Source organism: Ischnura elegans, chromosome 9 (assembly GCF_921293095.1).
Source record: "Ischnura elegans chromosome 9, ioIscEleg1.1, whole genome shotgun sequence".
NCBI classification, from domain to species: domain Eukaryota; kingdom Metazoa; phylum Arthropoda; class Insecta; order Odonata; family Coenagrionidae; genus Ischnura; species Ischnura elegans.
In genome coordinates, this window is record NC_060254.1 from 36,678,276 (window position 1) to 36,966,633 (window position 288,358).

Below are 288,358 nucleotides of genomic sequence, written 5' to 3' on the forward strand. Positions count from 1 at the left end.
AACTCGAAGGATCGGGGGAAAGTCGTATCCATGGAAATGGGGATGTTTGCAGCAGTAATGGTTCGATAGTGAAGGAGCCAAGGGGAGAATTGAGAAAAATAGGGAGAATACGTAAAGTAATTTAAGCCTTTACTTCGCATTAAAGCTATATATCTAGCTGATATAATTTTATTTATAATTTGTGTTCATACATAAGAGCCCGATTCATTAGTGACACTATGGAATTTTGGTGAACGTTTAGAGAGCAAAACTCAGTCATTAAATCTTTGTTAAACTTCATTTATTTACAGATGAGTGGTCAAGTGGGCCCAGTAGTGGACTTACCATTTAGTTTTTAGCTACTGTTCGTTTATTTAGTACTAACTGATCCGGCGAATTTCTTACCACTTAAAATAGTGAAACAATTTTTCAATGGCTTTTATAATTTTTATGTTTGTATTTACGAAATTTTAGACTTATCGATCTTATAAAGCAGTTAATAGTGAAAATTTAATGCATTCAAATTTTGGCCTACATGCGTTTTTAAGAGTAAAAAAATATTTTTAGGCCCAAGTTCGTCGCGTAAACTTGCCGCGTTCTTGAGGCGGGTCAAGGAATGGAGCAAGTTTACGTACGCTAGACAAATGCTTGTCCGAAACTTAAAAGCTCGTGAGAGTAGCCTCTATGGCATGATAAGTGACGCGCTAATCATAACTCGGTTTGGAAAAGTGCACGGGGTAAATCCTACACATTCGGCTTTATTCTCTTGAGATAAATTGATATTTTTTTATATAAAATAATTTTTGTTTTCTAATCAGGCGCAAGAACATATAAAGCGGATAGTTAACCAACACGTGTTTATGCCACGTATATTTTTGACTGCGAGGAAAACGTGGACTTTCTAGATTCAGATCATAAACTCTAACCTTGTGATGGCGATCGCAGTATTTTTTTAGCCGCAAATATTGCTCGCTCACTCAACCATTTGTGATTTTAATCGTAATTAGTCACATATGATAGATACAGAAGATATATGTGTTCCAGTGTTCAATAATATTCCATTAAGTCGAAACTAAATATTTTATACTTTAATTTTACACATTACACTGATTATCACGGAGATTATTCAATAAAAGTTATTACAGATGTTTTCTACTCGAATTAACGGGAAGGAAAATATTTCTCTCGGACTTGGAATTCAGAACCAGCGGATTGTCTCCAATGATAACGCTGAAATTAAAAGTCACACATCGATCTTTGTGAAAAGGCATGGTTTTTAATTCATTTTTTCGAACTCATATTCTCGCTCCTTGAAGGCATATTACCATATCCTTTCAACAGATATATTTACCTAAAATCTGTGCCAACTCAGGCTCTCAAGGACAAACGAATCAAATATGCGAGATATCGTTCATTTTATATATATAAAATTTTCATGAAAATAGGCTAAAAAAACATGAAAATTTTAGTAGATTCGGAAAAAGTACAACAAGGAAAGTAATTTGAGGTTTTCGAATATTCCCATTTTTTCTTAACTGTTAGTAACCTAACAGTAAGATATTTTTCAATAAACCTATCCCTAAGAATATCGAAGTCATAGGAACTGGATCCTTTTCCCCCCTTAAAGCAGATGCAACCACCTTAAACAATATACTTTCCACCTACTTCTCTTTCAATAACGCCCTCTTCCATATAACTTGTAAGTGTGTGACTCGTGATTCGCGCTACTGCTCCGTATGTTATTGAAAATGGCTTTGGGCGAGAAAAGTGAATGACACGAGTTAGCCTATAATGGGACTGCACGAATTTTGTAGATCATGCTTAATTCAAAAACTTACTAAGTAATACTCTAGAGAACAAAATACCCAATAACAATAATTAAAATTATAGAATCAATTTATATACTAAAATAATTAATAAAATAATAATCAATTAATTAATTTAAATTTGCTATGAAAATGATTATTAAAAGTGTTTTGGTAGCAGCGTAAACATTTCCATCCTGAACTTTGGATAAAATAAATTAGCACCGCATACATTTGAAATCCGAGAAATGTTTTAATACTTAGGATGCAATTTACAATAACAATGCAATTAGCTGAGCTTGGAGTCGTATCAATTATACAATCAAGCCCATTATCGCAGAGGTGTAACCGATACATGCCTAGCTGAGAGATGCAAGTTCAAATATCAGGACAGCCAAATGATCAAATCAATACGCAATACAGTTTCTCCGCCGACTAATGATCGCCCGACTTAAAGCCATCTAAAGTTACAACCAGCATTGTTTTCAAAAAAATAAATTTTAGGCATACCTCTGCAATTTCGTATTGACAATCCCACGGATATTTAGTCTACAAATTCCTATGACTATATTATTACTATCAGCTGCGGAGATCTTGTATGTTTTTCGTCCTTTCTGAATGCTTTTAATGTTCATAACTAGTTATTTTGGAGGTACGTGTGTAAAAATTACGAGTACTCCACAGAATGAATCTATAACAGTTAATACAGCAATAATTTGGCAGCATCCTGGCTTCACACTTAGTTGATAAACTTGTGAACTTAATTTCCAACTTACGACCAACCGACATGTGACCTGGTACTCGGAGTATCCTGCATCCATTCCTAAGAGTCCGTGCATTTCTTTCGATACCATTATCTCTGTTATCTCTTCCTATTCTTTAATTTCACTCTTGTCCAACCTGGCATTGCTTTACACGGATTAGTGCAAAGGAATTGTGTTGAGATTAAGATGCTAACGGATCCTAATTAACCGAATGGACTGATACTCCTACTGTTTGCCCACAAATCTGTCCGTCTTCCTTCATCAGTAGCAAAATGATAAAAAATGAATGTAACGTAACAACTATTGTAACAGTTTCTTTTAACAATAAGCAGGAATTCTTGGTGGTTGAAAACCTAAGACTACGAGTTCTTTGTTGAGTGTGCATATATTCAGTAGTTAGCATAAAGTTAGCAAGTCTTCATGTCTCCTTGTCAGACTGGTATGTAATAACAGATTTATATAACTATCCACAAGAGGTTATAGGAAAATATTTTATTCTGGTGTGCATTTATTTAAGTTTAGATGCAATATTTTTCTTTCATATGTAATTCTCTGAGAGTGAAATAAAATTATTGCTTATAGAGCATTGTCTAGGGACATGAGGAAGAGGATTATACAATTACTTATACCACTTATTTTAAAATAAAAAAAAATAAGTGGTATAAGTAATTGTGTATATCCAGGAAATTATAATGGAATACCACAAAGTAAACCAAGAGTTAGTGAATTTTGTTCATGAGGAAAGGATCTGAGGTTGTTGCACTAGGAGGTGGTAGAGCGGGGATTGGTGGAAGGATATACATGTGGACAGGATGAGAGTGGAGCTGACATTCAACAGAAAATTTCCTTTTACGAATCTCTGCCCTTTCCAAACCTTCTATCCCATCTAATGCCACCCAATACAGACATCCAGGACTATCCCGCCCTTTTTGACAAGCGCGAGGACGACAATGGCGTCCCGTTCGCTCCTTGGGTAACCCCTTATTCCACCTCCCATCCCCCTTACGCCATTCTCCTTCATTTCTCCTTTCCCTTATATGGTCCGTCTCCTCCCATGCTCTCTACATCCTACCGTCTCACGCACTCAGCCTTTCATGGATGGACCTCAACCATCGTCATACGAGCAGGGATAGAAGTATCCCGGACGCCTGAAGAAAGGGATCCCCACATCTCGCGAATCTCTGTAGTGCACCTGTCAAGACGTGTGTGACCGCAAAAAAGGACGAGATGTTGGTGGAAGGGTTTCGCAGGACGGAAAAAAATAGAGCGTGATAGAAGGCGGGAGGACATATTTATACAAAAAGTAGGCATAGAGAATAGTGGTTCACTATACTATGTAGCGATCTCGTAAGTGTCCGTAAAAAGGACGAGGTGTAGGTTAAAGTGCTTAGCAGGACAGAATGAAATAGGTAATTGAAGAGGGAAAGAATTTAGATAACGAAAATGAGACGTATAGAGTAGTTTACATTACATACATATGACACAAGTAAGAGGAATAGAGACTTTAAAACATGCTATCTTTAGTGGATCATGATGTATGTTGATACCAGCGGGAGCAAAAGTTGTCAAAGGAAGACGCAAGTTCTTACTGAAGACTAAGCATTATACCTACCGATTTCATTATCTCTCCATACCCACATTAGGACAAAAACTATCCCGTACACCCAAAGAAAGAGATCCACAAATATGGGGACAATAGGTCAGAAGTTTTAGGCTAGAAAGAAAACAAAATGAAAACGTAATTTGCCAAACTTTAAATCCATGGAATTCTTTTCGATTTCAAAATAAATATGCTGTAATAATTTAGGACACGAAATTAAAATTAATAGCATCTGCATTGAAAATCACTTTGAAAAAAAAAACTCGTTCTCCACATGAATTGTACGTCAGTATAGCATTCTAATCATATTAAGTCCAAGATGCTTATCAATTCTCTCCTTGGAAATCAGTTTCGGTTTGTATCGAGAAAGTTAGAAATTTAGAGTCGTAGAAGCTGAATAACTGCTCTGCGTGCCGTAGGAGAGACAAATGGATAATCTCCGCCAGTCATGATAAACTCAAGAGGTCTGAAAAAAAATCCCCTGGAAATTTATGCCCTACGTACACGGACGTCTGACCCGAACGGCTACAAATATTTTTTGGCGATGGAAATGAAAAATCATGGCCGAGGACTTCTGCCTTAAACTAGGGTATCCTGCAAAAATGAATTGTGGAAACGAAAAGGTGATTTAAATTTTTAAATCACTTCTGACATCTGAATTTTAGTTTAAACTGATTTTATTCACAAAAAAATCTTTAATTTTGACTTTCTTTTGTATTATTTCAATTGCATGATTGTATTACCTCTTGATAACAACGCAGGAGTGTTAAAATTGGTCGAGATTGACCCGAATAAAAGAGTGAGCAAAGTTATCAATATATTTATTCCACCAAACTCATCAAAATTGATTCTGTGAAGGATATAAATTTTGAAACAAATGGAATGGAAGAATTGAAATATATTTCTCTACTCATCGACTGACTGCAGAAATGCATTGAGATGCAAAGGCAGATAGAGTAAATAACATAGAGTCCTTTTATGTTAAACCTTCAAAGTATTTTCTAGCCTTCTACGGTATTCTTACTACTTTCAAAACGTAATGAAACGACTTAGATGCATAAGAAATATCTAATATTGGGTAAAAAAAAATTATGTTGCGACCATGTTGTAAATATTTTTTGGCAGAAAATTAATTCACGACCGATAGATTTCCCCCAAAGCATTCTCTCTCTTCTCATTGAGGGACCAGACGCGATCATAAATGAGCATTGACATATAAATTAAATAATTTATAGTTATTTTCTGGAAAACCTTTAAAAGGTTCTGGTCTACTGTGTCATATTTACGATCTCCAAAGACTAATGAAACGCAATTGGTGCATATAAAATATCTAATATGGGTGGAAAAATAATGGTGGGGGCCAGGTTGTAAATATTAGCTGGCAGGAAAAACATTCACGACAGATAGACTTCTCACAAAAATTCCGGACGTTCCGCTTTCGGGGATTTATACGTTCGAAGATTGCAGAGAGCGCAAACTGTCAGAGGAGGTCGTGCCAGGCAATAGTTCAACTAGGCGGGACTAACGTCACAAATGATTCCTTCGATGACCGCCACCAAGTATCCAATATTTCAAGCAATTAAGGGAACAAAAGCAAAGGACACAGTTCAATGGTATCCACTCCAGTCGTGTAAGGGTCCGACGGGAGGGAACGAGCGTTTTGAGTTATGCGGATGCCCATTAGCTTCCTTCACTGCCCCTCGGGTCCAACCGAGCGTGCAAAATTGACCGCCATTAATTAGTTTTTGAAAAATTAGCCCAACTTAGTGTAATGGAGGGAAATGGATGGTTTATACTCCGATCATGTTACGTTCCAGTGAATTACGGTGGTGATATAATTTTTTTTAGCCATGGAAACTGACAATCTTCCCCTTTTATTTTTTTAAGAATGAAAAGGTACATCAAAGGTAAATGAGGTCTCGATGGAAAATTTATATATTTTAATTGATAAACAGCTTAAATGCTCAATATAAGAAATAGGACATTAATAAATTATTCAAACTTCATACATGCATTGATATCATTTTTGGATACTACAGACTGTTCATGTAAAAAACATGCTATAAATATTAATATAATAATGAATTGTGACAGCGAAAATTTCAACGCTTATAAAGAATTATTGAATTATAATAGGAACTTAGGAATTTAATTTATATCTGTGGTATTAGGTGAATTAAACTATTTAAAATATTGGGCGATATAATAATACAAATCAGTGTTCTTTCACTCAACGAAAAGTACCAGCAGATGCGCTGCTAGGTAAAGCACAGTTGAAAGTAAAAAAATCTATTTTCACGATTGAATCTTCACTTCATGAGTCCCGTTGTTAATGTACAGTGTTAGGCAACTAGCTAAAAACCATTTTATGCATAGACTCCTAGGGTAAAATCGTATACGGTGTGTCATTGTAACGTCAGACATCTTGGTCAATGCTTGAACCAACTGCTTCATTGATGACTTGTATGAACGACCATATCTGTTTACAAATATCACGGAATTTCACTGAGTGGAACAGAAGATAAAGGTGGTGAATCAATACGTAGTATACGTTAATATAGGTAAATAAAAATCACCCCAGCTTACTCTGATGCGCAGTTATGCTTGGTAGGATGAAACAGCGATCCCATAACGGATCATAGTAAGGTTCATGCTTGGATAAGCAGAGGAGCTGGTGGAATTTAGCTGATAACAGGAAGCCGGCCAGGGTCTCAAAATGCATTGACAGGAAACAAGCCAAACTGATTTTTTATGGTTATACTCTAAACTCCTTCAGTAGTCACCGCGTAAGCACAACGGTTTTTTTTTCTCTTTTGACTTTTTTTGGCTTGCACGTCGATTTTTCCGGAGTTCCGAAACGGGCAGTGCGGATCCCAATCTAAAAAAGGCATTTAAAGGACATCGAGGATTCGATAGTGGTGATTACTAGTAAGATAAGAGGAAAAATAGATACTGTGGTACATGGGTTCTGCAATGATCACTTTTATAGAGCTCTCGCGAGTTGCATGGCAGCGAGTATCTGGGGTGGAGAGTAAAAGAAATAAATACAGAAGATAAAATTGCTCTTTTTACCAAAAAAAAGAGTTTTTCTTATGTTTACGACACCAAATTGCCAACCAAAGAATGAAAATAATACGGCTGTTTTAAAACGGAAAGTCAAAGTCAGCCAGCCATTAGCAACAAAAAACTTAAAAAAACTTCACTACTTAAACTTAAATGTTAAAGTTGGAAGGCTAAGTAGTAAGTAGCTATGAAATTTATCCAGCTTATTCCTTTCTTGATGCTTTCTTATGCTAGTGACGTACGGTCTCACAGACCACTAATTGAATTGAATTGCAAATTTACAAAATTAAATAATAGGAACATTAATTTTTAAGAGTGGGATGTCCTTGCTAGGCAAAAATATGAAGCTAACGAGTATTATAGATATTTTGAAATATTAATTTTGAAAATATTCATAATTTTAGAAACGCAGCGGTCTCTCAGACCCCTGCCTCACCGTGGGCGGTATATATTTCTTAATCAATGGGTCAAAGCCACCTCGAAATTTTACTATTAAAAAAGCTAGATTCACAAAATGGAGCATAAAAAATTACGCTAAAGATAACGGAATAAGGAGTACTCTCATTGCGATTATCTATCCTATCTCACCCTTATGGCCAAGAACATTAGATTATCTGCAGCATTGTTGATGCAATAACTTATTAGCTCAATAGGAAGAATAAATATTACCATTTTTATAGGATATCGCCTGTTACCTGATTTAACACTAGGAATACCGGACTTGACACCCCTCCTGGAACTACCAAATGGAAACATTTTGACTCCTACCTTATAATTGTTTATTTTTCCAGTTTTTCTCAGTTTTTATTTATACATTGCTTTAGTTTATCATTTTCATTTGTTATTGCAATATTTCAGACGTGGTTTTAACAAAAAATTATACTTTTTTAAATGCAAAATTCGACAGTGCTGCTTTGAAATTCTTTTTTCCTACATGTTATGTTGTTTTAATGGGATTTTCACAGAGAAATTGGAGAAAACGGCAAACATAGACATTTCGACACATTTTATCATCATGTTTGAATGATCAAAAATATTACCTAGGCTACATGGAAGTTGGGAAGATAATTAAATACAGCAAAAAAATGCATTTGATAAGCCACGAATTTGGCTAAGGTGCTTTACAGTTCAAGCATTGCCGTTCATTCAAATTGCCCACACAAAGATTTTTGGCAGGTCATACAATTCCCAACTGATCGAGTTTTTTTGCACTTTGGGTTTTCCTGGAAATATTTTTTTTCGCAGAATCCCGTCAGAAGAACATGCAGCATTGGACAGGCCACGCTTTAGTCGAGATCTAATATGAGTATCAGCCAACTCTGTATCGAGCTTTTTCAAAAGAGTCTTGCGCGAAATGTTTTAGGTGGTATCCTTGTACACTATCCATGAATACCTGCTAAGTCGGAAGTATTTTCCAACGAGTGGATAGGCCATCGCTGAGTATATGTTCTTGTGGTGTATTTGTGATTTCATTTCTTTTGGTACTTCTCTTCTATTTATTTACCTTTCCCACAATGCTAGTACCCATAAAGGCAACAGACGAAGTGAAGTACCTGGGAGTTACGATAACCTCGAACCTCACGTGGGGAACTCATATAAAGAATATTTGCGGCATAGCCCTGAAGAAATTAGGATTCGTGAAGCGTATTGTGGGAAGATTTTCGGATGAGAAAGTAAAAGAAAGGTGCTATTTCGCTCTCGTCCGACCGCACCTTGAATATGCAGCGAGTGTATGGGATCCAGTGCAGAAAGACTTAATCCGCGAGCTGAATAAGATACAAAGGAAGGCTGCGCGTTTTGTCAAAAACCGCTACGGGTGTACTGACAGTGTTACCCAGATGTTAAGCGAATTAGGCTGGGAGCCGTTGGAGACTCGGAGGCTGCGCGCTAGGCTTAGATTGCTTGAGCAATTAAGAATGGATATATTTAAGAGCGACACAGAGAACATAATCTTAGAGCCACACTATATTTCCAGGTCCGACAGAAGCGATAAATTAAGAGAGATTTTTAGCCGAACGGATAGATATAAGAATTCGTTTTTCCCCCGAACAATAAAGGACTTTAATAAACGCTTGTCCCAACCTCGTTAGAGCACTTTTTTTTTTTTTTTTTTTTTTTTTTAATAGCTGTAAACGGCTGGTGTCCTAACACCCCTTGCCACACGCCTTTTAGGCGGCTTGCGGGGTATTATGTAGATGTAGATGTACCCTATCTTTTTTGCTGTTCAGCGAGTTTGACTGAGGTAATGTAATTATCTACAGTTATATTTCGCCCTTTTTCAGAAACGGTTGCATTAGTCTCAGTACTACTAAACGGCAATCTGCATGAATTGAATTATCTTTTCCATCATAAGGGAATGCATTTGTAAGATATTTGCTATCCTTGTCAAAACCTAGGCAATATTCATGGCCGTATTTGTCCTGCTTAGAAGGATTGTACTGAGTGAAATACACCTGATTTTACTAGAGAAAATTTATTCAACAACCGTGATGTACGGACCAGGTTTGTAACAAGCAATGTAATTATCTATGAAACTATCCTACACTATAGAAAAGACGGCAAACTTGACAGTTTTGAGCCGCTGGAATCGATTAGATTTCTCATCAAGTCTTAGATAACGCAAAATTTTTACAAACCGGTTATCAGTCGTTCATTTTAGAAAAAGGTATTCCCCAGTCGTTTGACCAAGTACTTGCAATAGAGAGATCATTTGTACCTGATATTCCGCGGGAATAAAATATAGCTATCCATGCATATAGCTCCCCATCGGAAAGAGTAAAATCTTCATAATTTTGCCTGCGTGCTTCCACAATTTTACATCGCTTTATGTGAGTAAGTATAAAGGAATCGATAAATAATCGTAGATAATATCTTTGTTTTGTAACTCCTTATGAAAGGGAAAGTAAATATAAATTACTTCACATCGTTCTCACGTGTTTTTTCTGAATCTTCAGACTAGCTAGAAACGCTTTGAGGAATGACGAAATGATCTCCCTTTTCGCATTCCCATTCACCTTCCGGTATAGAATGCACCATAGAAAGGACTTCTTCACGCTTTAGTCTTCTTCTTCTGGTCATACTGCCAGTCAGGAAAAATGATAGCCTTACTTCACAAGAGTTCTGCAGTCCACTCGAGAGTTCACTGGATTCACTAATGCAAAGGACAGCGAACGGTTTTCCTGTGCGGCAAGCGGCAGCCAGCGCTGTCAGAGCCGACAATGCTAGGACAATAACTTTATTTTATTCTACTGATTTATTTTCCTGGTTCATCATTATATCAATGGAAGGATACAAAGGTACATCTTCAGGTTTGAAAATCAACTTCCACGTTGTCAAGGCTGAAATAAAAGCGCTGCAGCGCAATACTGTGTATACAGTATTGTGGTGCAGCGAGTCTGACAGGCGGAGAGAAGGGAGGGGAAAGGGAGGAGGGGCATACACGACGGCTTCAAAACGCATGAATTTGAAAATGCTCAATATGAATAGCATAATCACCACTTTATCGCAAAATAAAATGATATGAGGACATTCATATGGTTTGTAGTTCCAAACACGGACCCGTACAATTAGAAATGCCTTCAAAGTCTCGCAAATATTGGCCTAAAAGCGAAATAATAATATATTAAAGCCATCGATTGATTTAAATTAATTATTAACATAAGAAGAAATAAACTCTTGAAAAAATATTACTATTTGGCGAAAAGACAAGCAAAATACATTAGGGAGTCAAAATGACTCCCTTTGGTAGTCAAAGGTAAATTTTGAAAAATGTGTACTATTTTACTTTCTAGAACTATTTTGATCGCAAAGCCTTATTTTGTGTCAAAAATGAATAAAAGTCACGGAATTTCAGGCCGGAATTCGGAAAATTTTAGTCAGGGCAGAGAAATAAAAATCGCGAGGAGTCAAAATGACTCCATCGGTAGTTCTAGTGTTAAATCCCTTTTCCTTCTTTCCTTTAAATCCTTTCTTTCAAGTACTTGACCTACAATGGCATGAATATATCTTAGGAATTTTTCTTCTTGCTTGATTATCATCTCCTTGTGCAAGAATACTTTTTCACAATGCCATGGTAGTAAATGCTAAATCCTTTCCCTGCGGGTGAAAATACATCCTCTACTTATCTACGATGATGAAACAGCAACTCAGCACCAAAGGATATTACAAGGTGCGTTATTGAACCATACCGTGGTTTTATGACTAATATGCCAAAACATGTGACATAAATCCAAATTTATGCGCCAGAAAGGTCAAAAAATTTGAATGTGCACGTGTTTGATTGGAAAATATTTAATGGATGATATATTGTATAAACTACCACACTACATAATATGTTATAGGTGCTACTCGAAGTTTATCATCTCTGATTTTCAACAAAAATATTTTATTCCATTACTAATAATGGTTGGCTTCGTTGTAGAGCGAGATTGATTGATCAAGAAATTTTAGAAAAATATTCAAAAAAATTATCAAAGAACTGAGGTTGAAAAATTACGCTAATTAGAACAGAATGACGACGTGGTAATGGGAAATGACATTCTACTAAAGTCACTATTTTAAGAGTTTTGAGATATAACTACTAATTAATTCTATAGAAAGAGTTAGCTTTGCTCCATATTCCTGGACGTCGGAAATTATTTTTGAAGATTCATTTCCTTTCAAGCTCTTAACCTACTTCAAAATGCAAATACCTTCTTAAAAATACGCGTATCAAGTTATATATCCGCAATTCAATGAAAGTAAAAGCTAATTAATCAAATTTTTCCGAACAGTCATTGATTGCTCTCCCAGTAGGAGCAGGATAAATTTAATATTTCCAAGCCTATCCCATTCGATCAATTTTGTACGGTAACAAATAAAGTTACCTTATCGGGTATTTCAAAAAATGAGTATGCAATGTAGTAATGATACTATTAGATCTAATTACACATTTAAATTAAGGTACTTGTAGCCTAAAAAGCTAAAAAAAATAAGGTATATCAAGCGATGCGTTAAAAATTATCACTGTGTAACATTGATTGCACAAATTTTACTTTATGCTATAAAACATACACAAAAAATGAAAGCCAATTATAAAAAGTTTGCAAAACTTCCAGCTGAAATTCATAAAAATAACTTGAAGCAATGGTTATAAAAAATACGCAGCAGGAAATAAGAGATTATGTTTTCTCAGCATACATATGATTACTAACACCCTGTCGATCCAGAAAAGGCGTCCAGTTAGCTCAAATATTTCCTGCTAGCGATTAAGATTCCTTTCCCATTAAGCACTCAACCTACTTTTGCAAGCGGATCCTGGGCTTTTTACATTTTCAAGGCAAGTCGGGAAATATAACCGCGATTCGATAAAAGTAAAATCTTATTAATCAACTTTCCCTTAATAGGAATACGCCATGACTGAATCCTTTCACTGCGGGCTTATAAAAAAAAAGATTTCAAAACCTCATCCATCCTATCAAGCTTTATTTTTCTCTTTCTTATCTTCCCATCCTCTCGACAAAAGAGCTGGATCTCAGCTGGTCTGCGGAAAATCCGATTCCACGGATCTCTCGAATAGACGACATGAGGAGTCATCCCCCAGCGGCACACGAGGTATGATCGCTTCGATGAGCAAGCTCCGTAGACGGGAAGGAAGGAGTGCGCGAAAGGAAAGCGATTTCCGACGCCAGAGTGGGATAAGGGGGAACGGATACCAGTTGACCCGAGAAAAAGCCACTCGGTTGTTCTCGAAGCCTTGGGGAACAACTCCTGCGAGAATATCGCAAACTTGTGCGGCAAACTCTTCACGGACTCCCATGGATGGCAACGATACCCTAAGGGCATGCACAATATCACCTGCTAGGTATGAAAAAATGTCGGTCAAAATAGATTTTTTGATTAATAGACTTTTCGATCAATCGATTTTTCGATCCATCGATTTTTCGATCAATCGATTTTTCGATCAATCGATTCTTGGATCAATAGATTTCTAATCGAGCTGAAAAGCGCGACTCTTCAATTTAAAAAAAATCGAAATTTCGGCTGAAAGAGCGGTAAATCGAAAAAAATAGTTGGTTCTCGTATGACCCGGGTAAATGCCACTAAGTTGTTCTCAAAGCCTTGGGGGACAACTCCTGTGAGAATACCGCAAACTAGTGCGTCAAACTCTTTACGTGCTTCCATGGATGACTAGGTGTAGAAAGATACCCTAAGGGAGTACGCTATATTCTAGTGCATTCATAGAAGAAATAAAGAGGGATGGCCGTACTTTAGAACGTTACTCAAGTCACGATAACAATTCAAAATCCAATCAGCTGTCACGTCGGTATCACGAAACAAGTTATGGAAAAATGTCGGTCAAATCGGTTAATCAGTTTTTGATCAATCGGTTTTTCGATAAATCGATTTTTGATCGAATTAAAACTCTTGGCATAAAAGATTAGTGTTGAAAGTAAAAATCAATTCTTTGAAAAAAAATCGACGGTTTTATTTTGACCAAAGAAAATGCCAATCGGTTGTTCTCGGAGCCTTGGAGAATAATCTCTCCGAGAAATAAGGTAAAAATATCTTAGAACACAAACTAAGAACAATAACTGCTTGCTCTTGATCTGCCTTGTGTCATCAAGAATGCATCTGATTTCTCCCTTTACATTCTGCAGGAGCTTGTAAGTGTCAGGATATATTGGAGCGATATTACGCACCGCGAAAAGGCCTGATGCAGATGAAACGATTGAATGGATTGGATCCGGTGTGAGACCTAGTGGATTGGAGGCCGGAGTGAATGACAAAAAATATAGAAAGACGGCGAAACGAACGTAAGAGGGAAAAAAAGTGTTCTCAAACCCTAAAGAGAGGCCGGATTGAGGGGAGGTTTTATGTGAAGGCTAGGGGTTGAATGCAGGGGTACAGGGAGAGAAAATTGGTATATTAATCAACCTTAAGAAGAGAACTCAGCATCAACGCGCGTACTCTCACATTTTCTCACAGCCAATATACATTCTTTATGAATCTAAGAATCATTTCATTTCGAGGAAAAATATTTTTATGCATTAGTTAACCTTTATCCGGGCACCTCAAATTTTTAATGCAACCGAGCAGGCAGGGCCCAATGGACCCTCCTTGTTGATTTTTTTATTTTTGTCCAAGTGGGCTAACCTGCCAGCATAAATATCATTGGATTTTGTTAAATAGAGCCAATGTATGCTAAATCCATGTTTTTGAATTGATTTACATTATATTTTTCATAAATATCAATTTTTTCCAACAACGTATCGATGATAAATAACACTTTTTAATACCTAATTCACTCACTCAATAAATCAACGCGAACGTCATTTTGGATAGGTAAGGCTTGAGCTAACCCCAGATTGGGCGTATTAATAGTATACTTTCAGAGTAGAGGGGAGTTCCTTTCCCTGAGCCACATTGCATCTCGTATATTATTTAGGGGTGTAGAAAGACTAGGGTGGCTAGGATAGAAACCCAGAACCATCTTGAAAACTACGATACTATTTTAACTTTATAGTATGGCTTGTAGAATAAATGTTGGGTAATTCATTTCTAAAATTAAGAATTAAATGGCATTAAATTAATTCTTCAAACATCCAAATGCGCTGGTTTAAAATTGATTTTGGTTGTTTTAAAAAAAATTTATTGCACATTTTATTTGTGATCTCATGTAGTATTATCATATATTTCGCAGTTTATTAACATATTATGTGCTACGGGCGTCCGTCTTTTGCAAAAGCATAGTTTGCCATTTTTTATAACAAAGCGGCATATGCCTCCATAGAAGATTGTTAAAACAAGCGAAATTCATTCTTTAAAATGATTCATTGCGTCTACTCCTTGCATCAAAGGTTGGTTGTTATGGAATAACACAAGAGTATTGAAAATGGCTAGCATTTGGGTACATATCCGAATAACATAAAAGTATTTAAAATGGCCCGCATTAGGGTACATATCCACAGTACTGTGGTTAGCAAGGTAATTGCTAAAAATTACAGGTTTATTTGCTAAATTTCAAATACGTTATAAATCTTTTTAAGGTATGACATCGCCTTGCATTTTAAATTAATTTTCAAATGGCGTAATGCTGTGTAGTGAGATGGGAGAGAGAATGTTTCAAAGAATACAACGGCGGAGAAAACCCCCATGCAAGCACCCAAATCTGTAATAGAAAACCATACCATATCGCAGGAAAAAATCACTTAGGAGCCTGCTACTCTCTAGCCAACTCACCAATCGGACCATCGTATTTTGATTCATAACCGGCAGCCATAAGTTCCATGTCACCTTCAAGAAGAGCATTCAGCAAAGATAGTCCTGATGCAACTGAAATAATTGAATGGAGATGAGTCTGTGTGAGTTTTGTGCGATAAAAACCTGAGTTTCAGATTAGGAAATTAAAACGCCAACAGGAAGAGAAAGAAAAATACTCTGGAAGGCTAATAGACGTAAGAGGTGATAAGAAATGAGGCTTGTGATACTGAGATGTTGAATGAAAAGCTACGAAGAGAGTATTAGAAAATTGAATCCCACTGGGCAGAAACTCAGCATGAATCGCCTTATCCAACAGTAGAGGTGCCCTAAGAAACGTAAATAGGATTGATAGTAAAAATGACTTCCTTCCTCGAAAATAAAATTTTACATTTTCCAAGCTTGGTATTTTATAAGTTAAACTTTATTATGCTCCCCCTTTCAATATGAGCATTCTTTCAGTGGTAATGTGCGGAGCGATTGTATTTTTCACGGAATGTTTAAGAAAATTGTACTATTTAATTTAATCAGTTTTAATTTCCTACTAGTAGGTATGATTTTTCTAAATACTTAAAGGTAATGAGCTTACTTTAAAAATAAACAGTCGCTGGAGGCCAATATTTTTATGTGGCGAGAGAGAAACGAAATATTTGACAACACCCCAGATTGGTTTAAACTTAACTCCAGGCCACTGCTATAACCTACAAAAGGGTTCTTTGATATGCCACAGATAGAACAAATGTATTTCTCACTCTATAAATATTTGTAAGAAATTATGGCACTCAGTAATACATAAAGGGAGTAATTGCTCTACGACGAACAAAAGTGTAGGAGTGGGTTTCAGAAATTTAAGTAATACCAACGCCATTGCCAAATATGATGCAAACGTTACTTTGATATCATACCAGCTGGCCTGGCAAACGCTATTTTGCCTCATAAATAATTTATATTGAATATTTTGGTAGTCAAATAGAAAACAACTCACTTATTGTAAGAGTGTTGGAATTTAATATATGGAAGAGGAATGTGCGCTGTAAACGATGATAACCTATAAAAATAACTAAACATCAAATATTCATTTTTAGAACTCATTGGTCTTTTATTATCTTAATCAATGCATTTGAAATTTTGTACATTTCAATCACAAATTATGGCACCTTTTAGTGAGTGAAAGAAAGCTTATTTTACTTTTTAACGACAATAACAAAAGATTCATTTTGAGACTGAAGTAACGTAGAAACAGACGCCATCAACATACTGCCCATCATGACGCTCGTTGAGGGGGCAGTATGCCAAAAGCGCTGAAAACTCGGAATATTTATGGGATTTATTTTTCATATTTCCCCGTAAATCACGCGAAAATATTCAAATACAAAACTAAGAATGTGTATATATTTTTCTTTCCAATGGTATATATTTCAGCTCTATGTGATCATTCCGACAAATTTAAATTTGCAAAAGAAAAAAGGTCTGCAGGCATTAATTGCCAACTTAACATGTATTACTTAAGGAAATTATTCAGGGCCCATTACAGGTCGTGATGGGCTCTACGAAAGAATGAAAAATACTTTACGTCCCATTCTCAAATATACTGAATACACACACAATATTTTATAGGAAACTTTCAAGCAGTTTCGGAAGAGTTTTGTTACAAAAACTGTGACAAGAGAATTTTTTAAATTGGAGAGGAATTTGAGAAAGATTATAATGTATATATCCTTAAGCACATGAAATTTTTTCAATAAGTAGTCATCGATATCATATAATATCGATGGATATTAATGGATATTATATTGAAAGATAAAATATTATGTATTTTTAATATAGGTTGCATGAGGAAGAATCAGCTTGAGCCCCATCGGCAGGAAAAAAGTAAAATGCAGTCAGGGAAAGGATAGAAAAGTGTTATAGAACCCTGAGGGAGGCAATGAGAAGGGTAAAGGACGGGGTTTTGTGATGCTGAGGGGTTGGATGAAGGGGTACAGAGAGAGAGAAATGGCAAATTGAATCAACCCTGGGTGGAGAACACCCCATCAATCCTCCTACCCTCACCGTACCCTACTACACTATCCATTCCTCCCCTAGTGCCCAGGCTAATCCAGAGCATAGGAGCAGCTCACACAAAGGACTGTGAGCTACCTCACCCTTCCATCTCGTATTCCCTGGTAACGCCTTCACTCTCTCTCCCTTCCACCTAACCTCTCTTCCAGACAACCAGACTGGATTCGACCCGAGTTCGTTCTCAATTCCCCGGGCCACCAATCCTTTGGGCGCGACACATCCATTCAACACCGATCCTTCCAAAACCCCTTCTCCCGCCCTTTCATGCGATTCCATCCGCAAGAAGTGGTGTCGACGGACGAGGGTCCCAAGGTCCAGGTGAAACCTTCGATGCAAGAAACTCTTCCGGAGGCAAAAAGAGATCGTTGTATGGAGGAGCATACGTGCCTGCTGTGGGCTACATTATGTCAGGAGTCATTTATAATAAATTACTGCGAGAGAGTGTCACCAAAGGGGGTGATATCATAATGAATATATTTTTCACCTTTTTCCTACTAGTTAATTTAAAGTTTCATCTAGTTTATAGGAAGATATTATCTGAAGAGCACTACACGCTTATCAGTGAATCAACAATCGTAAAATTAGTTTGATGCAGCTCTCCCTTATACTGCTACCTCCTAGCATTATCATAAGGAAGCATTCAGCCTCTTTCATATCCTTAATTAACTGTCTCTTGAAATTCATTCCGTCTACTTGCCCTTTGGCAATTATCTTCCACAGCACACTGGGAATTAAATTATTTATTTATTCCCAAAGCACCGAATACAGAACAAATTAGACGTTTTACAAGGTAGTTTTCAACATATTTAACAATTTTATTACTTAAATTTATGAACTGAATAGGGTCAAACTACCCAGGCGAAACTCGAACCCACGGAAGCATGTTTAGCAGGCGAGGACTTTATCCCGCCACCGCTGAGGTATTATTCAAGCAAATGAGCGAAGAATAAATAAATAAGTAAGGCAATGGATACAAAAGTTAAGATGATGAAAACTTCCCTTCCGACCGGTCTTTTTTGGTGACAGTTTACTCGCGTAGAAATAATACTCATCATCTTTGAAGGTTCAGGGTGAGGAGCTATTTTCCTGATCAGCAAGATCCCGTATGTACGTCAAATATTTGAAATATGCTTATTGTAAAAAAAAGAGAGATGGCAAATTTCCACAAATTCATTTAATATCGCGTCACTTCTTTCTCAATTACATGAGATTCATTGCTTACTGAAGTTGTTTCAAACCGTTTCTGATACACAGATAGAAATAAAAACTAATCCATTAATAATGGGAACATTAATCATTCAGTTCTATCGAAAAATATATAAGAATCTAAAAATTTACTACCTTATCAAATAAATATGGTTCCTCTTATGAAGATGAACAAATGTGCAACTTTGATTCTCACCAACCGAGGTGGTTTGATGAGAAACTTCTGAACCTATCCAATCAATGTCCGACTTGACGAAAGAATGAGTTGAAATCTAGATTTTAAAAGAGGGACAAAGATAACGGAATTATACATACCTCGAAATTTGTCTGGATTAAAACAAAGTTTGCGAAAAAGAAAGATCAGAATTCAAACAAACCTTTATTTCCGAGCCATATCCGTCGAAAGACATCCCAGGAGCTGAAAGCAATTTGCGCAAGAGTGTCCCACGATTAATTTCGTCCCTCGAATGACGATCCTTAAATTTCAAAGATTGTGTGTGTTCAGCGTAATAAGTGGGAATGAAGCTCTATTACTTCGAACCGCACGTTTTAAATTAAGTTACGGCGAGTACAGACTAAGCGGAATAATTACGAGTAAAAATGCATGGTGGAAACATTTTTAGCAGCCGCGAAGTTCTTGCAACTAGACTTTATCGTATGAGCACCCGTACCGAAACCGGGATGAATTTTTCATGAACGGCATTGAATTAGCACATCAAACGATTACGGGCCAGCGCAATACCTCGGAAATGATTATTTTTTCCCTATTAAAAGGCTTCATAGCGGAGTTAATTAACGGCGAAATAAGTGAAGTGAGAACATTTTCAACTTTAATCAAGAGATATATAATCTTCCAAACCTTTCCCCACGGTTATTTATGCAGATTAATTTGAGTATTGGTCATAAAATATTTTAACTACGTAAAAGTACCTAGTCCATATTAGCTTAATATCACACTTCATGAAATTAAATGAAGAAAACATTTTGGCCCGGATCGAAGGTGATCTATGTCATCGCTCATTTCAATTAAAATAAAAGAGATAACGTGCATTGTATATCATGCACCCAAAAAATTCAGAGTGAAATCCAAAATTATATCAAAATTGCAACGACATTTATTTTAAGACGATTATTTCACTTTGTATACAATGATATGTGCTAGTTTTTAGAACCAAAGTTTTTTTAAAGTCTTCATTATGTCGGTCTAATGTAACATGCAACAAATGTAGATCCAAAATATTCTGAGAATCAGCTTGGACGATTTAAGAAGACTTGGAAAATTTTTAATTTACTAATTGATGATAGAGATTCAATAATGAGTCAATGGAATGGTAGTGATGCAAGTTAAAAGTGAGAACAGACATGAGTTAATAAAGAATTTGACATTCAATAGGCTTTTGTGTGTTTTGGCCTTAAATAGTCTCTTATTGGTCACTTCATCTTGTCTCAATAATGCCTATTCTAGAGGGGAAAAACCAGAGGAATCAGCTACGCTTTTGAATGAAGCTGGAACTTCGCGATCGCTTCGCCATCGCTTAGCGCCACTCTTGGCGCCAGGATGCGTGGGCCGCAAAGCCTAAACGATGAAAGATACGCAAAAACCGACGAAAATTTTCCCCAACGGCCCATAACTTACCCTGTTTACCCTTAATTTCACGTTTTTTGTGAAATCGTATGACAAATTAAGGGTGATGGTATTCAGGCGCCTCTCACTAACTAATAATTTAAAATTTTTCAAAATATTTTTTTGCCTATCCTTGCACCTGTATACCCGAGGGTCATCGAAATCCGATTGACGATTTTGAAATTTAAAAAAAATGTATTTTTGGGACAGCCTAACGGGAGGTGCGTGAGACCTCCCGTATTCCATACATATGACACGAAACTGGACGCTACGTAGGAAGGCACCATTCTTGAATGTGATGCCGTGAAGACGATGGATAAAAGCGTCAGCCCACAATTAACTCACCAGGTTGAAAACTTGAGAAGATTTTACCCGAATCCTTAATTATTCTTTAACTTCACCATTTATTTTGTTCTCTTTCTCCTTTCAGCCTATCCTACTTACTTTAATGGCCACAATTAACTCACCCGGTAGAAAACCTGAGAAGACTTTACTAGAAGACTTAAACATTCTTTAACTTCACCATTTCTTTAGTTCTCTTTCTCCACTCAGCCTATCCTACTTGCTTAAATGGCTCGCATAACCCGCGATCTGTTGGTCGTCTCTACAGAATTGATTAAGCGTCCGCAGCAGGCTATTCATCCAGTGTCTCGGTGCGCCGAACGCTAAACTGATGGAAACTGGGACACAACAAAGGAAGGAGATAAGGTCCGTCTACTGCGGTCGTCAGTGGACCAAAAGGAGGAAAAACATCATGCAGAACGCTGTTTTTAGAATTAAAAATGGTATCCATGGAAATGCTCAGTCACATATCTTGTATAAAATGTACGTAGGTACACATCGGGCACAAATATATTATGCTTCATGTTTGAATAGTGTATGCTATTAACTTACAGGCGAGGCCAGTAAATATTTTAATAATATGAACTTAATTTTAGACGGAAATGTAGTTGTAGGAGACCAAATCGGAGGAACTAAACTTGAAATAAAAATTGAATTTTTAACAAAATTACCCAACTCATTACTGTTAATTAGGTTAATTTAGATATTGTATGAATTATCAAAAATTTTATCTATAACTGAGAATCTTTTAGTCATTCGTGAATGAGCTGGACCTCCGCCACAACACCTTTTGGAACATAATGTTTATTTTCCTCGTCAAAAGTATTTATTATAATAAATTCCTTAATCCACCATTTTTCTCTATCAATCCACATTGACATCTTTTAAAATGCTGTTATTCTTTGTTATTTAACAAGATTTCTCGTAAATGTATATTAAACTAATATAATGAAATCATGTATCGGAAATTTTCCTCGGAAAAAGTACAGGGTAAAAAGCAAAGGAATTCCCCAAGGCTTTTTAAATTAGATATAAAGGGAAGTATTTGTAATGCCACATTGCCTTTGTGAATCATCATTCTTAATTGCTCATTGATTGATCAGATATATCCTTCATTATTCCAAAATGTATCTGCATAAAACAATCTCTATACAAAAGCTTCATTAATATAAAGTCAGATCGATTAAATAATTCCTGGCCAAACTTTCCATTCCTTTATCTTAATCATTGAGTAGACAGCTGTCTCCTGCAACTGCAAAATATGAATTTTTTTCCTTAGTAGCTTTCAATGAAACATCCTATTTCCTTCTCATGGGAGATTATATTTGATTATAAAACCAATCAAACCCTTTCAGAACTTTTCTTCACAAAGATGTCATTTCCTTCCAAAACTTTCGTTATGAACATAAGAAGAGAACATAAGTTTTCATTTTTATCACCCATATCCTCATTTCTCGCATGAAAAGATAATTCATCATGTTTTACACAAAGCCAATATTCCTGCATCACTCTTACCATTACTCAATATCTTGGCATACTGTGCTTCCTCCTACGCTTGCTGCCTGATGCTAATTCGTACGGTTTCCATGGGACTAAACATAAGACCCTGGATACGAATATGTCATTCCACAAAGGAGAACAAAGGTGAGTAATTCACTTGAAGACGTTCGTTTGCGCAGGGGATCCATCACCATTGTTCTACCCACCCGTATGCGAATATTCAATGCCATTGAATACTAATACCTCATACTAGATTAGCTTTCTCTTCTCTCTCCATTATCATGAAATACGAGGGGCATTACCACGCGAATACGAAAATAATGACAACAGTTTCATCAATGTTTTTTCCACCTAATAAAATCAATATTTTTTTTGCAAACTTTTAGATACATGGAACGAATTAAATGTAACTTTCCTAGTTATATTTAACTTACTTAACTCACTTCCCTTATTTCAAGGTCACTTCGAAAGCCATAAAAATAGGATATTTTCTATGCATATAAAATTCGAGGAATCAAGCGAGATGGAGTGGAATTGATTCATAATGAAAGGTGATTTGCAATTTTCCTCAAAAATAAATTTAATCCTGGTGGATTAAATTAATTTTTGTGGAAAATTGCAAATCATCTTTCATTATTTTCTATACAATTTAGGTGAAGTATTTTTCGGAAAATAATAACCAGTACACATAATATTACTTTCAAAAGTTTACAGCTTATCTTTAATTAATATAAATAGAAACTTTGAGACCTCAGATAGCCTCAAATTAGTTACAAAGGAAGCGTTATGATGGTTGCAAAGAGAAGAAATTTTATGACGTATTATGACAAGGCCTTTAGAAAGGACAGCTGCTTGCAACCAATCGCATTTTTTTGAACAGTTATGAGGCAAATTTTAAACACCCATCATTAAGGTTACAAAAGATCTAATACGATGGTTAATAAATAACCGGATAAATAAAAGGCAAGGCAGATTGTTAAAGGGGCGTAGTGAATCACTCAGCGGATACGTGGACAAGAAGGACAGGGCGTGAGAACGGAATGGAGGCGTTCGCTATGTGGGCATGGAGGAGGTAACAAGAGAGGCGGAGGGAAAAACGAACAGGGAGGAGGGATTCAAGCACGAATATGTAGTACACATATATTAGTAAAGAGGATTCTTCATTCAGCCGCTAAATTTGTTGCCACGCACCGTACAAATAGAAATAGGCTTACTAAGTCGCTACTCGCGTTGCTGATGGGCACAGCGATCCGAATAGGTTAGTTTCCTTCATCAAAGAAAACGAAAGGCATTGATTGCGATTCGTTACCCACCATTAGTGTATTCATAATATACAAATTATTTGGTTTTAGAAATCCCAGTTTAGGCGAATGGCAATGGTCAATTTTAACCGCATTTGTAAAAAGGCCAGATTGGCGCCCATGCGATGCCACTCCACGTCACGTCACAGGGACCTAGTTTCTATACGAGTAGATAGGAATTTTACATCGTCGAAGATTCACAATGAATGCATGAGGCACAGAGCTCGGGGAAACATGTCTTAATAATCACCTATTAAAACTAGCTGTGGTCGGAAAGTTTCCCTCGCTTGATAAGGTACTAATAATCCATAATTAAGCCAAGCGCTACCTACTAGCAGGGTACTCTGCTACCTGCTAGCAGCCTGCATCAGCAGCCTGCGCCTAGCGGTGCAAATGTCCTCGCCCCAAGGTTACCTCACTTTGCGGCAGCGGGAACCAGAATGACATCACACGGGCTTTTCCCGGCATTCATACTTAGCCGTCGCCTCTTGCACGTTTGAAAATTTTCACTTTTCATTTAATCGCGAAAAATTGATATGGTCATTTAAAAATCTAAGAGTGTGAAATGCGTACTCCAGAAGAAATAATATTTCTATTTAAGCAATAAAAAAATTAAAGGAAACCACCCTACTACACGGAGAGATAAGCTTTAATTAAGCATGCTAACCGGGTTTTACAATCACAATGATATACGAGCGATATTCCAAATGCATGGCATTTTAATATTATTCCTCTCAAAAAACCTCAAAGCAAATATTAAGAAAAAATGCATCGATTTGCTCTCATTACCACGCTGTTGCGGTAGTTTGAAATCAATAATAATCCTCCCAAAGTGGAAACAGAAATCAAGCAAATTTGGGTTGGAATAAGACCTCTTTGCATTGACCCTTGATATTGTGAATAGCAATAAATGTGGAGGGCGAGTAGTAGAATATTCCATAAGCAAAAAAGAAAAAAAGCAAGGGCTTGAATGCAGCCAATACCACGCGTGGAGAAGATGCTGTATAAATTTGTAATGGAAAAGACATAGGGTAGGTGGAGACGGGGGAGGAAGAAAACGGAGTTTAGTTTATTATACGGAAGTGCAATGGGTGCTATATGATGTTCCATTCAATTAAGAAAAATTCAAGAAAATTGTATGATTTGGGTTAGGCCGGGGATATCAAATAAACAAGGTGTGATAAGAAAAGAGGGGACTGCTATTATTCTGCGCAAACCGTTCAAATGATCGAAACTATACAAAGTGCCTAATCTTGTGACACAGTTGACGGCTAAAGCAAAAAAATTACGTTTGTTTACGTCGAGTTTATTACGCAGAAATGGCGGTAAGTGTCTTACCATGTACGTCGCCGCGTTCAACGGCAGGGATGATAGAGCTAGAGAAACAGCATATATGCGTTAAATTTTGTTTAAAACTTGGAAAAAGTGCTATGGAGCTGTTTGGAATGGTTCAGCGAGCCTTCATTAAAGAAGCTGTTAGTCGAAGCCAGTGCATTGAGAGATACATTCGTTTTAAATCGGACAGAACCTTGACAAAGACAATGAGGGCTCAAGGGGAGCCCTTCAGGGAAACAACACACCGGGGCCGGGAACCAAGTGAGAGACTTATACGTCCGATCACCCGGGGAGGGGCTGGAGAGGAAGGGAAAAGGAAAGAGGCGCCGCCACGATAGGAGCCCGACGACGCCTCTGGGGTAGGATAGGAGCGGAAGGGATGGGATGGGACGGGGAAAAACACCTCAAAGCAATAGAAGCTAAGAGGGCCCAACTAAATAGCGAAATCAGTCAAAGCCATTAACGTGCCAGCGATTTTAGAGGATTTTCCTATGAGGGAGAAAAATCCATTGATCATAGAAACTTGTCAGATGAAGTTTCGCAAACGGGGAGGCCTTCCACATCCACAGAGCCCAACTATAACAAATTTGTGAACGATTTCGCGCGGTAAAATCGCCACTTAAATGTTAGGGAGGTAGCCAAAGAGGTGAACATTAATTTTGGATCCTGTCAGATATTTTTGATAGACATTTTGGGCGTGACTCGCGTTGCATCAAGATCCGTCCCTCATAATGGCGTTTCGATCACGATAACGCGCAGGCTCACACGCTGATAATGACAGTTTTTCGCCAAAATATTCGTGACTCCGCAGCCACCCTTCTTTCCAGACGTGGCTCCATCAGGCTATTTTTGTTTTCAACGTTATAATCAACCTTCAAAGGGCTCCCATTCAATGCTATTGCGGACATTAAAACTATTTGTACGGCGGACTTGAAGAGGATCCCTAAGGCGTCTTACCAGACAGTGGTCGAAAACTGGAAAAAACGCTGGAAAAGGTGTGTCGTGAGCCATTTATGTTCTTTGAGGGTAAGAAGTTCAATTAAGCTATATCAGTAGAAATAAACAAGCTATAACATCCGGTCTTTTATTGATCACACCTTGTATCCTATGCAAGCCAAGTAAATTAGTGTGAGTATGATAGAGAAACGTAATATTTCCTTAACAGCAAGTAGGTTAAAGCCTTACTTATGCTTAAAAGAAAATTTTATTTTACTTCATAATTAATTATATACTTTCCTTTACATCGCTTTGTTTCACATAGGAATAATCTAGAAGATGTTGTGCAGAATAAACAAACTTTAATAATATTTTTTAAATTATAAACTATTGTGCAGATCCAGTGTATTTACTTAATGAGAGAGACAACAATCAAAAATTTGTGAGATTACAAGCAAAAATTAATTTACTATTTGATTTACCTTGATTAATCCAGCTTATGATACAGTTAAATAATTTATTTATTGAATAAAGCTTATTAATATATTGAAAATGACAACTACCTGAAATTTATGAAATGACAAACTGAAATTAATTTATGAAATAAGCAAAATCCTTGCGTTGTTAAGGGGTAACAGCGACGGAAACTCAGCTAAGAATCTAATGTGATTTGTCCTTGAGCGTAAAAGTAAGAGCTAGAGATCAACTGTTTGTTAACACCATCTTAAACTTATATACGTTTCCTTTCTCAACTCTCTACTAATGATAAATATAAGGTATTGTCATAAAGTTCGTCGCAAAAGTAGTTTACGTGCAACAATGGTATTCTTGAGAACTAACACGGCGACTTATAAATTCAACAGACTGGCATAACACGAAAGGAAAGCATTTAAAGTATTTTCTTGGAATAACTTCGCATAACTATACTCTTTGGAATCTGATTCGTGATTTTAAAATATGCCTCGAGGATTTATTCAATAACTAAATTGCAAAACTTTGACTAGTTTCCTGTGCATATTTTTCGTTTTAGCATTTCACTGCACTGAGAAGGCCTGCGGTCTCCCGAGCAAAAGGAAACATACATCATCCTACGCCCTCATCATCGCTCTATTTTCTTTCATGAATATTCATCGCGCGAATTTCCCTAGGGGGGAATAGCACTTCGCTCACGGACTCAGAGAGCACTAATTTTCCTGCACTTAGCCTTCCGCGCGAAATCCTCCGGTCAAACATCAGCGAGGATATGGCGTTTCAATGTAAACCAATCCAGTGATGGGCATGATTTTTCTCTTCACCGGCGCAAACTCCATCTTCAGCTTGAATTCTGGTTCGCCCCATGGTCGCTATAACCTCTTCAGACCTAAAAGGGTATTTTACGGTGAAAATTTACGTTTGCCACAATTTTCTATAGAAAAAGAACTGAATAATTATTATTCGGCTTATACAATGATAATTGTAGATATAGCAACCTGTTTAGTATCCCATGATACGCATCATAAATACAGATTTGCTTTCCTGGTGTGTATTCCGTTCAACCTATATATACTTTACTATATATCTATTATTTACCTAAATGACTTAACAATTACCCTCCATACTTTTTCCAAAATTTCAATTTAGCATGGAAAATACGAGAAACTTGTCCGTTGGCTGCGTTCATTTAAACTAAATTCCCGGAATAAGTGTTACTCGGTGTACTCAATCTGTAACTTTCTTTGATTTTATAAACCATTTAAAATATCACCCTATGACAAGTTTCATTATATAAAAAAATACCAATTTTGCAAGCACAGCAATAATGAACATAAAAAGAATTACTCTCGACTAAAGGCTCATCCCTAAATAATAATATTACCGGTAAAAAGTGACAATTAACACGACAAACCATGCACACCTAACTCTTCCCCATAACTAACGTGGTGATTAACTCGGGATATGGATCGAGTTGAAGTGGGTTGGGTTAGGTGAGGGTAAAGCGCCCCAAAAAATCCATATGCGTTTGAACTTCACATATTCTGGATAGGGGAGCACTTCATTCCCAAGTCTACCACGCATTTATAGGATTTTGGTTGATGGTGTCCGAGCTTCGGATCCAAATCGGATTCCGAAATCTGGTTCCAAACTCGGAACCCCGGTATTAGAAGCCAAGCGCTCTAACCACTAGACTACCACCGTATTCAATCAATCAATAAGTTTATTTGTCATTAAATGATGTAAATCACAGTAGACATCGTCAAAAGATACATACAGACATAAAAGGAAAAACAATATGAAACAGCATTGATGAAAAAACTATGTATAAGTCAAGTATTACAATAATAATAATTGACCCTTTAGTCCCTTTAATCCTAGACCACCTCATCACAGAGAACTTCGAGATCCCCGGACATGTATTCATCGTTTGAATACATGGGAATTCCCTCACAACCATTTCTGGGCCATTCAAAAAACTTATTTTCGTCTTTTAAAATCATCGTCCTTGGCAGTACGTTGTATACTCTAATAGCCACGTTTTTATATATATGTTTTTTGTCTTTGTCAGTCTCTGGAATGGTATATCCAGGTCATCTGTGTGTCTGGTGTGATATGCGTGTACCTCAGACCTACATGTAAGATTTGCAAGATTGTCTTTGGCATATTTGAGTAACTCATACATGTAGAGGGAATACACAGTTATTTTGCCTGATTTTAGGAAGAGAGGTTTACAGTGATCCATAAGCTTCAAATTTAATAGTGTCCTTATGGCTTTCTTTTGTAACAACAGCACCTTACTTGCCTTGGGAGCATTACTCCACAGTTTAATTCCATAGCAGATGTGACTTTGAAAAAATGCATAATACACATTCATCAATATTTAAGTGACATTTATTTCAGTGACTCCACAATTTCAAATGCATTTCCTCACCCTGCGTTTTCTGCGATTATATTTCAGCGTTGTCAGGGAGGAGTGGAACACGGCGGAGGCTACTATGATAGGCATTTCATTGGGATAATGCAGACAGCCTATATTACCTCTGGTGCCCTTATTGAGCTCTCCGGTTTTATCGCACTTTTCGTAAAACCGAATCCAAGTAGGTAGGTCTACGTGGCTAGCGTCGAGAATGCAAAACAGAGAAAGCAACGGATTGGTTTCCTTCCTCATTAGAGATGGGTGAATGACCAACAAATGTAAGGCCGTCGCGAGAGAAGGGGTCCTGGAGGTTAAACGCTTTGGAAGATACGGTTCGAAGTGCGCTTATTTCTCATAAACCCTATGAAATGTACCCTCTTCCCTCTGCAGTGCCCTATCGAACCAAATACCTCCGAGAACATATTCTGGTCACCGCCTTGTGAACTAATACTAGTCCCTCTTGTAAGGCCTGATCGAGTTTAAACTTCGTATAAGTTTTTTTGCTAATGCGCCGAAATAAAGTTAGTTAACATGATTTTATTGACAGAGAAAAACTGATAAAGCACCTGCGTTTATAAAACCCGCAATAAAACAAAATCTCAATATGTTGGAAATTTAGCCCCTCCTGCGCTCTTCAATGGGTCTATTAATGGATGAAGAGTCTCCGTAAATGTGGATGGACCTATTTTGGCAGTATGGAAAGATATTTTTGTGAGTCGGGTTGAATAAATGTAGGCGTTTTATTACTCCTTTCGATCAAATCTATCTCGAAAACTTAGGCCCATGTGAAGCTTTAACTTTAGGCTCTTTTGTCTCAGTATTTCATTTGCCACACTGAGGATTTAAAGTACAATCAAGGGGGTAACACTAGCTACATAATTGGCTCATACAATTGCCAATCAATAATAGCTATAGGCAGAGCCGCCATTAGTTTTCTTTAGGTTTACATCAAATCATGGAATACATGTAACAGGAGTATTTGAAACTACTGCTTTTTTACTCTGTAATTGGCAAAGAAAACAAATGATATTAGTTTTAATCAATATTCTCTCCGACAGATGATTCTCTCAGAGCTGTCACGTAAATTGCTGATTCACAGCCTGAAATAAATTAATATTCGTCCACTAGATTTTAGCTGGGAAAAAATACACACGATATTCACATGTTATACACAGTATTAACTCAGCCGGCTTTGTCTTGGTTACCCAGTATTTGCCACCCGTTTTTTAATGAGGCGTTAACAATTCCCCATCACAAAGGACCTCATTTAACGGTTCAAAGTGCTCCATCAAGTCATAATTTACTAGCATAAAATTTAACGTGGTAATCACGTATATGTCCGGTAACTTAAAAAAATTCATCCAAATATTTATTTAAACATGTTCCTTTATCCTTTATCATGCACAGAGAGCATGGATTAAATTTTAGAAAACAGAAGAAAATTTCAGCTTCAATTACTGATCCATACTATTTCTCGTTAATACATGAAATATTTTCTCTCTTGGAAAATATTCCAAAAAAATTATCAAAATACCACAGGAATATCCATTATTACTTGTTTTATCCAAAATTTAACATCACGCATGGGAGATAACATCATAATCACCATTCAATTTCACGTGCAAGCGAGTTAATTTGAACAGAGGGATTCCTCAGAGTTATTTTATAAACTGTTGATGCACAGCCTGGAGAAAATAAATAGATAACAATATCACGTACACTTTCGTCCCCCTAGAGTTTAGTTTTTGAAGTCAAAAATGATATTAAAGTACATACTACCTGGGATATGGATTCAGAGAGATAATTATTCTGTCACACAATATTTGCCACCAAATATTTAATTAGCTCTCAACAATGCCTCAACACAAAGAGCCTCACTTTACGGTTCAAAATACTTCGTAAATCAATGGTTTGTTACGCAATACTTAATCTAAATTTCGTGTCAGAGATAGCTAAACTAGACCAAAAAAGTATTATTTTATCACATAAGTCATTATATAGCACGCAAGGCTAATAATTTCACCACGTGAAAGATACAATTATTTTTTCGTGAAGCAGAAAATTCCGCATTGTAATTAAGAGCAATTTTAGATACTGCGAAACAAAACTTATAATAGCGGAAAGCAGAAAATAATCATGCGAGAATATATTTTTAAAAATTAATAGATATCTATTCCTTCCGTTGGTTAGTAAATACTCATCAAGTTAAACGAAATATTAATGAGCATCTAGGCGTAAATACCTAGCTATAGAACCCCAGAATAATGAATGAGGTACGGTCACAAGATTAATAATACACAGATACACCAACAACCCGCATTCTTTTTATTAGTCATTTTTGAATATTATTTGTTCATTTTACTTAATATAAACCACTGTTTAATTTAGTAACTAACCCTTAGAGTGCCGGGGAGTGCTATCGCGCTCCTCCAATCTCTCGCGAAAAGTGTCGGGAACGCTAAGACGCTCCTCATGTAATGTTACTCTTAGATGCTGATAATTCACCACTCATACAATAGGGTAGTTTCCTTCATCAAAGAAAACGAAAGGCATTGATTGCGATTCGTTGCCCACCATTAGTGTATTCATAATACACAAATTATTTGGTTTTTGAAATACCGGTTTAGACGAATGGCAAGGGTCAAATTTTATCCTCATTTGAAAAAGGCCAGATTGGCGCCCATGCGATTCCACTCCACGTGACGTCACAGGGACCTAGTTTCTACACGAGAGGATAGGAGTTATACATCGTCTGAGGTTACCAATGCATGCATGAGGCACAGAGCTCAGGGAAACATGTCTTAATAATCACCTATTAAAACTGGCTAAGGTCGGAAAGTTTTCTTCGTTTGATAAGGTATTAATAAACCTTTTTTAAGCCAAGCGCTACCAGCCAGCAAGGTACTCAGCTACCCGCTAGCATCCTGCGTCCTATCAGCGCTCAGAGCCTCGATCAAGGTTACCTCACAAGGCGGGAGGGGGAACCAGAAATGCGTCGCACGGACTTTTTCCCATCATTCCTACGTACGCGTCGCGTTTTCGCGCGCTTGAAAATTTTCACTTTTCATTTAATCGCGGAAAATAGATATCGTCATTTAAAAATCTAAAAGCGTGAAATTCGTACTCCATGAGTAATAATCTTTCGATTTAGGCAATAAAAAATAATAGGAAACCACCCTATTATCAATATTCAATTTATTCCAACATTAACTATTTCCTTAAGTTATAAAAATTAAACCATATTACCAACAATTCGTCAAATAATATAATAAAAAGGCGAAACCACATATAACCTTTACTTGTTTTTGAGACCTAATTTTTTTCCCTAACCTACTTCAAAATCACCAAAAATGCGTCGTCACGTTTGCTATAGCACCTAGAAAGTCGGTTGGTACCCAAAGGGTCGAAATCTCTTCGACTTAGAAGTATGGAAAATTTATTCCAGAATACAAAAAGCAAAACCAGGAGGGCGGTTGCGTAGTTTCTAGCTTAGCTCTTCATATTTTACCTGCTGCTATTTTCAGTCACAGTAAGTCAAACTAAAGGTTTGCTAACAAATAATGGTACGGTTGTTGAAAAAAAGCTAAGAATTGGAATAAATGAGAAGTTTAGAGTTATCTTAATGTATACAATGATTTCCGATATAATACGTATTATAACAAAAACAAAATTGCATTTTACGATATATATCACTACATAATACATTTTATTAAAAAAAGAAAACAGCAGTTTATAATATATATATGGCGATATTAAATAAGGACGTTGAATGAATACGCAAGCTATCATTCGCCGCTTTGAAAAAAACTGTCATGGACATCGGACATGGACAAAAACTGTCGGAGCAAAATTCAGTCCCCACTGACTGTTCCCTCGGATTAAATCCCGGTAGTCAGCTTCAATAAATGAGGAAATAATGATGTAAAGACAAGGATAAGTAATGTAATACATTAATATTGCAATAGGAAAGACAAATTTTCATTTGATTTTCTATTTTATGCGAAATTTTGTTTCTAAAAATTTCGCATAAAATAGAAAATCGTTGAAAATATGTCCTTGTTATTGAAATTAGGCGCTTACTCCAGCATTATGTACAAATGGTTATCTTTCTGGATCTATGTTCGTAATTATACTACTTTCGGCTTAAAAAACAGGTGAATTCTGATCATTTATTTCCTTAGGACCATAATTATAAGGAATGGAAGAGATCAATTCACGTTTCAAGTCTTGGTCGAGGATAGATAGATAGAAAGATTATTTATTATTCTAGGACTGATGTCCTCTCTGAACAAAACAATTTACAAAGCATATATACATACTTCAATATATTTGCTCAATTTCTCATTGTGAGCAGTAACAGAGAAAAAAAAATATTATACAATATCCAATCAGTGATACAAGTTTTATACAATGTATACAACGGTAAGACATACAATTTAAAATCAAAATAACAGCGTGGCAGTAAGCAAAAGCTATAGACCTTTGACTTAAATAATTTCAGAGACCGAATTTCTTTCACACTTTTAGGCAACTCGTTCCAGAAATTTGACCCAACAACCTGGAAAGATTTCTGGAAAGAAGTTGTGCGATGGGCGGGATAGTATATAAAATTTATATCTGATCTCGTGGTAATCGAAGTAGTTTGTTGCTTAATTTTAAATAGCGTATATAAGTAATCGGGCTGTTCGTGACGAAACAGTGAGTAGAGAAAAGCTGCTAGGAAATATTTCCGGCGTTTTTTAGTTTGAAGCCAACCAATACAGAAATTGAGAGTACTAACTTCAAAACCTCGGTACTCGAGCATTAACATAAGTGTTGAATGTGCTAAAAATCACACTTGACTTCATCAGTAATAGGCATTCTCATATAAAGCAAACCAACTTTCTCTCCAAGAAAGAACGGTACTGCTGTCAATTATGAGGTTGAAGTATCCATTTCAAGGTCCTCTTCGACAATTATCCTCAATGCTAACTCAGAAGTAAGTTTCATTACCACAGCCGTACTGACATGAAGATCAGGAATTTTCGAGGAGAAAAAATAGAAAAAGAAAATTAGCAGAAAGATGAAAATTCCATCCGTATTTTCAATAAATCACATTTAAGTAAATGAAAATTCTTCTACGCAAATCCTAAAATTTAAGGTACTTTGTTCATAAAAACAGCAAACTTCTGAATAATTTTTGAAGCCATATTGAACCCACCTTTCATATCAGTTCATAGATGTTGAGGTTACCCAAACAGTTTCCAAAAATTAGATCCCATAGTACTTGAGCATTTTTTGCTGCAATGCTAAGGATCATACTCATGACTTCATAAATAACAGGTATCGTAGTCTCATCAAAGAGCAACGGGCTAATTCAGCCTTTTTTTAACTCTGGCAGACTTTTATATAGTTAGAAAAATTAAAAGACCAGCATTTTCCCGTTTCCAATTCGTCACCTACTTGCTGTTGGAGGTGAAAAATCGACGGGCTAAACCCTCTCAATGAAAGTCTCATGACGTCATTGACTCTTAGAGAGCAGCTCACTACTTCTCCGCTAATTCTAAGATGTTGCCGTCTTATACACGAATGAGCGATCCTATGAAGGATTGCGTCTCACCGTACGGATAAATGAACAAGAACTTAATTAACGTTTCTAAGTCCTGAAAAATGGGTCGCATCTTTTGCATTCTTCATGTTATTTTTATGAAAAAAGGCTGAACAAGGAAATATTTTCGTCAAAACTTCTATTTGACATGTCTCTTTATCCGGAGTGGCCGGAACTTGAGAAAGCTGGATATTCGACGGATACTTAAGATGGGAAAAGAGTGGGCTATATAAAGATATTATCTAGAGCAATGGGCGAGCTACACTCAAGGTTCCATTTTCAGTACTACTCGAGGTGCTTGAGGATTAGATGTTGACCATCGCATGGTGTGACAGCTACAGAGAGCTGGTTCGTTGCACTTCCTCTTTGGCCATAGAAATTATGTCCACTTGTGGCGCAAGGGATGGGAATCGTCCATATCCATGTCTCAATTCTCTTCGGAAGCGAAGAGTGGACAATGACAGCTGCGAAGAAATCAAGGAAAGCGACTTTCGAAATGTGGTGCTACGGAAGAATGATGACGATCAAAAGGATAGACGGAATAGATAGTGAAGAAGTCTTAGGAAGAGTATGAGGGAAGAAAAGCCTCATGAAAACATTGATAAGAAGACGGAACAACCTTGTAGGCCATATCTTGAGATTTAATCGCCTAATGAAGACAAATGTCGAAGAAAACGAAGATGGCAAGAAAGTGAAAGGAAGCTCTCGAATTTAGTTTAAGTAACAGGTAAAAAGAATATAAAAGAGAAAAAAATACGTAAGAGTGAAAATATTAGCTGATACAAGAATTGAGTGGAGAGCTGCGCCTATCCAATCTTAGGATTTTTGACCGGTGACGATGAGTGGAGCAAATACCCACAATGCATTTCCCGAATCACCTAATTAAATTGCGACTTAGGATCTGAGGGGACTCCTCCGTTGTAGGTAGGCCAGTCAAGTGTAAACGTATCCACAGCTCTTCTTCGGTTCGTTCCCTTCAATCCTATCTCTTTTCATTACCAGAGGGGAGACCTAATGAAGATGTCTACATCACACTGTGCCGCATCGTTTTCACGATGAATAGAGATAGAAATACGTTCCAGCACTTAGAGTCTCGGACGCAGTTGCGTGCCTCGAATAAAAATTCTCTTCTTATTAAGGGAGAAAAAATGAATGAATGAATGAACAGGGGAGAAAAAAATGAATTAAGAAGATGAAATGTAGCGATGAATGGCAACTAAAAGGCATAATGAATGAATACGAATTCATATAATGTACCTACTTATACTTACTATTACTTACGACGTTATGATATTTTAATGCCAATAAAATAACAAGAGAAATCTTGAAATGCCCTACAATGCCAACGGTTTGTTAACGTGGTTTCTCAAGGTGATTGGTTGGTATCCTTGGAGCTCTCTTTCGGATTCGGCCGATAGTGGACGTCTCACTTTTCTGGATTCTGGAATATTGCAATTTCTGGTCTGAGTGAATGACAATTAGGTGGGGCAATCAAATGAAAACACATCCAGAGTACACCTTTGGATATTTATCCATTCACTTCAATCCTATCTCTTTTCATTTCCAGAGGAGTATGATGACAAAATCTCAAAAAAAAATGGGTGGCAAGTTTTGCATTTTTCATTTTAATTAATGAGAAAATTGCTTAAATGGCATATATTTTCTATCCATCTATCGAACCATCTTATTAAATTACTATTCCAGGTCCGAGGAAAGGACTCCATTGGAGTTAGGCCAGCCAAGTTTAAACCCATCCATTACATTTTTTCCTAACTCATTTCATTAAAAGAGGAGTGACCTTATCATGAGCAGAGTTTTAGTGGGGGCAGGGATAGTCTGGTCCCCAAACTTTAATGGTAATTTGTTCGAAAAAAGTACGAAACCTCTTCATTAAAGTTGAGTGAAAATAAAAACATCAAATTTTAAATAAAATATGGTCTTAGATAGTTATTTAAATGTTCTTTTTCAGAGGCTAATTTTTTTAAAAATTTCAGGAATATTTAGAGGCTTTGGAATTACCCCCGTTCACTAGGGATTGTTCAATAGCTCCAAAATCTCGGGGATAATTGTTATTCCCCCATATATAATACTAAAAACTTCACCCATAGACCTATTCAAAATGCCCACACCACACTGCACCGCATTCACAAAGGATAGAGATAGCACCAGTGCATAGAGACGTTTCCTCGTCAGTATCCAGGCAAGTTCAGAGATGGTCACGGGACGCACACGCAGCCACGGCGGACGATGTCCGAACGGAGTGAGATGATTCGCACGTCTCGAAGTTGGAAGCACAGTTAGCGCAACTGGCGAAAACTATTGATTACCGTCCTAAGGAAAAAGAAACAACGGACACCGTTACCACCATGTGCCGTTGGAGGAGATTACTGCTGTCCAAATCTTCTTCCCCATTGTGCTGCTGGGTTTTGGAGTGAGATTTTACCAGCACAGCTGCCGTTATTTCCACGAAGCGACGTGCCTCCTTTATAGAGACGCTACGAGGGGAGGAATTCAATGTGACATTATCTGAGAGGGGTCACTTAAAGGTATTGAAGGTGCAATGGAATTGGAGACTTAAACTTTTTTGCCGTCCCTCGCTAGGTCGGTTATCGCCTTGGGAAAATATTCCTACAAAAATAAGGTCATGCCGCGGTGGTCAAGAGAGGTAAAAGCGGGCCGAAAAAAGAATAACCCTATGAAGAGAATGCATTAGTTCCGCAAAACCGGCGTCGTAGTGTTTTACCTTTACGTGCTAATATTTCTAAAATCGTGCCAAAATCGTTCAAACTGTTAAGCAATATGAATACTTGAGTGGGAGTTTCATTTTATACACATTAGGAAAATAGAGATATTGCATAGGAGAGGTTTTAGCTGCTCAGCTAGTGTAAGACATATTCAATTATAAGTGAACCCAGCACCTAATTCGTAAAGGTATGGCATGTACCTACTATAGAAAAATAACGAAAAAAATCTTCAATTTCAAATTCTTTAAATTAGAAATTGTAATAGTATTTTATAATTTGGTTGTCTAACGATTATAAAGTTAAAATACGAGGCTGTTATATCGGAAAAAAGATAACATTTGACTTTAATATCAATGGACTTCCTATATTTATCCCATTACTATATAAGGGGTAATATACGCTATGAATAAGGCATACTGTTTGATGGCAGCATTGGGTTACATGCAAATTAAGAAGGAAGCAGGCGGAAAATCCGATTTTTCCTTAGCAGCAGCTAATTTTTTATCCTATCACCTCATATAGGCTGCTTACCAGCAATGCCGTACTTCATTATAATGGCTGCTTATTTATAAGCAGACCGATAATGTTGGTTATTAAGAGGGTGAGGGTAGGCGTTCTTTGCGAATAATGAAGGGGAAAATGTAAATAAGCGTAGGGGTTTTATTTGAAAGAGGGATCAGCGAATAATGCACCGAATGTCCACGCACCTCTTACTCAAGAAAATAATTTACGTAATAAGTTACTCAAACCAGATGATGTAATTTTATGAACCAAAGATATATCCATCAATAGCTGATTGTTTAAATCGCAATATATCTTTCATTGGCTCCATCAAAATCTAAAATTGTTATGAGTAAACGAATTCGCAGGCGAAGGAGTGCCATGTTTTCAATACTAAATTTTTATTTGACTCCTCTCTTAACAACTCAAAACCTTTATCTAGAGAAAATGTGTACTCATATGTTGTATTTAAATTAGTGAGTTAATTCTTTATTGACAGTTATTTGGAATTATGAGAATAAACATTGAATTTTTCCGAATAAATTGATGCTTATATTTTATGCATTGAAATTTATATTTAAATCATAAATTCCAAGCACTGTTGTTAATTGGTGGTGTAATGATTTTTGTGATTAATTTTTTTTGTTGATCATTTTTGTGCCAATCTAGGATTAAGATTCGAATATCTAAGTCAAATGAAACACTATTTTAACACTTTTCAGCCAAGAAGTTTCATCTTCTTACAATCACAGAGTTTATGGAAAGAGGATTCCTCCCGAGTTACATTTTAACATTTATTAAATCAAAGAGGGACGAAATGGAATTCACTTGCATAAAGTCACGCAAAAATATAAATTAATTTATGCTCCCTCATTCGTAGTAATGCAACCTTCACATTGCTGTGCTTTAAGGCCGGTTACACCCGCTTAAGTAGTTCGCTGACTACTAAAACGGCGAGTTTCAATCTAAACAATGGTCTAGCGCTAAAATATCACCGTTAATTCACAACGGCTACGGCGAAAAGCGGCTAAACTAAGTAACTAAATTAAACCATAGAACGAGACCTTGATTCTCAGTACTTCAAGAAGCCAGAAGTTAACTTATATCTCCTTCTGAAAGAAAGCAGGAAGTTTACGTCGGACAGGGAAGTTGAATACTAACTTCTTCATTTCGACAAAGAACTTCACCAATTTGCGCTGAACACTGCCTCTGGAGAGTTCAAGTCTCGTCATGTATTATTAAAATTCATTTTATCATACTCATCGCTCTATTGAGCTAATAATAATAGAATAATGTAATAAATATATAATGAATGGCATGTTATTCATTAGAAATTAAATTTAACACGTATATTAAATTTAACTTGAATAACTACTGATATTAAACCTCCTCCTATTCTAGTTTATGTATTTGGGGTTGCTATATCCATATATATCTATAAGCTCTAGCAAAAAAATTCAATGAAGTATAAATAAACCAGTATCGTTGGTGATTAAATAAAATTGTACCTAGCAAAATCACATCCTACAAGCTGATGCAAATCTGTTCCTTTTGCCATTCTAAAGTATTCAAAGGAGACTTTCATTCAGAAGAAGTAGATACATTTCCACATTGTTATACTTATTTGGAGACCAGTAACTGCTAAAGAAACATCTGCGAGAGAGTTTTGTAACTGAACAAATTATTATTATAAGGATATGGAATTTTATTTGTTGATGGAAACTGGGAAGTAGAGAAAAAAGAAAAAACCAGTGAACATAATGTGGATCTTAAAATATATTCTATGATAATCAAATATGCAACAAAACTGACGACGCTTTTTTTGAATGTAAATAATAGGTCATATCAGATTTAAATATCAAGAGAAAAGGCTTTTATTTGGAGCAAATTAATTTTTAAAGCGGCAATTAATTATTTTTAGGGCTCATTGAGAACCTTAGAATCCAAGGGGGTTGAGTGCACTTTTTTGAGATAATTGCAGGTGGTAATGGTTGGTGGGGTACACAAAACTGTTGTAACAAAGGGAAACTATGAATCACTGAATATATATGTATGTGCTTATCAGTGATTCGCGTGTATTCCTTTGCCACAATATAATTGTACACTCTACCAACCATGATCTGCACTTACCTAAAAAAATTGCACTTATTACCCTTTTGAATCTTAGCTCCTTAATTAAGACATGGAAAGAAGAAAATCAATTAAGTCAAAGTAACGACTGCATTTTAGCGAATCTATCACCTTTTCAAACCATTTACAGCGATAAAATTCTTACCGAAAACTCGCTTTGTACTTTATTTATTTTTCCTGAAGCTTAAAAACGAAAGCTTTTAATTTTGTGTTACCAATAATTTTTAATAACTTTAATTGCAATCCTTGTAATTCTCATAAATACCTTCACACAAAAAGCTCTGCCGGATATTGTCAAAAGTCGATATTTAATGTAAAAGAAGACACGGTAATTAAGCATGGTGACACTCTCAAACTAAAGGAACGCCATTTCCCGAAAGAACGTGGGATAAGACTTCATATATTCGTCTCTTTTGAACGACTGTGATGAGGCCAAAAAGATACAATTTCATATCGCCATAATTTTTCGTAACGCGCCTCGTGATATACCCATCTGGTCTGTGACATTCTCTATTTTATTTCTAGATATATTTCAGCCATTTTATCATCTCCATCTGAAATCTCTGACAAGAAGTCACCGTTCGCAACAGTGAGGTTCTTAACGCGATATCCATGAAATATGAAGGGTTTTATTCATAACCTACTTTTCAAGTTTTGATGATGCCCTAGAAAAAAAGATTGACCTTTAAAATAAAGGTGCCTTGTCATTTAAGTCGTGAAAAAAGTGTGACATACATTTTTTACAGTGCTATTGATATATATTTAAAAATCTTTAGAAACAGAATAAAAAGTTTTAAATTACATATAATGATTTTAAATTACGTATTAATCGCTGAATTTCAATGGTTAAACTGAATATGAAGTATGCAGACAGCGACATTTTGATAGATAGTTGACCATGCAGAAGAGGGAAAGGTGATTTGAAACATCGCCCGAGTAAACCTACCAAGGGTGCGTGAATCCTTGGATGCTGATCTTTTTTGTTGACGGATAACTTAGGTAAAACTATTGCTGTCATCTTAAATTTCCAGAGTAAGGAGAGCAGGCGCTGTTTAAAATTCGCCAGGAATTTCAAACATAAAAGAAGAAAATTCACGCATAAAAAATTATATACGATAAAATAAGTAAAAAGTTAATTGATTTACTATCAAATTTTTAGACCCAGACATTTTTTTGACAACGGTCGCGACCGTTGGCTCTATGCAGGATGGAAAAAATTTGTATTACGAAATTTTAAGCTTGGATAGCTGCTGCCAACACGAACCAAAATTAATATTCATACTTTTTGATCGAAAACACATGGTCATTAAACAACAGAAACTTAAAACCAAATTTATTAGTGATGTTTCGGTTGAAAATGCACAATTTTAAAATTACAGAATCTTTAAGACAAGCACTCCGATTGGCCGAGAGTTTACCCTTTTGCCGGATGCTCTGGACAAAGTCAAAGGTATATACAGACATTCGAAATCATGAGTTATCCGGAGGATCTGGCATTAGGGCTAAATCGTGAATAATTGGTGTGCTTCGATTAAGGTTTCTAAAAATGGTACATTTTCGACCAAAACATCATAGTTAACTTAGGTCTATCCTGGCATTACGGCGGCAACTCCTATCCTTTTTCCTTCCACTGCCCTTCCCCTCCCGAGGCGCGCGGATGAAAAGTCTTGGACTTACAGACCCGAAACTTGGGAGAGTAACCCCGCGAGTCCGCCCTGGGACCTCGCTACACTTGGAATCCGCTGTCCATGATTAAAATTTCGTGACAAAATTTATCTCCACCCTTTATACCCTGGCAATTTAAAGACGATGGTGGTAGTTTTGAGCGACTGTTATGGAACTAAAAATACCGATTTAGTAGGAGGCACGGGTTCTCTAAATACAACTTGGAGTAAGGATCAATTGAGGCAGGGGAGCTAGCATCCTCTTCAATAAACATCTGCACACATACATATCACGTAACTAATGAAATTTACTCATCAATGAGCCCCATACAAAGAAATAAGCACACATTAAGATGAAATTCATTGCATTAACTCATATTTAAATCACTTCAAAAAGGTCAATGCGCTTCCATTGAACGATATATCTTGGCATCCAAATGCCCTATAATGGTGAATTTAGTCAGCCATTTCCCTAATGGTACGCAAATTATGTGACACAATAGCCACATTACCATTGAGATGCTAAAGGTTTATCGAGACGAATGTAGTGACGTCAGTAACTCTTTACTAATTAATATCAGTAATAAAATATCTATTCCACATATAAATGAAATTTTAATAGTGCATGTATAATTTGGAACACAGGTACCCCACTGGAATAAAGATTCAGTTTTGATTACCGACTCGTTTTACAATTGAATGTTTGGGATAAGTTGCTACATATTCTAACAAAGTATTCTCAATGCTGGCAGTTACAAAAGAAATGCACGTTTTGATCAAACAAATTTTTTCAGATGAATTTAATAAACAAGGACACTGAAATTCTACCTCTGTCCAGCGGCGCCGACTCCATGGGGCCTGAGGGGGCCCGAGCCCCCTCAAAGATTCGTTTGGGGGGGCGGAGCCCCCTCTATAATTCAAGAAAATAATTAAGTTACATTATGCTATGTGAAATCACAAAAATATATTGTAAATTTTCATTTCCCATATTTGACGAAAGTTACCTTTTAAAATAAATTCAACAATGAGTGTTAAAACAAATAATTATAAGGTTGAGCAGGTTAACTGAATCAAGTGGTGTGAATCATGATAGTGTTTCGGTGCTGCCACGCACTTTGAATTTAACCTCTTCCCGGGGCAAGACCTCCAATATGGGCCCCCCCAATATTTTTTATAAGTCGGCGCCCCTGCCTCTGTCCCTCATTCAATTGATCATCTAATCAAAGTAGATACATCATTACTGGTAAGTAATCGATTTATTACGCTTACACTAATTATATTCATTATTTGAATTATTTATTATTTATTATATTCATTTTGGCAAGGCTCAATATGTTTTGGGTCCTAGGAGTTGAAACATTTATGTAGCATACCTAGAACACCTTTCATATTAATCTCGGAGAAACTCGAAAATCCACTTTGCAACCCGTGGCTTTTCGTAAGATTACATCTGAATGCATACATTTCTGCCAGCATTACAAGGTCCCTTCCTGGCGAATAATCAATAGACACACATTCTATCGATGAAGTCAAAACGATCCATGGATTGGGTGAGGGCTTACGGGTCGAAAACGTGTGGTAATCAGAAGCGCTGGGATTAAGGTCGTCTCGCGTACGTGGGAGGACAGGATATGGAAGCTTTGATTACAGAATTCGAGATTGCGATGGGATGGCTATTTCCGGGTTCAAGCTCCTTTCTCTTCGATGTGTATTCTTGGAAACAAGACGATTTACCTTTCCCAACTGCGACAACGAGGGAAATTCAACCTATCAGTAGCCGTAGAGCAAGCTTGGAGCGAAATAAATTGGTACGAAATAAGATTTATTGATGCCAAAATCATCGAAAAAAAATGTTATCCCAGGCTAATAAGGGAGTCAATTGAACCCACGAAAACGCCAAATGAATGTTAACAGGGAAGATGGATATAATTTAACTAATGTTTGGATGATTTTGTTTCAGAAATCGGCCATTCACAGTACGGCACCGAGAGAATCCAGCCAATCAAAACGCAGCAATGAGGAAAGAGGACTACATAAACGTGGTAAAGATACCAATATTGGTATCGAAGTGCCCGCAAAAAACGAAAAAATGAAAAGGACAAAAATATAAATTTTGAAAATTTAAAAAACGCTGTTATGGAAATTAAAAAATTACGCCATTATTTAGTTTTATTGTTCCAGTTATTATTTTTCTAAGATTTAGTTGTTTAAATCAAGAACATTCAATTAGTTGTGAAGATTCCTTCTCTCACAAACAACACTACAATAGCTACGCAATCAAACGTCATTTTTATTTTGATCATTTTTTATCAACATTGGTAGTGGTGGCCTAAATGGCTACCGGGGCAATCTATCAAGCGCCTTTGGCTCATCATCCAGTCTGTTTTCGAAATCGGTACTTACGAAATTTGGTCGTTCCTAACCTCTGAATTTATTTGACATTATATATATTATGTACCAACTATGCACCTCCACAAAATTGGCGCCAAACAGATTGTACATAAAGGCGACCAAAGTTCTGCATCGAGACTTCAGTGGACCTGAGAAAGCCAACTGGAACGTTGGCGAAATATTGTCCAATAAAATGGATAAACGCGGAAGGAAACCCGGAAGAATCACTGCCCATACTTGAATGTTCCCCAACTTCAGAATTCAACGGATAAAACCATTTTTATCATCAGGTGGTTACAAAATAAACAGTATTTTCTCGTGAGAAACTTGTGATAAATAATATTTTTTATTTCAAATGATGAATTTCATAAAGAAACGCCTGAACTTATTCCTTACATTCTACGATGGCATTATGACTGTAATGAAACACTGACCCGTAAAACTCGAAATTTCAACTTATTGTGCGTAGTGAACTCTCTCAAATGCTTAAATACGGCAACGGTAAGAGCAGCGCCTGTATAAATTCGAGCAGAATAAATTAGAATCCGAGAGAATGGAAGTGCACGTTCCAAAATGTGGTGTTTTAGGAAGCCGTAGATGGAGCAAAGCCTGGAAGAGCTTAGTCGTCGCGTAACTCACAAGCGCCGAGGAATCATCACAGGGCTTAGGCAATCGAAGACGGAGAATCTTCGGAGATGGCCGGTTCCACATTATTATTCCAAGGGAGCGGTAATCCTCACCAAATCTCCCATTGGGTTAGCAATCAAAACATTCTCTCTCATCCAGCCGAAGGGTTGGTGCAAGTAGGTATATTCCCGCGCTATCCAACACCAGGATTAAATAAATTGTTTTCTTGGGTGAAAGTGTAATCGATGGGAACTAAGCCGTTTGATGTATGCAAGGTCATGTTGGTACGATTTCTCGCTACGTATTCATCCCCTAGCGTCGAGCAGCATTAAAGGAGATATGGACCCTCTTATTAAGTTAATGGTAAACCAATTCCAACCAGTATTGATTTCTTTCACATCTAATCAACGGAAAACTATCACGATTTTCATGCATCAGACCTTTGATTTGACAATATTGGGGATGATATTGTGGTTGAGAGACAAAATTGTGTGGTTAAATTGTTCTTAGCAGTTACAACCTCATAGCTAACCGACCTCTCTATTCACTGTTCTATTCACTGCGCATCTAAAGGAATCGGTAGTGCAGGACTAATGGTATTTGTTTAATTGTCTCGTTATAAAATTGGTAAACCTATTAGGCGGTACTTGAATAAAAATTCCGATCGTTTATATATTTCTGATTTTATCAACCAAGAAACGTGGCTAGGACTGGAAAAACTTGATGAAAATGGTACATAAATTATGGATATATTTTTTGTGAGGATAGATGGTTACGCAAAGATCCAGTGTAAGCTAAAGATTTAAAAATGGAAAATTAAGTTTATATTAACTTATGCTTGCAAAACGTAATATGATGGAATATTCTTCACCAACGAGAATTCAATGTAGCTTAGTTTGGTTTGACTATGTGAAACTACATGGACCCGAGTACGTATACATGCTGTAAAAAATTGCTCATCTTTGTTGTTTTGAATTGAATGCAAAAACAGTGTTGGCTCGTGAGTCAAATGTCTGGGGGGGGGAACACTCCACCGAGGGGTATTTTTTTTTTAGTATTTTGTGTATTTTAGTGAGTTTTTAGGACAATCTAGGATGCCACGTGTTCCGTTTTTTCAACAAAAATACCTTTTTTTCCTGACAAAGCTTGATTAAAATATACTATTAGGTATACTAAAGCTTAAATATACTATTGGCATCTTTCAATTTACTTAATACGTAACGGCTATCGACATTTATTCGTTTAGTTTTTTAATTCTTAATCTGCACGCACTATCTAATTAGACCCCTATGTCAACTTTGCCCAACACGGCATACTCAATGTAAGCATTAATATGTTTAATACTTCGGCGCGGCGGAGTCAACTTCCTAGATACTGTTTCTCTGCGCATGCTCGGGTGGCGTCCCAAGACTTCCATAAGGCACAAGCGTCATAGCACCAGCAGTCCCCACCACTATCAATCTCCATATAACTACATGTCAATGGATTAGGACGTTCTGGCCAGCGCCTCACGGCAGCAAATACGAACTTCTCGCGCTATTTTTTGTGTTTTTCTAACATTTTCGATGTTTGCGATTGAAAAAACACTTTCGTTAATTAGATGTATAACTATAATTGAAGGGATATTTAATTTATTTTTCCTTTTGCATATCTTTGGGAGGGGCGGCGTCCGAGAGTCCTATGGCCAAGCCGCCACTGTGCAAAAACAATACCATCAGATTAAAATAAAATATAAAATTAGAAATGGAAACTTTTAATAACTCTCACGCTAACAAGATCTCGTTACCTACAGCCAAGTGGGTATGTAAAGAATCCATAATATTTCACTGGATCTCTTTAGTCGGAATTTTTAGGCTTCCTCTTCTATGATTTAGAAGAGGGAGAGAAATGAGATTCGCTTTCAGGAAGCCATGGGGGAAAACGCCAAGAGGCCGATATTACGTCTTCTGAAATCCAGGATTAATTTCCGGATAAATTCATCCCATATCGGAGATGAGGGGAAAAAGTATTCCGACTCGTAATTATCACGGGAAAAAGAAGGCACGAGTAGGCGGAGAGATCTTCAACTTTTTTTACAAAAAAACGGCATTGATTAAATAATGGCAAAAAGACTGCAATTTCATTCTAGCTTTGATCTCGAAGATCCCACCGCTATCCATCACGCACCACCATTGAGCCATTCTCTCTTCCTCCGTAATATATATGGACCTCCATCTCCCTACTCTTTAATACTTTATCCAATAGATTCATTTAATGACGGCGATACTCTCTCACTAACACTTCCTCGTGTTTATCAGTCTGAACGGATCCCATAATCCTCTTCCGAAAGGCGGAACCCATCCCACGCTAGCCGTAGCCAAGGGATCCATCGCCTTTACTTCTTCCTCCCATTCCCTTCAAATTTCCAAATCTCGGTCCATGCACTCAGCCACACAAAGTCTCCTTTGACTCAAAAGCACTTAAAACCTCATGGGATAAAGGAAAGAGTGGTTGAATCTTGTACCATCCATCTATAAGCACCGCGCCAAACGATACCATCGAGCCTGGATTGCAATCCGAAAAGTCCTCTGTCAGTACTATCCAGTGAGAGAGCGACGTATTCTTTTAGCGGATGTAATATCCCATTCGGCTCCACTATATCCAATTTCTGTGGTAAGGCATCAAATGCTAGAGACTTGGTCTATGTAATCCCCATTGTTTGCCTAAAGAGAGGGATCTCTAAAGATATAGGTGGACAGCAAATAAAACAGTGACACTCGTATTCGGTGAAATCACATGTTAACTAGCCTAACGTAGTCATTTTGGAGACGTGCTTATTTTTAAGGAGGCATTATTTTTTCAGATAAAGCCTTTAAATAGCTTTATTTATGATAAATATTAAAAATAATATTTGTTATAAATAACCATCACATGATTCGTGAACTAATCTCTAACAAATGAACTAATATTCCAATATAAATAATTGCAAAATCATTATTCTAAAAATTATTAGACGATAAAGTTAAGTACTTCTACTGATGTAGCTTGCTGATCTATACTATACGAAATAAGACGGTAAAAATTAACAAGAAATGGGTTGGTGAGAGATATACTTTGTGAAAGTTTATCTTTAAAAAAAGACAACATTTAGTAGTACAGGAGACTGCCTCCACTCATGCAGTGATACTGTCGTAGTCCTATATCATCATGTTTCCGTCGGAGTGAAATTAGTTCTGCCGTCAGAAATATGCATAAATAACGTACTTGCTCATGTAACTATTTATACTCAGGTATTCTGTGACTTTAAAACCCAAACAAATGAGCGTGAGGAACTACCGAGAACTATCAGAACAATAATAGCTATTATAATTGTATTATTATTACTATTATTATTAACTATCTCAGTTCCGTGTGACCAATGTAGGGGGACGACGTCCTCGGCAGGGCTTCCTTACAAAGTCTGGAATCGAACATTGTAATGCAGACAACTTATCCTTACCGCCACGAGGTCGGCATATAATCTAATGCTAATATAATTAGCTCTTAGTAATTTAATTTAGAAACTGAGTAATAATTGTAACTGCAATTCAAATTGCAACTATTGCTATTTAATAGAGATTTCCGCTAGGGTTGATGATGACTACACAATATGTACTTTTGCGGAAGAAAACAATTGATACGACTGCTTATCGGCATCGGCTTCAGTAAATGCACTTACATATTGTGTAGTCAACATCAATCCCAGTTGAACCTTCTTTATGGAATTATGGTGATAATAATTTCTCATAATTGGGCACCAAGATTATAGTTCATTTGTGGCGTATAAATGAATAATATCCCATGTAGATGTTTGCTTCAATTAAAATTAAGCATTCAATAAAAATGCCTCTAAAACGGACCAGAAGTGCAAACGCAAAGTGAGAATGCGGAGTTCTGACGCTCGCTTTCACACAACGATCTGGAACCGAAATTTCTGGTCACGCAATAAGTACAATCAACCCACGTACTGATTAAAAGGGCCCTCTTCCGGAAAATACTTCCCGAATCAAGTATTTATTTTCCCCTACGTCCCACTCATTAGAAGGGCACACTGGTTTAAAGGTTCAAAAGGCCTCTCATCAAACAAGCGGTAGTCATGGTTCCCATCTTCGCGTCATTAGCGAACGCGAATCATGGCCCCATGGGAGAAACGTTATTAATCTCGCGATTAAAATCCTTCCATCGCCATCGATTTATCGAGACACTCATTCGAGTAATGTATCTCATAAATGCGGAACTCTCTCTTCCCGAGAGATTTCACAAGGCCGGAGTTGGTTCCTGCCTGCCTCGCTTGTCCTGATGCATAGGCCCTTTGGAAACACAATGCTATTGAAACTCTTTTGATCCGGTTGATTGACTGCATTCCACGTCTACATCTTGAAATGCAATTTCCTACAGAAATGAGGGAATGCGTCGTACTACGAAAGCTGGAATGAAATCTTTGAAAGATCAGAATATGGTTTTGAAACCATAAACTTAATTGTGCCTTTAAAATGTAAGTACACATTTTATAACTCAAACCAACCAATATACAAGGGTAAAGTATGAGAGACAACCTTATTAACACCAAGAGACGGATATAGTGAAAAGTTACAACAATTTGGTAATCCCACATGAATAGGGTAATGAGGGGAAAGAGTATTGGGGCAAGATTCCCTTTCCCAAATATTTCTCTAAATACCGGAATGATGTTACTTGTAGTCAATCAGTTTCATTTACATGACCGAATGTAGTAGAGGAGTATTTCAGTGAAATACAACGAACGACAGAACGTGAGTTTTCCTTATTTCTAATTTTTACGCGACGCTTAATTAAATTTTAGGAATACGTAGATCTTATCTGTGCTTTGGGCGTTTATTTTACTACTATGTTTGACTTACGATCCTTCATAAGCATTCGTTTCCTCAAAAATTCGTGCACTTAACTGGTTTGCGGTTTGTTGTGTCTTGGCTTATTATGTGTCGCAAGTGCGGTTGGGGTAAGAGCCCTGGGGCAAGTGTCCGCATGAGGACTTTTGCCCCAGTGGGCGCTGACTCCTGCCCCACTTTATACCATTGCTTTTTCTATGACGTCATAGTTTATTTATAATTATCGCTTGTATTTTATGACAATTTTATTGAAAAGATATGCGAATCTGTAGGAGAAAAACCGATCGGAGAGAATTTGGACAACACATTTTGGTGATAGCTGTACTGAGGAGGAGCAATGGAGAATTCATAGATTCTTTAGCAGCTGGTATAGAAATTAATGGATTGTCTCCGCGTAATTATTGCATGATTTCATAATTTTAGGAGCTTATGATTCGTAGATATGATTAATAAAGCCATACATCTATTTTGAGAGTATTAGACCACATCCAAAAGTAATGCATGCGCATAAGTGGCGTAAAAACTCAAAGCAAAAATATGATTTTTTTTACGAGTTCCCTACTCACACCCTAAAATGGTAAATGGAGATATCTTAAAATAAGGCTAAGGGTTGTGGTGCTAAGCGGCGGTTAGTGGACGGCAAACTGGGCATTCACATCAAAGGAAAAACTGATTATCGCTTTGAAGTTTGTAGATAATTGTGCTCAGATCCACCAATTGATGATTGGTTAGTGTGTGATGAATGTAAAACACCGAGGAGAGAACCTGGCACCACATATTCTGGAAAAGGAAAGTTCACACGCGAAAACCGTGTTTAGGACTCTTGCCCCACAAGAGGAGGATACTTGTCCCACATGAGGAGCAAGATACCTATTTGTTTTTCTCTTACATTTTGATGAATTACGGCAGTTCTTTATTTTATTGTTATTTTTTCTGCAGCAATGGAAGATAAGTACCGTTGTAAATGGAACTGTGAACAAATTGCGTAAAATAAAAGTTATTGTTAGAACCTAATTGCATAAGCTTTATGATTGTTTGCTAGTCGCGTACTCTTGCCCCTCATTCCCCAATATTGAAGTATGACCAAGGTCTCAAAGTGGCACGTCATTCTCTGGTCATCATGTTACGTCATTACCAGATGATGACGTGCGACGCCAAAACTTAAGTCGTACTTTAATACATTTGCATGAAATTACCAAGTGTTTTGCTTAATCAGACTCAGTGAAGATATTACACCTGGTGATGACGTACTATGCCAAAAGCTAGATCGTATTTTAATAAATTTATATAGAATTACAAAGCTTTTTACTTACAACTATGTTTAGTCGATTCCATGCAGAACCACCCAAGACAACAAATTGTACCAAGAGCGGGGTTTTTTTCCAATCATCATAATTAGGCAGTAGTGAAAAAGTTAATTTATTGGTGTACCTTCTTTCAATTTATGATTCAATCCGAAGGTTGGTTTAGATAGGTGAAGGTAAATCTTACCTCGAACTAAGGCATGGGCGTGTGAATTTCACACTAAAAGAAATTATATGAAATTAATTGAGTTTTTTATTTTCCATTATGTTAAGTCGATTCCATGAATTTACGTCCAAGACAACGAATTATATCAACAGAGTTTTACATCAATCATCAAGTGACGGTAGTAGATCACAGTAAAAAAGCTAATTTATTGATGTACCTTCATTCATTTTGTGACTCAACCCGAATGTTTGGATAGGAGAAGTTAAAGCTCTCCTCTAACTAAGCCACGGGTGTGTGAATTTCACACTTGAAGGATAGAGGGGCAAGTTCCTTTCCTTGGGCCACGTAGCACTTCGAGGATACTCAATGAAGATTTCTCAAGTCTTCAGCGGGGATTTAATACAGTGAAAACTTTTTAAAAAATTGGTAATTACAGATTAATTTACTAAAGTACGACGTAAATTTTGACTTAGCACGTCATCCTTTGTTCATCGTCAAAACGTAAGTAATATTTAAATAAATTCATGTGTAATATCCAAGTTTTTACTTTTCATTATCTTAAGTCTCTAGTGCGAAGTCACGTCGAGACAACGAATTATACCTACTGCAGGTTTTTATATCAATTAAGATGATTAGGTAATATATATTAACTGAAAAAGGAAGTTTACTTAGTACTTAAAATCAGTGATTCAAATCGAAGGCTATTTTAAATAGATTATTGTGGAGCTCATCTCGAACTAAGCCACGGGAAGACAGGGAAGCCAGTTTCATCCGTTGGGTTTCGAGGATTGTGATTGATGATTTCCGAAGCCTATACCCCGGATTTGAGATATCGAGACCCCTCTATAAGCAAATCAACGCTATTCTCAACGGACTGTCACGCTCTCCCAGATATCTGAAGTACCCATATGGCGAATATGGGTACTTCAGATTCTGGTAAATGGTCTAAATATATATTCTTATGTACATAAAACCCTTTCGTGACGATGCCTAGGAAATTGCGCGAGCGGCTGTGTGGGGTATCATAGGTACACCATTCATAATTCCTAAATTATGCGTTTTTTTAGTCTTTCATATAATTCAACACTATAGGTCTTTTTTAATCATATAATATCTTATTTTGTATAATTAACAAATGCTTTATAGGCTACATTTTGATTTTTATATTGATTTTGAGCGAAATGGCATGAATCTTTCATTATTTGCTATTGCAACTTACTGTGACTAACTTGATATGAAAAAAAACAAGAATAAAAAGGTTCCATCATGTAGAATATTGGCGTTATTTAAGTTATGATATAATAAAATGTATTGAATTCAATTTTTATCGCTGCACTCATATAACAAACCAGTTTTTTTCTTTCCGCCAATAGCTGTGCGGGGTAACTCAGTCACTCCAACAATGAAAATTGAAGTTTTCAAAATTTATTTCATTCGTCGCCTAAAAAGTGGCAAGTACTCAACCACAAGAGCTAAAATACAAAAATTATCAAATCGACAAAATAAAGAAATATAAAAAATTAACGTAATTTGGGGTAACTGAGTTACATAAGCCACGAAAGAGTTACATAACGATGGCTAAGTTCTAACAACACATATCTAAAATTCGGCCGGTTTGAGACAGGTATCTTAAATGAGATGTGATAAAATAAAAAATACAAACAAAACAACCCCGTGTTTGCAAATGAATTCTTATTTTTCAGTTTTATGAACTTTTGGTTTATAATTTCAATGTACAAGTAAAAATATTAATGGTTTTTTTGCTCTGCTGAAAAGTTGCTATTTTTGAGAAACATGTTGTTAGAACTTATCCATCGGTAAGCTACCTCCGGTATAGTTTAATGTTTTCGTTTAAATAAATCATTGTATTTAATTGAAGGCAACCAGCATAGTATTACACATATAAAGCATTCTCAGATGTTTTCCCGGTTTACAGCGTCTTGGAAGTCCATTTAGTTTTCTCTGGCCGATTTTGATTTTATTACCAGGCCAATGCTCACATGGCCACCATGTCAACACTGACCTGGAAAATTCGAGCATGCTTCCAAAAACGATCACATTTACATATAATTAATGCTTCCGGTTTTCTATATGTTTTTGATGCTATATTTCTTTATAAATTTGAAATATTTTCAGGGTGCCTCTTCAGATAAAGATGCTACGATTACAAAAATTAGATATAATAACCACCCGCGCTGTGTTAAAATTGCTCGACGTGGTTAAAATCCTTTTAGGTAACGCCTTTTCCATGAAATTTAATGATTAAATTGTTTCAATAACCCATTGGAATATATTTCTCTCAGTCAATTCTCGATTCCAGCAATAAATTGGTAGATAAAAAGGCCAAGGGAAGATCAAAATGAGCAAAGGTTTGCTGAATTTATACCTCCGTTATCACATTGATTCTCTCCAGCGAAATATTGAGTAGACACAATAAGAAATAGGCTCGTTTGCAAACGCTTGCAAATAAATATTGCTGACATTTTCCCAATATTAAAACTCAAAAAATAACCGCTGAAACGAGGTAGGTTAGCACGGAGCATTAGCGAAAATCTTCAAATCACAAGAAGGCCTACTCCCTTTCAATCGATCTACACAACCTCTATACCTCTTTTCTCTTCTTATCAAGCATAATTCCCTCTATCTGCGTTTTTTTGATATAGTATAGCAAAAACGATGTCTTCTTAACACTCATAATCTTTAACCTTGACTTTGATTTGATTAGCTCGATTTTTCCGAAACCTTTTTGGGATGTTCAACAAGCATGCATAAATTAGCCCAAATATGTTGTGAGGAATCAGACCTCTAATAAGTTCACGCATACCACCAAAATCAACAATAACAGATCATATTAAGCTCAGCTACCCGAACGTAATCCGGCCCACAAAGGGCAAAGAGGCAAGAAGGATAGGGTCGGAAATTCCAAGCTCTCAAAAGTTTTCCTTAACAAAGGGGAGCGGCAGATGAGGGTAGGGAATTCAAGATCCATCCGCTATCTCAAAATAGGCTTTTGGATATGAAATATTTTACATATACCAGGGTTTGACGCACAGCTCTTAGATGCAAAATATATAGTACAACGACTTCAATATTTACTGCGATTTATATTGTGAGGTGAGGCCTGTAGCGAGTGGGAGGTAAAGACTTCCCAGAAATGTTTGGAAACGCAAACTCAGCACCCAACACAACTGGTGTAGGATTTTTCCACTAGTTTTATTATCGTTTGCTCTAATTTAATGTTTCAAATTAATATGGAATATCAATTTCAGCTTAGTAGAAAATGTAAGATCAATCCTCACTCTATGCATACAGAATTATTTAAATATAAAGAGATTTGAGGCTAATAGCTTATTCTCATTTTTACAAATCTGAGCCTTTTACCTTTTCCGTGCGTCTATATTTCACATGCGTTGTTGTGTACTTATAATTAATTATATTACCCAAACAAGAGAAAACACTGCTATACTCGACCACTTTCCAAGACGCCTACATGTCCCAAATGTACGAACAAAAATCGTACGTACAAATCCAAACTAATTTTAAGCTTTACCTATAATTGAAGTGCATTTGTAGTTTTTTTGTCCAAAGTTAAAAAAAAATTGTTTCATAAAATGTACTAAAAAGTTCGATTTCATTAATGACAGAATTTAATATTTTTGTAGTGTATTTCGTACTAGCGATTTGCAAATTGCGTTGTAATTTTCTGACCTCTTCTATATTATGTACTCGATTGCTGGACCAATGAAATTATTAATATTATCACTATTGACATTTTTCCTTTGACGGCTCTTTAATTTATCTTACCAGTACAAATTCTATTGAAAAAGTTTATATTTAATAATACCAGTGATCGCCATTGGTTAGTTAAAGAAATAAAAAAATTATTTTTCACTAAATTTAATGCATCGTAAGGGCATTTGGTTGCTTGGTATTTGTAAAAATTAACTTCTATTAAATCGTTCTCTGGGTGTCTTTCATTAAGAACAGGCTAATCCTAACTTTGAATTTCCTGCCTTCTCCACCCGTCCACCACATGACGCGACTAATATTTATTTAACAAATTGTTTATTTATTAACCCTTAATTGGTCGCACCAGTGTAACTGATAGCTACGGATCATTGTGACCCGAGTTGAGTTTGATGCGATTCACGAATATTTTAATCAATTTATTTTGTAATTTTATTCGATTTATTTAATTTAATTTTATTGCTACTTAGTAAGTAAGATGATCGAATAAGGTTTATACATTTATAGCGTTAAATTTGCCGTTATATACTCAATAAGCATTACATAAACTGACCGATGCACAGATAACGGTATCAATATTCATGCAGAGAACATATATATAGAAAAATGAATTTAATAAAGAGTGGGAAATGCATTGAGCTTTATGGTATTTGAAGAAATCAGCCTGCTATGTACAACAGAAAAATATAATTCTAAAACAGAATAAAGCGTCGGGTCAAAGGCGGACACAATCTGATACGCTTGCGGTTGCGTGGGGCCAAAATATTTGCTGCAGCGAAACAAAGCAACAATTTGAAAACCCAACTTTAGGCAACGGTAGAATAACAAGAAATTCGAAATTACACACTAGAAAAATTCCAATTTTCATGCACCTCGAAACTGGCACGTTGGGGCATTTATATCAAGGGTCAATTATTGCAATATAACTCTTGCAATGGGGTATGGCCTTTGATACTCTGCCTCCATTGTTGGAGCACATATCGGACATGAGACAGGAAAACTGGGTGGGTACTACCCTTGCCTTTGCTGCAGAAGTATGATGGAGAGAGAGAGAGAGAGAGAAATGGGTGGAAGAGCTTGTCCTCAAAATCAAAAATGGTACATCACAAAAATTATGCCCTAGATATAAGTGTATACCACAGCGAGGATTGAACTAGGACCTTCATATTGACAGACGAGAGGTTAACTCCATCCATAACGTCACCGAGGCCTGAAAATCTATCGGTCCACTGTTCCAAATATTACTACCAAAACAAAAAAAACGTGCATAGAATCCGGTAAACTTATTTTAAAAACAAAAGGCGCCAGGGGAGCACCGCACAAAACCACATCCAACGGGTGGATTGCTTAGTTTGAAGGGTACTTAATACAGCTGCTAAACAGGGAATGAATAGTATTTTAAATATTTACAATTTCGCCGGGTTTCGAAACCGAACCACCTCATTAAATATCGGCAACGCCTCTTCCTTACCAACTTTCATGTAATTTAGCTCAAGAACTATTGCAATGGGGTATGGCCTTTGATACTCTGCCTCCATTGTTTGAGCACATATCGGACATGAGCCGGGATAGCTGGGTGGGGTACCAACCTTGCCTTTAATGCAGAAGGATGATGGAGAGAGAGATATGGGTGGAGCAGCTTGTCCTCAATTCCCTGCGGGACGATGAATATCCCTTCTCCATCCCTGGGTAGACACAGGGATGGGGCCCCATTTAACCGTCGCAGCCGTGGCGTCCTCAACGCCGCATTCAACCGGTCTCTACAGAACGCCCTCACAAGAGACATCTAGCCAACGCCGGGACTCGAAATGGAGAGCCCGGCCACAAAAGCCATTACACTAATTACTCCACCTGCTCACCACTGTTCGTTCGGGATGGTTGGCCGGGATGACAAGCCGCCTCCAGTTGCCCTCAATCATTGGTATTGGTATTTTGAGGCGGCCATCGAAGGCCAAGATCTTAAAGTGCATCTATGCTGGGAAGGATGGTGAGTAACCCGGTGTTATGATTGGCCTGCTTATAGCGAAAGTGGTTAGTGAGACTACGGTCTTTTCCGACAGATGGAGTCATTAATTATTACATATTGCTAAATGATGTTCTAAGGCTAAACTTATTTACTTAAGATCAGTGGCGAAGCCACGGGGAGGAGTCCTCGTAATCCTCTTTGAGCCTTTATAACAGGAGTCAAAAACGTTTAAGATAATAAATAATAATAATATAAATAAATAAACAGTCGTAAAAATTACTGTTTTTAAGCCCTAAAAATCACTTTTTCAACTTCAAAATTCCCGAAAATTTTCGGCGAAGGACTCCTACTTACTCTGGGGTGAATCCATGCTAAATAAATAGAAAAATACTATAATATTTACCCATTTTTCATAATCATCCTGGTGTTTCCATCTAGTCCCATCTATTAATAACACTGTGAATTCAGCGCTCCAGGATAACGTTCACATTGAGAAAGACGTATTGGCAAAACCCTGAAAGAACAAATAGACTAAACAGAAACATGTTTTGCAGCTTGTTCTATTGCTAACTTCAGGAGTGAAGATTTTGGTGCAATCAATGAGGAAACTCGATCAAACGGGAACGTTGCCAACGCTTTTCTCTAGGTTGCCACATTCTATATCCGCGCAAGCAGCTAAAATTCAGAAGGGGAAGCATGGTGGTGGACAAATTCAGAGAATTTGTTTTAAATATCCCAATTAAGTCTCATTTTCCTTCTCACCAGTGTCAATGGTCTAGCTATGGCTTACGAAAAGATCCCAAGGCTCCAGGCACAAATTGTTGTCATCCCCGCTACACGCAGTGCGGGAGCTTACGCTCTAAAAACATGCTATTTTGATGACTGGCATTCCTCACTGGGAAGAAAATTACCCTTTTGGTACTAAAGTTAGAAAACCTAAGGAAATATATCCAATAGTTATCATAAGATCGTCAAAATTATTTTTTTTCCTTTTTTTGACCTTGTTTAATATATGATATAATATTTCTTGGAGTTTAGGTCATTTTTAAAATAAGTTTCAGCCAACGTTTCGATTTATTTTTTAAATCATCATCAGGGCTCTTAACTTTGAACATATTTATTGATGTTTAAAACATCAATAAATATGTTCAAAGTTATGAACCCTGTTGATGATTAAAAAATAAATCGAAACGTTGGCTGAAACTAATTTTTTCTATATATTATTTAAAACATGAATAAATATGTTCAAAGTTAAGAGCCCTGATGATGATTTAAAAATATATCGAAACGTTGGCTGAAACTTATTTTAAAAATGACTTATACTCCAAGAAATATTTTATCATATCCTCAAAATTGTTCTTATGAATGTACGGCCAAGGGTCATTAATTATCTAAGATATTTATGAAGCGTTTTCATGCAATGTAATTTTATTTCGATGAATAATATGCAAACTTTATTGTTAACCTCCATTCTACCGAAAGTTACTTTTGCCATTCTATGTGACTTTCACTTCTGAATTGATGAAAGAATATCAGTGTAGCGGAGGACACATCGAGAGCCTTGGCAACGATGGTTGTTGTCGGGAGACGAGAAAAATGAACAAGAGAATTTGAAAAATGGTGTGTTTGGGCACGAATTAATTTTTACTGTTACATTTGCAATTACATATTTAGGGAAATAAAATGTTTTTTAAGTGTTCTGGAAATTGGATGAGTTATTTTTCACCCACTCTCATAACTATTTTTTAAAGCGTTTTGAAGATAAATCTGACATGAATTATAGTTTGTCAATTTTTAAGTGTTTTTATTCTCAGACTTCTTTAAACTCACAAGAGGATAAATTCCAGGATTTATGTGAAAGCATAAAATGTCACCCAAATTGACCTGTGGAAACATATTCTTTTCTATTAGCAAATGAAACTAAGATTTAAGTGTACTATCTGATAATAAATGTACTTACTTGGGGCGCACTTAATTAAGAGGAAAACCATGTTTCTCGCAGGTTTTTCACCGTTTCGTAGAATGGGCATACCACAACACCCTAGGATTAATGCCTCACGAGACAAATTTGCGCTATTAGTTCTTTTAATACAAACGGTTAGTCGTCTCACATGTTCTAAAGCACTTCTACCTTATTTCGCCTTTCCAAACCAAGAAATCGTATTCTATTCACGACAATGCTTATGTAAGTGTAGTAATATAGTAATACAGTAATGGAGGGAGACCACCCGGCTGGAAGCCCGAATAGCCTTTTTTGAATATAGTAACACGTTTACAGCCATAATATACATGTAATTCAATTAGAAATGGTTTAACCAAAGACAACATATTTATTAAAATACCAGCCATATTCTCTTACACTGTGGAAAAACTTCAAAATTTCATTCCATAATATATACAATGTTGGAATAAAATATTATTTTTATTAGAGGTGGGACCTTGAGTGTAGAGTAAAAGCCCAAATTTTTACATCATAAACAAAATCTGACAAAATAATGTAAAATCAGACAAATGTCTTTGTCTAATACTTTGAGTAAGTATCGCAAGAGTCGTACGAGTTGTGTGTTTAAATCAAGAATGCTCGTGCCTTAAGTGTTGAAGTAATTTTTTATCCGCGTTTTTTAAAACCCGTGCATGGCGTAAGCAAGATATTCAGCACTATAAACGCCTCGTGATAGTGCATTTAGTTTATGAACTGCCAATTAGATGCTGATAGCCTTAACTCTAGACATCTATTACCTTGAAGAAATAAATCCTCCCTTTTTAATCTAACATCAATGTCTGTTTAGTGTCAATACAATACATTTTAAATCGATATTTCAAATGCTAAACAATTATTTTTTTAAATCACATTATCAAAATAGAGAGATATGAAATGCTCAATGCTTATGTGCGTATGGCATAAACATGATATCCAGCACTAAAAACGCTTCTCAATAGTGTATTTTCTTAATTAACTCCCAATTAAAGGCTGGTAGCCTTAACTCAGGTATTTTTAGGCCACATAAATTTTCTCCAAAGTAGATACACGATATTTCTGTGTACATTTATTAAGCTGGAGCAATAACGCATCGCTCTATTTTTTACCCACAAGAAATAAATCCTCCCTTTTTAATCTAGCATCAAAGAATCTCTAATGTATATAAAATATGTTTTAAACCGATACATTAGATGATCAGTAATCATTTCTTTTAATCACGCTATCAAAAGAGAGGGATATGGAATGCTCAATGCTTGTGTGCGTATGACATAAGAGCAATTCGACGTAAATGTCATACTGACTGGTTAAATAAAAAAAGTGGCTGGAGGCTTTGATATGGATCAAAATTTGTGCTATAAAGTCTAGACTTTCGTTATTACGTGCTGACACTAGCATGAGTCGCGTGTGTCTCTGATAAGAGACATTTTTTATGTGCTCACCACAGTTTTTAGCCACATACTAAATTTAATGAGCATCTACGCGCAAAAAACATCTGTTTCGCTAATTGATTTTTATGGCCACTGTATTAATAATTTTTTTTCTATTTTGAGGTTCATCCATTATTTTGAATGATTTTAAGAGTTTTTGCACAAATTTGTTTTGTTTATTTCGAATTGAAGAAGTTATTTTGTAAAATTTTTTGTCAGTGAATAAATGTATATCAGAAGGGAATCACAAAAGTCAGTCCGTGACATTTCTGGTCAGTCCGTGACGATGCTTTTCAAGAGGAATTACTCCTCTGTAAAATCAGTTATTGTAATGGGCTTTGCAGCATTATGAAATTTGCATTTGGTGTTCTGAGATGTATTTTACTGAAACTCTGATCACTCTTTGTTTCAGAGCAAACCTTACAGGTTTTACTCTGAGCTGAAAATTCGTTTCATTTTTGTCAGTCCGTGACAGTGAATTTTAAGTCACCCAAGTCCTGTATTTTTCAGGACAAAGTAGTTTATCAACCAAAGTTAAACTTCACACCATTGTGCAGCAATTTGGAAGTTGAAAAAGTTTTGTATGTCAGTCCGTTCGCGTTACTTGTGTTCTTAAAAGTTCAAAAACGCATTGTGACGGTCAGTCCGTGACGCGTGGAATCGCACATAAACAAGTTATCCAGCACTAAAAACGTCTCTTAATAGAGTATTTTTTTATGAACTGCCAATTAAATGTTAGTAGCCAAAACTTAGGTGCTTTTGGGCTTCATAAATTTTCTCCAAAGTAGATATACGATTTTTCTGTGTACATTTATTAAGCTGGAGCAATAACTTATCGCTTTATTTATCAACAACAAGAAATAAAGCCTCCCTTGTTAATCTAACATCAATGAGTGTCACAAGTGAGTACAATATGTTTTAAAGCAATTTTTTAAATCCTAAATAACCATGTGTTTTAAATAACGCTGTCACAACAGAGCGTCCTATGGGATATGGAATGCTCAATGCTTAGAACAAAGATGATATATATGTGCCTCCTCTCAGAGATGGGTTATCGAATTTTCGCCCGCCCACACGATACCAGCATCACATACTGGTAGCTCTCTATGTCTCCCAGTCTTACCTCTATGCTTCCCTTCCTCCCTCAGATTCACCTCCACGACCAGTTCCATTGTTCCAACCTCCCCTTTCCCCCAATGCCCTTTAAGTCTACGGAAAATCCTCCCTTGAGGCCTTCCCTCAAGGCAACGAGAAGGAGGCGACACTTTCACGCAGACTATGGAGCGTGCAGAACCATTTTTTTCGGGATTCTATCCCCCTTCCATGTCTACGACTTCTCCTAGTCTCTTCTACTCTCTCTTTCTTCATCCAAAAACCTTTTCCCCGCATCAAAGGACAGGCTCAGTGAGTTGGAGTAGAGGAGACGGGATTTCGTTCAGCCCTACACAAAGTCTCTCATTTCTCTCTATCTACTCCTTCGCTTCCTCCTTTCCAAAACATGTCTCATTCATTTCCCTCTTTTTTTCTTGCTTTATCCCTCACACGTGTTGCCATGCCATGTAGTTTTTTTCAATTTAGTTTTAGTCTTGCTCGGAAACAGTATATTACGCAGCTTACGGAGAATTGAACAGTTACCAAGGTACAATTATAGACACCCATGCCTTGCATAAAGGTATTTGCACAGGAAGGACTAAAATCCGCGACCTCACTTTTGGTAGGTAAAGTCTTGACCTCTACTGTCGCTATCGCATCGCAGTTTTTATTTCAATAACGGTGGTATTTGTTCCAATATTGTATGGAATCCGAGTAAAGTAATCAGTTTTTACGTGAATGGTTTTTACTTTCAGTAAACATTTGGAGGAAATACAAATATATTCTACATAATGTAACTATTGCCGAGCTCCCGAAAAATTCATTAAATGCCATATACTTTAAAAGAGTGCAATGAATTACCAGACGCGAATTATATGTGACCAAATCCAAAATACAATTTTCGAAAATTCCACACAGAAAAATCATTACGTTGACCATGGCTACACCATTTTCTTTTGTACTGATCTTCAATATATCTTTATACATCACCTATCTTTTTTCAATTACTAGACGTTTAAAAACATATTTAGACCAAGTAATCACACATTTTGTACTAGAATTTGAGCATTTGGAGGGGCAAATCCTGTAATAAATTATCCTTATGTGAAAATGTGAGTTCAAAAAGTTATTTCGAAGAATCTGGGCGAAGTGTCTCATAAAATTTCTGGCTTTTAGTTTTCTAAAACAGCAGAATTTAGAGGATATATTGAGTTATATGAGGTAAATGTATGAAAGAAGGACACAAAGACAGGATTATTGAGATAACTGCAAAGGAGCTTAGAGGCAGCGAAAAGGCGTGATGTCTACGGAAGATGAAAGGAGGCCTTAATCACCAGTTTAATTTCAGATATTCAATGTGCCCACATCTGACTCGGCAGCAAGGTGAGCAAACGCTTTGAGGGGGAAAAGACTAGAAAATTAAGGGGTGACTCAGTCTGGGCGAGGTGCCTCTTGCCTAACCAAATCTCTAAGCTTCTATCAGACTGCTGATTCTCCAAGATCAAGCAGGCTCATCCCCGCAGTAGACAGAAGGTGAATCAGCATGAAGAAGATGAGTGGAGAGATTTCCAAGAGCAATATTTTGTCCACCATAGGAACAAGACACAGCTATGGAACATAAAGTTTTAGGAAATCTCTGTTCGGCACGACGGAACACTATTTGCATTGACGCTGACTGCTTGACGATTTGATAAGCCATCATATGATCAAGTTTAACTAAAAAAAATTAAGGCGGTAATTGGTATTGATAAAATATGGTTTTTAAGATATATCTTTGAGAGAACATAAAACTTATCAAATGTCATATACATTTATTAAATTAAATAAGTAACCTAACTTAAGAATTCGGTATTGTTCATCTTTCTTAATTCCCATTGATATCACAGTTCAATTAAAGAATACGTCAATTCGAATGCAATGGGGTCCGTTATTCCGTCATACACATAACCCTCCGCTATTCGTGTGGCGTATGTTTACCGCCACCGAGTTTTATTTATATTTCCGACTATATGTTATAGTTATACCATTGCCCTCCCGTGTATCTTATTATTCTGTGGTTCTGGAAACTCCATTGATATATTTTCCTATCATGTCACATTAGAAGATTAATTTTTTTTTAATTTTTGGTGTCTGATAGATGCCCCGCTAATACACCTGGTTACATGCTGACTATCCTTCCGTAGCTTTTTGCAAGCACTTGCGCCAATGATCCTCTGGATGCATGATTTCCATTTAGTTCGTACATAAATCAATTTCCCCAGTCAATTTACGCCTTAATGAGTCACTTCTAATTTTCGTTCCGTCTCCAAATTATTAAGTTTTTGATGTTGTAGAAATTGTGCATGTTGTTGAGGCCAGAGTTTCGTCCTGCTCATATTTACGATTCTAGGTATGATTAAACGCTTTTAAGTTGAATATTTCGAATTCAAGTATTTACGTGATTTTTATCGAAACATTTTAAAGTTTAAACCAATATTCAAAGTTAAAATTAGTTCATTGCTCGCTCGCCGCTTATCATAAAGTGGTGCTGCCTTCATACTTTTTAACTGCTACATTTGTGAGGAATTAAACAATAGCACCCATTACATGTTTAATTATCACTTGCATTAATAGATACAGCGTGCTCTGTGGTCAAAAACCCTTGAAAGCGTACTATAACTACAAAGACTGATTTTGCATTTTTAGTGGTATTAAGGGAGTTACCACTCATTTCAACTCTACACACTCGTTATGTTTTCTACATACTTTCTGAATTTTTTTTTATTTATTTGTTAGAGAACCGGGGCTCTAGACCTGAAGCTGGCCTAAGGACGAAAAATGAATTTCTGATTTCATAGTCCGCCTTCCCCGCCAGCAGTTTTTGAGCATCTTCCATCATTGTGGCGAGGAAGTTTTGGCCTAAAAATTTCAAGGTCGAATTCGATTCACTTGCTTCGGGGAAGTTTTATTTAGGGTCAGGGGCGCGTGTCTTCAGTGAAGCCGGGGAAGGAAGAAAGAAGTTTTTGACGGCCTCGTGGCCCATTCCCTGAATGCTGAAAAAAATATTGCAATAACGCGACCTCATCTAAGGTCACGCTCTTCTTTCAATTTATCGGGATTTCAAATTTACGCTCCTACAGTTTAGATGTCATTTAAAGTGAAAGCCCTTGTATTATTTCATATTTATACGGTAATCATTGCCGTTGTCAACTTTTTTATAATATAACTCAGATAAAAACCGCAGTTATTAGTAGCAAAATTAACTTTTAGTGGTGAATATCAACGCTCCTAAGAAAGAATTCACTTTTAATCGCTTCAAAATTGTGTATGGAAACGTAAATCTCTACAAAACCTTAGTACTTTCGTAATTCATAACCGTATGTCCGTCCTATAAAACTAAAAACACTACAATGATATGGAACATTGAAAGTCACCGCCCCCAACAAAGGCCTAAAATTTTAATAATTTCAAAATTGTTCATTGGAACGTAGACCTCAACTCAACCTCCGTATTTTTGTAACTGATTACCGTATCTTTGGCCCATAAAACTGAAAACACCAAGATGGTTAGAACCAAAGAAGATCACTACATCACCAGGCTTGGAACGAAAACTAAGTGAATACTTAGAGTTGGGCAACTTGATTTTACGCGCAAAAACGGGTATTTTTTTAGAAAAATTAAACTACATGAAATACTTTGGAGGCGATAATTTTTTGAAGTTGATGATCCAACATAGAAGTTAATTCTCTAACGTTTGCAATTTTTTAATTTATGTTGATAGATTCGTTTAGAAGATGGATCTACTTAAACACGGTTGCCTTGGTTTAGGAAGCTCGCCGCCGTACTATCTATATGACAGGCGTGGCGTTAAAGATGTACGGGTTGCGTTAGCAGTGAGTGAAGGCGTTCTCTCTTGCTCTCCGTTTCAAACGCGACATCAGCGGCGCATCAGTGGGCTTATATAAAAAATATTTGGTCATAAATAAAAAATAATAAATGATTTTTTTCTCTTTTGATTTTGGAAAGACATTTTATTTGACAATTAAAGAATAATAAATGAATACATCGCAGAAATAACTATTTTATTAGTAATTTCTTTTGGGAGACGTCTGTGAAGTTGATATAAATGATCTTAACACGTTGCGTACCGGGGTATTTAAATTCCTTTTAACCCTCTGTTCCGGCGGTTTTTTAAACATCACTCACTTAGCAAACCTTCCATTCGAAAAAATGCCATAACTTATTTAAAAATTAAAATTTTTTCATGCAATTTTGAATGCAATACTCACAAATAATTTCAGAATCTTTTTCTCGTGTGATACTCCATGAAACACTTTCCCTTGTGGAGTGGAATGCCGCAAGTTGAGCACACATATCTTGTCTCTTTTCTAATTTTCTCGTAGCGCACATTTTGCATCTTCTTGTGTGATATTTTTTCGTCCCCTTCCCCACAATAGGAACGAGATGGTGTTTGCTAAGGTCTCTCGATAAGCGCTGTGGGTGATCTCTTGAAGGGGCCCGTCCTGTTGGCTTATCATCGCAGTCATCGTCCGAGAATGATTCACTCGACTCCTGCCTACTCGCTGCCCACTCTTTGGCGGTCTGGAGCAAAAAGCTTTTGAATCGAATGCCATTATTTTTGTTTAGAGTTTTATAAACTCTGAAAGCATTAAAAAGAGCGCAATTTATTAGCCAAAGCACGACTTTCTTCGACCATTTCATTGTTTTTCTCATGATGGAGTAATAGGATAAGTACATATCCGCCCTGTCAACACCTTTCATGCACTCATTGTATTTTAGAATACAAGTGGGTTTTCTGATTGCCTGTCCTGTAACCCTATCTTTTACCTTTGAGTTACCCATGCTGGCGTTATGAACAGTGCTAATCATTCTTACTTCCCTCTTGTCTTTCCAAACCACTAGTAACACCTCACCTTTACGAGAGAACGTGCTCTGTCCCTTTTTCAAAGTTTTTGCCTCGCTCTTCAACGTGGGAGGGAGTCCCCGATTTGGTCTTATGGTTCCACACACTCTTACTTTGTTATCTAAGAGCAGTTCTGCAATTTTCACACTATTATAATAGTTGTCTTGATAGACATGATGCCAAAGATTGAGATGTGGCTTCAAAAGAGACAAGATGGTTTGTTCTAATTTTTTCCCCTCGGCTGAATAAATTTCTAAATTACTAATGTAGCCAGAATCACTTTCACAAACCATTCGAACTAGTAAACCATATTTTACAATTTTTGCAGGATTATAGGTCTTGATTTTCAATCTTCCTCTCCATGGAATCATGGCTTCATCAAGTGACAATTCCTGCTTTGGTTTATACACATTTTGAAAATTTTCAACTAAGTATTCCAGGGTGGGTCTTATTTTATATAGTCTATCCGAAGTATCTGAGAATGCTTCGTTATCACTAAAATGCCACGCTTTCCATATCTGCTCAAATCTGTTTCTCGTCAGTAGCTCTCTAAATATTTTTGTTTCGATGAAAGGATCTGTACTCCAATACTCCTTCAGCGTATCTTTCCTCACTTGACCCATCAGAATCAAAATAGAAAAGAATTTTTTCATTTCAGCCATGGTTATGTTTGACCACTTCCCTGTTTTTGGCGATTCTTTGTATTTATGCTTATTTTGACAGTAATACAAATTGGATTGATGGCACATCATTTCAAAAAAATCATTACCAAGAAATAGTGAGACTACGTCAAGGATGTTATTGGAATTTTCTGGTAATCGCTTCACTCCAGGTTGGCCCAAAAATTGCTCTAAATGTCTCTCAAAATCTATTTTTTCCCATGAAGTAGAACTTCCTGCCAAAGTATTGTCTTCATTTTCACTCGCATCGGAGTCACTATCACTGATAACTAGAGGAATACGTTTTCTAGTTTTCATATTCACCACAACATCAGAATCGCTTTCACTTTCGTCGTTATCTTCGTCATACCCTAATGGTACATCTGACAAATCATCAGCACACAAGTCTAACAAAATTTCTTCTTCATCCAAAGTGTTGTCCTTCCGATGTGATGCCATAATATGGAATATTCTTATGAGTGGTTTTTAGAGCACAAATGCGTGCAAACCTTCAAGCGAGAAAAACTTGACACCAAATGTTCTATTCACTTGGACTCAGGGAAACACCAACTGCTCTTGACACATTAGGAGAGGAAACTAACCCAGAGGCAGGAAACAAGTAAGAGAGCATCATCTCCCTCCATGGCATGGACGAAAAGAACTGGGGGCCTCATTGTGAGTCCCCCAGTTCCTTTTGTCGAGAATGTTTATGTTGACGGAGCAGAGCAGTCCACTTGCTGAGAGTGCATCTCGAAGAAGCGGCGATGAAGATAAGGGTCAAACTCGCTAGATAAAACAAGGCCATGTGGATAAACTCTTTGGAAATAATAAGCCAAGTGTGTGGGGTAACTCAAGGAAAACGATAAATAAGAAGCCAACGCTGGTAAGAAGAGGAACGCCGATTCTGTGTGGAGGTGTTGAGAATGGAAATATGTGCCTATTCGGGCGTAATGCCTTTGGTTTAAACATAGTTAAAAAGCTAATGTTTAGAATATAACTTTACCCAATCAAACTTAATGATGTATCAATTCATTATTAATAACGAACAACAACTGATAACGTTCTAACGAATACGGATTGCACGCTTTAAAATTGTTTTGGTTGACGCGCCTAAATGACGAGAATCTTCGTCATCCGTCCGGAACGTTCGGGAAAAAAATGACGAGAATTCTCGCCATCCGTACGCAACGTGTTAAAAAATTTTCCCTATTTTTGAGAAAATTGACGAAAGCATTTTGCTGCAGTTGCATTATATTTTAAAATATCAAAATAAAAAGCGGGTCATTGTAAAATGAACAATTTAGACTAGAACTTACTTTTAATTAAAAAATGAAAATAAAATTTTCATCTCCACTAAATAAAAAATACGTGATAAATAGGTCATTTTCATTTTTTAATAAAAAGTAAATTCTAGTCTAAATCTGTTTTGAGTCTGTCAACTTTAATTCTCAAAAGAAAAATCCTACCCTAAGCTGTCCCCCTCCGATTAACCCGCCAACTACCAAGCTGCAGCAACGCCGGCGAAACAGTCGTAACGATGAAACAGCGCGGAGAACAACCCGGAAGACTAGCTCCGCCAACTGCAACACTCCGCGGAAGCCTTCATAATTCTTTTTGGTCATTTGTTTTGTAATCAAGTGCACCAAGAAAATGGTCCGCTTCTTGAATATTCAAAAAAGTACTTTTTTTAAAGACACATTTTTTGGACCGTCATGATGAATGATGCCTGCTAAGAATTAGGAGACCCGCGATATCATTGCGCTGATAATTGATTTATCCAGGAAAATTCAATGCTTATCCTGTATAACTGTGCAGCAGTTTATATACATGCGTTAAAACTCATTTATTTTTGGCCGTAAATGCGAATTCCTGAGTGGCCGACATTTCCTGCCTTGGTTCTCGTACCATCCATATTACCGCTGGGATCCTCGTCTCGTTTATTTTCTCTCAACAAAGCAAGCAATAATATTTACTTTGAACCGAAATTATATTATTATTCAATCATTACCAATTTATAATTTTCGTCAATCAATCAAATTTCGTAATCAATTAGATTATTCTAAGGGATATTTTATTTACACTTAAATGATAAGGAAAATTTTAACGAGCCTTTCCTTGCAGATTGTATTGCAATAAGCTTCTGTTGCCATGGAATTGCTAATTATAATCAAACTATAAACCTAATCTAAAGTCTTTTAGATCTCTGCATTAGCCCGGTCAAATCAGCCCAAAAAAGGGGGTACCCTAGCATAAATTGCCAACAAGCTGAAAATTTCCAGGAACGTTAGAAATATCACTGTAATGAAATCTTGAAAAGTCCCCATCGATCCCGTGAGTGCAAAAATTTTTATTCAAGGTCAAAGATCACCAAAATGGTTTTTTTTTTTTTTGATTTTTCGGCAAAACGGTAAAAATTGCTCAGTTTAATTTTGTAGAACAGTTAATTTTCTACAAAATTGTCATCATACTTTTTTCTCTAGGATTTATCATTTCTGAGATAGAGCCATTCGATATAACCCGTAACTGTATTCTCAGTAATATGCAAACTATATTATTGCGATCTCTGAACATTATTGGACACGTAACACGCGTATTGCTCGAATGGCTCTATCTTAGAAATGATAAATCTTAGAGAAAAAAGTATAATGACAATTTTGTAGAAAATTAACTGATCTACAGTTTTGAACTGAGCAATTTTTATCGTAAAACTAACCGTTTGGCCGAAAATTACAAAAAACCCATATTTGTGACCTTTGACCTTGAATAAAAAATTTTGCACACACGGGATCGATGGGGACTTTTCAGGATTTCATTACAGTGGTATTCCTAACGTTTCCTGGAAATTTTCAGCTCGTTGGGAATTTATGCAAGGGTCAATGTCTATTTTGACCGGGCTATATTGCTTCATTTTTATTCAAAGAAATGCATTAGGGCATGAGAATATTTTTAATAATAGGTATCAGCAATCCTATTTTTACGAAGCAATTCCATTACCTCTGATGCTTACAGAATAAGATCGACCGAAAAAAATTCTGTGGGTAAGACCGTAAAACATCGAGAAAAAGAGGAAAAATAACTTTCCGGGACTTTGGATTTAAAAAAATATAACACATAACGGACTCCTCATTTTTAAGACTTCATCAAATTATTAAGCTAAACGAGATGAACAAGAAACCTTTTTCAGAGGGGAGAACACCTATTTCCTCTAAAAGTCAGAAAACATATCTTTTTAATACAATTTTTGGCGTTTGAATCCCTATCACAGGAAATGTATTTTGGCACCAATGAAATTAACACTTGTATCAACGCTAAAGGTCATACATAATTATTAATGCCCTCACTAAGTATATATGACCAGGCGAAGGGTAATATGTGGTTGAGTAAGATAAAAAAATCAGGGTTGGAAGTTATAGACTTACTGCCGTTACTAGAAACAATAGCGCATTAATAATGTCTTCGGCTACTAGCACAAACGTTTTTACGCGTATGTCCAACTCGTACATTTTAAATTAGAAATTTTGATAAAATTTAAATTTTGAAAAGTTATATTTAAAAATAAATGCAAAAGAGAAGTTATTTAACTAACTGTATCCGCTTTCACTAATTTCAGACCGTAAATTATCATACCTATACCAAAACCTTTCCCTAAAAAAAGTTAAATCAAAGGTAGCAACACAGAAATTTGGTGAGGACATGCTATTATAACGTTAATTGCATTTCTCTGCAAATATACTGACGCGATTAGGTGATATGTTAATGAAGAGGTTGGAGGAAATTTACCTGAATATGAAGAAAACATTATGTGCTCAAATATTACCCATGTTGTCATTCACTTTTAGCAAAATAAGTAATTGTTAAGTTAAGCACTTAAAAGTTATCAAAAATATGGTTTAGCATTTTGAAATTGAATTTGCCATAACTATAGAACTAAAAATAATTAGTACTTAAGGAATTAATCCAGAACGTTCTAAAATATTCTGTTGCAATCAGCATAAACTGCTGAAGAATTCCGTAAAGCTCTACTGATATTAATATATTTATCGAGCTTGTTAGGAAACACCTGTGCTCATGAATTTTTGAATTTCATGATTATTCATTTATTCATCTGAATTCAACGTTTCCCAGTGCGGCCCGGTAATATTTTTTTCTCCGTGGTCTGGTGTTGTGCCACTTGGATTAGCAACCACTGCCGGCTTAGAATCTATTCCAAAGTCGTCGTCATAAAAAACGTTGGTATCAAAAATAATATATAAGGCTATGACACTGTTTAGAAATTCTGCTGAACTTTCAAGCAGGGATTTGTAATATTGATAATGAATTAAGGGGTTTTATTATTGTGGTTAGCTTTAGTTTGCTGCAAAAACACCATGAGCGCTTCAATACATATTTATGATCAGGGTAGTACAATCCCATGGGAACTTCCTGATATTCTAAAATCAAAATCTGTACAGAAATGATCCAGGGTAATTAACTGTTCCCCAAACCTGAATGTGAGAATTATCCACGTCTGTGGCGTAGTTTGGGGAGAGCTCTATCCTCACCTATTCAAACCAAACTTAGCGTTGAATCACATGGAGTGTGTGTAAGGGATACACTATTGGGCCATTTCATAGCGTACTTGGCGTTTTGTTTTCCGTACCCAAATTTTCGTGCAGTAACTCCTCTTGAATGAATTCTTCTCGGGCATTTAACTGAACTATAACTGAACTGAACCATTACCAACACATTAAATATGTTACAACTAGCTTAACCCATTATACCCCAATGCTGCTTCAAAGCAGCATCAAAAATGTATCTCAAAAAAGATCACCTCTATTCAGGAAAGATGTAAACTACGTGTTCTTTTGTGCAGTTAAGTTTAATGTTGAAATATGTAGCAACTACAATAATTGTGATTGAGTAAAAAAGGTTCTCTTCTTTGAAAATAGAAGTCTTGAAATATCATTTCTCCTAAAATCATCGCTGGGTTATAAAAGGTCAATAAGGATAATTCTATGAGCTAAAGCACTAATTTTTGTGTATTTTTTTAGTGATTGACGTAATAAATTTCACACATTAGGATATTAAATGCATTTACTCACGCGGTAGGAAAACCGAGAAGAGTTTATTTAAGTAATTCGCCGGGGAATTTTCATCTTAAACTCCTCTTACATATGAGTTAAGTATGGGGAAATGTGTTAGTAATTTTTTCTGGATAAACCCAATAGGTAGTAATAATTAAAACAGCTGTAGTAATTTTCTACACTTTTTAATCTTTCTCGACCGGTTTCAATCCTTTTCCCATTTCATTTTCATTTCAGGTTTATACTACTTTCAGAATTGATCATGATCATTGACAGTGAAACTCAGGAGGAAAAGTTAATGAACTCTGGAAAAAAGATAAACCTGATAGTATAAAATAAATACACAATTTTCAAGAGCTGTTTAGGGCCTATTGTTTATCCAAGTTTCCCACGCCTCTCATTCCTGGATTCTCATCGACCGAGTTTACGAGGTCGGCAGGAGCGGCTGTGGGGAGTTAGCATTGGAAAACAGGACAAGGCAGAGAGAATTGACCTTGTATTTGGGTGGTTACAGCAGGGAAACCGTGCAGAAGATAGTGAGAGAGTTTTGGAACAAGCCCTACTGTGTGGTTTTCGTTTCACTGTGCGGCCCGGTAATATTTTTTCTCCGGGCTCTTTTGTGGTTTGGCTCATAGTCGCCATCACTGCCGGCTTGGAATCTACTCCAAAGTCGTGTTGTCATAAAAAACGTAGGAAACAAAAATAATTCGTCCAGGATGGCATTGTTTCTCCTTTACGGAGGGATGCAGATAGCAAAGTGTTCACGGTCGAGGCAAGAGTGGATATTTTACCGTCGTTTTTCTCGCAAGACAAAGGATGCCCGTGAAAGGATGTAGAGGAAGTGAAAAAGCTGACACTGATGAGCTATGTTTATGGAAAAATGTGTTTTTATTTCTGGGATAGCGTAACAGATTCTGATCTCAAATGTGACCTACGAAGTATGTAGGAAATTGGGTCGTTTTAGTGGCTAGAGTGTAATATTTTAATCCTACCGCGTGAACGGTGGAGAAATATACATGAAATGACATATGAAATATTTCCCCTGGATCAAACAGTGGACTTTGGACAATTGCTGCCATTCATAAGCCTGTAGCGTAGTGGTTTGCGCTGTGGCTCGGAAGGACAAAGGTCCACTCTTCAATTTCCGGTTCAGGGGATTTTTTTTCCTAATAATTTCGACCGATTTAGGATTCCAAATGTAGTGGATAAAGGGTTGGATTCATCTCCACGTTCAATTCTCGGCGGTGAGTGAGAATTTTTCCTAAGTTACTCGATACCTCCTCTAGTGTATTAAGGAAGGCACTTAAAGTGCATCACTGTGACGTTAAGACGAAGTTCCCGAGTCACCTAATGCTAGGAGCGGTATATCAGTATGGTCTCCGGTGAAAATATATCGCGCGTTGCCGTCACTAGGGAAAAAATTTCTTAATGTGGAAAAGACACCCTCCCGGGTACATGCCTATGTGTAACCAAAGTAGTCTTGTCAGTTCGTTAAAAATTTTGCGGCTCATGGAAGTCCAGCTATGCTCTTTTTTTGCTATTTCCCTTGTTAATTAGCGCTGAAGAGGTCTCCATCGTCGAGTTTGTATTGTTGGCCTTTCAACACTTGAGAGAAGAATTAAACCAAAAGGAATATTGTTAGACAAAGCACTCTTGTCAAGTAGTTGGAAAAAAAGAGAAAATGGAGCATGTTAGCTTGAAAAGAAACACGAAAGAAATCTAATTGCTACAAAAAATAATAAGGATATAAGGTTTATACTACTTCCAGAATTGATCATGATCATTGAGAATGAAACTCAGGAGGGAAAGTTAATGAACTCAGGAAAAAAAATAAACCTGTAAGTATAAAATAAATTGGAAGCCATTTAAGGAATAACAGCTATACAGGCGTCTATTACATGCATGTATACGTATTTATAATTGACTAGCGGAAGGGAGAAATTATTTTCCATAAGAATAAAAATATTGATAATTTTTGATCAAATGAAGAGACGACTACAAGGAAGACAATCCCATTAAAACAAAAGCTAGATGATTAGAAAGAAACGTCTCTCGACCCCGCCTTCCTTCTTATTAGCAAATATTGTCCCTATTTTATATCTTCTCCATGAATATTTCTACCTTTCACATACGAAATCGCCATTGTTCTCGTTTTTTGTATGGGGGATGAATTATCAGCTTAGCCCTTAAGAAACCCTTAATTAATGTACATACTAATAAATATAGCTGCATTTTCAATAGATTACAATATAAGTGCAATGGAGCCGCCGAATTTAACTCGTAGAAATATTATAATATCAATAATTTATCTTTATTCAGGTAAAATTATGCAGAGATAATTCTTATAAGATAAGATTTGGTTGGTGGAGCTCTTCATTCCGCTTACCAGTATTTTAACCACTTCACCAATGCATTTCTACGTTACTTCACGCAGAATTCATAATTTAAGAATATTTTTTTACCAAAGCATCTCAGTGGACTTCAATTAGTGCATACCTAATTATCTGATACTAATTAAGGCTAAAGACGATTAGCGCGTGGCATTTAGGACTACATATTGACTCAAAGCGCCAATTAGAGGGAGTTGAAAAGGAAATATTAGACTTGGATGATAAGCACTCATATGTTCCACAAGAAGAGGTTGATCGCTTAGCTCATCAAGTTAATTATCAACAAGCTCAACTTATTCGGAAAACCTTTAAACAATCAGCCTTGATATAGTCTGCAGATGAAGAAACATGCTCCTCACTGAATGGCCTAAGAAATCATATGATAGGATTTTTTTGGAATCACTAACATTTTAAAACCGACATTGGATGTGAGAAGAAAACATTTTTCCAGAGACGAAACTTATATCTCATCAGACTACAGGTATATCTGCCACAACTCATCACTCAGGAGTGACGTACGGATGAATCATCTTATAGTATCTCCCGCAAAACATTTGGAATATCCAACAACACCTCTACCAAACAACTGTATCCATCTACTTGAATTATGTACCCCGCACGCACAAGATTACTTTTCAGTATTAAGGAATTATTGATTTCGTCATCGGAGAACTTCATTACTTAGCACCATCATTATTACGCGTTCCCATATAGGGCAGCTGTTATCTTTTACCCACGAGAACCACATGCAGTATTTGGATGGGGAATGTGATCTCTTCGGTTAAAAAAGTGAGTGAAAAAATGAGAGAGCCAGGCTAGAGAAACAGCGAGAATTCCATTGAGGGGTGTTGCATTGCTATGCATTACGAGTGCTTCCATTTCCTCGAAAAAATACTCCATCAATGTTTTTTTTCCGTCGGCGCAATATCATCTCAACAGTTTCCTCCATTAAATACGTGTCCATTGTTGCGAGTGGCCCACATGGACGTTGTACGGCAAATAGAGGAAAGGATACATGTAGCAAAGCAAACGGTTTGACCCCGTAATCGGAGCACGAATCAATATATTTTTCCCAATTCTAGGAAACAAAGCCTTTTTCGATCGATACGATGATAAAAGTTCTCACATTGCATATGCATCAGTTTAGCATTGAATGAAATTTTAAGATTTCAACGACACGCAGGAAATTATGTTGGAAAATATGCTGTTACTGATGATTTGAGATTTAATTTAGATGTTTGTAACGAATTTCCCCCCATTCTAGGAAACTAAAGCGTTTTTCAATCGGTATGATAAAGTTTTTCATACTTTGAGGCGTATGTTATAAATGGAATAGAAAACCCTCAATAACTCCACATGGAAAAAAACAATAATGGGTTTTTTGTTTTATTTTGAGACGAAAGAGAGAGAACACGAAAGTTTATATAATTTTTTGCACTGAAAAAAAGACAAAGAGGAAGACTAAAGAGAGTAAACAAAACTGTTTTATGTAATCTGCAAAAACTGCATATGCAATGTGAAAACTAAAATTTTTCACATTGCATAGTCATCAGTTTAGCATTGAATGAAATTTTAAGATTTCAACGAAACGCAGGAAATTATTTTGGAAAATATGCTTTTACTGATGATTTGAGATTTAATTTAGATGTTCGTAACGACTTTCCCCCCATTCTGGGAAAAAAAGCATTTTTCAATCGATATGATAATGTTTTTCATACTCCATATGCATCAGTCTAGGATTGGACGAAATTTAAATGTTTGTACGACACAAAGGAAATAATTCTGGAAAATACAATATTATTGATGATATATGAAGTAATTTAAATGCGTGTAACGACTTAATAATTGCTAACAGTTAATTATTTTGTCACCGTGAGGAAAGCAGCTGCTCATGCATTTAAAACTCAATATATTGTTAACCTAACTTTATGAAATGACAATTTGCATGCGTGCGCACGATGCTAAAAGATCATATTTGTATGGCTGCAATAATCACTATTTACTAACAGTTGGCTGAAAAAGCATTTCTAATGCTATCGAATATAACTATCACGTCCGTCAAGTAAAATTTACGCTCGAGATATTTGTCACAATTATCAATCAGTTATTTGCATAAAGTATATCAAATAGCATATGCAGCTTCCTTAATGATATTTAATTGTTATTACCAACTTTAGGCAGCCAAAATTGATTACAAACGGAAAGTTGATGGGCACAGGTAAAAGGAATATCAGCATAAAAGTCTTAAAAAATGTTTTAAAATAATTCGATTTTATACAAACCACGGGTAAAGATAACTGAAATGGAGAAGTCCTATTTATAAGGTGAATAAAAGAGGTGATTCGTCGGTAGGCGGGCTTATAAATTGAAACTTAAGGAACGAATGAATTGAAGGGTCAGAGTAGGAAATGAAGGGTCGAAAGAAACCTAACGTCGGCATTAGCTGCTCTTAGGCGGCAATTGGACGACGACTTAAAGTCCCATCCTACATACGGAGGGAGTGCACTTCACTGGAGTGTTCTCCTCGATAGAATCAATTAGGGATCGGGTGGTATCAGAAAACTCACTGCCATACTCGGGACTTAAACCTGGGACGACAGGGTGTAAAGTCAACAATGTAGTCGTCACAGAAACCCGATTCTCTTATCATAGATCATTTATTTGTTGAAAAAAAGGTGACTCCACTTTTCAACAGTCATTTTAATACGCACGACGCGTTTCGACTCAGAGAGCCATCATCTGGTACAAGGTCTTGTACCAGATGAAGGTTCTGTGAAAGACCTTGGCCTCCATACAAGGCCTTGTACAAACCCTTGTACTGAATGATGGTTCTGTGAGCCTAAACGGGTCTAACGCATTAAAATAATCACGTGAAAGTGTAACTACAATTTATTTCAAAATGAAGAACTTCTATTTTATAACGCCTGAATCGGTTTAATTAATATGCATAGAAAATTGAAGTGAACGTATAAAAATGGCACCAATACGTAGCAAAAATAATTTAAAATTCAAGGGAGTACAAAGTTTTGGAGTACTTTGAAGGGCACCCTTTTGGTTAGCCGGCACATTATCCAAAAATCGAAACCCACCCTGCGGTACGACCTAAATAGAGTCACGCGCGGCCGTCCTCCGCATCCAATCTCTGAAACATCAAATGCTCATCGCATCCTCTTCCCACCCTCACCATTCTCGCTGACGCTGGAAGAAGGAGCATGGAGAGGAATTCGTGTTTGTAGCCGCCGTATATGGTCGAGTCGGAGCATTAAAGTGCGCACTAATGATAGCTCCCAAAGACGAGCACCAGCGAAATAATAATAATAATAACAATGATGACGAAAAAAAACGAAATATCTAGAGGCATTCACCGTATATACACGCGATATCTCCTTTCTTATTTGCTTCTTTCAGTTTACTATTGTCTTTTTTTTTAATCCCTCGCTTGGGTTCTGCGACACATTTACTGCCCGTGAGTTTTCATTCTCTTTCATATTTCCAAAACTCCGCGCAATTCCAGAGAAGAGAAAATAAAAAGAAACTGGTGCCACAGCATTGGAACGACTCAGCCAGTCACTTGTGAACTTAAATACTCGGGTGTTGTCCTAGTTCACGATTCTTTCTCCGGTGACATCATTTCTTCCGTTTCCTAGAATCCTGAGCTCTCTCCGTGCATGCATTTTTATGTATTTTCAGCGTTTAGATTTGCCTCCGAGAGGGAATATTAGCTTTGACAAGGACATCAGGCAACGTCGGAGTAAAAAATAACAAGGATAGTAAAAAACGGTGACAAGAGGTACAAGTATAATTGTGATGTAACGTATTGGAGATCCGATAGGTTATCTACAAATAAAAAATCTTCAACCTTGGTCGCGGAATTTTATGAATCACACAATATTGCCGGCCTCGGTGACGGCGGGGTAACGTTCTCGCCTGCCAAACAAGAGGTCGCGGGTTCGAGTCCCGCCTGGGTAGGTTTCCCCGGTCCAGGGCATGGACGTTTGTGTACGTTTACTTGTTACATTTGTTGAACTCCCCGGTGTAAAATGGCCAATAAGAGCTGTATCCGGTGGTATGAGAAAAAATAAAATAAAATAAAAAATAAATAAATATGATGGCAAAATAAAACTGCGTACATTTATGGGTGAAAACTCAAAATAATACGAAACAGATGTTCAACTAAAAATTTGAGACCCGTAATTTATGGAAAAAGGTAGAAATCAGAGAGATCAGTGAAGGACGACACACGTATTCACGACGAACTCGAAAATATCAATCGTTTATGGAAAAATAATTATAAGCGCTCAGAATTTATGATTCTGTTAGGTGCTAGAGAGAAAGTTTTAAGTTAAACTAAGGTTTAGTAAGCCTAAATTCTGATCTTACTTGGTTCTATATACTGAAATAAATTTTGAAAATGGAAAAAATAGTCTGGAGCACATATTTCAAGAAAGGCTTTGCGAAGGATTACAGTGAGTAACTCTTCTTCTAACTCTGCTCTCTCCGGGTGGGAGAGTAATAATTCTGCTAACTTTTTAGATAGCGACTCCTTATCCATTCTGAAGGTAAATTTAAAGATTTTTTGCCTATGAAATTTGTTATGAGAATGGGCAACGAGATACTACCCGAAACTTTAGGTGCATTGAACTCACTCACCCGGCGAACGGCCCAGGAAGAGTTCATCTTATATCATAAGACTTCATTGAGTTTGGGAACTAAGATTTTCAGTTCCATTTTCAGTCAACACATTTCCCACCGTATGCAATCGAAACTGTAGCGCATCGAACGAGCATTATTGTCAGACGGTTAGCTGCGAGAGTTGATATTTCCTTGATTCTGATAAAAGGTGAGCGAGTGTGCGTAGAGTGTAGTTTCAGGATAAATCTGCAATAATTCTGCAATGCTACTAATACTGCAAAAAATCTCAATTTATGCGATTATAACCACACATTTTCGTCTAGCCATAAAAAATTTATACCCTTAAAGATCTACAGTATTACATAAAATGTCTAAAATGCGGGATACTAAAAAAAACGATGTTCATAGTGTCTGCAAAATGCATCCAAACCTTATTTGCGTCGTTATAGCTCAGTGATTATGGAGATGAGACTCTGTCTTTATGGACCAAATATTGTTAAAATTGCCTCCCCTACCAATTCCTGAAGTATTACATGTTCCCACGGAACACCCTGTATTATAAGATTTCACTGAGTCTGCGGAATTCAGAGCTTCAGATGTGGAGATGTATATTTCACCCAGTATGCCATCGATGCCACAGCAGATCGAAGGAACATTACGTTCAGTTGGTTAGCTCCAATAGTTGGTATTTCCTCGACTATGATAATAAATGGGCGAGTTTACAGGATTTTTCAGGAGGAATCTGCAATAAGTCTAATACTAATACTGCAAAAAAATCAAACGACACAAATTTAATCGCTCATTTTCGTCCAACCTTAATTATTTAACGCCCTTAAAAATCGTGAGTGTTAAATAAAATATCGAAATGTGCAAGAAAAGACGCTTTAATTGTAACTGAAAAAAGCATTCAAAACTGTTTATGCTGCCATAGCTTTGTAAATAAGGAGGCACGGCCCTATGTTTATGGACAAAATATATTAAAAATTATCTCCTTCATTATTAGACTTTGCTGAGCTTGCAAATGAAGAGTATCAGATCCGTAGCTACATATCTTACCCTGTGCGCAATAGCATATGTAGCGCATTGAAGTAGCATTATGTTTAGTTGGTTAGCTGCGAGAGTATTTTTGGAGTAGTTTTAGTATTAGCAGAGATATTTTCTCGAATACGAAAAGAAGTGGACGTAAATATGCTGTTAATCCTTTCCAGCCCGTAGATGCTCCTAGGAGGAATTAAATTTCAAGACATTGTGCATAAGCATCTCATTTTAAAAATGTGAAAATGATCTTATCAACAATTATTGTGGCTGGTAAATATTTAGCCATTAAACTTTACTGCACAAAGAGCATGTAGTTTACATCTTTCCTAAATATAACTGAAATTTTATACATTTTTATGACACTTGGAACCAAAATTTCGTTATAATGGATCAAAAGAAAACGTAGTCATTGATCACCAACGCTGTCTACGGGAGCAGCGGCTAATAGACGTTCTCGGGAGATCCTTTGAAATAACTGACCCTCCCAAACTACTCGGTAAGATCATGAACTATTAGGTTGCTGTTTAGAGGTCCACAAGACATGTAGGCAACGTTACTCGCGTTAAATCGACACACTCCGTAGTTTATGCACGGGCTTGGCCTAGCTTCACTCCGGGGGACCGGTTAATGTACCCAAGGACTACTGACTACAAATCGTGGTATCTAGATCCATCTTAGCCACTTACCCGCTTCATTACGGCGTTAAATTGCCGGAAGGAATGTAGAATCTCCTGGGGTCCGGAGGTCACAGTACCGTTGATTCCGACAGAGTAGGCTGCAATCTCAAGCCAGAAGTAGGAGTTACTGACCGGAAAGTACCCCTCGCGTCACGCTGACCACTTCCTGGAAACCATTTAGTGCAATGAATCTTCTATCCCTTCCTATGAACCTAATAGAACAGAATGGCAAACCGGCATTGTGATGTTTACCATTGAGTGGTTGAGAAGTAAGGAGATAGGTGCAAAATCAATGGTTCGGGGGTTCACCTCGTTCAATGGTGACATGATAGAATCATAGATAAACTTTTTTATTATCCTCACAGAAAGTATTAAAGCTCTACCAGTGTCAGCCTTTTCAAGTCATTATCAAGAGGAAACAGAATTACACCTCTGTTTTGCTTCGTTACATTTAAACAAGAGGAGTTGTCAAGCTTTTTAAATCATTATCAAGAGGCAACAGAGGTACAGTTTTTTTATGAATAAAGCGTAGAATATAAAAAAGTTTATTGGTGATTTATCAACGGGATAGGATTTTGTTGTATCTACGCGTACCGAACAGAAAATTTCAAATAGGCAGAGAAACTGACGATATTACCCTAGGTTTTACAATTAAAAAATCTATCAATTATGTTAGTAACTTCAAATCAAATATATGTACGTTCATCTTATCTAATAAGGTAGAACATTTACACAATTACTAGATTCACGTACAAAGAAAAGTCAATACGAAAAAAAGTTTAGGGAAATTCCCCGAAGGCCATTCATGCATCGCTAAAAATCCTCCATAAAGTCATTGACGGATGATAAAATGCATCCACAATAGCAATTGAAAGGAAGAGAGAATTTAGCATGCGTTCAACATGAGAAAATCATAACAATGCATTAAATCAATACCATACTTTCAGACGAGCAGTATGTAACGTCTCTATATCAGAGGACCAGAGCAATGTATATAATAGCGAGGAGACAGAAATATACCTATGCGTAAGCGTATTGGTGAACAGTATTCAATTAAGAAGCTCTGCAATATGTATTACATAGCAGGAGTTTCTAGAGGGATGTAATTCCTTCCGTTCTAGTATAGTTTATTCGTACGATACAATCTTTCTTGCCCAATAACCTGACAACAAATTTTTCTCCGATTTCCTGCAGGACGTATTCCATGGCTTCATCCCGCCCCAGGCAGGTATGTAAAGTAAATTTCAATAAATTTATATTTACTTTAATCACAATTTAAATAAAAAATTCAGAAGAATGGACATAAAAATCACTTGGAAATAAAAAGGAAATAACAGCTTTCATCGCCGTGTTTTTACCACAAGTGGCACATCAACAAGGAGAATAGTAATAACAAATCTGGGGTTCTAGTACGGAAGAAACTGGTTTATACCAATAGTTGGAGTAAAAATTGTAACTTAAATTATTTATACACTATAAATACATATACTATATATACACTATATACAATATATTCACTATAAATACAATATAAATTTTTTCTTATAAATAGTTTCTTTGAAGAAATTTTGGCTTCCATACGATATCAGATTCGATTACAAATTATATTTTTACATAATTAACATAACACTCAATATCATTTATTTATTTCTAAAAATTAAAAAAATCCGAAAAATTATAAAAGAAAGCCATTGAATTTTTCTTGTTGAAAGACCACCCTGAATTTCAAAGGTAATTGCGGTATGACGCCCAATTAGAGAGAGAATTATTGATCATCATAAATCTGCACCCTATTATTCTCGCCCTACTTTGACTGGGTCCCAATGCCGTTGATATTTTACGGTAACTGCAACTTAAGGCAAAGACCGCAAATAATAATGAATTTCACTTATGATGATTTAATGAAAAGATTCATGCCAAGTTTGAATAGAATACCTTCTTTTTATTCGATAAAGGGATGATGTATATGAAAATATAGAAAAGGCTGAATCGAAATGCAGATCATGCGGAATAATCAGGAATATTGTAATATTTTGGAGCGCCTTACATCTTGACTTCGGAAGAAAAAAATAACCATTTCTCCTTGACTGCACAAATTGGACTTGAAACCCAATAACTGCGGCGTTAATTGCGAGAAGTGACGTTGAGGAGACACATAATCCTGAGACCAATTCTATTCAGGGGCTATTTCCAGTAAGCGACATGAAATAGGAGAAAATGACATTAACGACCCACTATGTGACTGCCTCCTTGGTATCAGCGTCGCGAAAGATAAGAACGAGACCTCCGAATGGGATCGCTGTGACCTCCAAGTCCTCCCATTGTGCAGTACGCTCTAATGGGATTAGAGCTATTCCACGTCGTCGGCAGTCTAGGGGATAGAAGAGCTGGGGTGGTTGAGTCTTCAATTTCTCTGTAGCAATGCCTTGAGGCAAGTGCTATAGCCCCTGGTCCACACTGCCTTGGACATCAAAGGGGAAGATACAGGAATTCCGATAAAATTATTCATAAAATTCGGTAAACTTTCATTTTCGTACTCAAAAACGCGACTTTTCGAGGATTGACTCACAGGTAAATTAGCAGATATAATGTCCTTTGCAGAAGCACCAAATCAGCTATAAAACTAATCAACCGCCGTAGAAACCACCCCGGATTTGCACGGATGCAACTTACAGAATTTAGAATGTTCTTTTCATAGTGAAACCATCTCAAAGTACTCAATGAAACAAGTAACTTTTCACGCAGTCACGCACACGGGTGCCAAATTAAAAACACCAAGGATGAAATTCGCAATGAAATGATATGTAAATTACCCAGGCTCGAAGCCGGATATCCCAATTACCATTTAGGTTGCTAACCAGTAACACCTCCAGGACATTTTCTCTGAGCAAAGCTCATCCTAGGTTTTAGCGAACAAGGCGTTAACTTCATAAGTTTACACTGTGGCACGTGACCGGTCGTGTTCCTAATCCACTGTCGGAGAAATAAACCTTCCCTTGTCGCTATTCAGCGACGGGCGTATTTCAAAGCTATCTATATATGTAACTATCTTCTGATTTCATCACGTGGCTCCCTTAGTGGTCGAGCTCATCAAATGCCTAACGGTTGTCAGCTTTGTATTCCCTACATCTGAGGAAACAGGGGCAGATTCAACATCAAATTTGGGGGGAAGGGTTCATGACCTGGGCTTGGGGAGTATCTAACACCCCCGAGGAGAGAGGAGCATTTTTAAAGTAAAGAGTGCTCTACGATAAATGCCACTGAAACATCTCTCTCATTTGGGACCTTTAGCCATGACTTTGCATATACACTCCCTTCATTTCTTTCAAAAGCATAAAAAACTATTAAAATTATAAAAGTAAAATATTTTTGACGAAATTTTGGGGGTTCATGACCTCTGTGTTACACCTAGTTGGAAGTGGATGTAAAAGCCATAATTTGTAAAAATTGGTTTTTATAGAGGTAAATTTTGGTTTATTCACATAAAAAATATATTTCGCAGCTCTAGCGAAGCTAAATCATTAAATCTTATATTTTTACTATTACAAACCGGAAAAATCTAATTAATATTATCAATTACATTCAACAGAATAATCGAAACAAATGAATATTAAGGAAACAATAACGCCTGGAAACCTCAAGAATAATTCTCTTCTCAATCTCACGGTGATCACTCAAGATATGTAATCTTTGCAATCGTCCAAATGGGAAATTGATGAAAATTAGAACTATTCATAGAAAAAATTAAAAAAAAAAAACACTATCGATTCATTAGGTGAAAACAGTAAAGGTGATTGAAACGATTCATTGAACTTCTTTGGAATGAAGTAGTATTGACGGTTTGCGTGGGCACATTTCATAGTAATGAAGATCTCTGTACAAAATGGAGCCCCAAGATCAGTGACTATATCCTTCATTGCCTAGGAAGGGAAATTTTAGCCGCTGGGATTTCTCGCATGGTTTTTCCTTACTCATGAGAGAAGAGAAAATGAAGCACATACTACTTGATCCCCCCTTTTCATTGCCTAACCATGTGAAAAGATTGGATAGTCATGTCTGGAATTCCTGAATTTATTAATCAAAGCATATTTGTCCCCATACATGGAGCACCAACCTCTTCCGTGATGAATTTACCCGATAATGGAACGTGGGTATCCAAATGATAATTCGAGATTATTCAATGTTTTTTGTTTTTTCACTCTAATCAACAATCATATCTTCTTTTAAAATTCGTTTAAAATTTCAAGACGGAAATGATAAACGCATGTAATATTCACCCACCCATATTGCAAGATCTTCACCTTCACCCTTATGCACTTGAATTTATTCCTCGAATATTTTAAAACAGCCCTTTTATGCTTCATTTTTCTAAAGTTGTTGGAACAGAGTTAAACTCTCGACAAGTTTAACTCTTTCATAAAGCTATTATATTTTTTTGAACTTTGGTGTCGCCTTGCAATGCAAAGTCTCCACCTTGAAATTTTTCGAAGGAGCATTTGATCAACAAATTTTCATGATTTTTACTACCCATTTTTTAAACAAATTTCAATTTTCTGAAGCAGCTTTTCATAGGAAATTATTCCCTGCATATTAGCCTCTGAATTCCTTCAATACTTTCTCTCATTACAACTACTTATGAAAAGTAAAGAATGATGAATACCTACATTTCCCACAGGAGAAAATAACTCCAGTATAATTAAGGAGTAGAACACGATGATGAGATTGAGATACTCTAACAGTGTATATCCGTTAGGTGGCTGAATTTCTGAAGTCAAGGGATAAACGCAAGTGAGAAGAGCATGATGCAATCACATGCAACCCATTGAAGTGTTTATACTTAAATCCATATTGCCCTAAATAATGGATAAAAATTCATATCTATGCTTGATAAAGCATAATCCAAGATTTGAATAGATCAAACCACTTTGAACCATTCCTCTCCCTAAGCAATGTGAACTGCAAGGTTTATTTATTTGGATGAGCTTTGCTTCGGAATATCGGACCTATTTGTCAGATGGAAGAGAAAGTTCAGGACTCTGTTTCGAGGGCAACCTAATTTGATCGATAATATGCGAATATTTTCTGGATCATCCTATAACAAACCTCAAATAAAAATGGCATGCCAACATAAATCTACTTGCACTCAAGGTGACTAAGATTAAACCGTGACATTAACAAAGTACTTTCTTAATTTTCATGAGAATTCCGATATTCGCTCTATTTGTTTGGTCCCTATTCATAATAGCGAAACATTGAGATGCCTCCATAACTAATAATAACAATAAAGGCTTAGTAAAATACACTATACTCATGATAAGCAAAGGAGGGATTTGATTCTTAGAAACCCTAGTGCTGGGCACTCTCCAACTATTGCTTAAAGCTTCCTTTGAACAAATATAAAGTGTACAAATAATACTTCTATTCGCCTGAGTGCGATGTATATGTAAAGAAAATATATTTATGTCTTAAGGCAAAAATTCGGATTTATCACATATTATTGTCTACTCACTATTTTCAAAAACACATTAAAATTGTAGTCCGCAAAAAAGAGATAGTGCAAGAAGAGCACTGAATTAGGCCAACACGACAGCAAACACGTCACTATTTTAACACATAGCTATCCATCGTGAGTCATACAAAAGCCATTATTTACGGACAGCTCATCTCGCTCAGCAAAGTCATGTAAATGCCCACGTTCCGTAATTTGCGGAGTAGCAGGACACCCTTGCTTCGAATGAGAGGGGTTTGTGTCATGAGAAAACGCGAACTTTATTGAGCACCCGTCCTGCAATACGTAATTGCCATCACAATCTCAGTTAGTGATTCCATCAGATGGTTGGTGAGCTAGGTAAGAGCAGAGCTCACCCTGACATAGTTATCGGCGTGTAAAGTCTTATCAATTGTGTCACCCATAGTTTTTGCTCCAATTAAAGGTCTAAACGTCTGTTGAGGTGATTCTGCATTGATTCAAGGTCGCAATGATATAATGCTACTGCAGAACTTCTGATATTACGCAACCTAGAAGATATACTGGCAATCTTTATAAATAAAAGAGGATATCTGTTTGTCTGTTCACTATGCGTTTCCATACGGCTGCAGGGAATGCGACCAAAGCTAGAGCATTAATGAATCTCATGCTCTAAAATCCCTACATGCTACTTTTAGTTGCGCTTAACACGTCCTTAGCGTCATACTGACATTAGTGTTTGTTACATCACATCATACAACTTCTTCGGTTGGATATCCTGCCAGGTAATCACACTTCTTGACTCGCTCAAAGAGAAAACATAAAAATCCTGCCATGTGGCCATAAATACCAAGTTCCTAGTTACCCACCTCTGTGGGTAAAATCCTTCCCGAGCAAAGCCGATTGACCTGGCCTAGTATACCATTAGGTTAGTTTAGATAGGTGAGGGTAAAGTATGTCCCAGACTAACCCACAGGCGTGTGTGCTATCATAAATTCAGGATTCAGTGCGGCCAGTACCTTTCCCTGGTGGTATCGAGGCTGATTAATCACGAGCGATATTTCCTCCATTAAACGCTTAGTCTCCGTTCTCTGCCCCTGGAATTATCTCAGTCCCCATCGGCCTTCTTCGCAACTGCTTTTTTTTACGCTGCTATCTCTCCACACGCCACCATCATTTCCTCTCCCAAGTCGTGTGTTCCCCGGGGGCGCACCTCCATTAGCGTGCTGTGTTAAGGACTCGTGAGACCTCGGGTCTCATTTTCTCTCGTTCGATTTCTCCCCACACAGCACTTGTTGATATGCGCTCGCTTCGTTTAATGCAATATTCTTCCATGCCTAGCGTTTAGAACATTCCAGCAATTGCCGTAAAATAGGCATTATCATAAGGGCTCAGTAAAACACACTATACGCATTTAAGCAAAGTAGTATTTTAATTCTTAGGAACCTTAGCACTGGATACTCTCCAACTATAGCTTAAAGTTTCCTTGAACAAATCTGAAGTGCACAAATAATACTTTTATTCGCCTGAAAGCAATGTCGATGATGCATATAAAATATTTGTATGTTTTAAGGTAAAAATTCACCTTTCACGCATATTACAGCCGACTAACTATTTTTCGAATTTTTTGCACAAAATTGTAGTACGCGAAAAAGAGACGGTGCAATAGGAGCACTGAGTTAAGTCAACACAACCGCAAACTCATCACTATTTTGGCACATAACTATACCTACTATATATCGTGAGCCCTGTCTCGTCCTGCTCATTGCATCCCTTCTGTAAAAACTGCCTTTCCATACGAACGCCACAGTTCACGGACAGCTCATCTCGCTCAGCAATAAAACAAAAATTTGCCTGAAGAGTTCTCGGGATCGCCACCAGGTCAGGAACTGTATCAACGTCGACCTTTCGATTTCCAAATCGGCCATCATCCTCATGGCTATGAGTGTTGATTGAGAATGCAAGGAAAAATTCTCAGTCAAAACAATCATAGCCCGGGGGATAATGCCAGAGTCAGGGATCGAAACGTCGGGAGTAATGCAGTTCCTGACCCGGTGGAGATCCCGGGAATTCTTCACCGATTCCATTCGCCGGGAAAGCGTAAAATGTTTAAAAAAGTGTATCTGGGTTCATATGATAGGGAAAATCTTAAATTTTTGATGTATTTAATGGCTTAAAATGTTCGTTTCAGCTTCCCGTAAACCTTTATGGAGAAAATCGAAAGTAAATATTTTTATATACTGCCCGAAGTATAATGCTAGTTAATAATAGTGTGTATTATTTTTGCATGGGAAATTAAGCACGAAAATTCTTTATAATGAACACTAGTTTCTGGTGGTAAACTATAAATAACTGCGGTAACTAAACATTGTGAACTACCGTTTTACGTCTGACAGTGCATTGAAACATTCACTTCCCATTTTCCTGTATAATTTTACGGAAGCTGATCGTGGATCGTGCTTATTTTTTAAATATATTAGAGTGCCTAACAAAGTGATATTCTTATATTTACCTTAACATTAGTTTAGGTAGGTGAGGGTAAAGCAAACCGCAGAAAGCCACAGGCGTGTGAACTTTCACATCCACAGGATAGTGAGACCATTATCTTTGTCAGAAGGCTGCATTCAAGGTATGGACCCTGGACCATTAGAAAAGTAGCCCAACGCTATATCCGCTAGAGTACCAAGCTCCCAGCTACTTGTTAATTACTACCAATTTACTCTAAATTGCAATATTTTTTCACCATATCAAACAGAAGCCACAATCTTAAATGATGGATTGCACCTTGTAAACCATTTTCGCAACTACGCAAAATTATTTCATAAAATATGTAAACTCCGGTGTTGCAGATACATTATGAACGCGAGCCTGAACGCCAAAATGTAACCACCCAACTTGTGCGAAGGCATGGACACAAAGCAGAACCTGCTCTTATTTGATTCAAACATTTGTACATGTTCCGTTTCGGTCCACAAAAATGGTTGACATAAAAATCGTTAATCGTTTAATCTAGCTATCGGTTGAATCAGAAACTAACTCGCATGCGTTAATGTATCGTTTGAACAGGCATTTATAGACTAAAAAACATGTTAATAAACTCCAGGTGATGCAGTTGTACATGTTTCGTTTCAGTCTACAAAAATCGCTGAAATAAAAATCGTTAATCATTAAATTGAGTTATCAATGAAACCAGAAATTAACTCTTTATTGTTAACGCATCGTTTAATCAGGTCTTTGGAGACTTAAAATAAACTCCAGGTCATGCATTTGTGCATGTTCCGCTCCAGTCCACAAAAAAGTTAAACCAGAATTCGTTAATCGTAAAATCAGGTTATTAATTAAATCAAAAATTGATTAGTAGGCATTTTATCATATAAACTGGCCTTTAGATACTAAAAATAACCTCCAATTACTAACCACTAGTAAATCTTACGTTCCAAGCCACAAAAATCGTTAATCGTTTAAGCGAGAGATCAGTTAAATTAGAAATTAATTCGCGTTTTTGTATCACTGAAACGTGCCTTTAGAGACTAAAAGTAAACTCCAGGTTCTGACTCTTCAATCCAACACGGTAGAAACCGTTTAGCGCGTGATCGACAGCGGATGCTCTTTCGACAGGTGTCCTCACAACTCTTGTATTCATCCCTGGAGAGCTCTCGTGTTTTCGGTGAAGCACGACGCTTGAGTGAAAACGATCGATGCTATCTTTAAAAAAAACGTTAGACAGGTTGACGTGAATTGGTGCGTAGTCCCACGCACGGTCAAATAATTTAAATCGTTACAAAAAAAAAGCTTTGGCTTCGTGCTTACGGGAGAGAAACTCTCAGGAATCGATTACTGTATCACCCCCTACCAAATATTGCACTGTATCACACGGCACTTCGGTCAAAACTGTACCTAAAACAGGATTAAGAGCGTAATAGGCTTTATTTGAGGGCATAATTTCCTTCTACATTACAAAATAGAAGAAATCATTACTTCCCACACCTATAGACTCCTTGAAAGTCCACCGAAAAACCCTTTTCAGCAACAAGTACATTAAAAAGATAAAAAAAGAGAATAATCCATTGCATAGATCCAAATACGAAGAGGAAAGGGAATATACTAATGAGTAGGATGTGAGAATATAGAAGGAGCAGTGAAAAACAACAAAAAAGACAAAAATTGTGTAACATGATTTAAGAGGTTGTAACGGTAGAAAAATATTGACCAGAATCTATTTCGAGTAATCATAAGATAAATGGATAATTGAAATCGAAACTTGCGGTAAAAATAACTCACAGCTCGGATGCATACGTTAGTAACAATGCAAGTTTTACCCTACGACATTGCTGGCCTACCTTGCGGTAATTACTACCTATTATTTTTTAAAGCTAAAACACTATGGGCATCATATCATGCTGCATGTTTTCCTCTAAGAATGTATTAGATATTTTCATTTGTTTATACATTTATAGTGCAAATGTGTGCTGAATACGGGTCAGATATTTTTTCAATATTTTAGGCTTAGACCATAACCATAGTCCTTATTTTCGAAAAGCAATTGCACACACTCTTAATTACAAGTAAATAAAAATCACTTGGAAAACCAAACACAAATATCTCTCACCGTATAATACTCTGTTATTCTAGAAAAACGCTGTCATTTTTATCATTTATTAACTTTTATTTCGTTACTGTTAGTGTAAGGAAAAAATACTCCTCGCTGAAAATTTTGAAAGCAAATGTAAGGGGACCAATCTGAAGGAAGTTTCATTGCTCTTGAAGCCAATCACAATTTTTTTTTAATTCCATTTCATTTTATTTCTGCATTTATTAACATACCTTATCCAATGTAATATGCCATTATATTCCTCCTTTTTTCTTGTCTTCTAGCGATGATGATCAAATGGAGAAATTTTAATTGAAGGCAATATCAAAGGTTAAGATAACATGAAAAGCTGTAAAACTTAACTTTAACAACTTTAAAAACATTAACTTTCTTCCACCGTAACTTGAAAACCACAGAGTGTATTTAAAATTGGATGCACTAAGAAAGCAAGGATTGAATTATTGCAGGATAGGATATAGTTTCACGTCATTTCAAAGATGGAGAGAAGAGTGATGGCATGTATCTCGTGATGGATGAGTTACGCGTCAAGAAAGGTGCCTTCCACTCCATATGTTTGCTCGGAATGACGTAGTTTTGCACACTAAACATTTCCTATTACGGAAAATTTTCCAAAAAATTCAAACAGCTTTCGTTAGTACGTGCATAGTATGTTTCTGGTACCCGATTGCTTTCAAAGTCCTGTGAAAATTTCCTAAGTCCATTTTATCGTGGATATTAAAAATTGTTAACTACATGAAACTCTGAATTATTAAATTTTATATTTTCCAATGAAGTTATCCTAGTAGAATTTAATCTCCTTGATAGAAAACCAAATTCTCTCGCAAGTTATCGGCAAAATTATTGCATTATTTTCAAAATGAAACGGTATTTCTTGATGAGAAAGAGCAATAACCACTTCAGAACTGAAATAGGTCACATATAATTATAAACGGGACCTTGCTCTGTGAAGAAAGGTTTCAAGAAGGACATCATTATTTTAGCATCAACATACTCACGAATACAATCCCTTATTATTTACGTGCCTCCTCAGTATAAAAGGAACCAGTTAATTACGAAACATCTCCAATTTATACAACATATTTACCTGGATATATTTGTTATATTAGTTTAAATGGATTTATTATTATATTTGGACATTGAACTCGATAAATATAATCTATACGTAGAGACTAACCTCTCACGCGCAGAAAGGTTCCTACTAAATGTGTTCGTAAATGAGAGGTGCTTGTAGGTTGGAGATGACCTAAAGATGACCTATTTTTTAATCTGAAAAAAGAATCTGGGACGATTTACTTTTCAATTTTTTTATTGGTTTATTATTCATTTAAATTTCTCGGATTGTATATCCTGATTTATAAGTGTTTTTTAAAAAAGTTCTCTCTTCAGTCATAGTTCAGCGCCCGTTTTTGATCATGTTCCCACAAAAAGGATCATGTCATTTTTTTATTACCCTATAGTTCGAGTGGGGTTATTTTATGTGACCTGTTTTCGATTTAATGCTTGTATTTCATTTTCACAATTGCTTAAATCTGTTGATTGATCTATAAAATGTTGTAATTGCTCACCACTGTTGTAACATTGGTGCTCTTAGGGGTATTGTACCAAAAGCCAAGTAATGCTATTATTATACCGATTAATTTTGCCACGCAACTAATACACAGTAGACAATTAAGGAGACTGAATAGAATTTAGCATAAAAATAGTAAAACAAATGGAGATATAAAAATCACGTCAAGTATCTACTCGCTTATTTTTATATACTATAATAGAATAATTTTTTTAGTAATGAAAACCTAGTAGTTTATAGCACCACCAAGGGAAAAAAGTTATGTTAATTTGAATCACATTTATCACGGCCAAACAGCTGACCCTTGTATGGTGGGAGATGTTACGTCACATTCCAACCACGAGAAAAGTTTATTCTCCGTGCACACGGCCTCTTCACGTAGTATCTCCCCAAGCCGAAGTCTCTTATCTTTACTCCGCAGCCCATAATCCCTTATCAATCTCACCAGGCCCTCAAAACTTCCCCGTCTCGTGTATCACTCTCCTGCCTCATGCCTCCGTCTTTCCTTTCCCTTTCGACTCAATCTGGCCACTATTTGACGTTCCTTCGAGCGGTCATTATTTGAAGAGATGAGTGAAATTGGTTCATTGACTTATTGCTTAGTGACTTACTACTCGGTTTTTCTCAAGTTTCTCAGTTTTCTTGTTTGTTTGTTAGATGAAATTTTGTAATTGATATCAACCCACTTCAAGATGTCTTATCGTCCTGAACCAATACGTTCTGAAACTTTACGTTACTATAAATTTATTAGATTTGAATATGGATAGTTTTAATTTTTCTCATAAGAAAGCGCCAGTTTTTTTCTAGATCTTTTGACTTTGAAAGTTGTCTGAAGAAATCAAATCCACTCCATTCGATAGTTTTGTTTGCTGTTTTATTTTAATTTTTTTATAATTCGCAATCAGTTCTTAATAAATAACACGAAAAATTAGTTTTTAAATCACTCTTTTCAAACATGCTCCATGCTTACCTATCTGGATGCACATTTATTTACGGTGAATAGTGCCATGCAAATCAGCCCAGCTAGCATTTGCTGGTAATAGAGAAAGTGAGAAGTTTTCCTACTGAGAATTTTTCATTCGGATTTGATTAAGAAATATTTGTACAATGTACAAAAGCAGACGATACAAATAATTCGCGGAAACATTTCTACAAATTACTTCATCAGGCAACGATTCAGTTGGAACCGAAGCTACCATGTAAAAGAAGCATTCCTTTAGATTAAAATATCGCATTCAACTTGAAATAAGTCACCTATCACACAAGCTCCCTATCGTGCCCTCGCTATCGCGTCCTAAACCTTTAAGTATTCTGCCCTCTTGGCAAATCACAGTACGAGTTTTGTGGATTCCGACGCCAATTTTCCCTTCTCATTCACTCATGATTCCCCTTATGAATACTCCAGTGCCAACATATCTCTCCATCCCTCATGATGCATACTGCCTCAGATTTGGGTCTCTTCTCTGCTGTTACGAACGACTCACGGGGACAGTTCAGGGCCGGCGGAGAAGATTTGAATGCAGATATATACTGAGGAAGAGACAGTGGCGACCGTCTGCTGTCAAGAAAGATCACGGTGGGAGAAGCATCCAGGCAACCATGAATTCCGAGAAAGATATATCCACTAGTCGAATGTAAGTTATGCAGGACTTCAAAAATTTTCAACAAGGCAAGCTCATATAAAGTTACCTAGTTTAATGCCAAAAAGTTCCCCAATAATTTTTCTGCTCAATATACAATTGATAACCAAAGTCAATAGATTGAAAAAATATATGACGGCAAAAAATTTTGAACTGCGTGATTTTATTAAATACTATGTTTATTCAGGATTAAACACATTCAAAATTCTTCTACTTCTCCCAATACGCCTATTATCGCAGGCAAGAAACGCAGGGCTATCATTCAACAGTAAATAGGTCAAAAAGGCGAGAATATGATGACATTATTAATAGATTTACCTAAAAAATATGAAGACATGTAGCTGAGGTAAACCTTTCAGTGGTATAGTCATACATGACAAAATATTCTTTATTATTTCCACATCATTACACTTTACCACTTTTTGGAAACAATGAGGATATTGCAATTTTACGCACCAAAGTAACAAGAGAAAGAAAATAACTGAAGCTTTCTTCGAATGAAAAATTGAAAACTAAAATGTCATAGCGTAGAAAGCAATACTTACAGCCTGATGCAATAGCATACCCTGGTGATACGTAGTCTAACTATTCTACCATGAGCTCACGATCGGTCGAGAAAAAGTCACCTGCGTAGATAGGCAGGCTCTTTAAACGCTTTGAGAGTCATTAAACAGATAATCGAGTCTTAATGATGCTTGTAAAAAAAGCGAAGTCACGATAGGAAAACGAAACGATCGAGACAAGGAATTTTTTATCGCTCGAAGGGGGAAAGCCTATCAACAGTGCTCACCCTTATATCGCTTATCTAGCCTGGCTGTACAACAAAAGAGGTCTTTGATATCTCACGGTACTTCAGCCATTTCCTTGTCCGAGACAAGTTTGTCATTTTCTCTTCAAACACGGCGTTCATACTCCCCCCCAATGCACGACCTTCCTCCAGCGCTAAATTTTCTTGGCGAAATTTTTCTCTGCGAGTAAAGATCGTCCCTTTTCCACTCCAGGAAATAAACTTAATAGTATCATGCATTATTAGCGCATTTATATCGATTATAGACAATCTGTGACCAGAAAGACACTAGTCACGGCATTAAATGGTGATACCCTGCACTTTTCTATTATCATAAGTTATTTTAAAATCAATTGTTGAATAATGCGATACTAAAATTTAAATTTTCTGTAGCTGAACACCGATACCTAAACTATTTTTCACCCACTCTTCGTTTCAATTATTAGAATTAATGAATGAGGGAAATGGTAAACCTGGAAAAACCCATTCTTCTGTGAAAGCTACACATTTAACATTGAAGGGAAAACAGGCACAGTAGCATAACTCAAAGTTGATGGAACATATCCTTCATCTTTTTTTCAGGTAAAGGACAACTAAAGTGCATTATATAATTTATTTTAAAAATAGAACGATCAAAAATTAGCAAATGTGCTACGATAGATACTCAGTGAATACAAATTCAGGTATAAATATACACAAAAAAATAGTTTCAAAATAAAACTAATGCTTTCCAAAGAGTAGAAAATGTTCTAAAAAATCGAAACTATGATAATAGAGCCATTATTGTTTCTGTTGTTAAAATACAATGTGAAGCACTGAAAGATTCGGTTTTTGACACACTATCAGATTATTCGTCATAGTATCACAGGAAATACGCAAGTAGTTTAGAAATTACTTACGAGCAAACTAAGGAGACAATTCTTGTAAATATTTTAAAGATTGAGTGCTTTTCTGGCAATTAGACCGCGTAGAGAGTTCTCGGGATCGCCAGCGGGTCAGAAACTGCATAAGTGCCTACGTTTTGAAATCCGACTCGATCACCTTCTTCAGGGCTATGAGGAGTCAGTGCTATACATCAATCGTATCCTTGAGGCCGAGTCGGTCATTGAAACGTTGGAAATAACCCGGTAGCAATCCCGAGAACTCTTCACGCACATGTAAACAATAGTTCACATATTTTATATTAAATGGTAGATAACATTCCGGTAGTATTTATTCTGAAATTTTCATTATTACCCGGTTGATAAACATTCCTCCGTATCTTGATTTTCACATTCCACTTGAGATAAGTCGAATATCAAACAACCTCAAATAAGAAAACCATTAAAGAGATAGTATGCCAAATAGTATTAAAGTGCACCACCTCATTTTCAGCATTTTCTCATATTTGGGAGCAAAGGTAGCATTGAATTCAGCTTGTCTGTATTTATATACCTGTACTCATTTTCAGGTCAATTTACAGAACACCATGCAATGTTAAATGATTTCGATGGTGTTTTTAGGTTTGGAATCGAATGTCATATCCAAAAACATATCATGATGTCAAGGTGTCAAATTCATGACCTTAATCTGCTGCTTTGTTTGATTGGACATTTTGAATTTATTTGCGATTTTCACCAATTAAAAAAAATTATTTTAGATGGAAATACTTGTGCTCTTAACATTCCATTCATTTTACAATATTGTTTCCTTGGAAATAATTGCCTTTAAAAATATTACCTATTTCTAGTTGTCCTTACAATTAGAAGCAAATGCACTGATTGGTGTAAAACATCGATTTAGATGTCCCTTCGCAATTCTCTTTTTTGGTTAATTTTAGCATTAAAACTATCGCTGCGTAGTAATGTAATCGCAGATAACTGTACGAATCGCATTTTAATATGCTAATTGCAGTAAAAGTACTGATGTGTAGGAGAGAAAGCGCGCAGAAAGTCACTCAATGTAGTGAGTAGATCTATATATGGGGATAAAATTTTGAATCACACGACCTTTTCTCCGACAAACTGCGTTTCACCCTCTTCCACCTGGCTTTAAATCGTCCAGCCTTCCCTCCCCATCCGCACGTAGCATATCCTCTCCTGTGTTATCGGTCACCGGCTTCGCGAGCAACGCTTATCTCTACCAACAAACTCCCCTTCTTCCTCCCCCCCCCGAACTTTATGATCGGGCCCCAAACTCCATCAATCGATCCGCAATGCTTCCTACCCCACCATATAGACGCCCTTCCCACAATTCCCAAAACACGCCTCACCCTCCAAGCGCGCCAATCCTCCCGGCTCCAATACACGCGTCTAACCCGCTAATCTCCCGCGCTTATCTCCTTCCCAAACCACCCACCCATTCCCTCATCTCCAAGACTTTCTCCGTCTCTTGCGCTCGAAGCAAAAGAGATGTCTTACGCATCTACCCAAGGGATGTTAAGCACCTAATTTGTTCGTACTTGTTGATGTACATATATCTACGGTATTTACCCAAATAAACAACCCGAATATCGACATACCAAGGTATTTATGAGTAATCAATTATGATACCCTTGGATACGTATGAGAGGCAAGAATCCAAGTGGTGAAGGTGATGTTTTGCTATAAACAGAGTTAGGTAGAGAAATTAGGTGAATAAATCAAACGAGATTAAATAGATATGAGAATGGGAGAAGCCAAGCGATACAAGTGATTAGTTTTCTAAACATAGATAGGTACAGATATTGATAAAATAAATATACTAAAAATTGGTGGCCAAAGGATACGAGTGATTTTCTGTTATGTCCTGGCATCAAGTGGAAAAACAAATGGACTACTAAATACCCAGTTGGTCCCGTTCGTTTTCTATACCGAATTTCTGTTCCTAACTCTCTTAAGAACAATAAATCACTTGTAACCATTGGCTTCTCATCTCCTTATATTTATTATTGCATTTGAATTTCCATTCAATGTTAGCATAAAACAGGGAGTCATTTGTATCCCCTGGCCACCAAGTTTGCATATTTTTCTATCAATTTCTCCACCCAACTCTGTTTATTATGGGACCATAAACCCGAAATAATACCCTGTGAGAAATCTGAGAAACATTCCCATAAATCTTGTGGACAGTAACACAGAGAGGCACGTAGTTTATCCTTGCTCAATCGACCGCCTATAATTGGACATAAAATGGAAAGTGCTGTCTACTCTAATCAAGAAGGCCAGATGTGAATGATATAAAATTTCCCCATTTGACTCGCTCACTACTAGTGGAAGGATAAAACGGTACTACTCATCAGTATGATCTATATCGCTATAGCAAGCTTCCTTTACTTCTTCCAACGTCCCCCACACCGTTGACTCATTAACCATAGCACTACTACCTGGTGATTCAACTAACGCACCTTCACCACTCATCCCGTCTTTCACTTCATTTGCATAAGCGGATTCCTGGGTTGATGGCGGACATGATGAGGTTTTCCAGTTTGCGAAGCTGCACTCTACGCTTTGAAAAATACAAGGGCGGAAGCAAACTCAGTCAACTTATATCCAGCGGCTATTCTTGGTTTCCTCAACGCTTCATGTGTTTAATTTATCTCTCCGTCCCTAAATTTTATATTTAACAAATTTACCTTAAATTCTTTTAAATTTGAACCTGTTAGCCGTAAATATAGATCAAGATATTCTTTTCAGAGGCTACAGCCTTAGAGGCTTCTTTTATTCGATTATCTTACGGCAAAATATTCATTTTCAAAAACAGCATTTAACATTAAAAGCTTAATTAGTTATGAAGTAACGGAAGTAGGTAAAAGAAATAATAGCATTTTTTCGAACAGTAGAATCATTTTTTTATAATCTTTGGTGTTTATTGACCTGAGGAATAGGATAGATAACCCTAGAACGCTTTAACCTCGTTCACTGGTTGTATCCATCCTTAGTTATTCACGAAATTATTTCCCTACCTTAAAGTCAAGTTATAAAAAAGCAGATATTAAATTTAGATTGATGATTGTATCACTTTCAAGTCAAGCCAACGAAAGGTTTAGCCGTAAGTTTTTCACCTAATAACGATTGAAATTAAATCAATTATTTTTGGTCTATAAAAAAGAAGAATTGTAATTAAAATTTTAACATTCATACACGCTTTTCTATCATAAAGAAATCTCCTTTCAATTAGGCAACATTGACAGCGCAGAAATTTTTAAATCAAATATTCGATTGATATGTGGCAAAAAGAGCATTTTTAATTAAGCTCTTATTACGGAACATGACTTTAATGATTAGAGAAATATGACGAGATAAACTTATTATAAGATTAAAAAATGTTTTTCAGTGTATCAGAATGGAATGACACCGATCCTGTGCTCGAAGCATGGATAAAGAAAATACATCGATTATCATTGAATACGGCATCACATTTTCTTGTGTCGACACAAGCATAGTAATTATTTCCCGGAGGACATGATAATTTGCCCCTGAAAGGACTTTTTCAATACCTCATTCAAAAGAAATAAATTATCGTATCACATAAGGATGGGTACAAAAGAACTGACATGGATACATCGCTCACCTTGAAGTATTGAGCAATCCATATATAATAATATACAAAGCCCTTTTTAATTTGTATTCAGCGTAACTGGATTTTACAACAAAAACGTAGTACCTACCCATACACGAGTCTTTACTCCTTCCCTCTCCAAAGAATTTCCTACCCATTCTCTGTAGCACCTAAAAAATCCCATCCCTTCCAGCGCAATTAAGTGTCCTGTGTAAAACGGCCTATACAAATGTTTATGTATTTACATGTTGTTCCCGGGAAAGTGTTAAATCTGGCCTATACAAATATTTGGGGCGAACGACACGTGATACGACAAAAAGTCATGGAATCGACTCCCTCTAAAATCATCTGAAACCCTAGGAAAAATTGTTCAAAAAAATTAAAAAACTACATTTCTTATTTATGACGGTGCTGCTAACTTCCTTTATTCCTCTACTTTTTGGTAGCATTTAAAATACTAACAATCAATTTTAATGAATAGTTTGAGCATCGTGGAGACGCTTGTTTGCTAATGACCCCAAATTCATTGTTGCAACAATTAGTCCGCACCTGTTAAAAGCCAGAAAGCCGGGAAGCTAGGAATTGTTTTCTATTCCTACGATTCAATTTACGTAGTTTTGATATCACCGAAATAAAACGATCCAAACGGAACGGAATAATGTTCATCCACGGTTCATCTATGGTTCAAACTATGACCTTCGTAAAGACCTCTGCATCAACCCGACCCTGCAAGAGCTGACAGCCAATATTCATATTTTTTAATCAGCCCCCTGCACCGAATATATTAAAATAATAAATCTCTGGAATTATGAGCCAAATCAATCAGCAAGGCATAGAGCCCCAAACCTCGCCTTCCTTCCCAACCACTTCTTTTCCCCTTAAAATTTTACCTGCCATATTGTGACTGCTGATCAATGAACTGGAGATAGCCAAGCAGGCTGGGACTAGTACAGAAATAAAAACAGATATTCCGGCGAAGCGAGACAGAAAAGGCCGCAGGCGAAAGGAATTTTCATCACATGATTAAGTAATCAACACCTCCGAAAAGCAGCAATACATACATTAATACACCTATTCTGCACACATTTATTTACTTCCAAATTTATTTTCATCCCGTAATAAAAACGAACAGAAATTTTGGTAGATAACGTCCTCTTTTTCCTCCGTTCAATTCTGACCCCGCCGATATCGCTAGCCGAAGGGCAGGAGTAACTACAGTTGATAATGGATGCGCTTAAATTATGGGCCCATTTGCGTCATTAAATGGGCGGGTAATGAGGTCAAGTCCTGGAGGGAAGACCAAAGAGAGATAGAGCGGTACCAAAACAATTAAAAAGAGAGACGGGTATACCGTAATGGGTGTGCGAAAATTTTTGGCGTGGCTAAGAATCCTTCTTGGACCCTGAGGCTGCTGCATGGGACTTAAATACTCACGGGCACCAATGAACTCCTCCATTTACAGCGACTTATCCTCCTTCACCGTCTTTGATGTCCAATCCACGGACCTATAATTACTTTCCCTTCCCACGTAGAGCAAGCCAACACCCGTTATTGGTGAATTAAATGAAGGCATGGGGCTCAATTACGCAGTTAGAAGTACTACTTTTTTCAGAACCTTTCCCTTTATCTAAAATAAGGAATACGATGCAACGAGCACTTATAGTTAAAATAATTTTTATTAAAATACCTTTAAGTTTCTTTTGATACCAACTATGTGGTAACTATAGGGTTCTCTCTACTACAAACGCTTGAAACAAGCGCTACAGTGTGTGATTTTTCCTAGCATATTAGACTCAAATAAATAAATGCGTCCCTGATCGAAGACGAGTCAATTCTACGGAGGGAAGATTATTAACCTTAAACTAGATACGCTATGAGTTCGCTAAAATGTCCTATAAGTATTTTAGTAATTATAATAATAAATAATAATGGCGGGTCCATTTTTTTCAAGAAGGAATATCTTAAAGTGCACCTTTAGCAGTTGTGAAGAAATGTAAATTATAATAAAAAGTAATAATAACTTGCAGTCACGAAAATATCTGATAAAGTAGTTATAAAAATATGGATCGATGAAATACTAGAGTAACTTAATCTGAAATAACCTTCTAGGACCTATGACCAGCAAAGACACATACATATTATAATGATATGAATGTATTTGAAAAATAGCACAGCACAGCTTAATTCCTAGCACAGCAAATTTATATTCATCACCTATGATTTCAGTACTATTTTAAATTGAGCATAGTAGATACAAAAGAAAAATTACAACATTATTCATGGTAGTGAAGGCAATCATTTACTATCGGCAGTTATGAAGGCTAAAGTCTCGTTATCGATGTCTTTCTCCACCCGTATTGGCGATGGATGTTTTCATGTCATTTGTGTGAGTTCTGTTGATGAATAGCAATAGGGAGAGAGGTTTTTAAATCTAGAATTCTGATTATATCCGCCAAATGCATAACAATATTTGCAAATGATCTATCCTTGAGTATAAATCAGATATATATTTCATTAAAAGATAAAGAGGCATTTTCATTGAAAAATGTTATCCATTTTCTACTCCAACCTAGAGATATTCATGATGATATAATCGGCTCATTAAGAATGCGTAAGAGGAGAAAGTACTATCAACAGAAGTAATAGAAAATATTTATCAGTAAATACGCAAAGGAAAGTCACGAAATCTCTGTCGCTCCTACAATCGCAACTTCCTTTGTGATAACGATGAGATAAATACTAATACAAATTCTAATGTTTTACTTGTGCTATTTCTCCACCAGTCCCATAGAAAAATCCTATCATCAGTATAATGGGTTATTGCCTGACTAGATAAACCCGTAATGTGCACTATTATGTCGTAAATCCAATATAATTTTACAGCTACTGATTCCAGGTAAAAGGACTTTTTAACGAAAATATTTGACGAATAATGTTTAATGCATAAACATTTAGCTGGATTCCAAGCTTAGAATAACGATTGAACTATGATATGTAATCACACCATCATCCTAATGTTGAACTCGAAGACTGATGTGAATTAATTATGGGAGTTTACACGAAACTATGCCAACGGGTAGTAAACCTCGTAGAGATTTGGTGAACCAGTTAGTGAACCTCCCTAATCATATTTCACTGCGATACGTTAACAATCCATTTAGGTAATGGTACTAGCACACTTTGAGGGGTGAGTCACAAAGGGCGCATTCCATTTTTTAGTTGGGGAGAGTGTTTGAATCCTTAGAGATTGATTTCCGCACGTCATATTTCCGTACGCTTATTTCTCCATTATTGGGTGTGGCTTCGGGCAGTATTCAGAATCTTCCACGTTTCCACACCCTCCTCTAGACCATAACTTTATTGAGCAGTAAATACCGTTAAGAGTTGCAATTAGAGGGACTAAAATACTGAGTCAAAAGGGTAGGAAAATATTTTTTGATAAATTATCTCATCTTTCGTGGAAGGATTGCTGTAAGGAAAGAAGGGCAAGGGGCGTCCCCAAATGAGTTACATAAAACAGGTTATAAATGGTCAAAAAAAGAAGAAATACGTCGCAATGTAAGGGTTAGTGTATGGGAGAGATGAATGGATAGCTGCGTAAAATCAATGTTAAATGATCATTCAAATTCAGAGCTATACAAAACATTCATACCTAACATATTCTCCGACTTTTCGACCACTCCTGCTTTCACTAAGGTGACGATAAACCAAATCATTTTTTGTCAGCAATCTTCGGCTTGGTTGTACGAAACTGTCCATTTATTTCTCATATCAGCTTACCTACTTCTTTAATGTTTGTTGTCTATAACTCATCCATCATCACCTAGATTTTGTTTTTACTAATAATGTGCTATAGCAGAGTTTAATCCAAACTATACCAATGCCCTAATACATTGCTAAATGTCCGCCAAAAATTTGTCTTGTTTCCTTTAAGAGAAGAATACTTCTATTTAAAGAATTCCAAGTACTCATTCTGGATCGTTCTTAAAAGCACACATAAGCATACCATACCATTTCTTACAACGATTATAGATTTTATAATTTCTAACCATTTCTTTAAAAATTACTGATGTTTTAATTCCTACTCTGCCTAAGGACCACCCAGAATTTTGATCATTTTTTCTAGAAAAAGAACCCTTTTTTGGAGAGAATATCCGATTGAATATTCCGAAACTTTCTGTAAAGTTCGCATCAGCATACCCATTCACACGCGCAGTTGGAAACGAAAATACTTACAATACATATTCTCTATCCACACATCGCATGCCGCCATAAATCGACAGTCGAGCCCCGAGTTTTCATTTTCCTGTAATGCGTTTCTTCCCGCCATCCAGCCTTTTAATAGCACAAAGTCGTGACACACAACATTCCCATTTTGAAGGTAGTCTTGACTGCCTGTCTCCCAACCTTTCTTCGTCCTTCCTATAATGGCTCCCTTTATCGCAACCGATCTCTCTACGTCACTTCTTTTTCCATTCCTTTCCTCCCTCCCAAAGAAGAATTTTCCTGCCTTACTTTCACCGTCGCGGCCTAGGAAAACTCCGCGCCTTCCTCGCAATCTCTACTCTGATCCCTGGGGCAGTAACTCACATCTTCCAGGTCGGAGGAGAAATAAATGGTTCCTTCAGCACATTTAGATACCGTGACGGCCCGACTTTAAAGTGTTGAGTACGGAGGAAAATAACCAGATAACGTACCTCGCCGCAATGTTATTTCAGGAAAATAATGCTTACTCTACAATGTTTGCGGTAGTTCGAAAATTTTATTTTGAAAATAAGAGCTCTATCTTGGTTTGTTCCCGCTCCGGAGAGCCAAACTCAGAAGAATTAAGCTTAAACTGAATGCAAAATGGCCTTTTAAAAAAAACGTTATTTCGTAGTATTCGTGGACGAATGCAATGAAATTTAGGAGGAAATCGATAAATGCAGTCCTTTGAGCCATTCTGACGGCAACTCAATCGCCCGAAAAGGGTTTCATTTTAAATGCATGAAGCGTGGAGAGATAAACTTAGCGTAGGCACCGTTCTAAGAAGAGCGAAAAGAAGTTTATCGTTGAACGTCCCATTTGAGTTCCACGATGAAATTCCTGAGTAATGCGTCATCACTTCAGTTGGAATTCTGACGACACCAATGTCGCCGACAAAGTACCTATTAAACGTAGTACTCCATTAAATACTATTACTGCAATGCTATTATGACCGAAAAGTACAATCCGCAGACTTCTCATGCGAAGTATTCGAAAATGCATTGAACGCAGTTTTTGATAATTTCCTTCAAAAAAGTTATAATAAAAAAATTTCAGTTTTTTCTCCACATAAAACGTTAAAAATGATAAACATTTCAACTCATTCATTTCATTTTTATCAGTTTCACGGAATAAATTACCCGAAATTAGTTTTTTGGATTTAAATTGTTCATCGGATATCCTTAAAAACAACGCCATATTTTCCATTAAATATCATTATACTATCATACGTTTAAGCACCATGCAATCCATTCAATTGCTACTATCATTTGGAGATATTAGGTAGGTTTATATAGATTTTTCATTTGAATAATAATTGTCATGACGATATACGTATTTTCTCAGATTAGAATACCTATATTTGATTACAATAGGGCGATTCTCTTTCATCCCGTATAGGAATTTTGCAGGGATGCACAAACACTTATAAATATATTTTGGCAATCCATGGGCAGCTTTAGCATTGAAGAGCGCCCTCAATTATACATTGACCGTTTCTTAAATGCATATTGAGTATTTTATGGTATATCTTTGATGAGATCCTAATTATTTTCCTTTTAATGATAAATAATTAGATAATAACGTGTGGATGAATATAGGTCTAAATCGTGCATCTTTTCCGAGCTGTAGCGAAGGCCTCTAACTCCGGCTACGAGAAGAAAAGTTGCTGATGACGGAGCACAAATAATTTACCCCCTACGTTTTCTATCCGAGCGCTGCAGATAAGGAGCTCCTATGCCAGCGTTATCTGTTTCAAATCTGGGCCACCTAGGATCGATTAATGTCTGGTAATAAGGTTTAAAAAATTCCAAAGAGAGAATATGCAGGAACTCTTTTGTGAACGGCTAACGGATTGGAAACTGTCTTTGTCCTCAGGCTACTGACAGGAGCATTTGGCTCGTTTTCAGACCTTCGGTATTGACATCCACATCAAGAGATCGTTCGCGAGTCCACACAAATCGAAGGACACGAAAGAGTCAACCGTAATTTCAAGCCAAACAAGGTAAAAAAAACTAAAAGACTCCCCGTGAAGATAAAAGCTTGAAATTGCATACCATAGAATCCATTTATAATAACGATGATAGAGCATGGTTTATAGATGACGATTATTGAAAAGATATTGGCCAATTGTTCTTCACAAGAAAAATTAGAAAAAGACATGATCTTATTTTAGAATGAAAGGTGAGGAAATTTTAAAATGAAATAAATATTACTTTTATCGTGCAAGCCCAGTAATTCCATAGAGATCCGATGACTTTATGTTTGTACTCGTAATGCACAAAATTATAAAAAAATATGTGCACTTAAACATGCAAAATCGGGTAATATTTTAGGATAAATATTCTATTTTTATTATGATCGGTATTCTATCGGTATTGCAATAACTAATTATCGGTCCATACCAATCTTAACTTTAATAATCACTGAGTGAATATTGATTGTTATTTTGTAAAATGACCTGATTTGATATGTATTAACTATTGAAATGTTTTTTGAAAACCAATTACTGAAACTTTTTACAGCGATCAGAAATTAGAAATTAGGAGATCAGTTAAACTTTAGGAGGCATCCGGTATTTTATGGATAAAAAGAAATATTCCTAGGCATAAAAGAACTAGCCCATTATTACGGAAACGTAGCATATATTTTTATCTACGGTAGGAACATCGTTTTTGCCAGCATTTTCCACTACAGTGGCTACATCTTCCATAGTACCATGGAGGCAAAATCATTTCCTTTCCTATTCTTCAAGAGCCATTAATCGCCCCAAAAATATACCTACCTAACGTGATCCTTAAAAGTTCTTATTGCTCGATAGAGTTTGAGTCCCAAGCTTCTTCCATAGCGCTCGATTATTTCCGGTACCCTTGCCCCAAATAGAAACTAGTGGTCGAGTTTGATTCCGTCTCAGAACTTCTATTTCCTGTAAGGGTTTGAAGAGGGAGTTTTATATTGTTGTAGTATAATCCGTCTTAAACTTCATATTTTTGGTATTGGTGAACGATCGATGAAGTTTCCTATTATTTCTACAGCTATTTCAAGGTTCATCTAAAAATATTAACAATAAGTGAATATTGAAAAGTAGGAGCTTAAATAAATACTATTTTATTATGTTACTAAGGTAGGGTTTTGAATACATTTTTTTCATTGACAAAAAGTATAGGTCTGGGAATGAAATGCATAAATTTCTGCCAACGCGATGTTTCGATATATTTCTTATCTCTCCTTTAGGACTTATTAACACTTTTTTAAATCGTTCTACAGTCAATAAATCAAATAAAAAATCAACCAATCGTTAAATGAAGAGCAAAAACCCTCAAAAGATATAAGAAATACGAGGGCCGTTTTGATTAAACCTCCGATGGGCCATGAATTTCAGAAGACGAAGTGATTGATTAAAAATAATTTCATTACTGACTGTTGACCACACTTGTGCTATCCTTTCGACATGATTGCCTTGACGATTGAGGAATTGGTCTTGCCTATGGACAAGCTTTGTTATACCTACTTCATAGGAAGTTGCCGCCAATTACTTCCAATGATTTATGCCATTGTCCTAAAGCTCATTGCCCGTTTGAAAACTATTTCCATCTAGCCACATCTTCATTTCAGCGTAAATTTGGATGTCCCCCGGCGCAAGGTCGGCATTGCCCGGCGGGTGATCGAAAATGTCCCATTGAAATTACTCAAGGAGCAGATAGACTACATCAGCGCTAAGATGACGGGCGTTGTCATGGATAAGAATACTTACAGGAGTCAGAATGCCTCTTCTTTTGTTTTAAATGGGAATGGACGTAATGCTTCACACTCTAGCCACATTTAACTAAAGAAATTTTCTCTTTAATCGGCATAAAGGTCAAGACATGTCAATGCTGAAGCCATTCGGCGAGTTTTCAGATCTCTCCGCAGTGCACACTTGGCGGGAAGATCGATTGAGACAGTGTAGTTAATGAGATTGCTAATAGCGTTAAACTAACAACTTACGATCATAAATGACTTGAGAGTGTGGTACGGAGGACGCGCAATTGTCATATTTGCGCAGTACCAGCCTGTCGCTTGTATGGTGATTTTGGTGAGCGATCGGAGGTTGAGCAAAAATCACCCTCGTACATACATGAAAACTTCGATGAACAATTTGGCATTTCATTCTCAGATCTATAATCCAAGATATTGTTCATTATTATATAATTGAGAACACGTAAAATAAATCAATTGGCAATTGGCAAAAATAATGCGTTCAATAAAAAAATAAAACTGTCAGTGCAATTTTGTCATTTTTTTCCATGTAATCATTAGAATTAGGGAACAAAATATAAAATAAGGGGTTATCACAAAAAATGATGAGATATTGGTAAATCATAGCAAGATAGCAGGGACAGGGTCACAGAGAGAATTTCTAGGCGCTTCTTGATCCCTGTGTGAGTGGCTTACGAAGGGTTTTTCTAATGATGCACTTCGTCCGTCAGATGGGACGTTAAGCCGTGGTCCCCTTGGAACCTCTCGTTAGCCCTCGGTCGAGCGCAATGGATCTGACAGGCAGAGCGCGAGTGCTTTTTCACTTCTTCGCGCTATTAGGCAGTATAGACCCTTGACGCTCATATTAGCTGTTTGCTTATCTTGCTCGCTCGCTTATCTTGCTTAGTTTGACTTCGGCCGTCCCCACGGGAAGTTGTTTAAGTTTAGACCAGAGAAGCTCATTGCGCTCGAACTCGTCACAATTTTAAAGGTATGTATTTTTGATAGGCAGAATATTTTTAAGGCATTTTCACTCGATGCTTCTACGATTTTTACTACTCGAGGGTTGAATACATTTAGTGAAACATAATTACCTAAAGAGCACGTTAAATCACACCTAGCTGGATCGGCTCGGAGCTGTATGAAGAAGTGTATATACTACACGTAACACATCGTTTAAGTGTTAGACTACACTGATAATAGTGCATTAACTTTTCAAAATGCAGCTCTGTGCCATGCTTTGACTTAATAATATCTTTTCGTATATATGCCCCTGAGGCACATTACGCCTGAGCTCGGGAGTTCAAATAATGCGCTTGACGGAAGGTTAGGAGAGGCTAATGTTAACGCCGGGTTTCTCTCTCGTCGAGCGACTAAGGGTGCAAATATTTTTATTTCTTCATTGTTTGAAACAACTATTTGAACCGAAAAATTCCTAGAAATGCAAAATAGAAATTGTTACTAGTTTCGTATTTATTTAAACCATGTTATAAACCGCACCATTCTTTTCTGATAATATTTTATAATGATCGACAATATTCGGAGTCGTTTACAGCAATTAACTTTATATACGAGCACGAGAAATATATATCAGGGTTGTTCGAGCAGGTGTAATTGTCAAATTGTTGAAAACCCAAATTTAAAAGGCCAATGTGTTATTTACTGTGGTATGGAAATAAAAAATAATCATATTTTGGTTAATTGAGTCATTTATTGGTAAATTTAGGAAGTACAATGAGTTAATTTTTTTGACGTAACTAATCTGTGTGATAGTTCGAAAACTGGTGCCTTTTGCCAATTTAAACGCCTTTAATTTACTAATAAACACTATTGGTAACCAAAGTATGATTATTTTCAAATGCTTACATTAAAATAATTAATAAAAAATATATATTGGTAACCACGAATATGCATTTAGTAACTTAAAGGTATTTACAGTGGGAAGAGCACCAGTTTTAGAACTATCACACAGATTTTTTACGTAGCACAAATTAACTGATTATAATTCCTCATCATAAGGTGCCTGCCTCACTTAAGTTCACTAATGAAAATGTGCAGTGTCAGATCCTTACTGCATCTAAGCGCACACTTTTCCCACAAAGCATTCATCCATTGTATTACATACACACCACCGGACAATGCTTCGCAAAATAGGTTAGGCTGTATACGAACAACTGAAATGGCATATGTGGCTGGAATTTCTCAGCATTCTTACACAGGAGCATGTGCGCCCAGAACTAGGCATCGCGCATTTTTTACTCACCCAAATACGCTTATTTCCGGATTTTTCCTACGCACGTCGGTATTTCGTAAGGATTTTTTCCGCTTGTATTCTTCCGCGCGTGCAAACATGGGATTGTCGAAGGAAGCGGGGAGCCGTCCAGAATATATTGTAGTACTGCACGCCGAAGCATGATTCCGCAGTTTTATTTACTGCCGAAGACTTAAAACAAGTGGTTGGCAAACAAGTGCCAAGCGTGATGCACCCTAAGCCATATTTTTCTCTCTTTTTCCCAAAGTTTCCAAATAATGCGCTCTTTGAATCCGCATTTCCCAGCCAACGTTTTTATTCAATACCATCCCTGTATTTGAGCTTCTATCCTTTGCGAGCAAGCTTCTGAGCCACAGAAGATCTTTCAATTCTTTTTCTAAGGAGAGAAAACTATTGAGGATGAAAGACGTTTTGACGTAAAATACTGGGCCATTCTTACCATTTGTATTTATGCGTCAAGGAAAGATATAGGTAGTACCCTAGGAGATAGAGCATTTGTTTTCTAGCGCACAGATTTCGAGTTCAAACCTGCGCGAGGTCTTTGGACACCTCAATATCCCCGTTACCTGAATCGGCCAAGGGAAAGGGTCCACCAAACCTAAATCTATTTTATGTTAGTCACTAATTATTGGGGAGATTTACCCTCACCTATTCTAATCAACCTTCCGGTTGGATCACTAGATATGTGAGAGTTTTTATCTGCCCTGATTATTTCACTTACAGCGAATATAAATAAAATAATTCGGGGCGCATAATCATAATAAGATAGTATTGGCGTAGCTTAGCTTAGCAAAACCGCTTTTATAAAATATTGTAGGCAAATCGAGGGTGTAGAAGAAATTACGAAATAATTGATCCCTCTGTATAGTTTGACGTTCACTTTTATTTGTTTAGGAGTAAGTGGTCTAAAATTCTGTACTCATTAATTTATGAATTACGCCCTTCAGCAATAACCCGGCTAGTTATCGTTAATGAAGTCTAACAAGATGTACATTACCCGTAACTACTTTGAGCCGTAAATTTAAAAAGGCAAGGCATCAAGCGCAGTCGGATTCAAAAGCGACAAAATTCATGCATATCAATGTGATATATAATCGCAATGATCATTGTGAAACATTAAAATTATGTTGGAAAAAGTCCTTTCCAAGGCAATAATTGTCACTTTATGCTCCTAATGAAATCATAAATGCATCGTCTTTACCTAAATTGTACTGCTTAGAGCTAACGAAGTCGTAACTACCCTCAATATAGAAAATTGTCAGAGCTATGGGTATATACACTACAAAGTATACATATTATCCTTAGTAAAGAATGAAATATCTGTCCTTTATTCCAAGAATTTATTCATTATTACATAATTGATGTCAAGAATTGAATTATCTGTAATTACTTACAATCATAAATGAGGGGGCAATAAATTGTGCTCAGTGGAATTCAAAGGAGACACATTTGAGAAAGAGTGTTGTGCTATTTAAACAATGCAGGAAAAAGCCGTTTTTAGGGAAATAGCTGTCACTTTACACCCCTTAGGTCATTAATGAATCATTCCTCAAAACAAAAGCTCATGAGTCCTCAATTTGTAAAATTACCATAGTTATGGGTAAATACCCATTCACGAATGTCATTATCTTTGGGTGTTTATCTCTTTTTCAGGACCCAAATTATAAGGGATAGGTGATGAAATTGGAGTATGCAAAGAAAAGCTCCAAGGTATGTGTTGGGAAAGCAAAAGGAAACGGAGAGCGTTTCAGAAATGCTCAGAGTTCTGGGGTGGGAGAGTTTACAGGAGAGGAGGAAAAGGAGCAGACTATGTGTCATGTTTAAAATAGTGAGTGGGGAAAAATCATTGAATTAATTTGGGAAGGACATTGCAAAACCCAGATTTATTGAAAAAAAAATGTTCAACAGTTCAAGATAAAGTGCCGATCACCAAAGAAAAATGCAAGGCAATTCTCCTTCTTGATTAGGACCATGAGGGACTAGAACGACCAACCAGCAAAGCTATATGAGCCCTTCCAGGAAAAGTTACATATTTTTTAAAGGCGGTTGAAGAAGTATGGACCAAAGGTTTCTTATTATTATTTGTGTTGTTTCTCATCGTATGTTCATGTTAACACCAGGCCAATGACCTGATTGTAACAATTTAATGATAATAATAAATAATAATAATATTTATCTCACTTTAAAAAATATTTGCACGATTTTTTCTCGAGGAATGATTTGGAGATAGTAAAGGGATGGACGAGGAACAAGGGAAAAATAATATTCAAGTCGAGATATGAAAGAGGAGAAATGAGACCAGGGCGAAATCGCCGGAAGTAACTGCCTAATTATTCCTCGGCTCACATTATTCTCTCCAGAGAACTGTCAAAACAGAGCGCACTCACGCGAACGCCCTAAAAAATGAAAAAGCGCAGATTCCACCTCGCTTACATCCACGTTCATCCCCCGGCGAAATCTCACTCTCAAATTCCCTCTCACTGATAAAAAAAATATGTCACGTCATGTCCCAGTACAGCATTCTAAGTATGAAAATGCACTAGGACCCAACATTTTTAAACATAAAAACATTACAATAAAACACGAATAAATACATAGTACTCCTCTCCTAATATTGGTATTTTGTAGCCCTCCAATTCTGCCGGGAGATCGGGTTGGTGTACGATAGATGGTAATGTGCATCCCATCTTGAAGGTTCTGGATCAAATCCTGGTTGTAGTGGAAATTTTTATGAGACGGCCTAATACCTACTCGAGTGCTTTAAGGAGAGCACATTGAGCACAGAACTCTTTCACCTTTTTGTTCTTGAAATAATTTTTATGGACAGAAAAATATCATTAAGACGCGCGAGTAGAATATTAGCGACTAGACACCACAATAGGTAAGAGTAAAACTAGAAAAGTGCTACCCAAAATGTTTAGATGTTATTATCGGGCCACCAAATCGGGCAATCAGTGTTTATAAGGATACCTGAAATTTTAGTAGAAAAGGTCGAATTTCTCTTCAGCTTGGGCTATATTTAAGTTATGATTGTAGTAAATACGACTCGATAACGGAGAATTTCGAAATAGTTCAAGAATACTTTGTAATAAACACGTGGTTATGCATGGCTACCATTTTTTTGAGTTAAAATTGACAAAAATGTCACATTCACATAACCTTACCGGCCAAATATATTCGCCACTTCGGGAAATAAAGTGTTAGTTCTATAAGAAAATTTGTAATTCAATTGATACATTTCTATGAGCAAACACCAATTCATAAAAAATAAACATTCTTATTTCCTCCTGTGAAAATAACAAACGAATATGTAATGAAAAAGTATTCAAAAAGAGCTTCTGAGAAGTTTCATCATCGCTATGCGGTTTCAGCATGGTAAGGATCAGAGGTCTCTCCTCAATATCTACTGACATAACGTGACATGGGACACAATAATTTATTCCACTTTCGACGACTGCAGATATTTCTGCCAGTCTGGTATAATCAACGAAAAAGATTGTCATCTTTAAGTATCACCAGCGGAGATTTAGAGCCGGTCACTGCATCTAACAAGGTGGTGAACATACGTAACGCCGAGAATTCCTGCGGCCCTAAGCAGTGACCTGAAATGCATCACACGGAAAGAAAAGACGAAAGAATTGCCAATCAAAATTTTCCCCGGATAAAATCGAGAAAAAAAAAGATATTCGATCAAATATACGTAGGAATATCCAATTAGGGCTGGGGAAATAAACTTGGTGAAAACTCCATTTGAATAATGGAATTTGTAACGATCTAAATCTCTCGCTCTCGATATTTTCGGCGTCTTTTTCCTTCGCTGCGATCCAGGAGACGTCGTTTTCGTATTTCGGCGAAAAAAAATGAATGTAGCCACCGAAAATTGAACGGCCCTTGAAGATTCTTCCACACCAGTTATCTATTTTCTGAGCCTCCCGGAAAAGTTGTTAGGTCGAATGAAATCGGTTTTCTTTATTATCCGGACCGGAGTATTGTGATCACGGAAGGGTTTCGGAAAATACAGTCGGAAATAACAGTCAGTTCCTCGTCCTCTTCGAAATTTCAGAAAAAATATCTGATTTCGAGAAGGTATGATTTAAACATGATTACAAACAGATGGTCTAAACCGGGTTGAAAACAAATTGAAGAAAACGGAAAACGATTTGAAAGCAATATTCTCACCGTGAAATTAAATTCTAGCACAAAACATGATACGTAAATTTTAATTGTACTTTTGACCAAATTATAAGTCCTTTGATAAGTACTCGCATTATATCATGACAATAAAATACTTATAAAATCTTCAACGTAGCCATTGAATCAAAAATATATCAGTGATGAAAAGAAGCCATGGTAATACATCAAAGTTCGAGTAGTTAATCTTATTTTCACCATTATAAACGCTATTTATGAAGTCTAAGTTTTAAATTTTTTTAATTGCACTCATTAACGTGAATTTTACCTCTTATTTTGAAAAAAATTAGTTTCTAAATTATATTTCGTTGTATTAAGTCATGACAGAAATTTGAAATAAAATTCGATATAAAAATATTAACAACAGTGTGAAATGCAATAAAATATCTCCTACGCTGAAAATGTTTTTATAAGGTGAAAATGAATTGCGATTACTAACACCTTCCTCAGGGAAGCCAACATTTTGAAGAGTGATACATAGCCGATATAATTTCTCAATCTTAACTATTGAAAATTTATAATGGCTAGACTGTAATTATAAATTACGTATTCCCATTGGAATTTGACTATCAGTTTTCAGAATTAGACAGCACGACAGCACGACATAAGAAAATATTGAGGATCAATGATACCAGAAGCATCCGCAATATAATATTCAATCTAATGCCATTAAATCACAAATTAAATTTTGCAAAATTATCTAAGTTTATCAAAAAATTATCAAAATTATCAAAATTATCCTGTTGACTAAGAAGTAACATAAATCTTTTAGAGAAGTCTTTTCTAGAAAAGTCTTTTTTACAGCTGTTGGAAGATATTTAAAATATTTTCCATCAAGCGCCCCTAATTTTCAGGATGCCTGGCAAAAATCAAAGCACTATAGAAATTTGTAAATCAATTTTAAGGACTCATGCATGGAACGCCAACTTCGTGTTTTGATAATTTTCCACTGAGAAAATATTATTTTCGACTTACAAAATTTCTCAAAGCCGAGAAATTAGCAACCCATTGAAATTCAATTTTTAAAGACTACTAAACTTAATTAGCTGTCTTTGGTTTAAAAATACATTTTTTTTTGGAAACATGGCCATTGAGATGCTAGAAAAAACTAAAACGTCTCACCTAAGAATATAGTTACACCAAATATTGTGGAAAATTGAGAAAGAGCTTTTAAGAAGGAATAATACCGTAGATGTAGTCACGGCGAGCTTAGAATGAAACCGGTAATTACCTAGAAGTCATTTGCATTAACAAGAGTGCAACACCAACTTTTCTCTTTGCCAAACTGTCGCTTCGCTAGGAACCAATTAATCTTCATAGGCTTCACCCGTTCACTCGTTGGAGTGGTCTCAACTCGATCCGGGCGCAGTGGAAATATTTTGATTTTGTCCTCATTCTAGATCATGCATCGATTCTGACTTGATTCTGAGAGCAAGAAAATTCAAGGAATTAAAACGCCGGAAGCCTTTCTGTCTACTTTCCTAGATTTTTTCCGCACGTTTACCATGGCTCTTGAACTTTACAGGGAGAGCTTGAGCACTTCATTTCCTGCCGCGGTTAATTGGGAAAATATTCGAGTCTTAAACTGCAAAGGCCGTCAACCGCAAGGAAATTCCCCTACGGAGTTGTTTGTAGAACCATCATCTCGAATTCAAATTTATTTACGAATACATATTCATTAGCGAAACAAATTATACAAGTTCCGATTTCTGCAGCAAACTGCTTGCTCAACGGCAGGATGGAAAGTTTACCCTATGCAATTTTATAAAAAACGAGAGAAACAACAACATTCTTGTTGCTCCAAAAACCGTTTTTCCGCAGTCTATATTTCTAAATATAATTTTCAGACTTGGGGTCGAAAAAATTTTTATTTTGTGCAGGAATTTTGAAAAATACAGTTTTCGCTAAGGGAAAAAAATACCAACAGTATGAGCATTTAAATAAATGTAAAAATATTCAATGCATGCACGAATAGTGGAAAAAAAATGAAGTATAAGTACTCACGTATACAATTGTCTTCACCAGGATTGTAACCTCGCAGTAATAAAATACATAGAATATACTTAGAAACACTCAGGCGCAAAAAACACAATACATTTTCGATCAGCAATATAACTATTAGTAAGGTTCGCTTAAAATTGAGTTGTATCCGGACCTCGTGATACCAATATTTGTGTTACATTTCATTAGTGAACCCTGATTCATTGGCAAGACATTGAAATCAATTAGGTATCCTTATATTCATTAAGTAGTATTTTCTGTATCAATTCCAAAAATATCTATTGCCTCTTTCAATTTGGTAGGAGTTTTAAAATAAAATGGTATTTTTATTAAAATGCTTAACGTAAATTGTACTATTCAAAGTTACAATATTTGGAATAATATTATTGGTGGTTGCATGCTTAAAAGTAATGAAGCACATGGGACAAAAATATTAAATAGAAATTACATCACGCCATTACAGTGACGTTTTAATGATACTAATGTATTTTATGTTTCACTTGAAGTTCTTATCCAAATTATCGTATATGTAGAACTTTCATAGAATAAAATTAAAAGTGGAAAACATCAATAACTTAAAATACAAAGTAGCCTAAATAATTGAATTGGCCTTGCGTGGATGAATAATATTTTTTTTATACATTGGCACCGAATCCTTAACCACAGCACCTGCTTCATATTATCTATGTCACAGATACTTTTATATTCTTGTTTTTCATCACCTTCACTATTCCATGGATAGATCTTAAGATATTTTACATATAATTGAACGAACTGTTAAGACTTTTTTTTCAAGCTGAAGCTTGTTACAAGGGCGGCTGAAATCAAGAAAATCCCTTACAACGATAAAACTGTACGACCGGGTATTAAAATAATGGACAAAACATAATTTCCTCCAATTTTTCTCCAGAGATTCACTCTTGAGAAGACCTTTTACAATGGGGAAATAAAATCTATATGGTCTGTTGAGAAGGAATACGACCAAGGAGGAAGATGATAGCGAAGCAGCCGCTCTTAATATATTCCATCCCTCAGTTGACTCAGGGCTGTACTTGTTACCATGAGATATTTGGTGGAGAGAAGCTACAAAAAAAATACGAGATTCAAGGGGGTAAAAGAGCTCGTTTTGGTGGCCGAAAAAAATATTACGAAAAAAGATTTAAGAAAACGAAACACGACCGATTTCAGCGTAATCAACGGGTCGGTTCATTCTTGGACCTAACCCTACCAACCTATTCTTCAGAGCTGGGAGATATCTTTTATGGTCCAAGTACTTCTCTGCAGCAATTCACGGCACAACGGGTACAACCAACAGTCCGTCATTGCTTTCCACAACGTTCACCCCGGCTATCACCGAGGGATGATTCCCTGGTGTGCGTTAGTTAATGACCATATCGACCCCAATTCCCCGATGCACGGCGGAATCCTCAAGTCCTTACGACTACTGTCCGCAGGCAGGACATAAAGGTGGAAGTACAGTAAAAAATTCTCAAGAATTAGGATAAGAAATAATTTTTGTCATGATAAATACTGTAAGTAAAATAATACATCGTTTCTGGAGGTCCTGCTGCGTATTATATCTTCTTGACAATTTTCTGCTGCTTTAAAAATTAAAAATTATTTTGACAATTTCATGGTGAATAGTGTTATCCCAGGGCAACGTTCTTGTATCTCTAATTTTAAAACTTTCAGCTTGTAAAAGGGTAATGCATCTACAAATAATATTCAGCCATTATAAGACCATGGTTAATTCTATTCAATCGTCATGAAAAATCATGGTGATATATCTTTTACAAAATAGACTTCATGGAAAAAAACGGCAGATCAAAAGGGATGCGTCTTCTTAATCCATACTTATAATCACATAATTATAACATTTCTTGTATACCGGGATCATATTATTTCTTTATATTTTATTATATATTTATTTCTTTATATTTTATCATATATTTCTTATTATATTTTAATGGCGAAGGAGGAATGTGTAATTTACTCCTCACCTGGGAATTCATGGTACTCCACCTTCAACAAACTGCCCGTAGTTACTGTCCACGATATTCGCCCCCTCTATTACCGAGAGATGATTCTTTGGTGTAGGTTACTTAATGGCATCATCGGCCTCAATTCACTGGTTCAAGGTGAAACCCCCGAGACCTCAAGGCAATTGCCCAGGGACCAACTCGTCTTCAACAGTGCCCCCCATCTTTCACGTTGCACTCAAGAATTCTTCAATACAAGTAAGGGAAATAATTTATGCAACGAATAAATCTTTTATTAAGAGGACACATCTTTCCTAAAAGACCGGTTGTACACAATAATTTTTCGTTACTCATTTCTCACCAAAAAAATTAAAAAAAACACCTAGTTTTTGTTTCATGGCAAAAAGAGCTGAATGAGGGAGTGCTAAGAAGCGTGGGAGAAAAAAGAACTCCTCTTAGAAACTTCAGAAGAAGACTGGACTGCTTAGTTGGCCACGTAATGAGACATGATGGCCTCACGAAAACAATCGTAGAACTATTGGAAAGGAAGAAGGGCAAGGGACGGCCTCGAATATGTTACACAGAGTATATTATAAAGGATGTAAAAAAGAAGAAATACGTTGCTGTGAAAATGATAGGGGATGTGAGAGAGGAATAGAGAGCTGTGATAAACTAATGTAGAAGAGTTGAGCAATGATTAAGGAATAGAGTTAGCACTAGACAATGCACCTCCAGCTCAAATTTAAACATTTTGAGGAAATAAAGAGGACAATATTTATATACAAACTTAAGGCATATTTTAATCATGGCCTTTATATTCCATGAGTATTCATGATGATACATTTCAAACAATATACACTTCCCAGAAAAAGAACAAACGAGCAGAGGTGATGCGTCTTCATAAGCCTTGGCCGTTTACTAATTTTATTTGAATGTTTCTTGTCATTTGGGGTAGAATTGTTAATGCTCATTCTTTAATCATAAGGCAAGGGTAAGGAAGGAATTTCTTAGAAATATTCCCTAGCGATTCTCATGATAACTCCAAAAACAGTCTTCAAAAACATCTTCACAGAAACCCACTCGTTATCAAGAATGAAGTCCATATTTTCAGATGCTATAAAGATTCTCTATTTGCTTTATGTTTTATATAATCTTATTTGTTTGACAAAATGTTTAAATTATAGATTTTGGTACGCTGATTAGAGCTTGAACTTTGAGCAATCATCGGTTATTTTATAATTTTGCTGTGAGTAATGTGCGAAGAAAATATACAATGCATACAAATTAGCGATTGCAATGCAGGTAACTGTTGTTAGAGTTTTTCTTTAAGTACTTTTCACGGAATAAATCATTTATCCACATTCGTCCTGAGAATTGCTGAGCATATCGAGAAGGATGAACTGCATCCTTGAGGACGAGTGGGTCATCAGGCAGGTCTTTGAAGGACTTGCGGGTGTTTTCATGCATCTAGGAATTGGGGTCGCAGCGATCGTTTACTAACGCATACCTCAAGAGTCATTCCTCTTGAGAGGGTGAGTGCGGGGGCGACTTTCATGGGAATCAATGGTGGATTGTTGGTTGCACCGGTGGTACCTTGATCTGGGACAAAGAAGTTTGATTCTATCAATTGATTGGTAGACCGATCCCATTCCCTAGCGATCGGTAATTAATCTCGACTTCACGAATTTTCTGATTTTATTAATTACGAAACTGAATGTTTGAGTGCCAGAAATCCAAAACACTAGTAACCCGGAATCGGTCACTTTATCCTCATTTACAATTTTGGCTTCCTTATTTTCCTGAAATATCCGTTACGCTTGAATCACATGATAATTATTTCACCTACAAGTCCAGTGATCATTTGAGCTGCGGTTTTAAATTAAGTAAAATTACGGATCAATAAATCACTTAGTCACGTCAAACAATCACGCAGTCATTTTTGTCGATATTAAGTTTATGATTTTCAAAACCGTGATTAGTGCTTCCTAATTTCTAATTTCTATATATATTTTCTGTTGTGCACTGATTGGCTGCAACTTTTTCACACACGAGTTCAGGCAAGGAATAGATGACGGTCACAAATGATGGCAGATGGATAGTAATCCTAATCGCTCTGTCCGCCCCTGAAAATTATGATAACTGATAGCGATCACTTGGGCTGAACTTAAACGTGAAAAGTGATCGTGTTATTCACGCTTAAGATTCATTGTTTTGGGCTGAAATGCGTGGTATTTTATTATCGTATTTATTATTTCTCCAAGTCGTGAATTTTTATAAATAACGACCTGCATTTTTTAATACCTTCAATTCTTTACCCGGTAATTTAAACCGGATTACCTCACCTTCTCGGTTATTTAATTGAAGAATCTGGATATTGCGGTGCTATTATTAAAACAAGGTAATTGTCAATTCATGTGATTTTTTGTTACTGGTATAAGTCTATTAGTTTGAATATTAAGTGAACCCATTGCTTCCTACACATTTACCATTTCATAGTTGTATTTATATGCTCTGTCTCCTAATTTGCTAATGGCTTACTTTTCGTTTATATTTTAAATGGTATTTCTTTATGGAGTTTTGATCCGGTTCATTCATTGCTTTTCTAAATATTACAGCAGACTTGTACATTCCAATAGACTGATAGGATAACTCAAATAAATATTTTCAGCGAAATATATTGAGCAAGTCTAGTAATTAATTCTGAGTATTCTTCCGTTACGACCTCGAGCAGAAAGTATCCCTATCCAACCATGTTCAAGTATCACCATGGAGTTTTAAAGCTTTGCGATTAATGGAAGATCTGCCATCAAAAATGAGTAAACTCCCGAATGAAAACCAGCTAGATAGAAGGAAGACGAGTGCTTCCTACCTTAAACATTTTACTTTAATAATTTGAACTAAGTATAGTTAGTTTATAAGGACGCCTGTCGAAAAATATTGAGAAAAGAGTGCAATTAATAATAAGGTAATCAGCAAGAGTTTTTTTATGCGAGAAATTAGCATAGATCAGAAAATTCTTGAAGGCCATTCCAAATATTGTCATAGTGAGCCTACAAAATAAATACGACAAACATCTGGGGCTTTAAAATAAAATTCCAATCGCCATCTACCCTTACGTTGGTTACAGAAGGGCAGCCTCAAATCATATTACTCTCTACCTCTACATTGTGAAATAACTGCATGACTGCATTTATAAATGTGACAGCAGACCTGTACGTACATTTCAATCGACTGAAAGGGTAACTGAAATAAATATTTTCGCCTAGGTATATGCATAGGCTTTTCTCTCAACGCGTTTCACCACACTACGGTATATTCATAAGCATGCACATAGGCGTAAGGGAGTATAAAATAAAATCTCCATGGAAATTACAGAGCGGTAAGATTCCTCAGGATCTGCCATGCACAGCTGCCCACTGTTGCGGTGAGTGAAAGATGACGAGAAGGCAAAGAAGGGAAGAGAGAGAAAGAGTGTGGCCCAAGGGCATTGTCAATGAGAAGACGGGGAAGAGAGTGGAAAAGAGCTCATTAACGATTCCCGAGGACTGAGAGTAAAGACGGCGTCTGCAGAGGGGGCGAGAGGGTCTCCGCTCTCCCGGCGACCGCCACCCACAACGCCCGCCCCGTCCCGCAACTCGACCTCCCCTCAACCCACCACCACAGGACTTCCTTCGACCTGAACCACCTCACTTCTTGCCCCTTTCCTACCACTAACATTTTTTTGCATACGCAAGATTCATGTTCAAGCGTATGACGTTGCCATATTGCAAAGTTGTACGTCTTGTTCGCAACAACTTAACTTGACTTTGCTTGATGTTACTATGTACGTGAATACTGTAATAAATGGCAGATACAATTTTCCTTTATTGTAATTGTAAGGCAATATAAATGACGTAAGGTGTCATAAGCCAAGGGGTACGAGTGACGTTTTCAAAAACAGAGTAAGATAAAGAAGTTAGGTAGAGAAGAAAAACGACACGAACTAGATATTCAGTTGTGCATTTGGTTTACTACTCTATGTCAGCACAGAAAAGAGACTAAATGGTTAAATCAGATGTTAAGTTTCATCAATCCTGAGGCTAAAAAGAAAGTCATAAAGAAATAAATGAAAAATTTGATTCACGAATTTGATAGAACGTGGTTTATTTACTGCAATTACGCTTTATTCACATGTTAATCATTACAAACAGGGATGAGTTTCTTATCTTGAAAAAGTCGGTATTCCTTTGAAATATTTATATGTGATATTTAAACCCCTGCAGTATTATCTGCAAGAACCTTACTCGGTGGGACTTATTCATTGATAATTAAAGAATAAGGTGATCCGCTTTACAATAAATTGGATTGGCATGTCTTGGCATGAGTAACGGTTGAAGAGAATTCAAAATCTCATAATCCGGTTGGATTGCAATAGAGCAACTTGATAGCAATACAAAGATAGATATATCCAGAAAGATGCGTGGACAGATGCTGGAAGACGAGTAGTTAGATCCAGATCCCTAGCTTGTGATCCATTTCAACTGGGTATTAAATTGCCAAAACTCCTATAAAAATCGTTTCTATGATTGCTGCTCCGAGTGAGTTGTGATATTCTACATTAGTACTCCTTTTTTATATTTCCTTTCCCAGTATTTACTTTCATTTTTAGTTTATTTCAAGTCTTTATTTGATTAGGTGATAAAAAGCTAAGATACGCAGATTTACTTTGATACTAGTGGGCATTAAAGCCTCATTAAAAGTTTTTTAACTAAGCGTAACTTTACCTACTACTAATCCACCCAAATATCGACACATAACGACACAAACTACTCAGCAAAACAGTGAAATTAATTTTAAAAGATCTACTTTAGTTTTTATGACTACCCATGGACAAAACTTTTTCCCTGCTACTGGAAACGTTCAAGAAAATAATTGATTTTTTTGCAACTGGCTATCATAAGTCGTTTTACTACACTTACGGTTGTAATAAACCTACAGATGATCATTCTGAGTTTTCAACTGCATAGGTTCGACCGATTCAGACATGGCTTAGTGGAAGTTTGACTTATTGAAATAAAGGGCAGATGCACATTTCCACAATAATAATTGTGGTATCATAATTATTCAATTGAGGGGGTGAAAATACAAGGGGTACAAAAGATTTTTTTTATTAACAGAGCTGTGTAAAGAAATGGATGTAATAGATACATAAAAACTTGGTGGCCAAGGAATTAGTTTGAAATGAAAACGCCGTTTCAGCTACCACCGTTAGTCATTGAAAAGTATTTTTAAACAAATTTACGAATCATCCAATATCATGCAATACAATACCCAACTGGGATTGCGGATAATCGTACCCCTGCCATACCAAAACTTGAATTCCCACCAACTCAATACCCACGCTCCTCCTATTTCAGAACTTCATTTCTCCTGAACAAACTTATTTTTGCCCGTTGCATCCACGAAGGGCTTTCCGATAGATCGACATTGGGTACTTCAATGACACTGGAATAATGTAAGCCTCTAGGCTAATAGCCATAAGTGAAATGAATTCCTCTTTACAATTACCCGAGAACCAATATAATACGACGAATGAACGATTGTTTATCACTGCTCTAGCGTGGCTCATAAGATTAAAGGAATGAAATCATATATCATATTCTACTTAGATACAATTACATATCAGGAAAAATTCAATATTAGTCTCTACACACAAATAAGTAGTAATCAATAATGTGGAAGATAACACATCTAACAAGTATAATTTTAGAGGAAAGAAGGGTGGGAAAATATCAACTTTCTTTAAAATAAACTCTCCAGGCACTCAGAAATGTATCAAGTAAAAATATCAAAAAACTGTCTTTCACTCTACATTGCATGGAGAATAAGCTTACGCCAAGTGTATCCAAGCATTGAACTCAAAAGCTCAGCCGTGCTATACGCTACGTGTCATGGAAACGTCAGGCGATAGAAGAAATCCCAAACGATACGTACGTTTATGACAGCTTTTCCAAGACGGCAATGACAGAGTCTCCACGTAGGCAATGACTACCCCCGTAACATACACTCTTACGACTCACAAAATAAGGCGAAAGGAAAAAAATACGCCCTACCTATAAAAATATAAATAACAGGGATGGAAAAAAAATCCGAAACGCGACCCAGCCAGTCGGCGAGGCCATCGCGTATTTTCAGAAGCAACCGAGAATTCTCCTTTCACTGCCAGCAAGGAACTCGATGGGAGCACATACGAATATAGAACGGAGGAGACGGAAAAATGGTAGGCGAAGACCGGCATGGGGGAAAGATAGCTCCGAAAAAGGCAACTTTCCGTGCGAGGCTAGACTTGGAAGAGACCTTGTTACGAAAATATTCGCTGCGGGTGGTTGAAGGCAATTCCTCGACCTACACACGAATCCCAAACTCACACCTAGGCCGTCGCGTGATGGGGGACTCGTGGTGCAGTAAACTGGGGAAAGAGACGTGATCTGGCATATTAAGAAACTCGTTGTGGGCAGCAGTAGACCTCGTTCCGTCCCAAAAGTCTTTTCCAGACGAAAAGAAATGTGAAAAAAGTAACCTTCCCACTCGAGCATGGCATTGGCTTGGCCTCAACCATATAAAATTAATAAGTATCATGATGTAAAGAACAGATGAAAATAGAATGAGAAAAATGTCAACTTATTTACGATTAAAAAAAAATATTTTACTAAATTTGATCCGCTTTGATACCATATCATCGTTTTCCTTTTATATATTTCTTCGAATTTTATTCGTGTTTGACAAAAGTTGTATTCAACTTTTGTCGAAAAGGGGATATTTAACTATTCTGAGCCAACTGATAATTCACTGGGATTAAAACCCGGGGTCTTCTGTTCGAGAATACTCTACAAAATAATCTATATTGTCTCAGGCTCGACTTTGTGGTAGTTCTTTCTAACGAATGAAGAGAATAGTTAACGTCGAACAAAGAATACGTCCTTATATATCATAAAAAAGATGTAATTTCAGTGGGGGAGGAAGAAGGACACCGATCTTAGTCACCGACAACCCTCCGAAACTCTCGGTCAACGGTATTCCAAACCCCGCCCCTCTCCAAGTCGCACCACCCGCCCACAACGCCACATCACTTACTTGAGATTTTCCAAGCCATCACTACCACATACCTTCTTCCTTCCTTACTGAAATCACATCATTTTTATGATATATAAGGACGTATTTTACGCTTGTAACCTTTGTACCTGATTTTGTCGCCGCTGCGTCGAAATTAGTTGCACCGCGAGAATAAATTGGTGGATAAATACATAGTTAGTTCTTTTCATTTGTTAATACTCTACAATGCTCAGGAACAATGACATTGACATTGACTTGGCCTGGAGTATATAAAATTGATAAGTATAAGAATGTTCAAAAGGTAAAAAAATTGTACGAGAAAGGGACGGCAATTCATTACCATTTTTTAAATTTATTTGATTAAATATGATCCACTTGGGACCCATAATATCAGTTCCTCCTCTATATTTCTTCCCAATGCATTTAAATTTTGACAGTAATTGAGGGGGTGAGAAGCCAAGGGGTAAACGCGATTTTTTTTTCAAAACAGAGTTATGTAAATAAATTGACAGAGGACATGTACAAAAGCAATACAATACAATCTGGCCAAGGGATACGGGGGAGTCTCCGTTTTACCAAACATTGAGTGAAAATAATAAAATGCCCTACTAAATATGTAGATGATCTCGTTCGTTTTCCTACCTTTTTTTGTTTTTCCTACATTTGTGTACCTTACTCGTTTTAGAAATAAAAATTACTTGTACTCTTTGGCTTTTCACCCTCTCATTTACATTAAACTTTTGGCGAACACGGGGATATGTCCCTACTCTGGGCCAACTTATTTCTCAGATCTAGATTAAAACCAGGGATCTTCAGGTCGGGACTACTCCACAATGCTCAGTGACAATTATATTGACTTGTGCTCAAGCGTATAAATTAATAAGCATCATTAAGTTGGAAATAAATGAAAATAGAACAAGGAAAGGTGCGGCTTACATATCGATGGCTAAGTTCTAACAACACGTATCTCAAAAACAGCAACTTTTCAGGAGGGCAAAAAATAATTATTTTTTTTAACTTGTACACTGAAATTAAAAACCAAAAGTTAATCACACTGAAAAATAAGCATTCATTTACAAACAAAGAGCAGCTTTTTGCTTGTATTTAATTTTCTAGTGTTATTACCCTTTGTTTAAGAAACCAGTATGAAACCGGCCGGATTTAAGTTACGTGTTGTTATAACTCAGCCATCGATATAATGTTGTAAATGAATTTAAGTTTAAATTCCTGAAGTCAACCAAAACGAAAGCTTTAGTGAGTCTACGACGGACAGGTTGGGTGAAAAAACGGCCTGCACTTTCAAGGAATGCAAAAGATATCGCCATAAATACCTAAGCATTGTAGAGTACTTCCAAATGGCCCGCATTGAACCCAGAATATCGGTTTCATCATCTATATTTATTCGCAGAATTGCATTCAAATCTTGGCGAATAAAAGGATAGGTCCTTCCTTACTCTGAGCCAAATGGTGCTTTGAGGATGTCCGAAGACTTCACCCAGGTTTGAACCCCGGGACTTTCTGGCCGGGAGTATCAACAAAGCCCAGGCTTGCTTGATTCCTTCATTCCTTGCTACTTTGCTTCATTGCTTGTTTGTAATATTGCTTCATTGCTTATTACTTTCATTTTATTATTACAAACCTTATTTTCCCCCAGCTGTTTCACAGGAATGCTTTGGCTAGTCCTGGAAGTCTTCTACCCCTGCCACCTCCATATTTACATATTTTTCTGATTACTTCATTATTGTTCCCAATATTATTTCAATATAATTATTATGCGCTGACTAAACATAGTAAAATTATTGAAGTAATATGTTTAGGGCACTTAGAAATGGCTCTGCTATCTCTACTTTTTCTATCATGCACTATTTTAGCTGAAACAGGTACAAAACTGGGATTCATAAGATAAAATAGCATTTGATAACCAGCACTAGATGATTAATTAGCGCAAAAATAATTACTGCTATGGAATGCAATTAGCTGAAACACACCGTCCTCTTAAGCTTTTTTCTTCCCTTTGAGGAAGACATATGAGTGGGTGTGAAGACAAGGGATACAAGTGATCTCTCTTTTCTAAACGGAGTGAGGTACAGAAGTAAGATATAGATAACAAACGAGATTAATTACATATTTAGCGGTGCATTTAATTTTCCATTAAATGTCAACACAGAACAGAGACTTACTTGTATCCCTTAGCAACCAAGTTTTTTTTGTGAATTTATTGTAACAACTAAGTTTACCTAACTAGGCTATATTGAGAAAAATATCACTTGTACCCCTAGGTTTCTCATCCCCTCATATGATATACAGTGCGTTTAGTGTAAGGAAATATAAGAAGTACAAAGAAACGAATGGACATACATTTGCAAAGAAAAATCAGGAACCATCAACAAAAAATATTTGTTAAATATTTGAAAAAAAATATTGACGATACTTTCGGCGGTAAAAGGGATATAAGTTTGCATATAAGGTGCATTTACAAAAAGATTTACGAAATTTATGTCTTTGAAGAACTGAGAAATCAAAATTTGAGAAGCACACACTTCAAGCTTCTTAAGGCCAGCAAGAAGGAGAAGGAGATGAGATTTTTTTCTGCGGAGTGAGAAGAATATACGATAAGAAGAGTTGCACCCTGGGAAAACCAACACCAAAGGGGCGGCATGCCCTTATCTCTTTGTCATATTGCTAAAAGCACTTCTACTCACTCGTGAAACGTAAAGTTTATAGTTTTTAGCCTTCTTGCTAACTTTTCCAAGCGTACCTTCCAAATTGAAAAAAGTGACCCGAAGCAAATATTTTTAAAGCTTTCATGGATTTTAAAAACCACTCCAAGTTCAATGATGGATAAAAAAATATATATCAAATAGATACAGGTAAACATTTAAAACGATCTGCTCTACATATCTATCTTGAAAATTTCAGAGTGGCGGATTGCGTTTTAAGTGAGTAATTAGCCGTCAAGAAGAAAGTCGTGAGCAGGCAGCATGAGTCGCGATGAAAAATGATTTTTACGCAAACTGTCCAATAGTTAAACTAAAAAAAATCCCTAAATAGCGATGTGTATATTCAGGAGAACCACTGATAAAAAAATAAACCCATTCATAATAGAGACTCCTCGTATTTCTATCTAGCCCCATTTGTTGTTCACGCATTTCTTTATTTTTCTTTAAGGGGGAGCCCAGAGCTAATGATTTAATATTCACTGTCCTTAATTAGCTTTAAGTTGTAGCAATTTAACCCATTACATCCATCATTATGAAAAATAATTCTTACGCAAATGAAACTGCCGAATAGTTAAACTATATTAAAAAAACTGGTCATAAAAGGTGCTCATATTTTCAAATTCAACTGTCAAGCACGAGTACATTTTCATACCCTATATTTGTGAGAAAAGGTATGATCCGTAAGTAGGGATCTGTATATTGTGGAGCACCATTGATTTATAAAATTAAATATAATCCCACTCTTCATTAATAATAAATTGAATCTGGTGAAGTAGTTAAGTATGTACTTTTTATTTATCGAGTCAAGCGAAAAATATCGAGGCCATATTATGACAAATGGTATTAATACTGGAATTCCTAATCAATGAGTAATAATGAAAAAAAAATCAGTCGCTTAATTTGTAGCAGATCAATAAGATAATAAATTTAAATTTATATTGAAATTAAATTTCTCTGAATACTTCCATACTTAAAATATCAATCTTATTACTACCACATGCACATGGAAAGGTGATATTACTAAGCGTAATCCATCCCCGATCCATAAGATTTCTTGTATTCAAACTCCTTTAAGATTGAGTATCGATCCCAGCGATAATTTGGATTAATAATTATAGGCGCATATGTTAATTGCCACATACTCTAAATAATGATGAAATTGCGGGAGTAATAACTTCAGCAATTACGGACCGAAACGCGAAATATGAGATTTTCTTTAATTGAACGCCAAGCATGACAACGGATGCTCAGAGAGGTACTCGGATTCATATCGTATCTTCATCAGAATCCGCAAGATCTTTATACTTGAAAACCTCAAAATTCGCAACCTCAGACCCCTTCCATCAGTCCTCCAACAGAGTTCCTGCATATTTCATCAAATCCACATTCCCTATCTCGTCTTTGAATTCCAAGCATAATGCCTCACTATATTATGCCGAGCACAACATAGGAAGGATGAAAAAAATATCCCCATCCTTGTGATTAAGGAAACGAATTCTCTCAAGTTATAATGAACTTGGAAGGGAAGATACATGATGGAATGTCTTAAGACTTTTGCATGACTGCTCCTTGTTATAATCTCGCTGGATACGTCTACATGACCTCGACGCATGCTTGAATTCATGGAAATAGGGCAAGAATTTCATTTGCTTTGGGAGCCAAAGAGAATGTGGCCAAGAAAAATGTACGATAGCAAACGGGATGGGGGAACGTTAGCGCATGAAATTCAGCGAGAAGTCAGAGTAGATCATCGGATAAAAATCTGTTGAGGTCGGCGAGCACAATGCAGCCTCGGTAAGATTATAAATATGAAGCCTAGGGCGATTTCCACTGCCTCTTAAAATGAAAATCAGCTTTTCAAATTTGAGGTCATATATTACCAAATAAAAGAAAAACATTTTATATTTTGCTTCAGCACAGAATATAATTTGAATAGTCAATGATGAAAAATAATTGATGTTACTTACACCGATGCATAATTTTCTTTGGTTTTTCAATTTTCTTCGTAAGGTTTTGATTTCTAACCCGAGGAAATACATGAGTGAAAAACAATCATCTGCCTGTATCGATGAGCTTCATAAAGGTGTTAGCGCCTAATATGAATTTTTGAAGCACTATCTTCATGCAAACAAGTATAAAATTGGTACTAAGCAGTGCAAAAACTGGAGTTGAAATGAAATTTTACGATTTAAATATCCTCTATACTTTCAATATTTTCTCACGGCTCGGTTAAAATAACAAATTTCTAATGGTATTAGAATACAAAAGCACACAATAAATTAGGAATAAAATGAGAAAAAATAAATATCAGTTTATGCATGAAGTATAGCAGTATACAAATAAACATAACGTTCAATAGATAAACGTAATTCTGCAGAATCTTTAATATACTACATAGTCGAAGTTTATGTCACCAATATCCGGAGATTATGTGGTATGGGTATTTTTCGAGGCTATCTATGAGCATATCATTCCTATTTCCACGAACATATAGAATCGTGTAGGTTTGGGAATATTTACGTACGTATCCCATAGTTAAAGTAATTTTTTATATAGCATCATGACTAATGTAGGATTCTTTTGGAGTAGAGTTATCAAACATGTGAGCTCATAGTATCTACACGTTGTTAAATAAATTAAGTTAATTAATTAAAAGTAAATTCAAACTCACGTTACTTTGTGGTCTAATACGTATTACTATTTAGCCATCTTAAGCCGCATTATTTTTAAATTGAATGGAGATTAAATTATGGTATCTTTAAATATGCTCCAGGTATTAACCCTAAAACTTAAGCAAACATCATTTCAAAGGAGTGCTTAAGCATTGGATAATATGTGTGCTCAGAGATAAGGGGTCATACCACTCGAAAGATTCCTTCTTTTTTTCGGATTTTCTTTCCTTGGCCCTCTAACGCATTGTAGACCAATATCAAGAATCATTTGTATCTCTAAAAATTTTTACTTGATTCTACTGAATTTAAGTAGCTTTCCCGAAGTTTCATTTTCGTCAATGAGATATGAGGTACTGAAAATGATGTCCTCCATGTGTTCTAAATACATAATGATGATAAAGTTAGTTTTGAACAAGAAACCCGTCACGATATCAACACAAATTACGATTAATCAACCGGTAAATGTCCCGTCTTTAAATTTCAAATAAAATTTTAACGGAAAAAAGGGATTCAAAACCCTAATTTATATCAACTTAACATGCGTTGCTGAATGGAGAATAGCTCCCTCTGGTTGATAAAAACGTCGTAAGCAGCGACAAAGCGGCGTAACTCCAATTTATATCGTCAATAGCTAACGAAAGCTCAAAGTTCTCATGAATATAATAATCAGTAAGATAGACACCAACATGGATAAAATATAGTAGCTGTACAACTTAATATGCAGTGCTTTGGAAAATAGCGCAATCTATAAAAGGTCAAAAAACTTTTCATCAAAAATATCGATATAATGGCCGGACATCGCCTGAAAATCGAAAAAAAGAAGAATAACATGTACAGGAGATTAAAGACTTTTGTTACCTATGAGTCCGAATAACCAGCAATAGACGAAGAGCAATGCCACAACAATTTTGCAATATTACTACATCATCTTAAAGGTGTGGAATCGCAATATTTTTTCACTCAATATTTCCAAAAAGCATAATTAGTAGATTTTGTAGTGTCAACAAAATGCGTCGGGCAAAGCAATTTGTGTGGAAATATTGTGCGATGTGCCATTCAATCAGTACTTAATCCCCGTCCCCAATCGCTTATTCTGTCATAACTTCACTTATCGTGACCCACTTCGTTGCGAGAAGTTATCCATAATTCACCTTGAAAATGAGGATACTTGCAATATGGACGTATTGCCAAATTTAATATAGATAAAATTATCATAATCATCACTGGTCAACAATCCTAAGATTGATTAAAGCGTGACAGACGGGTGTATGCGGCGTGATGTATCGGTAACCACACGTTTCGTTGCTGACTGCTGGTCACTTCTTCAAAGAAATTGTGCTAGACGTGCCACAACGTTTCGTGGCTGACTGCTGATCACTTCTTCAAAGAAATTGTGCTAGAGCTCATGTCTCAAGATGTGGCCTTTACGGTTTCTCCTTCTTCTTACCAAGGTTATCATGAGGCTTCTCTCCTCTCCTACTCTTCTTAGGTCTTCGTCATTAATTACACGGTCGATCCATTTGATCGTCATCATTCTGCTGTATAACCACATTTTGAAAGCCTCTATTCTTGCTATATCCTAACATATATCCTATCTTTAAGACATTTGAATGATTTTCGAAGTATACTTCCCTCACCGATTCCGGCTATGCCTCCCTCGACCTTGAGTCCCATGGCCAAACACGACACCACTATCCACATAGCCCTTATTTCTCTCCCGCCAAGAGCACCGCTAACCCCAGACTCAGACACCCACATGGACCGTCCCGTCTACCGCCAGCCTCTCGAGAAATTTCCGCAAACATTTTAATTGCCCCAGAAAATTTCTCTCCCTTCTCCGACTCACCGCACGGTGGTCGAAGGATGATGCTACTGGGGTCTTCTCCTCTTTCTCTCCCATGCACCCCCGTCAACCATAAAACTTTATTTTTATACTTTTAAATTCATAGCTCCGTTCGCGATGGGGAAGGTCAGGTTCTCCCAAGTTTTTTGAGCTCGCGAGGGAGAACATCGATAGCCAATTTATCTTGACCTACATTTCTCCCCCTGGAGCACCAACAAGGAGGGTCGGCGAGGGGTCATTATTGTTTGAGGTTTTTCCGCAGCGCCCCTTGCGAAGAGTTATTGAAATAACCCTTATCGTTATCCCCCCACGCGAGGATGGGGATTGTAATCGGGTCAACGGCAGGAAACGGTCATTCGGCCGGCGGGTCGCGAAACTCGGTCGCCTATGCTAATTAGGATTGATGTGTTTTTATGAAGGTCGGGGGATGCTGATATCCCTTTTTCGGTGCGGTATCGACGCCGTCGATCCATTCATTGTGTTCTGGCCTAGGATAAAAAAGGCTAATGGTTTTAAAACACCGATAATTCAATACAGGTCAAAAAAGTGTGCTACCGAAGCCCATCTTTGATATAAGGCACGATTTCGAGGAAATTTTTGGTGCTATTATATTAGATGTTCCGTGAAGAGAGCATTCCACCGAAAGAAATAAATTTTTTTAAAGAGCGGAAATTTTAAATATAAAAGTAAGGAAAAAGTTATCAGAACTTACATTTAGAGTATTTATCTGCACGGCAGTGAGGCATAGACTATGACATTTGCAGAGAAATCAAGCATAGAGGCTTTCAAAATGTGGTGCTACAGAAGAGTGATGAGGATCAAATGGATTGACCAAGTAAGTAATGAGGGAGTCCAAAGAAGAGTAGGAGAGAAGAGAAGCCTCACGAAAAACTTAAAAAGGAACAATCATATTGGCCTAATTTTAAGTCATGATGGCTCGATGAAGACAATCTTCGAGGGACACGAAGAGAGAAGACAGAAGACAGGAAATAATACTAGACAATAAATATTGGAAAAAAATAAGAATAAACATTTTGTTATAGTGCTTGATAATCTGTAATCACTGCAGGATGTTTTAGCTTAGATTTTGTAATAAACATTTGAAACCCAGTAAGTAGAAGCAAAAACTAGCAAGTCGCAAAATGATATTGTCTCACTTGTTTTAAGAGATTCAACAAATTTAGACCAAATTCAGTACATTATTCCGGGAAATATTTCATATCTAAAAATGCCATTTCATTTTACCAAATAAATTGAATATTACGAAGCTGCGTTTCATTGAATGCACCCAAAGTAGAAAGCTATACCAAGGTCATAGCAAACGGAGCGGTCAATGAGGTTGACTAGACGTAGGGATAGGGTGAAGTTATGAGGAAAGGTAGAAGGGATATGTGGAGTGTAGATAGTCATGCTCTACCATGAGACTTACGGTCAACAGTAAGAAGGAAGGGCAGTCTGATTCTCTAGGATCCTCTGAGTAAATAAACAGCAAAGCTTTCAAAGTGGCTGCGTACTTACGATAGAATGATCCCAAAATATAAATCCTAACTTCCGTATTATTTTACGAAAAGGAAAAAGTTAACAAAATAAATGCTAAGGAATATATTCCATAGTAATTTTGATACTTCTCTTCTTCGTGACAATTTAATTCGAAGGAAATAAACAATGAAAATACATAGATTAAAGAGGAACACCATCGCCGTAATTATATCCATTATCGGGTAGTCTAGGATATTCTCATATCTATTCTACATCTACATACTATCCCGCAAGGGCCTTGAAGGAGTGTGACAGGGGGTGTTAGGGCACCAGCCATTTACACATAAAAAGGAAATGCTCTTGCGAAATTACGACTAGTATTTATTAAAGTCCTTTATGGTTCGGGGGAAAAACGAATTCCCATATCTATCCGTTTGGCAAAACGTCGCTCTTAATTTATCCCTTCTTTCGGACCCGAAAATATAGCGCGGCTCTAATATTATGTTCTCCGTGTCGCTCTTAAAGGTATCCATTCTCAATTCTTCAAATAATCTAAGCCTAGCGCGCAGCCTCCGAGTCTCCAGCGTCTGCTAGCCTAATTCGCTTAAAATCTGGGTTACGCTTTCTGTACGTTTGTAGCAGTTTTTGACGGACTGCGCAGCCTTCCTTTGTATTTTATTCAGTTTGCGGATAAAGATCCCATACGGTACGGTACATCCCTATTCTGGTCGCAGGAGTGGAATCCAAAAACCCCTCATGTTTGAATTTACTTTGAGGTAGCGTCACTATTGCTCGAGACGGCAGGCGGAAGTAAAATGTCTTACGGCCATTTAATTTTGCTATGCATTTAGTACGAATATAGGAAAGCTTTTGGCATATTGGTACTAATAAGAGTGAGATTTAAATTTTATGTTACTTGTAAGCCTGTGGTATGAGGTTACGGTAATGGCTCTAAATACTAATCCGTCTTGTATCGTCGAAACTTAGGATAAGTAGCTAAAAGAAACTGCTTACATTCTTAGTAAGAAACGAAATTTAGTAATTGACGCTTAAATGAGGTCTGCTGGTGTACAAACGCTATACGGGTTAATGTTGTAACGTTTTTAAAATATTCACTACTAACTTAACAAATAATTTCAGTACAATGAAAAAACAAGCTCTATATTTTGAAACTTGGGAGCAAAAAGCAACATCAAAAAGCCACCATGACTATCACAATCCCATTTATATTATCCGTACTACCACTCACTGAACCACCGCCATGAACTGCACCAGTGTGGGGGTCTTGAGCTCTTCGTATCCCTTTCTTCCGGTCTCTCTCTCTCCTGTAGACGCCTCCTTCTTCTCCGCGTCCTTTAATTCCTCCTGCCGATCCTGGGTTCTGCCGTATTTCTTCCACCGGTCGCACAATACACCACTCTTTAATTTTTCTCCCGATCCTTTCTATCTCTTTCTTCTCTCCATACACGACTCCCCGTTTTCCCTTCACAACAATCTCCGCGTCCCCCACTCCCATAGTTAGTTTTAAATTATTTAGAAACAACATGGCGGCTTGTTTACATTATGTTACAATGTGTCAAGCAATAACGTTAAAGAATTCAAAAATGGTTTCCTTTTTGTATTATTTTACAATTAATAACAACAACGTAATGTTAAAACATCGTAACATTGGTTTACATAACGCGACTGATCACGAAAATATAAGTTAAATCTCATAAAGGGAATCCTTTTCTATCAGACTTTCCAAATACATTCTTCATGCAGTAGCTCCAAAAAATACACTATTCATCCAATTTAGGCGGCTAGGGGTAGCTGATTACAGATACTTACTATGCAAACTCAGTCTTAGGGGAAGGATAAACTGAAACGCTCGATAGTTAACGCTTCGTAGACATTTACGAGAATACAATGGGACTGTAGCAATAAATGAGTTTATGGGTCTTGAAGGTAACTGTCTTCATTTCCAAGAATTTGCCTTGAAATTGTGTGGGTTCGCGTTTGGATAGTGTTTTGTGAAGAAAGTGGTTACTTTTTCCAGTTAATTGACGTCGCGAACATATTAACAGCGTTTCTGGAACGGATATTTCTTATGACCTCTCCGAGTTTTTTTTATATTTAGACGTATATTTAGAGAGGAAAGGTAAAACTTAAATATCACAAAACCGGCGCAGACCGTAACGCGCTCAGTTTTTCCTGCAGATGATTGACTGAATTTAGAAATTAATGTAATGTTAACAAACAAAAAATAGTTAAGTAGCCATATATATGAAGTAGAACAATTTATATCTACATTTTAACTGTTAAGGTCCAAAATATTTTCACTAGCAACGAATTACAAAATATAATTCCTCAAGGATCCCAAACACAAGATAACCAAAAAAAATTTATTACACTTCATGTATTTGTTGTTGTTGGCCATCTGTAATAGAACATCCTTATATTTTTCTATGTTTGATAGACACGATATGTAAGCGAAATATTTTACGGGATGGATAGATGTAGGATTCAGTTTTTCCCCCAAACAGTGAATGACTCATGCAAGACGGGAGTCGGTAGTCAAACATTCCTATTGTTGTAAAAGGCTGTTGCCTTATTATGACCAACCGCATGGCTATTGAATTGACTTAGCGGATAGTATGTACGAGGGACGATGGGCTATGAACAGAAGACGAAGTGATTGATTAAAAGTAATTGCATGACTAAATGTTGAGCACACATCCGGTGTCCTTTCGAAATATTGGCCTCGGCGATTGAGGCACTGGTCATGCCTGTGGACAAGCATCACTATGCCTTCTCCGTAGGATGTCACCGCCAGTGACTTCCAATAAATTTTTCCTTTGTCCTGAAGCTCATCGCCCGTTTGAAATCGCTTCCCTCCAAATCACTTCTTCATTTCAGCGTAAAGATGGAAGCCACAACGCACTAGGTCGGCATTAGGCAGAAGTTAACTAAGCATACCATTCCGAAAAAAATCGCCCGTTTGAAAACGCTTGCCTTCAAGCCACATCTTCATTTCAGCGTAAAGATAGAAGTCACATGGCACTAGGTCGGCATTGTGCGGTGGGTGATCAAAAATGTAACATTAAAATTGCTCAAGGAGTAGTTGTGCTACATCAGCGCTGAGACGACGGTCGTTTTCATGGATAAGAGCACTTTCATATATCAGCGTGTATCTTCTTTTATTTTGAATTGGAATGAACGCAATGTTTCACACTGTTTCAAACTCTATCCAAAATACATTTAAAAATTATCTTTTACCGGCATGAAGGTCAAAACATGTCAATGCTGAAGCCATTCAACGAGTTTTCTGGCTTTCGCTCCGAAGTGCACACTTGGTGGGAGAATCACTTGAGGCAGTGTAGTTAATGAGATTGCTACTAACCTCAAACTAACAACTTACGGTCAGCAATGACTTGAGGGTGTGGTGCGGAGGACGCGCAGTTTCCCTATCGGCGCAGTACCCGCCTGTTGCTGGTATGGTGTTTTTGCTGAGCATTCGGAGATTGAAAAATAAACGACCCTCATAGATTTACAACGAAAACAACTTAATACCAAAAATAGAACGAATAGATCAAGCGTCGATTAAGTGTACATGAGAAAAATAGGTTCAGCCCTTGTTTCGTCTTGGCCTATTCGTCTACAAGAAAAAAATACCCCCCCCCCCAAATCTGTTTGCATCCATCTAAAAAATTAAATCACGGAAAAAATACAAACTCCTGAGTTGGATGCAAAACATATTACTGGAAATGTAGCATTATAACCGTCAAGAGGCCTCCACCGGCATTTCCAGGGTAAAAAAGTAAAAATAATTATAGAACCGAAATGACAATTTCTTTTAAAATTCGAAAAACCGAGAATTAGAATGAAAATTAAAATGAAAAATAGCTAGAATAAGACAGAATTATTTTTTCAACATTTAACTTAATCCGTAAGAACCTACAATGCGTCTGAAACTTCCAAAAACACTCCAAATACCTGGAGGTAAAACATATAACAACTACAATATAAAGTTTGCGCATTCAATTCTAGAGCAGTTTCTCTGATTCAGTACTATGAAAGAGAAACAAAAGGATCACTCTAATTAGAAGGGTAAAAGGGCTTGAAAACACTTGATGAAGGCTTCTCAGAAAGAAACACGCTAGTGGGTGACTTGAAGGAAGAAGTTAACTAAGCATACCATTCCAAAAAGTAGTAAAAACAACCTTACAAAAGCATTTAGCAAATGATTATTGATTAGTTCTTCCGTGAGAGTTAAACAAAGACCTATGAACTCAGGAGCCTGAGAGGAAAGCATCATTTATAAAAGTGACGCATTTGAATACAACCCGCGCAAGATCTAGGCGCACTCAAGAATTCCCCTCTTGAAAAGTCTAGTTTGTCAATACTGAGCTCTTAAGAAAACCTTCTTTCTCCATTTAGAGCCTCGTGACAAAGTTCCATTCAGTTTGAAATAGCATAAGGTACTCAAAAAAAAGAAAATCGTCTCGCATCAAAAATATTTTTTTGTAATAGGAGGCAAACGACGACCCAACAAGCAGATGTACCTAGTACACGTTGCGTATTTTACGTAATAAAGGAAAGAATACCTCAGGAAACGTATTATTTATTTATTTATTTCACAAACCACCGAAAGCAACACTGCTTGGCCTTTACATCGGGGTTGATAACATTTAACAATCAAGCGTGCTCAAACATTCATGCCCTGGATAAGGGCAACTTACCGTGGCGGGACTCGAACCCGCGTCCTAGGCCGGCAGTTTTGAATGTAATACACCAAGCATTAAATTGGCCATGAATGAAATTCATTGGTATATCCGGTGTTCAAACCCGGAACTCCCGATAGTCGAATGGGTACTTCCAAATCATCCTACTTTTCAGAGAACGGCAGGGAAAGTTGCGTCAAATGAAGTGTGAACCCTGAAGGAAAGGTCCACTGGTTCCCTCATTTTTGACAAAAACTTATTTCTTTCCTTTGGCCCCCATGAATAATAATGACAACGCGTCTTTAGTGAAGGACGACTGTGAATCTGAGATCGATTCATCCATCAAACCCATCCATCATCCATCAAAGTGTGCACTTGGGATACTAAACACTAGCCATCTTCTTCCAAGGAGAATCACCAATCTAGATGATTTTGTCATGGTGAATGTCATCCTTGTTAAGAAAGATCTGAGGTTTTCCCGACGTATGATGATTTTGAAGTTGTTTCGGGTTTCCCACCGGATGAGGTTCTCCATCTCTGCCGACGTTTCGATGGTCTTGTAGTACATCGTCATCAAGCCCTGACATTATTAATTTTTGATTATTGATTAATAATATTTATTACTATTATTTATTAATAATGTTATTAATATTATTTATTAATAATATTAATTACTAATATTATTAATTTTTGTCTACTTAATGACTGCGAAGGGTTTTATGGATGAACTGATTTAGGACAGCTATTAGAGTAGTGATCACGGAGACATGCATCAAATTTTCATTATTTACGTTCTGGTGACGCTGTTATTGTCAAATAGATACTTAGGTTACATTAATCCGGTATCACACTATGAAAAACCTTCAAGGTGATTTATTCTGCATCTATTGCTTGCTTTTAAATAAATTAAAGTCTTATAATAAATAGAAATTTAAATATAAAGAAGGTATATTGAAATACTGAGTAGAACGTTGGCCCACTTATAGGAGTTTGTAATACTAGATGAAGACTTCAAGCACCCCCAAATACATACCCACGAAATTTACTCGAAGGAGGAAAACCCTAACCATCCTAGCTTGTGCTCAATCGGATTCCAGCTATAATAATAATATTGTTTATTTTCATGGGCACTGGGACCCATGATAAAATAAAAGTACAGCTTTCTACATTCCCATCTTGGTAGATAAATAGACGTAAAAAAGTAAATAAATGTAATTACAGACAAATGCAACCAGTGCAGATCGCCGAGAGCATGAAAGAAACGACACAATATATTCAGCAAAGAATAAATAATCGCGCTTAGATATAACATGCTAATAACAAAAATTTAAGGTGACAATACGTTATGACAATTAAGTCAAACAAATATTTTTTTAAAAGAAACCATATCATTAGGAAAACACTGTGATTTAGAACAATTCTAAATTTAGTTGACCATTTATTCACATGTCTATCAATAAAAATAAAAATAACAACAATGATAAGAATTAGGCTAAACATGAATATAAACAAAAGAAATTCAATTTGAGGTTAAGGAGGCATTCTTCAGTAACCCATATGTGCTATATTTAAACCTATTGATATTTTTACTGCTTCTTATTTAGGCTGGGAGAGAGTTCCATATTCGTGAGGCGGTTACCATGAATGATTTGTTCATATGAGGCGTGTGATGTTTTGGAATATGGAGGTCAATGGTATGATAACGGGTAGGTATATTATGTATTTCAGATTTTCTAACGAATTTCTCGTAAAGGTTTGGCGGGTAACCGTTCGTTAAGACACTAAAGGCTAGGGTTATTATGAGAAGGGTGCGACGCTCTTTATACTTTAGCCAGTTAAGGCGGTTGTAAGAGTTACTAATATGGTCCCATTTTTTTAAATCGTAAATAAATTTTACAGCTGAATTCATGGCCACTTGGAGTCTATTGTTGTTTTCGTCGTCTAGGTTAGTGAATAAGGCTGCACAATAATCCAGGTGAGGGAAGACTAATGTCTTTACTAAAGAAATTCGTATGTCGGGTGTAAGTATTTCTCTGGCTCTGAAAGGTTGATGCAGTGATCCCAAAAATTTACGCCTCGCGGATTCCAGCTATACCTTAACTATCTTACCCAAGATTTTTGGTTGAATTGTTGAGTGAGTGGTAGGTGATTATATTATTACTTTATAGCAACTTATTGATTGCGAAGGGATTGATGGATGAAGAGATTTAAGATTCACAGCCTTCCCGCAATAATGACGCTTTATCACTATCATTCATGAGAGCCAAAGGAAAGAAATAAGTTTTTCTCAAAATGAGGAGGCCAGTGGGCCCTTCCTTCAGAGTTTACGCTTCATTTGACTCAACTTTCCATGACGTCCTCAGGAAAGTAGGATGATTAAGAAACCATTCAATCTTGCCATGGAGAAGTAGGGGGAAAAGATTATTTTTCAAAGAGAAGATCGGATCGGAGCCCATTAGAGGCGGGATGTTGCCGTCCACAAAAGAAGATACTTGGCGGGAGATGAGGGTGCATTGGAAGACTACCAAGTTTTCGCCCAACGGCGTGTGTTCCCGAGCACCCTAAGAGAAAACTGGGGGTGTTCAGGATGGAGATAAAGGGGTACTCACTCAGTTACAGGAGCTAAATTACAGTTTTCCATGGTTTTGCACTAGTAGGCATATATATTAATCCCCTTTATACAGTGAACCTAGAGTGTTTACTCGCTCTATGTAGCGCTGTATCAATTAAAATGTGGTTAACTGCAGTTCATTGTATTTCGTTATGTTAAGATATTAAGATTCAATTGAGTATTACAGTGGAATATGCTCTCAACGTTTTTTGTATTTGAATGGAATAACAAAGATACTCTGTCTGATTCGTAGAAATATATTTAATTTTTTAAGTCCCTCAAAAAATGTTTCATTATATATAAACATTTATATTCATATTGTAACCTACGTACTATACGCTCGGTTTACTTGAAAGTGGAAATATTGCTTATATCTAATCTAGCCAACTGAAAAGTAAACGACCCTCAATTAACAAATAGCATACAAAAAGTATATGACCTAATATAGTGGCAATAACAGGCCGCAGGCCTTTTTAGGGAGGATCTGGGGGGGCAGAGACCCCAGCGAGCAAAAGCGAGTTAGGTTATATAATTGCCGGCCTCGATGGCGGCGGCGATATCTCCTCGGGCATCATACCGTGGGTTCGAATCCCGACTGGGCGGGTTGCCCCGATTGAGGACTTGGATGTGTATTATCGTTCACTTTTGGTTGTTGCTGATACCTTCAATTTGAAAGCCACATAGTGCTGTTTTTTCATTGAGGTAATGGAAATAAAAATAAATTAAATAATTGCATTGAAATTCATATTTGCATTGTATATAATCACGAAAATCTTCACAAAAAGTGACCTGGATAGAACTCGGACTTCTTGAATCCCGGGTGTCGCGTGTATTACAGTCTAGTTACTTAATTCCACTACTTTAAGAGTATTGAATCTGCTAACAATAAATTTCTTTAATTCTATCTGTAAAATTGACTTTCGTTTAGTGTTTTTTGTGAGAAACTATTTTACAGAAACATTTTTAATCTAAGAAATTATTAATAAAAAGTAAATTATAGTTGAAAGAACAAGAAACCTTTCAACATATTTTCTAGCTTTTTCTATTTATTAAAAAAAAAGTTATCTTTTTCCATGTATTTTTAGTTGGCTTTATTTAATATTTTGTCTTTATTTTTTTTGCTACAAATTGGGTTATTTTACGACAATATTTATAACAGAGAAGTTTTCTATTGTTCGAAAAAAAGTAAGGCACATTTTATAAACATCCAGGTTGATATACTTGACCAGGATTTCTAGAGTCTCATAACTGTAAGTTTAATTGTAGTGAGAGGAACGTAGAGAATATAAAATAGTAAATACAATTTTTGGATAATCAGCGGAATGCATAGCACATTACTCACAAGAGTTTTCTTCGCACTTTCCACAATTATTCTCTCCATGATACATAGTATAGGAGGATTTTCAATAATATGTATTGCCGTTATTTAATTGGGATTGATATTAATTCCAATTGATCAAATGGGATAGGTTAAGTAAGCGCAATAGGATCAACCTGACAATTATTTAGAAAATAGAGAGAATTCTAATTTCAGGTACTTAATAGTAATGTCCAGATTCACTCGCAGTAAGTAGTATCATATCAGGGTGTGCCGCAGAGTTTATGGCAGTAAGCATAATAATTTTATGAGGTTGAATCAAATGCAAAGTACACGTAGTTGCGAAGATTACAGAAATAACTGATTGAAGTTTGGGACAATAATTGGAAAAAAGGATTCGCTTTATTTTGAATTTACTTTTTTGGAAAAGTAGCTGGCTAATGTAAAATCACAATATATAAATATTTTTAGTGAAAGAATAGAGGAAAAATGAAAAAAAAAAACTTTTTAATTTTTCTTTGAACGGTTGAGCAAAAAGTAAACTCGCTCAAATCGATACTTACCAATACTTATTAGAAAAACTGGTCGGTAAAAAAGCTTAAATATGATAGCTAAGCGTATTATTCCTGATTGAAATTTGGAATTCAGCTCTTATAAAAAGTAACGTCAACATGAATACTTTAATACTTTTTTAAATAATTTTATCGTTACTTTGCTTAATTTAGTCCTAAAATTATGGAATAATTTCAGGGAAATGCTGCACAAAATCGAATTTTATTCCCCAGTATCTCAATTTGCTTTCCTATTTTATCCCAGTTTCTTCCAATTCCCGTTTTCCTCCACTTTCACGAGCGGTTGGCAACCCTGATTTAACGTGTTCAAGGGTTCTGAGAAGTGGAAAAGTTTTTGGCGGCACAGGTCGAGTCTGAAAAATGGAAGAAGGGAGATGCTGGCAACCAAGGGTAACCGATATGGCGGATTGACAAATGATTCTATCGGATGGGCATCGGTGCCTCTAAACTAACGGTCTTTCAGGAAGTCACCACTGCTTCCACTTGAGAGCTGAGGGACTTAGGTCATGCCAAGCAACGAAGAGAAAATTGTTTTTGTTAGAATAGAGAAAGTAATGTATGAATCTGTCGTCTTTCTAAAGACACCATAACATTTAACCGCTAGCTTTGGTAAACCTGGAAGTATCATCCAGGCAGAAATGTTGAAAATAACTATTCGCAGACACAAGATAGATTAAAACGTTAAGTATTAATATTCTTAATATTTCTACCTAGAACCTGTAACCTTTAATGTAAGTTTAATGTTGCTTTACAGATATTTCAAGCATCTTTGTAATACATGAATTTTAATAAAAGCAAAATAAATAATAATAAGTCTAATTATATACCAAAACAAAAAAAACAATCTTTACGCATAATTTAAAGGCTTTTTTACAGTCAAGGGAATATTTAAGAAATATCTTTGGCGAGACTATCAGCTCAGAATGTATAGCTGCCTATTTCTTTTTACCAGAAAAATGCAACCAATTATAATTGCAAGGTAATTTTACATTAGTATCAAAATGAACCAAAAGGAATACAGTAAATAAAATATTCATAAAATAATATTAAATAAATTACCAATACCTTGCTGAGCTAGGGGCCATTCCTCCATAAGTTGAAGAACTTTATTACCATCTTTGACTGATATGAGAAATAAAAAAATAAAAATAGATCTAATAGGTTGGTTCATCAATTCTTCGTTATTGTCGAATGGGGTAGTGCGTGAAAAAATGGGCATGTATTTATTCCATTTTTCCGCCAAATTTTATGATCTCCTTCGTCTTGCGCATGGGTCTCGTGTGATTTGTTGTTGATAACGTCACGAACTCATGCCTAACATTGATGGCGTCAACACGTCTTGCCGAGTGCCTTACCGCTTCTCCACTACCTCTCGGCCTTGCTGACTGGTATCACGTGGTTGGTAGTTATTAACACAAGTGAGCGATGCATTTTATGTTATCGCTGGCACCATATTTAAAATGTTTCCACTTTTGACTCCCCTACAGCTGTCAACGAGGGGTGTCACAAAAATGGGTGTCGGATTTCAATTTAACTTAGTAGCGTTTAGTCCATTGGAAGCTGTCTACGAATCTACCCCATATGGGGTATTATAATAAATGATTTAAACAAGAACGGAGTTAAACATTAATGGGCCTAATATATTCCCTGAGTAACAGGCCTCAGCCAAGAATGAAATGTAGCCCGGTGGTTTCGGTGTACGATCTACATCTACATAAAACCCCGCAAGCCGACAAAAAGGCGTGTGGCAGGGGGCGTTAGGACACCAACCGTCTACGCATAAATACGAGCTAAGCAGTGCTCGTAATGCAGTGCTCTACGAAGCTAAGACTAGCATTTATTAAAGTGCCTTATGGTTCGGGAGAAAAACGAATCCCCATATCTATCCGTTCGGCAAAACACCTCTCTCCATTTATTGCTTCTATCGGACCTGGAAATATAGTGTGGTTCTAATATTATGTTCTCCGTGTCGCTCTTAAAGATATCCATTCTCAATTGTTCAAGCAATCTAAGTCTAGCGCGCAGCCTCCGAGTCTCCAGCGGCTCCCAGCCTAACTCGCTTAACATCTGCGTAAAGCTGTCTGTACGCCCGTTGCAGTTTTTGGCGAAACGCACAGCCTTCCTTTGTATTTTATTCGGTTCGCGGATTAAGTCTTTCTGTACCGGATCCCATACGCTCGCTGATCGATCCTGGGACCTCTTGAGTCCGTTTCTCAGGGAATTTATTAGGCCTGTAAATGTTTAACCGTTTTTTTTAACTATTGGCTATGTAAAACCAATTTTCAGCTGATATCCAGTCATCAAATCAGTCGGTGCTTTCTATTTATGCGACTCACGCGTCCACTAGTGTCAACTCACGGAAACAATTTATAACTCTCCAATTCCTGCACGTAATCGTTTGTTGGCTCGTTTCACAACAGTCGGCGACATTCATAGAATGGAACGCGACAGTCACGACGCAAGTCGACTTGTGTCGACGTGTGTCGATGAATGGAGAGCACCCAATATCGATATTATTGAACACGTTCAGCGCCGCTTCGGTCATAATGACCGAAACATGTACTTTGTCTTCACGCCACCTCGGTCATTATGGCCGATAAATGGGCCTTTCTTTTGGCCACCCATAGTATGCCGTCGGTCACAGCTACTTTGGTGCCGCTTATATGACTTAACCGACGAGGCGTGTTGAAGCGAACACACGAAAACTGAAATGGAAAGGATCCAAGTATTTAAACGAAAGAAAGAAGAAAAATACGTCGGCAAAATGGGTGATTTCGTCTAAAATTCCTCGGTAAGGAACGTGTTTTAAATGTTTTTTGACCGTCCATAGTATTCGTAATATCTGATCAACTCCACCATTAATCTAATTATTAAAATAAATTGCGATTTCGGGTGGATTTCCCATTGCTACCGATCGGAAAAATTTTCCTTGTGGGGTTTTTCAGTGAAGTGTATGACGTAACCTCACCTATTCATTGGGATATGCCACCGAAGCTCCCTTTCACCCAACAAAGAAGTGGAGCTTTCGAACATAATAAGAGTGCCAACATAGGTAATTAGCTACAGTCTACCGAGTAGCCACGAAAGAAAACTAAATTGCGATGAATATTCAGAATCGCTGATATTTCCCAAATATAAGGACCTCTTTAGCAAAAATATTATTTCCCCATGACAGGTATTACCGAGATTCATATTCTGATCTACTGAATATTAACAAGGTTATTGAAAACCCACTAAGTGGCCTTTTAAAAAGGACGAAATATCGGAAATTGTGATCCGTTGGCTCAATAACATTGGCCGTAAAGAAACGGAGCAGATAGTCGGGTGATTTTATAAAACTCTTCTTAATGGAAAATTCTGGTACGTATATTATCCCAAATAAATTTATTGCCAAATACTGCAACGATTTCAATCGCTCCTAAAATTGGCTCTAGCAGTCATAGGCCTGATTTAAACATCTCTAAAAGCTCCTTCATTTGGTCAATGGTGGTCAATTTTCTCTTTTCAGCCATATCGTAATATAATTATAACAAGTTATTGCTTCATCAATTTTTTTCTTACAAATACCTCTCTGCCACCCGCCCATGAGGTAAAGCGCAGAGGTTAATGGTAAATAGATGAAAGAAATGCAACAACAATAACTCTTCAAGGGAAAGTTGAAGAAAACATTAGATGCACTTAAAGTGATACTTTTGGTTTGACACATTAAGACATTTGCAATAATTCACACCTCTATTGCAGAGGCTTTCACGGTGATTAAAATAAAAATGAGCCGACGAGGAGTTTAACCCGGAAACCAGTCATCAACTAACACCACTGATTGATGTCAATTTTTAGCTAGGATTATTCCGGTACAATTTAGAGATTTTCCTCTTACAAACTGAAATAGCTTTCTGAGAAACTGTCTGCAGCTCCTTATTTTTGCATTCAGAAGCTAAATTATATGGCTTCTACCCTTAAAATAACAAGAATTTGGATAATACGGATTAATTGGTGTCAGCGTTAATAATTTAGCTAAAAAGAGTCTCTTCCTAATGATTACCACCATGACGATAAAAGCTTGAAAAATCAAATCGATGAAACTGTGTACGGAAAATTGATGCGACTTTCAGAAATACTGATTTAGATCACTTGCCTCACACCAGATCATTTTGTTTTTAACTTTATGGCTGTTTTTCTGATATTTACCAATTTATCTCCTGACAAAAGATAAGACCTTGGGACTCAAACTGGCCTTCTCAAATGACCAAGCGAGTCACCATCTCACTTGAAATTGGATATGCCCAGAGTAATACTCGTGGTGGTCGCAAAACACACGAGATAATTAATATCATGACAAAGGTATGTCCCTTCACCTAGTATGATATGTAGTTATTGGATTCATAGTCTCATTTTTAAAACACATAAATTTCGGATTAAAGCGTTCAATATGGCAAATTTCATTGGTCTTATCAACCGGATCAGTAAATACACATGGAACTGCTTTGGGCCAGTATAAGGAAAAAAAAAATAACCACGCTCTAGCCAAAAATAATAGTGTTACTAGTGAAACATATCCCAAAAATAGATGCGAAAAATTCTCCTTTTTCAACCAGACAATTACTGAATGAATCAAGTTACCTGGTCAACCTTACCTTAGGACATTCTGGCATTTGAAAAGCTATATAATAATCAGAAAGACACTAATGAGAACTATATGCCGTTGTATCCAATGAATTTTGTTGTAATAGGTCTAACAGAATATATTTTGGCATATCCTTACAGTGAACCAGACCTCATTCAAGTGGCACTGGTCTGTTTAAATAAATTTCTACGTAAAACTGGAGACAACTTCAAAAATTAAAACAACACCAAAAGTCCAGTCAAGAATGCTTCGATGATTATTAAATAAAGTAACCCCTTACACCTTAATTAAAGAGTAAAAATCCGATTTTTCAGACGAGTAGAAAAAAAATCAACGGGGAGGTCTCTTGTCGGAAAGGAAGGTGTTGATGGTAAGATGGACTCTGTGAAAGAACAAAGCTTGAGTGATGAGCCGGAGCAGAGGGAAGGGAATTAGGTCGGACGAAGGTTTGACAAAGAATCAATCACCAGTCCCAGCATCACGCCAAGTCACTTTCACCCTTATCTTTCCTCTCATCTGATTCCCACCACGCATGACCCCTCCAGGGATAATTTGATCGAGAACGAAAGTTGATGGGCTGATAGATGAGTTTTGGTGGCAGGGATTTGGGTCTTCTCCTAAAAATGTTTTCAATTAAAGAGTGTGTCTATGCTCAAGCTCAATACTCTAATCACTGCTTATGACCCCTATATAAAGTTGAACCTTTCCCGTGCGCCAGGGTTACCCACTACGGAGAGAGATCATATACATGAGGTTTCATTGAAATTTAATCAGTACTTTTCAAATCCACACATTTTCTCATATGTGAGAGAGTCAACTCTTAACAAATAAAAAAATTTGTGTTACAGGAAAAAGGCGCGTGTATCATTCAAGATACAATATTGGAGAATAGGGTACGTTAAATCACTCTTTCTCATTCTCATTTAGAAGTGTTTCCTATTCGTTCAATGATATTAGGCTCAACTACGTGGAAGTTAATACTCGAAAATGAAAAGTAAACTTCGTTCATTCCCACTGATTTATTTCGTCTGTACAACATGTTTCGAACCAAAGAGGTCATTATCAAGAACTTGATAATGATAATGTAAATTATCAAGTACTTGATAAAATTTAAGAGGATTTAATACTCCTATTTCATAAGTCATCAATTTCCATTTTTAGAGATGGATAACTTATTTTTAATTTTATATTGGCTTGTCTTTAACTTTTTTAATTTGAGAAAAACTAAAACATCCAACATACTGGTGTTCAATAGGTTCAACATTATCCATGCTTAAAAATAATCACTACTGCCTGCCCGATCAGTGTTTTTCATGACATATAACCTACTATGCAATGTTCTTGAAATTTTCAGAGCACACAGACGGCTTATTTTGAATATTTTCCTTTATGTCAAATTTGAAATAGTCCATTTGTGTTTTGATTTACTCCTTACGGCCTCAACTTCGTGGATTTCAGTCATGGTGATGGTAATACTCATGACTTAGAAATTGTCTACACAACGTTAATTTAACCCAATCGGTACAGAAACTAACTGTGCCATAATCAAGGGTACAATTGGGAGTGGTACTATCCCTAATGACTCATTTAACGTCAAAAAACGGTTGTGTTAAACAAGTGTTGTGTTTAAAATTCCTAACTCCTCATTACTACCCCCTGACTCTTAGGTATGAAGGTATGAGTGTAGCCAGTGGTAGTATTACTTAAAGTTGGGTAGAAATTACAAATTTGATATTGCTTACTGCAAAATTACTTCAGTACTTTATCGGAGGAAACATTTTTGAAATTGTGACACGGTTGATCGTCTGAAAAGATTTACTCTACATAGCTAAAGGATACCAAGAGTTTCAAACTAATTATTCATTGGGAAAAACGACAAAATACGAGCGTTTGAGGGCGGCAGATAGGTCCTCGTAGAGATACAAAAAACACGTAAGATATTCGTTTGAAGCGTTGCGAGAAAGTTATGGACCAAAATACTTCATTGCGTCAAAATTACTCCTCACTTCTCCGCGCTGACCTTCAATAATGACAGTGTGAGCGTGAAAACCGGTTGGGTTAACTAAATGTCAGGTAGAAAATTACAAACTTGATATCTATGCTGCGATCATTACTTCAGTACGTTATCGGAGGTAAAATATTACGATTTTAGACACGGTTAATAATCGGCAAGGGTTTATGCTATGCGGTTTAAGGAGAGGAAATACTTTAAACTAATTATTCATCGCGAAAAAAGACAAAATACTAACTTTTGAGGGTGACAGATGCGTCTCCGTAGAAATAAGAAAAAGACCGAATATATTCATTGGAACCAGCTGAAAGAGTTCATTCGAAGTCTTGCGAGCCAAAGTTATGGACCAAAATACTTCGTCTCCGGGAAAGGGAGTGTGACAACGGCCCGAAGGAGATGGTGTTATGAAACTCGGGGGCTTCCCAAGGAAACGGAGGAGTGAGATGGAAGCCGTTCTGAGGATAGGATCCGAGTCTCCAAAAATCCGCCTTTCGCAGAGCCGGGGTAATTTCAAAGTGCCCCCACGGGTCCAATCTTGAGGCTTTTGTTTCCTTCGAGGAGGACCTTTCCTAGAAGCCAAGCAAAAACTAAAGGGAAGACCCTCAGGTTGCTTGTGTTGCCCGGAATCAAAATCGCCCCAAATAAAACACTGGAGATGGGTAAGCTCTTCGGTGGCCAAAAACAACTTCCCACGGAAAATCTACCGCACTGTTCACGGCTGCGTAAGCTTGTTCGTTTTTTTTTTCTTCTCCATTCACCAAAAATATACTTGAAACTTTGGTCGAGGAGTAAAAATGATTGATCCAACGTGCTCTTCGAAACTTCCACCGATGTAATTTGTTGAGTTACGTTCATTTAAAAACTACAACATTTTTCACCAGTAAAATGAAAGAAAGGAAAGGGAAATTAAGGTGTGAGAATTTAATTAGTAACTTATATCTAACAGAGATGATATTATAGCATATTATTGTTAAAAATTGTTAATGCAACGTGCTCTCCGAAAATATAAATTTTCAAATATATAACTTGGTGAGTTACGTTTATTTATTGACTAAACTTTTTTCCCCACTAAAAAGAAATAAAAGAAGGAGAAGAAAAAGATGATGGACCCCAATTAGTTTTTAATGCCTAACAGAGAGGGTATTATAAAATGTTGAAATGTCATATTGAGGTGATGAATAAAGTATTACAAATATATTTTAATCATTGAGAGTAATCTGGGTGGGTGGGTAACCGACTCTCAAAAAAGATTTCAACTTTTTTGTGATATATTCCTCCTTGAAGTCCCGGATTCCCACTATTTAGGTTTAATACGTTGTAAAAAAATATTCTAACTCATAATTGAAGCGGAAAATAACAACTTGCTAATTTTTTAAAGAAATCTTTCCAGCCACAGGCGAGTACCCAAGCGTAGTATTTGATTCACGTTGTCAACGTCGAATCTCTATTATTTTGTATTGCAGATGATTTACACGCTAACTTTATGTGAGCACTAATAAATTACCAATTACCAAAACTTATTAATGCTAAATGTTGACTTATCAACATATTTTCTCTTTCCTATGTCATTATCACGATCAGGAAATGATCACGGTTTGGATTGAACATTAGAAAAATTCACTCATAAAAATTAATATTGCTCTGATAACCACTGCGTGCGTATCACTGATTTTTTTTAAAATAAAATACACTTCTCTTTTTTGTAATTACATAAATTCTACGAAAAAAACATATATATGTCATATATTTCGGTATATTTCAACGTTGATACCTGGTATCTGACACAATTCCACGTATTTACTGGCTATATCTGCACCAACAGCAATTTTCACACGATTTTTTAAAATAAAACGGGGTTTCAAGACATCCCATTTATCTAGACAACAAAGGATCTCACGGAACATGCGTTCGTGCTGTGCACAGCGGAAATAACTCGCTAGTCTGGGGAACAAATACTGCATTGTGGGAGCAATCGCACTGAATTCATGAATTTTGAGCGACGGTCCACTCTAGGTAGTACTTTGAGTGCAAGCAAAAACAATGGCGGAGCGCTGTGAGTGGCACATTCCATATCTTATCGGACAAGAGTAGACGGAGCCCGCTCAACAGGACGAATCAAGTCCGCGAGGCAGACATATCCGGATTACCCTCTGTACTAATGATTTTCCCATTTCTCTATCCCAAAGATAATGGAGCTCTTCTAGGTCAGACGGGGGATGAAGCATAAATTGAAGATTGTTCTACACGCTAAATACCCCTGCCTACATTCAGCCGTTATCTTTTTGAAGCTGCACATTATAACATAAAAAAGTACCATCACTTACATTTATATCTCGTGATTTTGAAATTATTTGATTTTGACAAAGCAAATGGAAAAATCTGGTACCATTTAATGACGATTTATTCCTTCAAATCAATTTTTTCTTCATTCAAATTAAAGTCAGTTTTTAAATAAAATATTTACCATTGTCATATCCGCAATCCTAGGATTCATTGGACAATTTATCACAAAATTCTCCTATCATCTCACATTTATGTATGTTATTTGGTATAATTGATGGATTATTTGATGATGATATTAATGGATTTGCTTCCCATCTTCATATGTTTTAACGCATGAAAAAATCTTCCACCTTCAATAACAAGCCATTTAATTAAAGTAAATGTTATGCTAAGTTGCCACTGCTTTATATTTATCTATACATAAAAGGTTCCAATTCTAAGTACAATTATGGCAGAGACATGAAGCTGCAATATAGACAGCGCACTCGCATAATAAATATTTGATAATGAATATGCTTGAATATTTAAAGACAAAAAAAATTATCAGCAAAAGACAAGGAAAGAAATATTGAATGCCAAATTGGCTGAATTTAGACGATAGTTCGATTACTGTAATAATGAAAAATTACATTCGATGTATCTTTAAGACTTCATGCGAACAGAATATTAAAAAAATTTAATTCTTGCTCAAATAATATCATAATTATTGTAAATTGAGCTGAGTTTTGTAGAAGTATCAAATGAAATTGAATATTGAATGAGTTCGATATCTCGTAATTGAAAAGAACTCACGTTACGAAGAAAATAAATGTGTTAACTGTCAGTGGTAGTTTCGTGGAGATCGAAAATTTTTATTTCAGCTCATAAAATGGAATTTACTTTTTTAAATGACCTATGGCGAATTCTTCGGGAGATATTAAATTACTCAAAGAAAATGAGCACACATCTCTCCACAGTGTAAAGAGCAATTGGCCGTCTTCAGGCTACTACATTCCCTTTGCATTTAAGTTACGTAAAATCATGGAGTTCATTTTGATATAGGTATCGCACCATTATATCCATTTACTCATCACATGCAGACGTATTCCTGACACGTTTTTGTCTTTTTTGATGATTTGCAAGTTCGTATTACTCATTTAAAACTTCATATTGACAGTTACGGGGTATACTCGGTAGATATGTTTTAGCATTTTCTTGTATATCAAATATAAAAAATGGATTTGAGAAGGGTCACAAAAAATATTTCAAATTTTAGATGAAATCGATTTTTACCACGGTCTGATTGATATGCCCTGAAAAGTTCATGAGGGTAGCATAAGTTTTAATCAACACATACGTCATTAAATATACTAGTAGAGCAGACTGGATGCGTTCTCTGACGTAAATCATTCTTAATCCACTCTGCCAACTCCCTCTTTTAAACTGCTTGTAAGTTTCAATCAAGAAACAACGCCACTACGGTAGTCGTAAGAGTCCTTCCAACCTTTTTTGGGGCCAAATAAAACAATCTTTGTTGGGAACCAGTCGCGGTTTACCAATGTAGCCGGGTATAAGCCCATAATTGAATGTAGACAGGCTATAAAGTTGCATATTTTTGTATTAATAAGAGGAACTTGGGCAAAAAGCTTATAACCCTTCTTAAAACCAATATTATAAATAAATTTTGTACTTACTACGATTACTGTAAGTTTCCCTGAATTATATATGATTTATTTCGGCTGTTTTATCCTCCTCATTATGAATTACACTCTTCAATTCACAAAGAGAGCTACTTCGTTTCATTTTTAATAAAAAAATTTCCTTCTCTAATCTCACTAGGTTATCCAAACTTCTCCCCTCAAATATTGCTTTCAGCCTGCTCAATCTCTCTCCGTCCAAACCTTCTGAATCCGCGGCATCTGACATAAACGAACTCTTCTCACCCACTACGCACATCGTCGTTCCGTCGTCCTACTCTCCGTTAACTTTGCCTTCTCCAATCTTCACATACACATCTCCAAGACCTTTAGTCTTTTCTCATCCTCCTTCCTACATGCCCATTTTTCCGCCTAATAAACCACTCCCGGCCAGACTCTTCACTAGCCTTTTCTTTAAACAATTACCTTAGAGTTCTCTCATCAGCTCTTTCATGTTCAAGAACGCCTCTTTGATAGCATATTTTTTCTTCTATATTGTATTATTTATGTATCCTACCGATTAAGGTAGGTTTGCGTGGTGTATTTAAGTATAATATACTGGCAGTGTAGCTCTTTTCAATTCATTTTAAGGCCTTCTGCGTTTCAACGCATATAAACATCCTATTCTCTTCCTTCCTCTCCCTAGTTTACCAAACATTCTACCCACTGATACTACTCATGATCCTCACCGATATGTACTCATTCCATCCACACCTTGGTTCCTCCATATCTCATCTGGAAGCTGCCTCTCCTCATACCCAGCACTTCGTCGTTCTTCCCCACCTTCATGGTCTTTTAATAATTTTAACCACTTTTCATGCATATTTCATTAGTTTTAAAATTAGGTAATTTCGTCAGTTCAAAAGAAATCATGAAGAGTTGGGCTAAAGTTACCCCAATTCACGGTATCGTTTTACATGCTCTTCCACCGTATCTCTCCATAAAAAGTTGACTACATTGCATTGGTTTATAAATATCAATGCCTTCATGTGGTTTCGAAAACATTGGCCTCGCATCAAGAGCAATATCAATGCCTAATGGGAGTTACTGTTCCATATCCCAAGACCATTCACCTATCGAAGCGAAGCCATCCGTATCGACCAGTGATACCTTTTGATTCCCCCCCCCCCCCCCCCCCCGAATGCACATCATAAGAGGGACCATCCCGCTGAGATGCAGTAAGTCTCCACAGTGTTTTGTGATCCCCTCAAAAGGCTTCAAGGAATAAGACAGTTCAAAGCGCGGCGGCCCCTATATATGCACAGGTAAAGGAGCGGATTGCATCCCTGTGTTATCGCGTGCGCGGGGTGCTGCAAGAGGAAAGAGTTACCGCACCCGGCTTTGCCGTTTCCTCTGGACGGAAACCCTCTGATGCGACCATATCGCGTCCTTCGCGAATTGGTTCGGCACCCGTTTCAAAAGACCCCTCCCCCCCCCATCCTATGCTGCAGCAGCGGTTCGGTCCCTTGCTGCATCTCCCAACAGTCAGACTCATTCCGTACCAGTGCAGTTCAGGGGGTTATCGAACGCCCTTTCAAAGGAATAGCCCGGTCTCATTAAAACCCCATCCTACCCCGGTCTATGTGCTCTTCGTCGTCATCGTACCGGACTTAATATGGCCTCAAGGATTGAGTACTCGGAGATGTTTCTGGTACTAAGGCTACGCTAACGATTCATCGTGAGACCATTCGGTGAGCTTTAAAAAATTAAATAATTCGCTAAAATGGGTAATGAAAATAATTTTTCTCTCACTGCTATTTAGATTTATGAAATTATTCAATGATACAATATTAAAATATTAAATACATAATAATAATACGTAGAAATTTATTAATTACTATTTCAAGTAATATATTGAAAGTAATATATTTCCAGGTCCAAAATAAACGATAAATCAAAAGAAATATTTTGCTTAACGTATAGGCATGGAAATCCGCATACAAATAGTTACTCGAATCTCCAAAAACAATTTAAAAATTTTAATAAAATGTAGTCGGAACATCCTTAGAGCTTTTCCTTCTTTTTTTATAAACGGCTGGGGTCCTAACACGCTTATTGAGGCGGCTTGCAGAGTAATATGTGGATATAACAGCAGAGAGAATGGAATAAGGTATGAATTAAAGGATGCATAACCTCACTTTTCATAATGAAGGCATTCATTCACTATTAGAAAAAATAAACAACAAAAATAGGTAATGGAAATAAATATTTGACACATGATCGTGACCATATCTTCATCCAGATAATTAAATTTAGGCCAAATAATACTGTTACAATATTAACCACGTCTATTCGGAACAAACTGCATCTAATATCATTTTGGGAAAGGTCAAAAAAGAAGAATTTGAAGCATTTGGAGAAATACATGATTAAACAAAGTTTTAATTACTATTTTGTGGCCATTATTCCCATAAAATAGGAAGGAAAAGAAGTTTCAAGTATAACATAACGTTAACTATCCAGTTTACCGGTTTACTATATCAGGTCAAAACATAAATCAATGTGTTTGTTTAACCTATTATTCCCCAGACTGTATGTAGGGCTTTTTACTTCGTTAGTTTCGCCTTTTCCGATTTATTTTGGCCTAATTAAGATTAATTTTTGGAATAAAATATTTTCATCACATAATATGATTTTCATAATGCTGCGTATACGCAACGCTGGGAAAACTCCGGTTAAATAAATACAAAAAATTTATTATTAAAACTTAGTTTACATCTTTTATTTTTTATCTTGATTTGCACACTCGACATCTTCGCTGGGAGTTATCAGTATTCCATTTCGAGGAAATTCCCCATTCTGCCTTAACGGATACATTACGGTATGTCAATTTCCTAGGGTGTCTCGTATGTGCGCATCGATTTTTATGCCGAACGACTTAAGTCTAAAAAATAAAATTATATAAATGAAAATGTTAGTGAAAATAACAAAATTAGAACTAGAGATGCTTAAAAGAAGTCAGTAAATCGAAGAAAAAATTATTCTTAAGTAGAAATTTGTTCTGAGAATTAGGATTCAATAATGTTGCGTTAACGCAACGCTGTGGATTAATGGGCTAAGATGTCAAATCATTCAATATAAAATATATTCCCAAATATATCTGTCTTACCCAAAACATTTCGTTTGAAATACAGCAAATAATATTCACACTAGAAATGATGTTTACAAAATATAAGATGAAGTTTTCAATCAATAATTTTATCAGAATTCCTTTGTGTCACTAATCTATAAGCTATAAAAAGCAGGCATAAAATCTACTTCCTTCATTAATCTGGGGAATCATACTATTTATCTATCGTCATGATATTGCCCATAGAAATGGAAGTAAAGAAGGTAACTAACAGGGAATTCGAAATAACACTCCCATCACTTCCATCACTCCCATATTTTGCCCGTGCCAAGGTGAAGAAGACGACTGTTTAGCCTTTCTCATAGTTTTTTCGCAAGTTACTTTTCACTCTGTTGGGCATAGAATCTAACCGTTTACGTTTAAACAAATTTGGATAATTCATTATTCATTCAAATAAACAATGGGGAATACGATATTCTACACGAACATATGGAGCGTCGGCAGAATTTCAAACAAATACTTAAAATTCAGCCTTTTTTGCGCCAATAGTAGAAGAGGCTGCAGGATCTATAATTTTGGTGAAATCTTCTAGTTTCACTCTTTCGTGAATTAATATCTCAAAAGCGAAGGAATATATGCTGGGGCGTTTTATGATTCAACAAAAATATAAGGAGTAGCAGGGTTACCTGCAGAGCCCCCTGGCAAGCGGAAAGGATTAACAATCTTGGGACTGCAGAATTACGAAGGCATGAAGTATGAACGAAGAAGCGCCACAACCAGATGGTTTGCATACGGTGCAAGATTAATATATGACTCAAAAGACAGCATGCGCAGGCATCATGAAATTTGAAGCGCTTACGAGTTCACTTGTTGCTCCAGGGAAAAGGGCGTTAGGTGCTTTTAAGACCAGGCACCATGCAAGGTAATGGTAGTGGAAACTGCAAGCCGGAGCCGTCGGCTTATTGGGGTAATAAGAGCGGTAGTGAAAACGAGACTTCCGTCTAATGCCACCCACCAAAAGCCGCCAACTTTGAAAGTTTAATTTAGCAGCCACTAGTTCAACGCCGTGCTGAGAAGCAAGGTACGGAGCATGTCTAATAAATCTTTTGCTAAATTTTACTGTAGAGGTCTTCTTGACAATCCACCCATTTCTAGGGTCATGTGCTCTGCTGAAAAAATTTCAAATACGAGGCAAATTTCTAACTTATTTTGCATAAAAAAATATTTTCCAAAGCAAAAGAGGTTAAATGATTAATTTAACTCATAGCTGGCTCAAATAAAGCTCGGGTTTATTACTCTTGTTTCTTAGTGCAATAATTAATGGATAAAAAGATTTAATTATTGTATTCCGTAACTCTAAACGAGGTGCACAAGTGTTTCGATTAATCATGATTTACAAGTGGCATAGATTCACGGATGAAGGAAGAGGTACTGAAGAAATTAATATGCCGGGTGTTTCAAAATGAATAGCGGAGTTTTAATGCTTTATAACGTAAAGTAAACTTTACTAATAGCTATAAACGATGTATAAATTAAAAAAGCGAGTAAAATAGGTTGTTTTTGTCAGCTAATATGTGCATGTGAACCCAACGTATTCGTTGCCATCCGTTAGAAAGCGCTAGTAGCAAAGATAGCGACTGGTAGCAATTTTTTTGTGGATTAGTTTGCAATGACGGAATCTGTGTCAACTACGCAACGTGCGTTCCATATTAAGGTCGTATGTGATCCTCCAGGTGATAATAACATCAGTGCCTCCACTACCACCTGACCTACCCGAAAGAGGATTGCAGCAGCTGTTCCAGCAGTCACTCGAGAGACACTAATCAACGTTTGGGCGGAAATAGCATATCGTCTTCACAAGTGCTGTTTGATGTATGATGCCTAAATTGTACACTTGTAGGCTATAATGCTAAAGAATTTTAGTTTCTCTTTCACATCACGTATGTTTTTTGTCGTAATTATAGTGTAATACATATTTCAAAATGTTAAAACTCCCTAATTCATTTTGAAACACACGGTGCTTCTTCATGTCACTGACGGATGTTTGACATCATCTTTAATTTTTTGTTCTTATCCTTATTTCTTAAAGCTCAATCCTCACCGCATTCTTCACCATTTGCTCAAATAGCAATATCCGCGCATATGTCCTCCGACCTTTTCTTCTTTTACATTTTTGCTTTGACCAAATTCTCGAGCAAATTCACATTCTTTTTTCTCAACTAAAATTCCCAGCGTCCTAATAGCTGGTCCTTACTCAACGATATTGCTCAAAACTAAATGAAAAATAAATTCCCAAAAACAAATTTGTGTTATTGATGATGAAAGAACGAAAATTGTAATTTCCACACTTCTTTATATACATTAATCTTTTTAGATTTTTTTCAAATTTTTTAGAACTGGCAAGGGAATAACTGTAGGCTTTTTCCTAAATATAAGTTATGAATCAGAAATTTCATATGCATGTGCGTTAGATATCCGTAGTACACAAGATTTTGACAAAATGTAACAAATATTCCATCGAAAATCTATATTTATGATTTTAATATTATCCGGAGTTTCTAACCATTTTCTGACATGCGACCAGTCCTATGAGAAAGCATTACACTCCATTTAAAGATGAAACCATTACTCGTACTGAACTAAACCAGCGATTGGGGGATAAACTTAAACTTTTCCCTGAAATTGAAAACCTTTTTACAGGGAGTAAAAGAATTTGAAACACCTTTTTTTTTAACTATATTCCACAAGTAGTAAATCCATTTTCTATGATTTCATTACGAAGAAATCGACCTTTCGACAATTTTAATTGCTATCGTATAAAATATCTTTGATTGACTACAGCTTTACCATTCCTGAAAGTTCTTTTAATTAAAATTCCTTAGAACCGTTTCAATCACGGTAGAAAAACTCCTACAATTACTTCTAATGGAACCTCACCCTTCGGAGTATTTTTCTGGGTAAGCAATTTAGCGACAGGAGAAAAAAAAGAAGAGACAGGTCATAGAGGCCTCCCCGAGAATTGCACTACACTGAGTCCAATAAAAACGAGAGCGTGGGCAGGTGGGAAGGGTGTCGGAGATAGGCAAGATGTATGCGAATAGAAAAGGATTACTTCCGAGCGAAGTCGACCTGGTTCCGCGTCACCTATTCGCCACACCGCTCTGGGATTAAGAGCGAGGAGCGACCGAGGTTTTTACGTTCTTCCCAAGGCAGTGATTCCAGCTGTCGTGAAAGAATACTCTTTTTTTATACCGGGATGCCCCAATAGACTCAACAGACCAATCTCATCCTCCAGCCTAGGCGTTAAGTCGAATTGTCGCGTCGTAAAATAAGTTTTTTACTACACCCGATTCACCAATTGACTGTGCCTACGAAGAATATTTCTCTGGTTGTCCGAAATGAATCGCCGGAAACGACTGGAGGGATAACCGAAAGAGATACGTCCAGCTTTATAGACTTGTGCGACTCCAAAATATGTGTAGTTTCCATGCATGAATTATTGATGTGGGGAGATCTAAGTTTTTGTCCAAGAGAAATATCTGTATAAGTAATATGAATTATTACATAACACATACATATACATTAGGGTGTTCTTTATTTTTAAAGTTTTCGAATTTCTTTTGGGACGCCCCCCAGTTTTGTTCCATTTGGTTAGAGAAAATGAGTCATGACAATTATTTTTGCAATCGGATACCGGGAAAACGTGCCACATCGCACTTAAAAATTGGTATTTTTGGGTGTTTTTTGGGCATAACTGAAGATGATGTCACTCTCGGATTATTCTATCACATTTTTGTCTTTTGCAAAGACTAGTAAGACATTTTCAGAGTATTATCTCAAATTTCTTTCATTTCTGCCCATTGGTTCCCGAGATATCGCAGCGAGAGTGAGCGCGCGCAACCCCAGTCAGACAATTTGGGTGGCACGCTGGTTGCATACTCTCAATATTTGTTGATCGTTTTTACTCATCGTAAAAGCATACAATTCTTTGGGTAAACTTTAAACTTCGTCATTATAACATTGAATGCTATATTAATCACTGTTTATTACCTAAAAGAGCTTATTAGCAGTGGTTTATTCTCCATATCTTATATATCTGCTTCTATCTAAATTCAGTGAATCATTTCTGAGAGCTGAGTGGTATGTGAAGGTGCTTCTTCTTGAATGTATTCCTTTGTCACTGTACAAGCTCTGGGTTTTAACTTATGAGATTTTATTTCGGTGCATCAGGAAAAGGTGGGGTTGGTTGGGAGTTAATAGATAGGTGGGGGAAGAGCCGCCTTTGGTTGAGTGTATTTCCCAGTTTTGATGGATCTCCGGCCTGTAGAGGGAGAGGTAGGTGAGGAACCAAGGGACTAATGAGGGTAGGTTTATTGAGAAGAAAGGAAGGATTGGCGTGGGCACAGGGCACAATAGTAAATGGTACTTCATGGGTCCAGGCGTTGGCGATACGGGCATAGGATAATGAAATTCAATAAATGAATAGTGAAACCGTAATAAATAATAACCATATGAAAAGTAATACCGTATTTATTTGCGACCCTAGAACCGCAATTGCAGTCTGTTATCTTCATAATAAAAATGGTCTGCTACATTCGCAAAAGTCCGTTGCAAACTAATAATTACCCTTATATTTTCCAACCCCACAAAGGAACTTTTACAGGGATATTTCCCAGTCCTGTGTCCATTGACATATTCCTGGAATTTGTTCCAATCCATCCCACTTGAGTTCAGGCTCCATTTTGTACAGCCGTATGGAAATGTAGGGTGGACAAATAAACAGGCATCCTCTTTTTATTCGTTATAAAATCAATGCGTCGCAGAATTTTTTAAAATAACGAAAACAAAGGTTTGTGTGCAATTTGTGAAGAGTAAGGAAAATATCCCCTTCCAAAAAAGTTTAATTTAGCCCCAACATTTGCAACAATCAGCAGCATAAGTTGAGGAAATGACATATTGCAAATACCATATTCTACCCTAGGTGGGAAGTTGAGCATAGCTTGATCACTCGTATAAAAAATCAAATTTGGTGCATTCCATCTAATCTGTTTTCTGTCATATAAACACAGAACGTGATTGAAAATGTAATCAATTATCCATTTTCAATTTTGGAGAGACATTATATTTTTTGATAGATTGCATTGTAATTATCTTTCGAAAAGTATTTCACCCTAAAAATTAATGAAACCTACAGTTTTTAATTAAACCTTTGGTGATAGTTGTTTTATTAAAAGGTAAATTGCGTTGAAAAAAAATTGAACTGATAAAAAACAATAATATCGCTGTAAAAAAAAAACAAAACGCTAAGTGGATTTTAGCCTATTTTTATCCTTTAATATCACATTATGTCTCGAGCAATGTGTTTTTATTAAATTATATCCATTGGGTAGACGATTTGAGACCAGATGCATAATATCTGTATTTATTACTTATATGATGTATATGTTATAACTATACTTATTCGTTATATGATGGCTATTTTACAAAATTTTTGAAAATAACGAAACCAACGAGGCTTAAGCATGCGATTACAGTAGAATAAGATTACAGGAAATCTATTTTCCCCAAATAAATGCAAAAATTGCTCCAAAATCTGCAAATATGAATTGTAAAAATTGATGAGCGTGGTAGTTTCCAGTAGTAGCAGCTACATAACTTTTTTAACTGAAAACAGGAAACAGTAATCAAGCCGTAAGAATATGACCGCTTTCCTAATTCAACATTCTTTTTCAAATAAGATGATTTCACCACAGTACTACATGCCCATCTAGGCCAACATGTATCCACAAAGTTAATGCAATAAAGTCAGGAAAGTGCTCGCAATCTTCGATAAAGTTACTTTTAGGAATTTTTAATGGCCATGTATCAAAATAATATTAGAACTATTCTAAACGGTTTTATCGTCTTCCAAAGGTTTTGATGCAATATCGACATTTTCCAGAGGATACAAAAACACAGAGGCCATCTCACTCCCACATTTGTACTCTGATACAGAGGAGGAAAGGGAAAGAAATTATGCAGGAAATTAAGAAAATGCATAAAAAGTTATTGAAAATAAGTAGTAAGTAACTTGAACATGTACTACCGAATAATTAACGCAAAACCTCGTGAAAGTGACGCTTTTTCATCAACACCTGTAGAGAATAATAAAACAAAGAGGAAAAGCACCTAGTAATTTGCTTTCAAACCACAGAGTAGATAACACATTAAGCAATTTTGGTGGCTGCATATTAAGCAAAAGGCGAGACTAAATGATACCAACAACTTCAATTTACTATAGGAAATGGAAAAAAGTAGCTAAGGAAAAACCTGTGCATTTTGCTAACATTCTGATGCTTCTCCTACGCTGTGAGCATCAAATTTGAAATACGGGTTTCATTTGAAATAAGCAGGATACCTACCAACTATATACGAGTTTGAATCAGCAGATCGCACCCACTAACCGTGTCGAATAGTTCTGATTTCTTTCATTCAATCCATTGAAAATTTCCAAAAAATAAGCTCATAATCTCATTGTCGAAGGAAAAGTTAAAGTAAGAGAGATATTTTTCTGAAAGAACATTTGTATGGGAATTCGTTTTTTTTCCTCGGAAAAAAGAGAAATTTAATAAGTGCTAGGAAAATTTCTTTAGGGTATCTTCTTTTTTTGTGAACGGCTGATGTCCTTGCGGCTCACGCCACAAGCATTGTGGCGGCTTGCGGGGTAGTATATAGATTTATATGTAGATTTTTGCTTTAAACTTTTATTCACAACGTAACCTGGATAGCCCCAAAATAATGTAATTAAACCACCTAATTTGGAAAAGAATATTGAATTTGGAAATCAGTCGTATATCAGTCCTGATCAGTGGCAGATCCAGTATAGGAACATGGTGGGTAAGTCTGAGTAATCTCCCAGCAGTAGTAGTGGTCCGAACAAAATAACCATTCTATCTAGTGTAAATTGGATACCCAAGGGGGTTATAGCCTCCTAAGAATATAAACCCCCCTCCCCCATAGATATGCCACTGTTCCTGATGGCCTGGTACAAGGGTTCTGCCATTTCAAGCTTGGAAACCAGCATGAAGTTAAAAATCTCTTTGAAATGTTTGACATTATGCTTGAAGTTTTGCACTAAAAGAGTGAAAAAAGAAAATAAATGACCGATTCCATTATTAAATTAAGAGCGGAAGAAAAAATGAAATGTATTGAGATGTAGATGTATAAAGAGGCGTAACTTTGAAGAGTTACTGTTTCCTTCATTTCCGACGCCTATTCCAGGTTTTATCACGTTGCTCGTCGAGGTCCGTCGCCCACCTCCTACGGGAAGTAGTAATTTCACCGCGTCGGAAGGCAGAGTCAAGACGGACGAGAGCTTGATTGCGTTGGAGAACCTATACGGAGTGGGTCGAGATACTTTTTATTGTAGCTTACGAATGGTTCGTTTACCGTAGCGCGCGTTTGGATGTCTTCCCTACTTTCATGCAGGCAGAGTCTTCCGCCTTCGCGCGTGTTTGCTCAAGTTTGAGTTCAGGCACGTACGTAGTAATCTCTCTCCTCTATGAAGAATGTAACCTATGTTTGAAAGGTCTCTAAGAAAACTCTTCCTCGATTAGGTAAATCTACTAAAAATAAAAGAGTTACAATTTGCAAAGACGTAATGGACCGTTCAAAGTTTTTTTTCATCAATTTTCACTGAATACTTTATTTCAATATTTAATGGTGAATAATTTTTAACTTTTTGTGCGTTCGTTTTTTGAGCATAATAAAAAAGGCACGATTTTTATGCGAATTCCAGCTGCTGAATCCAAAAATATTTGCTAAAACATTTTCGTGAATTATTAAAGTACGTGTGTAGGTAAAAAGGTATAATGAAAATATTTTTAGAGTAAAGTCATGGACTATATATTAAATTCTTATCATAACTATTACTATAATGTCGTTTATGGTGAATTTAACAGCGTTAATTTCAAAATTGTTCAATACAGTTTTTATTCAATACTTTCCATGAAAAAAGCACGTAATAGAGTATTATACGACGCTTTTCGACTGTTTGGGCATTCTTAAGTACACTGCGTATTTGAGAGCAGCCTAACAGTCTAAAAACCTCGTACGTTGTTCGATAAATTCTGTATAACCTATTTCTCGCTCTTATGCACGCAAACAACTACAAAAGCAATCTCATAAACATCAATCATCCTCGATAGAATAGGAAAAAAGGCATGGCTGTAACAAGCTTTTGTTTCGGCCACGTTGTTTTATCTTAAATATATTGGTTTGATGATAAAAGCCGACGACCAAATAGCATCTGCCCCTGACAGGCATTTTGCGAGGCTAGCCAGAATTTATTAATTTCCTTCTGTATGGATATTAAGCCTTTTTGATCCCACCATCTCCCTAGAAAAAGGGGAAAGTTTAACCACTACCACAAACGTCAAGCCAAGATGTTGCGGGATAGAGGCTTCCTGGGAAGGCGAGGCGGGATGAGATGAGAAAAGGCAGCTAAATGGTTACCACTTAGGGCTCCTTCTGCTCGGATCACAGAGACGCATGTACTTTGGGATACAGGGAACAGGATGAGAATGAACCAACCCACCGCCTAAAATGCTTAGCCCTTTCACTAGGACACAAAAAACTCCCACAACCTTTTCTCTAACCGAAAAGACCACGCCCCCCTTTAAAACTCACGGCCCACCTGTTTATTTTTTATCCCTTTTTAAGAGGACTACTTAAGCCCATCCGGTTAGGGGTACACCCCCTTCTGGCTCAGTCCGCCCACCTCTTAAAGGATGCAGGGACCTTATCAGGGATAAGCAAGGTGGAAGGATAGAGGGCGGTAAGGTTTTTAGCGGCTGATGGAGGGGCCTTGTAGAAAAGGATACAGGAAGGTAGGAATCAAACGTGAAAAAGGTCTCAGTTCAGAGAGAAATGAACGAGAATGGAAATCTCGCAGGGCAAAGTGTGTACGCACACATATTCGATGCGGTCGTTAGCACAGGCATAAAATCGCTTTCTCTTGAAATAATTCGGTCGGTGGGAAGGATATATAAGTTATTTCGAAGATAAAAAAGCCATCCCAATTCATTAATTTTCTCGCAAACTAAAAACAAAAAAACACGAAATTGAAGATAGATAAGTTGGTGCGAATAAAAATTCTTCCCCATAAAGCCATTCTCTCGTAACTTGAGAAAAAGAAAACGCGAAAGTTAAGGAAAGACAAGTTAATATTAATAAAAAAGTCTTACCCATACAGTCTTTTTCTCGTAACTTAAAAACAAGAAAACACGAATGTTGCTGCCCTTTTTTCATGAGTATATGGCGTCATTAGTTTACTGGCTACTTTCGGTAGATGGGAATAAAATATAGGTTAGTGCAAATAAAAATGTCTTACTGAATCATCCATTTTCTGGTAACTTTAAGAAAGATAATGCGAAAATTGTTGCTCACTTGTCATGAGTTGGTGAAGTCATAAGTGCATTGGCATCCTTCATTGTACAGAGAGAACTTTTAAAAAGGGGAGGTAACACTTAACACGGGTTTGAATAGCAATGAACCACGCTAGGACGATGCGAAAGATCGAGAAAGGTCTATAAGGCGGCGAGCAACTTCATATGAGCTCATGACGTCATAAACTTACCTGCGATAGGAAAGAGGCTGATAATGTTTCGTAACTAAAATCTCGAAAAGTCAGTGAAAGATAGAAAAATAGAAAAATGCGAGTCTCTTTGGATAAGATACTCTCGGGTTTCCAATCGGGTTGGAGAGTCCTTTATGCCCAAAATTTCGAGTACGTCACTTTTCTCGAGACATACCCTTAGAAGACCATTCCCGAGGAACGTGACGCAATACGAAACTTTTGATTTAATATACCTGTCACCTGGCTGTAAACCGAGAGCACTTTAACTAGTTCACTTGCTGGGAAATCACCAGATAACACAGGCCAACAAAAAAATTTTGTTTGAAAACTTTTTTATTTTAATAGCTGATCCTTATAGATGTTGATGTGCCAAATCCAAACCTGGCCTTAGTTTTTTGTATCACCCATAGTTTCCAAGCAATATATATTTAATATTTAGTCTAATACCCCTATACGGTATACAGGGAAATCAATGAAACACTGTGTTACATCATAAAATTGTTTGTATTTACTGTTCACTACGTCGTGATAAAATTGTATGTATATACTACAGCGTGATAATACAGGGTTCAATTGTCAACTGGAATTGGTCTGCATTTTCTTTCCCTTTTTTCCTTGAATCTTCTTGTGTAGCTTTTTCTGCGTTGAATCGCTTGCTGAACTTCTCGGTGAAGTACCAACAGTAATCCTCATTATCTTCGTTCATTAGACCTACTTTTTCAATTTTACTATAACTATAAAAAAGGTGTTAAATTCTAAAAATATTGCTTGGTTTCATAAAAATAACTGTAAAATGTGAGTAAATGGTGGGTGATACGACTTTAAAACCATCAAATTTGGATTCAGCAACTTTAAAAGCATAGGAATAAGGTATTTTCCGTAAAAAAAGTTTTTTCATTGTTGGCCTGCGTAATTCTTTCTGAGTCACTTTATTTTACAAAGGTGGAATAATTGTTGAAAGATTTCATTCCGCGGAGTTCCAGCGCAAAATTTTCGGTGATAGAAAGAAATTCTTCCTGCCCAAATTCATGTTCAAAGTTTCAAAAGGAGATTTTCATTTTTTTAATGTTGGTCACCTTTTTGTGGCCAATTTTGAGGCAGTTCAAATGCATAAAAATGCTGTCCACTAATGGATAATTTCAACCAATTCAGACGTGATGTAAATTAAGTTAGCTGAAATAAAACATAATGGCACTTTTCCAATATTATTTTATGTACACGGCCCGTGCCGTCACACAAAGCCAAACTGGTCTTGTTTCGGATTATGCCTCTGTGAACCGAAACGCCTCATATGAATTAAATAACCGTGGAAAAGTGCAACCACCTTTTATTTTAATAATTCACGACTTATTTTCTCCACATGTACTTCACAAAAAGAAAAACTTCGTCTTCCCTAGTGATAGTAAAAATTATTCCATCATGTTCGATGTTTTTCCTACAACCTACACTAGCTTAATCAATGCTTAATTGCCTCTCCAAAGGATTTGCCACAAGACTTTGGCAGCTTTCAATGGAAACCGAAGTGGAGACGAGGTTTCCTTAAAGGAGGTTTTATTGTTTTATGAACGGAATTGGAATGTGGAACTGGAGGTGAAATTTTCCGTAATGTTTGGGCCATGGAAAATATATTTCTTGACCCTTCCGCGACTGTGCCTAATAAACTTGCGTGAACGACTGTAAGGGTATCTCAGGTACCTCATTCATAATTTATAAGTTGTATTTAGTCTTTCATGTAATTCAACACCACTGCTCTTTTTAATTATATATTATCTGGTATTTTTATAATTTTTAAATGTATAAATTTAATATTGGTGTTATTGAAATTATAATATATAAAATCCAATGCATTCAACTTTTATCCATGCACTCATAAAAAAAGAATTTTTTTTTCCTTCGTGCTAACAGCTGTGCGGGGTAACTCAGTTACCCCACTTATAAAAATTAAAGTTTTTAAAAACAATTTAAATTCCAAAAAAACAATTGTTGCCTGAAACACGATAAATTGGTTGAGCTTCAATACAAAAAAATACCAAACGGATAAAGTAAAAAAAAAAATTGTACAAGATTAACATAATTTGGGGTAACTGAGTTACCCCGCGCAGTCACGGAAGGGTCAAGTGAATAAAACCTAAAACAAATAGATGGCCGAACACAACGATATTTATATTGAAATATCTAGAATATTGGAACATAATCATTGATCAGCGTCTCCCATTACTTTTTCATGAAGTAAAATTGCAAAAAATCTCGCTAAATTCAACAGATATTCTATTGAAATGGGCTGTCAAGGTCAAAATTTATGAGATTCGATTTGCTAAGAACAATTTCAACAAATCCCTCTTTCATATATAATTTGTATTGGAATATTTATATATCCTGCCTCAATTATTTAACCTACACATCTAAATTACTTGTCCAAATATGCTTTATGAGAGAAGTGATGCCTTTTTTTAATACTGTGATATTGCAGCCGTTTTCAGCCTATTATTTTCTACGAAATGCCCCAGGAAAATTCTCTTCAACTGATTAGTAATGCTCGGGATAACAGCACGTCTATGGTAAGGAAAGCAATGAACCGGGGGAGAAGGCTAGGGTCTGCTAGGAAGGAAGAATTAAAAAAAAAGGAAGCAGTGGAAAGACAACGGGCGAGCTGAAACAGCAAACCAAATTAGCTGGATAAACGAGGAAAAGGATTTACGAAAACATGAGCTGAATTGAGGAAAAACTTTGGTTTTTTTTCTCACCCTAAAATGCCTTTCACCCGATACGTAGGAAATTGTTCACTGAGCGAAGGATTTGAGTATTTCGTAGGCAGTGCGGTGAAAGCTGTCAAAATAGATCGCTATTTGGCTTGAAATTATCCTCGTCAATTCTTGGCTTTCAAGGAAATGAGCATTTGATATGACGTGGTGAGGGATACAAAATTACCATGCTGGTAACTTCGTGGAAATATATCACCGCGATAAATATAATCAAATAAACGATGTGACTGCTATACCTATGGGTACTCATCATCAAAAGCTTTTTCATTTCTTGACGGGTTAAAAGAATGTGCAAAATGACGAGGGTCGATGGCTTAATGAAAACGATACGGTTTCATTCATCTTAAATTCTCGGTCTATAAAGTCCATGCCTTCCTAAATTTTTTACCTTCCCTTCAGTTACATTACATCCAATGTCAATGGATTCTCTAAATTTGAGTTTAAAAAACTTATAATTATTTCCTTTTCACGTACCTTTCATTTCTTGAACTCACATTAACATTTTCGTTCCATACGAAATCCGGTTTTTTTCTATTATTTTTACGTATGAGACCAAAAAGCCCAGGAAATAGGAAGTAACAATTTTCAGGAATAATTTCATCCAGATTTCTCTCTTAGATGTGCATTAGTTGATGCTGTTCAATGTATAAAATTGACTTTAATAACCTCACTCTAGTATTTTTCGAACAGTGACCGGTTTAAAACAACGTTTTAAAACCATGAAACTAATGATATGCATATCCCCTTCTTGCAGGCATATCCCATTAAAATTTATGGTAGACTGATATAAAAACGTAAGGAAATGATATTTGCGATTAATATACAATCCCATCATATCATTGATTATAGAATGCATTGCTGAAACAATTCTTAAAAATATTATAAGTTATTTTTTGTATAAAAAATTATATCAGCTGGGAAAACATTTCATTTACACATGCATGTTGTATTTGCATTTAGAACCTTATCAAACAAATTGAATGGAATATTGTAATTAATTGCAATAAATTCTTATACCATGGATTATAGAGGGCATTGTGTGCAAAAATAATAATATCAAAGCTACTTTTTGTATCGTAACTTATAACTGCTGTTAAAAAGTATTTCATTTGCACAAAACTATAAAACAAACATTTAGGACCTTATCAAAAATGTCATGGAATATTGTATTATTATACTTCCCCTATATCTATTCCTTATTTTACACAAAACATTAAAATAAAAAGACTACAAAAATTTCTATCTTTAACATTTTATCTAAATGTAAGAAATGTAAAATACAATAAATATGTATTAAAATATTAATTTTTGAATATTATAAAATATTTCAATGAATTTGCAGCACTAGTCTTCCCGGAAATGGCTTCTAAAAGAACTTAAGGACGGAGTGAGGGGTGAAGGGTTGCGGCGGAATATTCTTAGTATCTAGCAGTTCGCATCCCTGCCCACCATTACGCCCTCACCGGCGGAGACCATGGAGACATCCTCCGTTCGGAGAGCATCCTCCTTGGTGCGATTAATTAAAGGCCACCGCCTCAACCCGCTGCTTATCGCGAGGAAACACTTCCGACTTGTGAGGATCGGCTGCATCCACGCGTGCAGGGCGACCCCCGGCGACTTCATCTCAATCCCAGAGATCCTCTCCTTTGCATCAGTGAATACCACACAACCTCTGCATGAATGCATAAGGCCCGATTCCCTACTCACATCTACCTAACGAAGGGATTGGTGGAAGGAACGACCTTGGTTCTAAGTTGGCGCAGAGTGCTACGCGCGAAGTAGCATTAAGCTTGAGTAGGGCGCGGCCAATCGTGCAGGTACAGGCATTGGTTTTTCTTGGCGATTTTATATTTTGAATTGCTTTTAATAGTATTTATCAAAAGACCAAATCAGTTTCGACCATTTCTGGTCATTACCAAGAGGTGAAAAATTAGATATTAATTATAACGGTTACTATGTAGAATCTGAGTTTTTCCCGGCGTATACTCTGCAGGAATATTGCTCGGGTTTCCCACCGGGTGTCATATCGGGTTGTAGTTCCCAACGTTTCCATGACTAAGTCCGTCATCGTCATCAGGGGTTAATGTTGAGCCAAGTTTTTTCTCCGGTATTTATACTCATGGCTACTTGAACGGCCCTCATGAGTATAAATACCGGAGAAAAAACTTGGCTCAACATTAACCCCTGATGACGATGACGGACTTAGTCATGGAAACGTTGGGAACTACAACCCGATACGAGACCCGGTGGGAAACCTGAGGAATATTCCTGTATAACGGTTACTACCTATTATCATTATTTTTACTACCGATGGCGTTACTATGCAACAAAGGTGACATTAATGGAGTTAGTTATACTCTAGGCCACTAAGAATATTGCTCATAGTAGAGGAAAATAATATAAAATAATGACATAAATGTATTTATAAGCATACGATGAAAATTCTTATTGTTGAGAATCCCAGACCGCGCGTAAATAAATTAATACTGGGTCATCTTTCGTATCATCATAGACTTAATGTGCAATTGAGGAAAGCCGTGTTTGTGTAAATTGCATTCACGATCAAATGACATTATCAGCAAAATAGCAAAAAAAACTTATTGGGTTAGTTCTTTTCCTAGAAATTTTGCCAAAATCGGACCTAAAATCCCTGAATGTGGGAAATAAGTATCATCCGTCGAATGTTGCTATCTAATGAAAGTACCAAACTTAAGATATTGCATGGTTTTAAAGAGAGTGATTGTAATGATTATATCCACACACGGAAGGCGACCTCGTCCCAGATATCCTCCTCTGCTTCCACGAATGTCATCAAGCACACATTACCCCATATCCCATCTCCTACCAATATCTTCCAAATGAAGGGACGGAACTTAGCTCAAAGTCTGAGCGTGACCGGCGCTAAAACTGAGAACCCCTGACAAATATCTTTCCTAGTAATTCGTGTAGTGTCTCCTGATGCATTACTTTACCCTAATTCGACGTAATTTAAAATAAATGTATATAAAAATTGCATGCATTTCGTAGGTACATCTTTTTATCGAACATTACTTAACATAAAGGAAATGTCAATTTTTGGATATATTCATAGTGACAGATATTTCTAAATATATGTTGCTTTGAATACAGGGCAAAAATAATAATAAATATTGACAAAGTTATGTACAATTACAGCAGTCGAAGTGCAGTAAAAAAATCAGGAAATTAGTATTGAAAAATAGGCGTTTCTGAGACTACACGCAAAATGAGTGAATATGCAAAAATAAGTATTTTTCATCGAATTTTACTATGCAATGATAACAATTAAATGATTACATGTTCCATACCATTCCGTATTCCAAGCAAGTTTTTGCTTTCCTTCTTGCACTATTTTTTGCTTGGTTCTTCGATAGAATCGAAAGCATAGAAAACAAATATGGCGATATTGTCTGAATTCTTATAAGAGTTATCAGCACTATGACACGTATTTCTTGTATCAAACAAGATATTTGATAAAGAGACATGGTATACAACAATTTCTATTTATAACATTATAGCTAACTGTAAGTAATCTAAAACCCTGTATAGGAAATTAATATAATGTATCGTGATACTCGATACTATATATAAATAAATATTATACCTTGTGATACTCGAAAGTTATTTATTTCCATAGTGATACTGCGTACTATTTCATTCAAAGAGAAAGGATTTTTGGTAACACTGAAATAATCTTCAGTCAATGCAAACTTACGCGTCTTTCTCCGGGAGTCCAAGCATTTTCAACAAGCACCGATATTTCTTTAGTGTATTCTCCTTCACCTTTTTACAGCTGGTGCCCTAACACTTCCCTCCACACGCCTTTTTAGGCGGCTTGCCGGGAATAGAGAAAAAGATTTAAAAGCAGTGGTGGTAAAGGCAGCTCCAAAAGATTTCATCCACGCACGAACGAAGGCTTCGAAGACCAAGACTCTATCTCAGGGTTCCTCCGTTGTCCCCTTGAATGCCACATATCCCTTGCATACTACCGTTCATTTATTTCTCAATATCACCCTAACGAAAGGACTAAAGATGTTGGCTTCGGATGGAACAAGGCATCCGGTTAGACGCAATTTGAATGCAACGAGTAGAGACCTTTCTTAACGCTTAAGTAGCCGCGTCGGGTCTATATGACACGAAAGGTTTTATTTTAACGAATCAAACTTTCATTCCGTTTAATATTTTAGCGATTTTTCTCCATGTAATGTCGTGACGTACTTTTCTCTTTCTTCTCATGTCCTTTTTGTGTCCGAAAATGCTCGCAATGTATCATAATTTAGCGTTTTGCCCGACGCGAGTGTTTGCGTCTTAAAGTGTACCGCTCCAAGAAAAGATGCGAACGTTTGTGATACAATTTGGATAATCCAAGACAGAACTTGCGAATTATCTGTAAAAATATATATTGGACCACTGACTCTTATGGAAAAACATTAACACTAGAACTACCGATGGAGTCATTTTGACTCCTCGCGATTTTTATTTCTCTGCCCTGACTAAAATTTTCCGAATTCCGGCCTGAAATTTCGTGACTTTTATTCATTTTTGACACGAAATAAAACTTTGTGATCAAAATAGTTCTAGAAAGTAAAATAGTGCACATTTTTCAAAATTTACCTTCGACTACCAAAGGGAGTCATTTTGACTCCCTATTGTATTTTGCTCGTCTTTTCGCCAAATAGTAATATTTGTTCAAGAGTTTATTTCTTCTTATGTTAATAATTAATTTAAATAAATCGATCGCTTAAATATATAATTATTTCGCTTTTAGGCCAATATTTGCGAGAATTTGAAGGCATTTCTAATTTTACGGGTCCGTGTTTGGAACTACAATCCATATGGATGTCCTGATATCATTTTATCCTGCGATAAAGTGGTGAATATGCCATTCATGTTGAGCATTTTCAAATTCATGTGTTTAGAAGCCGTCGTGTCTGCCCCTCATCCCTTATCCCTCCCTTCTCCCCGCCTGTCAGGCTCGCTACAGCACAATATTGTATACACAGTATTGCGCTGCAGCGCTTTTATTTCTCCCTTGACTACGTGGAAGTTCATTATCAAACCTGAAAAAGTATCTTTGTATCCTTCCATTGATATAAGGTGAACCAGGAAAATAAATCAGTAGAATGAAATAAAGTTATTGTCCTAGCATTGTCGGCTCTGACAGCGCAGGCTGTCGCGCGCCGCACAGGAAAATCGTGCGCTGTCCTTCGCATTAGTGTATCCAGTGAACTCTGAAGTGGACTGCAGAACTCTAGTAAAGTAAGGCTTTCATTTTTCCTGACTGGCAGAATGACCAGAAGAAGTAGGCTAAAGCGTGAAGTCCTTTCTAAGTTGCATTCTATACCGGATGGTAAATCGGAATGCGAAAAGGAAGATCATTTCGTCTCTGACGAAGTCAAAGATTTTATTCCTCAAAACGTTTCTAGCTAGTCTGAAGATTCAGACATAATACGTGCAAAAGATATGCAGTAATTTACATTTACTTTCCCTTTCATAAGGAGCCACAAAACAAAGATATTATCTACAATTATTTATCGATTTGTGTATACTGACTCAAATAAAGTGATGTAAAATTGTGGAAGCACGCAGACAAAATTATGAAGATTTTACTCTTTTCGACGGAGAGGTAGATGCATGTATAGCCATATTTTATGCCCGCGGAATATAAGGTACAAATGATCTCTCTATTGCAAGTATTTGGTCAAACGACTGGGGAATACCATTATCTAAAATGAACGACTGGGAACCGGTTTGTAAATATTTTGCATTATCTAAGATTTGATGAGAAATCTAATCGATTCCAGCGGCTCAAAACTGTCAATTATGCCATCTTCTCAATAGTGTAGGATAGATTCACAGATAATTACATTCCTTGTTACAAACCTGGTCCGTACATCACGGTTGTTGAACAAATTTTCCCCAGTAAAATCAGGTGTATTTTACTCAGTACATTCCTTGTAAGCTAGACAAATACGGCCATGAATATTGGCTAGCTGTTAACAATGATAGCAAATATCTTGCAAATGCCTTCCCTTATGATGGAAAAGATTATTCACTTCATGCAGATTGCCGTTTAGTAGTACCGAAACTAATGCAAACGTTTCTGAAAAAGGGTGAAATGTTACCGTAGATAATTACATTACCTCAGTCAAACTCGCCGAAAAGCGAAAAAGCTAGGGTACTAGCATTGTGGGAAAGGTAAATAATTCGACGAGAAGTACCAAAAGAAATGAAATCACATATATACCACAAGAACATATACTCAGCGATGGCCTATCCACTCGTTGGAAAATACTTCCGACTTAGCAGGTATTCATGGATAGTGTGCAAGGAGACTACCTAAAACATTTCGCGCAAGACGCTTTTGAAAAAGCTCGATACAGAGTCGGCTGATACTCAAATTAGATATCGACAAAAGCGTGGCGTGTCCAATGCTGCATATTCTTCTGACGGGATTCTGCAAAAAAATATTTCTAGGCCATACCAAAGTGCATAAAGAATCGCTCAGTTTGGAATTGTATGACCTGCCAAAAGTATTTGTATGGGCAATTTAAATGAACGACAATGCTTGAACTGTAAAGCACCTTAGCCAAATGCGTGGCTTATCAAATGCAGTTTTTTGCTGTATTTAATTATCTTCCCAACTTCCATGTAGCCAAGGTAATATTTTTGATCATTCAAACATGATGATAAAATGTGTTGAAATGTCTATGTTTGCTGTTTTATCCAATTACTCTGTGAAAATCCTATTAAAACAACATAACATGTAGGACAAAAGAATTTCAAAGCAATACCGTCGAAACTCGCATTTTAAAAAAATATGATTTTTTTGTTTAAATCACGTCTGAAATAATGCAATAATAAACAAAAATGATAAACTAAAGCAATGTACAAATAAAAACATAGATAAACTGGAAAAATAAACAATTATAAGGTAGGAGTCAAAATGACTCCATTTGGTAGTTCTAGGGGGGGTGTCAAGTCCGGTATTCCTAGTGTTAAAATAGTGCTATGAAATAGTTCGTTTTTAATTACCTAAACCCATGTTTATTTACAATGTGACCATTATTAATTTAAAGGTTTAAATTCTTGGCCAAAATGTACGACGAGAGTAGTTAATCTCACGCTACCACTTAAAGGCTAAGGATCTCTAGGTTACACAGAGAGAAAGTATGCCAGGGAAAGCCGAGACTTTTTGATACGTAGCTTAATTGGTTATTTCCAAGCATTTTATTCACGTAATAGGCTGCCAACCTAAGTTTTTCTACGCCCCGATTCATTCATGTCCATTTAATTTCTCGTAATCTTAAAAAATATTCTCCCATAAACAAATTCTTTACAATGATTGCGTTGACGTGAAAAGACATTTTATTACAATGAGTTATCCTCTTGCTTATTTTCTGTAATTTGCGATCTTGTTGTTTTAATGCCTTCTTATCCATTGGTTGGAAAGCATTATACATTCACTAATTTATGCAATCATTTCTCTTTTGAAAATAGAACAGAGTTCAAAATTTTTATTTCAAATAATTTCTTTTGTGTACAATTGTAAGCATTTTCCCCTATGGAAGTGTAGCGGTTTATCAGAGTAAATAGGAGCAAAACTTCAAATGTCTGAATATTGAAAATAGTATTTTCAATAATCGGAATGATAATTTTAATAATAATATTTTCATTTAAGCCCGAAAAAGTGTAGAATGTCAAGCCGATCGAATAATAGGAAGTTGGTTAAGAATCAGAATTCCCTCGATGAAACAGAAAAAAATATAAAGCAGGTAAAGAAAAAGCGTGTACAAAAGGAGCGAAAATATCTGAAATAATTCTTTTGAAAAGTGGCTTAAATGTAAAACGACCAAACATTACGCTCTCAAGTGTAGCCGCAAGTAGGCAATGAAGCACCTTTGCAGAGAATTAATGACCAAGTGCACTCGAGTTTAAAAACCTGTGAAAGCAAAGACGATCAAGAAAGATTTTTATTTTATCAACGTGCGGCTGAGATTTTCGAGTTTTTTTTCACCTTTACATCCTCTCACATTGCTTCTAATTGCCAATCCCTTCGAAGAAAGAAGGCTTTACACCTCTCATTGCACGAAAAATTAAGCTTCATTTCACGCCACGCTCTCTCAGACAAACTTTAACATTTTAAACGGAAAAGAAGTCCTCTTGGACGTCATCGACCTTCTTGAACGTCAGGTTAGAAGTCTCATTTTTTTCCCCCTCATCCACTTCAATGCTAATTTCATGGAAATTTCACTCTCAAGCAGATAAATTACGGAAGACAAATAGTATGAAAACCGGTGCAGAGATTCAAGGAATGAGGCAATCTTTCCCAGGCGCTCTTCACTTTATAAATGAAGGTATTACTGCCTCCTAAATGGATCTCTTTTCTTTCTTGCGCCGGTTGACTTTGTGAAATATATGTAATACTATGATAACGCCGTATAAATAAGAAACTAATGAAATGGGAATAACTGGGAATATGTTGAATGAGAAGGGAATCTTGATAACCCCTTTTTTACGCGTTACTTTAAAAATCGGGAAAAACACAGATAATTCAATGCGTTCAAGAGATAAAGTGTTACATGAATATTGAAAGAAAACAAATGCAAATTGATGAAAAATGTAACTACAAAAAAGTGGCGATACCATGAGGAGAGCTGATCTAGCTGAAGAAATAATTCACCAAATGAAAAACGAATTAGTAACGTGTTAAAAACGTAAGAGGCTTATTAGGTGAAAAACATATAATGGAATGCAAGTACTCTCGCTTAAAAGCAGCAGGAGCTCACTCACCAAAATGGCAAATAGGATATTATTAAAACTCTATCAATTGAATTTGTAAATAAGGCTTGCAATCTTTAATGGAGTGAATTGTGATACATGGCTTAGCTGTGAAACGTATCTGATACTATAACCAACGATCAGTGATTTTGGAGGTTTTTAAATAAATTCTACATGAAAAATTACGAACAAATTAGTGACATGATATTCCGTCTTGTTCAATGGGACAAATATTGGGACAATAAAAAATTAGTTTAATTAAAGTATATCCTGTAGTTGTATCGCACCCTGCCTAGTTTCTTGTTATTTAAAATTGTGGACGACTGTTCTTCTCAGAGGCCATACTAAATGAATACTTTTAGGTTTATTTAATTATAATTTTTCCAGGTTTGAAATAGTTATTCTAGAAAATTTCTCTAGCTGTGTATCGATGAAAACCCAAAGTTTGACAAATTATGGTCAGAACGCTTTCTGGAAAAGGACATGAATGTGTTAATCATCATCACAATTGAGAGTGCCACATGTTGGGTAGTTTTAATCAATTACTATTTCAATTCATTTCAATATACTGCGAAATGGAAACGAATTAATTCTTCTTATGGTAATCCCACATGCTCATTTTTAACTAACATCGGTTTAGACTACTTGAGCCTCATCAACTACAACCCAATGACATTATTTAATATTTATGGGCCCAAATTGAAAAGAAGGATAGAATATCTTGTATGATATGGTGGAAGCTCTTAATATTATTAAAATAAGATATTGCAATATTTCCTCTGAGTTTTATTATTAAACAATACCTTTCGTCGTTACAAACACCACTTGATAATGTTGTTTAAAACGACGAAACGCATTGTGTAACAATAAAACTCAGTGGAAATATCGCAATATCTTATTTTAATAATAAATAGAGGGGTGGAAGCTGATTGGGGTGGATAGGGTTTGCAAGGTAGTGATAAAAGTTTGTATCCACCCCAACTATTTTTTCTCCAGTCCTTTTTTATCCCAGCATATAAAGAATGAGTTGGTAAATTAGTCAGAGTATTTCGTAAATAACGTCCATCTGCATAAACAAACCTCTCATTTCACAATTCCAAGCGATTTAAGATGGATTTGCATTTTAAATTCGGAGCGACTCCACTTGAGTTGATGTAACGGCTTGTACTTCGACTTACCGCTCCGTGAGGAACTGTTCTAGTTTCTTCAGTGACGGATCCCATTCAGAGAATGCCCGATTCCTGCTTGAGAGCATTACGACGCATACTTCAAGTACAGAACTCCGCCCGTCGGATGGGACGTTTGTACACTGTCCGATTACCTTATTTCGTTCGAAGCAGGATGACGCCGACGCCGGGTTTTTCTCCACCTACCCTTCTTTTGTCCGACAAAATGGTGATAGATAACCTCAGATGTATATTTCCACCACCAAAATTCATGCCATGCCACTTTCATTCAAAATAATTTCAACCATGTTGAAGTAAAACTCTTTTCTTTTGTTGAAATGTGCTGGGAGTGTTCCAACTAGAGTCAAAGAGATTTTGTAGGCTCCAATTTGAAATATCTTGCATGATACGTGCCACGATTTGTGGTAAGTTATTATTATTAGGTAAGTGAGACATTTCAATATTTATAGTGAATTTATTTTAACATTATGTCGTTACCACAACATTCTCAAGCGCATATATCTCATAGTTTTCCCATACCTCTGGACACGAAACACGCCGCGCAAAAGTTAATTCAGGGGAAAATATTGCAATTTCTTATATAACTCCGCTTAAAAACTGCATTCACTACGCTAAAATACTTATCACCGGCTGATTCTTTGTATTTAGATTTCTTTCCAAGTAATTTGTAAAATATTCTTGTTAATATATCCATGTTTACCTTCACTCATTCTCAGTAGGTTTTTTTCAGGTTTTGCACTCACACGTTTCTTTTTTTCAAATTTTACGTTTTTTTGGGCACCTTCATACAGTAGGTTTTTTCCAATAAGGACGAAATTCGCTTACCTTCGGCATTTTTCAAGTTTGCTTACATCTTTTTACCCTTACAAAATGTAACTTTGTTCAATTTTCAATTTTTTGACTTTCAAAGCATATTTATTTGTCTCTTTCGTTCTGGTTTGACTTAATTTAATTTCAAGAGTAAGTTGAAATCGTATTCCCTCTGAAAGTGTTTAATACATGACGAGGTTTTAGATGGTGAATGGTACTTTCTTGTCCCGAATTCGTCAAATAAAGTGTGTAAAGATTAGCAGATGGAATAATTGAGGAAATGGCTGCGTGAAACTAATCTTAGGATTGTTGACTAGTAATTATGATGATGAAAGACGAATTATTATAATTACAGCAATGCAAGACTTATCATTTAAAAATTATGTGAAACCATCGAAAATTAACGTAAAGCGTCGTGAATAAAATTTATTAGTCTCGCGTGCAAAAACTCTTTCATCACACTGGACTAGAAGAGCAGTTTTCCATTATTTACTGTCTTTATTTCATTTTCAGCACATAGTATGCTTTTCAATTGGGTCAAAGTCTCCATTGTGGATCGCATACCGTTTCTCAGCACGTGGAAAACCGACGCAGAGAACACAAGAGATGCCCCAGAATCGAAAACTTCGACCAACACGTAGAGTTCACCGGTCAGCGAAGGGAAATGAACGCGTGATGTTGGGATAAAGACATTTCTGCCCCACCATGCCTTTCCGTGGGATTCACGCAAAAGTTCTGCCCGGATATTCCGCGGGTGAAACTTCCGCGAGAAGCAGCCAAGCGAAAGGTATCATCGCGTGCGCGACCTCCGTGCACTGAGTCCTTTAAAAATGTCTCTTCTGCCCTCCCTAAGGCGGTAAACGCGAGAGTTTACGGCTTACGGCGAGGAAGGTTCATATTCCGGAGAAAGGCAGGACTACGGCGTGGGTGTTGGCGACAACTCTCTGACCTAGGGAATCCGCTATATCTACGTCTGCAGGAAGAGACCAAGAGGACAACTCGTTAATGGACTTCAGGGGTGAGAGAAATGGGGAAATATTAAAGGTCACTCCACATATTACGAAATATGTGTTTCAAACTTCGCTAGTACATTCAGTCTTCCATTTTAGGGTTTCTTGGTTGGATAACTATTACTACCTACAACACTTCTCCTGAAACATAAAGCGACCCGGCTTTTGCCGAACAATCATCTTTAGGCGTAAATCATTGTGTATTTATCTTACTACTGTAACCTTAGTTACGTAATTGAAATTCAAGTATTTATCTGACGTTTCCCTTTATTTGCGAACCTTCATCTGGGATTGAAATGAAAATGAGTATATAATTTTGATGCATAAACATAATGAATGTTTGACGATTTTTTTCGGATAAATGCCGCGTCGAATTATTTTTGGTGGTCGACAAGTTTGGGCGTACTCAATCCCGTCTCCGGGTCCAAATTGAACTGATGGAATGCGCCCGAAACTGTCGTCCACCAAAAATAAGTCTTCGCGGCAATGTTTATTGTTAGTAACTACGCCAACACAATTAAAAATTTAAACGTAGACAGTTCAATAAAAAATATTTATTATTTACTTAATTAGCATCTACAGCTAACCACGAAATGTGTTAGTTAAATTGGAACCAATAAACATTGCAGAAAGGTATGTAAAAATTCTAATCTCGCCTTCTTATAAATTTATAATAGAATATTTTTTTATATTATGGTAAAAAAACAATTTTGTAGGTAACGGAAGAATAGACGAATATTGGAACGGACGCCAAAATAGGAAAAAAATCAGTAAATTTATTTTCTCATCAGAGTGTTGTCCTGGTTATCAAATTATTTTAAACTTCTAACTGCTCTCAAGAACCATCTTTTGCTCAATCGTCCATACCTCAAAATGTACAAAACTTTGGGCTTTGGTACCGATCAACTCTTTTTGATTGTACTTAAATATTTTTTTAAATTGAATTTCTGCATTAAAGATCGCCAACTACACGAAATTTTCGATAATGCATGATTAACACACCGAGAACGTAAAATAACTGAACTAAGATTTTTTCAGTGCCAATTTTAATTTTCGGGTAACTACTTGTATATGGAAAATTATTAAAACACTGGTCACAACGTATGCCTTTTTCAGTAATGTGGAGGATGCAAAAAGCCATAACAACGAATATTTGTATGAATCTGATACAAATTTCATTATTATCTGGTGTTTTATTCCAGACATATTGCGTATCAATGGGTTATTGCGTGATCTTTTGATGCTTTTATTCGAAGTACGCCTTCACCAAGCGGTTCAGAGGAAGTGTAATAATCTAGGGAATAGCGGTATTACGCTTCAGGCCGTCTCGCAAACTTCCTAATCCAAGGAATATGCAGCATCTTCTGAACTCATATACCGGGAGACGCCAGACGGAAAACTCTTTGGGTCAGTTTCGATGGAAAACGTTTAGAGATTACTAAGGGTCGGAGAAATTTTCCGAGAACTACAGCAACTACATAGTTGAAAGAGTTGATAGTACAGAATATAGCTTCGATTAGAGGTTATGAAACTTATAAGAAACTTCATACTCAACCAATTTTATTCACAGGTGCCCATGTTGTCTTATCGGATAACCTTATCACGTTTTATTAAATATACAATCTTCTGGTTTATAACAGATTTTGGAGCTAATTTAAAGGTATTACTTACTCTAAGAAACTCCTAATCATAGTAATTTGGTAAATTAGACACATACTGGTGCTCATAAATTATCATTAAAACAATGTTACACTTGATGTTATCTAATAGTAAAAGTAATTTAAAATTCTAAGTTTTAAGCATGGTTCAACCTTCGTCCGATCAGCTCTATGGAATTTCGTAATAATGATGGGAGTAATGACAGCTCATAATTACCGAATTTCCACTCAACTTATATTCACCCAATTCCGTTTCGACACCGACAGTGTCATACTTTAGGGCGCAAAGACAATCTCTCCCTTTTAAAAAGAGAGTTGTGCCCTTGAAAATGACACTCAAAGCCCCATTTTTATTTTATTATTACTTCTATCATCAAGTTTTAAGTATCACTATGTGATACTTTCATCCGTCACTTGCTAAAAAAATATGATTAAGAATACGAATCGGTGGAATCTAAGTATAGTAAGTACCAAGCAGAAAACTCCAGGGATTAATTTTGAGGAAAATATTTTCGAAGATTCTACGGTGCAGAAGGACATCAGGAATCCGAAAATTTATAAATTCGAGGGGGTAAGTCTCCTATTAAAAAAATTGGAAAATCAATTTATTCTCAACTTTGCGTGCATCATTAGAAAGGCAGACCATTTTGCTATTTTTCTACATAGACGCCTTGGTGATCATTTACTTTTTGCATCTTTTTAACCAGCTTTTTAATACCGGCGTCGTACCACTCTCCCGCCGCGTCTCGCAGCCAACTGTCGACTGCGTCTTGGATTTCCTCGTCTGACTTGATTTTCTGTCCCCCAAGGAGTTTTTTTTAAAGCGGAAAAAAGGTGTTGTCACTTGGGGCAACTTTTGGGCCTTAGTGAGAGTGGTCGATGATATCACAGCCAAATTCCTTGGGTATGGGGGTGGTTTGATGTGACACAGGTGGACGCACTTTTTCTTGTGTTCATCGGTGAGCTGCTTAGGGACAACATGTTGTAATAGAGGACCTGCAACACAATATTCCGCATGGAGAGGTTGCCATACCCTTCATTAACACTTTCCTTTATCTCATACTTTATCTCATAAAGGGTTATTTTTCGATCATTTTGCACCATCTCGTCAATTCGAGCCGCAGTTGATTCCGGCAAACTCGGCCTCCACGACCCTTGCTCATCATGGACATTTTCCCGTCCATCAGAAAACTCCCGACACCTTTTCCGCACGTTTTTGATGCCCATACACTTTTTACACACGAATTTCTATCGAAGATACCTTTTTCGCTTTAAAAATCGAATGACTTTACGTAGTTTTCACCTGGTGGGTGCGCTAAGCGGGAGCTTCATCCTTACCGACGTTTACACAGCGACTGAGTTACCTAAGGTGACGTGAGTGGTTCTAAAGTTTAACGTAGGAGCCATAGAATGCAATTCTTTAGTCAAATTTTGCCTAACGGCTCGCGTTCGGAAATGGCGTCGTCGGAGACCTTACTTTTCAATACACCCTCGTACCTAGAAATATATGAACAGCTCTCAAAAACTTACCACATAGATTTCCGAAAAAACCTTGGCTAAGGAAGCTTAACATTTTGAAAACGAATTAATAAATTCCTCTATAGATGCTATTGCCTTTACCACACCCGTCAAAATAAAATTATTGAGCGATTTATTCTTATCACGATTAAACAGAGCGTAGTAAGGAATAAAGGAGTCTTTTCTCCTCGGACAATAAATCGCATCGAGGTTAGCATTGGTAACTTTACCTAAATGGTTATCCATTTCCTTCCCAAATGGAGTATATAAGAGGTAAGTTGTGGTCATTTGCGCCATCGAGAAAACTGCAAATACTCTACCACGGTCAGGATTTGATCTCGGGACCACGGGACATGAATCAAATTCTCTAGCACTCAAAGCAACCTCATCCCTGTATGAAATATGTTTACTACCAGGTAATTCTCTGCACAAGCTAGTATCTTTTCCAGTACCAAGTAATTGAATATTGAATTAATTTCCACAGACCAATGAGAGAATCATTCACGCGGGGTGAATTCCTACCTTTCGATTCTGCTTCCACATGCTCTGATGTGATTTTAATCAACGGAAGTAACGCCAAAAAATTTCTCTTGTCTTATGCGAAAACTATACCTGGTGGAATAAGTTTCTTTTTCGTGCGAGTTGTTATGAAACACGCTGGGACGCAGTTAACAAGTTTAGGAGTGCAAAATGTTTCCTGTTCCACTCAGAAGGGTTTAAAATTTGTATTTTTATCGCGCAGTGGCACGAAAAAAATAGAATAATTGCCTTTACCTCTCTAACCGAACTTTTCTGTGAGACGAGGGAAATGGCCATGATATGATTGCATCCCACTTGTGTTTGCTAACAAACATCATTATTTTTCAGGAAAATGAGTAGTGCTTTGGTGTATTTTTCCACACGATTCACGAATTAGCGAGGATTGAGTTTTTTTTTAAGCGAACTTTTTTGAGGAAACGAGATTTAAAATAAGCACGAATCCTAGCTTTCCTACCTAAATACCTACCACCTGCTACCTCAAAAACGATGACCCGAAACGTTTTTGAAGTAATTGAATCCAGCGTACTCCTCGTAATGTATGCCACAACTTATTTTCTAAAACGAATCACAAGTTATCACAACGAATGTTCTTACACAGATAATGCAGCTTTGTAAAAATTTAAGTAATAACAATTTGCGCAAGAGAAAATTCATATATAAACACGTTTTTATACGTGCAGCCATGATTTATACTTCCGCTTGTTTTTAGCAACTGGCAGCGCTACATAATCATGCATGTGATGACAAATGGTGTTAGCAACTCTTTACATCTGGCATATTACCAAGTGCACAATAATATATATCCTAAATGTACAAACTCAAAAGTTGCACCCAGAAATTAAAATTTTTTAGGCTGGAGGTCCGTGCAATGGAGGTATGCGTCAAGGACTATTACTTTTCGTGGCGCTCTGGCCAAGCATTCTCTATTTATCTTATATATGTCGCTATATATTTCTGTACTGTCTACTCTACTGTTTGAAAATAAAACTGTTTAATATCCTTAACCGTATTTAGTGCATTTAAATCATAACCGGAACATATTTAGAACCTAGCGTACGAAGAACTATGTTCTTGAAATAAATACTATGTTATCATGGTTCACAAGAACTTTCAATTTAAAATTTCTCTGACTTTTTGCCGATTTCTAGAAAGATTGTTTTTTTTTATTTCTCTGACATTTTATCGATGGCATTGTAGCCGTGCAAGCCTATTCAATGGAAAAATGCAGAAAGTTACCTACATTGCGAAATAAAGAAAATCAGCATTAGTAGTGGAAGCAAAATTAAATTCAAGTTATGCCAAGTTGGCGCTATCTCAACCCACCCAGCCAGAAGGGGGAACAATACACCCAGCTTGCCACTTGCAACAACGAGCGTCGTGTTCAAGCATTATGGTCGTCTTTTTCCTACACCCCTAGAATTTTTCTTATTTTCAAAACCTGATTTCCCAGACAGCTCCACGATTTACAGTCCTGATTTTTATTTCCCATCCGTAAAGCCAGAATGACACAACAATTTTTTTCGTCCCTCAGAATGTTAGCTTCAGCGATGGGTAACTGGAAAAGTGGCACCTATACGACTACACTTACCTTAGCGCACATTGGGGAGAAATACTTCTACATAATAAAACGCATATATTGGCCTATATATATATATATATACCTCCGTTCCGCATTTAAATATTTTAATCAAGAGGACTTGAAGAATGTGTTAGTAAGGATAATTTGTAAGGAACTCAGTGCTTTTACGCTCACTTCAATCTTGGAAATTATCGGTGCAGGGAAAATATTTTGAAATACGAGATATTAAATTATTGTTATTATCCGGTTGGATGCTAGTTTTTTCCTTGGATGGTAATCTTTCGACTGTAGTGGCGATGAAATCTCAACTCGGCGTCGACGTTTTACCTCAGGCATTGAGAATAAAGACGCCTTAATAATAGGTGTATAAGTTTTTAAATGATGTTTCCCAACTCTCCTGAGTGTATAAGTTTTTAAATGATGTTTCCCAACTCTCCTGAATGTTTTTTGAAATTTCCAACTCTCAGTGTGTTTCCTAACGAAGTTAGCCATATCTTACAAACTCAAACATACTACGGAAGATCAGATCATATAAATCAATTAAGAGCGATAGACTAGAACAGACAGATTGAGAATGTCTTTTTTTCCACGATCAATAAGAGATTATAACGGCAGCGTAAGGACTCACTGTTAGATTAGATGAATTGTAGCGTAGCCCACTAACTTATGTATACCTTAATGCATGTTTCTGGATTTTATTATTATTTCTAACAGCATGTGGTAGTATAATTTGTTGGTATGCGTGTCGTTTTACGGACCGTATAGTGTACATATGAGAGTCCAATTGCATGCTGGTGGTTAATTATCCCCCGCCAACCACCCTAGAGGTGGCTCACAGGGTATTATGTAGATAAAGATTAATACTAAAAACAAGCAAGAATCATTGGAGCTATTGCTGAATCTCTCTCTCGGAAAGGACGCATAAAATGGTTGTATTATTGAGACGTAAGACGTTTCCATCATAGATCTTTTATACATGAAAGATCTATGGTTTCCATGGCTTCCCTGACCAGTATTGAACCTGAGCATGCGATATGCATATCCGTGAGGTTGTGTCCGATTTGGACCGCGGCCACGGGATAGAATCCCTCGAGGGGTCGAAAGAAGAAGGCGTTATCGATGTGAGAGGAAAAATGAAGAGGCACGAACGTGGAGCAAAGATTACAAAAACAGATTCCCCGAGACGTCACCTCGCCTCGCGAAAAATGGCAAGCGGCCAAGAGACTGATTTCCTCCGGCAAGATGTGGAATAAAAAAATGAAACAAACGAAACGGCGGGAAGCGGGCAAAAATTATGATGGAAAAAAAGAGGAGCATCAGACTGCGACGGGAAGTGCAACGGAGAGGAGATCCGAGGGAAGGGAGATAAGAGATATTTCTCACGCCCACCTAACACGAGGTATGAGAGCCACCGCGTCTCCTAGCCTTCTCATCAGAGGCGGGGTTCATTTTGACGTTTCGGTTCATTCCGTTGATTCGGTTCATTTCGATGGTTCGGTTCATTTTGATGATTCGGTTCATTTCATGGACTTCATTCATTTCGAGGATTCAGGACGGATCGTTTCAATTATTCGGTTCATTTCGATCATTCAGTTCCTTTCGATTATTCGGTTGATATATAGTTTTTGGTTCATTTGAGTAAAAGGTTCATTTCAACTATTCGATTCATTTCGATTATTCGGTTCATTTCGATTATTCGGTTCATTTCGATCGTTTAATTTCGATTATTCGCTTAATATTGATTATTGTTTAATTTTGATCATTCGGTTAATAAAGTCTTACTGATTGAATATGATAATTTTTTCCTATAGTTTTATCCTCGACAGTAGTCCGTCCAGTTCTTCAACTGCAGTATTATGGCTGTTTGGGGGAGGACACTGACAAACGAGGCCATATGCGCCATGAGGGAAGGGAAGGAGAGAAATCAACCAACGCAACGGCATTAGCCCGCTTTAAATGAAAGTCACCAGCCAAGAGGACCACGGCTTAGCGTCTCATCCAACGGACGAAGTGTTTTATTGAATTGTTCTACGCAAAGCACTCAAGCAGGGATTGAGAAGTCTCAGCCACTGCTGGGCAGAGAACCCTGGATCACGGAGTCGAAAGACAATACTTCAGCCACAATTACCACCCGATTCCCTCAAAACTTGTTTCCAATGTATTTTGAATTGCAAATTTTATGCTAATGCATTTTTTTTGTTCCCTCAGGTGATGGAGTGTCAATCATGCTTTCAATTCAAGTTCAAGCGATTCTGTCAATACTTATGCATATCGCTCACTACTATACAATTTGTAGTAAGCGATCTTTTTTATCCTAAGTTTGATCAATCCTGACGAAAAAGTTCCTTTTATCGTCCTAAATACGATCACTTATATATCTAAATCTTCAAATACATCGTCTTTGTTCGTATCTTGCTACAATCCCCAGCTCCTTTTCAAAATAACCTCTGAAAAACGTATTAAAAAAATCAATAATTATTTAAAAATAAAAATCATTAATCATATGAAATATAATAACATAGCAAAATTGGAATGAAAACGACCAGAAACGTATCATAGATTTGAAAAAAAAACTTAAAATCTTCTCGGGAGATTACACAGTACCCAATACGTCATTTCATCCGTAAAAGTTTTGATAATACAGAAAATGAATAAACACTGCGAAAGAATTGATTTCTTTTCTCCACGAATCGTTCATATTCAAAGATTGATTCATGAACGGCTTACTCTCCGTTCCTTTCTTCCGCCGCAAAGAAAACGAAATACTTCGCTTTCTTGGGCACGTTCCCAATTCAAACACGAGGCTGCCTATGAGATAGATGAAGAGACTCGATGCAGGTGGCCTTCGGCACAACCTGACACATTTTTATTCCCACGACATACATTCGTAGATATGACCGACCCCCTAATTACGAAAATGATATTAATAATTTTTCTTTTTTTACTTTCTAGACTAGCTCATTTGGAAAGTGCATGACCTAACATCAGGGGCGAATCCAGGATTTTTTTCTGGGGTGGGGAACACAAGAGTCTGAGAGGTCTTCTTATATTTGAGATTAAAAGCAAAATTCAATAATTACTGTAAAACATATTGTCTTTATTTTTATTTATTTCTCGGATTTTATTATTCGGATATATTATTTATTTATTTCTCGAACTTATGTTATTAATATTAATTTAAATGAGTGAGGCTCCATAGTAAATAAAATAAAATTAACGCAATGGTAACTACATTAAAAATCTTGTCCTTTTTAAGCGTCTGGGGGGGCACGTGCCCCCGAGCCCTCCCCCCCTAAATCTGCCCATGCTTAATATCACTTCGAATACCAATAATTTTTCACAGCCTCGGTATTATTTTCGTGTTTTCTTCTAAATTACCTTGTAATATTAAAGTGTAATACCATGAATTTCCTCAGAGTGTTTCCTTACTACTATCTTTCATTTCAAAAAAATTTCTGGCATATTTCTGGGTTATTTCATTCCATTTCTATTTGCCCTTATTTTCAAGCGTTCTTCTGTGCTTTCTGATCTTGCTACAAAACATCATTCCTCAACACACACCTTAATTCTGAACGTAATCATCGCCACCAAAATAAAATCATAAGATTATTATAGTATTATATCGAATAAGGTAGATTTCCTTGGAGTACTAAATAATTATTCTGGGAGTCTCCCCTTCTTTTAAGCACTTCCCTCTTCAATTCACAGCAAGGCCTACTCCATTTGATTCAATTTAAAAAAATCCTATTCTCCTCCTTCCTCTCCCTCGCTTACCCAGCATTCTACCTTCTAATACTGTTATCAACATCCACTCTCCGCTTAGTACTCACTCCGTCCATATCTTTGGTCTCATCTAAACCTACCTCTCCTCAACCACCATATCCAGCACTTCAACGTTCCTTCTACTCTCCGTTTACTTCACCTTCTCCATTATTTGCCATACCCACATCTCGAATGCCTCCAGTCTTCTCTCCTCCCCCTTCCTAAACGCCGTTTAATACGGTGAATTGTAATTCTAATGATCTTGCGGATAAAATTTCAAGCATGTTCTAATCTGCTTGGATGATTCCCGCGAATGATATGACTGCACGGCATCCATCTTGCAACTGGAAACACCTCGAAACTTTATGATCACAAATAAAAACTTTGGAAGCATAGTAACCCATGCGATACCTAGCATAAATAATTAATAAATTCTTTGAGGGGGACTGAATTCACAAAATTAATTATCTAAAGTAGGTAATTCTGAAAGATCATCAGGGAGTACTAGTATGGCCGAGTCGTCCATCGAAACGTCGGCAGAGATGGAGAACCTTATCCGGTGGCAATCCCGAATAAACTTCAACGATATTTTGTTTAATTTGCAATAATTAAAATATGTATCATGGTTTGAACGCTAAAGTTTTGGGTGAGAGCCCCAATTAATTACAAAATTTCTGTTCATTCGGTGAACTCATTCCAACAAATACGAGCTGTAATGTCACATTGGCCCAACTATGAAGTCACAATATTGCCCTGAAATCAAGGGGCAAACCCCATAACATAGCCCATGAATGTCTCAGTCCACTTTCTTCCCCTGCATCGATATTCAAAGAACAGTGAATTCTCTGTAATTACTAATCTAGGTACTTACAAAACCTTTAACTGTAACTACGCGCAATATCCCATAAGATATATTGAGATCATTTGTTACCTTGCGGTTAGTGGGAAGTAGCAAGCATTGAGATAACATTGAGCCAACTTAATTGTAGAAAGTATGAGGACGCTGAAGCGCAACCCTTCGGAGATAGAGCAGGTCTCTTCCTGTCTTTCTCTTCCCGATACCTTTCTTCTCTTTCACAGGAATGACCTTTGCTCGCTGCATTGTGAAATCTGTGCACCTGACGGGACCCCAAACATAAAAACTCCTTGTCGACCGACCTTCACCCTAGTAGAGCCTTTGTTCTAGGCTTATTGCGGTTTTTTTATTGGAGCTGGGCGCTGCGTCGTCAATATGGGACTTGTCTCCATAAGGTAGGATTTTTCTGATTGAGAAACACGCGCAGTTCTTCCCCAAATTCTTTTTTCATTTACTTTCTACTTTACTGAATCGGAAGGGAAAAGACTTCGGGTAACCATTTGAAGAGTAAGTTTCCTTCGCATTATGTTCTGAGGCGCATTATCTTGAAGAAACTACATGGTTGCACTGTAGCGAAAACAACTCATTACTTCGTGAAGGGATCATAAAACGCACGATAGCAGTGATTTACTTAAGTGGTTTTCCGCTATCCATTACGTACTGTTTTGATCCCTCACATTACTTAGTACGTGTATGCCACACCGAAAGTCAAAGCAATACGGAATTATATTCATGCGCACCTGTAAACAAAGCATTCCGTCGTTTGTGACTTCCAAAACACATAATTTGGTCAGTTACGATCGGGAATATTGTTAGAATCGACATGCATTATCGACAGTCACACCAGTGTGTAATGTTTGTGCGCAGAAAATTCGCCGAAATCATTCATCGTAATAAGTGGTCACGGCGAATGAATTAAATTCGAATGATCATTCGAATGCCTTAAGTGTCCACGGCATGCATACGATGCATAGCATTCTTTGTTCTTAAATATATTAAATTTTCAACGCATATCTCCCTCAATAGATATGACTTAATTATATAGTAACATCGGATGAAAATGACAGTAGGTAAATCAAACCATGAAGAAATATGCTTCGCTATGGTCACGGATGCACATCTTAATCTTGCTATTAGTACGGAATGCATACAGTACAGAATATTCTTTGTTCCTAGATATATGAAATTTCTAACGAATATACCACTCAAAATATTTGACTTAATTTTATGACAACATCCGATAGTACGTTACACTTTTACAAAGCACACTAAAATAAAATAGCGTAGATATTCACTTTGTGTAGAGCTTTTTTATTATTATTATTAAAGTATTCAACCGATATATGTAGATTTGCATGGGCTATTTAAGAAGTATTTAGACAGTCTTCCCACCCTTCATGGACTTCTCTCTTTGATTCATGATAAGACCTAATCCCTTTCCATTCCATCTAAAAATCCTATTCTCTTCCTTCCTCTCCCTCCCGATTACCCAGCATTCTACCCTCGAACAATTTTCAACATACTCTCCCCACTAAGTACTCACTCCATCCATACCTTCTATCTCCTCCGTATCTCATCTAGAAGTTGGAGTTCAGGGTATAATCATCTTAAACTAAAGATGAATTCTAAGTTTCTGCGCGGCAAAAGTGGGATATGATATGTCAAACAGGAACGTTAAGAGCCGGCGCATCACTCCACGGAGATTTCTAATTTTAATAAGTAGCAGTAGGCAGAGAGGCGTGGAATGAAAGGCGTTCCACAGCTTTCCTGAATCTCGGAAAGCACTCAGCTTGGAATCAAATCGTATCACGGGAGCCTTAACGGTTCAATAAGTCGTCGATCTGTTCCTCAATGGAGAGCTTAGGACGAGGTAGGCGAATCTATGTTGCACGTGCTCAAAGGTGGCACGTGCAGCTATCACTGTCTCGTGCGCGGCTATGGAGTTGCACTGCGAGCAAATGCATCGCGATTCAATTCTACCAGGATAAGTCAACAGCAAAATATATTTGCAGCTGGGATATAAAGCAGATCTTCTAATTTACTTTTGGACGCTTTAGTTGAATGGGGAACATGCATGAAATTTGTTCATCATGCTAGGAAGTCTCACTGAATAGACAATTTTCTCACGAGTCCAAATATATAAGCCAAAACTCTCCTAATATTCCACAAGCGTCATTAAATGCTACTTAAAAGTGCTAAAATATTGCTTGAAGTCACGCGACCTGAAAAGCCTTCTGCCGTACTCGGACGGTACTCCATTCACTTCGCTAAGAGAGTAGAGCGGTAGAGCCTCGAACGCAAGATATTGAAGTGAAAATAGCAATTATTTTCGCCAAATTTGCGTTTGTTCCCCTGCATAGACCGATTTTCTATCCACATCCTCAGTCTGTCATCAGTGGATATCGTATCGTTACTTTTAATAGGGGATATGAGAAGATGCATCGTTTTCTCTCCACCGGCCGTATTTTTACTTTAATTTTAATGCATTACTTGTTTAAAAAACAAGCTATCAAAAATGCGTGATAAAAAAATACCGGACTGGTTTTATTCAGCGCAAACCATTAAACGTATCAGAGATAAACAAAGTGCGCCACCTTGCGACACATCTGACGCTTAAAATGAGAGGTATGGCGTTTGTTTACGTTGAGTCGTTACGCAGCAGCAATGTTATGTCTCTTAACCTGTTCCTCGCCGCGTGCTAAGACAGCAATGAATAAGCTAGAGTAAGAACGTTTGCTCATAGTACGGCGGACCTGAAGAGGATCCCTTACGGCTTAGCGGCATACCAGGCCGGGTTCGAAACCTGGAAGAAACATTAGCAAAGGTGTGTCGTCAGCGAAGGCATTTTGAGGGTGGCAAGTTTGAACAAACTGTATCCGTCGAAATAAATACGTTATAGACTTAGTCCGTAATTTTTTTGATCACACCTTGTGCTTGAAATTTTCTCTGCAATCCGAAAAGACTTTTTATCACTACCCCGTAAAATTTACAAACAAATATTTTACACTTGATAAAATAAAGCAGACACATTTCAAATTTGAAATATATGCGAATTATAAAGGTCTCTATGCCTGTGAACTTTAGAGATGATATTACACAATTTATAAATACGTTACACTTCTTGAAAAAAGACTGCAATAGCGAAAGTGATGCTTTTTCTTAAATACGAAACAAATAGCTGATATAAGTCATAATTTAATATTTTTTATTATCCAGAAGTATTTCAGGATGTTTTGTTACTAATAAACTTACTTTCTTTTTAGCAATTAATGGATTTTTCACTAGTCAAACGACCATTGTTTGTGTCATAAAAATTTTTAATCTACTAGCTCAAAGGTGCATAGAGTGAAACCATGCCACATGCAAGGCAAAAATAGCTAAAATGTTCTTTATAATACCGGCTATTTGAAATCAATCATGGCCAAGAAAGATAACTAACTTTTTTTAAATTTTAAGTAGTACGCCCGAAATTATTCGGTACACATGATGCACTTTGTACAGTTTCCTTTGAAATCGTGTTCTACATTAGAATCTTGAAAAAAAAAAATTAACACGAGAGTGGCTACTTGTAGGAGTTTGATAACCTCCTACAGCAGCTACATATATTTTCAATATTATTCAAGCAGCATATGGGTCCTGTTTACATTTCGTACCTTCATAACTCACACAATATTCAAACTATTGAAAAAAGTTGCGTAAGTCCGATGCAATGGGGAATGGTGTTATTGATTGAGTCGTAGCATATTTTCAGCCTTTAGATGAACTAACATTTTTATATTGCACATTAAACTTCAGAATGCATCTCTATTTCTCACATGCACCAAGAAAACGGGAATACTCCGGCCAAAAAAAACATAATGAAGACCACTTTTCATAAAATAGCCACAGTGGCCCATACTCGCAAAAAATAATGTACTTGCCCTACGGTTATCTCCGTTCGCTGCCTATCGTGACATGACGTTTCCGCAATGGAAATTTTCTACCGAAATACGTTCTTTTTGAGTGTCAAGTAACATTTTCAGCATGAAAGCTAAATGTTTCGTAGTCAAACATGATCGCTTAATTATACCTTTTTCTTATGTTTTTATGCCAAGCGTATGCATTAAAATCACGGCCATTGAGGTATTTGAACGCCCGCAACTAAAATTGTTCATGTTCATGTAAACATTATTTTGTAATTGAGAGGGATGGGAATAACTTAGCAATGCAATTGTGCATTGAGATTTCCATGTAATCCTATGCCAGATAAACATTAAAGACGTTACACTCTCGCTTTTTCTCAAAAAATGAACTTACATAACGAAACAATCTGATGTAAATACATTGGAAGAATTGTTGAAGAATTAAAGACATACCCATCCTCTTTAAAATCAAAGATGCTGAAATTGGGATCGTCGTCAAACCATTATTTAAAATGTATGGCACGTACCAGAATGAATCTTTTCACCCGAGTTATAATAAGAGTTTTCCCTGGCTCAAAATAAGAAAAAAAATTCTGAGACTACTATCTGGCGAGTGGAGTAACTTTGACGGTAAAAGGCTTGGCTCCTAAACAAAGGATCATGGCTTCATACTCGGGTTGAAACCTTCCGACATTTCAAAAATTTTTATCCTTCAAAAAAAAAATGTAAAAGGACAAAATAAAAAAATTAGACAACGTTAACATAATTTGGGGTTAACTGAGTTACCCCGCACAGTCACGGAAGGGTTAACAATGACATGGCTACCTAATGTTTGGAGACCGGGTCTGTTATAATCTTCATCCCCGTTTGAGTAAATACAAAATAAAGAACGAGTAGCCTTCAAAGACGCAATATGCCGAGAAAAAAACAGAGAATTCATCAGCAAACTCATTGTAATATGGGGTTCGGGTTGTTGAGCTGAAGGGTGTTGGCTTCCCACTCCGTGGGCTCGCGGTCAAATCAGAATGGTGGCAGATAATTTTCAGAGAATATCGGACTTTGTGTGGAGTAATTTTCATACTCAACACCCCGTCCGTCAGATAGGGCGTTAAGTCTTGGCCCCCTTGGCGCCTTTTGTTAAGAGCAGGCTAATGCCGACACCGGGTTTCTCTCCACCCTTCCTTCCACACCCTTCCCTCATGGCGCAAATGACCTCAGCTGTTAGTCACCTCCTTCAAATACCAGACTCTGCCATCATGATTATATGCCATTGTGAGTAAATAGGTCCTCAAGGCCTGGATACACGATGCGTCAACATGTACGGGTTAAAATCTTAATATATGAACGCGAGAATGAACGCCAAAGTGCACCGTGTAACCACCCAACTTGTGCGAATGCATTTACAGAAAATAGAACCAGTTCTAATTTGGTTCGTACATTCGTACATGTTCCGTTCAGGTCCACCAAAATCATTCACACAAACGTACATTAACCTCTGACGAATATTTCTCGGGTTCTCAGACAGGTAAATGCCAGGTATATAGAAATAATAATAACAACGTGAGTGTGAAATTGGACTTCCATAAAGTAACACAGCCTTGAGGATGGGAGACAAGTCGTCTCCCAAACCGTCGGCTTATATAAAAGCATTTACCTGGCTGAGAACCCGATATATATTCGTCAGAAGTATACACCAGGAAAAATTAAAATCGTTTATTGTAAATTAACCTGTACGTGTTAATGTACCGTGTAACCAGGCCTTGATACATTGTTGGTTTAGTTAAAGGGGTTGCGAGGTAAGGGCTGACAACGTGAGAAACAAAGGTCCTGGATATCCGTGGCTTTTTATGGATCCTTTTGCCGGGAGGGGCAGGTAACGTTAAATGCTAAAAGCGACGGGTTAGGCTGGGGAATAATCGTTGGGATATAGGAAGGAGGTGGCGGCTGAAAAACGGGGGCTCCCCTTTGAGATTAGGGCCGATGAAATCTCGGTAATTGAAAAGGAGTCTTCGGTCTGCTCCGCCCACGGATCGAAGATAAATCTTGGCTGGCGGTGAAGTAACGCGGTGATGATGGCGATGGCCGATAAACAGTGAGTTTTGCCGTTTTTTTACTTTTTCAGGGGATAGATCGATAGGTGGAATCAAATGGCGGGAGATCTATAGGTCGAACCAAGTGGTGGGAAATCGATCGGTCGTATCAAACGAGGTCTGCGAAGGGTTACATGACGTAGTAGACTGCGATCAGAAACGATACCTCGCAACCATTACCAAGGCAGAAGTGCCCTAAGAGAGTCAATGTGCTTCATAATGTAATTGGAATAAAAAAATATAAGGCAGTTGCGAAGTAGGAATACATAAATTCTCTACACAGCATACTCCAGTCCCATGGTTCCTTTGATTCCCACCGGTCGCAATAAATAGAGGCACTCCAGTCGCTAGGGTACATGTCAACACACGTTTAGTACGCAAGAGATAGAATGTAATCATTTATTGCTCAAACTCATGCTTTATTAATTTATAATTTCTCATATAATGCTCAATTTCATTTCCAATAGCCAAAAAACGCAGCTAAAATTTTACAAGTGAAATGTACTCCCTTCAAAACGATACAAAAGTACTTGGTCCAGTGTAAGTGGTGAAGTGGTCCCATTTCAGGCAATTCTTTTTTCATAGTTTCCTTCTACTTTTTCTTTTGCAGAACCCAGCTATTCAAAATGATATTCATGGAAAATTTTAATACTGTGCGAGGAAATGTTTTTGTACACTTGCAGCGTCTGATTTTTTCCATGTTTTCACACAAGAGCTCCTTAATAATTATTTAAAATAGTACCGCAAACGAGACTCGATCTTAGAACCTTTGGGCTGCAGTTGAACACCATACCCCCTGGACCACGAAGGTGTACATTCACACGGTGTTTTAAAGGGAATACAAAGCCAAATACATGGACACCTACCGATCCTTGCTCCACTAGTGACTAAAGTTTGAGTGCGATTTAATCCTCGGAGACCGGTTTCACAGTAACATGGCAACTGCTCCCTAGTGGATCCTCCTAGTAATATAAACTCTATGTTGAAATAATTTCATCTTCTCTTCTTTGTGATAAGCTGCACTTCTTAAGCTTTAAGATTCTGAGCTAGTAAGGAGCAGTACGCCAGCAATAGGGTGCAATTTCTTGTCCCTGAAAAATTCGGAAAACCTAACAGGCTCAAATTTTGTCTGTCCGAGGGAGATCCATTTTAAAACATGGACTATAAATCATACAGAAGGAGCATAAGCTTTAACATGTGCACACAGTCAATTTGCAGCAAAAGACCTAATTTATTATATCAATATAGAGTCGTCATCATTATTAATTCGCAGCAGAAAAAAATGATAGAAATATATAGCAGAAAATGTTAAATAACAACGGTAATGTTTTTATTGTCCATTATGCACAAGAAAGATCCAGAAAAAGAGCCCACGCTAAGAAATATTAATTAATGCCGGGTCAAGCTTTCCTTTTTCAATTAATTTTTAATACAGCCGCTTGGATGAAAATTTTAACGGATACCTGAATGCAATAAGTATATTGCTATATCAATCGAATATTTTATATTACAATTTTAAAAAACTTTTTAAACTTTTATGAATCATACCTAGCATTTGTCTCTGATATCAACCTTTGAAAATGTTCCCACATGAGGTTAAAAAAAAGTTCTAGTTACTATCATAAATATTTATTTATAAATTCCAATATTATCTCACCATTAATTACATGTACCTTACTCAAGAGCGATATTTCTGTAAAAATAGCGCATACGGACATGCTCCAAATCATAAAACTAAAAATATTGTTTATTCATATGCGATACGCTAAATGCTACCAATTTGTAAAAATAACATAAAGTTGATCCAAAAAAACTAAAGTAAATCTTATTAAACTAATAATGCGGTCAAAATATTTACTTATCACGAATATTATCGGTTCAAAAATATGAAGTCGATAATTATTCATAACAATAAAAAAATTGAATCTAAAAAGGATGAGCATTTTTCCACAAGCCTCCTCAACTATCAACACATCCTAAATTAACCACAATTTATTCTTTTTTATATGTACAGATTACTGAGTGAAAAATATACAAAGCATCACCATGGCTGCCGGAAAACAAAATAAATGTAAAAAGGGATTTGGGAAATTCAAAAGTAGGGGGGAAATGAATTGTATTGATTTATCAATATTTATCACAATTACGCCCAAAAATAGCTCCATGAAGCCTTTACATCGAGGATGTCAACAAAAACTAACAATAGAGGACCAAAAATGTTCATTTCCTGGATAGGGCAGCCTATCCAGGCTGGACACAAACCCACGACCTTCGTTATGGTAGACTTATCCCCGCCCTGTGCGGATAAATAGATATTATAAATAGAGAAAACACATTTAATTCTTCGCCCTTCCAACATGCCATAAAGTTATGTTATGGGTTTAGAACGATCCCTAAAAATGTCCCTGATATGTGAATAAGACTGTTGAATCATATGTTCCTGCATAAAAAAATAAAATATAATGAAAAATACTACAAAATACAACATAATAAGAATAATTTTCAAGGGAAGGATGTCTTAAAATACTGTGAAGGCAGTAAAAAATAAATTTCAATAGTTCAACAGATCCAAAGCGGTTGTTTCGGTATTAATTTAGGGTTAACGTCAAGTATAAATTTTTGAAATGAGAGATCCAAATAGCAATGATGCATTTAATATTTCGCTCTTCCAACATGCTCTTGATAATGTTATAAGATTGCATTAGCACGATCCATAAAAGTGTCCCAGGTTTTGTGTATTTGACTATGTTAAAACACATTTTTCACCCACTAGAAAAAATAAACAAAAAATCACACAGTCTAGCGCAGCATGCAACAGTGCACTGTCCCTAAGAATACCTCTATAACTTAGGGTGTTGCAAGTAAAAACCTTTAACATGAGAGATCCCAAAAAAATTCATTGAATTTTTTGTCCATCCAACACGCCCTCCATAAAGTTATGATATGAGTATCTTGTATGATATGCGGTAAAATTGGCTAGAAGTTGATGGCACGATGTGGTGGGGTTTCTTAATATTATTTAAATGAAACGTTTAATTCTTTCCACGTGTTTGGTACATTATAATGTTGCTGTAACCACAAAATGCGTCGTTTTCGAATAAATCCAGTAGAAATATAGTAATTTTTCATTTAACGTTTAATAAGATGGGATGAGCACGGTTCATATGACTTTATTTTTAGAAATTGCAGGAAATTGCAGCTCCCAGAATATTCGTAGCATTCGCCTTGATGGTCAGAATCCTAAGAAAAATCACGGAATTGACTCTCGTCTCTTCTCACTTTACCAACATCTTTTCAATCATTGACGTTTAAGAACTCATCCTTCTGTATATACTACAAAGATATAACATATTAGGTAGACGTTGTGAAGCAAAATTATATCACATGGTCACATACGACATTTATTCGCTCCTCATTTTTAGTACCAAGATACATTATGAATAAGACAATGTACACACTAAAAAGCGGAGTTTATCCATCACTGGATATCAGAAAAATATATAAATCAACCAGTATTCACGAAGTCAAAACTTTCACTAAAAAATAACTGACAAAGGGAACTGAAATACAGAGTACTACTGCAGCCAATGGAAAAGGATGAGGGGTTCAAGAATTTTTGCTATAATTTCTACAAAAATGGGTTAAATCTGGCAAAACATGGAGAGATATAGAGAAATTAGATGTCAACAGCACATTAATAAAAAAACATGGCAATAAAGGCTAAATTTGAAAGATGATAACAAAATAGATTGCAGCGCCGCTGCGGTGCCGTAAAACCAACGACGCGACGTAACTAAATCCGTATGAGGGCTAAGTGTCCCAGATGTGTGAAATTCTGTTGAGTCACATGTTTCACCCGTAAGAAAAAATAAAAAATGGACGGTCTACATGCCGAGATTGGGCGAAGGCGAAACGGGGTCACCCACCTTCCGATGAATGCTTTAAATGAGACACCGGGCTCGCAAATTGATCATTCAGCGGTGCCAATCTCGTCACCCGAGGGGGAACGGGGCTGCTTAAATGTTTCACGGAGGCCGCACACCAGGGATCACCTGGGCGCGACCTTGCGGCTGCTCCTCAACCGTATCCCCGATTGCAATCAATGAACCGCGCGATGGCCACCTCCTCCGCGCCATTAATGGCTTCCTCCTCTCGGCCCAGCGCCGTAAATTCGCGAGGTCGAACACCTGTGCGACCCGGGAAGCGGTCCAGCCGGCGAAAAATTTCACAAACACGCTGCCACGTCTATTTATTTTTTCATCCCCGATAACTGATATAGAAGTATAGACAATATAAAATAATATACTACGTAATTGTTTTCACCAAGTAAGAACAAAGAACTCGCAGCTTTAGGCTTTTCGTATGCCGTTAGTATTTTTTAGTTTACATTAGATTTTTCTCGGTAGGTTCTCGCAAGTTTTTCATGCCCCAATTTTTGTACGAGCGTTTTCTTGCAGTGGATTTTTTTGATGACAAGGACAAAAGTCAATATTCTTAGATTATTGGACGTTTGGTGGACGCTTCTTTTCAACTTGGCCAAAATTAATGGCAAGACGCAGCAAGGACATTCAAAAGCGATTTCTTTAAAGGAAATATCATTTTTTACATATGGCGCTGCGAATTTATTGTCACCAACGATTATGTCTATACTTAATTCGCAATCAAGGTCATCTTGGCAAATACGTAACCAGAAAGTCTGACGTTATTGTTTTTCTATTATTAAAACTTGAAGGGAAAGTGACCAATGTAAAGCTGAAGTGAGACTTAAGTCATAAATTTATGACCACTTACTTTCACACAATCCCTCTCACTTTCTTTCCCTACATCGATACTTTTAATGAGATAAAAATGGAATTCAATACCATTATTTAAACAAAGTGACATATCGTGTAATTTTACGAATTTATTTCCATACATTACAACTCTCAAAGCAATTAGTCAGGGCCAGAACGGATGCATTATGAAATCAGCGGCAGAAGCCGATAGAGTCTACTCCGCCACAGCTAAATTTTCCAGCATAAAATCACAGTGGTCAATTATACATAAAACACTAAATTAGATATTATTTTCACTGTCATTTAATGAGTACCTTAACAGTGAACCCACAATATAAATTATCAAAACGATTGTTAATGACTCATTGTTATCACTTAGGATACCCATAACCAAATATATCTAATGCCATCGTGACGCAACATACTCAAGCATTGACGCCTTTGCATGTGGTTTAACAGATTGAATACCAAAAATTTATAAATACGATTATCGATGTTCAAAAGACCTTCTTCATACTATAGCATGTATTATAATGAATATATTCCATATTGGAATTAAACCAGGCCAAATCGAAACCGAAACTCTACCTAACCTATCAATTTTCATCCATGCAATAGAATATTTGAGCTAGTAGTACTTTAAAGCAAACGATTAAAGTACAATGAATTGAAACTTTATAGACTTGGAAACATCTTAATTTAAAGATGCTGATTTGACCAGATATTCTCGCAGCTGAGCATTGAATGAGTTTCTTTTTCCGTTAAGATCAGAGGAAAAGGTGCACCAAAACAAAATGATAGTTAGAAAACAACAGCTCCCATAAACAACAGGTCGTCCAGAAAAACAGCGAAGATATCTGACGGAGAGAATCAGCATCACAAAACCTTAGCAGCATACAGTGTGCAGAAAAACTATATGGTGAGAAAGCCGCATCATGAAACACAATAGCTGAGTGGGAGCAGCACAGGACAGTAAACTCAATTGCAAATTTCCCCCAGGAAATCCTGCGATAGGTTTTCAAGATAGATATGGACGATATCGAGCAAGCGAATAATATGTAATCAAAATAAAGGAAGTGGCATGTGGTAAAAATTCGGTGGATGTAGTAAACCATAAAAATGAAAATAGAAACGCCAATAAAAATGGTGATGCAAACAAATAAACGCAGCGAAAATTTCGTGAAATCAACAAGAGCATTGTACGGAATATATTGTTATATACCAATTCTAGAGAGGGTAAATAACTAAATTTTTTAAAGCGGCGTGGTAGATAGCGTAGTGACAAAACGTCAATTGAGTGCGTTAAATAGAATCTTACCTTCCATTCGTGATGCTGTCTCAAACTAAGTCATTTTCAAGGTAAGAAAGTAAAAATAATATTGAAATTCAGTATTATTTTTACTTTCTTGTGTACCAGAGGTGCTTATCACCACATCAAGGAGGTCGGGTGATACAACTTTGGTACAAACAATAATGCCTTTTTTTCTACAGTTTAACATATCCTAGAATCACAAAAATATTGCTATGTTGCAGATGTAATGACTTATCGTATTTATAATCGAAAAATAGTGCTAACCAAACCGCTATATAAGTAATTAAAAAAAATATCTATAGCCTATAGCATTACTCACTACTTAGGTCACGTGATAAACATCTGTGGTACAAATAACAATGATATTTTGCGACCATTTCGCTCATCCTAGAAAAAAGTTTATTGCCAGCTAACAGATGTAATGATTTATCGTACCTAAAATCGAGAAATAGCCGAAACGACACAGCTATAAGTATTGCTTCATCGATCTTGAGGTCATTAGCGGCGCTGGAAATGTTTTTTCTTTTCCTTGAGATCCCAAAACAATGTCCGCCTCCGTGCAATTAACGCCGATGAAACCGGGGGCGCGCGAAGGGTGTCCGGACCCCAAGGGGGGTGGTGCGGAAGGCTCGTGAAGGACAAGGGCAGAACAAGGGGTCAGACGGCAATTAAATCGGAGGCCTTTCACCAACAGACATCCATCAGGGGCGACAGGGGCCACAAAACGTCAGATGCAACTAGGGACGACAAGGGAACTCGAATTTTAAAATAGACTTTGTTGGGCGGAGTGTTAAAGAGAAAAAAGCAGGTGGAGAGGAAGGAATAATTGCTGCAAATATCTTGGTCCTTCTATTTTCAGACTCAATTTTTTAAACTTTTTGTCTCCGGCCATCATAATAAGTTCCGAGCTCTAATTTTATAGTCGTTGCATCGTTGGGGAAGAATAGTTTAAGCATACCGGGGGTGGCGGGGTTCCGGATTACAACCCCTCCCCCTTGAGCCTTTTAGGTGCCAAAAACGAGTAAGATTTATTTATTTCCACACCACCGAAAAAGCTCTGTACAGCCTCTTATATCGAGGTTATTAACATAAAACAATTTAGCGAACACAATCAATGCGTGGACCAGGATGCGTGTAACTTACCCAGGCGGGACTCGAACCCTCGACCTCTTATTTAGCAGGCGAGGACTTTACCTCGCCCCAACCGACGCCAGCACCTCGGCGAAGTTAAATAAAACATACTTTATTTTGAGTTCAGCATTCTTTCGGGCTGCATCCACGTCCATTGTCGAAGAACCACAACAGTTTCGCCAGCTCTCCTGCCAGCGTCCTCAGGTGAAGGATGAAGTGAAGCTTTTAGTCCTCTCTTATATAGTCAATTTTTGGCGCCAATTCGGTGGATTTCTTTCGACCAATCAGGGGACGTCCTCGTATTTGCGTCGAATATAAATTTTCCACGCGCTGTGCAAAGGATAGCCATCCTCCCTGTTAAAGTTCGCTGGTCTTTTGACTATCTCAATGGCCTCTCTTATTATTCTCGGGAAGTACTTGTCTTCTCTCGCAATTATTTTGGCGTCGTCAAATAAAATTGAATGTCCGGATTCACTCCAGGCGTGCTCCGCGATGGCAGAGGCTTTGAACTGTTTGTTTCTAGTCGCTCTTCGGTGTTCGCTCATACGGGTGTTCAGCGCTCTGCATGTTTCACCAATGTACCATTTACCGCAAGAGCATGGCACTTGGTACACGCCTTCGGAGAGTAGTGGTGAAATTCTGTCCTTGGGCCCGGGTAGGATGTCAGCAATCTTAGTGACGCAGTTGAACCTGGTCACTACATCATGCTTCCTCAATACTCTCGCGATTTTCTCAGACGTCCCTGCGATGAAGGGGATGGTGACATAAACCTTCGGATCCGGCCTGGTGGCATCTTCCGGGTCAGAAAGAATGCTGAACTCAAGTAATCACTGCGGAAACCTGCGTACGAATACTTTATTTTTATTCATACAGGTACAAAATTACTGGTTTTGAGAGCTAAAAATAACGTTTTCAACATTAAAAATCCCAAAAATTACGGAATTCCCCGTTTGCCCTGAGGTGTTTTCTGTAAACCCCGAAAGGGCTCCTAAACCTCCGGTAAATTTTAATTTCAAAATCCTGGCTACGCTCCTGACTGGGACAACCCACGTTGATAACTTTATAGAGTCACCCGCAATGCACACTTTGTGAAAGATATCCGTAGTGAAAAAAAAACACTCGCATTGGCCGGGATTCAAACCCGGATCTCCTGATTTCCCGTCGAGTGCTTTAGCCAGTTAAGCTACCAAGGCGTCATTCCTCTCGGGGGAAATTTATGGACTGTACTGTACAAGGCTATAGCTAATACTAAGTACTGATATCTTGCCTGGTTTAATCCAAAAATTTTTAGGTCCTTTCGGTAGCTTAACCGTGTGTCATCATCATCAGTGGTGGTGTAGGAGGAAACTCCTTCTAGAAAAAAAAATCACTTACTAATTTTAACTTTGTGGTATTCCTGTACCAGTTTCTGGGATATTTCACTCTCACTTATGCCAGTAGTTTTTTACTTAACACGACCCGGGTTTCGATGAGTAATCGTCATCTTCAGATGTGAATTATCTTGCATTTGTCTAATTATTGTTACCTAGTTAACTAACGGAGGAAGAGATGAATTTTAAACGGACGCCAGAATAGGGGAAAAGGATGGATAAAGATATTCTTTTATCAGAGTGCTGTTCTGAATTAACTAACTTCTGCTTTTAGAACTTAGTGCATCTAAATAATAACTTATTTCAAAAGGAAAACTCTGATTAAATGTCGTAAAGAATTGCATTTTTCTGTTGGACAAAAGTGAAATAAATATATACTTGGCTAACTGGCTAATTCAGTCAACCAGAATTCGGGAGATCCGTGTTCGAATCCCGGTCAACGCAAGTGATTTTTTTCTCTTTGTATTTTTCGCAATACATGTAGTGATTCATTGATCGACTCTCAGTTGAAAAAAATTTAATAATCTTAGGTGTGAAGAAAATCATTCATGGAACCTACATGTAATCCCATGAGTTGTCGTGAAGAAATTTTCCTATGCAAGAATCAAACAATTATTGCAATTAAATCGAGGAGGCGGTCATTGCTTTCAGATTTCAATAAAAAAAACAATTTCAATTGCACTAATTATCTCAAAATCGATGAAGTAATACTTATATGGAGTGGCGTCGTTTATACTATATCTCAATTTTAGGTGCTACAATTCTTTTCACGAAGCAATTTTTTTCTTTAACAAAGCAATAATTTTGTGATTCAAGGATAGGAAAAGTGTTTCAAGATAAATTGTGCGATGAAATTAACCTTCATATGTTCTATAGATTTCTTTCTTTACTTACGCGGTCATAAAACATACATTAACTCCATTTTCCAACTGCGGCAACAGTGGTGCAGCTTAACTCATTATAATACTTTTGAATTCCTTTTGCAATCGTCTGACACAGCAATGGGCGCTAGAAAAGGCCGAATTTTTAAATGGACTTCTGCTGACAAGCGGGAAGGAAAACGAGAGAAGATAGGTTAGGAGGAAGACCGGCTTCAAACCTTTGGTGTAATGGCGGAATGAAAGGCAGGGCCCTTCGAGGCAGACCACAGAATCCAATTAACGTTCTTTCATTTGATTATGCTCTCAGCAAGGTCTTCGGGAGGAGCTATTGGGGTACTACTTCACCCGACCAGGAAATAGCCTCAAAGGTCGATTACGACGGGTCGTAAGAGAAGATTGATAGGCGGAAAACACATCAAAGTCCCTCTGTGGAGGGGGCATCTCCACTTTTTATTTCGACAACATATTACTTTGCCACCGGGAATCAGTTTCAAGCGCTCTCAGGACTTACTAGCACTTAAATACCACTATAAATTGAATTATTTCACAATTTAAGGTGAGATTCACAACTTTACAGTATTTAAAAAATTACAGCAAAATTAAAATGCAATAAAAATTCTTGCTAAAATTAATTTTGGTATCCGCTACGAAATATAATATTTTGGATCTAGGGTCTCAAGCACGTAAGACCTATTGCCATAACACCCACTATATTCCTTTACCTCGTAGTAGTGTCTTTGATTGAGGCAGGGGGAAAAAGTGAGTTCAATTTTCTCGCGTCCATCCCTTACATTCGCTCTAAAGTAAGTTGGATGGGAGTATTAAGCCGATATCCCCTCGACCCAATTGTCGTCGCTTGCCTGTGTCACGGCTTCATTGGTGAAAATTACCTTAAAACAAGCCGATGCAATGTAAAAGGCTTGTTACCATACTAAAATCGTCGATTGCGATTGAGTTTTAAAAAAGGAAACCCATGCATTTCCGCTTCCGATCCTTCGCCTACTTTGGAGTAATTCGCGCTGTGAAATTGAACTGCAACCTTTCGACAATATAATGGAATGTAATTTTATCGCAAATGAGAAATGGCCGTGCTTCACTACACGGAACTTAAGTTAGAGGACTTCCTGACGATGTAGCATTTTAGCTAACTACTGAAGTACTAATCCACACTTTATAACGAATTTACCTGACGAAACACACTGATAGTAACTTTTCCTTGCATGAAAATGAATTCATGACTCGTCAGCAATAACTTTATCACAAGTGCAAAGGAAATACGGGCTAGATACTGTTACATACATAAGTATAATTTTGGCTATTAAAATTCCAAAATCAAAGGATTTTTTAATGATAACGTATAGGGTATTGCATTCCTTGGAACCACAATAGAGAAGAATCTTTGAATCGCATAACTATAGCACGCAAGCAAGGCAGGCAAGCAGGCAAGTTGCCAATCTAGAAGTAAAACGAAGGAGCTTGAAAATTTTACCACTGTGTCATAAAAACATGCTAAAATTTGTGCTGCAGATAAAGATGATTCAGAGACTAGCATTAAAGCAACCGTTTGCATCACTGCCTTTAACATCTATTACGTCAAAATCGTCCGCCATGTAAGCACGAGGGAAAAAAATATTGCCTTCATTAATTACTGCGCGCTGGATAAAATCCGCGAGGCAAAAAGGAGAACACGGCTGTGTACGATGTCACAGCATTTGCGCACTTGTAAGAAAGACGCCAGAGGGTGGAAGAGCTTTAAGACCAGCAAGCGAGGCTCTGCTCATTGCATTTTATTCTCGAGGTGAGGAAGGGAAAGAGAGAAGGAATATAGGTCAGGTTCAGATCCCGCCTTGAATCGGAGCCGTAGCCGGATTCTCGCTTTAAGCAGAAAGGGAAGAGCGATGTGCTGCACTTTCCTCGGAAAAAGGCACACACGAAAATGCAAGACCTCAGCGTTTAAGCTCCGGTATATTTTACTACTCTTTTACCTATTTTCGTAGTATAATTACATAACTGATACGAAAAGCATACTTTTTATATGCGTCCATAATTGTGCTGAGTGTAGAGCCCACGTGGGGGGTAATCTTGACTGTTCGAAATTATTCCGTTCGGTTTTCATTCCGAACGGTTCAATCCGATTCGTTTGAAATGTGATTGGAATTTTTCATGACACCGGAATATTTAACGATTAAATTTTATATTTTAATACTAAAAGTACATAACTGATAGGTAAACCGACTTGTTTTATGCGTTTAAAACTGGGCTGCGTTTAGAGCCCTGATAGAGGGTATGCATTACCCTGTTCGAAATTGTTTATTCTGATGGAGATGTGAGTCAACGAGGTGAATATTTTCTAGCACAACACATTCCGATTACATAGCAACCAATCGGATTCGACCGTTTGGAATTTTAACGGATCGAAATAATTTCGAACCGCACCAGGGACACTCTTGCCGCAAAACAGCTTCCGTACTAGGCATGCTAGTACGGAAGCCCTCATTATTGACGGAAGAATGGGTAGAAATCCCGCACTCTCGTGGAGTAATAGGATACCTGTGGCCAAGTGCGGCTTTGTTTGACGATAAATCATAAAGTACAGTCATATTAATAATAATTATTGAGTCCAGCCACACGAAAAATCTCGCCTCACTTTTCGCAAATCCTCAAAACGCTCCCTATAGTTACAGATTTGAATAGAGTAAAATTGGAGAGCACCAGAGCAGCTACGCATTCGCCTGAATCCTTTATTTTTTCCGTATACCGTGGACTTGGCAAGGGAACAGAACCTCTCTAGATTAATTCAGGCTCGAGCATAATCGTTTGATTCCACCTCCAACTGTGTGAAAGTTGACGAATTTGTGGAGGTACTCTGCAGGACTCTAGCTGAGTGAAGTTCACGGCACCATGAGATAAATAAGAATAACTGTGCTTGGTCTCTTTTAATGTGCCATGAGATATTTTCTCCCAATCTCACGCATAATCAAAAATTTAATTTTTTCAAAAAAATTGAACAAATATTCAAGTGTCAATCTCTGGATTTTTTTCCGTTTCTCTGCATAAAATTGAAAAATATGATATCCTTTCCCTATTTCACGCTAAATAAATTGATTTTCTCTATGTTTAGCTAATTTTGCAGTATTGAAGGACGTTGTCATACTCCGCGGCGTTTATAATTAATATCGATGAGTTTGAGAAATGTCAAGGATATATCGAAATATTAAGGGTGCCTCGCTGCTTTAGTAAACTTGGGATTATCTAAATAGTCTAGGGATGTGCGAATAAATCTTTTTCATTTCGAGTAGAACATCAAGTCAAGTTGAAAACTACTCGTAAGTATCGAGTAGAGTCGATATGGCAATTGTGAACCAGGAAATACAGCATGCATTCTTCATTTTATTCTCATTTTTCCTATCCCCAATTTTCTATTCTGAATAATTGGCTTGATGTAGAAATGAAATTATAATGAGGAACGTTGAGGTAAATCGTGTCATAACTAGGAAAGTATGGTGGGATAAATAAGTATCGAATAGAAAATATGAGTAGTACAGCGGTCCACTCCGATTACGCCGCTGAGACGGAAGACGGTCTGATAAAAGTATTCGCCCACGTCAACTACTATTAGACTGCTACGTATACACCAAGCTGAATCTCATATACTAAGGGATTAGAACGACTTATCGACCTTAAAAACGGTGTTTTTACATAAGTTTCGTGATTGCGCCTCCTGTCGGCAGATTTCTGAACTTACTGGCCTCCGAATCTCCGAACCGAAACTACTCTGCTCGACTCGAACTTCGTAATGCTACTCGAAGTACTTGAGTCGAGTCCAGAATAAACTCGAATTTTTGAGTACTCGCGCATTCCTAAAATAGTCTAATAAAAAGAAGATGCCACAAAGTCAAGCCTGAAGCAACTTATATAAATAGTCCTACTATTTAACGTTTACTGACTTGAAAGCAGAGTATGGAAAGCTAAAAAGGTTTCAGATCCCTATGTATCTTATTCCGCGGAAGCGAATAAATTTAATCAACAATCTATAAGCTTATAAATGTAAATCATAGAGTTATTATTCAATGTCATTTCAAGTGACTGTGAATGAGGTCTTTTAAGTTTTTCAATCCTACCGCAATTTCGTCCAGCACCTTATGTTGATTCACCGAAACCACAAAGAAACGTGCAGTTCATTGATTATAACAGATATAGGCAAGAACCAGTGGCGTTGCGAGGGGGAAGATCCGTGGGGTGCGTTATCCCCCCCCCCCCCCCCCCCGAAACATAAAATTTAATTAATTTGCCTCATAAAAGAAAATAAAGTATTGAAAAATTATGAATTTGCAAAAGATTTACTTGACAAATGAGGTTTTACGATCACGGAATGCGTTAAAGTTAATTTAAAATCCTCTGCTTAGTACCATTTTTTTTTCAAAAAATTTCTCCTCTGGTTGTGGACCTCCACCCCGAACGAAATTCCTGGCTACTATTTTACTGTTAAGAAGCATGAAGTAAGGTCACTCTTAATCCATAGCACAAAGAGCTCCGGTAAAAATAAGTCAATACACATTATTAAAGGCTTACTCATATTCATATCCAAGTTCTGGCGAGCTCTATCAATATAACTCTATCGATACTTTTAATACATATGAGCTTCGCGTCATATGCCTGAAATTCATCCGCGTTTTTCATGGTACACTAATTTAAACCTCATTTTTTCAGAGCCTCCCATAGTACGATTATCCTCCAATTTCATTCAAAGTGTAAGGCGATTTTCTTAGAAAAGGACACGCATCTAGCAAATAAATTTTACATCGCCCTTCAGTCTGGTAATATTTTTACAAAACTATGGTTATAAAATTTATAAATTTGGTGCATTAATAAGCAAAAACTTACCGAATATGAGAATATTTTAGTGCATAAGCAACATGAAGAGTACGAGTCTATTTCGCGCATCTCCTTCACGCATAAAACTTGAATGTTATGGCAATCCTCATGTTATATCAATAATCCTTGAACATCAACTATTTACCTGGAATAAATAAATTAACATCGATTAATTTCTTATAAATGTCATCAACCTTACAATTAACTAACAAATTATACATGCAACAAAATTGAAAATCGGGTTAGGTACACTATTTATAACTCGAGATCGGCTGACTCAAGAGAATAGATCCGAATGTGTAGGGTAGACCGGGGCAAGTTTACTATGTGCACTTTTCCTAACCGAGGCATAACAAGCACGCCACAAGTCATGACTAATAAATACGGTACTCTCACAAGATTTTGAATGTCAGTCAAGCATCGGTCTAGCGTTGCGTTAACGTGCAAGAAGAGGGTAAATTTATGCAACAGACTTGGACCTAAAAACAATTTTTATGGTTAAAAACATAAATTTGCTAACTTACTGCAAAAGATTTTGGCTTTCTTAACTGCTTTATAAGACCACAAGGTCTAAAAATTCCAAAGTTAAAATATAAAAAATTAGAAAATGCATTTAAAAAACCTCGTATACGTTCCCCGGACTATCCCATGTAGATTGAATAAAGAAAATATATTTCTAACAAGCCATTGAAATACTTATTTCTGTAGATTTATTGATTTTTTTCTTTTTTTATAAGAATAATTCGAAGATCATTCAAATCACTACAGCCGCTCTTGATTTATAAATGGTGTGAATAAACTGTTCATTGATTACTAGGCGGTACGAAGTTAAAAAGAAGTTAAATGAGAATTATAAAAATATGCAACCACCTACATACATAATCAACAAAATCGAAAAATTCACATTAGTTAGCCTCTGTGCAGTGCAGTCTAATAAATAATTTATACGAAACCATTGTTTCCTAATATGGATATTTATAACCTTTTCACTCAATAGGCTTAATTTGATTTTTTTCTCACAGTTTATGCAGAAAATTCATATTTTTTTCGGGTGATATATTTAGTTGAAATAATTCTTAAATTCTCATTTTCCCCATCAATTCAGATATTCCAGGTTCAAAGTTTTCAGAAGCTGGCCATGATATTCTAACATTTTCTCTATGCTTTCTTAGGCTACACTTTTTCTGAATTTTACAAGAGTAGGGTGTTTTCCTTCCTGTGCTTTCTGAAAGATCTATTTTGGATTCATTATTATGCAGACCGTGACCTTTTCATGTTCTTCGGTATATTTTTGCTTTCCTCAAACCTACGGCTTCCATGAAAATGACTCTTTCAGAGGTTCTACTTCTCTGTATTAATATTGTATCACCTTTCTGAATCTCTCTTATGTTTTCTTTTCCAAGGGACGCCAATTGAATGCTAAATTTCAGCTTGGCAGCATTTATTTCAATTACCCAAACTTCATGTTATTAGGCAGAGTGAGGCAATGTTTAACTATCTTGAAGCGCTAAGGGATGACTGATAATTTCATTAGATTCTCGTCCTGGACTTAGACATTTGATTCTTTCACGCTAGCTTTCTTAAAAAAATCACATTTTTTGTCAGGCTTACATCATCAAAAAGTGATCGCAGGCTTTCCGGCGTATAGAAAAGTGGAAGGTTACTCGGGATAGAATACTTTTCATCGAAACGTCGGCCGACATGGAGTTGGAGAACCTGACCCGGTGGAAATCCCGAGAAGCCTTCCACAATCATCAAAAAGTAAAATTTTTGTTTTCACTCCATCACCAGGATTAAAAACATACTATTGTATCTAAATTAAAATAATACCCTTGGTTATAAAGAGTATCAACCTTTTTCACCAAAGTTTGAAACAATTATTACTACAAAACAGCTTTATATATTGCATTCTCTCTCCATTTCAAAGAGAGGTAAATACAAGTAAATTCCTGGAGCAGCACCACCGCTTATTCACGTAGATACACTGGTGAAGTCGGGTGAGGGTTTAGTAAACTTGTACAGAACTTCTAAGAGTATACTTTAAAATAGATTTGAAATCGATTTAAATTAACTATATTAGCCAGAGCTAGTAGTTTGTTAAAGTAAATATTTACGCACTTCTCGGATTTAACCTTCATTGAAACCGAGGAGACACCAAAATTGCCAGCGGTTGAGAATTTCTCTCTACATCCACTAATTTGCAATCACAAAGCAGGAAATTAGGTCTCTTCAAATCCTTAGCAAGAGTAGCTGCGGATAAAATTAGTTATGGTGCATAATTAAAGGCTTATTTATTCATATCGAAGTCAAGGTGAGCTTAATTTTTATAATTGAATTGATAGCTTTGAATTTCGGGCTAAATTTTAATTTCATTTCACCTCGTTAATTTCAATGGTTCTTTTCGGAATAGATTATATCTAAATACCTTTTTCACCGTCTTGAAGCCTTTACGTATAAGGTAATTGATTTCGGTAATGAGTACGTATCAGTACACAATAAGTACCTAAATGAAAGTAATTGTTAATGCAGATAACAGACCCTTAGAAAACGAATAAATCATATTCTAGAGTTATGAAGAAAAAAATATTATGAGGCAATGTCGAGGAAATATAAATTAAGAACTTAAGCAGCATCACATATTTTATTCGCGTCCAAAAGAATTATCAAATTCCATGAACGAAGCAAGTACTTCCTACTATAAACCTGATTTGATGCTGATTCGTGTATATGTCTCATAGTTCTCGAGGCGTATATATGTCTCTTAATTCTATCCGAGATTTCAAACTTCGTGAAAATGACCGGAGGAGTAAGGCCTTATTGAATCCGAAGCTGAATTCCAACTTCGGATGTGGAAGTTGGAACTGTCGAAGCAACAGCTTTCTTCCACAACGCAAAATCTATATCGGCACCGTCCTCCTGGGCAAACGGAATGACCAAAGAACGGAAACTTTCGGACGTCAACTCCAACTTGGAAGGGAAACAGATAAACCGACCGCGTCCCAATCAAACGCAGTTTAAACGTAACTTTCAGGATGGCCGAGAGAGCAGACGGAGTTTCGGAGAATGAAGAAGTCAAGATCCTTTGAAATGTATCATTGCTTTTAATCCTTTATATTTATGTTCCACCATAAACATTACAGAAGATCCAATAAAATAATAAAAAATAAAGCAGATTATCAGAGCTAAAGGGCCCAAAACCAGGGGGATTTTTTTCGAAAAACAGGGTACTGAGCGGAGGATTTTAAATCTATTTTAACACCTTTCATAAACGAAAAAAAATCATTTGTCAAAGAAATAGTTTGTAAATTCATTTTTCGATATTTTGTTTTCTATTATGAAAGAAAGTAATTGTGTTTTTTATTTTTCGGGGGGATTCGGACCTCCCCCCTTGCTACGCCACTGATTCACCTCTTAAATCACGACAAAATCTTGCGTTAGTAAATAATCCTCTCTACCTAACTGCATTGAGTTGGTATAAACTTGATGTTGTGAAAAGACATTTAAATGACTGATTTCAGAAAATTATCCTAAAAATCTTTACAAGAAATTGAAGCTTTCTACATCACCTCCATAGCGTTTTACATGACAACTAAATCAGAAAGGAAGGAGTTTTGTGAAACAAGCTGAAAGTAACAAAGGAAACCTTTCCAGTGTGAGCCTTCGGGATTGAAGGATTTTTGATCCGATGCCATTTCTCATAGTTCTGTTGTAATTTAATATCTCTCCTTCTTACAAACAGTCAACTTCCTCAATACTTCCATAAAAAGATCCACAGCAGGAAGTGAAGGAAGTGAGCTGAAGATACGGGGACTGAAAAGGCTGAGTCATTTGGCCTTGAAAAAGTAGAGTGGAACACATCTCATTACCTAATAGGTACTGGACAAGAAGTGCCACGTGATGGATGGCATGACAGAGGTGAAACTAACTAGTATCCTACTTTGAGAAGATATGTTTTTGCCGCAATGTTGGAGAACATTTTTCACGAGGCGTCACTCTTTGCCTTGTGGGATAACCTACTAAAAATAACCAACAAGTACCCAGTATAGTCAGTATAAAGCAATAAAGATAGTGTTACCTAGGCGTTAAGCAAACTAGGGTGGAAGGCGCTAAAAACTCGGAGGCTGCGTGCTCGGCTTAGATACCTTGAGCTGTTGAGAATGAATATCTTGAAGAGCGACTCGGAAAACATCATCTCTGAGCCCCACTATATTTTCAGGTCCGAAGGAAGCGATACATTAAGAGAGATATTTTGCCAAACGGATAGATATGGGGATTATTTTTCCCCCTTGTCATAAAGTACTCAATAAATGCTAGTTATATTATGTCTGAGCATTAGCTTTTTACATGTAAACATCTGGTGCCCTACCACCCACTGGCAAACGCTATTTAGGCGGCTTGCGGGGTGGTATGTAGATGTAGATGCAGATACTCATTGAGTCGGTGATTCTACCCAAAGGTTGGTATGAAAAGGTGAGGGTTGAGTTCATGGTATATGTTAATTTGAGGAGGTGAACGATAGCTTAGGTCATTTACGCAATAGGGGAAGGGTAGAGAAGGAATAGTTGAGAAAAATTCGTCGTTGGCATCAGCCTGCTCTTAACGAAAGGCGCCAAGGGGTCCACGGCGTAACGTCTCATCAGACATACAGAGCACTTTACTTGAGAGGCCTTCCACACAACACTCAAGCCCGGATCGGGCTTTCTCTAAAAAGTACCTGCCACCACCGGGATTGGAACCTAGACTCAATGGGCGGGAATCAACACACTAGCCACAAAAAATACGATGTCTGGGTAGATTTCACCCTAGACTTTGACACAGGCGTGTGAATGTCACAAACGGAAGCGAGACCACTTGCCTTGGTAGGGTCACGTTGTCCACAAGAATTTCTGTTGCAGGTATTCAAAGGCTGATGATTAAACCCAGGACTTTCGGCCAGTGCTTCGAAGCTCTACCGACTAGGATAGGATGGTCCTTAAGACCCAGTATTATCCCACCATTCTAATGAATTCATATAAGACACTTGCTGTGCATAAAAAAATATGATTCGAGGCAATTCAAAGTGACATATATCGTAATAAAAGATACCAGTGCTGCTTATTGGTAGGTAAAAGTAAGCACATATTACAGGCCATTTATTAGGTAAGGCCAGTAATTTTATGTAAAATAAATGAACCGATCACCTGAAGAGCTATTCTATTATTAATGGCTGTCTATAAATGTTTCCTTATATTCTACGAATTTTACCAGCATACCAAGACAATTATGAAAATGCTGCTGGAGATTTCGAATAATTCGTTTTCTAAGGAAGAGAAAGCAAGCAGAGGAGTATTGAATGTGATTAGTTTAACGGTGCACAGCTTTATTCATACTGCGTATTTTTCATTCCCTTCATAACTGCATTTTGTCCTTGCAGAGCATATTCTAAATGAAATAGTTATCTACAGCAGTCACGATAACCATACGTATGCTAAAAAGAGAAAATATTGAAGTCCTACCACCAGATCACGATAAAACATCGAATTGTGATAGAAAATGAAACTTTAAGAGAACCAGGTTTTATCTCGAGCATCTAGTGGGCTCTAATTTTCGAAATATTATCGATAGAATGTATGTATGACAGAATTATTAGATTTTTGCAACCTGTGATACAGGAATACCGTAATAAAAAGACTATAAAGACCCTTCTACGCTATTCCTCCAGCCAGCGGAAGAGGAATCTTCGTAATGGTGAATATTTTTTACATGTTTTGGAATTCATTTTACCGATAATGCGTCGGAAACATTGGACGCTTGAATAAAATTATTTACCTTTTATAAGTTCTTTACTGCGAAGTTTTAATGATGTCGGGCAATAAAAGCAGGGTAATTTCCCGTGTAAGAATAAATTAAGTAAAACTCTGACTTTGAATATGACCTTTTAATACAGAGTAAATGACAATTATGGCATTACTGCTACGGACGTTGCTGACATGAATGTTTCAAAATGAGTAGAAAAATAGTACAACTAACCTTTTGAATGCACCTCACTGCAATTTCACCTTTTCAGCCAGTTGCAAAACTTACGCGAAGGGTATGATTACATACCATACTATCTATCACTAGATTAGTTCCTCCAGTTATCTAATCCATTGCCGAAGCTTTCAACTCTCCGATGGACCAACAGACAGCTTCGTATCTTCCAGTTCTCACATGGAATTCATAAAAGTATTTCTGGCTTTTGTTGCGTCTTCTTAGTATTCCAGTTTATAATCCTTCGGCATGGATTTCCCAAAAATTGCTTCAAAAGGCAGCGGTGATACCAGAACTTCATATTTCAAAACCTCCTCACACCGAGTATATACGTCTCCAGAATTCTAAGTGAGATAAAGGGTACGAACTTCTTCCTTCGGATGACGGACCGTTGGGAGTCGAAGATCGATTATCCTCCCGCTCTAGCTGGCTTTCCTCGGAGAAAAAAAAAGTATTTGCTCGCAATTTCTGTGGCGAGAGAGGGAAAAATTCAGGGATATAAAATATTAGGAAGTTCCCTACGGTGGGCTTAGTTGTTCCGCCAACACTCCAAAGGAATCCTCTCGAGGATTTACCTGGAGAGCTTCACTTGGTTATGCCAACAATACTCCGCTGGTGGGGCAATAAAAATTAAGGTAGTAGTTTCGGTGCGGCAAAAATAAACAGAAATTCATACATGAAGTTTTCTCGGGTCAGGAACTGAATTTTTGCGCGCGTTTCAATTTCCAACTCCGCCATCATCCTCGGAGCTATGAGCGTATAGGGTGAAAATTTTTCCCTTGCTTATAAACAGACACTCTGGTGGAAAGGTAACTCTTGATTGGCTGTCGTCAAAGGCGCGCTCCGATTAAGCGTGCTGCTAAAGATTTTGCCTAGTGTTTAATTATGGTTATGAGTACGGGTTTCCAAGTATTGCTCAAAGCTAACCGTAATCTCTATTGAGTGTATACTCTGCCAGTCTAATAGGGTAGTTTCCTTCATCAGAGAAAACGAAAGGCATTGATTGTGATTCGTTACCCACCATTAGTGTATTCCTAATATACAAATTATTTGGTTTTAAAATCCCGGTTTAGACGAATGGCAAGGGTCAATTTAACCTCATTTGAAAAAGGCCAGATTAGGGCCTATGCGATGCCACTCCACGTGACGTCACAGGAGCCTAGTCTCTATACGAGTAGATAAGAGTTTTACATAGTCTGAGATTACCAATGCATGCATGAGGCACAGAGCTCAGGGAAACATGTCTTAATAATCACCTATTAAAACTGGCTCAGGTCGGAAAGTTTTCTTCGTTTGATAAGGTATTAATAATCCTTATTTAAGCCAAGCGCTACCAGCTAGCATGGTACTCTGCTGCCTGCTAGCATCCTGCGTCGTATCAGCGCTCAGAGCCTCGCCCCAAGGTCACCTCACTTGCGTCAGCGGGAACCAGAACGACGTCACACGGAGTTTTCCCGGCATTCATACTTAGCCGTCACGCTTTCGCGTGTTTGAAAATTTTCACTTTTCATTTAATCGCGAAAAATAGATATCGTCAATTAAAAATCTAAAAGCGTGAAATACGTACTCCAGGAGTAATAATCTTTCGATCTAGGCAATACATTAGAAAAACACCCTATTCCAATGGTTTTTTTTATGTCAATCCAAAAAGCAAGGGTGATTATTGGGGATTGTATATGATCATGGGGAAAGTTCTCATTCGACTTTCATTCCGACTTCGGCCGCATCGGACATCAAAACGTCGGCAGTAATGCAGTTTCTGACCTGGTAGAGATCCCCAGATGTCTTAATGCAGTCAATTCGCAGGAAAAAAAAGATTATGCCTTCATAGACGTCGTTCAATTAGGTTGTATATCCAATTTAGGGTAAAATAAATAAGAATAAATCAGTCCTTTTTTTTCAGTCAATACATTTTCCTGATTGTATAAGGGGATGGTTAAAAGAGCTGGGAACCCAAGCAGTCTTACCTGGGCTTAGAATGGTTTAGCTGGGCATAGATCATGTATTATGAGCTGGCTCAGGAGGATAGAGGCATGCTCCAAGCGGTACCGGAAATAACTCAGAGACTGCCTCATGCACTGATTAGTAAATAAACGATTTTTCATTTGATCGCACAACCAACTAGCGCGACCATATGGCCACGCCCCATAAACTCCGCCTTTTTCAATGCAATTTGGCAAATAATTGGTGCTATTTGAACCAACGTACTCTAAACATTTACGCATGACAATGATTCAGATGAGACAAAAAATGCTCCTCGGCGTTAAAGGATTGATTAACCCTAATTCGGGCAACATATTTTTCTGACGTAATCGGGCAAGGTGAGTCCAATGGACTCTTTTAACTTTTGCTTTCAATTTAAACTATTAAACAGTGAAAAATATTACTTTTCATATCAATTTGTATATATTGTGCACCTTGGAATCATTTAACATAAAATTGATTATTATTTGTTAACAAAAGTTTTACATTACTTATTAATTTCATACATGGTCAAACAGCGAGTTCAGTGGACTCTTTTGACTAATTGTTTCTGTTTTCACTACATAATTCACCAAATATTTATTGTTACATGTACATAGTGCTAATTTTACATTATTTTGACAATTCAAATCAAATATTTGTAAAATGCAAATTACTTTTTACATTTCGGGCACACAGACTCACCTTGCCCGTATTTGTGGGAATTCAGGGAAATAAATTATTTCTAAGTTACTTTGATTTCGAAAAAAGTTTAAATTACTCTAATTCATAGGAAATTTACCATTAGAAGAATAAAAAATTTACAACATGCTGACATTTCAATAACATAATAAAATTCTCAAAAATGTGATGCGATGAGTCCAAGAGACTCACCTTGCCCGTATTAGGGTTAATACTGGAAGGAACTCTGACCGCGTTCTTTTTTTAGTCAACGGAGGACGTACTAGCATCCCCCGCCACTCACTTTTTGAGACAGCCTGGGGGAATATGTAATTTCTACCCTGAATGTCTGTTCTTCATTCGTCTTTGACTTATTTCGGGGTGAAGAGCCATCTAAGTTCGAAAATCTATTGCTCTAGCAATAGAAATCCCCATCCATCGGACTTGTATCTTCAATAGGTCCTCCGTAGCAAATTATGGAATGCTTCATTTAGTGAAATACGTGCTTCCAAAAGTAGCCGAAGATATAGGTGATAACTGTTTACCTACCTGTTTCTCAAGCTTAGTTTACGCAGTCATCTGGCCTGAACTTAATAAATGTAACTTAATTTAATGTTCAGTAAATATTTAAAAAACTATGTATCGATATTAGTGTATATATTTACGAGTTCATATTCATTACATATCATCCAAATATTCATAAAAGGAGGGCAGTTTGGTCTCAGGAAAAAATATACTGAAATGTAAAACATTTAATTGGGACTTTAAGTTGGCTTTAAACCTACTTCACTTCTCTACGCAATTGCCGTTCACTCTAAAGCATTTTTCTTATCGCTGCTGCAACTACTTTAACCCCTCTGCATTGAAGCTTGCCGCCTGAGAGTTAAACCAATTGACAACGCCGTTGAGTTCCACTTCAGTTTCGATATGTTGTTCACTGATCCACTGTTTCAAGTGTAAGAAGAGGAAGTAATCTCTAGGTGCAAGGACAGGACTGCGGTGGATGCTAAAACAGTTCCCAACGAAAATATTTAATTTTCTTATTGTTTTTCACAGAACTGTGCGCCTTTGACTCAGTCCAATTGGTTTAACTCTTAAACGGCGTGTTTCCATGCAAAGGGGTTCAAGAAGCTGGTGCACTGGTACAAAAAATTCTTAGAAGTGAACGACGATAACGTAGAGAAGTGAAGTAGGTTTGTAGCTAACTAAAAGTGCCAAAAATTGTGTTTCACACGAGTATATTTTTTTCCTGAGACCAAATGGCCCTTACTTTATGAAAATACCTTGTACATGAAATGGATGTTCTGAACTCTAAAAATGGGAATAACTGTTACAAAATTTTTGTTTCTGTAATAGTTTACAAATTATCTTGTTGATTTGCTTGTATCACTTTAACTTTTCTTGATTGATTGTATAAATTAATAAATAGCCCACTTGGTATCTTTGCACGACTCGGGCTGTTATTCACTATATAATTTATGTAATGCTGAAATGATGCTCAGTATCATCCAAATGTGTGACAAGTTTTTTTCAGTATTCTATGTTGGAATTATGGAATAATATGTTTTCTCTGTCCATCTCAAATGCGAAATGTTCTGTTTTGTGACGTAAAATTTAACACATTTATTATTTATTGGGTTATCATTGATTTAATAGCCATACATAAACGGACGCAGATGCCTACAAATATGGAAACTAGAGAGATTATTTTATGTCCTCGATGAGATATAATTTCCGTTCTTATTTCACAAGGATATCTAATTTCGAGAGTCAACTTATTTCTGCCTGCACCCGTTAAAACGCGGAATTGAAGACGTTAACTAATTCTACAACAACGATAGGGGATACCAAAAAATCAAATGATTACATTTTCTTGCAGAGGTAGATTTCTCGATCTTGTTTCACTTGGTAATGTGAAGAGCTATCTTATTTCTGTCAGCACTCGATCAAATGCGAAATTCATGACGATTACTGTTTCTTTAACTGTCATTGGTTTACTTATCATGCAACAACGGTCGCGGATACCTAAAAGTAATGGAAACCTTAGAGATTATTTCATGTTCTCGCAGAATTAAATTTCCCGTTTTTATTTCACATCGATAAAACGAGCTTTTTGAATTGGAGAGAGATAAGTACTTCTAGTCACCATATCCTCAAAAGTGAGTTTTTCGGTTTTCCAACTGGTGCCGCAGCTGCCTCGACCCTTTTACTCTGTAATACCCAGGAGTATTCCGCGCGGAGACCATCTGCCGTCTTTTTCCGCGATAGGAGCTGACGCTGGCACAATCTCCCAGCAACCCGACACGTTTTCTGGCACACGCAGTTTTCCTCGCTCGTTATGAAATGAGTCGATGTTCATCCGGTGCAGAAACAAGTGGGTGTGGCGAAATGGGTTCATCGACCCCTTTTTCCCTAGGGTTAGGCACTGTATCCCTTCCGGTTAATCTTCGCGTGGAAAGAGCTCCGGTTGATTAATAATTTAATCCCACGCTGGAGAAAGCAACACTACGAAATTGGGTGCCACGTGGAAGCATTTGAAATGTCACGAGCAAGGACTGAATTTGATCACTCGATCACTCTTTCTGTTTGTCGACGCACGTCATGATGTCACGGCAATCAGTTTTTAATTAACGTGTTGCTTGTTCAAAATCTACTTTTTCTACGAATGAATTCGCAGCACTAATACTACAAATCAAAGGTGATGAAAAATCACTTACTTATTCTTAACTGTGTGGTATTCCATGATAAGGTTTCTTGGTTAGGGAAGCTTTGGGAGCCGTGACATTTCTTCCATTGAAAGTACATATAAAAACTACATGAGCTATTTTTGCTTGCACATACGTTTTTATGCTTAATCGTAGGGTAAAGAGAGATTTTTTTCTTAGTTAAAGGCTTTATTTCATACTAAAGGGAAGACTGGAAGATACTAATAATAACTACAATTCATTTAACTTGCGAAATTAGAATCATGCAGTCCTGCCTCACATTTGACAAGTTGAAAAACCACTAAAATCCAAAGCCTGAGTTACATAAACTCACTCATGCGGAATTCGAACCCTCGACCATCAGGTTGACAAGCGAAGACGTTTCCCCGCCTAAACTGGCCATTATTTAGACCCACAGTGGAATCAACAAACGACCTAGGCGTGATTAGGATTACGTGTGTAAATTAAAATACGCGGGTTTTCCCTTCCTTATATCCTCATTAAAGGATTAAAATTAAAAAAATATATATAATCCATTACATATATAGTTCATTAAAATGCGGAGTTAAACAAAAAATTCGAGCCTAACTCATTCTTTGATACTTTTAACGAATGAATCATCAGTGGAATAAAGAAAGTAATATGGACTGACGTTGCGACGTCCTAACTAACAGAGCTAATGGAATGATACTGTGAATACGATGTGAAAAGTAAAGTGAATAACAAATTTAAAGCTTAACTTTGCCGTATTCTACATACTTTTTATTTTAAATACAAACTCAGCCGGTTTCGACCTTTTCAAGTCATTATCAAGAGGTTCACGGGTTGATTATTTTTAACATAAATACAGTGTGGAAAACAGGTTCACTCCTTGATTATTACCTGAAAAGGTCGAAATAGGTTTACCTCTTAAAAATGACCTAAAAAGGCCGAAACCGGCTGATTTTTTAAATCTAAGGGTCGTTCAATAAGCAATGCCCCATATTTTTTTCTCTGAGCACATTTTATTTTTAAGAGTCAAAATTTCGCGGCAATTTGTATTAACGTGAGTTTTCCATACCCTATTTTTCTACGTAGTCCCCATCACGTTCAATGGCGGTGCGCCAGAATTTTTGGGGAAGCATGAATTCCCTGGTGGTCAAAACCTCTAGGCGTAGCCATACCGAGCGTAGCTGATCATGGAGCTCGGTTTCTGTATCTCCCTAGCTGTAACTTTCCTTTCCCAATGCCCAACTGTACTCATACCAACTGCAGCATCGCCATACACTCCACACAAACGTTTACGGATGTTCACCACTGTTTATTTTTATTCTATTCACAAAGGATTCAATAACGGAATGTTGTTTTTAACGTGAGTCGCATGTAGACACCATTTTGACGCTGTACTAAGGTTCTGCCATCTGCTGGAACGGTGTTAAACTTCACCAGCGCAGAGAATAAACACCAAATGTGACACACCGACATGAACACTGATTTATGCATATCAATGGATTTCTTTTAAGTTTGGGGAAGTAATTATTAAACTATCCTTATAAATACTGTGTGGAGTATGTTTTTGATCCTATCTTGTCACCATTCCACAAAGTGAACGCACAAACCATTGATTTCATATTTTGGATAATTCCTTCCAACCGTGTCCCCAGGGAGTTATCCCAGGGAGTTATAGAATCTTTCGGCCACCGATTCGAATGAATTTCGGCTGGGAGGGTGGAGTTGGAAATTTAAGTAAACAGAAGACGGTCTGAATGAAGAGAGAGTTTGAGGTAGGCAATGTGAGGGTGAATGTGAGGAATGAATTTGGACGAACGATAACACAGGAACGGTAAAAGAATATCAGGAGAGAGAAAAACTTAGAGATAACACTACTGTTTCCCTCCGATATAAAAATAGCTGTCACTAGGTAAAAGCAAATAGAATTATCCAGCAGGAGACCGGAGATGGGCGGAATCTCATTTTGGAAGGAGGAAAAAATGAACATATCCAAGTCAAGAGGTAATTGCAATTTTCGCCATCGCCAATGGTTTTTTAAACGCCCTTAGGGATGACTTCACGGCTATTTTTTCTGCAAATTCATCACAAAAATAGCTGCTAAGATAACTTCGTTTCGAGGGGCCGAATAGAATTGAGAAAGATATTAAAAGGACGCTGTCTAACAAGCTCTTTCTCGCCGTTTTTCTGTCGGTTTTTCAACAGGATAGTGAAACATGGATACGTTATATTTAAGAATGCTTCACGAATGTTGGAAGAAATTTTTTAAAGTCATTCTTCGAACTATTACTTCATTAGTAGCGTTAATAATTAGCAATTTATAATTGAGAATATACATTACATGCTACGTATAACCTCATGTATAATTCCCAAAAATCATCAAGAGACTACATAGATCGGCTGTATCAATAAATTAAAAGTCAATGGAAATTTTCCAAAAATCCTTTAATTTTGCGTAAACATTTCCCAGTATATTTTGTATTATCTTCAGAATACCATTAATAAAATGTATTCTAATATACATCGTTAACAAATTTTGCAGAATTTGTGGAAAATTGCCCGTAACTTATAATTCAATAATAGATGAAAATTCAACAGGAATAAGCTTGAAGCAATTAGATCAATATATAGATCTGCTCGGTCAGAGAACGACTGATAACCTAATGAATTAGATCATAAAAGCAGCAAATTAGTTGATATGAAACAGCATGTGCGTGGAAAATTAAATAATAACCAATTGAATTGTTTAAATTTCGATTTCACACAACCAATATTACTTCACAATGATTTTCGTATACATTCCATGGTAATTTTTCGAAATATTTATAATAAATGGAAAATCTCAAAGTAATAAAACCATCGCATCATCATCCATATATTTGCTTGTGTTTGATTTTTTTTTAAATTTGGATTACACCCTTAATTTCAGTCGAATTCATATGTAAAACCTCAAGTAACCTCACAACCACCATCTTCTTTCTTCCCTTGACATTTCCATTTATCCTCGTACACGATATCCAGTCAGTTGTTGATGGGTGAACAAGGAAAGAATAGTTTTATTCCTTGGTACCTGTTTACGATGAAAACATTTTGAGGCAAAGATAAAAGACAAAAAGAGATTCGTCCCCAATAATATATGAGGAAAATGAAGCAAGTGAAGTTTTCCCACTACATTGAAAAGAAATAGGGCTGATACGAAAATTAAAGGCCACGAAAAGGAACCATGTTAGGAAAAGCCATTGTATTCGATATGAGTACAAACATGATAGTCGCTTATTCAATACCCCCAGTGTTTCACATAAAGTTTGGACGAAATAGAAAAAAAGTAACATGTCTACGAAAAACGACATGTTTTCCGGATACAGGTATGACAAGGCATCCAAATACAATATTTACGAAGGAAATGTAGCGATGTAGTCGGTCTAAACTTTTTTTTGTTTCCCTAGTACACTGGACTCATAGAAACAGTAACCACAACAAAACTTCCCATTGCCGTCGTCATTGGAAAGTAGCGCAGGAATACCAGTGAGCTCTACAGTTTATAATAAAAGTATTATCCTTGCATTTTTATAAAATATATCTGATATTAGCGAAGATAACACATGGAGGTCTTTTCAACATAGAAAGGTTAGAAAGGTAAGATAGGTGGCGCCTTTAAGCACATTCAGGAATACTGCAGCCTAGCGAAGTGTAATTATTGGACCATTTCTCAGTTTTTCATCATAAAAGCCCCTTCATATGGAACTTAATTAAACTGCTTTGTTAATGGATTTATGTTTCTCTATCTCATCTCCTAATCTGGAAATGGATATACTCTTTCGTTATCAATTCCGGAAGTTAGCTGTCGATAATTAAAATTTATAGATATAATGCAAAAAATGCATCATATACTCTTACCTTCCGTTAGAAAAATGCTTACAGCGTTTAGCTCATAGTTCACGTTTTATATCATTCGTATATTCCCTAAAAGAACTTCTAGTAATCCATACACAATATCTCCTAACAGCATACCAATGGGGTAGTTTCCTTCATCTTAAAAAAACGAAAGGCATTGATACCGATTCGTTACCCACCATTAGTGTATTCGAAATTTACAAATTATTTGGTTTTAGAAATACCGGTTTAGACGAATGGTAATGGTTAATTTTATCCTCACTTGAAAAAGGCCAGATTGGCGCCCATGCGATACCACTCCACGTCACAGGGACCTAGTTTCTATACGATTAGATAGGAGTTTTACATCGTCTGAGATTATCAATGCATGCATGAGGCACAGAGCTCAGGGAAACGTCTTAATAATCACCAATTATAACTGCCTAAGGTCGGAAAGTTTTCCTCGTTTTATAAGGTATTAATAATCCTTGTTTAAGCTAAGCGCTACCATCTAGCAGGGTACTTAGCTACCTGCTAGCATCCTGCGTCGTATCAGCGCTCAAAGCCTCGCCCCAAGGTCACCTCACTTGCGGCAGCGGGAACCAGAACGACGTCACACAGGGTTTACCCAGCATTCATACTTAGCCGTCGCGTTTTCGAGCGCTTGACTTTCCTTGACGAAAATTTTCACTTTTCATTTAATCGGGAAAAATAGATATCGTCATTTAAAAATCTAAAAGCGTGAAATACGTACTAAAGGAGTAATAGTCTTTCGATTGAGGCAAAAAAAATAATAGGAAACCACCCATTGATACTTGTTTGCATGAAAATAGTGCTTCAAAAATGTATATTAGGTGCTAACACCTTGATGGGGCTCATCAATACATGCAGATGATTGTTTGCACTCTTGTTTTACCTCGGGTTAGAAATCAAAACCTTACGAAGAAAATTGAAAAACCACAGAAAATTATGTATTATTAGTGTTCGTAATATCAATTACTTTTTCATTATTGACGATTCAAGGAACAAATTTCCAAATTATATTCTGTGCTGAGGTAAAATATAGAATGTTTTTCTTTTATTTGGTAAATTATGACCTCAAATTTGAAATGCTGATTTTCATTTTAAGAGGCAGTGCAAATCGCACCAGTCATTTAAAAATCTAAGAGCGTGAAATATGTTCTACAGGAGTAATAATTTTTCAATTTAGGCAATAAAAAAATAATAGGAAACCACCCTATTGTCGTCAGAACAAAATTATAGTAGCTAAACTAAAACAATAGTGGCGATAAAATCCTATCCCAAGACCACCATCAGTTCTTGAACGGGATTGATCCTTGAGTAAACTGGGAGCTCATTCCTTTTCACGATTTCTGGTTATTTTAGGACAAGGGACGAACAGCACCGCTGGCGGCACTATCGTATTAGGGCTTGAGGTAGGAAGAATAAAGATTGTCCCTCCCACGGGAGCCATTCAGTTTGAGGTACTCTAAAGGTGTGTAAGCAAAGAGGAAATAAGGGAACGGTTGGACTGAGGAAGGTGTAGGGGGGGAAGGTGTAGGGTGGATATCCTTGTGGGGAATGGGCGAGGTGGGTCATTATTCAGGTCGGGTATTGAGGGAGCATTGGGGACCAGCTTTTGATCCCTGCTCTCCAAAGTCCCCTTTCCTCAAACCCCATTTCGTCTCACTTCCATTCCAGTCCCTGGCTTCAATATCCTCCCAAACCTTAATTCCATTCCCAATTCCTCGTTTTCGGTCGCGCAAGGACTGCCGTCGGTTCGGAAATCATGTGTTCACGATTTCGGATATATAAGATCATGTGGTCACGTCGAATAAATAATCTGAAACTGAAGCACATCATTATCTTGTCGTAAGATTAAGTTTCTGTTTTAAATTTCCTTTCAAGGATCGTATTGAAATGGTCACTGAAGCATCGGAAAATGTACGACTCGAAAACCAGGGGTTTTATTTAATTCAAGGCTTAAAATAGTATTAGGAAATCTTGCACCTAATCATGGGTTAGTATGATAAATCTCCTAATTACTTGATAATGAAGTATGTGAATACCCCCTTTTTTAATATTCTTTCTTCTTCATTATTTTCATTAAGGAATTTGGGACATTAGATGTTAGTTAGAGCATATTTATGAAATTTCACTACATACCTAAAAGTTACTCACGGGTTCTTTTGAGAATGGATTAACAATAAATTTTATCATTATTATTTTCTTTTATTATACGCTCCTTACGTTATTTTCATTGAAGGACAAAATTAAAATGGCTTTTTGAGCATATTTTGAAAGTATATAATTAAAAAATAATGCTTTTTATTGAAGGCAAAGTGTCGTGTAAAGTTAGTTAGATTTCACCACGGACACGCGAGTTTGTTTTCTTGCGGACACAAAAAAAAACTCAAGGGGGAGGCGCAGCAGATATCTTGAGCTACCTCTACTTTTATCTCAATAAAAAAATTAAGTCACATGCAAAGTTGAAGAGAGTTTTATTCCAACCGACTGTACACATGTGCAAGGCAATGTCATCTTATGATATAAAAAAATACAATTGCGGTTCTACAATGTTTGGCAATGCATTGGCTACCAAGGGGGGGATTGCGTCCCCCGCACCCTTCAGTATGTATCCGCCAGTGTTTCTATGAGAATGAAAAAACTAATATGATGATGTAAAGAGCAAAATGTAGGCAAATGAGTCAAGAGCTTAAACTTCTTAGATTACTATCAAGGTAATACAGTGCACTTGATTGTTTTTAAATGCATTCCTTTCGAATAGGATCAGGAGGTTTCGGAAAACAAGACCTTTTTCATTATTTTAACTTATATTTGCACATTTTCATCAAAATGTCTTCTCCCATTCGTTTTCATGACTCATTATTTTTAAGCATTGTTACGGAATAGAAGAAAACATGGAAAAATTCACACGGGTTTGATCTATATTGAAGGCTAAGAAAGTTACCTTAGGCAGTTATGTCGTTAAATTCTCATTTTCTCCGACACACAGGTATTTGAAGGAATTAAGAGTACGGTCATTGGAATATTTTGTTTTTGAACTCATTATAACCATATCAAGTTCAATTTTTTAGAAAAAAATCCATTTTATCCATCCAATTTCACATCACTCCAGAAAATTGTGCATCGATTACAAACCGGACATTGAACGTGTAACAATATGGGTTCCGGTTACATTAGACCTACGTCAATCGTATCTTATTAGTCTCCAGAATTGAAAGAGAAAGTCCTCTTGCATTACCATATGGGCCCTTGTTCACAACCGAAGGGTATATTTGAGGGGTGCTTGAAACGTGGTAATAGAAGAGCTGGTCGAAAGAAGGCGACGCGATTTTGACCCTATAGTCGTTTCCATAACGACGTCCTTCCACGTTCGAAGAGTCCTGGCTGTCTGGAAAGCATAGAAAGGGTCTACCGAGACTTTTCTGTTGAGCACATCGGCCTCGAACCAGAGGGAGAGCAGGTTGGTTGGGATAGCAAATGACCCTCGCTAGTGTAAAAATGAGAAATTCTGAAGTGACCTCCAAAGAGAGGGGGCGAAGAGAAACTGAGAGATAGAGTAATCATGGATGATGGATTGTGACGAAGGAAAATAAAATACGCAATGGCAAAATTTGCATGCATGGACCTCCCATACATGAGCTTCTGTGAAGGCGGAAAAACACTTCCTTACACGGGTAGATCGCCCAGTGTCACTGCGATATCGCGTTTAAATTCGTTCATTGGTATTATGCTCAGCGCCGTCCTCCAACAGTTGTTTTTCTCAGTTCTCAATATAACCTCCACTTGTGGTTTCCAACCCAGCACCTTCCCCTCCCCTCCTGACACCCACTCTTTCCACTCTCTCCCCCATCCCCTTTAAGGAGTATGTGTGTTTCCTTATCATTCAAATTTGTTGTCCTTGATAATGACCTCTATGATTCGAAACATGCCGTACGGACGAAATGAATTAGTATAAGTCAACGAAGTCTCCTTTTCATTTTCGTATCGTGTTTAAACTTCGCAGTGTGGTAGAACGTGACATTTGAAGAAACATCTGCGATTGCTCAAGCTCAATGAGAAGTTATATGGTAAATAAATGGTAATTCTATCCCAGATATCAGTAGATAGTGTGAGCCCCACGACAAGTCTCCATCCAGTACTGAGACTATCGGTGTTCCAACATGGGAAGAGGCAAGACCGATGTCCAAAATTGCTTTCTTCGAATAGACTCGAAACTAGAGGAATATGAATAAAACTATTTAAGATTATGAACATTATTTGTCATACTTATATTTCTTTCGAAATATAGAGGCCAAAAAGTGAGTACATTAACAAAACTATATAAATAATTATTTTAATAAAAAGTATTTATTTAAATGAAATCCTCAAAACTTTATCATCAGATGACTGCTTATCAACACTAAGTTAACGGTTTATTTTATTATTCAGTCAAATGAACCATAAAATGGTTCATTTCATAGTGAACAGTAAAAAAAATTGCAAATCCACATAAATTTACTCTAGTGCAACAAAAAAACTATTTAAAATATATTCCCCAAAAAATTCAACTGCCTATTGCGAGCGAATGCCCCTTTAGGAGACTATTATGGCGCTCTAAATGATTACCTCACGGATTTATCTGACAACCTGTCACTCATGGGTGGAAATCTTAAAGTTGATGACGAGAAACTCCTTATCCGATAGGAAACCCTCGCATTTGCTCAAGAAAATCATAGAAAAAGCTCAAAATTTATTAATGCCTCATCATCAACCGTCAAAACTCCTAATATTGGTTTCATATTGCTCTCTATCCAATTATCCAATTGGATATAATTTCATTAAAATTATAACTCTACATGATTTCTATCAGTAAAGTCGAGAAAAACAAGGCTAGCTGAAGATTGGACGTAAAAACAGATTTCTTAAAATATCTTTTTCTATTATATCCTAACATACTCTGGAGGTGTAGGTCTGGAGGTCTATAGGCCCTGATCAGGTCAAAAGAAGGGGAAACGTGGGTAAGTCTTGACCTTGGTAATCCCCAAAAAGGTGTTAACATTAATGCACGTTTTCTTCAAAGCCATGCCTATGTATGAATCTGATGTGAAATTCGAATATAATTCTTGCAGTTTCATTGCCATCTTATCGTGAGGTATATACAATCTCTCAAGTTTTATAATTTTACTTCAGAGGAAATAGGTTGTCAAACTGCGGGCTTTTGAGGTATTTTGATAATAGTCTACTCGTGGGCTCTCAAAATTTAAGGTTTTTATTGCATTTTACGGGCTGCACATGGGGGTGTCAGGCCGATTACGCCGGATTAATGTGTGCTCTTTATCATGAATTCGTCCTTGCACATCTCAGGATTCTTAATGCAAAAAGGAAGGAAATAATGGATCAATAGCGAGAAGTATATATTAAAAGAGTTGTTGTACTGATAATATATCTACGCAATAACGTCTTTATTTTGTTTATTGCCATAAAAATTCTGATAAGATTAGACATTAAGGCCATAGATATTACATCCAAAGCAATACATATCTCCTAAAACAGACAAACAAATGGGTACAATTATTATTTGCGAAATAAATATTTAGCAAGACACCGTGACCTGACATCGAAATTAGGAATTATTGTGCAATAGGGATGAGAAAAATGACGAGGTTATATTTCTCAGCATTTGGCATCGTAAAATCCTGCCTATCACGTATTTTGTATTATTTTATATTACCACCAAAACAGATTTTATACGCGCCTTCCCTTGGGTAATAAAAGCGATTTCGTATTGTAAAGGAGCAGTGCAAAAGTACAATCTTTTATATTTTGAATGGCATAGGATCAAAAAACATTGAAATTTTGTACTTTTGAGACTTCTTTTTGTTTTATACTAATGTATCCAAAATTAAATTACGTAAACCATTGGTCACATCTCTCTTAATTATGAATACTAAGAAAAAAATGTCTACCCAATAAAAGACAAAAATTCACTTTTTTCTGACGGTGTCCCAGTGTACAAACCTGGCCGCTTTCTGAGGATTTCTTTATTCTAGGCGAATTTGGTTTCAAGGTTAGGTAACTGTTACATATGCAACAACTCTTTTTTACTTGAAGCAACCCGGGTTTCGATAAGAAATCATCATCATCTGGTGAAAAGTATTACGTCTTTATCTTATTATCGTAACCTAGTTACCTAACGGAGGAAGAGATGGCTATTGAAACACGCGGAAAAAATAGGGGAAAAGGTTCGTTCGCTTATGAGAGTGTCGCCATGGTTTCCAGTATTGTTTAAAATTTCTAACTGCTTTCAAGATTATAATTTGCGGTGATCCTTTTAAAATATTCTTTTAAAAATCACTCCAATGGCAGTTACTTATCAAGTGTTTAGAAAAATTACTTTTTTCATCTTTTTTGTGTACGTAAGAACTTAAATTTTTAAATAAAATCCTCCTGGCATCGAAACATCTTCCTACTTGCCCCAACTATAAACCATTTCAGTCGTCGCATTTCAACGAATACATTCCACATACGTGTAATAGGTCTATCGGATCCTTACATTTTACAAGCAGTCTTCTCAGAGTGGCATTAGGTTTAAAAGTTACACAGAATTTGTCCCTTGGTATGCTCATCACTGTTGAATTTCTTCCCTCTTCACGGAAGGACCACCAATCACTTCCCTCACGCCAATATCCAGCTAGCCCACTCATCTTGACCTCCAAATGTACGCCATTCAACCAGATTAAATCAACACGTTTACAACCGAATTGCTTGCCGGCTTTTTATGGCTCTTCCGTGGCCATATAATTTATCCGCTGATATATCTTAAGGGCCAAATCCCCATTTTTGGCTCAAAATAAAATCTCCTTGGTACTTCTCCATTCAAACGACTTGCTTCCGGATAAAAACAACAACAACCAACAAAAATACGTTTGTATGTTAAAAGATTGCATTAGGACCCATTGCTAATAGAAAATTAACTCAAAAAGTAAAACAATTTAAATCAAATAAAGCTATGTCCTTCATCTTTTATTTTTCAAAATGGAAAACACTATACCCGAGGAAAAGCGCGTCGAAAAATTATTTTTTTGGAATAAATAAGCAATAAAATGAAATTTATGTGAAACACGTTCAAGAAAAAATTTTATGAAGCCCTTTGCTGAAAAGTATAACCCTGCAACGCAGCAATACACATGTATTGTCCAGGTCACGTTGTCTTGCTAAATATTAGCTTTACCATAGTCATTTTGCCCAATTATTTACTTATTCAAAGAGGTACGTAATAACTTTGATATGATATGTATGATTTTACACTTTCCCGGCGAATAACTATAGAAAAATCTTCTCGGCATTGCGCGCGGGTTAGATTATTTAAGAGCGCCGACGTTTCGGGTACCGACTCGCTACCCATAGGCTACTCATTCTATTCATTCTCACGGCTACTCGTTGTGTAGCCGTGAGAATGGGTAGCGATTTTGATATGATACTTAGCGTCTCAATTTCAATCCTTTTTAAATTCATTCAAAGCATTTTTATGGTAAAAAGTAAAATAAATACTTATTATTTGCATAAATTTATTTACAGTTCAACGATATTTTCATTCTTTTCTTAATTGATCATTTCCTTCCTTTCAGTGTTAAAGGTAAAGAGATTTCCATTAACGTATTAACGACCTTCCAATTTTATTTCCATACATGACCGTAACGTATTACTTGGGTTCAGGAACCACTTTATTAATGGTTTCGAAGCAAGTTACGCGGGGAACACACTAGATATCATGAAAAGTAGGCAAAAAATTTAAATTAAATATTTACCAATGAATTTGATACTGAATATTGTGATAGCGAATTCAATTTCTATATATAACACACCCAAAGCCTCCTTAAAATAATTTCAGCTACTTTGATAATACAATTAAAAAACTAACCATGATTATTTTTTTTAATGGAAAAAGGGGATGAATACATGAAATTAATATTTGGTATTCATATTTCCACCAACATACTACCACCAAAGTTCAATTGAATTCAACACCCGAAGCCTCCTAGAAATACATTTTAAATACTTATACGGTAGGAATAAAAAACTAGCTATAAGTAATAATTATTAATGAGAATAACGACTATTTGCAATGTTTAACAGTAACAATATTTCTACCTATACATTGCCTCCAAAATTCATCTAGATTTATGAAACCTTCTTTCCTCCAACAATTTCACGCCCAACTATTGTCTGGTCAAACGTCTTCCCATTTCCCTTCAAAGAGTTTCATCTAATTCCAGCTGCTTCCCTCGCGTGCAGGTCGGCCGCGGAAAGCGCTACCATGACACCCGTCTTGTCAGAAATGAGCCTCCTCGCACATGGGCACCAGGCATCGCTTTATGTAAATTCTCGTTCCTCTGAGCTCACCGTCCACAACAGCCGTTGCAGTTAGTTGCCTCTCACGTGTATTCATGCATCATTCTATTTTTCCTCGAGCCCCATTCAAATTCGTCGAGAAAATAGAATGGGGCCGCCAGCTAGCGCCCGAGTCTAGGCCCGCCAGCTAGCTTGCGAGTCTAATTTTTTTCATTTTATTTTTCCGAAGTAAAATGACCCAACTCACAGGAAAACGTATCTGTGCGCCCCTTTTCAGTCATCTGCCGTAAAATGCAACCGGGCGGTTATGCATTTAACTTTAGACGCAACCCGGAGTTCCGCGTTTTGAGTTTTTTTTTTGTTATTCCTTTTTCGTCCGCGGTTACCAAGTAAAGTGGTGAGGCAAGAGAAATTTGAGCCTTTCGAGACCAAAATAACGCGTTCGTCACTGTCTCGACTTCCATTTTACCGGGCCATTTTACCAAATCGTTTCACACACGAGGTAAATACGGTATTAGAAATTCCGTGGAGGAGATTATAGCTATCACGTGCCAAAGGAAGGGAACAAACATGAGCCCGGTAGTAAATCATGGCAAAGTTCTTTATGTGGTTAAAGTACACCCATTTCCCTGAGACAGCGGAAATATCAACTTTACCCACAAATCCAAAACAGGAAGGATATTATAGGCTTTCTCTGAAGTCCAAAGGGAACAATGTACCGCATCTTTATATACGAAGCCACCCGTAGTAATCTCTTGAATGAAACACTTATAGTAAAGTTTTGCAGCAGAGATAACGCAAGAGGACACCTTTTGGGAAATTAAAGTATTAGCAACAAAATTTCATAATACTGCTCACCCTTTTGGCTTTAGTTTTAGGAAGATATAATAATTTCAAAGTCACTGAGCTACAGGCCCCACGGGAAAATTGAAATAATTGATGAAGAATGCTTTTATTCGCGATATTAGGTAAGTATATCAGTTTTGGTGTTTTAAAACAGCCGTTTGGGAAAAGTTTAAAATTGTGAATTTTGTATGGTCCCATCATTAGCCCTAATGCTACCACATAATAAAATTCGCAATGCAATGTATGCAAGTAAGAATAATTTTATGTTTCACTACCCTCAGGATGTAAACTAAATCTTCAGGAAAGCCGAATTGTTGACTACCTTATTCAGAGGTTAGTAGAACACGTCTTCATAAGGCAACGTGTCAAATATTTTTGCAAATGAAAAAAAGATGGAGAGTTTACATTGCAATTACAAACGACGAACTATTTGATGTTGCAGAAAATATTTAAGATGTGCTCTATTAACAGGGAATTTTAATCGTTTGCTTTGGAATGGGAGTTATATCGGAAAATAGTATGCTACAAGTACTTTAATTATAATATGGTAGACCCTTGCTTAACGGTATTTTATACCTTATACCTAACTTATAAAACCTTTCACAAGACCGATCGTAAAAAAATCCATCGTATGTTGAAACTTCATCATTTCCGGGCGAGAAATCAATTACAAAACAGCCAGTGGCTGTAAGATTTGCTATTTCAAAGTGCTTCAATAGCAAATACGGCGTAAATTACATGATTGATGACATCACGTAGTAGTGAACAGAAAATTGGCGGAATTTTTAATTTAAAAGCCTGAGAAATATCGGCTAATTGTTGGCCTAATCCATCATAAGTCGAACCCATCATCAAGCGGGAATCTACTGTGTATGACTACTATCACAATCATTTAGTATAGTTTTCAATGTTTTTAGGGGCTGTCAATATTTAAGAGGAAAAATAACTGCCTGTCATTAAATGTTACAGGTGGGCTTATCATCATTCCAGCACCTAATTATCGAGAGTAAAAACAAAATACCATGAATATATTTGCACTGAGAGCTCATAACCGCAAAGCAGTATCCCAAAAAATCATTCCAGTCAAGCGTATCTTGAGTTCCTAGTACACAAAATCGTATGTGTAAAGCCTGAGCCACATGATCCTATCTGAAATTTCGTCCTTAAAACACGTGTGTCAGAATACTTTACACAAAACCGTATCTCGGCCTATAATTCCATTTTCTTTTGCTGAGCTCAATTTCCACTTAGTTTTCTTAAATAACAAATATTTTATGAAAATTATTTTTGCATTTTGTCTCAATATCCAAAAGGTTTAACGGAAGATATATATAGCAAATGGTTTTATGGACGAAATTTCAGATGAGATTATCTGGCTCCAATTTTACACATATAATTTTTAGACTAGAAATTAATGATGCGTCTTAATAGAGTGATTTTTGGTGGTCTGAATATAGTGATTTTGGAGATAATAGTTTGCATCAAGGAGCGGTGGAAACACCTTCCCAGCAACACACGCGTGTTCGTTCCACCATTCGGAGTGGATAACCGCACCGCGAATACCGCCATACGTGTCCACTCAGGTGCTCACGCTTCTGACCACAACCGAGACATGGTATATAAACCACGTCGACACGGCACGCTTCGGATGCGTAGACAAACGCCATGCGTGCTGAACGGGAAAGGATATACAGGCGGATATAACAGACACGTGGGAGCAAAACCCCTTACCGTTTCTATGACGACGCACCCACAAACAATGTGTTTACTCGCGGCCGAAACCAATCCAGGAATTTCAAGGGTGAGGAAGCTCCACTTCGTTAAATAAATAGGCCAAAGGCATACGTGTTAGCATACCAGGAGTGCGATGAACAAATACCTTGTTACTTTCCTAGATTTGGCCTAAGGGGCAGTTTCTAATGAATGACACAAGCCTAAAATAAGCCTGACATAAACTAAATATTCGGAATTTTACATTGAAATAAATCAAAATTATTAAACACAAATATTCAAGAACGAAAATAAGAAAAAGAATAAGGGCTAATGGAAACAAGATTCAATAGGTATAATTAAATAATTTGCCCAGAACTTACTATGTACAAGTATTAATGAAAAAGAAACTTCAAACTAGACATGCCGTTGGAACCAGATGCCTATGTGAATGATGCACTTACAATATAATTTCCAAAATAAGGCAGAGGTCATCCATTTGTTACCCTTGGATACAGAGGAATCAAGATATGTACCGTTAAGATGAGACTAGAGGTTAGTAGGCCTTTGATTAAACAAGAGATATCCTCCTTCCTCCCTGCCGCTATGCGTGGATCTATCAATGACCGAGATGGCCCATATTTTTACGCGCCACTTCAATCCAGGTCAGCATAACGGTTGGTAAAAATAACGCTGAACTAAGTCGGCTGTAATTCACTTGTTATACGAATTAACACTACTAAACCTAGCAGTATATCAACCTCGAAGAACGAAAGAAAAATTATATTAGAATGATTATATTGCGAAAAAAATTCAGTTGGCCATTCAAAAAAAATATTAAGCAATATCCGACCAAAAGACACTTCCAATGAATGATATATGGTACTTGTTTGTAAAATCTTTTTCGACGGTTGGGATGACTATAATTGGGTTAACTTAATAGTGCTTAAATTTTTGGCAAAATCTACAACCACAAGAGTGTAATTAAATAATATAAAATAATAAAGTAGTACTTAAAGGAACAGTATGGAAGGGCTAGATTAAGCAGTGAAGGAAAAAAAGGAGTTCACACCCTCTCCCTCACTTTGAAAAACATCTTTAATCATTGGCGTCAAAAGGAACTGAGGGTAACAGAGCGCGACCATTCGTCGCGGCAAGAAATTAACCAGAGGCAACGTCATTCACTTGGAGCGGGAGAGTATCCGCGGCCTTTATATTGCGTCCCCGCGATGCAACCTCAAGGGCAACTAAGTTTACCGCCAGAGTCGCCTCCAGCACGGAACAGGGTCATGCGAGTCTCCCCTTCAACTTAGGACGAGAAAAACGACCCTGACGAAGATGAGGTAGAGGTCGCACACACGTGCAAGTGCAAAAATAAAATATGCAAAGCGTCTTCCAGAAGGATTGGCACGGAAAGATGAAAATACATAGTGGAGTCACCGCCCTTTCTCCTCGTGTCATTTTCCGGAAGTATCACTGCGATAACGCCCCGGGAAGCGTCCTCAGTCTCACCAGCATACCTTTATTTTCCGCGGCATCCTTATCATCTGCGATATTTTATTTTTGTCTTCGTTTTGAGCATATTAAATGTCGCATGAACTCATAATAATATTATTTAAATTTATACAAACCTAATTAAAAATAATACCGCATTCACAAATGCCAGTATGCAGTTTAAAAAAATATAAATTCTGGAAGTAATTATTACTTTAAAGCGTCCACCACTATTTCCAAACTATGCGGTATTCATGCGGTTACGTTATCTGTTACCCCATTCGTATTCCACTAAAATATTGTACACGTGACAGTATTTTATTCTTTATGTAAGGATTAGGTAAGCTGAAGACCCTACGTTGCGGTGAGAAGAGAAAGCAAATTAGAAGTGATTGGTTAGAGAAATGTAAGTAGGGTATAGTGAGAACATGACAGGCAGAGTTACCACCGTAGGGTTTTAATATTGATTCGGGCTTCGGAACGGCATTGGGTTATTCCTCAAATATTGGTGTAATTCCTTTGCTGGTTTTAAAAAGTGCCTACGACGCAAAGTTCAGGAAGTCTAGGGACACTAATGCTCCTCTGTTTTAAATATTTCAAAACCTATGGAGAATAAATCAATAAGCCCAAATACAACAAATACAAAGCAATAAACAGTGATAAATATAGCATTCAAGGTTATTTTGACGAAGTTGAATGTTTATCTTAAGAATCACATGGTTTTACGATGAGTGAGAACAATAAACAAATATTGTATGCCACCCGCGTGCCACCCAAAATGTCTGCCTGGGGTACCGCTCTTTCTTGGAGCCTCATCGTGGGAACCACTGCTCACAACTGGAAAATATTTTAGTTACAGCATTTAAAGTTTTCAACGTATCGTAGGATACCATAGAAAATCGGTTTTAAAATACCAGTGCCTTCTGATCGCCATTGATATCCAAAAAAAAAGCCAAAAATGCCCAATTTTCTCAAATTTGAGTGTTATGCGGTCTAACGCGGAAATTAAATTCTAATTGTAATCAGTTATCCAATCGCAATAATATTTTAAAGGACATATTTTTACACCAATTGGCATAAAAAATGGGGGGGGGGGTTAGAAAGAAATTCGATAAATCGAAAACCACCCTATAGGTGCGTGACATCGACCATTGCAGAACTTTATTAAGAAACATCACGTATATCACTAAGAAACTGGAAACGCCTATTTCTCAATCAACTTCAAGAAACAGCTGGTTTTTTTTTAAATTATAAAAGTAATATGATAAAATTCATAAAGAGACGCAAGAAAAAATAAGAACCCGCCGCGGCGTGTGTACCCGTGCCATCATTCCACCTTGGACAATCGATTTCCTGAAAGTAGTCCCCTTTTTATACTCATCTAGAGATTATTATTTTTGTTTTGACCGCGATTTCCAACAATCTCATTTTTAAGTTTTCGTCGTTACTTAATAGTACGAGGAGCCTCCGATTTCTATTACTCTTAATTTCAGGTACGAAGTTTTCGATGGTTTTCACATGTATTTCACCTTGAGTATCTCCTTCCACGCACTTAAAAAAATTGTCCATTGCAAAATACAGATAACGCAGCCAAAGGGAGCCATTCCTCATAAAGAAGAATATACATAGAATGGGGAATTTAATACAAGAAATAAGTAAACAATTCATCAAATGCTGCAATAGGAGATTTGTTCTCGACAAGATTGATTATGGATCTTAACAGAAACAGAGAAATCAAAGATGGAGGCTTTTGAAAAGTGGTGCCGCAGAAGAATGATAAGTTTCAAATGCATATGCACTCTTTTATCATGGATGCATGTACCAAGTAGACCAAAAGATAGTCCTAGGATAGTGGAGAATAGGATACCTAGTGGAAAAGCTTCTTCAAAATCCTACGAAGTAGAGGGATTAACCAAATAGGTCATATAATGAGGCATGGTGGCCTGGTGAAGACAATCATCGGAGAATAAATAAATAGCAAGAAGATAAAACAGTGATTAATAATATAATACATGGAATTGGTTAATAATGGTGTGAAAAGGAAAACAAGTAGGTGGGGAAGATTTTCTGACTGGATTATAGAATGCTGAGTGGCGCAAACCAATCTGGGAATTATAAATGAGTTGCCATGAGGAAAGAGTACCCTTGACCGCGTGTCGAACCACGTAAGTTTGATTTCAGACTATCCATAATTTCGGCTATTCATAAATCAAAGGTTTATGATTTGATATCTGGTACTAGGGAGTTTTTTTCTCACGGCAATTTGTTTTCATATTTCACAGCTTTTCACGTGGCAGGCTTCGAAATGTTACACAATCTGTCGTTTGTTGACCAACGGTAATGATGATGCATAATGCCATAAGATTTTGCGGGCAAAGCTGCTTGCAGATGTCCCAAAGGTCGCAACGGTTTAGATGGTGACGGAATGGTGATGAAGGAAACGGGTAAGGTTTTTGTGGGGTTCACATTCGCAAGAGGAAAAGGAGCAGAGAAGAGGGTGCCCGCCCTCAAACGGTGCGGAAGCCACCCACCGTAATTACATTATTCCGGGAGTCTTTGAGGACAACGGACAAATAGGTGTGGGGTATCCTGCGGGGCCACAGGCAGGAGGCAATTGTCGGAGTTGAGGTGGGGCAGAATAGTGGCAAGAAACGGTGTGTGGAAGGAAAGACCGACCAGTAGGGGAAAGGAGGAGATGAGTAAACCCTTTTAAGGTCCATATAGATTTTGCAGCCATTAGATTGCATACCAAAATACACTTTAGGCTAATATTAACGCGTAGATTATAAAAACATTTATATGAAATTCGTGCGTAGGTTTCCTGAAGGTTACTAAAGTATATCACATCAGGATGAAGGAACATGTGAGAGCCACTAATAAAAAACAACTTCACCTGTCAGCCATTTCAGAGCATGCTTGGAGTGAGGCGGGCCATAAAATTGATTTAGAAAAAGTGAATACAGTGGCAAAAGAGAGTCGCTACGACCCAAGGCAAATCAGGGAAGCAATTGAAATTAACAAAACACAAAATATTAACAGAGACAATGGCTACCCAATCAGCAACGTTTGGAAGAGAGTACTGACCAATCAGCGCACTGGGGGAGATCGGCCAGTGCTATATAAGACGGCAAAAAATCAAAACTTCTCACCTTCGACCTCAAGACGAGAGCAGGATGGCTTTCGAGACTGTTGTCAACCATAAACGACAGACGCGGCTGGAGAACCCGAAAATTAGCAGTCACATTTATATGAAAGCGATATCTCTAATATACAGAAATACAGAGTGAGACGTGATAGGTTTCTGAGATATACTGTGGGACGTGAAATAGTACTAATTCTCGGTTCCTTATGGTCCATATGAACATATGTGTCCCATGACATAAAAACACTAATTTTGTGAAAATTTAAGCTCAAATGCGGAGTTTTTCGTACTAACTCCTCAGGAAAGATACACATAACGGATATACCGAAAGCCTTGTTATAATTAACCTTCTCATTGATTAATTATAAACTATCAAATTCCCACTTCGTAAACAGTATTTCAAATGAAAGTTCTTCACAATGTGGAAACTACAATATCTAAAGTATATCACTTAAAGAATTTAAAACTATAAGCCAATAGCCTATTCTTAAATAGAACTAATTCTTACAATCATACACCTGCTTTGAGATAATCTTGATTTTGAGATGATTTAAAAAATTTGGGACATATATGTCCCGTGGACCCTAAATGGTTAAGAAGCGCTGAGGAACCATCTAACAGTATTGGCTGTAGACATAGAGGGCTAGAAGTAAATTGAACTTTCAAGTATTTCTCCATTGTCCTCTCTTGAACTTCAACAGGGATATTTCCCTTCGTGAACTTAAAAAAAACGCCCAATGCAAAAAACCGATAGAGCAGGCGGAGAGAGAAATGGAAAAATAGCTAAATATTTTCGTGAGTACGGATTGAGTTGTACACGTTATAGATGGATGAAATAGTTTTAGGACACAGAAAAACATTACTCTTCTACAGCTCTCTCGAGTGTATCTTACTAATGGATTTTTTTAAATGCACACAGCATACAAGGTAACATCCTATGTTGACTGCCTCCTCTCAAACAACGGAATAATAAGATACGGTGCATATTTTACGTAATGCTCGCAGTTTTAAAGGTTAATGCTCGTAGTTTAGCAGATAAAGTGATGGTATTATTACAATAGTGTACATGGCAAAAATTACTAAAATGTGCACTAAGTGCCTCATTTAATTGTATGCCAGAGACTGCGAAATTTGAAATTCTAAATTAAAAGAAAAGTGAAATAACGTAAAATTTCGAAAATGTAGTACCAAAAAATTACCTGGAAATTCTAAGCAATAATAAATTAACTTTTTTGGTGTCAAGCATACTTACATAGTTCCATATTATTGTTATTGGATTTATTTATGTAATTAAAATAATAATTGTTATATGAATGTATTGTAAACAATATACAGTTCGGGTAATTTTACTTAGAATATTAAATGTTGAGCTTGCAATATGCCACTGTGTAATATGATAGTGGAACCCTCTAACAAGCCTGTAACAACATGTAAGTAATGACAGTCTATTCTTAAATACTGAATATTATCAGAAAAGTCGAAATTTGAAGTCGAAGTCGGTCTGCCTATTCGTAATTTCTAACGAAAAAATATGGTATGCCATGTGCGATACGAACATGACATAATATATGCACCGTGTCTCAAAAATCCGTAGTTTGAGAGGTAAATGGAAGCAGTCAACTTAGGATGCTACATTTTATATTGTGTGCATTTTTTTAATCCATTAGTAGGATACACTCAAGAGAACCTAATTTAAATCAGAATGATACCGTTGAATCTCAAGGACTTGAAATTAGGATCTTTGCTTAGCTAGTTCGTGCATTACGTCACGTGGTCACATCACGCAATGCCTAACGCGAATTTCCCTTCTTACATTGTCACAACTATTGCGTCAACTCAACTAGGAGAATATTTTTCGATCTCCCTACCTTCGCCACCCGAGCTTTATATGAATAACTGTTCACCTCAGAAATCTGTTTTTCAATTTCTGACCGGCACCAATTCCCTTTACAACGCCAAGTAAATTCTACTTCGCATTCTCCCTTGCTTTTTGAGAGACATAACAATTTGTCAGTCCTTATCAACTACTTAATCCCAAAAACATCTCCTTCTAAATACAGTAAAAGTCACAAAAATGAATCCAAATATCCAATTTCGTTTGCACAGGCATACAGATATTGCCAGAAATATTTTTAGAAATAATAACTGAAAATGCCACCAAAGTTTTCGATGCCTTTCTTCATAGTTCCGAAGACTGCTGGTGAAACAATCTACCATTAAATCTACAACATGTTTTCAACCATAAAGGAAAAAACTATGCATAAACTTTCTTTCTAACAAAATATCATGGTGATATTTTCTGTATATTTTGAATTTTGGGCATGCAGCGATGGAATTGTAAATATTCGTAGTTTAGTTGTTTTGATATTATAGTCGTTTTTTAAAACAATTTTAGTGCTTCATATTTTTGCCCTTCATATCCATAGCTTGGCATAAATAAAGTTCATATATATAAATAATAAAGGACTACACCAACATTTTTCACAAAAACAAAATCAAAGAGCTATGACCTTTCCATTCAGAAAAGATACCGAGAAAAATGTATATCCGTTGTACATTCTGTTCTCTCTGGCACTGCATGCACAAGGTGCGGGTACGATAACGCAGAGGCCAAAAAATGTGTCTCGAAAGGCTTAGCATTTTTTTAGAGTAGCCAGTTAAGAGGAGGCGTAAGCCAGAGAGGAAGGAGGAAACTTATCGTTCGGTACGACCACTTGCAGCTACGCCCTCATCCTAAAAGCTTACCACCCAGTTGTTGCAAGAGTCGAAATAAATATCAAACAAATGGAACGCGAGAAAAAGGTTATAAACAAGCCCGAGCAGAGGTAGGAGCAAAGATGTTGGGAAGGAAGACTTCCAAGAAATTTAGCACGTCCAGGTCATCCTCGCGCAGACCCGAGAGAAAGAAAGAAAAACATGGTCTTACAAGTAGTGCTGATGTTCATTTGCCCAAAGATAACTCCTTCTTCCATGCGTTTATTTATTACTAAATGACCCGGTGAACTCAAAATGAAACAAAACTAACTGTTATAAAAATGCTGCAGCCGTTAATGGCACAGATTTAGCTACGTACCTGTTTTTTTATCTTCATAGGTAAGAATTTTAAATACAGAGAATTTAATTCGATTGTTTTTAAAAATGGATCAGTAAAAGATTAAAATAAAACAACGCTTCCATTTCAATATAATTTTTACTTTCTTTCAAACAAGTCTGTTCAAATTAAACCACCTCTGAAATGTGTATTTATGTAAAAAAAAAACATATACTCTTGCCTCCAACTCTTTCTTTGGCCCTAGCTATCATAACAATGCTTTTAAGTGGGCAAAAATTCCATTGGCCAAAGTAAGGGTAACGTTGGTCCAAGTGAAAATATTTTTTTAATGTACAATAATTTAAAAATACGTAAAAACTATTCAGCTGTACTAAAGACAGTCTATAGGTGTTTTAATAAATGCTTTAAAACGTAAAATAGAAAAAAATTGTGAAGAATCTTTAAAAAATATTTGAAAGTGGGTCAAAGAAGCCCTTATCTACGGTATGCATACACGCAGAAATTAGTTATTCATGGTTAATGCGTACATTTATAGCGCGTTATAATAACTTCAAGTACCATCATGATTCGAATACAAATGAAAGAGTAAAATAAAGTGATTTGTAGAGCCGTTACTCGATCTGGTGTACTTCCTGCGTTCCGTCCCCTTTAATACCCCGTTGTCAAATTCCTGCTTCTCTTCTCCTATGCATCCATCACCCGACGGCACCCGTATCTGTCCCATCTGCTCCACCGCACCCGCTCCAATCCCGGCATTCCTCTCCATTCTCTTTGCTAAGCCGTCCCTCTGCGTATATCTTGTACCCTGGGCATGAAATCGCTGACCTTGATGAATCTACCACCCGTTCCGGATACTCTTCCACTATCTCCTCTCTGCTTTCCGAAGCGATTTCAGCTTAAATATTTAGCAATTTATTCAGATCTGTTTCGTTATTTACAAGGCTTGACCTACAGATTATATCAGTGGTATAACTGTAAAGAGGATGGGTAAGGGGATAGATCTCCCCAAAGTCTTAGAGAAATTATAAAATTGTTTAAAAATATTGCCTTGTTTTGACATATGAGGGAGTGAAAATCCTAGGGGTACAATAAATTTTTTTCTTAACAGAGTTAGCTACAGGAATTGTTCAATGAATACAGAAAAAGTTGACGGCCAATGGATACACGTAAGCCTCAGTACTATGTTGACATCGAGTAGAAAATCAAATGCCATGTTATATATTATCTAGTTGATCTCTTGGTTATATTTGCCTCATATACCTTACGCTGAAGACTCGGAGGCTGCGCGCTATGCCGAGATTGGTTAACAATTGAGAATGGATATATTTAAGAGCGACACGGGGAACATAACATTAGAGCCTCACTATATTTCCAGGTCCGACAGAAGCGATAAATTAAGAGCGATGCTTTACCGAACGGATAGATATGGGAATTTGTTTTTCCCAAAACCATAAGGGATTTCAATAAATGCTAGTCGTAATTTTCTTAAAGCACTATCTTTTTATTTGTGAACGGCTGGTATCCTAACACCCCCTGCCACACGTCTTTTAGGCGACTAGCGGGGTTCTATGTAGATGTAGATTTCTGTACCTAACTTTGCTTAAAAAAAAACTCTTGTACCCCTAGACTTCTCGCCCCCTCATATTATTACCGCATCTGGTTAAAGTTAAAGTTCATCAATAAATATCATAGCAGTGAGACGAGTAACTGAATATCGATCTGTGATTATGCCTGAACCCCTAGTTCCTTGGGGAGGGGGGAGTTTCCCACCCAAGCAACCTCACCCCTTCCCCAAAGCATGTTCCCAGTTACGCGACTGGATTATATTTACATAATTTTTCATCATAATCACGTCGGAAAATAAATAAAATGGGGGATAAAACCTTGAGTCACTGTATCAAGCGCGACCGAGAGGACAATGGAAGACTCAAGCATCGAATGCTTGTAAGTATTAAAGTAATTAATCCGATGGGAGGCCTATGCAGTTTATATTATCTTAGGCAAGAAAAGCAGAATTTATAATTTTAAGCAACTTATCCGTTTAGCTCTGCTTCCAAACGCTTTTTTTCCAACTCAATGTCGAGTTACATAAGGGAGGTAATTGTTGCCTATATCTGAATAATTTTAGATCACAATTAACGGTATATTTTTCAATAGGTAACTGCCAAATTAATGCATAGATAAACTCAATTTTTATCTTTTGAAATAACTGCATGTTATGAATCAAATCACTCCCACACTGTGTTAATCTTGGCGTCAATCTTACACTAGACTAAGAAATTTTTATAATAAAACGGTAATGTGTATGCCAAAAAGTACCTCTGGAGACTACGAGTTTTCCACTGGTGTAATGGTGCATCACCGCGGTAATCGCTAGAACAATTGGCAACTAGAGGATCGAATGGTCGTCAGTAACGAAGTAAGTAATTCGATGGTAGGCGTATACACTTTATTTTAGTATGTGAAGGGAAAGCAAATTTTTTAACTTTAAGTAGATTATCGGTTTAGCCGTTCATCAAAACGCATTTTATCAAGTCAACCTCAATCTGTAAAAAATCAAAATACTTTGTTACATTCCACACTTTATTTCAAATTATATGACCCAGATTTCTGCATATCATGCTATCACCATGCATACCATTTGAAATTGGGAGTGGAATATAACAAAGAATTGTTGATTTTTAACATGAAACAGTTCCACAAAGTAACGTCGGATATTGTCTTTTACATCAATCTCCACCTTAAGTGGCTTATTGTTGTCAGCAAATATCTCAATGATACATCATTAAAGTTAGCGATTTGTTTTTCAATTGGTAGGTACCAAATTGATGCATTATAACAGCAACAGCGGGAAATGGTGAACGACAACTTTCTGAGGAAAGCAGCGGAGGGACAATATAAACTGACACATAATGAGAAACGTTGGTCTAATGGAAACTAGTGCTTATACCTGGTAGGTGCGTGAGCTACATGGGTGGTCCACAGTGTTTTATCTATGAGCCGTCTTTCTTATGATGGCGTAATATGCATGTGATTTTCAGTCACTGCACATTATTTAGTCCTCAGAATACCGAACAATTTGTTTGTTAGTAATCGGCACAAATTAGCAATAAATAGCGCTCGAATGGAAGGGGGCGTGACCGGGCCGCGTAACTGGCTTATGCGCCTAACATTTTTCTATCAGCTTCACTTATAGCTGTGCAGCAAATTTTACAAGATATTTGTTTGCTTTGACGTGTAAGCAATTTTCGGCACGTTTATGTTATTTTTATGGGTACCTCGGAAAGAGGCCTGCTTTTCTTGCCACCTTCGCGGGGTAGGGCGAAGGGGTTCATTTTGTTTAATTATTTATAAATGTGTTCCCTAGCAACAAAAAGTTAACTAAATTTTTAAAAATTCAAATTTATAGGTTGTAAAAATACTTTTACAAAACGTTGAAAACTTAAGGAGATAAAAAAATTGAATTTGGGCCACCAGTGTAGCCCACGCTCCATCCGTGTAACTAAATTGGATTAAGGAGGGTTAAGGATGAAATACCCACTTAGGCTATTATAGTTAAAATCAATCGACCAATCATTAAAATATGTATTACGAACCATATGAAAGAAGGGTACAATAGCATACTGTGAGAGTCAGCAGAAATGTCAATAAAAATATATTAATTAGCATTATTACTACTTTTCCTCTTCTACTCTTGACCTTGTTTAATAACTTTTTATGATGTTTCTTGAAGTTTAGGTCAATTGAAACCAAGTTATAGCCAACGTTTCGATTTATTTAAAATCATCCTCAGGGCTATGAAAGTGAAAACATGAACAATATAACATACAAAGATGACAACGATATACAATATTTTTACATAACATTTTTATGTAAAAATATTGTATATTGTTGTCATCATTGTATTTTATATTTTTCATGTTTTCTCTTTCATAGCCCTGAGGATGATTTTAAATAAATCGAAACGTTGGCTAAAACTTGTTTTACATTGACCTAAACTCAAAGAAACATCATAAAAAGAAATAAAAATATATATAACATATCGATGGCTAAGTTCGCGTATCTGAAAATTTGGCCAGTCTGAGTTACTACTGCTAATACAGTTATTAAAAAATAAAATTCTAGAAAAAACAACTCTTCGCTTGAAAATGCAAACATCTTTTCCAGTTTTACGTACTTTTGGTTTTTAATTTCAATGAAAATTGTATAAAATAAAATAAAAAATAAATCATTTTTTGGCTCCACTAAAAAGTTGTCTTTTTTTAGATACGTGTTATTAGAACTTAACCATCGATATGGGTCTCATACGAAATGTTTTTGTATGACATGTGGCGATAAGTGGTGGAAGTTGTTAATACCAACCCTTCAGTGGGCACGCGAGGATCGAATGGTCGTTAGTAATGAAGTAATTAATTCGATCGAAGCCATATACACTTTATTTTAGCATAAGAAGGGAAAGCAGAATTTCTAACTTATCGGATAATCAACATGGCGTTGCCATTTTCTCTGAATCACTAATGGAAATTTCCTCTTTGAAAGAACATTTTTGAAAAAGGGTCTATTGCGATGCAAAATGACTACGCGCTCCAAGCTCCCTAAAAAAGCGCACGTCTACGATCACCATTTGCGATCCTATATTTTACGACCAAATGATCCTGCTACCAATTCATTTCCGTCACCTTTTTACGGGAAAAATGCTAGTTTTTCCCTGAAATTTGCCACGGCTCCGAAGGTCACCCTCCTCCCCGATGTATTTTTTCTGTCCCCCGCATCTAACTTGCTCTTTTATCCGCGGGGATATTAATTATTTACGGCTTGTCCCCCATGTGACAGAGGCTTAATTAAAACGCTCGGGAAGGGTAGGTATTCTATACCCCCAGTCGTATATCCCCTATGGATTCGAATCGAAAAACGAGCACTGCGATTTCTTTTATTTCATTTTTATACCTTCCCCAAAAGAGCGATAGCCGTGTGATCGTCAAAACGGTGAAATGGTAGCAGTCCTTCTTTTTTTATATCTGTTTCGCTCTCTTGTGAGGTCGAACGACTGATGGGAGGGAAGATAAAAAACTTTCGAAACAAAAGAAAGACGGGAGAGGAAAACCCGAGCTTAAATTCCACCCTGTTTTGGTCGTGTCTCCTTTCTCCCCCTGTTTTATTTTATATTTTGACATTCTTACGTTTCCTTTTTTTTCTCCAACTCGAAACATCACGAATTCCGCGCGTCAACTTTTTTTTCAGGGCTTGTCGCGGAGTCCTCCCTCTCTGTATCCGCGGAATGATAACAATCCATTGTTGGCTCCCGTATTCGAAAACCACCTCAAACTATTCGTGTGCTACTTGTTTCCCTACCGATCGTAATTTAGCTAATGAGTGCCCGACTATTCGCTCTCCCACGCATTCAAGTTCCCCCGCTTCCCTTCATCTGTGCCATGACTCGTTTTTCCTCCTCAATATCCTGTCACAGTATCCCACATTTCATTGTAGCCCCCCTCGCCTTTATTCACGACTGCGAAAGACTAAATATGAAGAACTCGTGGAATACTCAGGGGAAATAAGCATCTTCCAGCTGATAATTCATTAGGAAAAGCATTATGTAAATATCCTTTTTTTTTCTCATATTAGTTTTAACAAATTGATTTTTAATACCAATTCATTATAATAATTAGAATCTCAAAAGATGTATAAGGATTTTACTTATAAAGAAATAATTATATTGTTTATGAAATAATAGTAAGTCATTGAAAGAGTTATATATTTTATAAGGAATAATATGAATATAAAATAAGTCATAATGATTTATAACATATAATATATATAATAAGGCATAAAAGGCATTTAAAGTATAATAGAGCACATAAGCTACATACATTTCAACTACAATTGCTGTATTAGTTTTTAAATGTTTATTTTAATGTGTATGGTTGGCACTTTTGTGCCATGTTTACTACATATAAGTGATTGAAATAAATTAGTAATGGTAGATAAATTATAGGCATAAATGGGATTTTAACCCACTCAATCTTACTTTAATTCTCCAGTGAAAGATTAAAAATGTAATTTTAATATCTATTGCCTATTTTATAATTATTTGAGCCCGGCATTATATTATTAAATATAAATTCAATGCATTCCATATTTTGATAATATCCCCTTGTGTTTTATCCCGGAATTTAGGTGTAAAAGAAAACATGATAATTAAGTTAGCAACAGGAGTTATACTGTCCCAACGCAAGTAATTGGAGGTGAAATTTAATTAACTAAAAATGTCTATCCAGCAAAATACAATGATACAAGTTAAAATGTTTTGTATAATAAAGAAGAGGGGAAAGGCAGATGTTTTCAATGCTTGAAAAAGTATCAATATATTTCATCATATCAAATTTATGACTCGAGACACACTCAGTATATTTGCTTATAACGGATTCATGAGAAATACTAATTTGTTTGCCGCTAAATATGAAAATAATATCAAAGACGGGGAAGCAAGAAGAATATTAAGTCTCTTAGATGAATAATGAATCAGGAATGACATGAAAGGCTTACGTATGAGATCTCGATGCTATAACCATCATAGGCATAGGCAAAATGGGGCGTATACAGATAAAATTTTATTGCACCTTTGAAAGTATGTTGCTTCATGAAATTGGTGAATCGGGAAAGAAAACATTTTAGAAGTTGTTTATCTTTTCCCGGTCGGTTGAGAACTAAGTGTTATCAATTCAGTTTTTATTATCTCGGAATATCCATTACGCTGCTTGTAGCTTCATGTTAATATAAAAGCCTTAAGAGGAGCATTCGTTCCATTAATTTTCATACAATAAGCTTGCACCACTATGCAAAGGCAAAAACTACTCCTAATGTACCAAGCAATATGAGGCAGAATTTATAAAAATATGGGAAGCTAGCATAATGCTTTAATTTCAAGTGGGCGGAGGTCGATGAAAAAACTGAGGAATAACAGTATCGTATTCAAGCGTAAAAACGATAAATTAATATTTTCTGTGCTGCTTATTCAGCATATGATCGTCCTTCAATGTGGCTAACCATTAAAATTCATGTATTTAATCTCTTTCAAAACGTTTAACTCGCAATTTTTCGGCATTCTCTCCGTAGAGTTTCATTCCAAAATTCAGCAATTTAATTCTATTCAAAACCGCATGCGGTCATTAAAATAATTAAGCTTCGGAGCAGTGAAAAAAACCACCTGAGATTTTTCTCACCATACTCCCAGCGGAAAAACCTTTCCTCTACAACACCGAATTCTATCCTTTTGTATTTTTTTGTTAATAAATTCAAAAAAAAAATCACACAAAACGGATATTTGTGCGACGCATGAGGAGGTTTATCAAAGCTTGCAGTCCGCCAATATGAAAAAGAGAGTACTTAAATATTACATACATATTTTGTATTATCTTTCATACCTTAAACAAGAAATGTAGAGGTGAAACTCTTTATACGTAATGCAGAAAATCTCCAATGAAGAGCTCTCACGATAACTCGCGTGGAAAACATAAATCAACTGCCACTTATCTTTTTACTGTAAAACCATTGAAGAACCTATTTGATGATCCAATAAACCGCCCAACGACTGACATGCGGATACTAAACAGAGTATGCATTATAGATTGTTGCAATTAGAAAATTTTCAGAGGCTACGGACTTAAAAATAGGAAATATAAGCCATTATGTCTATGCAATCTTCATTTTCGATATGCGACAATGTGGAAATACATTTGGAAATTTTTTTGCAAAATATAAAGATTGATTGATTCATTCATTGAAATATAAATATTGATTCCACACACCGCTAAAATTGATCTATCCTACAGTTTGTATCCCTTTATACCTTTTTAATGGCACCAAGTGCTAAAGTATGAGACCCTTGGTATGAAATCACACCGTGTGCTGGCATGTACATATGCTATGGCCTTTTTGTACCAACGGCTACGAAAACTTAGCGTATTACATGCTGCATGAGGATGTTTACTCACCCCCAGACAAACACCCTTGAGGTGGTTCGTAGAGTATTGCGTAGACGTAGATTTAGGTATAAAAATAACTTTTGTTACTTTTTAAATTAGCGTTGGAATCAAGTAAAATTTAAGTGTAAAACACGCATTACATCAATGCAAGTCCTGATCTATGGCGATGGGAATGACTAAAAAAGTATATTTATATCGCAAAAGTAAGCTGAATGACAATGAACTTTTCCCAAAAAGTACAGGTAAAAGTAATTTGAAAAATAAAAAAAACTTTTCTCACTTAGCAACCCGCAAGCGTTCATGGAAATCGTTATTTGTTTATCACCCAAGGATATTGCTCTGGGAATCAATTCAAGATGTGCTTGATATAAATGACCTATTCATGAATAGTATCAATATGGATAATATGCATAGCGAGAGTAATTGGGACTTAAAATATTTTCGGCATAATGGGAGTAAAAATAAATTTTATTTGGCAAGCTCTCCAAAAAAAATCGGGAAATATGTGACTAGAAAGACTGACCTTTAAGCATTAAATGGGAAACAATCGACGCTCAGTTCATTTTACATTCAAATTGGTATTTTCCTCTCCTAGGAATGGTTACTGGATTTAAGAGCTGGTTAGATTGCATATTCCGCTTCTGCTTCTATTTTCAACTCCGTGAACCTCATTCGACGCCGCCCTTGAATACAAATGTACCTTTTACGATGCCATTGGAGGTACTTGATTTAACTGGGAATTTTAAGACTCAGAATAGCCCAGTATAGCGGAATAACCCAGGAATACTCCCCAGTCAGACAGTATTGTATCCTATTTTTACGTATCTTCTGCTAACGATGAAGATTTATGGCATTTTGTCTGAATACTGGGGGATCTCCTTGCATTACTATGAATTTGCATATGTCGGTATGAAAACTTATCTACCGGAAATGAAATAATATGTTGTCACAACAAGCTAAAATTGAGGATATCTGCAGTTCAAGAACAAGTGTCAGAAGAGAAAGACGATTCACTATCAAACTCGTCTTATATGTCATCCTAAACCAATGTATGTGAAATTTTGTTAGATATCAGTAGACTGAAGGCTACTAGACAATTTTCCTGCCAGACATTATCAAGTAAAGAAATTATAGTAGGTAAATGTAGGTGAATGGTATTGTTGGTTGTAGAGAAATTAGTGTTGACAGTGGTATAACAGCCGACACCGGTCGGAATTAAAAAAAAGATATTGTGAAAGTGACAAAGAGTCTTTTATTGATGATATAAAGCCGTTCCACCACGAGCGGGCTTCATGTTTTGATATAGTATTCAACGACTCAAAAATCGCCTAATTTTTTGTGTCAAAATTTAAGTTGCTATTGAATTGTTTAGCATGGAAGATTTTGACGCATTTAACATCCTTTAAAAATATTTACTGAACCTTATTGCTTACATGTGATTTAATTGTTATGTCAACTTTCCAGCTTTCAATATCATCAATGTAATCAATATTTCTGACTCCACCTAATATGAAACGTTTTATTAACTTTTAATCATTTTATATCGGTCATTGAAACGATTTCGTTATTCGGGCAAGGAATTCAAAATAAGCCTATTGCAATGCGTAATAAGTAATTATTTAGGGTTTCAAAATTAAATACTGACTTTAAATAAAGTTTTCCATGTGTCGAAATGAAAATGTGTTTTTCAGACGTGAACGTTGATGAACACATACATATATTATAACATTATACATCTAATCCGACCGATTTTAGAATACGCATCACTAGTGTGGGTCCCGTATGGAGAGGGAGAAACCGAATCCATCGAGAAGGTGCAAAGAAAGGCAGCAAAGGTATGTAATGGGAAAGCATAAAAAGACCGAAAGTGCCACTAAAATGCTAAAAGTACTGGAATGGGACTAAATAGGACGGAGAATAAAAATAAATAGGCCTTGTGCACTCTTCCGCATACTTACGAAGGAAGAGGCATGGGGCAGGAACTACGAAATAAGATTGAAAACCCCAGCTATATATGTAGGAAAGGCCGCCAATACAAGATGAAATGCCGGCCTCAAAAGACTAACTTAAAAAAGTCGCCATGCCTCAATGGGACGATTAATAAATTTAATAGACTCCCTGTAGAATTCTATCAAAGTTTTCCCTGTCCTAGCAACATAAAAATTTTCTAGTAGAGGTGTAAAAAATTTAACTTTGGAATTAATTTCTTTGCTGTTTTAAAGTTTCACTGATTTCGTTTAGTGCATTTTCATATAATACATTTTAATTAAAGATTAACTGTTACTACCTGGCAAAAAGCCAACTTGCTACCTGTATAATAATAATAATAATACTGGGATAGACCGATACTTGCAGATAAAACCATAGATTACAATAGGCCTGATATTTTATTGATCCACAAATTACAGCAAAGAGCAAACATAGTCGATGTAGCAGTGCCACTAAATCACAATGTTGAGTCTATGGAAAGAGAGAAAATACAAAAATATCAGAATTTGGCCGGTGAAATAAAAAATATTTGGAAGTTGAAAGACGTCAGCATACACCCACTGATAATCTCTGCGGAGGGAGTCTTGTCTAAAAGATTCAAAAAAGAAGTCGAAGACCTGGGAATTAAAAAACAACTGATTAACCTCGGGCAAAAAGCTGTTTTACTACAGACCTGCCAGATCGTGAGAAGATTCCTGTGTCGGGCATGATCGGACAGTGTAGGATAGGGTGAATTCTCTTCCTTAGCATCCGAGCCTAAACCTAAATTGACCTTGGGATAGGTGAATATTTCCAGCTGGTTTTAATCAGCTGAGAAAGTGCATAAAATGAAATAATAATAATAATAAATAAAACATATCCAATTTCGATGGCAATTGAAATCTAACATTCCATGTAAAAAAGGATTCTTTGTTTTTCTTCATTGCAACCTTCTGCACAAAGAGTAAAATGCCTGCCAAGTGCTTAAAAATTGCGTATTACCCACATTACAAAGACGCTCCTTAAAGTATAAACTTATCGAATTAAAAACCATGGATATTCAAACGGTATCCTATAGCTCTATCAAGTCATTCCAATGTGTGCCAATACCCGGCCCGAATGAGAAAGAATAGAATATACTGAGACAAGTATTTGAACAGCCAAGCATAAAACTCTTCCAGATCAGTAATTGAAAAAGCCAAATCCTTACCCAAGATATTCTGGAACAACTTTATTCTTTTATGCCCCTCTAAAACAACAGCACCTGCGAATTCGCAGCGGGAATAAACCCACGTAAGGAAGTGAATCTATTTTTTAAGAGCAGTTCACCTGTTTACACGCGGAACCGTGGCAAAAGGAAGCAGCGCAGAAATACCGGGGCCAAGCGTTGCAATCCAGTTAGACTTGATAAATAACTTGAGAGTGCATGGACCATTGGCCAAACGCGACTCGGTAGCACAGGTGGGAGTAGAAATTAGGTCTTACCCTCTTTGCTTTGCGCGTCCGGATCTAATGATTTCTCAACGCACTGCGCTTTTAGAAATCTCTTAGGGGAATTTATGGTGTGGGAGCAAATGCCCCCTCAGATTTTTAAAAAAATAGACAACATTTTTCACACTGTTATCACTATGTTCATATTGTTTTGTGAATTACAGAACCTCAATAATATTGTTTCATATCAATAACTTTCATGTTAAAATAAAGAGAATATTTCGTCCGTTGCATCTTGTTTTTAATGATACAATAATAATCCCAAATATGAAAAAATCGTTTGCCCTTCAGATACTTTCCCCCCCAGAAAAAATCCTGGGTCTGCCCCTGGGTCTCCCTTAGATTTTACCCTCCCTAAGTCCCGAGGTGAATGTTGAAAGTTTTGGTTGGAAAGAAATTCCTTTGCTTTTCCACAAAACAAGTCTTGGAAATGGTACAGTGTACCGAAACTAGTCACCAATGAAGTGTGTGTTTTGTAGAAAAGCAAAGTAATTTTCTTCCAACCATATAATGGAATTCTACAAAGTAAAGGCCTCAACAATTCAGTGCATTGAAAGTTTTCCCTTCTTTATTTTCGTTTGGAGCAAGAAATTAATGCTTGGAAATACATTATTACTTGGCGATATTGTGGTAATATGAGCCAATTCTTACATTTTAAATTATAATAATTTTATAATGATTTTAACTAAATTATTTGTCTAAGAAAAACCCGAGGTATGATTCGTACGTGGAAATTTTAAGCTTTCCCATAATTTTTTTGTTTGGAGCAAGATAGAATACTGAAAATGCATGACTATAGCAATTAAATTTGAAAAAACATTTTTTTACTAAAATAATTTCTTTAATGGTATGAACTAAATAATTTATACTGAACTTTAAGTGAAATATTCGGTGAATATTTGTATCGGATGCTATTGTGCTTTCCCAAACAACGAATTTGAGAGGTTTTTCGAGGATTGGAAGAATCCCTGGCACTAGTGAATATTATGTAACGGGGACAGCATTAGCGTAGACGAATAATAAATATTTTTTCAAAAATCCACAATTCCCGTTATTTTCTAAAAATAAAAAGGAGGTATTAGTAATAATCATACGGCCGTATTCATAGTTTCCTTGGTAAGCTACTAACGCCTTAGTAGCGTTCTAAATAGTAGCATACTAGCACAATGGTATTCATAGATCGTTACTAAGGGCTACTAAGCTTAGTATGCTACTATCTTAGTAGCTGGCTCTTAGTCGCCCTCCGGCCTTGTCTAAGGGAGCTACTAAATATGGCGGACCATTGTGGATGATCGAACTCCGGCTTTGTTTGTATACTCGTACAGCAATCAAAAAATATATCTGTGATATCACATAGAATTATCCGTTAATTAAATAAAAAATTTCGATGCATTTTGCTGAATCAATTTCTTTTGTTTGATGGTTTTACGAATTTTCCGCGCCGCGGAGTAGTCGGGTGCAGTGTTGCCAAACGTAGCCTAGTGGGTTGAACACAAATCGCTAACGGGTAACGGCTGCCGAGCTGGCTAGTAGCATACTAATTGTAAGTTAGTAGCTCACTTATCTGTATCATAGTATGCGACTTAAAGGTCTCAGTAGCCGACTAAGTTAGTCGCCCTACTAGCGTGTTTTAGCGAAAATCTATGAATTCGGCCGATACTGTTTAAATTATTTAAGAAAAAGCTCATTTTACCGGTATAGCTAAAATAAGGATGTTTGCGGAAGTGTAACCAAACGTTAAAAATGAAGTGTAATAAAACGTTAAAAAAAAGGGGATAATAAGGCATGATTATTTTTAGTTACCAGTGGTGTCATGGTGCTGTAAGGCCGTTCCAGCACTGGCTAACAAAAGACGTAATTGCCAAATAACACTTTTATCAGTTCTGTTGCCTCAAAATTAATAATATATACATTAGTGACCAAAGCAATAAATTTTGAAATGAAATGCAAATATGTATTGACTTGTAATAAAATAACACGCAGAGTAATATTTCACTTTTAAAAAAAGTTAAGGAAAGTGCGTTCCGGCACTGCTAATTTTGCCATGACGTCACTGTTAATCGCAGTTAATTCCAACGACAATAAAGGAAAATATATTACACTCTAGGGGATCACACATTTGAGGATCCTTTATCGATTAAATGGATTGGGTTGAAGACCAAATGTTGTTCAGATCAACCATGCTTCACACAATCATTCAATTGTATAATGAGTGGAATCACGGGTTGATAAATATTGTTGTTTTGATGAAAGCACGTCAATGGAATCCATTCAACCGTATCCTCAGCTTTCAAAAACATGTTTGTTTATCTTCCAATTGAAAACATAAAAGCTTTTTATGACTTTCTAAAATTTTCCAGGGCCGAGCGAACCGAAAGGAATGCTTAATGCAATAGCACGCCGTGGTAATTGTAAGCATTGAGCCAACGTAAAATAAGGGATTGAGATTATATCATATTTGGACGAGTGAACTCATTTACATCTTTTCTGTCTTTATTACTTAGATTGTGAAAGGTCATGGGCGTGAAATGCTTACCTTTCATGAACCAACGCACAAAAAATTTCGAGCGAATTTATCTTCCGGTTCAGAGTGAAATACCAGACTGACGTCGATAAGTAAAAAAATTATGATTCACAATCATTTTTGGACATTAATATTTTTTACTCCTTCGGTGCGAATAAAACACGATTTATTTCGCTTTACTGTCACTTAATATTCCGAACGTGAATTCAGCCGTGAAAATTTCGGCGTTGATTATTCAATTCCAGGAAAATTTCAGGTTAATTTCATGATTTTGAGGAATAAACATTCGAAATTTCAACAAATTCTAAACCATTAAATTTACCCTTTCTTCATTTTCAAGCATGATCGAGAGCAATGTGTGTTGGGTGATAGATTCACGATGCAAATCAAAATCACTTATCTGCAGAAACATCCGGGATGAACACGGGCAACCAATTCCAAGGGTCATCGAGAATACCGAATTCTCCCTTAACTTATACAACATACCAACAGCTGAATGAAAACCTTTATCGTTTGCAGAATATATCTATTGTTTCAAAGGATAATACGTTCAAATCATATCAAACCTGTCTATCTAACCTCGAGTCATAAATCCATATTCATCCGCGATGTTCATATATATATTTAAATCAACTTTATGTCTCTGATAAATGATCGAATGATCAATTATTCTATTAAGTAGCGAAAGAGGCGATATACTACGTGATATTAAAAACCTATAAGCCGAAGAGGCTTTAACATAATAAATCTTAGGCGGTTATATCAATTCATAAAAAGCATAGAATCATAACTTCGATTCTAAGTTTCTAAATAGAGAAATTTTTGTTTTTTGCTATCGCATTATGTCATCTATCCAATTGCGCTTGTTGAAAACGTCTCTCTTCACATGAAAATGAGTATCAGATTGTTTTTAGCGATTTTAAAGTACATTATGCATTTGTAAATTAAAAACTACGACGAAACAGCTAGCTAGAATTAAAAATCAGTTGATTTGTACTTGGCAGTCATTATTGTCTGCTTGTTACCAAATGAAATGACTGGCTAGCATTCAATCGATTACGTTTTATGCCACAACCCCCAGGATATCAAAGTTAAAAAGGTACCACAAATGTAAGACACATTTATTGTGCCTTAAAAATAACCCGCAAAGAATATGAGGCTATACAAAGCAAATGCTTTGTTGGAAAATACATCTAAACCAATAAAATGAATTTATGATTTTAATTAGCGGTTTTAAGACAATTGATTTTTCGTGTATCAAAACCTACGACAAAGCTATAAGTAAAACATCAGTGAGCATAATTGGCGGAAGAAAAATTGTCTGCTTCCTATAAATTACAATAACTGATATGCAAACAATCGATTAAGACCTCATACCAAAACCTAAAAAAGCTTCAAAGGAAAATACATACCACACAAATTAGGTGCAGTTATTGTTCCTATAAAGAAAACAACTAAGATATAAGCACACGCGAGGATAGATTCTACTACTCGGCCCGCATCCATGGAATGGCTGCCTACGCCTGGTAAAGCGCATTTCAATTTTAACTGCATTTCAATTTCTCGTACTTCCTGCGTTGGCGTACACGAAGAGGCAGAAAAAGAACAACCCCGTGGATTAATTTACCCGGAGGGTTCAACTAATTTGTTTCTAAAAGTAGGTGTCACAAGCAGCAAATTGCTTCCATCGTGCTTCAAGCGGAACCAAGAGGAAAACTGGGTTTGCTAGAGTATCCATGCCAAGAAAATTGATGTAAGTACCTATAACCCTTCCGTGACTGAAAAAAAACTAGAATGCTCACCCGAACGACTGTATGTGTAACTCATGTACCCCATTTATAATTCATAAATTTCATGTTATATTTTAGTCTTTCCTGTAATTCAACGCCATGGTTCTTTTTTTCATGATATAATATCTTCTTTTTTTATAAATTGTAAATGCATAGTTGGCTACATTTAGGTTTTTATATTGATTTTATGCGAAATGGCGGGAATCTTTCATATTTTGCTTTTATAAATGCACCTTGAATAACATGTTATAAAAAACAAGTACAAAAGGTGTCAATATGTAGAATATTGGCGTTATTGAAGTTATAATATGATAAAATTAAATGCAATCAATTTCCATCCCTGTACTCATATAACAAACAAACTTTTTTTTTTCTTCCCGCCACCAGCAGTGCGGGGTAACCAAGGAGGTTCTAAATATACTGGAGGGGGCACCACTGGTTGCGAGCGTTGAGCGCAGTGTGGCAGGAATGGGGGTGCTTGGGAAGGATAGACACGCCTACTATGAGCAAAACATTGATGATCCCATAAGAGTAAATGCTAACTATTTGGTGAAATATTGGGTCATGACCGTTTGTAAGTTAAACTATAGCAAACGAACACAGTAAACCTTTTTTCTATCATATTGGGAATGCTTGGTGAAAATATGCCTCGAATATCTTTTCCCAAGCAAAAATTATTGTCAATCACCATGGTTCCGCTGTGCAACTAGCTTAGCCGAAAATGACATTTTACAAGTGTAAAATATCCATCCCCATGCACTTCCACTGGTAATTAATAAGATTAGAGCCAATGAAAGTGTTACGATAGCGGAGTGGTCGCAATAATAATACAAAATCATGTTCACGACGATGTATTATCACCACGACATGACTTTACTTATGGACAGTTTAGTATACACAGTAGTATGAAGAGCGATCGGAAAACTCCGACGAATTAAGAAGTAATTGCTGCATTTTCATTTAATAAATCAGAGGCGATATAAAGAATAGAATACTTGATTATATACGTACACTGTTTGAGACTAAGTCCGAAAATTATCAAACCAAGATCGCGGAATAATGGCCTTGCTTAAAACTCGAATACAGTGCCTCCAGATATTAACAACCCCTTTGGGGGTAACTCAGTTACCCCACCAATAAAAATTGATGTTTTCAAAAACAGTTTAACAAAAAAATCATTCTTCACCTCAATAATGACAAAGCGTTGAGCTCAATGACAAGAAAGGGTTAAAATTAAAAAAATCATACAACATTAACATAATTTGGGGTAACTGAGTTATCCCGCAAGGTCACCGAAAGGTTGAGGGTAGCATTGCCAGCCACAATTTTTCACTCAACAATACATAATTTGTTTTTCTTGCACATATAGGTATGTACTTTCTTCGTGAGCTCACAAGTTATGATAAAGTCCTTAGAGCCGAAAAGATAGCTATCTTAAGCCTTTACTCCCATCTGACGTCGTTCTTTTTTCGTCTACCAATCATTACAACGTACTCTAAACAAAATGTATGACACGGCATCCTTATGCATAGCGCATTAGACAATTTTTAAGCCTAGATATTAAAGGCCTAGGAAAAAAGATATTAAATCCAGAGCATAATAATTAATCTTATAATTTTCGTGATAAGTATTTGTTTACATATGCAATATTCATTGGTTCTGATAAATGAGCTATAATATCTAATAATCATGTAATTTTTTAAATGTAACTGAGTGAACTTTTGCCATTTTTTATCGTGGTTTTGGAATTTTATGTCACGAAGATGTAGTTTCTGATGCATAATCTGTCAATTCTTCCTCTGAAAAAGAAAATATGCAATGATTACCCTTTTTTAGAGACTGAAGGGTTGGATTTTCCAAACCATTTCTGTGGGGAGAAGACCTACCCTAAGAGTAAAGCTTGCTAAATTCCAGATTGCTACATAGTAAAAGAATATTAGCCAGAATTTTCCCCATCTACTAAATATCCTCTGCCATTTTTCCGGCTAATATAACTCAAAAAAAGCAGTCGGGTAACATTTTCCTTTCTCGTTAGTATCAGTTCAGCTTCGCAAATTTTTCAGCACGTGGCTTTTATGTTTAAAAGTTACGATGTTAGTCTTTGAGCTGTAAGCAAAGGTATATAGAAAATATTTAGTCTCTATTCACACTTGCCGTTCTCCTTTCTATTTCTACGTTGTGATGGTGGCAGAATAAAAGAATGGAACAGAAATATGAATCCAATGCCATTTCTTTCAAATGTTTTTCCTAATAAAACCAATAATTGGCTAGTCTCCATTGTAACGTCACAGCTTGGTGGCTTCGAATATAAAATAAAAAAGGAACGTGCGAATGGTCTTACACTACCAGAGGCAACTTGGTCAAGCAGCCTTTAAACATGTGATAAATGTAGGCCTCCAGGCTTTTTTTTTAAGATAATTTAAGATTTTGTTGCATTATTCTTTGGTATGGGAACAATTCTTTCCGTCCGGATAGTTGATATGCCTTTTTATTCCGTCTTGCTTGAATTCATGTCCAATAATTTTTTTTTGTTCATTGCGCCAAAATTTAAAAATAAGTAAAACTCTCTGTACGCATTTCCTATGGATAGATCATTCAAAAATCATAAGCGTAAGCGTTCTCAAATAAAATTCAGAGCAAACAATCTCTCAGCATATGCTGAGATTATGTTAGTTAGTATATGTTCAACTAGTCTTTTTGAAGAGTATTTTTCTGTTCTGTCATAATATTTAGCAAATAATTCGCGTCATGAGAGGTGCTGATCTTAATCATAGCTCATATTTTGTTGACCTAGTGGCGAGGAATTGTAGAGTAATATACAATTCCACGCAACTAGGCTAGAACACTGGGATCCGAAAACAATAGCTCACTTAGCTGATATCATACCGAAGGCCCATTTCATGACACCGTCTTATGTTGGAATTATTGGATTTACTTAATCAAGCCAATGATATTCTCAGGGCTGATATTTTTGATGGCCTTATTTTGTTCTTTATCCTTTTGCAATAATGTGTTGGTCAATCTTGCAATAACAGGTCAATGGGTCACACCGGAGTTCTTTTTATTCCACCTGTAATTTCGAACTGTGTACCTGCTGGTTTAATTCCACGGAGAGCACAAAATTTCAATGGAGATAATAATGATAGAAACAACGCAAGTAAATCAGGATGACCTTTCTCCGTCAAATAACAACAGCAACTTAGAGTCTCCCTCTCTCTCTCAGTCATTCAATCCAGAGGTTGCTTTGAGTAGAAGAGGGTGGATCTCATCCAAAAAAAACACAAACGTATAAAATTCATAAATTCAGATTATTAGGCCCTCATACAGGGTCACATCGCACTCCTAGAATTTTTCTTTTCTTTTTCTTTTTCTGCAAATGGAGGGATTTGAAATCATTGCTCGTAACAAAATTCACTAATTCTTGATTTACTTTGTGAAATGAATATTTTAAAAATATTTAATTTTTAACATTTATAAAATGAACATTTTAAAATTTTGCAATGACCGCAGTGAACTGGACTCCAGGGAGCAGTTATAAATTTAAAAATGTATTTAATGTCAGGACAATACTCTTATAAATGAATATCTCCATCCATCCTTTCCCCTATTCTGTCGTCCGTTTTAAAATTCATCAAAAAACTAGGTATCAATAAGATAAACAAATCATAATTAGCGCCTGAAGATGATGATAATTCATTGAAACCCGGGTCGCGCTCTGATAAAAAATAAGTGGTTAAAGTAATTGTCTGTTATCCAGGAAAACTTATCATTGCTCGTGATTAATAACCGGAAATATTTAACAGCAGCATATCGCTCAATTTATAGGCTTACCACTGTCCGCTACGATTTAAAAAAGTGTATTTTTTCATTTTGCAAAAATATTGAGAAGTTTAATGAGAGATTTTCCGGGAGGAAGCGATGATGCCTTAAACCCCTCCTATCCCTCAGCTATACACCTGATTGCCTTTGATAACAAGATTAAGGCTCCGTAAGTAGGTACAAAGGTATTGGGATGAGGTGACCAACAGCTTAGGTCAGGTGTGCAAAAGGGAAGGATAGAGAAGGAAGGTTGGAGAAAAACCCGTAGTCTGCTTAAGCCGGCTCATAACGAAAGACCTGAAGGGAACCACAGCTTTACACCTTAATTGACGGAAGCAGTGCTGCCTTTTAAGTACTCTCTACAATGCTCGCAAGCAGGCTTCGGGTAATCTGTGAAAAATACCTACCGTCACCGGGATTTGAACCCGGTCCCACACAGGAATAGGCTAACACTCCAGCCATGGTCAAAAGGGTTATTCCGGCTTCCAGGCGGGTTACCTCACTCCAAACGGCTGACATTTTGGATCCAGCCATGATAACGACCCGAATGGATCCCCCATAGCCGTCTGGAATGGGTTTTCTATATCTCCATGCTGAGGATAAAGGCTTCTGTTCTCTGGTTCAGCAAGAATGGAGGAATAATCAAGCTGGATATCGGATACGATCGAAGAGCAAAACAAATGAGTGTATGATCAACATAGTTGCCATGGGGAGAATTCACTACTACAGAGGCAGGAAAATCAACGAGGCTGTGGTTTGAGCGAGTACTTTGAGAGCAGGGTATTCTGGAGTTCATAATTGAAGGAAGGTTGTTTGGTAAAAGGGTGCAGCAAACACGACACTAGGCTTTTGCGGGAAGAATCAATGAAGAGCAATAGACTTGCGGAGAACTAAAAGCTGTACTTGTGTAAGAAGACCCTTGAGCTACTTGTGGTAGATATCCAATATCCTTAATTGATGTGATTGTGGTTTCTCGTCAACAAAACACCTCTGTGCATTGAATGTACGCACAAACACATTTCGCTTTACAGGTGAGGAGAACGGGAACAATTGAAACTTGAATCAATCAAGGTCTTGCATTAAAAATGAAGTACTAGCTGGTATTTCAGGCTGCTATAAAGGCCGTTTAGTACGATGAATGTACATGCAAATGATCATGAGAGTTAAATTCAAGTGCTTGATTGCTTGAAACGCCTAATTTGCACGGTGAATTTTCGGCGAGAAATCGATCCACAGCGGTGCTACTGTCGATGGTAAATATCTATAGTAGCTGTGTTTCCGCCCCTTTACACTTGTCTTGAGAGTATCAGACGACGGAATACTTCGTTTACTCTTGAGCTCGAATATAATATTGCATTGCTTTGACCAATTTGGATGGCAATTAAAAAAAAAACAAATTATGAAAGGGATTGAAATGTTAGACGGTGGATAACAGGTAACCAATTTTAGCAACCGCTGCTGTCGTGCGTTTTGATATCCCGTAACAAAGTAATGAGTTTTTCCCCTCCAGTGTAACCATTATTATAGATACATGATAAAAAGAAGAACACAATGGTAATTTCCACACTTTTATTATTACAACTCAGCACCGACCATGGTTTCAACACATAAGTGTCATTATCAAGGACAATTACCTTTTATCAATTACCTTGATAATGACACTTATGTGTTGAAACCGTGGTCGGTGCTGATTTTTAATATTAAAAGTGTGGAAATTACCATTGTGTTCTTCTTTTTAGCATGGATATAAAGAACTTCCACAAAATCGAGCCGGATACGATTTTATACATGATTATAGGTTTAAGATAATGTGTGGAAAATAATTACTTAGAAGGAAACGCACAATTCAAATGTTTAATCGAAGTCCATTGTTATTGCTTTACGTTAATTAGATAGCAAAACATAATTTGGGATCGGTGCGTAGGTTCTCATAAAGAAAAACATACTTTTCCTTCCAGGAGACAAAATACCCGGAACTCGCAACGGTAAATTGCTGTGCTACGGACACTAGCTCAATATTAACCGATTAAATTAATAATTTATGACATTGTTACTAAAGTTTGATGTTTTATATTTTCTGGAGTAGATCTAGCTTTTAAATATGGGCACCGTGATGATTTTGGGTGATTTAAAAAAAAACATTACAAAATAGAAAATCAGGCAAAAAAATTATTTGTTGTCTGTACAACTCTTTTCGGAATAATTATTGCGTATTTATTAGCTTATTAAATGTCCTGTGTTAAATATTGATGTTTTGAGATGTGATCCGATTCACAAAAGTAATAACCAGGGAAGTAGCTAGCTGGTGATGTTAAATCTTCCCTCCTAAACAAGCCTTTGATCGATGGAGCATTGGCTGTATGTTAAAATGAGTCAAAAATCGAGGTTCACATTTTAAGTAATGATGGAAAACGGATTATAATTACGTGATTGTTCATATAACATTCCATGATACACACAAGTTTCCATACGAGGAAAGAAATTAAAATTCGTATTCTGTTTTCATCCCAGAAAAATAAGTTTACGTATACCGTATATAGGGGCTAGCAATGATGATAACTTTACGGAAGTCACCCGTAATGCAGAGAAAAAGAACGTCACTTTGAATATTTTCATTCCTTATTGCTTCCTAGATTCCATTTCCCTCAATAATCTGAAATGGAGGGCTTCAGAAAGTTTTTTATAAAATATTATGGTATAAAAACAATTCTGTCAGAATAGTTTTTATAAAATCCATTCACAAGACAGTAAGTTTAACAATAGACAGACGTAATATTGCAACGCATTTCCTTTCCTTTATATTTTAACAAAGATGAAATTTATTTCAAATATAACACTTCATATCAACTTCAATCATCTCATATTTCACGCCTACGGTTTCTGACATGCCTATCATCTTCTACTTAATTCTAGCGACATGAATAAATAGCTATATTTATTCCGTTTCTCCCAATTTGCATGTCAAGCTGACAACTCTAGTTCCTCTCTTCATTATTCTCAGTCTCCCCGCGGGGCATCTCAGAGGATATACCCATAAGCCTCCAACTTAAAGAGTCGAGAGAAAGTGGAAAATTTCCAAGGATATCGAAGGTAAACACGGAAATTGGCCTCCGTCATTTTGAAAGGAGGAGACTACTCTTGAGGAAAGCATTGGACGTAGTTTCTTACGCGCCCCAAATGGAATAACAAAGGTTTTTCAAAATCCTCTTCTCAGAATCAAGAGAAATATTCTTCAAAATAACCATTCTACTGGCACATTATGGTTACATGGTTTTTAAAGTAGACCGACGTAGTTATATAAACTAATTTCTGGAGAAGCAGAAAAGTTTCTCGTGTTTTCCACTGGTTGATGTTTTCCATGTCTGCCGACGTTTCGAGCTGCGACTTGCTGTTCATCCTCAGGGGATCTTTCGAAGATGAAGGGAGACATGGAAAACATCAACCGGTGGAAACCCCGAGAAACGTTTCTGCATCTGATACGCTGGAAAAACCTAAGACCATGCATAATTCCTGAGAAGCTTACGCTGAAATTAAATGGCGTTAGGAACATAATTTGGAAAGCATCCTTTTGAAATATAGGTATTCCTAGCATTATCTCAAGTTTCTTGTTCTACAAATTAAAATATTTCCAAAGCTACAAACCCCGAAATAAAGGTTCCGCAAAGTAATTATGAGATAGAAAGGTAAATCTGGTGCCTAAAATATACCTGATCTCTTACTCTGATGCATAATCCTGTAATGCTTCAGTTGGGCATGGAGAAGGCCATATTTTTATATCAGTCGTCGAATTTTGAATGAAATATATAAAATGCGTTGTCTTGATACTAGGTTTTTGGAAATGACATGCCCGCTTATCTGCGGCTTGCCCCGAATATTATGTATTTTGTGTCGTGAAAATGAAGAAATGAAGTTGAAACCGCACCAGAAAAGCAATTCATAAATTCTCTAGAATCCGTTTAGTAGGCACGAAACGTATGTAATTGAATTCGCCACTTCGCTTTTCCGAGAATGCTGGTAGCTTCGCTGCCACCAATTTCGTAGAATTTCTTTGGCTTATAATTCTAGAGTTTTCATCTGCCACATATCATCAGTGAATTCACAATTCCAGTTATGCAAATTGAAAGAAAATCACTTCACCCTTTCAAGCGATTGAGGTAATTCCTAACAAATTGAGTTTTATGCATGGAACAAGTGGTAGCTTACAGATATTAAAAATAGCCTAAGAAATGTAAATAAACTACCCTTACGCAGTGACTACGTAATAATTACTTTTCATGAAATATTTCGGCACTTTTAAAAATATTTATTCCTTTGAAATAATTACGACAGGAACCGGAATCTCAACACGGAAAGCTAATAACTATTTAAAGGAATTGTTGAATATCCGAGCAGAATATATAGAAAAGTCAGGATCAGTAAGCAATCTTATTGTCCTAACATTGAGGAACATTGGCTAGTAACAATAAATTCCTATAATAATAAATAAATATAAATTCCTAAGTTCCTAATAATAAAATAATGATAAATTCCTAAGATCAGCAGATGCTCAATGAATAGGAGATTAAAAGTTTGAAAAATATATAATAAACCTGAATAGGTACCAGATACGTAATATTACAGCTAACTTTGAATGATATTAAAAGAAGTAGCGAGGGATGTGGAGATATAGTGGGCTGCATTTTAGGATTACAGTACGATGTAATGCATAGAATTAGTTCAAATGAAATATATTGATCATTCGTGTAAAATTTTAATTGTAACAAAAGGCAAGTATAATTTCACCTTTAATTTAAATTTTTTAAGGCCTTATACTTTTTATGGCGATATGAACGTAAGCATCACAAATATTAGAAGTTCCGCAGAGGCCGAGTTTCCAGCCAAGTGCTTTATCCAGTTAAGCTATAGGGGTGACAATTATCTTCGTGGAAATTTGTGGACTTAGCGGAGAAAATGATTTTTCCTCTGTAAAACTTCGAACATGTGTGCATTGAAGATGATTGATTGACTCCGTTAGCTATTCCCGGTATACTAGAGTAAGTATGACACTTTAAAGGGAGTATCAAAAATATGAAAGAAAAAAGCAGGGGTCTTCTCCAAAAACAATCTTAAATGCGATTCCAAAATTTAAAAAAAATTTTAATAATATAGAAACGAATTTTTACTTTTAATATTAGAACCAAAGGCAAGCTGATCAAAGTAAGGAAGAATGGTAAAAGAAAGAAGCATAAGAAACAAATAAATCATTCGTGCTACACCGAGCGGTGTGGCAATGACAGAAGAATCGTCCAATGCATTCACCTTGAAATTACTGGCTGCAAAGCCCAGGGAACACTCAGCACGTCAGAGGAAATAGGTCTCTGGGAAACAGCCTTTGAGTGCGGGGTTTATTTGGACGCTAAGTAAAATACGCACGGCTTTCGAAATAGGAAATGCACATCCTTTGAGACCAGGAAACCACTGAAAGCAAAGGAAAATTTGCAATCTAAATTACCACACAGCACTGTAATTGGCTGAGGCATGCTGAGGTAATTCAATTAGTTCCAGCGCGGAACACCAAGTCCAGGTTAAGAGATGTTGAAACGATTGCTGTCTGTTTGAAGTCCAAGGCTGGTTTCTAATAACGCCATTACTTTTCCGCATATCTAGCCAAGCTATCTCAGGAAAAAAATGGAAAAAGGTGAAAATTTGGATTGGCATTCGTTGTCTGAGTCCTAACACGATAGAAAATATAGCAAAATTTAATAGAAAACCTAGTGTGGTAAATTCGAAAAAAAAGAGATTTTTCGCATCATGGACAAAATGATATGCTGACAACGAAGTGATGATATGCTGACATGGAAGCATGAGCATTTAATAACAAAACCGCACGTTTTAAATTTCCTCCCATCATTTCTCGTTTAATTCAACAGCTTCATGTGTCACTTGTTCTTTTATAATACTGGCAAGGTGTGGAACTCTCTTAAAAATATCACTATCAAATAATTAGTTCAAATTTCCATTAAATAACTCCGACAGCCATAAATCATTATTTCTACTCAAATGTGATTTCGAGTATTAAAAATTCCCAACTCACTATGAAACCATAGTTATTGTAAGCATATTTACGTAAACCCACAAAAATCTATTTTAGTACATAATTAATTATTTTGATACATAAACCAATTTACGTCGGTAAAATTAAGAACCAAGAGCTAAGAATAATCTTATGAAAATCGGGCTCACATAAAATTAATTACATATTGTCAAATGATTTTCAATACAATTTTCTGCAAAAAAAATACCAAGATTTGGGATCCGTTACGATTGTGTAGCGGGACTTTATCATTAAAACTGTCGTAGAGAATCACGTATAAACATCACAAAAATAGTAGAACACTATGGTATTCTTTGCGATCCCCCATACTAGGAGTACACTTGCTCTGCTACTCAGTGCTAACGAACAAAGCGGTTGATGAGCGGGAAGGAGGACGGCCAAAAGTGCAAGAACTGCATAGGGCGTAAAGGTAGGAGTAGTTCCGTTTGAGGCAAATGCCAGCCGAGAGAGGAAAAGTGCCGAGCACAAATTAAGGACCAAGCATTCTCCCTAACAGGAACACTCGTCAAGCCAATTCTTTTTTTAATTTTTTTTTGTCTGCTGTCCTGCTGCTGGAACCTGTCCCTTCCTCTCGATGTCACCAATCATCCCAAATACCTTTAACGCTTAATTTTTAGAGAAAAGGTTTAAGATATTGATGTCATAAATTAATCAATGTGTATTATTTTTTTAAAATAAATTGCGTCAAATGCATTACCAAGCAATGATTTGTTGATATGATCTCGTATATCTTTTCCTGGACAAAGCCTATGGAGTTAAAATTTCACTCAATCATTGTAGGAGGGGTAACGGTTCCTGACCAATCCAATCAAGAATATTTTTAATTAATGTGCAAACTAAGGCTTGGCTAAAAATTAAACCTTGCACTCTTATATCAATACTCTCAATCATAAAGTCATAGTTCCCCCCATTGAAATGATAAAAGTAGTATTAAAATGATATTAATCAAGTTTATTAAGATGGGTTTAAGCAGGTACACCCTGAAAAGAGTAAAGGAGAAAAATAATCCGTGAAAACCTTGATAAGTAAGCGAAACTACCTAATCGACCGATTCTTGAGATATGATTGTTTGATGAAGATAGCAATGGGACATGTAGATGTCAAGAATAGAAAAGAAAGACATCGAATCAAATATCTACTGCAGATACAGAAGGAAGTAAACGAGAAAAAATCGTATCATTTGAAAGAATATATTATAGGAATTGAGTGGAGAGCTGAAGCAAAAAAAATCTTGGTATGAGTTAAAGGAGTAGAAAAAATAAAAGGTATTGCATTAGTATACCTTAGTAAAATTTTTATCACTTTAAATCCTACGATGAAGGATTTCCACCAAATAACACCGCTAATATTACTTATATATTACAATCTTAGTGTAATTGACCGGAAAAAAATTATAAATTGTCACGTCCGAGTTACCATAGAATTACGAACAATCATTTTTATTACGAATCAAATAAGTTAGCGGCACTGCAGTGGGCTAATGAACAAAGAGGTTGTTACGTTGGTCCAATGACAGACGGGAGTGCAAGAATTGCACGGGAAACAAAGCCAAAAGGAGTTCCGTTCGATGCAAATGCGGACTTAGAGAGAGACCTGTGCCGAACACAAATTAAGGACCAAGCACACGCCCTTGTAGGAACCCTCGTCAAGCTGCCTCGTTCCTATTTTTTTTTCGGCCAAACACCCTTCCGTTTGCCCTCCCGTGCTCCTGACAGGTGTCCCCATCTGTCGGGATCCCCTGAGGGTACGCGGGAAGGACGGGGGACGTCCCTAAAAGGACTAGAACCGCTTGTCGAATACTCTCCGAGGGCTTGCTCGAGCAGCGGCCTTTCCTCCGAACCGTCCCCGCTGGTCCATCACGAGTCCGGACGTAATGGCTGTCCACAGGGGGAGCTTGAGTGTGGGAAAGCTGGCCTTCTTACCAAAGCCCCAGGCTCAATCACCATCAGTGCGTTCAATTCATCATACGTTCCACTCTATTCTATCCATTCTACAACGACCTAGTCCAAGGGGTCTCCAAAATATTCAACGAAAGGGCCACATTATGTATTCCCCACGGTTATACGAGCAAAAGGAATAAAAAAACAAGTCAGTGTCAGTAATTTAGTTTCCCCAAAAATTAGAGTTAAAACATAGAAAAATTAAATACCTAATATCTTGATATAAATATTATTATATTGGCCATATATTGGCCTGGTGGTAACATGTACATATGATGCAAAAACAATAGAAAACATTAAAAGAAGGCCTTAGCCCCTACCTCTTCAACCGCTTTTAAAAAATATGTAAATTTTTCGGGAAAGGCTCAAACAGTTTTGCTGGTAGGTCGTTCCAGTTCCTTATGGTCCTATCATAATATATATGGTCCTATTAAATAAATAGATCAGTTAGCCTTTATTTTTATGCAACCAAATCAGCGTGATAAATGATACTGTGGTTTTGACTTCAAAATTTCATTACAATCAGTATCCAAATTAGATGATGCAATTGCTAGAATTGATTTCAAATGGCCATCAGACGACTTTGCTCGAAAGTTAGATTTCACGTAGCTCTGAGTAACTCACCAGGTTTGAATAATTCTGCGATGCCAGCCGTGCCATAGTTTTTATTTCAAGGGAAAAACAAAGGGATTTTTTTTGGCGGGCCGGCTCAAGTTATGTGTCGAGCAATAGTTAGGTGATCCCTTGCTCCTGCTATACCGGTGACTTTGATAATGCTGTTATTTTAGATTATGAAAGTAAGTTAAAACAAGATTTTTTAAATAAATTATTGATATCTCAAACAATAACTGCGATGAATGATCAGACAGTGACAATCAAAGTAAACTTTATTTTTATTCCATCATTCAAATTAATGGTAACTATGAATACGTGCTAACTATGAAAGACGTTATTCATCATTCCTTAAACGTACCACTCTCATCAATTATTCTACAATCATTTAGTTCATGCGCGAGACAATGCATTATGTACATTAAATGGGTTCAACACATAAGTATTATATGCTGCCCCATAAGCCACCAAAATAAGCGTGTAGCGGGGGTTGTTAGGACACCACCCGTTGAATATATAAAGCATATGTGCAAACAAAATGACGCCAGGAATTTAATAAATTCCTTTATTGTTCGCGGAAAAAAACGAATTCCTATTTAATCGTATTCTATAATGAATTGGATGGATGAGGCAGATACTTTGTGGAGATCCATTATGAGATATGAAGTGAAACACTTTGCACTTTCCACATAAAAAATTTATTACACTAGAGTCGACACGTTTCGCTTGACAGTCTTGATAATGCTCGACAGTCTTGATAATGCTGCAGTGCAGCGAAACATGTCGACTCTAGTGTAATAAATTTTTTATGTGGAAAGTGCAAAGTGTTTCACTTCATATCTCGTATTCTATAATAACAAAATGTCATAATTCCACAGAGTTCACCTAAATCTACATCTACATGTATCCCAAAAGCCACCTACATAGGCGTGTGGTAGGGGAAGCTATGATACCAGTCATTTACACACAAAAAGGGAATTCTCCAGCGCAACCACGCCTTTATTGCTCAGAGGAAAGACGAATTCTTATACCTATCCGTTCGGCAAAATATCTCCCTTAATTAATCGTTTATGATGGATCTCGATATATATTCGGGTCCTACTCCGTGTTAATTTTAAAACTGTCTATTCTCTATTGATCAATCAATCTAAGACTAGTGCGGAATTTCCAATTCTCACTGAAATAAAAAAATATCACAATCAACTCGTTTTCATGGCGAAAATTGGGTTATTTTTAACGCGTTTTGTTCCATTGCGTTATTATATGGTCAAATTTATGATATTTTGACCTAAAATATAAATTACCCCAATTTCAAAAAGACAAATTTGATTGCTAGGCATGAAAAAGTAACGAGATCACATGCAGTTGTTTCCCCGTATTTACCTAGTTTTGCCTTTGCCTAATTTAGTTAGCCTTGTTTTTTATCCCTTCTTTTTGCTTAAAATGTGCTTTTTAGGAATTTCATCGGTGAATATCCCCGGTTTGTCATTAAAAATCACTCTAGATCCGTTCTGCCATCATGTAAGGGGAAGATGTGAAGTTCCACGGTACTGAGGAGTGTCGCAAAAATCAAGAAACGTGCGGTGCGGCTACTGGAAGGGTGGCGAGGGGCATGCGGTGGGCGCCTTGTAGGCATCGTTTCGGCATTAACGATTTAAAATACGATAAAACGATTGGAATTTTTGTCCGCAGTACCCTAAACATAATGTTTTCCTTAATAAACGTCTTATCCGGGTCAAAAAACTAAACATAAAAAAAAATGCATATAGGCCCTTATGGCGCCTCATGCACGGCTATCCGGCGTAATTCGACCCTGGAACTTTTTGAATTTCTTTTACTCGCCAAATCGCACATTTTGAGATTAAGAATTCATAAATCGGATTATTATTGAAAAATAAGCGCCGGTCTAATGCGGCAATTATTCCAGCCTTCATCAGAGAGATTATAAACCAAATATTCCTCAATGGGACATTCTAATCAGAGTATGAAACACAGCAGGCAAAAAGTAGTTCTTTTTTTTTGCATTGATTTCCTCTATATATTTCAGTTTGATAAATATAAGAATAATTTACGCATCTTTGCATTAAGTTTTCGCGACAATGCTATTTGTAGAAACGTCCGAATTCGACCAAAAGCTAAAGAAATCGTTTGAATAACTTACATGCTTTTATGATAACCTGGTAGAATCTAATACCCATGCTTTCGTAAAAATAACCAATTTTCGGAACGCTTACCAATTACAATCGCTATCGCCAACAAGGAAAATTCGGCGAAGAGAGGCTTTTTTCAACCAATGGAGCTTTGCCTCTCCACGCAGGAGCACGGTCCAATTAACCTTTAAAACCGTACCTCCTCTCAACTGCCTCTTATCTGAATCAAAAGGCTATATTTTCCATCGTAACACGTGCTATAAGTGTGAATTAAAATTGATCAGCCAACATCCCAAAGGAAATATAAAAAATTAATCCCCGAAAGCATTCATTAAAATTCAATTTTCCTTCACCAATAGCAACTTGGTTTTTAAAAAGCAGTACACTGTTCTTATTTAACAAACCGAAGCTTTTCTCTTTGTTAGATAAAGAAATTGATATCTTTTATTTAAAGATCTGAGAGAGACCTATTGATTTCCTGAATAGGAAGGTAGACTTCAAAGCTACGTTTAACCTGTGTCTTTGATCAAACGATAACTTACATTGATGCAGTCATACGAATTTTGTTGCATATTCTTTAAATCTTGGAAACATTTGTCGCAGAAATGCTATAGCGTAAAAATATTAATGACTAAAAGCCACACGTTTACCTTAAACGTGCATACATATCCAACTATGCTTCATGAAAAGAAATTCTATGGAGTTAAAAGTGCTCATTTCACAATTGACCGACCATATCTTTTTTTACAATTACGGTTTTTCTTGCTACTATTATTAATATGTAGACGAGAGTCACTTTTTACGATCTCAAAACTGTGTTTGCAATACTCAATAGGTATTGATAGATCGGCTACTCTAACCTGAGAATAGTTTCTTGACCCTCGAAAAATAAAACTCAAAATGAAAAACACCATTATGGTATGGAACCCGTCATTCGGTCATAATCCAGACGACTATTTATAAAGTTTTATTTTTCAAGGGAAAGTCACTCAAGGGAAAGTAACCTGAGATGAAAATTGCAACTGCAACGCATGAAAATGAGAACAGAAACATTGGCTTCAACAAAATAAACGGAGAGAGTGATATCTGGATATGTGTTTTTTTTTATGTTTCAAATTGTAAAACCAATAGATAAATTCTATCAATTCATAGTATGTGTGAAAGAAGCTGATTATGACAGATTGAGAAGCACTTTTGTCCCACTTTGCACAAAATCAATGCGCAAACTAAGCAGTTCAATTCATGGGATAAAGAAATGGACGGTAAAATCATAGTCCAGTTCCGAAACTAAAAAGTTTTCTCCACTCTCGAATTAAAAAAATATTATAAACATAAAAAATTTAATACAGATATGAAAAGATCATGTTTAATACAAGTATCAATATTTATCCCCAATTCACTCGTTGGAACCAGGTTGAAATGTCCATCTCTTTTTTTAAAGAATAGAGCTCGTCGGTTCTTATTTTTCAGAAGTCCAAAAATGTATGCATTTCTACTATACTACTACTACTACTAATATTCCGAATGGAGGTTTGTGTTCATGGAATTAAATTTGGTTACTCATAAATTCTTGGAACCAGTTCCACATGTGTTTAGGTGGTAAGTATCCTAAAAGGAACTCTTTTTGGGCTGAAAGAACTCAATCAAAATGAAAAACTAAAGTAAAGATCGCAAGCGGCGAAATCAGGTTTTTTGTGTATAATAGATTTTATCAGACATCTTTCACCCCAATCCGCTTCCACCACCCTAAGCGCTACCCCATACCACGCTACCAATGTCCTTCGTCAAAAGATTTAAATTTAATTGTTGAAGAATTGAAACATGTTTTCTTTGTTGTCGTGATTAATAAAACATAGTAAAAAATAATACTTATTTATTGTGCTGGGAAGTCTTCGTCCATTAAGAAAATCAAACAAAGTACACCTATATTTTAGTTCGAGAACACATTGATTCAGTTTCGTTATAATGAGCAATAACAAAGACCCTTCAATGAGATTTTTAATTCTTTTTTCTTCCTATAATAAGACAGAATACATATATTTTTTATTGACTTCCTCAAATCACCGTTGATAATTCAAAGGGTAAGAGGTGTGGAAGCATTAAAATATTATCATGGAAATTGTTTCAGCATATTTAGTTACTTGACTGTGCAGAAAACAAATTTCTTTTTACCCGTGAGAACTAGCCACATCTCTCCGCAAATAACAAGCTTCGTAATTTCTCACTCTGATACTGCCGACAGCGTAGCTTAAGCTACCTTTTGAGTCCCTTCCCAAAAGGACTCCTTTTTTATTATAATCGCTCCCTTGTAGATACAGGGAAGATGAAAAGGTGAGCTCCTCAGAAAAAAAACTGTTGGACTGGGAAACCGACCACATTGCCGTACGGCAATCCGATATCAAATTGAGGTTAATAGCTTTATCAGCTATCGTTACCGTAGAAACGAGGTAGAGGGAAAACAGATGGCGGAAACATGAACTAATGCAAAGGGAGGACGGGGTGTAGTTGTAGGCTGTTTTAAGACTGGTCCCTATGCTCCGAGAGCACGGAATGGGAGGTCCAGAGGCGAAGATGAATGTTCAGAGGGCAAAGGAGGGAAGAGGGGAAGTACGGTGTTCAACGAGAGATGCTTGGAGTCCAGGAGATGAAGAAAGCAAAGGAAAAGGAAAGCAGATATTCTACATCTGAAGACTACATCATTATGCGCTGGTTTACGTATAAAATATATTTATTTTTACTAAATTTTATTTTTACATCACCAAAATCGGTAAAGAGGCTTTTACGTTGGCTTACCTCAATAAATAAATTATATATTCTAATTAAAAAACTTTATTATTCCACATCAATTTAATACTGTACGACCTTATTTACTATGTGCTTGGTAAGCATCTAATGGCATGTCACCAGTTGATGTGATGATGAAAAATCACTCTCTACCGAAAATGAAGGACACTACAACAGGCTCTCAAATAAATTACACTGCCCTTGCTGATCTTTTCAATCAACATTTTTCCAAAACTCCTCGCTTAACCTCATCCAATAGCCCTTTCAGACCGTCATTCACCACTACTATGTCATTCTTTACCAGTCCCTGCAGAGAATCTGATCTCAAGTCAATCATTACCAGACTAAGCCGCAAAGAAAGTACTGGGCCAGATGAAATAACTGGGAAAGTGATATTATCCTGTTTTGATATCATAAAGTTACCTCTAATACACTTAGTGAATGAATCACTGAAACTGGGCATTTTCCCAACACCACTGAAAAGGTCAAGAATAATCCCTCTCTACAAAAATAAGGGTAGCACTGATGACCACAATAACTATAGGCCGATTTCACTACAGAATGCATTTTCCAAAATTTTTGAGAGAGTCATGTACACTCAATTATCCTACATGGACAAATTTAACCTCTTTTCTAAAGACCAATATGGTTTTCTTCAAGGGAAGTCCACCACTTCTGCAATTTATCGAGCAATCGACGATGTATTACTCTCCATTGATAACAAACATGAAACTTTGGGGCTTTTCTTCGACTTCTCCAAGGCATTTGACCTAGTGAATCATAAGCTGCTCCTGTGCAAACTAGGTAGTATGGGCATCAGAGGCACACCTCTCAACTGGATTGCATCGTACCTTCACAATCGATCTCAGACAGTAAATCTTTTGATCGATGGCACTAAACATACCTCTAGTATTTGTTCATTCTCAATGGGTGTCCCACAAGGGTCTATTCTTGGACCTTTTCTATTCTTGATATACATTAACGATTTACCTACAACTTTATCATACACAGATAATATTACACCAATCCTATACGCGGATGACACAAATGTGATCATCTCCTCTTCTTCACGTAGCTACCTGATTGATAAAGCTAGGCAAGTTACAGAAATACTTGGTAAGTGGGCCAATGAAAACCATTTAATTGTAAACGCTGAAAAAAGCAAATTGATTCATTTCTCCACAACGAAAAATCTCTCATCAAGCCTACTTATTAAGAGTAATCACAAATCAATTGAGCAAGTGTCTTCTCTTCAGTTTCTGGGTGTATGTTTGAGTCCAAATCTTTCTTGGACCCAACATAATGATCTTTTGAGTCATAAACTAAGTTCCACATGTTACTTACTGAGACAACTTAGTAGTTCAGTAAGAAGGGATACACTCCTTACTCTGTACTATGGGGAGTTTTATTCCCATATCCTGCACAGTATAATTTTTTGAGGTTCCTCTCATCTCAACTCATTGCCCATTTTCCGACTTCAAAAAAAGTCTGTTAGAACCATAGCCCAGAAACCATCCAGATACTCATGCAGACCCTTATTCAAGGAGCTAGGCCTTCTGCCACTGCCTTGCATTTATATAATGATTACTGTGTTGCACATCAAATCTAATGTCATAAGCTTTCCCCTTAATAGGGACCATCACTCCCATCACACGAGATGCAAACATTACATACATTACACTACTACAAGGACAAACTTAAACAAACTTGGCCTGAGGGAAATGGACGTACAACTATACAATAAACTCCCTGCTGATGTAAAAAATATTACAAAATTTAATGCATTTAAAATGCAATTAAAAAGGTCCCTTTTTTCAGGTTCATATTACTCTTTGGAGGAATACTTAAATGAGTAAAGGGCTTGATGGAATGTTATACAATGTGATTTTTTTTCCTTCTTTGTTATGAGTGACTATTATATGTGATATATATGTACGCTGATTTTATGCTTTGTGAAGTAACTTATGTTTTTGATGGACGTGCGTTATCCCTTGACAAATGTACTATCATTTGCAAAAGTCTTGCAACAAATCGAGCGGCGCCACTTTCGCTCCATTGTCGATTTCTGGCCACCATTAAGTTTGAATGATCACTATCTACGTATGAATCTTCATGGTAGCTCGGGAACGACTCACGAACGGGTCATCGTGACACGGGAGTGAGACGTAGGAAATCATTACGATGTTCAGTTGAGTAAACGAGCGTAGATGTTGTTAAGTCGTCGCGGCGTTTGAGATTATTTTTGTACCCGTAGTTGACTGGAGTAGATAATTGAAAATATTTACCCGTTAAAAGAGTGGGTACCTATGACGCCTGGCTTCCAATAGTAAACCCCATAAGGCCGGCTGGGGCGATTTCGCCATTAAGAACAGAAATCAACTCGCTCGTAACCCTTTTTTTTAGGGATTCAACGTCGTTCAGGAGACTTTATATTAAGTTGTTGAAATATTTGTTCGATATAGAAGAATTAATAAATGAAAAAAATTAACCGGCAATTTTCCGGAAAAAAACACGACTCTGTCGTCTCCACCATATTTAACGTATTATAACGTAATTCTTTACGTAGGTTGAAGCTGATAAAGATAGCTCCATAAGCTTTCTTCTTCATTAATTATCAATTTGTTAATTGGATAAATATATTTACACCGATGGAAATGTTTCTTCGGGAAAAAAAATGGAATTTTGACTGCCAAAAAAAATCGCTAGGCCTCATCGTTGCAAGCAGAATGTGTCTCTATTTTTACTCTTTACATATCTAGGAGAGGCTTAAATTTTTACGATAGCACTAACATATTTAGTGATCATGTCGCATTAATCTTCTTTTTGTTATAATAAATTAGTTACTGTTTCGATTTTAATATTTCGGCCATTATTATATTATTAAGGGCAACCAACTTAAAGAGTGACTTTATAGTACGACTTTTCCCTATCCATGAATGCCTCCATTGGTAAGGTTTCCAATAACAACAACGGACAGAGATTAAATTGAAAGTCAATTTTAACCAATATTCGCCCTTTTTTAGGGAGGGAAATACTTTGCGTATCTATTAGGGAGGTAAAATACTTTGCGCATAATTAAGCCGCTCCCTCAGCTCTTAACGCTGAATCGGGTGCTTCCGGGCCGTAGTTTTGGTCAGCTAATAGGTCCTGCTCCTCGTCTTGCCCTACATCTTTATCGCAACTTTACCAGCCAGGGACGAGGACGTAGGTTACCTTGAGTAAAACTTGCAGGCCGTAAGTGATTCTCACGTACTTCCAAAATAGTGTAAATAGGGCCAATTTGTAGCACTATCATATACATGTTGATGCCACAATTTGCTTGAAGAAAGTACGCACTAGAAAAATAGTTGATAAATACCTCAAGATAAGCCTTTCCTATATTTAAAAATAAGCGCCGTGGTGCGTGCACGATTAAGGATTACCATTACATAGGTTATTCCAAGGATTGTACTTAGTAGATCAGCTATAAGTCTCACATTCTGTCCCTTTCCAACAAAATTACTGTATTAAAAAAACACTGATTGTAGAATACTGAAGCCTAAAGTTTAAAAGTAAAATTTTTCACTTAATTTATATCTTTTTCTATCTCTAAGAAAAGTTTCCGTCACTCCTCATTTACGAAACGAAAAAGGGTAAAATTGTTCTAAAAAACTTAACTGGAGAAATTAACTTGGTAGGAGATGGCGACAAGTTGATGACAAATAGGCAGCATACTACATAGACCGACAGCATAATCGCTGCAAAATATCAATCATAATTTTCTTTTTAATCAGATAAAATTGATCTATTTAAGAAATTACGTATATGGAACCTTAGATTATTACGATAGTTCTCATTCCAAAGGTTAATAATGTTGAGCAGTTACGGACCTGTAAAGGAAACCATATAGCACTAGAAATTACATTCACTAGTGATTCTGGTTGGAGTTCCTTCAAGAAAACGCAATTGATTCGTCCTACCGCGCTAACTACGCATGATTCCCGTCGCACGGTCATTTAAATTAGAAATTGTTGCAAAAGATGCTCAAATTCAACAGCTGGTACCCTCTTAACATAAATTTCAAAAATATAAAAAACTTTAACATAAAATACGGCTATGCGGAGGATAAAAATTTTCAGCCACGGGATGGATTTAAACGCGGGCCCCTCCTATCATCAGCCCAAATGTTTATCCACTGAGCTATTTCTAGCTCAAGGTCATTGCGAGATAATTTTAAGCATTTGATGTGTTTGTAACACTGAGCTCCTTCATGTGCTTCTGCTACGGCTTCTCACTTGAACGAATTTGATCAAAATAATCACTTTCTCGGTATATTAGTCTTTTATTCGTTTATATGATGATAACTTGAGCACGGAAGCTTTCGCATACTCTATGTTTCGGCTGGTTAGTATATACAATAGGAATATAATGATGTTGTCGCCTGCGACTTCGGTATGGTATCGTCTTTTAAAGTGATTATTATATGTTATTATGTTTCAAACTCGGTATTTGTATTTCTAATGAAGCAAGCGTATACATTCATTACAAACAGAAATTCTGTTAGGATTTGCTTACGTCCTTCTTACTCGACTTGAAAGGTTTTATGAAATGTGCTGCAGTTCCACTGATGCCTTAAACATAAAACGTATTGCCAACAAACACATTTCCTAATGCAATGTAACCTACTTAATGCAAGTAGATAATTCAATTAATAATGCTAAGTAAGTAATCTACATTATCCCGAATTCATCAGTGTATATGTAAATGATTGCATCTAAATAAGATAACTTAATCATCAACGCCATAGACGCTTAGAGTTATTATTCGCATTCACACTAATTCAGCAGTAGAACATATTATCAAACAATACCTATTGAAATCCGACAATCATTAAAAATGGGACTTTTAGCTGGAATTAAGTTTTCCTCGTCATACTTTGAATAAGTGGAAAGGAATACATCTTTACCGATTGACGGACGTCGGAGAACTCTGTTATTACTTACGCAACGATTAATGCCGATCAGCTTAACTAATTCATATTTTACGTGTTTGCTCAGATATTTATACGATGAAACACTGGGAATTTCAAAGCTGCCTCGTATCATATGTCGTAGATATTATATTAAAACATCAACCCGAGTCGATAGATGTAAACAAAAGTCTGCCATGTTCACAGTGAACGACTCGTGATTTCCAGCTCTCTGAAAAGAGCTGACATCACTCAAAAAGAGCCAAGCAACCAACTTTTTAAAATCTCTCCGAGGAATTACCTTCGATCTTTCCTACTGCATTAAATGCTACAATGTGTTCGGGGGAATATCATGAACATTAATTTCACTTAAATGGAAGCGGTCAAATCCCGAGACTGAAAAGGATGACAAAATACCTCACCCACCAAATGACCCGTTCTCCATGCATTGAACCATGAAGACTAGTATTGGATTGTTGCATACACCCGAAAACCATACAATTTCCGGGCACAATCTTTGTGGAGCGAAAGTGGCGCCGCTCGATTTGTTGCAAGACTTTTGCAAATGATAGTACCTTGGTCTTATGGGCAAATAACACTTATTATTATTATTATGTGGTGAACCAATGTCTATCTCTTTTTTCTCAAGTAGGTACCACCAGATGATGACGAATCGCGTGAAAACGTAGGTCACGCAATATTAAGTGGAATTAGTGAGGTAACTATGGGGGATAAGGGGATAAATCCACCCCCCTGAATCCTCAGAGAAATTAAAAAAAAAACATTTGAAACTATTACCTAGTTTTGACACATAATAAATTCTTCTGCTGAAGGTTAAATATTTAGTGCCAAAATGATATAAAATGTATTTCCAGGCATGTCATTTTTCAAAACTTTACCCGATTTTGCCTGGGGGGAGGGGTCGTTATCCCATCCCCCTCCAAGGCATATTCCTAGTTACGCCGCTGAGTGGAATTATACTTTTTTTGCATTTAATTATGTTAAGTTGATTCCATGGAATCACGCCCGATTTTGATAAATATAACAGTAGCTTAATGATAATATAAAAAAATATTGAAAAGCAAAAGACAAAAATTTGAAACATAAGAAGGGTAAGTATGGGTTACAGAGTAATGAATTCTTCAAGTGCTAATAAAGGGAGGATATTGAAATACTGGTAGAATGAAAGATGTCCAGGGAAAGATATTTTGAAGCCAGAGAGTTAAAAGAGGTGAGGATTCGGTAGTAAAGGGAGGGTTGAAAGACGGAAAGAGAGAATCAAGGAAAATGGCGCAAAAGGTTATTTCGATAGGGGCGTGGAAGAAACATGAAACCGAAAAAGAGAAAGAATTTATTTGGTCCGGGGGAAACCGCAGAAGATGTTATGCTGAAGCATCAAATCAGATAAGACACGGCGGTGAGGCTATTTATAAATGAAATTCAGTTGATGGAAGGTAATGATAATTTGCGAAAAAAAACTTAATTATTTGTTCGTTTTCATGTATGTTTAAAAAACTAAAAAAAAAACTTAAAAGTTGCCACACACTTCTCATGAGCTGGTGACGTCATAAGGGTTCCGGTACATTCACTTTTTCCACGTGAAACATTCCTCATGTGAAGAAATCGCTTACGAGGGTGACGAGGGTGTATGAAACTACACACCGCGCGAGCTCCATACTCATGGCCGAGGGGCAGCGCTGAACAGTTCAGCATGAGCTCTTGACGTCAACAACTTTTATTCGAAGGGGTTTTCCATAATCGAAGTCGATTTTCCCCGCGCTCGATATTGATTGAAAAACGGAAACTTTAAACTTAGGTGAGAAATAGAAAGCTATAAATAATCCTAAATGCAAATTTTTTGAGGTACAAAGCGAAATTCAGGCACATCAAACGTGAAAAAAAAACTTGAGGGAGAGGATGGGATACAATAGAAAGTCAATTGCAGTAAAATCTACGCCATGTGTAGAAAGAATAAAATTAATTACTCATTATCCAGATTTAGCTATAGAGCAATTCATTTCAAATTGCCAGTCATACCGCGTCACGACAATCAGACTGTAGCCGCATCCATGAAAGTCTCAGTCAACAATGATCCTCACCAACCACCCCACCCTCCTTCCCAAATATCTTTCCTGGCTTTCCCCCACCCTTAGACACCGTCTTCCGTCCTTCTCCGCTGGGGACGAGACCCGAATGATGAGTGGAGGTAATTAGGACACGTGTTAAACGGTTATGGAAATGGCCATGGAGATTTATGCGGGGAAGACCGGAGGGAAATGAAGGAAGGAGACAGGGAAAGGGCGTAGGGTGAAATACAAAGGGTTGGCCGCAGAACAGACTCTGCCAGAAGTTATACCACACTGCATCCAAAACCGATTCAGCGTAAAGGTATTTGGCAGAGGGTGCGCTTAAATTGGCGATAAAACCTCAATTGTTTATTCGTTTTCTTGTAAGCTCAAAAAAAAAAAAATCGTAAAAGTCTCCGCCCACTTCTCGTGAGTTGGTGACGTCATTACAGCTTTGATAAATTCACTTTTCCCGCGTGAAACTTTCATTACCCAAATAAATCGCGGGTTTATATAACTACAAACCGCGTGAGGCCCATACCCATGGCTTAGGAGCGGCTGAGAAGGGCTGATGTTCATAATGAGCTCGTAACGTCATCAACTTTATAAACATGCATTTACACGTACGTTTGCTTGCTTAGTCAATAAACCAGCCGGAAAATTACACTGACTAGATTTAGATATTACATCTAATCACATATTTTTTATTACAACTCCATCGGTACCCTATCACTACTATATCTATCGCTGGCCTCGGTCCTCCCCTAACAATCCTCGCGTCATGGGCTCGAATTACACCCGGTTGGATTTTCTCCTATCAAGGACACGGATGTATGTGTATGCCTATCAACTAAATTGTTAGGGTGGGAAGTATAGCCCTTAGTTCGGTTGATAAATAGAGACGAAATAATTTTAACAACTGTTATTATCAGTTATTCAAACCGGACATTGATGTGAATAGCTTAAGGTAGAGCTCACCCCCACATTAGCCTTAGGCGTATAAATTTCACACAGATAGAGTAGGAGGGCCAATTACTTTCCCTGGGTCACCTAGTACCTGGTATATCCACTAGGCTATCATGCTATCCCAATGCACTGTATCGCACCGCCAAATGTCACTTTACTTCGCACGCTAAAATATAGAGAACACAGAGAGAAGCACTCAGTGCAAAGAAACACTCATTTTTAAAAACTTTCCATATCATTCTGCAACAACTAGTGAGTGTTTTTCTCTTTGTACCCTATATTTCAGTCCATGTCACATCTAGTGATAGCATTTATAGCACTCCACATGAAACGTTCTTTTACTAATTGTTTTAGTGAATTTTTACTGTATCCTTTCATCCAATTATGAAAGTACCTTATCTGGAAGGACCTCGAGCTACACTTTTCCACGACTATTTTAATGCGTTACGGTTCATGGAGCCGTCATATGGTACAAGACATCACAGTGCATTGGAACCCAGACCAGCTTCCTACACATAAACCTGTTTCTCACGGGATAGATTATAATAGAATATGTTAAATTCATAATTACTGTATCAATGTTCTCATCTACTGTGATTTCTTGTACCGTATGATGGATCTGTTTGTCGAACCACGTCGTGGTAGGTGTTAAAATAATTGTGGGAAATTGCAGTTACGTTTTTGCTCAACATGGATTAATCAATTCGGTAGATCATCGCTTCCAAAATCGCAATTGTCCCAGGCCAACTCAGAATATCAATAAACGGCTACGGATAGCTTGCCATTAAAAATGCATCCCCGGCCAGTTTACCACATAAAGACCAATTTCGCGAATGCGATGTTATGATAGAAAATGTTATATTTATGAGCACTGTATCAATGAATTTTTGAGACAGAACTAATGGACTAATTTCCCCTATTCAGCCATTAGTTATGGCCAGACTTTCCCTTTCCATATGTGTAAGAGTCCAACTACGCATATATCTACCCACTGGCTTTAGAAATCAATTTTCAGGTATAAAGGACTGGATTATAAAATACTAATTGCAAATTTCAGCATGAATAAAAATATTTTGAATATTCTATTTCCCTTCAAGTGAATTCATTGAAAATGAGGCGAGAAAGAACATCAAGTACAGATAAAAAGATGATGGAATACTTATAAATATGAATATTAATGTTTATAACTAAGAAAACAATAATTTAGCCCAAAAGAGCTCCAAAAAGTAAGTGATAAATCAGTAAATAAGAAGAAATTCGAGGAAAGCCCTACCACTTGGTCTTCTTGGGTGAATAAGATAATGTTTAGAAACCCATTTACCAATCGATGCATTTTTAAATATAAGCTGTTCTAAAAATAGATGCGGTAATGTATAAAAAGTACTCGTGGTGGAGGTTTTTCGGGGTTAGCACCGCGTAGATTGGTCTCTGCAGACTGCAGACTAAATGATACAGGCAGTATATATAATGTTTTAAAATTATCCTTTTTTATTGTACAATATAAACAAGCCATGCTCTTTGAGAGGCGTTTTCATTATAACGTATCACACACACAATTTGATAGCTCTTGAGAATGAAAACTTATATCCATTATTAGGCAGACAACACCTGTCATAAAAAGGCACATTTAAAATAAAAAAAGGAACAATAAAACATTTTGTAAAAATAACACAAAAGGAACAAAAACAACAATTTGTGATTATTTTCTTCCACTCGAATGATACCCATGTAAAAGCGTTCTACATTAGCTGCGAATAGAGCCTTCAGCGAATCTGGCAGGTGTGCAAGAAAGTCAAGTCGTTTCGTGGGCGGATATTCTGGAGGGAGAGGGATGAGAGGTGCTGGCGACATTTCCCAACTGATCACATCGCGGAGCACTCGCGCCGTAAGCACGAACGTCGAAGTTTGGGACTAATTAAATTTATGCTCCAACCAAATGGGAGAGAATGCGAAGGGAAGGAGGCGATAACATGGAGGGACCGACCTAATTAGAAGAATTATCATTTCGAGACGACCTTCTTCGAATGCCACGTTTCAGAACTCTTACCCTCCTCGTAAGTTCTCTTTACAGGCGCATGGAGTTGCCATCTCTTGATTCCGGAGAAATTTTCTTAAGGTAGCTCATTTGGGATCGAAACGCTATCCATAGTGCTAGTTCAAACTAAAATAACGTTAGAAAAGATAAATATTAAAAAATTACATGGTTTCTAGTTTATGAATTATTATTTTTAAAACGAAGCCATTTGATGATGTAAAATTATTTTAAATTACTCTCACATGATGTGTGATGACTCAATGGTAATTTTCTCAAAAATAGCCTCCAAAATGTATCATAGTTATAAACATTTGTAACTGGGTTTATGATGGCAAACAATTGTTACAATTATTCATTTTCCACGTCATTGCAATTTTTAGATTTCGATGCCCAATTTTTTTTGTTTTTTCTTTTTATAATCGGAAAATCCTGTCCCTGGTCCATTCTACCCCTTTAACGATCTACCCCTGTATTCCTACTAGGATTCATGTGGTTGTGTGCTTCGGTTTTCCATGCCGCAGACCTGTAGAATTTCAATTGAAACACATCTGTGTCTTGAGTAGAGGTGGATTTCGGGGGGAATAATGGGGTCATGACGTACCCCCCTAAATTTTTGATGAAATTTTTAATTCTTGTTAGTTTAATAGTTTTTGATGCAAAAATGTCTCAAATTATTCACTTCAATCTTTTGCTAAGAATAAAAATGAAAATTCTAGGCTCAAAAGAGCGTAAAAAATGGGTATTTTAAAACAGTTTACACGGATGAACCCCCCTTATTTCCAGGGGCATTCCATGCTACCTGGACCCCATAAATTTGTTGATGAATCCACCCTTGGTCCTGAGTGGTGAAAACCGTTCAGGAGGGCCTGTAACCCGTGACCCCTTGATTAGGAGGCAAGAATTTTGCCCCGCCCCCCCTGGGTCAACAAATCTGACCAATTATGCCTTATCATGTACTAAGAGGGCGGTTTTTTTCAACCTCCGATCGCTTAGCAAAATCACCATTCAAGAGACAGGCTGGTTCTG